General features: G+C 44.6%; 2 protein-coding genes and 1 long non-coding RNA gene across 8 annotated transcripts; all 3 read left to right on the forward strand.

Moving 5' to 3' along the window:
• The first annotated feature begins 6,186 nt into the window (after positions 1 to 6,186).
• Positions 6,187 to 12,940, forward strand: LOC132424854 (uncharacterized). Its single transcript, XR_009519285.1, has 3 exons — positions 6,187 to 6,262; positions 9,520 to 9,569; positions 12,866 to 12,940. It is a non-coding gene; the product is annotated as an uncharacterized lncRNA (long non-coding RNA).
• A 730-nt stretch (positions 12,941 to 13,670) lies between these two features.
• DGKG (diacylglycerol kinase gamma) lies at positions 13,671 to 141,789 on the forward strand. Of its 5 annotated transcripts, none has more exons than XM_060010983.1 (17): positions 13,671 to 13,771; positions 18,236 to 18,353; positions 19,903 to 19,991; positions 24,191 to 24,283; positions 25,846 to 25,905; positions 28,413 to 28,492; positions 29,652 to 29,726; positions 32,302 to 32,387; positions 36,927 to 37,016; positions 39,086 to 39,246; positions 46,922 to 46,986; positions 76,098 to 76,188; positions 94,714 to 94,891; positions 115,712 to 115,832; positions 118,093 to 118,153; positions 140,564 to 140,706; positions 140,809 to 141,789. In XM_060010983.1, exons 1-16 carry the CDS (start codon positions 13,673 to 13,675, stop codon positions 140,588 to 140,590), a joined length of 1,494 nt encoding a protein of 497 aa, XP_059866966.1. In that variant the 5' UTR covers positions 13,671 to 13,672; the 3' UTR covers positions 140,591 to 140,706; positions 140,809 to 141,789. The 5 variants fall into 5 exon arrangements, with proteins under 5 accessions (XP_059866966.1, XP_059866963.1, XP_059866964.1 ...); XM_060010980.1 differs by lacking the exon at positions 140,809 to 141,789 and adding an exon at positions 127,827 to 130,511; XM_060010981.1 differs by lacking the exon at positions 140,809 to 141,789 and adding an exon at positions 127,827 to 130,200.
• A 20,999-nt stretch (positions 141,790 to 162,788) lies between these two features.
• ETV5 (ETS variant transcription factor 5) lies at positions 162,789 to 219,045 on the forward strand. 2 transcript variants are annotated; one of them, XM_060010986.1, is made up of 13 exons: positions 162,789 to 162,925; positions 166,042 to 166,160; positions 166,296 to 166,383; positions 166,516 to 166,563; positions 166,657 to 166,707; positions 190,169 to 190,298; positions 191,193 to 191,480; positions 202,059 to 202,318; positions 204,370 to 204,429; positions 208,490 to 208,558; positions 208,707 to 208,876; positions 213,544 to 213,645; positions 216,558 to 219,045. In XM_060010986.1, the coding sequence occupies exons 2-13, from the start codon at positions 166,116 to 166,118 to the stop codon at positions 216,777 to 216,779; spliced, it is 1,533 nt and encodes a 510-aa protein (XP_059866969.1). In that variant the 5' UTR covers positions 162,789 to 162,925; positions 166,042 to 166,115; the 3' UTR covers positions 216,780 to 219,045. The 2 variants fall into 2 exon arrangements, with proteins under 2 accessions (XP_059866969.1, XP_059866968.1); XM_060010985.1 differs by lacking the exon at positions 162,789 to 162,925 and adding an exon at positions 163,014 to 163,200.
• Positions 219,046 to 288,358: the final 69,313 nt, after the last annotated feature.

Here is a 288,358-nt window from a genome sequence, read left to right on the forward strand (position 1 = left end):
CTGACTTACTCCACTCTGTATGACAGACTCTAGGTCCATCCACCTCACTACAAATAACTCAATTTCATTTCTTTTTATAGCTGAGTAATATTCCATTGTATATATGTGCTGCATCTTCTTTATCCATTCATCTGTCAATGGACACTTAGGTTGCTTCCATGTCCTGACTATTGTAAACAGTACTGCAATGAACATTGTGGTACATGACTCTTTTTGAATTATGGTTTTCTCAGGATATATGCCCAGTAGTGGGATCGTTGGGTCATATGGTAGTTCTATTTGTAGTTTTTTAAGGAACCTCCATACTGTTCTCCATAGTGGCTGTATCAATTTACATTCCCACCAACAGTGCAAGAGGGTTCCCTCTCCTCCACACCCTCCCCAGCATTTATTGTTTGTAGATTTTTTGATGATGGCTCTTCTGACCAGTGTGAGGTGCTACCCCATTGTAGTTTTGATTTGCATTTCTCTAATGATTAATGATGTTGAGCATCCTTTCATGTGTTTGTTGGCAATCTGTATATCTTCTTTGAAGAAATGTCTATTTAGATCTTCTGCCCATTTTTGGATTGGGTTGTTTGTTTTTTTGATATTGAGCTACATGAGCTGCTTGTATATTTTGGAGATTAATCCTTTGTCAGTTGCTTCATTTGCAAATATTTTCTCCCATTCTAAAGGTTGTCTTTTCATCTTGTTTATGTTTTCCTTTGCTGTGCAAAAACTTTAAGTTTCATTAGGTCCCATTTCTTTATTTTTGTTTTTATTTCCATTTCTCTAGAAGGTGGGTCAAAAAGGATCTTGCTGTGATTTAAGTCATAGAGTGTTCTTCCTGTGTTTTCCTCTAAGAGTTTTATAGTGTCTGGCCTTACATTTAGGTCTTTAATCCATTTTGAGTTTATTTTTGTGTATGGTGTTAGGGAGTGTTCTGACTTCATTCTTTTAAATGTAGTTGTCCAGTTTTCCTGTCACCACTTATTGAAGAGTCTGTCTTTTCTCCATTGTATATTCTTGCCTCCTTTATCAAAGATAAGATGACCATATGTGTGTGAGTTTATCTCTGGGCTTTCTGTCCTGTTCCATTGATCTATATTTCTGTTTTTGTGCCAGTGCCATACTGTCTTGATTACTGTAGCTTTGTAGTATAGTCTGAAGTCAGGGAGCCTGATTCCTCCAGCTCCGTTTTTCCTTCTCAAGATTGCTTTGGCTATTCGGGGTCTTTTGTGTTTCCGTACGAATTGTGAAACTTTTTGTTCTAGTTCTGTGAAAAATGCCATTAGTACTTTGATAGGGATTACATTGAATCTGTAGATTGCTTTGGGTAATATAGTCATTTTCACAATGTTGATTCTTCCAATCCAACAACATGTTATATGTCTCTCCATCTGTTTGTATCATCTTTAATTTCTTTCATCAGTGTCTTATAGTTTTCTGCATACAGGTCTTTTGTCTCCTCAGGTAGGTTTATTCCTAGGTATTTTATTCTTTTTGTTGCAGTGGTAACTGGGAGTGTTTCCTTAATTTCTTTTTCAGATTTTTCATCATTAGTGTCTAGGAATGCAAGAGATTTCTGTGCATTAATTTTGTATCCTGCTGCTTTACCAAATTCATTGATTAGCTCTAGTAGTTTTCTGGTAGCATCTTTAGGATTCTCTATGTGTAGTATCATGTCATCTGCAAACAGTGACAGCTTTACTTCTTCTTTTCTGATTTGGATTCCTTTTATTTCCTTTCTTCTCTGATTGCCATGGCTAGGACTTCCAAAACAATGTTGAATAATAGTGGTGGGAGTGGGCAGCCTTATCTTGTTCCTGATCTTAGTGGAAATGGTTTCAGTTTTTCACCATTGAGGATGATGTTGGCTGTGGGTTTGTCATATATGGCCTTTATTTTGTTGAGGGAAGATCCCTCTATGCCTGCTTTCTAGAGAGTTTTTATCATAAATTGGTGTTGAATTTTGTCGAAAGATTTTTCTGCATCTATTGAGATGATCATATGGTTTTTATTCTTTAATTTGTTAATATGGTGTATCACATTGATTGATTTGTGTATACGGAAGAATCCTTGCATTCCTGGGATCAACCCCACTTGATCATGGTGTATGATCCTTTTAATGTGCTGTTGGATTCTGTTTGCTAGTATTTTGTTGAGGATTTTTGCATCTATGTTCATCAGTGATATTGGCCTGTAGAGTTCTTTCTTTGTGACATCGTTGTCTGATTTTGGTATCAGGGTGATGGTGGCCTCGTAGAATGAGTTTGGGAGTGTTCCTCCCTCTGCTATATTTTGGAAGAGTTTGAGAAGGATAGGTGTTAGCTCTTCTTTCTAAATGTTTGATAGAATTCGCCTGTGAAGCCATCTGGTCCTGGGCTTTTGTTTGTTGGAATATTTTTAATCACAGTTTCAATTTCAGTGCTTGTCATTGGTCTGTTTATATTTTCTATTTCTTCCTGGTTCAGTTTCTGAAGGTTGTGCTTTTCTAAGAATTTGTCTATTTCTTCTAGGTTGTCCATTTTATTGGCATAGAGTTGCTTGTAGTAATCTCTCATGATCCTTTGTATTTCTGCAGTGTCAGTTGTCACTTCTCCTTTTTCATTTCTAATTCTGTTGATTTGAGTCTTCTCCCTTTTGTTCTTGATAAGTCTGGCTAATGGTTTATCAATTTGTTTATCTTCTCAAAGAACCTCCTTTTAGTTTTATTGATCTTTGCTATTGTTTCCTTCATTTCTTTTTCATTTATTTCTGATCTGATCTTTATGATTTATTTCCTTCTGCTAACTTTGGGGTTTTTCTGTTCTTCTTTCTCTAATTGCTTTAGGTGTAAGGTTAGGTTGTTTACTTGAGATTTTTCTTGTTTCTTGAGGTAGGGTTGTATTGCTATGAACTTCCCTGTTAGAACTGCTTTTGCTGCACCCCATACGTTTTGGGCCATCGTGTTTTCATTGTCATTTGTTTCGAGGTATTTTTTGATTTCCTCTTTGATTTCTTCAGTGATCTCTTGGTTACTTAGTAGCATATTGTTTAACCTCCATGTGTTTGTAATTTTTACAGTTTTTTTACTGTAATTGATATCTAGTCTCATAGCGTTGTGGTCGGAAAAGATACTTAATACAATTTCAATTTTCTTAAATTTACCAAGGCTTGATTTGTGACCCAAGATATGATCTATCCTGGAGAATGTTCCATGAGCACTTGAGAAGAAAGTGTATTCTGTTGTTTTGGGTTGGAATGTCCTATAAATATCAATTAAGTCCATCTTGTTTAATGTATCATTTAAAGCTGTGTTTTCTTATTTATTTTCATCTTGGTTGATCTGTCCATTGGTAAAAGTGGTTTGTTAAAGTCCCCTAATATGATTGTGTTACTGTCGATTTCCCCTTTTATGGCTGTTAGCATTTGCCTTATATATTGAGGTGCTTCTATGTTGGGTTCATAAATATTTACAATTATTATATCTTCTTCTTGGATTGATCCCTTGATCGTTATGTAGTGTCCTTTTTGTCTCTTGTAATAAGCTTTATTTTAAAGTCTATTCTTTCTGATATGAGAATTGCTACTCCAGCTTTCTTTTGATTTCCATTTGCATGGAAAATCTTTTTCCATCCCCTCACTTTCAGTCTATATGTGTCCCTAGGTCTGAAGTGGGTCTCTTGTAGACAGCATATATACGGGTCTTGCTTTTATATCCATTCAGCCAGTCTATGTCTTTTGGTGGGAGCATTTAATCCATTTCATTTAAGGTAATTATCGATATGTATGTTTCTATTACCATTTTCTTAATTGTTTTGGGTTTGTTATTGTAGGTCTTTTCCTTCTCTTCTGTTTCCTGCCTAGAGGAGTTCCTTTAGCATTTGTTGTAAAGCTGGTTTGGTGGTAAGTTGACATTTTTGGGTCAAGCTTTTGTTAGCACCAGGAAGGCATTTTTTCTAGAGATAATTTTGCCCAGTTAGCAAGGCAAAACTCTCTAAGTACTCTACTCAGTGATTCATGAATTATGGGAGTTTTCTACTCTGATTGCTGGAAATAGACACTATGCTTAGTTCTCTATGCCTTCCAGGGATTGTTCCCTCTCATCCTGATTCCTTCCCCAGCCTCAGGTAGTTTCCTCACACATCTGTGCTGATCACTACTCAGATGAATAATTGAGGCAACTCTCTGCTGATTACTCAAAGGGACCTTCTGCAGAGACAGCAGGAGTTCCCTCTGTGCAACTCCCTCCTCTCCAGTGCTCTGCTCTGTGAACTTCAGTCACTTTGGACTCCCAGGATTCCCAGCTCCATCTCTGCAACTCAGAGAGACTTCCAGGATCTGCCTGGGTTTCCCCTCCCTGTGCCACAGGCTAGAAACTCTTTCCAGTCAGTAAGATGTGGCATTTGTAGGGATCACCTCATTTGTTTCCCATCTCTTGGGATTGCCCTTTGGTGTTGGCCATATGCAATATCCTATGGACCATTGTTTCATATCTTTTGTCGAGTTTTTTTAGTTGCATCAGTAGGAGGGTAAATCTGGTCCCTCTCATTCCAGTTTAGTTGGCATAGAAGTCATTCTAATAGTGTTTTAATGGATGAATAATTTGAGGATATAACATAACTTGGGGCATAATGGGCTACCCTATACAAAGAATTTTTCACCTTTGTCTTATACATTATTAAGTTACGTTTTTCCATAACTTTTCCTCCAGTGATGATTTTAATACTTCTGTTGCGTACTAATTTCATGGCAGTTTTCCCCTACCTCACTATCCTTGTTATCTCATCCTATTGTGTTTTCATCTCAACTTGCTCACCCCTGAGGCTTTCTGCTCCTGTTTAATAGAAGTTACACCTTCTTGCAACCTACCGAGGGTCTTGTCCGGTAGGAAATTATTTCCAGAGATCTTGTCCTCTGAGACTTCACGATGAAGCTTCCTTTCCTTGTTTTGCAACTCTGTTTCGTGGGTCCCATGTTGGTCTCTTCACAGGACCCTTTGTAACATACAGAGTATGTCAGTGGCCTTTGGTCTCACCCACTGTCCATCTGGGTGATGGCTAACTCCCTTCTCAAACAACAACCTAACCCCTAGGACCTGGTAGGCTTTCATCTAGTGCAGCTGTGTTGGCCTGAGCCGAACTGTTTGCCATTGCTTGGGACTTTGGTTCTCTGAATAAAGAGTGTACTGGTGGCATTGCTTTCCCCAGCAGGCAGTAATATCAAGGCTATCTCTCCCTCTGCCTGTGCCTTCAACACTCTGTTATTTGGTGGTACAACACTTGGGTTAGATTTTCCACTGACAGTCTTCCTTTTACTGTTTCCTGTGTTTTCTCTGAGTTGCATCCTCTTATTTGATATTGAGATCATGGATATAAAGAGGCTGGGGAGAAAGAGATAGCCCTTAAAATGCCTCAAAAGAGTATGATTCACACGTAAAATATCGGTGCCTGGTTTTCTGGTTAGTAATAACATCATATTTCTTAACCAGAGGACAAGAGACAGTCTTCCTACCTGTGAGAAGGAAAATTTCAGAGGGAAAACTCACTCTATTCCTGTGGTGTGATAAGCCACTTTCTATACTTTCCTTATGCAACTGATTAGGCTTTCAGTAAGTCACAATTCTTCCTTGTTTCTGGAAATTAGTTGTCAATCCCAGTTTTCTCTTTTGAACTTTCATCTTTTTATTTATCTTTCAATGCATTTGAGAAGAAAATTGTAAAACAGTATGTTGGTAAATAACCAATAGTCTGGATTTTTGGAATCCCAGACAAAATTGCCTCTACAAATTGGGTGTGTTCCCCCCAAAATTAGGCTAAATGACATTTACCTGTTGGCTATTGATATTACTAAAAATCACTATCATCTTTTCTTAAAATTCACAGAGCATAGGTGAATTTCTTATAAGGCTATAGACTCTTAAAGAGGTCAGTATGGGGTTCATTCAGAAAGTATGAACTCTACAATCTGGATTTCTAGGGCCACTGATTTGATCATATCTATGTAATCCATGCTTTTGAAGACACTCATAAAATTCTTGTCTCTACCGTGAAAAGAATGGGGCAACAAAGGGTTTCATGTTTACTAAACATTGTGTCCTTGGATGATTTCCTCTTGCCTGTCACAGAATCTAAGATCACCGAGAAGCAAGTGCCAACTAAAGACCAAGTGTCTGCGACCCCCGTGGGAAACCATGATGCTCAGTCTTCAGGCTCAGAGTCCCCCATAGTGTACCTGAAGGATGTCATGTGTTACCTGTCCTTGCTGGAAACGGGGAGACCTCAGGATAAGCTAGAGTGTAAGTATGTACCCTGTCAGGGGGCTTCGACTTTTCCCTAGAGGAAGAGCTAGTGTCCTGTTTATGGTTCTAAACAGGCTGGAGGTTGATCTGGGATCCTGGGGATGGGTCCTACCTCCTTGGGGGAGCTTTTCTGCCCTGTCACCAGCAGTGACATGAATATTTCCTAGAATCTTCCCTGGAACACAGTACCAGTTGTATAGGGTGGAAGGTGCATTGGAGACCTTGGTATTGAGAACCAAGATCTGGAAAGGTAAGGGGTCTCTGCAAAGGGTGAAGACTCCCTTCCTTTGCTGGCAGGATTTCCTGAAAGCCTCCAATCAGAAAGCGGCTGCCTCCTCTTAGAAGATTTTTCAAGGGAAGATTTTCAACATCTGTCTTCCTTCCCCTATTCCATGCCCAAGCAACTCTTTAACTATGAAGAACTCTTTTTTTCCTTGAGATCTAATCAACCTCTATCTTGTTAAAGCCTATTTCCATGTCTTCACCCACCCCCACCCCAAGTGTTTTGGCCTCTTGAGAAAGAGGGCTAGTTAATTAAGGGAGTTGAGCTTGGTTTCAAAAACATGTCTTCAGAAGGCGAATAATAGCTGGGGACAGAAAGGAAAGCCCACAGTGGCTGAAGCAGCCTGCAGTCTCGCAGATGACTCACTCTGGGGACGGTCTAGCTGACTTTTGCGAGCCTACAGGCAAACTTTGAAACAGATGACAGGTAGGACCTTGTTAAAAATATATATTGTTTTGGCATCTCTTGGGATCTTAGTAGACACTGAGGGAAAAGCATACACATTATAGCAAAAGTCAAAATTCCAGCTAATAATCGGACTAGTCAGTGAAACTTAAGCATTAGGAAAAGTCTGGCAAAGGTAAACCCTTGCCCAAAACAAAATGAAACAGTTTGCTCTCTTAGCCAGCTTAAAACCTCCCCCCTAGGTTTGCAGTGTTAACAATTACAAGTCTTAAATGCTAATTTGGAAGCAAATGTACCAGATTTCTGTTTCTTCTGACTAATGTTAAAAGGGAAATGTCAAATTATTTCCCACATTCAGTTGGATTTTGAGTTTCAGGCATTATATTTGTTCATAACTACCAGAGAGGAGCAAATGTGGCAAATTCCTCGTATTAGTGCCTCTCAGACTGAGTCCTGTAATGGTAATGAAAAGAAACTGTATTTCTAAAAGCTTTTTATTACGGAAAATTTCAAACACAGATAAAAGTAGAGAATACAAAGAACTTCCGTGTGCCCATCAACCACCTTCAACAATTACCAGCTTGTGGTCACTCGTGTTTTATTTATACCTCCCACTCATTTCTTCTGCCCCAGATTATTTTGAAGCAAATTCCAGACATCATATAATTTCATCTGTAAATATCTCAGTATGTACCTCTAAAATAATATAACTTTTTCTTAAATATAACCACAACACCACAATCACATCTAAAGAAAACGATTCCTTACTATTATCAAATATTCAGTCAGTATTCATTATTTTCCCTTACTTGGGGAACAATTCAAGCACTGTTCGTTTGAATTGGGATCCAAGTAAGGTCCATACATTGCCATTTGTTACTACGTCTCTTTAGTCTCTCTTCATCTTTTGCTTATTTTTTTCCCTACAGTTTTTTGTTGCAGAAACTTGGTCATTTGTCCTAAAGTTTTCTTTTTTTAATTAAATTAAATTAATTCAAATCATCTCTGATTTTAGTGATTGAAACCAAGTTAAGTTTTTTTTCTGGATAACCAAGCATGTATTTTTTTTTTTTGGAAATGATAGCCTGAAATCCCACCCATCATCAATGTAATAACAATACTAACTCATCACTGAACACCTTATTTTTGCTAAGCACTTTAAATGCATTTTCTCATTTTAACCTGACAGTAACCCTAGATAGTTGACATGATTGTTCTCATTTTATATGTAAGAAAGCATGGAAAAGTTAAATGACTTGCCCAAGGCCATGCTGCTAAAAAGTAGGATGCTTGCTCACACTTCCTCATTCTACTCCTCATGCACAGTGGGACCAAAGAGGGCTCCATGTTAGAGCCACCTGGGCCCAGAGTGTCTCTGACCAGGACATTTGGAGGAGTCACAAAGGATCGGAAGCCCATGACTTTTAAATAACTTAAAGTCCAACCAGAGACACCACTGAATAAATACAAGGTCCAGAGACATAAAACATGTAGAAGGAAGTGACAACACAAGGGCAAATTAACAGGAGTGCTGTGACCCTGTGGGTACATCCCAAGTGGTCCAGAGCAGTTACACAGAGAACACAGGCATGATGAAGGGTTTTAAAGGATGAGAGGGAAATGAAGATGTATTCAGCTCTGCTCCCCACCCTGCTTACTTCTGAGACCACAGACAGGATCTCTACCTTTTAGATGAATGAAATGGCAAGTTTCCAAATCCCATAAATGAACATTTAGTCCTTTGCCCAAAATTCACTCCCAAATCTTTCTTATCTTCCATCACCTCTCTACAGCTAGAACATGGTAGAGGATGTTTCTGAATTGCATGTAGACATTTTTAGAAAAAGAAATATAATAGCTTCTATAATAATAACTACTTCATACCATTATTGAGGATTAAATAAGTAATAATGATAAGGTGCATAGGATGGTACGTTGTACATGTTAAATGCCATATATAAATATTTATTAATGAAAGAAAATAAAAATAAATAACATCTGTTGGGTACTCTCTACATTCCAAGTGCTATAGATTTAGCATATCACTGACATATTAATCTTCATTTGAGAAAAACTTAGGATAAAGAAACTATTATAATCTCCATCTTACAGATGAAGAAATTGAGCCTAAAGAAGATAAGTGACTTATGTGATGCCCTAGAGGTGGTAGGACAGAGCCAAGATCTGAACCTGCCTAACTCCACACCCTTTCTGTGTGCAGTAGAAACAGTGTCCCGTCTACAACTGTGGTGCCTCTGCCCCACCACCAGCGGGGCATCTGCTTTGAGTTGTGTTCCCGTGATGCTGAGAGGTGTGAGTGCTCTACAGGGAATCACGCTCATGACCCAGATCTCATCAGTGGCAGAGTTATTGCTTAGACAGTCCCAGAAGCCAGGTGGCTTGGTTCTCCTTCCTCTTCCCACTGTAAGGAAGGTCAGACTCTGTGTCTTGGAGGGTGGGTGAACTGGCTGCAACGGACTTCATCTAAAAACTGGCAGCAGCAAAGTCTCAGCCCATCCCTGGTACCCGGAGGACATCTCAAGCCTCACCTCTGTGTTTCTTGCAGTCATGTTTCGTCTCTATGATTCGGATGAGAATGGTCTCCTGGACCAAGCGGTAAGCTCTCCAAATATCCCTCCAAGATCCAATAAAGGCTGGGGGAGAGGGGAACAGGTGAAGGGAGAGTCCGAACACTCTCAGCTCCATCTTCATAGGAATAGCAGTGTCTCAGTATGAGCTGCAGAGATGACTAGAACCCCCCGCCTTCTACTTCCAAAGAGCCCGCCCAGAGGAGAGTGAACTCCAACTTGCTTTTTCATTCCAGAAGCTCAGATCGCAAAATCTCAGGTTGGGGAGATGCTTTAGTATCTCATCTAGTTTAACTTCCCAGCTGGTTCAGAAATTCCCCCTGTAATTTCCTGCTGAAGCCTAGGGGTGGAGGAGAGGAGGTGGGAGAGGCAGAGAGACCAGGGCAAGAAGACAGGAGAAGGCAGGTAACTGCTGGCGTGCTTTGCCGTTACCCTTGCCTTCCTCTCATACCCCAGGGCACCAGCTCTAGGAGTCTGGCTCTGTCTGCTCCGAGCACATGATCCCATCCCACCACACCTGGGGAAGCCTGAGTCTCATCCCCACCTCCCCTCAGGAAGAGGCTGGGACAGGTCAGGGGTCATGGAGTGAGAAGAAGGATGGAAAAGGAAGAAGGTAGAGAGGAGAAAAGGCAAAGAGAATCAGACAGGTCCTGTCCTCATGACTGGCAGTGTCAGAGATGGGACTCATTAACAGAAAGGCTCTGAGGTTGAAGTGCACGGGGCTGAGTCAGACCAAAGGGAGGAAGAAAGGGAACCAGTCCCTAGACCAACTGCATCGTCCCGGTTCCCACTCAACCCCAGAGTGTCTTCATGGGATCCCTGCAGCCACATTGCAGTTCCGTGAGCTGGGTCATGCGAGGGAACCACCAAGAGAATCTCAAGCATTTGATCAACACATATTGATTATCTCATATATGTCGGCTACTGTTCTAAGCACTGGGGGGGTGTATCAGTGAGCCAACAGACAAAGATCCAGGCCCTCTTGATGCTTTCATTCTAATGCAAACACACACACTGCAAAGCATAGTCAAGTATGTGTTAGATAGAGCTGTGTGCTAGAGGGAAAATAAAGGAGGGAAAGGAAGTAGTGGAGGGAGCTGCAGTTTTAGCTGGAGGAACCAAAGAAGGTCTCCCTGAGGAGGGGACATCTGAACAGACACTTGAAGGAGGTGAAGGGAGTGAGTCATGGGGAAGCACCTTCCAGGCAGAGGGAACAGCAAGTGCAAAGGTCCTGAGGGATGCCCGGAATGTTAGCAGATAAACTAGGAGGCCAGAGTGAGTGGAACAGGATGACTGAACAGATGAGGTTGGAGTGAGTAATAGGAGATGAGATCAGAGAAGTAATGAGAAGGGACGGGGCGTTTGCAAAGCATTATCAAGCCTTACAGGTGATTGAAAGGGTTTTCTCTTTTACTCTGGAGAGGTAGAGAACCATTGGAGATTCTGAGCAGAGGAGTGACATGATTGACTTAGGTCCTAACGGGATTGCTCTAGCTGCTGCGTTGTCTAGACTGTGGGGATGCAAGCAGGAATACCAGTTAGGAGGCTATTAAAATAAGCAAGACAAGAAATGATGGTAACTTGCACCAGGGTAGCAGCATTGCAAGTGGTAAAATTCTGGATCTATTTGGAAGGTAACACTGGTGGACTGAAGTGAGTCTCAAAATAGTTCTCTCTCTTTCAACTTCCCACCAAGACCCCCTGGCAGTTGGATGCCCAGCCTCTTCGTGAACACTCCCAGTAATGGAGAGTTCACCCAGTACCTTAAAACAGCCGCTCCACCACTGGGGATGACTGTTAGAGAAGGCATCCCTCCCGCACACAAGGCATCTCTAGTCTGCCAGGGAAATTTTCAATACAAAACCTGATTCTGCTCTTCTCTCCCCTCCCCCAACCCAGTGGTGAGGTCAAAATAGGCCAACCCTCAACTCTTCCCTCCCTCCATCCCTCAGCTTACTTCTGCCCTCTATCGCTGACCGGGGCAGCTGACCAGTGGAGTACCAGTTGTACACAGTAGGCCTTCAGGTATTTGAAGGTACTATCACATCTTCCCAAAAATCTTCCCCCAGCTCATACTTCCCAATTTCTACACTGTTGCTCATAAGGAAGTTTTAAATCTCCATTCTGGTCAAGCTCTAGTTTGTCAATGCCGTTCTTACAATATGGCATAGAACTGAACCCACCCCTCCAGGACTCTTTAAGTATTCACATCAGGGAACTAGTTCTTCCTGAAATCTGCCCACTCTGCTCCCTGAAAATGCCCACCTATTTACACAGCCCAAGATTGAGTCTAATTCTCCATTCCTGAATCACATCGTTTGCTCACCTTGGATCTTGGACCCAACTAGTTTCACGAGCTCTTTTCCATTGGAACTTCTGCTGAGCCCTGTTCCCACCATTCTGCCCACTTCCTTATCCCCATCTACCACTTCATCTGCAGTTTTGCAATGGGTTATTTTCTACTTTAAACGAAATACAATTTTTAAAATCCCTGTTGGGTTTTAGTTTGCTTATTTTGACCCAACATTCTACCTGGTGAAAGTAACACCTTTAAACCTTGCTTCAGTTCTCCAACCTGTGTCCCCAAATCAACCTTACTATGAACATCTTAGATGGTGCCCAAGACATGCAAATGCTTTCTCAGTCCAGTGTGTTTCAGTGGGACTCTCAGGGCACTGATTCATTAGCATCCAACAATTCTGTGAGGTTTTAGATGGAGCCTGGCCTTGGTACCAAACAAAAGGCTCACTCATTAGGCAAACATACCCTTCATGAATTTCCTGTTCCAAGAGTCCTGGACCCAGGACTTGATACAAAGGAAACAAAGGAGATGCCAAAAGGAATCTGAATCATAGTGCCTGAGAAAGGACCAACACAGTGGCTCTACATCCAACTGAAACTGACCCCCAAGGGGTATAGATGAATCCCAAGTTGCTAAAGCTGTGGGAATGAGGTGTGGGAAAAGAGGGAAGAAGTAAGTGCCTTGGTTTGTAAGTATTTGTAGGATCACAAAGAAGGAGGAAACAGGAGTGCTTTCTATGCTAAGTCAAAGCACAGAATAGGGGAAGGAAGGTGGGTCTAGGAGGAGGTCAGTGTTCAGTGAGCTTTCTGCATACCTCTGGCTTATCCACGGTCTGTGTTTCTTGTGAGCTTTGTGGTCGAGGCAGAAATAAAGAGCAAAAACAAATAGTGCTTGATGAAATGCCAGTATATTGTACCAGCTGCTTCTCACACTCTGCCCTGCCCATCTTCCCACGGGGTTGGATTTGAGTCTTGCTTGTAAAAGCACATCTTCAGTTGGCTTCTCTCCTTGATGTTTTCTAGGAGATGGATCGTATTGTCAACCAGATGCTACACATTGCCCAGTATCTCGAGTGGGATCCCACGGAGCTAAGGCCTGTGAGTTTCCAAAAGCAAGGGGTGACTTTCCAGTGAGCTTCCAAGATGAGAGTGGGACTTGGAAACACATGTTTACGGTGCAGGCTGTCCCAGATCATCTTCTTAGAGGTGACTTCTCTGGGTCCTACACCTTGATCTCCCACTTCCCTGATAGGAAAGATTAGAGGCGGCAGGGGAAAGTATAGACTAATTCAAATAATAATACCTAATAATACCCCCTAACGCTTTCACCAAAGCTAAATTTTTATAACAGGAGCTCAGAGATCAGAGAATTTAGAGCTAGAAAGACTTTTAAAGATTTTTCTCAATCATTAGAAATATTAATAATAATAATTACATTGGGCGCTCCTATGAGTCCGATATCATATTTAGCGTTTTATATACATTTTCTCTAATCTTCACTACCATGCTGCAAACATAGCAATACTAGTTCCAGTTTACAGACGAGAAAAGCAGAATCCAGAGAGTTGGGGTGGCTTGTCGAAGGCCACACAGGTCAGGGCAGAGCCAGGCCTGGACCCCTGTTCTCCTCACCCCCATTTGCTCCCTCGATGGCTCTGCTCACTCCGAATCAGAGGGGAAAGGGGTAAAACACAAGCCAGAAAACATAGAACAGAAGAGAAAGAAAAGGGCAGGGTGGGCGGGGCAGGGGTGGGGCAGAGAAGTCGAAGAGGAAAGTGGACAGTGGTTGCTCTATGGATTCCACAGATATTGAAGGAGATGTTACAAGGGATGGACTACGACCGGGATGGCTTTGTGTCTCTCCAGGAGTGGGTCCACGGAGGGATGACCACCATCCCATTGCTCGTCCTCCTGGGCATGGACGACTCTGTAAGTTACAAGCTTGAGGTCAAAGACCTCTCACCTTTCAGAAACATCAGGTTCCATGTGGAAGTTAATATCCTTGGCTTCTGCCCCAGACTTCCCAATGGACAGCCCGTATGCTCTAGGCCAGCCCAAAAGTCCTCTCTTTTTACCTATTAGTACCCGAAATATTATTCATTCATTTGACAGACGTTTACTAAATTATTACTAAATAAAGATACTGTTCTAAGGGCTATGAGGGAACACAGATACAATATTCACCCACCGGAAACGTACGCTCAACCAGGCAAAGGGCAAAAAATATTCAGGGAAGAATTCCATCTTTTTCACAAATTAGGTTTAAAAATGCTAAGAGAGTTGGGGAAGGAAGGAAGGAAAGGAAGAAAGAAAGGAAAAAATACTGATTTGTTGTGAGGCAGAGGGCGTTCAATAATAATATCTTTTTTTTTTTTTTTTTTTTTGGTACGCGGGCCTCTCACTGTTGTGGCCTCTCCCGTTGCGGAGCACAGGCTCTGGACGCGCAGGCTCAGCGGCCATGGCTCACGGGCCTAGTCGCTCCACAGCATGTGGGATCTTCCCGGACCAGGGCACGAACCCGTGTTCCCTGCATCGGCAGGCAGACTCGCAACCACTGTGCCACCAGGGAAGCCCATAATAATATCTTATTTAACAATCAGAACAACCAGATAAGGTAGATTTTTTTTTACCCATTTAAACAGATGGAAAACTGAGGTTCTGAGTCCGAAGAGGAAAAAGAATAGCCAGCATTTATTTGTACTTGACTCCAAAGAACCTGCACTTTCGAACATCTCACACTTAGGAGTGAGACCCGTGGAAGAAACTTTGGAGGGTGTTTGCCCTGGCTCTGACGGATGTGTGGGATTTTGATATCCCATTCTTGAGATAAAGATAAAGACCTAGGATATTTGATCTGGCTCTCGAGGATGGGTATGATTTGGCTGGTAGAAGAGAGAGTTCGTAGCTTGAGCAAAGACCCACATGAAAGAAAATTCAGGGTGTTTTAGAGAAACCTCCCAGTTTTGATCAGAGTAGGGAATACATGTAGAGGCTTAATGTGAAATCACTGGCATCTGACCTGGTCTGCTTGTTTACCATGAAAGTAGCTTCCATACATGAGGTAGGGAAGATTAGAACTAAAAGTACAAATGGTGACATTAGCGTTTACCGGTACAGTCACACGGGTTGTAAGACAATACCTCTTCAAGATTACTGAAATGTCAAAGATAGGGACAGAACAGCAGGTTCATTTGCGTTAGCCTCTAGCTGATGTTGTTGCCTGTGCTGTGTCCATCTGACAGTTCTGCAATTCAGGACTAAAGCTGAGCCCTCATCTCCAACCCTCAAGGACTAAGAATCCTGCAATTATCTCATAGCGTGTCCAGCTCTTTCCAAGTGCTAAATAGAAATCAATGAACCAGGATCTCCTTTTTCCTTATAACCCTAGAAGGTCAGAGCTGGAAGAGAACTTGGTGCTCCCTGGTCTGTCCCCTTCCTTTTTCATTCCAAGGACCAGAGAGGTAAAGGCACTTGCCCATGAACACACACCTAGTTAGTACCAGAAGCCGTCTTCCATATTCAGTGACAGCAGACTTCTCATGCAGTGATTTCTTACCAAGAACCTACTGTGTGCACGAACCCACGTGCGCTAGGACCTGGGGGTGCTCAGATAGGTTAGGTATACTTTCTGCTATCAAGGCTCAAGATTATAGCTGAATCAAAGTGAAAGTTCTGCTTGAGTGCTGTTCTAATGCACCTGTTTTTTCTCTGAAACATGGAAATAGAGATGGGACATTTTAATCACAAGGAACCAATTTCTAGTTCTGTTTCCTATTTTGGACTTGTTGAGTCCAAAGTGCCACCAACTCTTTGCTTGGAGGGGATCCACTGTTTTATGGCTGAAAGAGGGAGAGACATTATTTCTTCAGCATTCTCCCCAGTGTCTCCCCCTGATGCCAAATCAGCCTTGTATTAAAACCATACTTTACCTCAGGAATAATGCAAACAAAAAACAAATGTGCATTTGGTTTTTATTAATTGAAATTTTATGCATTTATTTGAAAATAGGCACTAAATTGTATGTTTTCACATTAATAGTTGGGGTTCTAGGGAAAGCGTTCCTCGATGTCTTAAAAGCCACCTTGCTTGTTTGGCTTTTTTCAAAACCCACATGTGGCCACTGAAAAGTCTGGGGATCTCTGAATGGCATGTATGAGAAACAGTCTGCCTCCCAAGGGAACTGCAGTCTCAACCCAAAACCTGGCGTGCGTAAGGAACGTTACTCCTACGCCCTGCAGCCGCCAACGTGCAGAAATAAAGGAGCCACATGATGGTGCTATAACCCAAGCAGAAATGTTACTTTATCCCAAGTCAGGGTCCCTTTGCTTCTTACCCTGTATCTATGAAAATAGCTGACTCTCCCTTGCTCAGATACTAATTGATTTTGCCAATAAAGGTATTTCAGGTCAAATGACCATCCCTTGGGCTGGATGAAGAAGGAGCTGGGTCTGCTAAGAGTACTGTAATTTCCCTTCTGTCCATGAAGGGAAAACCCTGGTCTGTGGAGGTACAGGAGAGGCATGGAAGAAGCATGGGCTCCGAGGCCAGCAAGAGCCCCCAGTGTGACTACGGGCTCAGCTTGGTCACTTATTATTTGTGTGGTCTTGGGCTATTTATATAACTTCTATGAGTCTTCGCTTCTTCATTTCTAGAACGGGTCTAAATGTACCTCCTTACACGTAGGAAAGCACTCTACTTATTTTTGTGTCCCCTACTGCCTAGCATGGAGTAGGAACTTAATAAATGTTTTCATTTTCATTGTGTCGGGCACTGGATTAGAATCCTCACTTACAGTATTTCACTTAATTTTTACAAAAATCCCTTGAGGTCAATGTTTGTCAAAGGAATGAATGAATAGATATTTAAGTGGATCATTTAATCAGTTAGTGAACCCATTTACTAAAGTAGAAGCCATTAGATAAAAAGGCTTTAATTCTGTAAGACTCAGGTTTTGGAAGAAGCAGGGTTTTGAGGTGGTAAGAAGAAAATAACGTATCCTGGCCCCAGGAGGAGACCAGCATTTGAAAAGCATGTGGGCTCCTCTAGAGACCGTTAGCAGAAGAGTTGAGCACAGGAATGGATCTGGCCACTATGACCAACCCAAACCAGAGGGACACAGAAGTAAGAAGTGGGTTTCAATCCAGCACTTTGGACTCCATGTACCTGACTCTCAGTCCTTACCACCTTACAGTACTTTTTACTACCCTTAACAACAGCCCAAGAGTGTTACTCTTTTTTTTTTTTTGAGTGTTACTCTTTTGATGGAGCCTATGACAAAAGGTCAAGGACACCATACCTGGAGGGATGCGCCTGAAGCCACAGTCTCCAGCAAGCCTATGCTCCCGGGGGCTAGAAGGTGGGAGCTTTGGTGTCCAAGGAAGGTGTGTGATTATGTGAGGCTTGGCTTATCTGGTAGATAGAATGAATTTGCTCCCAAGCCAAGTCAGGGGGAAATGGCTTAACCCTCTTTCTGTCTCTGTCCCTTTGCTGTTTTATCTGTGCACAGAAAGGTGATGAGAGGAGTACATTGTTTTTACTAAGCTAATTTTTTCTGATTGTAAAACTAGTACCTCCTCACTGTAGAAAATTTGGAAAATACGGAAGAAAGTAGAAATTAGAGAATAAAATAAATCCATAGTGCTGCTAGCTATAGCTAACCTCTGTTAACAGTTTGGTGACGTTTTTTCCCGTACAACATATCATTGTATAAAACTGAGATCATAATATATCATCAAATTTGCATTCTGTTTTTTTCCCTTAGAACTTAGTATCATGAGCACATTCCCAAACCATTCAATGTCCTTATAAATATGTTTTTGATGGCCACTTAACATTAAATCATACAGATGTACCACAAACCTTTTGGTCATTTTGAGGCCTGTAGGATATTTTCAGTTATTTTAAATACTGGGTTAAACATCTGACAGAGCACAAAAATGCTCATCTATCTTTCAAAAATGATTTCTTTAGGATAGAATCCAAGAAAGGAAGTTTATAAGTTGAAGGTTGTAAACATTTAAAGGATAGATAGATGGGTGATAGATAGATGATAGATCGTTATAGATAATAGATGATTGATAGGTAATAGATGATTAATAGATGATTGAAAGAAAGAAAGAAAGAAAGATTGTTCTGATTTCCACTCCCCCCACCACATACTCTACTCAGATGGCCCTAATTTTTAATATTTGCTTATTTTAGAAAATACACACAAAGAATTTTGTTTTGATTTGCACTTCTATTAAAATAATCTTTACAACAGTAAAATAAGTGAATAACAAAATAAATTTGTGAATACGTGAATAACAAAATAAATTTGTTTTCCAAATATGAGAAGAGACTTTTTAGAAAGAGTGAGGCTGCCTGCATCTCATTCCCTTGCTGTCCCCGCAGGGCTCCAAGGGGGACGGGAGGCACGCCTGGACCATGAAGCATTTCAAGAAACCAACCTACTGCAACTTCTGCCATGTCATGCTGATGGGCGCTCGGAAGCAAGGCCTGTGCTGCATTTGTGAGTAAACTTCCTTCAAACCCCTTTTCCCAGGAACTGTCTTGCTCTATACATGATTGAGCCATTCCCAGAAAAGTTTAGGCATCTCTGCTTCCTAGCTTGAGGGATTTGCCATATTATTCCAACAGCAGAAAATAAAGCAAAACTTCCATGTCCTATTTTTGTTCTACCCAAGTCAAAGGGACAAATATTATCCTATTAGAGTCTCGTCATAGGCCACTGACTGCCTAGAAAAAGTTATTAAGGTTCAAATGTACTTAAAAAGCATCTCATAATAATTTCAATTGAGTTTTGCTAGTGAATGTTTTGGTTGGTCAGAAGAACCTGTTTGTTTTTTTTTTTAATTAATAAGCAACTATATTCATATATACAATGGAATTAAAATTATCCATTTGTTTGACTTTATAATCTATTTAGTAAAGTCAGATTGGAGAGGAGAAAAAACACACATGGAAAAGGAAGGAGGGAGACTGGAAAGGAGGACAGAAGAAAGAGATGGAGGAGAAGGAAGAAAGAAGGGGTCATGTAGGAAAAGGGGTGGGTTTGCAGAGCAGGAAGAGAAGGGAGGGGCTGCAGCAAGAAGGCTTTGTAGGGCCCAGGCTGCGTGGGTACAGAATCCTGCCCCCCACCTCAGGATGCAGACAGCAAGCACTCAGCCTGAACCCTCCAGGGACTGGGGAGCTGCTGCGGCAGCGAGGGCCGTCGGGTACGGGGCGGGTCACCAAAATGTTTTATCTGCCATGCACACAGGAGCCAGGCAGCAGGCAACCTCAGCCACAAAAGTCATCGTAGCAGAGCTGGGCCCAGTGTCTACCAAGAGCAAGCATCAGCAGGCAAAAGTAGGGGCCCCCCTGTCTTTCCAGCACCTATTTCAAATCCAGCTCTCACCCACTTTTCATAGGGCCAGCCTCATTCCTAGTACGTTCTAGGCCTGTTGGCACAGTAGTAAACAGTAACAACAGCAGTCATTTGTGGAATAGCTGTTCTGACCCGCACACGTGGTGCTTTATACAAATTATGTAATGCTGCAAAGAGAAAGCAATCTTCTTCCCATTTTGTAGAAAACCCTGAATTTCAGAGCAGTGAAGGAACTTACCCTAGATTGTGTGGGTAGTTACAAAGGGCAGAGCCAGAGTTCAGGCTCAGGCCTTCCTGTCTCCAGAGTTAGGAAGACCCCGGCCTTGCTATCCACGCCCCAACATCCTGACATTCAGTACTGTGGCATTGGCATAGCCAGGATGACTCCTCACTCCCCTTAAGCGGAAAGCACCTTTCTGGGTATGTCTTCCTGCTGCGTTCACCACCCACGGTGGAAGGCAGTGTGGCAGGGGGTAGGGTGCAGGAGCATGTCTGGGAGATAGTCATGGACTCTTCTCAGTGAACAACTGGAGACTTGAATTGCCATTAGGCAAGGCCAGCTCCATATGTCCCCTGCCCCTGACTGGCCACGCAGAGGGAGGCATGCGCCTCAGCTGGGGTGGGGGGCAGGGGGATGGCTGACCTTCCCTATGTGGTCACTCACAGTCACTTTTCTTATTTTTATTTTCAGACTGTAAATACACCGTCCATGAACGCTGTGTATCCAAAAACATTCCTGGGTGTATCAAAACGAACTCAAAAACCAAAAGGGGAGGAGAGGTTGGTGATACCTATTGTCTTCTTCTCCTGCATGCTGTGTCCCAGGCAACATGTCCATCTCCACAGATTCCTGGGCAGGAAGGGGCTTTGGGAGCTTTATACAGTCCCTTCTCTGCCTTGAGGACCACCCTTAAACCATCTTGTCCATCCATCAATCCATTTAGCATCTCCCTGGTGCCCACGGTGTGCCAGATCCTGTGCCAGGGGGTATGCAGGTTAAAAGGTGGTCCTCAGCCTGGAGGACTGTGCAGTCTAGTGGGAGGAGACAGGCATGTAAGCGAAGCGCAAAGTAGCGAGCTGTGCAGTAGCAATAGGGCTGTGTGGGACATGCAGTTGAGGCACCAAGGGTGGCGGACAGGGAAGGTTTCACCAAAAAGATGGCATTTGAGTTGTGTCTTGAACCCAAATCAGCGGGATCTCATAAGGAATCAAGGAGGACAAGGCACCCCAGGCTGGAGAAGTCTCAAGTGTGAAGGCGTGGAGACGTGGCTTATTATCGGATCTGTACTTGGTTCCGTGTGACTGGGATAGAGGATGCTTAGAAGGAAGCGGCGGGAGATGTGCTGCAGAACTGGTGAGATCCAGGTCTTGTGAGGCCAGCTGAGGACTTGGGAAGGGGTTTCATTTGTAGCTAAGGGGCCGTTGAAGAGCTTTGAGTACATGAGGAGGTGTTTGGGTTTGCAGATTAGGTTAATTGCTCTGACCATGGTGCCAGAGAGAGATCAGATCAGAGGGGATGAAAAAAACTTTTCCAACAGTTCAGGCAAGAGTTAATGCTGCCCTAGGGCCTGACTGGGGTGGCGTCTGCACTCACCCACTATGCTCTGCTACGTCTGCAGTAGCACAGTGATGGCTGTGTCTGTGCTGAGTGAGTGTCCCCCAGCCACGCCGGTTGTTGAGTATTTTGGCTGTCCCACTGGCTAAGGTGGAAGACATAAAGGGAGAGTCTGAGAGATAATTTGGAAGGTCCTACCACAAGGACCTGGTGACAATCGTGTAGGGGATGAGAGAGGGAGAGAGGTTGGAAATGGCTACCAGGTTTCTAAGGTGGCCATTGGCTGGTACCATTCACTGAGTCTGGAAATAGACTCTTCTTCAAATTAGCAGGGGAAAGGCACTCCGAGTTCCTGCGGAGGGAAAACCCCATTGAGGAATCTGAGTCAGGAGATGGTTAGCAGGTGGGAGTGGTATCCAGCCCTCCCCCAGTAGGACTCCGAGAGAGAAGGGCACCTCCAGGGACACGCATGCATGCCTGTGAGACGCCGCGTGGCCTCTTGTCTACTCGTTCCGTACCACGCCCATACACACACTGTTCCATGTCCATGCCTTTCACCAGGACATATGGTGCACCTCCTGGGCTCAGGCCCTAAGCCTGCACTCCTGCCATTGCCACACTTGGAACAGAGGGAGGCCTCTGAGGGACCAGCAGGGCACATTCACGACCTTCTGAGTCTCCAGAGGCAACCTAAGTCTTTAACCATCTCTTCTGACCCTGGAAGAGGATGGAGAAGGTAACGTGGTGTTGGGAGACTGCCGTGGACTTGGAGTCAGGAGACCTGGCCATGAGTCCCTGCTTGGCCACTTACCAGCCGTGGAACCTAGGACCAGTTACTTAACCTCTCTGCAGCCTCATATATTTTCTCTGTAAAGTAAAAATAATAATAATCTCAGAACAAATTCATTGTGACCATGTAGATGACAAATTGATTAGCAAACTGAGTTCTTTATACCCTCAGGGGTGAATGGCAGAAGGAGAAACTACAAAGTACATGTGACACATCTTCTAGAGCAACAGTTTTACCAAAAATCTTTTGGAAGGAGGACACAGTAACTTAACTGATAAGTAATTTAAAACTTTTACCTAATACAGACATGGATGGTGTCATGCAGATATTCCATGTGTTTTTAATATTGTGCTTGCAGTTGGCACTTCAGGCTATGTCCCCACGTTCCCCCAGAGTCCATATCCACCCCTTCCGCTATTCAGGATACCCTGGTGAAAAATTTTTTGAGGAGTTCTATAGAATTCCCGGGGGACTTAACTGAGGGCTCAGACCCCCAGAATTTGGTGTCATGGGTCGCTTTGCATTTATAGTCACACACGTACACATGCATTCACACCTGCTTCCCAAGTTCCTGGGCTGCTTCAGGGGCATGTCCTGGCCAAGAGGCAGGTACAACACGCTCTCCAGGAAACAGATGTGAAAGCTGCTGGCTGATGACCCACACTAATCCCTTGGGGCTTTCTCTCTAACTTCCTTCCTGAGTGCTTCTCAACCTTGGCTGCATGTTATAATCACTCAGTGTGCTCTAAAACATACTAATGATGGGTCTCATCCCCAGAGACTCTAATTTATTTTGTCTGGAGTGAGGGCTGGGCATTAGGACTTCTAGATGCCGGCCAGGTGGTCCTGAGGGGCTGCTAAGGCTGAGAGGCACCGACCCATAGAAGACAGAGGGGGAAGGGATTCCCCATCAGGGGCACCCCCCCAAGGGCCAGGACTGTGCCAGGAAGGCCCTTCCAAATGTGCTGTCTCGTTGAATCCTCCCAGAAAACCCAGAGGTGGGGCATTTGATGCCAATTTCTGCAGATGAAGGACCTGAGACTCAGAGAGGTCCAGGAACTGGCCAAAGGTCACCCCGCTGCAAAGTGGAAGATCAATGACTCCAACCAGTTTTGTCTGTAGCCCAAGCCCTGCTGCGTTTCCCTGCACCCCACTGCCTTCCAGAAAAGGGCACACACAAATACATCCCTTTGCAAAGAGTTCCGGTGACACACAGATGAACTGCAAGACGAGATGCTCAGAGGCTTGACTGCCAGGGGGGGTGAACTGTTCAAAGAGCAGGCAAAGTGGCTTTCCATCCACCTCGATTAGCATGATAGAGGTTAGGTAGGGAGTGACCACACTGGTGCAGTTCAGCAAAGCAGCCTGGCATCCAGAAGTGCACCCACTAAACAGGAACCAACCCTCTCTGGCCTCCCCGCTCCCTGCGCTCCTCCCCGACCCTTCTCCTCAGGCCCAGGGCCCTGGGATGCGGTTCTGCAGCCTTCCCTGGTATCCTTCACTTCCCTCCTGCAGGGGACGCAGCATGCGTGGGTGGAAGGGAATTCCTCTGTCAAGTGTGACTGGTGCCACAAAAGTATCAACTGCTACCAGAGTGTCACCACGCGGCACTGCCTGTGGTGCCGGATGACGGTGGGTTGGCGCCCAGGGCAGTCCTGCTGCTTTTCAGTGTGGTTTTTTGCTCAAGCATCCTGCCAGAGGGCATGAGCAGAGCTACGTGGGCAAAGCTAGAGAGGGAGCCTAGAGCCCCTGTTCAGTGCCCTAAGTCTAACTGCCTCCAGTAAATCACCAAGATGCCCAGAGGGAGGGCACCCCCCAGGGCTGCTTAAGAAGAAGCTGACCAGTCTGCTCTCTTTGTGGCCAGGCAGCTGTGAACAGCAGGCTGGACCATTAACTTCCTTCGCCTGGGTGTTGTCTGGGCCGGGGGCACTGACAGAGTGGGAGAGGAATTAGATACTCAGTCACCTGCATCAGAGGAAGGCATACTCCTGACAGCAACCCCACTGCCTGGACAAGAGGCCTGTGCCCACTGCCATCATCCATGACAAATGTCCACTTCCTCCTTGGACACCTGGAGCTGCCTGACCTGCCTTCCAAAGCAGACTCAGTGCCGTGTCTTGTCCCCTTGACTGGGTATCAGCCTCAGCAAGGACATGTCAGACTGCAGAACTCTTAAAATGCAGAGGTCGAGTCATGGGGTTCACCTCCAGCCTCTCATGGGTTTGTTCAACAAGATCTCCTTCCTTCCAGTGTCTCAGAGCCTAGGGAGCAAATATCCCATGGGGGCTCTGGAATCCACGTGGGGGTGCTATACGGACAGGCCACAGGCCTGCTCGGGACCGTTTTGCTCCAGCTGCCATGGGCAGCACTTGGTCTCCTTTCTCTGCCCACAGCAGACTTGGCACCCATAACCAAGCACAGACACCGGTACACACTACACACCACAGACACCAGTACACACTACACACCACACACTCTCTCTCTCTCTCTCTCTGCTATACTGTGAAAGCCAGCAGTGCATCAGGATTTAGAGGAGCACTAGGCAACCTGCCTCCCTAGTAAATTTCTGAACCCTCATACTTGACATTTCCTTGATCACTTTCACTTAACTCTCATCTTCGTTTTTTCCTCCAGTTTCACCGCAAATGTGAATTGTCAACTTTGTGTGACGGTGGGGAGCTCAGAGACCATATTTTGCTGCCCACGTCAATATGCCCCATCACCCGGGTAAGTGCTGCCACCCCGATGGGGCTCTGGCTCCCCTGCAACCCCAGCTCATGTTTCAGATGCAGGCAGCATTCAGACAGTCACACCCCTCCGAGGGCTCCCTCAGCAACTCTTAGGATTTGTGTTTTCAGCCCAAGTTTAAAAGAGGTCAGTGCTGCACAGTCAGATTGTCCGGGAAAACTTCCCTGACTAAAATGATTCCAACCGCTGGCCACCCAGAATGCTCTGAAATGGCCCAGCAAGGAAAGTGCATTCATTCTAAGCACCTTGCAGGCAGATCACATATATGGAACCTCAGTGAACACCTGTGCACAGCTAGGCTTCCCAGGCCTCCCTTGTCCCTGTCACCCTGTCTCCTGTGTCCAAACATGGACCTCCCTCTGCCTTGAAGATTTCCACTTGGGTGTCACAGCCCTTCTTGGAAATGAAAGATGCAAACGTAAACTCTATTTATCCCCATCTGAAACTTTCTCTGTCTCCTGTGTTGAAGACCCCTCTTTCAAGCCAGGCACCAAACACCTTAACTGTCCTCCTTCCATGTTAAAGATGCTGCTGAGTTCCACTGATTCCTCACATCTCACCCTGGACTTGACCATCTTCTTTCTTATTAAAAACTAGAGAAAAAAACCCACCACTTTAAAAACTATTTGGCAGTATCTACTAAGTTGGAAATACACAAACTCTATGACTCAATAATTGCCCTCCCGTGAGAAATACGAGCCTTTATTCCACCAGAAGACATGTCCGGGAATGTTCCTATCAACTTTATTCATAACAATCAGGCACTGGAAGCAAGCTAAATGACCACTGACAAGAGAATAGGTAAATAAGTTGAGGCAGATTAGTATAATGGAATACTGCATTGCAATGGAAAACAACCATGCTTAGATGCAAAAATATGGATAATCCCAAAAATATAACGCTGAACAAAAGAACCTAGACTCAGAAAAGATATGGTCTATGATTCCATTGATATGAAATTCAAAAGCCAGGCAAAACCAGTAAGGTGTCAGGAGTCACAACAGAATTACGCCGGAAGAGGCAGTAGTTACGAGGGCGTATACGTATGCAGAAATTCACAGAACTCTAGATTTAAATTTGAGCATTTTACTATATGTGACATTAAACCTCAATGAAATGAATAATAAACATTGAAAAAACAAACAAACAAAATAGGACATATGACTTAGGATTACATCATTTAGGTAGTGCTTAACAGAGAAACCAGATCTGAGACCTTGCTTCTCAAAGCTCAGGCTTCTAAATCAACAAAGTAGATTTCTGCCCATTTCAGTGTTTCCTCTGAAACACTGTGTCCCTTCCAGTGTCTCGAAGTTAAAGTCAGGGCAAGTGATGACAACTGCCTGGAGAGTCCTTGAGAAACCCAAAGGGAACATTTCTTTTTTTACGTCCAAAGTCCCACTTTGAAAAACTCCTCCCTACACTATATTGGTTTTCTATTCTCTTCCTTTATATTAACCATTTGTTTTTCTTCTGATTTCCTTTTTTGTAGTAGGCATTTTTTTTTTTCAAAAGATGCTTGTCTTTCCTCTCTTTTATAGGACAGGCAAGATGGGAAGTCTGATGGTAGCATGTCAGCCAAGGATGAACTTGTAACGCAGGTACCTCGGCGAGCCCCAAATCTACTCACTCGTTCTAAGCTGGTCCAAGGCTGTGGAGGGGAGAACAGGATTTGGCTTCTAGAGAAACACATCTCAACATCTGCTTTCTTATCTGATTGATTATATCACACAGGACACTGTATTTCCAGCCTCTGGGGTTACCTTTGACAACCACACTGTAGGCAAGTGGTGCGAAGGGAGGTTGGTTGATCCCGTGGCTGGCCGAACTGGCTTTATCACCTTTTTAGGAACACAATGCATAAAACTTCATTATGCATACTCCCTGAATAATAACAAGAATGTGGCTTAAAGATAGACAGTTAGGTTTTCCAGGACTGCCAAGCTGTCTGCAGAACGTGATCTGCCAGAACAGAGTTAACTAGATCCAAAAGTTCTTCTTCATCCTTAAACGTATATTTCAGAACTCATGTTTTTAGCTGGATCCACCAATGAACTTCTCTTTGTGCCTTTCACAAAGTTCCAGGGAATGCAGGAAAGGCAGCCTGGTGAGGTAGAACAAGTACCAGAAAAGGAAATAGCACACTGGGGCCTTCTCCTCTGCCTCTGAACCTTAAGTTTCCTTGTTTGAAAGGGGGCATAGCAATCCCTGCACTGCCCACCTCCCATAGATGCTCCAAGATTCAATGAGAACATGTAGATGAGTGTAAAACATAAGCAATGGTGCTTAATGTGGGAAAGCTCTAGACACCTTGAAAGGGAGAAAGTCAGATGGAGCACACACGCGCGCACGCGCGCACACACACACACACACACACACACACACACACACACACGGCGCAGGTATGTCAGTTGTTTATAGCTGGCATCTATCTGGTTATCCTGCATCTGTTCTGATTGGGCAGTGCCCATGCTGTACAGGTTGTTAAACATTTTGGATATCACCCCCAGAGATAAAGAATTACTCCTTAAGCTCCAAGATGCTTCTGGGTTTCACACAAATAATCACCCTTGGCAGATGAGAAAATTCCTAAAATTTATAAAGGATGCTGCTGTCCGTTTCAAACAATATGGCCCTGTGTTTGGTGAATTTTTAGCGTGCAATCTGGAAAAGTAGGCATTAGATAGTGAATATGGAGCAAAGCTGCATCTCTACCGGTGTGTCCTTCTGCTGAAGATACAGGTATTTATCGAGTACCCACTCTTGTATCTGGGGCAGTGGGGCCCTTGGTAGAAAGGTTATACACACACACGTCCTGCTCCTGAGGCATTAAAATCCATTTGATGTTTGTGATATTTACCTGAGAAAATAAAAAATAAAGACATGTACAAATAAATGATAACAAAAGAAACCCAGAAGATATTATTGGGTTGGCCAAAAAGTTGGTTCTGGTTTTTCATAAGATCTTATGGAAAATCCCGAACGAACTTTTTGGCCAAACCAATATATGCTTCAAGTGCAATAGCTTTCGTTGCAATGATCAAGGAAAACTTCATAGAGGAAGTAGCTCTTGAATCGGGCCCTGAGAATGAGGAGTTCTTTTTTAAGAGGTTGCAAAGAAGGAAGTGGGCATTTCAGGAGGAGAAGAAACCAGTGTGAGCAGCCCCAAAGGGTGGGAATTAACTCCCTAGAAGGTACGAGCCAGGCTTGGCTGGAACTGCAGTGAAGGTTAGAGTAATTAAGAGAGAACAGTAGATTGGGGCTGCACTTAAATGCCTTGCATGCCAGCTTAGGAGATCTGGATTTTATCCTCTGGGTGACGAGACGTCTTTAAAGGTTTCTGAGCAGGAGTGGTATGACTAGTGATGTCCTGGGAAGGAACTGCATGGGGACAGCATACAGGACTTCCCCTGAGGTGGGCAAGGCCCGAGCAGTGTGGGCACTGTGGCAGCTGCTGGAGATAAAGAGACATTCCAGGGAAAGAATTGGCAGGACAGGGTCTTCCCTGTATGCCTGGATGAGTAATAACAGTAGCCAGGAGAGAGGGCCAGTTTTGTGGGGAAAGAAGATAGGTCAGGTTTGGAGCGTGTTCTGGTGAGACATCTGGCTGAATGTACCCCCTGGACAGTGAGAAATGTGGAACCAGAGCTCAGGAGGAAAATGGGGGCTGGAAATGTGGATATGGAAGGTACTGGGGTGGAAGTATAGTTAACTCCATGGCTGTTACTTTATTTAGGTGTAGGCCGGATGGCCCTGACTTTTAAGATCATACTCAGTTGTATCCCTCACAAAATCTAATCTCGTGCTGTGGGCACAGTGCCACACCATTGTGAGTAATTTGAAGTTGTAATGCCATTGCCCCATCTCTGATCCCAACTTCAAACGCTTGTCACCATTAACACTACTTAAAGGCCATTAGGCTGGAGACGCTTAGCTGTTTCATCCCTCAGAAAACTCAGCCAGTGGACCAGCACCTTACTGCCTCCTGACCTCCTCTCCTCCGTGCCTGGAACTGCTTCTCTCCCAGGAACTGCCTTAGCATCCACTCTCATCGCATTCTTCCTATTGGCTGAAACAGAGCTAATTTCTTTTTCTTTTGCCTTTTAAGTATAAGATCATCCCCACCCCGGGTACCCACCCTCTGCTGGTTTTGGTGAACCCCAAGAGTGGAGGGAGACAAGGAGAAAGGTATGTTCTCTTCTTTTTCGAGATGGAGAGGCTAGGCCAACTGTAACCAAGGGGGCTGTGGACATGGCAGACCTGTGGTCCAATCCCAACCCTACCACAGACCGCTTGATGACCTGGTCCAAGGGACTTAATGTCCTTGTGCCTTGGTTTCCTCCCGTAAAATGGAGGTAATAATCGTTTCTCCTCCCACAGGGGTGTCGTGAACATTAAAATAGACACAGTGCTAGCCTAGGGCCTGTCACGTGGGCCATTATTATGGTTCCCAGAATCAGACCAAGTTCTGAGACGTCCATTAACTTCCCAGCCTTGCAAGTCTTTTCTTGATTTAAGAGACGTGGCAGAGGCACCTGGTTGAGACCTCCTGGCCTATCCCACCCTTGAGAAAGCAGGGCACCCGTCTCATCAGTGAAGGAAACGCCCAGTCAGTGGGAAGCCCCAGGAGAAGGGGAGGGGAGGGGTGGCAAGGAGCAGAGGAGCTCTGCCTCCCAGTGTTCAGCTCTGGGGCAGGGTGATCTGGAATCCAGGTTTTAAAAAATAATAAGCAGGGTTTAAGCAAGAATTATGAGAGTCCCCACCCCAGTCCTAGGGGCGGAGCACCCCTCCTGAACTGACCTGATTAGCCTCAAGCTGGAGCCTTGAAACCAAGCCTAGATGTGGTCACTGCCCCCAGCCCTCCTCTGCCCCAACCCCACGTCCTGCGTGTCCTCCTGATCCCAGGATTTGGGGGACCTTTCCATAGAGGGTCCCTTGGTGCCTTTGTCTAGCCCACAAAGAGCAGAATCATCCTACCTAGAACATACGGAACATTTGGGAGAAGGTCTCCATGAAGGAGGAGGCTTTAGGAGAATGGAAATTCTGTTCTCCGGGTTGCTCTGTCCTGTCCTCTGTGCAAGGGGTGCTACTCCTGGGGTTGGAGACTGGAGTGCTGGATGGTGGGGAAGACCTTGAAATGGGGTGAGGGCATGGGTGAGGCCAGCCAGACCTGGGACTTCAGGGTCTGCAGGGCCTGCATGCACTCTTTTCCCCTCTTGGGTATAAATGCACCCACGTTCCCACCATCAATGGGCTGCAGAGGTACTTGCCCTCCTGTGACTTCTCACAATGACATTCCCCTTCTCTGTCTTGGTCTCTCTCTCTCTCTCTCTTTTTTTTTCCATAGAATTCTTCGGAAATTCCACTATCTGCTCAACCCCAAACAAGTTTTCAACCTGGACAATGGGGGGCCTACTCCAGGGTATGGAGATATGATCTTTACTTCTTATTTCTCCCCCACGCCCTTAGATCTCTAAAGAAGATAGCTTTTGGGGTCACGTTTTTTTTTTGTCTCTTTCATCGGTGGACTTGTCCTTCCTGCCATTTCACTCCTTTTCTCTTTTCCTCATATCTACTCTTACTTCCTCCTGGAGATACTCAGGATCACCCGTTATGGCTAACTCTGGGAAGTAGCCTCCTGTACTTTATCCCAGAAAAAGTTGTTGATTTTGTAAGAGGGAGAAATTGCATATGTCATTTGTTGGCTTGACAAGAAGGGCGGGCTGGTAGATTACTTTAACTTATTTGCAAGGCCGTATTAGCTGGTATCTTCATACTGAATTATCAGGGAGAAGGAAAGAGTTTTCTTACCACTGTCTGTGTGTGTTTCAGAAATCTGTACAGCTGACTTAGAGTTCCACTGCATGTTCTGTTGTGGGGGCCTTTAAGGATCAAGACAATTGGTTGTTCAATGAAATCACTTTTTTCCTGAATCATCCAAGTTAGACGTTGTTAAGCTCCCCCTGGCCCTTCTCCTCCTGTCATTTGCCTATTGGCCATTTCCCTGCTCATCAGCAAAGTGTCAGGGAGACGGGGAACAATGAGAGGAGACAAGGCAGCCCCTCTGCAGCGCAACGCAAGGTCTATGGGAGGAGCTGGTCCTTGTGCTGGTGGCGGACATGATGAGCCCTGTAATCAGAGGCCCCTCCAGCATTAGGGCTGGAAGGTACCCAAAGACTGGTACCTTCTTACCAGCCAGAGACAGTGCACTAGAGACATCTGCCAGCCAGCCCAAAGCTATCTCAGTGCCAGGTCCTCAGACTTGGCACCTGCTAGGCTGGGCTTTCCAACACACAGCTGCTTTGCCCAACATCTGAACCTGCATTTCTACTCTGGGCTCAGCAAGACCTTAATAGGGGCTGGAGTAAGGACTCTAAAAAGGAACTCTGTCCCTGTCTTTGGTTTGACACAAAGCTATTATTAAGGCAACGTTGGTGCAAGACCCACTAAAGGGGAAAGAAACACGAATGTAGATTCAGCACCTCTGCCGTGACTTACCTGTAAAACTAACTTCAAAATAGAGCCCACCCGTACGGCTGCGCGTACCATCACGGTCACCATGGTTGCCAATTACTGCTCCATTGTGACTGGTGACTGAGCGGCAGCCCACAAATACCTTTACCAGCCGGCTCTCTTTTAGGGCATTTTAATACTTGAATACAGACAGTACTCACTTAACTGCATCTATTCTCAATTGGTTTTGCCCAGGATGACAAGCCTGGTGGCTACTTCTAGAGCCACTGTGCCCTGAGTATCTCTCCGTGCTGTACATGTCAGCCTGTAATCAGACAGGCTGTCTAGCTGAAGTGAGCCTCCATTCAGAACCCACTTCATACAGGAGAGCAGAATTCTGCAAGAGAAAGAGAGGGAAGGGGATGTTAATTTGCCCATGCATACGCTGGTGACTCAGAAGGGATCTTCTCAGATCACCGTGCAGGGCAAAGAGGAAATGCTGAGCTTCAGCTTCTCAAGCCCACCTCAAGGCCTCCACAGGTCATGTCTGTGCTGAAGCGGAGGTTCTTAACCTTTTTTGCGCCAGGAACCTATTTGGCAGTCTGATGAAGTCTACGGACCACTTCTTAATATTAAGATAATATTTTTTAATGTATAAAATGAAATATGTAGGAGTAACAGGGAAACTCATTATATTGAAAAGAACAGTTATCAAAAGGTTTAAAAACAAATTTGTGATAGGAGAATATATGTGATTTACTAAGACATTATATACCAAGTTCCAGAGACAGGTCTAGTAGCTATTGTAAATTAAAAGCAGCGATGAGCAGAAGTGATATAAAATGTCTGCCACAGCTGTAGTAAAACATCGAAATACCGGTGATTTCGGCCGCTTCACAGAGTCACAGGTATTGTTAATACCTCTGTGATTTGTGGCCTACATACATAATTGAAGGAAATGCTAAATTTCACTTAGAGCTTTAGGGAAGTTAAGAGTGTAACATTTTCTTCCAGTTCGTGGCCCTCTGGCTGCTACTCCCAGACCCCTTAGATACGCATTTCAGGTTAAGGGCCCTGCTCTAAAGGGTTAAGACCCCCGAGGGGAGATGGTGCTCCCTCCACTTAGGTGTGGGTGGGATGAGGATGCAGCCAGCTCAGTGCATCTGACTTAAAGGGGAGGTCGTGAGGACAGAGCAGGTGAGAGAGCCGGAGAGGAGTCAGAATGCTGGGGGTTAGTTGTATCAGTGTCGAAATAAGCAAACTATGGACTCCTCTGCCTAAATCGTAGAGAATTTCTAGAAAACCATTTTCTGTGTTGAATGTCGAGTCAGCATCTCCTTATACAAAGACGGCTCCATGGGATTCATACTCAATGGCATTGCTTAGTTAAGTTCTGGTTTTATCAAATTAAGTGACCCTTTCAACCCCCAAAGGAATCAAGGTCATAACATACTCCCAGGGAAGGGAGCGGGCAGGGGACTCTGACTCAAGGAGTGTCAAAGGTCAGCCTGTAAACAAAACCGTTTTGGCCTTTCTACTTCCAGACTCAACTTTTTCCGTGATACTCCAGACTTCCGTGTCTTGGCCTGCGGAGGAGATGGGACAGTTGGCTGGATTTTGGATTGCATTGGTAAGAATGGGCTGGAAGGGCCTTTGCAGTTGACTTATCCTAAATATATTTAAAGTCAGAGGAAGGCAATCAACAAGAAAGAGAAACGGAGCCATGTTTTGTTCATCCTTGTTTCTACTCTTGGACCAGTGCTTGCCTAAATGTCTACTTTGGGTGGAAAAAAGAATAAAAGATAATGGAAGGATTCCCACTGGTACAGATGTCACAGCTTAGTTTCAGGCCTTGCTTCATAAATAGCTGTCATGGCCGATATTTAGGCAGTTGCAGGACGGGCCAGATGGGGGGTTGCGGGGAAAAGGAGCAGGGCTGGGACTCCAGGCAGGTCCAGGGTGCTGGATAAAGGCCAAAGAACTAAGCATTGATGCATAGCCCGGGGCAAGACACCTTGAGATGAACACCCGCAGCTGGAGCCCAGAAAGCACACCTCGAAAGCACAGATGAATGCAAGCAAAGTAGCGCCACGGTGGGCTGCGTCCAACAGGCCGAGATCCAAAAGGCTGTAGGGAGGGTAGGGAGGGCACAGGCTGGGTATCAGGAGGCCTGGGTCTAGTCCAGCTCTGCCTAGATCTGTGGGTCCTTGGACACAGCACCACCGGTAAATGATGGAGAATGATTCTGAAATTCTTGGACAAGGGGTATATTCAAGATCTAACCCTGGAGCACCCAGATGCACACTGGGACATGGGACATAAGCCTAGGAAAGCAGCCAGGGGTATTGCTGGGGAGGGCGGTCATCAAAGTCCGAGATGTCCCAGAGCAACAAGCCCTGCGCTGCTTTGGTCTTTTCGTCCTTCATTCCCCAAATCCTAGCTGTGCACCTCCAGATGCCCAGCGCCCCTCAAGGCACTGGTGGTGCAGCAGTGAACAGAGGACAAATATCCTACCCTCACGGAGTTTCCTTTCTAGAGGGAAGAGGCGGGCAATAAACAAAGAAATAAGTGAAACATACAGTGTGTTGGGGAAAAGGGGGAAAGGGAGCTCGGCGGAGGGAGTGGGGTTGCAATCTAAGACCAGGTGGTTCCGAAGGCCTTGAGGAGCAGTTGACATTTGCATGGAGACCTGGAGGAGGGTGAGCCTTGCAGATACCTGAGGGTGGAAGGAACAGCAAATACAAAGGCCCTGAGGTAGGAGCAGGCCAGGCTGCCAAAGGCAGTGGGAAGGCTGCGGAGCGTGCCTGGCGTGTAGTGCGTGAGGGTAGAGTGGCAGGGGATAAAGCAGAGATAATGCAGGGCCAAGTCACTAGGACATGTAGGACATTATACAGAATGTGGCTTTCATACTGGGAAGGTCCCAAGATGCTGGATGGTTTTAAGCAAAGCAGGGACACAATGGATTACAGAAACAGAAAAGGGTGGAAGCTGGCAGACCAGTTAGGAGGCTCCTGCAGTAATCCAAGGAGGGGGACTGTGCCGTGGACCACAGTAGTGACAGAGGAGGTGGTGAGAAGGAGTCAGATATCTTTTGAAGGTGGAGCCTGCAAGATTTGCTGACAGACTTCATGTGGGAGATGAGGGAAAGGAAGGAGTCAAGGATGGGCCAGGATAGACCCTGAACAGGGTGGAGAAGCCTGGGCCCCCAGGGGTCGTAAGCAGACCACCTGGAGGAGGGGGACCGGCACCCCGCACACCTGCCACATCTACTCCCCCACAGGCACTTTGGTTTCCATGGACACAGCCCTGCCAAGCAGCCACCCACGCTCTCCTGTCACCTCGGGCTCTGGAGTTGTTTGTGGGAGGAGGGAGGCGTCCTCTGGGAGCCGAGGAAGGAGAAGCTGATCAGCAGGGGGTGGATGGCTGCAGTACCTGGAGCTGCTCGCACGGGTCCCTCTCCATCGGGAAGGAGAAAGTAGGCTTTGCTGATAAGTTTTATCAAATTCAGCTGCAGAGGACACAGGTGATATACGCTGCCCAGAACAGAAAGGTCATGTGAGGTGATCTGCTTTTTCACAGGTTAGTGGCCCAAAGATTAAAAAACAAGGGTAAAAGGAGTAACTGCACAGTTTTCATTCATTCAAGAGAGAGGCTGAAGCCCTTGTTCTGTGCTCTCCGCCGCCCCATTTCGGTCCCCTCTCTGATGTGCTGTCCTGCTACAGCCAGAGTGGTCATTCCTGAATGTCAGTGGGGTTGTGATGTGTGCAGAGCACATCAGTGGCTTCCCAGGATTCTTAGATAAAGATAAAAGCTTCTCAGATGCTCCACAGGCCCTAAGTGGTCTAGCAGCTGCCCACCCAGCCTCATTTCCTACCGCCATCCTCTCCCTCTAGACCCAGAATCCAGTCCCTCTCTCAGACCCTTGAAGGCACCAGTGTCCCTTCTACCACAGGGCCTGTGTGTTCTGCTCCCCTGGCCTTTGCTTGGTCCGCTTCTACTTCAGATTTCAGCCAAAGTGTGGCTTCCTCAGGGAAGCCTTCCTTGATAACTCATTACAGGACCACACTCCTTTCCTTCCCAGTATGAATCTGAAATTATGCATCATTTCTATGAAGACCTTGTTAATAGCTGTCTCTCCCCCTCAACTGTAGGTACCATGAGAGCCGGAGCCATGGCTTTTTTGCCTGCTATTAGAGCCAGAACACCTAACACGGCACCTTGGCCTTCAGTAAATATGTGTGGAGATACTATGATGAATGAGATATAGTTCCCCCAGGGAGGTTACAGGACATTTGGGGAACATCCCCCAGGGAGGTTACAGGGCATTTGGGGAACAAACAAGTAGTCAGTTACAAGACAGTGTGATGAGATCGCCCCTGGTACTAAAGAAACACTCCGGAGAGGCACCAGGTCCAGACTAGGGCAACCAGGGAGGGCTCTGTGCTGAGCAACAGAGAGCTTGTGGTTTAAGGCCCTGAAAGCACTTTAGCAAGGTTGACATGTCGAGTGGGAGGCAGGACATGAGAAGGATGAGGCTAGAGAGAAAGGCAGAGCCAGGAAGGGCTTCGCTGCATGCTAAGGGGTGGTGGGAGCCATGGTAGAAGGGAAAGCAGTGGACTAGTGTGATCAGGCTCATGGTTCAAGGATTTCCTGCCTGGGTAGAAGTGTGGAGAACACACTGGAGGCTGAGAAGGCAGAGAGGAGGCTGCTGCAGCAATAGCAGTGGGAAGGAATCATACCGTACCAGAACTCAGCCATCACCACGGGATGGAGAGGAGAGATTGCTTGAAGAGCTATTAAGGGGATAGCATATAGAAATTGATGTGTAAATGGATGTGGGACAGCATATAGAAATTGGTGGGTGAAGGAAAAATCTAGAATGACATCCATGTTTCTAGCCTTGACACCGTGAGGATGGTTGATCTGATGGAATGGGAACCACAGAAGAAGGGGCAGACCTAAGCAAACAAGGGCCTTCCAGGCAAAGGGAAGAGCACATGCAAAGGCAGGGAGGCATAAATGTGGACTGTGTGTTCTGAGAAAATGAGAGAGTCCAGTGATTTACTCCATCTCAACCCTCTTGGTGGTAGTTTCAGCCCTGAGTCTTGCCTAAGCTCAGCCACTTCCGGCATGAGTCCGATTACCTGGGGCATCTATGAACACCTGTTCTGCTGGGGCAGCCCTAGCATGAGCTTCACGCAGGATGCTGTTTCTTGCATCACTCCCCACTCAACCCCCAGCCATGCTTCCCAGTCACATCCCTCACATCCTCCCCCGGCACCTGGTGCACTGAGGTTTATGTAAGTGGTGTCCTCCGGAGCCCAGTGGGTGTCTGGCTTCCTTCAGCTTTTCCAGCTCAGCCAACATGCTGCTGTAGACCTACAGCCAGATTAAAACATACATGTTCTGATGTGCTTCCTCTAACAGTTCAGTCTGGTGCTCCTTTACAACCATCATGGGAGACAGGATTAGGAATCGGTGTGTTTGCAGGTCTGGGAGGTGGTGGAAGTGGCAAACTGGTACCCGGGTGCCAAATAACACCTGGGGGTTTTGCTTCTTAGACACAGTGTTATTTTTAAGCTTCTGAGCCTGAATGACTTGAGGCGAGGCATCTTCAGTTTTCCAAGTGCCCCACCATTTTCTGATATCTCAGACCCACCTGTTTTACTATTTATGCACCTGCCTGGCCTCTGAAGAAAGGAGGAGCATGGACTTGGAGCCACAGAGATCTGGGTTTGGATCCTGGCTGTGGAATGACTTTCCCTCTGTGAACCTCCATTCCTTCATCCATGAGAATGATAATACCTTGCAGGGTCTGTCTGAGGGATAAATGGGGTAAATGCTACTTATCATTAAAGATTAAAACTGTGCAAACTAATGTTTTTGAGCTATATGCTTTCACCCCAAAGGAAAGAATTAGGATGAAATGAGGATAAACAGGTGAAAGTTACAGGGAGACAGATTTAACTCAATTTGAAAGATTCCTTTGCAGTGGTTAACACACTGCAGATGGAAAAGATGGCTTTAGGAAGTAGTGAGTTCCACATCAGGAGAAGAATTCAAACAATGCTATGGAGGGCTTCAAGCATTAGATCAGGGATAACTAGACAACTTGAGCCTTCTATAATCACATGGCATATGGTTCTCTCTTCCTCTTCACGGGTTGCAGATAAGGCCAACTTCGCAAAGCATCCACCTGTGGCTGTCCTGCCTCTTGGAACGGGAAATGACCTGGCCCGCTGTCTTCGCTGGGGAGGGGGTGAGTCTGCATGGGAGAGGCCTTACCCTGGAGACGAGTGCTCCAATCTACAGGGAGGCTCTGCAGAGCTAGGCTGAACTTCCCTCTTAGGGATCACATTCCACGGAGTAATACTCAACTCTGGGATCATCTCTACTCCACACTTTTTCTTTAACCTCCATTCCATGCCGATGCCTGTGTCTACCCCTCACTAGATTTACTGTCAGCCTGAAACTCAGCTTCGAGTCTGCCTCCCCCAGTAGAACAAGTCAACTTCAGGGTGGAATCTCCTTTGTCTCCCCTCCAGGGTTCATCCCAGTAGGGCTCACTTAGGGATTTTTCTGCATGAAATTCCCCCTCTCCAAATTATTGATCTTCTGAATTAGGATTCAGAATGCAGACCGAAAAGCCACTTCGCCAGCTACTAGGGGCGTCCAGATCATCTTAGGGCCCCATGGCCAGGGGCCCTCATTTTGAAATTCACCGAAGGGGGGAACTCAGAATGGTAGCCAGCTTACAGTGCAATGGGCAGGAGCTAAGGAGAACCTTGCAAACTGCAACAGCCCCTGTGGAGCTGGGCGTGCTCCAGAGAGTGGAGAGGTTCTGGTCAGCACATGGAACAGACAGATCAGCCTGGCAGGCAGAATTGGGGTGAGACTCCACGTGGCAGATCAATTCCGAGCGTGATCCAAGACCAGGCCGGCAGCGGTCAGTGTGCGTGCTTGGAGGGCAGGGGCAGAGCAAGCAGGAGCCAGCCCTAGAAGGAAGCTGGCAGGTGTGGGCAGAGCTCCCAGGTCCTCAACCACACACTGGGCTAAGGAAGGACCCTCTTTTCAAGAGGGGACAGGCAAACTTGTAGCCCCACGCTCTGGGCATCTAGGCAGCATAGCGAGGCACACATTTCACACAGCCTTGTGCTCCCTGATAGCATCAAGGCCCTCAGCTACCTTGTTGGTATTGCTGTCTTGTGAGGCATCCCCTAAGGAGCGGACTAGAGCCCTGACAACTTGAAAATACTCTTTAGGGTTGCCCCAGGAACATGGAAGTGTTATTTGAAAGAAAAGATTGTCTCTCCCAGTAACTTCTCACTTACAGTTCACTTGCTACATTAATTTTCTATTGCTACTATGTAATAGTAACAAATGATTATAAACATAGAGGCTTAAAACATCCATTTATCAGCTCACAGTCCTGTAGGTCAGAAGTCCTGGAACAGCGTGACTGGGTCTTCTGCTCAGGGCCTCACAGGGTAGAATCAGGGCACTGAACAGGCTGCGCTCCTCTCTGAAGACTCTGGGGGAAGAATTTGTTTCTAAATTCATTCAGGTTGTTGGCCAAATTCAGTTCTTTGTGGTTGTAGAACTGAGGTCCCTGTCTCCTTGCTGGTTGTCAGCTGGGACCACTCTTAGATCCTAGAGGCCTCCCGTGTTCCTTGCCCGATGGATCCCTCCATCTTCAAAGCTGGCAGAAGAGAATCCCCCTTAATTCCAATCCCTCTCAAGTTTCAAATCTGTTTCTTAAGGGAAAGCCCAGTCTTTCTGAGGACGCACCTGATTAGGTCAGATCCACTCAGGATAATTTCACTTTCTTGAAGTCAGCTGTGCCATGTAATATACCAAATGATGACCTTGGCTACCCCATCTTATCCACAGGTCCTGGGGGTTTGCTGGGTATATATACCCCGGGGGCAGGAAATGTGGGGACCGTCTTAAAATTCTGCCTACGGTGCTGTCCATCTCCATCATGACACAGTCCTGGAACAGATCCTTAGTTCTCCCATGTGCAGCTTCCCAGCCATCCAGCCCACCAATTCCCCAGGGCTCACTTCAGCTACACAGGCCTGCCCATCTTTGGCCAGCACCCAGCCCTACCCCTGTTACTCTGGCTTCCAGATCACCCCAGCTTCTTTCTAATACTCCATATTGTCCTCTCCTTCTCTGTGGCCCAGGGAACCCGAGTGCCTCTGGCCCACAGACACACTGGGGAGTCTCCTGGCCCCAGATGCCCAAGGGGTTCCCTGCCCTGACTGTTGCATCAGCAACAACTTAGCCTTTCTGCTCTGGGGGTAAATGCAGTGCTGTGCTCCACAGGTTATGAAGGGGGCAGCCTGACAAAAATCCTGAAGGACATTGAGCAGAGCCCCTTGGTGATGCTGGACCGCTGGCATCTGGAAGTCATCCCCAGAGAGGAGGTGGAGAATGGGGACCAGGTCCCGTACAACATCATGAACAACTACTTCTCCATCGGCGTGGTGAGTTGGCCAGGGATGGCTTTTCTGAACGGGAGACAAGTGCCCGGGTGGGCAGGAAGGGTTCTAGTCTTCCACTGTCCCTTCTGGGTCCCTATTCTTTACCTATCCCGGCTGCCCCCAGCCTCGACTCAGGTCCAGGCCTCCTTGCATCTGGCCTGGGCATGGACATCCTTATCGTACCAAGCCCCGCCCATGATTATGGAGGAAGCTCCTGCCCGTGTCATTCAAAAGACAGCACATTTTTCAAAAGACCTATTTACCCTTTGGATAATTTGAAGTAGTTAAAGAAAAGCGACACCAAGAAATAAGCAAGGGCTGAGGTCAGAAGGAGACTCTCAGGTGAGCTTCCGGAGTTGGAAATTCTGATCCTCCAGGGAAGACGTTGTCTCAAGCTGGCTCTACTGGCTTAGCTCTCAGAATTCCATCTCTCCTGTTCTCTCCCCTCATCCCAGCCCCACTCCCCACAGTCCAAGTGCTCATAAGCCTCTGGGGCATCTCCTCCTGGCTGACCCCTCAGGCTGAGCTCTGTGTTCCCCCTGGTGCTCCCACAGCCCTCTGTGCTCACCTCTGCCTTAGATTGAAGGGGTTGTTTTATTGTGCCTGTCTCAGTCCTCCTGAAACACACACACACGCACGTACACACGCACGCACCCATACACGTACACACACAGACACACAGACGGTAGAAGGACAGCACCACGTTCCTCTTTCTCCCCTAGCTCCCATCACGTGTAGCACAGCTCAGTTGGTTTGTTTTGTTGAACTCAGCTTCTGGTCCAAAGTGCATGGGGTGGACACTGCTGCCCAAACTGTTGGGGACAGCACTGGGGAGAAAAGTTATCGATCATTTCCATAAATAGAACTGGGGTTTGGGAGGAAGGTGAAACAAAGATACTAGCATTTATTGAGCACCTACTGTGTGCTCTCCATGGTGCTACACTTTAGTCCTCACAGCAGTCCTGCAGGTATTATTGTCCCCACCATCCGCATGTTACAGATGAAGCCTCAGGACACCGGGCGAGGAAGTGCACACACACTGTACCTTGCTCCGAAGCCAGGTTCCTTCCTCTCTGCTTCCCTGTCTTGGGAATTATGCTGCCCAGTTTCATACGCACATAAGCTCCTCCAGACCAAGACTGTGTGATCATCTCAATCATAACCTGTGACTCTTTTGCAAATGTTGGTGGTTTAAAAAAAGGAAAGAAAAAGAGAAATGATAGGTAGCTTGAGGGAAGAGCAGGGTTAAGGAAAGGGTTTTGTTTTTTAATAAGAAAACTAAAAGGAGAACCGTGAAAGAGAAAAGGAATAATAATAATACCTTATATTTATGGGATTTAAAATTTACCATATTCACAGATATTTTGATTCTTATGATTACACTGGAGGGCAGTACTACCTCCGCTCTGTAAGTGAGGAAATAGAGGATTAGACTAAGGGATTTGCCTTCATTTTCTGACTCCGAATGCCGCCCTCTTTTTCTATTACTAAAACAGAAGAGAGAGGCATTGCTGGACCCGTGATCAGGCTCTGAGAGGATGGGGGCGCTGCACGAGAAACATATTCAGGAGTCTCTGCTGTCCTGATATGGTTTATCTCCCCAGCTCCCCTGCCCTCATGGGGGAAGACGTCTTTCCCTAGCACCCTCCAGCTCCTCCCCCAGTGACCTAGGCAGACCTCTCCCTCCTTTTCTTGGCTCAAAAGCCCCTCTCCTTTGGGACCACCTGCTCAGGGTCCACTTCACGCAGTCTTCAGCTTCTGCAAATCAGACTTGACTGACAGGTCTGGTGTTCGGGGGGTCAGAGGACTTCTGGAGCACGGGCTTCCCATCTTTACAGTGTGACAGAAACTCGTGTCCTTTTTCCTAAACCAGAGGATAACTTGCTGACGTGTACTGAGTACCTAATGCACACCAGGCACAGTGTCCCTATTGGTGGGTACAGCCCTTGCCCTTTTACATTTTGTAAGAAGGATCTGTAGCTTAGAAAGATAGAGACCAGTCCAAGCTGGTGAGTGACAGAGGCGGGAATCACTAGAGTTCCAGTGCCCACCTAGCTATGGACCCTGAGCCATGCAGCCTCTGCACAGCCCTCCATCTCCATGCTGCCGAATGCAGCAGCATTGAGTGGGGAGGCGGGCCTTAAAATCTAGTGCGTGATGGCTCGCCTATACCCCACCTGTACCCTTGGTCAGAAATGCAGATTCCAGCCCCGTGACAGATCCTGATTCATATTGATTCAGTTGGTCCGGGCAAGGTCTGGGAATTTGCATTTTTAACAAGCCCCTGAATAATTCTGATGCAGACAGTCCCAATCAGGTCCTCCGTGAGTGAAGACAACCCGTTAGAACAGAGAAGGATGGTCAAAGGAAGTGGTTCTTCACAGGAGCAGAACCCAGATCTGAAGTAGGTGACAGAGAGAAAAGATAGAAAGGAGGGGAAAGCAGCACCTGTAAGCCACGGGCCAGAAGTGAAAGCTGAGCCGCAAGACTGGGTGATCTGCCTGGGAGCTTCCAGATGGCAGGTTACACCCACGGCTGCCTTCAGAGTCCTCAGCTGCAAGTCTTTCTTAACATGCCCAGCTCTGGCTGCCAGAAAAAACAGGATTCCTAAGGCCTTCCCGTCCATCTGTGCCGAGCGCCATATGCAAAAAATGACATTCACTTGGTATTGCTGACCAAATGGATGACCATGCCGAAAAGGAAGATACAGCTTCCCCTCAACTAGATAACCAAGCCCTAACCCCAAAAGCCAAAACTGAGTGTGGTTTTAATTCATTCTTACAAATAAGACGGAAGTGGGTGGGGGGATGGGAGGGAGGGAGGGAGGAAAAGAAGGAAAGAATACAGACTAATTGTCCCCCAAGGAAATGCATAGAGGGACTTCCCTGGCAGTCCAGTGATTAAGACTCCACGCTTCCACTTCAGGAGGCTCGGGTTCTATCCCTGGTCGGGGAACTAAGATATCCCGCATGCTGCGTGGTTCAGCAAAAAAAAAAAAAAAAAAGGAAATGCATAGGAACAGATTCTCCATTTCTTTCAGCGGTCAAGATATTTATTTGCCCTGGGCTGACCTATAATAATCCAATCGGTTCATCTTTCAAATTATGAAGAACTTCACAAAATCTTTGTTTTTTTTCATATACCTTTAGCTTGTGCGTGTTTAATATTTTATTGCAAAGCAGTGAAGAACCAGGATTGTTTTTATCTCACTGGTGTACCCTTAGCCTTGTCTCAATAAAATGCTTGCAGGGTTTGTGTGCTCACTCTTTAAAAGCTGGAAAGGGAAATTCTTGAGAAAACAAGTAGCCAACATGTAACCCTAAGAGAATCTGGGGCTGACATTTGCAGAAGCTCTTGCTCCCTATTTGACTTCCCAAACTTTGTAAGAGGAGAAGTAGTATGTAAACCAACCCCCAGTTTGACTTCCTTAAGATGATTAGAGTCGGACTCCTTTGGCAAAGAGAGCTGCAGTCTTCGCCTCTTTTGGAGGACCTGGAATATCTTACTGATATCCAATGTCTGCTGCCCTGCACTTGTAAAGGTGGTGACAGTGACCGCTGCCATGGTGTCCCTAGGTGGTAAAGAATTCACCCTGATGAGTTCACTCACTCCTCTTGGTGCCAATAGAACCCATTTAATAGATGGAGGGATAAGCAGGGCAGACTCCTACCCTAATGAGAGAGTGACAAGGGCCTCACTGTCACCACATTCCCATCACCCACAAGACACGCCAGCTCCCCGCCAACGAAGAGCAGAGATTGTTGGCCTTCTCAGCCCTGAGACCTGATAACACCCACTGGCAGGAGGTTTTAAACGCAGTCATTCAGGACGCTACTTCCTCTGACTTCTCTGGCCTCCTCATCCCTGCTCTTTATTTTTGGATTTGCAGAAATGTCAGGATGGCCAGGTATCAGTGACAGGAAGTTTGGGACTGCAAAATAATTCCTGTGGTATATGTAATTCTGAACACCTCAAAGGCTCTGCTTTCACTGAGCCTTAACGGGAGGAGTAAACAGCTAATCCCTTGAGTCAATGAAATCTATTTCTGATGCTAGGGGAACCCAGGGGCCAAGGAGAGGCCAGAGTCATTACACTAACCCACACATCATCTTCTACCTGACATTCTGTACTTATTAGACTTTAAGTTTCCACAATGGTAGACCCATTAGGGAATTTGTCAGAAAGTCATCATTTCCCTGTAGCTTTTAAATTCCTTCAGCCTCATGTTCTTGTCTGTCACCTATGAGAGCCAGGAAGGTACTTGAACAATGGGCCGGGCCCCACTGAGAGGTGTCTTGGACAAGGGGTCTACACTCTTTTTCATTCCCCAATCTGCTGTCATTTTTCAGAACAAGCCAAATTCCAAATAATGTGTCTTATTGTGTCCTTTCTGTTTTTTTTTTTTATCTCCATAGATTGCCAAAGTGACTTAGACCTACACTGTCCAATATGGTAGCCATTAGCCACATGTGGCTATTGTGTACCTGACATGAGGTTACTCTAAGTTGAGAGATGCTATAAGTATAAAGTACACATCAAATTTCAAAAATGTAGTCTGAATGAATTTTAAATATCTCAGTGATTTTTAGATTAACTACATGTTGTAGTGATAATATTTGTGAATTGAAATGTATTATTAAAATTAATTCCATCTGTTTCTTTTCACTTTTTTTTTTTTTTTGCGGTACGTGGGCCTCTCACTGCTGTGGCCTCTCCCGTTGCGGAGCACGGGCTCCAGACGCGCAGGCTCAGCGGCCACGGCTCACGGGCCCAGCCGCTCCGCGGCATGTGGGATCCTCCCGGACTGGGGCACAAACCCGTGTCCCCTGCATCGGCAGGTGGACTCCCAACCACTGCGCCACCAGGGAAGCCCTCTTTTCACTTTTTTAATGTGGCTACTAAAATTTTTTAAATTTATTTCTATTGGACGGGACTGGCCTAGACATCCAAATAGCTCAGAGTCCAAATGACTACTGCTTATATTTGGAAGGGGCACAGGAATCTTTTGTCCAACTCTGCACTTGGGAATTTTAGTTCAGGAAAGAGTAGCCATGTGTCCATACTGCTTTTATCTCCTTTTCACCCCACACCTCATAGAAAGGACCCTGGAGAATGAGGCCATCAGAAATGGGGGTGCAATTCCCACCTCCACCCCCACCATCCGAACAGAAGTCTCATTTTGCTGGAATTATTACAAGAAAGGGTTGGAACCATGGTAGCACTGGTTTCTAAAATTTAAATGAAGTCACTACTGAATGTACGTACAGCCAGCTCAGGGCCTGGCACAGAGAAGCCCAGAAGAGGAGGGAGGTGAATCTTGCCTCTCTTTTTCAGCCCCAGGTAGAGAACCATGGTCAGAGTCTTTACCAGCATCGTCTTTTCAAAACCGAACAGCAAAGGACCTGCTCGACTCCCTCTGACCACTTTGTGTATTTACCACAGGATTACATTGTCAAATTAGGAACCACATGCTTAACTAGTAATATTGTAAAGGCTGGTCTTTGTGAAAAGAAGCTTTGCAAAACCTAGTTATGAAAAAGAAAAAAAAAAACAAGGATAATCGGAACTACACAGAGGACAGGGGCCTGTGCACATATCCCAGGGAATTAAAAAACCAGGAGCCAGTCATAACAGCGTTGGGGGCAGGGGATAGTGAAATACAGATCGTGCCAGGCAACATGTGATTGCTTTCTTCTTTTCTTTCTTCTTTCTTTTTTCCTGACAGAAGAAAATTAGTGCTTCAAAAGAACACAAGTAGATGGAATGTTTTCTTGAATTCTAAAGAAGCATTTGACAGATGTCACATGAATCTTATTCAGAGTGTTCACGAAACTTGCTCAGAGGAGGGAACTGGGGGCATGAAGTGCTCCTGCCTGGAGAAGCTGTGCAGGCTGGATAGGCCCAGAGGACAGAGGCCCCCCCCAGGGTGTTGCATCTCTCCCACCGTTGTCCACAGGGGTGCCTAAACTTCAACTCTTGATGTGTCTTAAAAAACTAACAAAGAAATCAATAACTAGAGTTTAAATGTTAAATTACCGATACATTGTTTCAGCAAAGAATGTTTGCCAACCATAAAATAAGCCCACATCCTTGACTTGCCCTGTCCGCCTTTCAACAGGGCCTGCTAGCTGGGTTTACTTCTCTGCCAAGTGCAAATATTACAAAAGCTCCTCTTTGCCCCCAACTCGCTTCTGGATTTTCTGTCCCCACCCTTAGCCTGTATTTTACTCCCCACACACAGCACATGCTCAAAATAAGCTTCTGCACTGAGCTACACCTCCTGATGTTAAAAAAAATTATTTTTTCAGAAATTTTCTTTTGTCGGATTTCCATATCAAGAAAAGAAATTAATATGCACTAGCTGAAAATTCACTGTGTGGAATTTGAGTTTTCTTTTAGCTACACAGTCCAGTAAATGAGTTTCTGTATCTTTTTTTCCCTGCACGAATCTGAATCAGCTCCCTTGTTCTGTCTCCACTCCCCCCACCCCCTCCCCTCCCACCCTCCCCCACACCCTCCCATCCCCTCTCACCCCCTCTCCTCCCACCCTCCCCCACCACCCCCCACCATTCCTAGTTCAATTAGCCTGTTTATTTCTAAAACCCACCACCTGTGCCCCCCCCAGATGTGCTGGGGGGAGGCCTGAGCGGCGAAGGCGGGGCGTAGCACATTCTTTTGCTGGAAAAGGAGACCATTAACAAGGGCAGAGGACCAAATTTGAGGAAGAAAGATGAGTTCAGTTTTAGGACTGAAATTCAGGTTTGGTTCTAGAGTGATACACTGTGGAGACATCAGCAGCTACATGCTAGTAACAACTATGAGAACTCAAGATGGCCCGTGGCATGGAGTGTAGGCTGCAGAATGGGCTCAGGGCTGTGAAGTTCTGCTCCGAGCATGGAGAGCCCGGAAGCATGGTGACGTGAGAACTATCCTAACTGTGAGTTCTGAGGAGCAGGTGGCCAAAGTGCAGCAAAGGAATGTGCTAATAGGAGGACAGCAAAGTGTCCGTAGAATGTGATAATGAGACTCTTACTGACCTTGGGGAGAGTTGTTTCCATGGAGTGATCAAGAGGCAGAAGTCAGAAGTTTAAATATATTTTTAATTATCTGCTAAGCCTGTTATCCAATGCTACCAATTCTGTCTACTGATAGGGATGATTAAGAGTTAATATATAACAGCATCTACCAACATCAGTTTTCTGGTTTAGAGAGTTATGTAAGATGTTATCACTGGGGGGAGCTGGGTGAAAGGGACACAGGGACTCTCGGTACTATTTTTGCAGCTTCTTATGAATATTCCAGAATACAAAGTGTTTTTTTAAAGAGTGACTAGGGTGAGGCATTTCCAAACACTCACACTCAGCCCCACGTGGGCTTCTGCGTTCTTACTGCTCACAGACCCAGACACACGCTCCCTGCCCCCAAAGGGCAGCCGCGTCCCCTTTCGCTCTCCCTGAACTCGGGCGGGTAGAGGGTGAACATTGCAGACTATAACAGGATGGGGGGCACTGGCCCCTAACCTTGGACGTGGTGTCCAGCCTCTATGGGGGCCTCCCTGGTCTCCCCTGTGAGATCTGGGGGATTTCGGTGAGAGAGTGTGCTCGCTTCCCTTCCTTCCACGTTATGCAGGGTCAGGACCACTAACCAGGGATCTGCTTTCTGTCCCTTTGCCTTTCAGGATGCTTCCATCGCACACAGATTCCACGTGATGAGAGAGAAACACCCTGAAAAGTTCAACAGCAGGTAAGAAGGCCCAGCGGGTGTAGCCGGGGCTGCACTGCCCACCTGCCCTGCCTGCGCGGCCACCGGTCCCAGGCCTCCACCTGCTCTCACCGAAATGTTCTCGCCTGGCTGCCCAGTGCTTTTCCTGCCACGTTGCCGGAAGGAGGGCTTCCATTTCCAAGAAGAAAGCAATGTCAGAAACCTGTCGCAGTCTGGTGGCCTTTCCCCTCGCAGAGGGTGGTGTGCAGAGGGAGGGCCTGGGGCCAGGAGGGAGGGCGTGGTGCGCCCGCTTTGGGGAGTGGGGGTCTGCGCTTGACTAACTGGATCCCCCTCGTGGGGCGCGCCGCTTTCTCAAAACCAACTGCTCCCAGCCCCAGTCCCTTGACTCCTCGGGTGAGGGGCTGGCAGGGGTCAGAGGCCTCAGCTTCCCCTCGTTGCAAAGAGGAGGGGGTGGCGGCTCGCGTCCCGGGCCGAGCGGGCCGAGAGGGCGGCGCCTCCGCCTCCGCCTTCCCTGCCGGCAGAGGGCAGCAGAGGGAGGCCCTGCAGAGGCGGGGAGCCCACTCGAGCCCAGCCTCAGCCCGCGCACCTGGGAAGGCAGGCTGTGAGGTCCAAAAACCAAGCAGAAGAGAAAACCAGATCATTTGCAAAGTCAAACCATTCTGCCGGCGGGTAGCATATGGCCACCCTGGGATTGCTCAGTTACCTTTCTCCCTTCCTCCTTGTCCTCTTCTCGGTGGTTAATTTGCGTTCTTTCTCTTCCCTTTTTGTTGGACCTTATCTAAGTGACCACTTGATCCCACCCCACCCTCAGGCAGGTGGGGAGGAGAGGGGGTATTAATTTGGGCTCAGTTTGAGTCTAAGAGACTTGACTTTATTTAGCCCACCAAGCAGCAGTCCAGTGTTACCCGCACACGTTCATTTAAAGCCAGGCACTCCCACAGACCTCCATCATTTTCATCCCTCCTCGTCTCCCCGGACCCCATGGCTGGGAGGTTAACCAAGAATCAGAAAGTCTTTTTCGGGATCAGAAACTGAACATAATGAAGCTACTTTGACTTCAGGAAAAGTGATCTGTGGAGTCTAATAGCTGAGCTAACCTTATTCGAATGTACTTTCTCTCACACACACCAAGTCAGTTCACAGAACACTATTAACATGTATGTTTTCAGCCCCTACTCCTATTATAATCATAAACTTACAGATCAACTGATGCTCTTCTCACAGTCTTTTTCACTCTAATATATATACCAAAAAAATCACTTTAAAAAAATACTTCTCTTCCATCCATTCCAGACTTTTAAGGTCCTCTTTTTACACAGGTACCATTATGCATACTCATGCATACATGCTTGATAAGATGCCAAATGTTTGTGAAATCCATGGGGGGTTCTGTTCATTCATTCAATGAATGTATCTTTTGAAAACAGTACCAGGCACTGTTGTATGGGTGTTTTGGATAGACATGTGTAGGGGGCTCACAGTGCAGGTGTGGAGACAGACTGGAAAGCAGCATTGCAGAGTGATCTGTGTTAAACGATATGAATCAAGGTGACATAAAGCAATGGCATGGAATTTGATGTGGAGGGTCTTCCAACTAGAGAGATGCCTGAACCAAGACACAGAAAACAAGTAACTACTTTCCAGGTTGACAGAAAGAGAAGGTCAACCCAGCGAGAAGGAACCAAATGTACCAGAAGATCCAAAGGAGTGATGGAAAACAGCCTGCTTGGGCAAGAGCAAGCTATTCAGTGTGGTCTGTTGTGTGGTCTCCTTTAGTGGAAAGAAGCAAAACCTCCGCAGTTTGTAGAGAGCAAGGAAGCAGAAGGAGGGAAGAATTTCTCCATACTGCAAAAATCAATAGACAGGTCAACGTATGACATAAATAGAGCAATCATCAATTATCCACATGATTAAGTACAGTTAGAAAGATACCTCTGTCAGAAAAAAAGTTGTAACTTCATTTCAACCCAAGTATGAACAGTTTCACTGTGATCTGAATGACTGCTTTTCCTCCCCCACGTCCCAGTTTCCATCAACAAGACTACTCTTTGCAGTTAGGTGTGTATCTTACTCTTCACCTGGTTGAGGTCAAGGTCATGTGGTCACCTAAGGATGCCAGACACAGGGATTTGCATGTAAATCCACGTGCCTACTAACAAGTGAAGATGTAGTGGCGTAGACGTAGGCCCTGTTTCACAAGGTCCCAGAACACTTCCTGTTAAGAACTTTTGAGTCCATGCTGCTTCTACCCTGCCTGCTTGCTCATGTTGAAAATACCCAGGAATGCACAGTTTGTCCACTGAGAGGCAGGCGAGCAGCCATGTTTTTCCAGGATTCCTTATTTAGCTTTGGAGATGGTTTTAAATAGGCAGGTGGTTGTTGCCATGGTTACCCCATTACACCAGCAGCTAAATTTAGGAAGGGCCACAAGGGATAGGAAGAAAGCTTGATACGGGGATTTGGAAATGTAAATGATATTATCAAACAAGGTTTCAGTTTTACTCAGCTAAACTTAGTTTTTCCAAAGAGTAGTCACTGCTTGGCTGGATGCCCTTACTGTTAATGCCTGGGACTAGGCCCTCAGGGATAACCCTGAGGTTAAATCTAGGGAGTTGTAACTGTTTTGTTTTGCTTTGTTTTGAACAAGCAAATGTGACTAGTCAGGGCTAGAATTTATCAGGAAACTTGAATCTTTTGCGTTGCTCATTCGGTTTTCTGGGCTATTCTAACAAGAATTCTTAACCTAGGTACAAGGGCTGCAGGAGGCCTGAAGACACCTTGGAATTGTATGTAAGATATTGAGTACATTTTTCTGGAGAGAATGTCCGTAACTATCAGAAGGTTCTTGAAGGGACCCATGACCGCTCAAACTGTTAAAACTAACAGTTCTGAGCCCTCTTTGAGTCCTAAGAGGCATCAAATTATGACTCAACTGTTGGGGTTTCAGGAAATTCTTCCCCCAGTGGCCTCTCGACATAGGTTGTTTGTTGGCAAGGAAGGTGGTTGGTTGCACACAACTGGTGTTCCCTGTGGAATCGTTTTGTTCATGGAGTAAGAACCAGGCCCAAGGATGCTGGATGATGAGCCGGGTGTGATGTCAAGTATTAGAAGACCTTTAATGGCAGGGATAGGGCTATATTGAGTTCCTTCTGCTTCCTAATCGTTAACAGGCTAATTACTAATTGCTAACTTAGGAATGTTATGAAATTTATCATCTCATTGTTGGCATAAACAAAAGAGAGATTTAATTCACCTGAGATTATATAATGTGTTATTAAGGGTAATTAAGACATGGTTCCTGCCTTCAGGGAATTCATAGTCTAGCAAAGAAAAAATAAGCCTCAAATATTTTTTACAAAATGATTTTCACATACAAAGAGGCTACATGTTGTAGGTCATAGAGTATACAGGAAGCTGTATAGTATAAGACACTTATTAATGGTCGTATCCTAACATCACTTGTAAATGAATCGTTTAGAGTGCAGAAATTGTGTTGTAAGGGAACCAAACTAAGAACTGTTATTTTTTGAGCTCCTACTACATGCCAGGTGATAAACTAGTTATTTTAAATACATTAGAATATTTGAATCCCCAAACTGCCCTACAAGGTAAATACTAACATTCCCATTTTACAGATAACGGAACTGAGGCTGGGAGAAGCCAAGTCACCCGGCCGAGGTCATACATCTTTTTAAGCAGTGGGGCTGATCTGATTTAAGCTAGCTTCTAATTCTAGAGTTCAAACTCTGTTCTCTGCACTTGCTATCTTCCGTGGATTGCATCAAGCAAACACCAATTGTATATTAAACATTCTGGTGGGTACTTGATACATGATCCCACCCAGTGCTTCCAATGACATGCAAGGGTAAATGCTACTGTCCCCATTTTAGAGATGAAGAAATTGAGGCTGAGGAAGGTGGAGCTATTATCAGTTGGATCCACTTTTACGGATGGTCTCCATGTGGAAGTGCCTCCTGAGTTCCAGAGAGGGACCGCAGCTATCCCACCACTCTTACCTTGTGCGGTGGGACTCTTCTCCCTATCTCAGTGTCCACAGCAAGGAGCACGACTGACTACATGACTTGCGTGGCCCAGTGCAAAGTGAAGTGTGGGGCACCTTGCTCAAAAATCATTAAGAATTTCAAGTCAGTGACAGCAGAGCATTAAACCAACCACAGGGCCCTTCTCAGTGTGGGTTCCCATACGGCTATACAGATCTCACAGCTATGAACTGGTCTGATCAAGGAGAGAGGAGATCAAAAAATGAAGACACATTTGCCAGGGCTCACAGAGTGGGGAGTTGGCAATAAAGGTAAAAGAATGGAGGAAAGAGGGTTTCAGTTAGGGGAGGAGGGGGACGGATTATCAGTCCCTCAAACAGGCGGTAGTCAGAATTAGCAGAGGAGCCAGCAGTGTCTTCCAGGTATCCAAGAACCAGTCCCCTACAAAGTTTCTGGACTCACTCTCTGTGAAGCGTTTTGTATGTATGGGACAGATACATATAAGCTACCTAATTCCGATGTCACTGTCAGTGAGTATCCAGAAAGAGAAGTCTAACTATGGAATTTTTTCACTGTTGCTCAGAAACTCAGAGCACTTGAGGAATGTGGTATTCCAAACCTGCTGAGTGCCATCCACTTGAATATGTCCCTCAGCAGTTTAGGCTGAAGCAAGATATTTCCTGTTAGGTCCTTGAAAGGGACCGAAAACAGAGCTTCATTCCTACCAGAAGCTGACCACCTTTCCCAAAAGCCCTTGAGTAATGAGCGGGCTGTGGAGTGTTCACTTTCTTGGAGCCAGGCCCGTGGAGTAGCTGATGAGGGGTTCCCCAGAAGCCCTAATGAAGCCTGAGTCCTGAAGAGGCTGGCAATACATCTTGCAAATAACTAAGCCCTTAATAGGTATTTATAGAATGAGGCAGCAGGGTATAGTCTAAGTTGGCATCAGAACTTGGCCCTGCCACTCACTAGCTATGTGACCTTGCGCAAGTTACTTAATCTCTTTAATCCTTTGCTTCCTCCCCTGAATCTTACACGGTTGCTATAAGTATTTAATGAGATAATGTGTAAGTGCATGGCACATAGTAGGTTCTTAGTAAATATTTGTTGTTGCATATTATTGAATGACAGGCATGAGGAAAGCATTGCCTTAAATTTGCCAGTAAGGCATTGACAATAAAAGGCTTTTCTGGTGGAGTGGCAAGTGGGATTCAGTTATTAGAGTCTTGGCTTCATTGACATGGCCCTTGACCTGAAAAGTTGGAGGAGACTCCAGCTGTGATACACTGAATCTGTCCAGATCCTCTTAGGGGGCGGGAAGATAGCACCAATTAGCCAGGATTGGATTGGATTCTACAGACTGGAGCTGTAGAAAAAATTCCCTTCATTGGCTCCATGGGTGTCCAAGAGGCAGAGATTCGGGGTCTGAAGACCAGGGAATTTAAGTCCAAATGCCAGTTTCAGGCTAGAGGCAGGATCGAGGTAGGGGTCGCAGACCCCTGTTGACATTATAACTGGAGGAACAGGGTGGGAGTGAGTAAGAGGGAGTTGCAGGACAGGTGCCATGCGCTCCATGGAAAATCTGGGCTTACCAGCTGGGGCCATGGAGTGCACAGTTGGTGGGTAGGCGGGTGGCCCAGGGCAGTCAGACACTGGAGGTGTGATTCCCCTTCCTTTGCTGATGCTCGCTCTCCCCTCACCCTCCGAGCATCTCTTCTCCCACTTTAGATGGACACAGAGATGTTCTGTGGGAGGCAAAGTAGAAGCCAGCAGAGCTCAAGCCATACAATTCTGGAAGCAAAAAGGCCTCCTCTCTTGAATACCTGTAGCACGCTCTGCAATCACAAGCACAAACCGTATCACCATTTACTTAAGATGTTCTTTTTGTATCTAAAAACGAGACCATTCTACGCTATTTTTTCCAGGAGCCCTGTGAGGGAGCCCAGTGTTACGGCCCAGATTTTTGACTTTCCCAGAGCATACATGTACAGCAGCAGCAGATACATCAGGGTTAAAATCTTCATTCTGTGCCTGAATTGGGTTTGCTTCTTCTTATCTAATACTCAGCAGCCCAAGAAAGACCTGCCCTAGGTAGGACTCAGAAGTCCAGACTGTCTGCACCTGCTTGCTTCAATATATCAAACTATGTTTTTTCAAACATGTAGGATTCAGAAAAGCCCCAAGTGAAGTTGATTATGGCATTTTCTGTTTTTATTCTTACTCCCGTATGTATTTATAAAGGAAATGCAAACCTTATGCTTTGTGTTCAAGTACCTTCAAGTCTTCAAGTCAGGTCCGACAGAACCACTTACTTAATTAGTCGAATGTTTCTATACGAGCCCACAAAAATGTTTTATCCCCCATCCCTCCTAGAGAGAGAGGCAGCTAGTGAAATGAATGAAGTATGGGTTCGTGTTTTTTTCACCAGGCGTTCATCATTACGCAACTGCTGAAGACCAGGGTTTTTTTGGCTGTCTTATTTGTTTACAGTCAGCCCTTGATTATTTGCAGGAACGAGGGAACAGCAACATAGATCATTTAAAGCTGTGGATGGTCAGAGATTTGGGGAGGCTGTTGTTAATCTTTGTGTGCAGGTCTCTGCTCTGAAGATTCACAGTATTTTAAATGATATGAAGTCACGTGAACTCTGAACATTTCCTTCATTTTCCCCCTGGCTCCCCAGTCCATGTTGGAACAGACAGCACAACTTCTCAGACTGGTACACACGAGCAGCCTATGATATCTCAAGGCTCCTTACAAAGTTGCTTGTTTGCCAGAACAGTTCCTTACTGTAGCTTAACAGGCCTTTTCTTCTAGCCCCCGCCAGGCTGGAACATATCCTGCCAGGTATGATTCATGTCAACGAAGAGTGGAATCAGTTTGTGATGATATCAGAAGGAACTTGAAAGCCAGCTTTGTTTTCAAGTCTTTAGGCCAGATATTCCAAAAGTTATCAGTATTTATTGATTGATTGCTCTCTAGAAATATTTCCATCAAAGAGCTCAAGATATAGCATAGGATGAAGTTCAGAAGTGGTAAGGTCAGCATGATAACCTCATGGAAGAAAATCAAAGTATACAAATTGACGGTAAGGTGGGAACTGGCTAGGTCCTCAAATGGGTGTTGACAGTCTGAATGCTTTCCAGAAGGGAGAGGTCAAGAAAGTGCTGGAATCTGAAACCATGTCTTATAAGGAAGGGCTAAATTGGGGATTGTTTCACCCAAAGAAGAGAGGACTTGGGAAGAAGTGATTATTGGCCTCAAATATTTTAAACGTGCTTCTCATAAAGGAGGAATTAGGTTATTTTGAGTGAAAAATCAATGGGAAAAGTGACTGGGTAGACCAATTTGAGCCCCATATAAGGGACATCAATTCTACCAGTTAAGGCCATCCTCAAGTGCAGGGGGCTAATGGTTAGGGGAACAGGTGTGGTGAGTTTTCACATGTTATGCCCAAGCAGGCGCTGGACAATCATTTTGGCGCTCCAGTGGAGCCAAGTGCCCAGGAGGATAGGTTCTGTCATCAGACAACCTGGATTCAGATTCTGGAGGTGCACTAACCACTTGTATGTGATCTTGACCAAGCTACTCTTCTAAACTTCAGTCTGCTCACCTGTAAAATTGGAATATAATACTATATTAGTTTCCTATGACTGCTGTAACATTACCGCAAACTAGCGGTTTAAAACAACACACATTTATTACATCACAGTTTTGGAGGGCAGAAGTCTGAAATAGGTCTCACTGGGCTAAAATCAAGGTCACATCAGGGTAGCATTCCTTTCTGGAGGCTCTAAGGGAGAATAAATTGCCTTGCCTTTTCCTGCATCTAGAGACTGACCACGTTCCTTGGCTCGTAGCCACCTTCTATCTTTAAAGCCAGCCATGGCCAGTTAAGTCTTTCTCACATTGCATCCCTCTTCCCCTTAAAGGATTCTTGTGATTACATTGGATTCACTCGGATAACCCAGGATAATCTCACCCCTCAAGGTCAGCTGACTGCCAGTTTAAATTCCAACTGCAACCTCAATTGCCCTTTGCCACGTAACGTAACATATTCATAGTCACAGGTTCCAGGGGTTAGAACATGGACATCTTCAGGATATCATTCCACCTACCACAAGTGCCTTACCTCGTAGAATTATTTTGAAGATCCAATGAAACAGTGCATTTAAAATGCTTGTTACAGAGGTTCGGCACGTCAATGCCAGCTATTATTATTACTAACATTCTTATTATTACAAAGACAGAACCCACATAGATAATAGTCATGTTAAATGACTCAGAAAAGCCCTTAAAACTATGAGATTTGGAAATTCTCTAAGAGGGACAGGTAAATATCTATTGGTCATAGGGTAGGAGTCATGAAAAAAACATGGCACTTTTTTCATTTATCTTGACAGAGTATCTTCAATAAAATAACAGTACAGGTATCATTATATAATTTAATAATATATCATATAGTATGATATAGTATATTTCAAAATCATTATAAATAATTTGTAAAGTTCAGAAAAGTTAAAGGAAAAACCAATCACTCATATTCCCATCACTCAAAAACATAATATTGCCATTTTTGTGCATTCCAGCAGTTTACTTGATATACGTATTTTAAAATAATTATGATAATATGTCCTTATAAAGTTTTATGTACTATTTTTTAAACAAATTTTCCTTATTCAAATAAAGGCTTGTTGTAGAAAAATAAATCCTATTGTACCCCCCCCAAAAAATAAACGTTATTAGCATTCTAATGTATTTTCCTTCAGCACTTTGCTGCACAATTTTATTTACTTAAGATCACACGGTATACACTGGGTTAAAACATTATTAACCCAGGGCTTCCCTGGTGGCGCAGTGGTTGAGAGTCCGCCTGCCGATGCAGTGGACACGGGTTCGTGCCCCGGTCCGGGAAGATCCCACATGCCGCGGAGCGGCTGGGCCCGAGAGCCATGGCCGCTGAGCCTGTGCGTCGCAACGGGAGAGGCCACAGCAGTGAGAGGCCCGTGTACCGCAAAACAAAACAAAACAAAACAAAACATTATTAACCCAGTAGCACTTACAGGTTATAAAAGACAAATGATATAAAGGAGCTGATTGGAGTGAGTTTATCTGCAGTGGGAGTTTTATTGTCTTTTCCAATTAAAAAAATTCCAGTGATTTTGTTCAGTTAATATGAGAGTTTTAAAGATGGTATTACTCAAGTCCCTTTGCAAATGAAATAACTACTTGATATGTTATGCAGTTCTACTTCTGTGGAGAGCAAATAAAAGGATATCATTCTCTCAAAAAAAAATAAATAAAAAGATATAATTCTCTTAGCACAGTTCCTGGTCCTGTACATAGTTTTGCTATATCTGAAAAAGACCAGTTTGTGTTTTATGTGACCATCAGAGATAGCAAGAATTACCATCTGGGCTGTGCAGTGGTGTAGTTTTTTAAGCATGCATGACTATCAGGCTGTATTGAAGTGCTCACGAAGGCGATAAGCCCAGTATAATCAGCATTGCTCCAACTCATACTAACAATAGGAGCCATCATTTATTGAATGCTTTCAAGAGTTTTATGTGTATTATTTTTAACTGGTACAACTCTCCAAGGAGCACATAAATATTATTGCTCCATTTTACAGATGAGAATATTGAGGCTCAGAGAGATTATACAACTTGCTCAAGAATGTACAACTAATTAGGGGAGTGGCTATTCAAACCTAGTCTGTCTGACTCCACAGCTTCCACTCGTCCCACTACACTTCCTGCCTCCGTGAATGCCCAGTTTGGTGCCCCATGACCAAAGACGCACTCAGGAAAGAGACAAGAGAAGAGCCACAGAGACAATTAACAAGGCCCATGAGAAAAAATTTTTTAAAAATCATTTTTCCTGGAGAGGAGAAGCAGAGAATGTGTTGGGAGCGGGCCTCAAGGGTGTGAAGGATTGACAACAGGAAATAGTGACCACACCTCCTTACTCTTCCTCTCAGCTCAGGAAAGAATGCGAGGGGAAGAATGTACTTCTAAAGTGAGGAATTGCCGTTTGGAATGGGAGGAAGAATCTCCTGGCTTGGAGACATATTAAAGGCTAAAATGAGTTATTGAGAGAAGTATTGTGGAATGTCTTGCAAGATTTCTAAAAACAGAAGACAGCCTCATTCATCTGGGCTGACAAACACATCATCTCCTCTGAGCCCAGGAGTGAGTCATTGTGCTACCAAATGGGAGCCCCTGCTTCCCACCCCACGAATGACCAGGGGTCCCCAAGAGACCTCTCACCCGCTTTATTCCTCAGTTCCCACTTGGGCCCCAAGATGACTGCTCCTCAGCAAGTCCTCAGCAGCCCCCTGGCCCATCCTGATGCGCTTCCCTCTCAGGCCCACCCTACCTGGAGCTGCTCGTGGCTTTTGTCCCGTTTCTGCCCCACGAGAATCTGCTGCCACAACCCACGTCCCATTTTATAGAATTTAAATGCCCCTGCTTTGCCTTCAGGGCCCTTTATAAAGTTCTCCTTCCCAAACATGGGGCCAGTCTTACTGTTTGCTTGCTCCATTATTCCCACCTTACCCCCAAGTGCCCTTAATTTCTCAGTCTAGGATGACATCTCTGGGACCTCATCATCACCTAGCACTTGTTTCAAAATGCACTCTAAAATATTCTGAAGAGTCCCTCCCTGCCCACCCCCAGCCCTGGCCTCTGCTTTTTCTTAGAATCCATCTACAAGGTTTTTTGTTTTTGTTTTTGTTTTTTTGCAGTACGCGGGCCTCTCACTGTTGTGGCCTCTCCCGTTGCGGAGCACAGGCTCCAGACGCGCAGGCCCAGCGGCCATGGCTCACAGGCCCATCCGCTCTGCGGCATGTGGGATCTTCCCGGACCGGGGCACGAACCCGTGTCTCCTGCATCGGCAGGTGGACTCTCAATCACTGCGCCACCAGGGAAGCCCATCTACAAGGTTTTTGACACATTTTTTCCTACTTTGATTTTTCCTCTTCTATAAGTCATCATTTTGGCACCAAACTCTCTCTACCTCGTTCACAAGCTTGCTCACTCAGAGCAGGGTCTGAACCCTTTGGGGATCCACTGACTTAAAACCAGAAGGGTGGTGCTGGCACATGCCCTCATTCAGCCAGAACGTATTGAGCATCTATTCTGTTAGCATGATGCTGGGGCCAAGAGGAAAGATGGATGACCACAGGCCCTACTTGCCGAAGTCCTTGGGCCTACTTGGGAAGATGAGCATATATAGAGGCTCTTAGCAACTGTATTCGTTTCCTAAGGTTGCCGTGACAAATTACCACTAACTGGGTAGCTTAAAACAACAGAAATTTCTCTCTCACAGTTCTGGAGGCTAGAAGTCTGAAATCAAGATGTCGGCAGGGTTGGTTCCTTCCCAGGCTCTGAGGGAGAATCTGTTCCATGCCTCTTCGCTTGCTTCTGGTGGTTGCCAGGAATTCTTGGCATTCCTGGACTTGTAGCTGCATCACTCCAATCTCTGCCTCTGTCTTCACATGGCTTTCTCCCTCTGTGTTTCTGTGTCTCTCTGTCCAAATTTCCCTCCTCTTATAAGGGCATCAGTCATTGGATTTGGCCCACTCTAATCCAGTAGGGCCTCCTCTTAACTTGATGACATCCGCAAAGACCCTATTTCCAAAAAGGTCACATGCTGAGGCACTGGGGGTTAGGACTTCAACAGATCTTCTTGGGGAACACAACTTAACTCCCAATACCAACCCTCCCTCAAACCCTCACAAAGGATGGAAAAACCATATAATATGGTGAGCTTTGTGTTAACAAGGGGACATGAATAATGAATGGGAGCACCTAACTGAGAAAGTGGGATGAGACTACAGAAAGAAGGTTACATTTGAGCGTGAGCTTGAGAGAGAATGGGGACTCATGAGGACAGGAACTGGGTGTGTGCTAGGAGGGAAGCAGGCTGGGCCAAGGGCAGAAGTGTGAGAAGACGGGAACACAAGAGGAAAGGAGGGTGGCTCTGAGGTGAGGTGGAAGGCAGCTACAGCAGGGTCTCGGTGCTCTGCACAGGAGTTTGCACTTTATCCTGTAGGTGAGCGGGTAGATGGTGAGGTAGGGAGTCAGCAAATGCTTTTTGAAAATATCAGCGTTGAAAGTATCAATGAAGGAATAAATTATTCTTCCAAGTATTTCCAGAGCCAAAATGTCAGGGTTCCTGAAACACGGGGACCTTTATATACTGAGCCTTGCCGAAGGGTTAGGATAGTGCGGGCTGTTAAATCAGACAGAGACCCAGGGAGAGAGGAGGAGAGGTAACCCCAGGGGGAAACGGAAAGAAGAGGATAGAAATAAGGGGAACCAGCTCTGCTAACCTGGGGGAGTTAGTACATATCAGGGCCAGAAAATCTATGGAAACCAACCAACTTTCGTACAAACTCTGAACCTTGATGCACGCTGTTTGCTTGTGGAAGTAGAAATCCATTTTGAAAAAAAAGTCCGTAAGTCATTCTCTCTTTTCTGCCCCCACAATTTCAGATTCTCTCATGCAGAAGTTGACTTAGGTGGCTTTTAAACTTAGCAGAATGTGTTTTTTTGTTTGTTTGTTTTTAGCTCCAGAGAAAAGAATATCAGATCTTATTCACCCTCTATTGTACTTTACTAATTAAAACGTTGGAGAATTACTGTCCTTTTGTATAGGGGCATTTCTGTGATACAGAGTCCATCTTTGTATTTAGAGCTGATGTGATCAGCATATTCATTCCAATATATTTTCCTTAAACTCTTCATACTTGCGCATGTTTTATTAAAAGGAGTTTGGAAGAGTAATAGATACTCTCAAGAAAGATTCAAGTGATTAATTCCTCATTTAAATCAACATCTGCTAAAGAAAATTTTACTGCATTCATTATTTGGCCAAAGGAAATTCTGAATTCATCTTCTTGCTATACTTATTAGGAAACTCAGTAACTCTCTTTAGTGAAATAAGTGAATTATCTCTCAAGAAACCCTGAGCAAATGGCTTTCCAACTCCATATCTCAGGCTATGTCACCCTTATGTGAAATGTAGATGCTAATCCCTCACGAGTTAGTCACTGCTCTGATTCTTAATTTTCTGGCGCGTAAATGGAAATTACAATGATCTCACAAGATGCTTATGAGAATTAGAGGAGATAAATAAATGGATTTGAAATGTTTCAGGTGCTGGTATGATGCTATTCGTTATACAGGAATTTGTCAGGAGAACATGCAGCAGTATATATATGAGTACACGGCAGAATCTCTCACTTAAATGCATAGTGCTGTGATTCTTACCTATAATAACAACATATAGAATCTTAGCTTTGGACTGGATTTTAGGTTTTAACCCCCTTCCCAGTATAAGCATCCCTTCTACAAACATCACTCTGAGAAAGGTCTTCAGAGCTCTGCTTTGAAGATTACAGATCTCTACTTTGAAGATTGTAGGAGTGGTGGGGAGTTTTTTTTATTTGTTTTTTGTTTTTTTTGCCTTACCGCTTCACATTTTACTAAGAAAGCCTTTTCCCGATCTTCTAATGCTCTTCAATGAACGAGGGGCTCTCCTCGTTCCAAGAGTGTTCTTATAGCCTCAAGTTGCCAAAGTATCAGGGACTTAACATAATTGCTGAATATTCATGTTTATTGAACCTACACTTAGGTTGAAATTCCTCACTGTCTAGTAACAAGATGTTTTCTATTCTGTTGAACGAAGAGTCCCTTTAATCTTGAAAGTGGACCGTTTTGGAGAGCATTCCAAAGTGCCAATCAAGACAAGTACCTTACCTTGCCTTTGAACTCAATGAGCTGAAAGTGTGTCTGTAATCTCCAGCTTTGGGTTACCGTAGGGCAAGAGGTGGTAGGAATGTCATGGATAAATTAAAACCCCAAACTGTTAGTTTCAGTGAAACTTTTATTGGAACCGTCAACACAGAGCATTCTAGTTAATCAGGTTCTCCCTTTTGTCTTCTGTCCCACCTCGTCCCTGAACGTGGGTAGGGAGAGGGATGGAGGCTGCTTATAATCAGGGTTTCTGCAAACACGTGCAGGGTTGGGGGTGAGGATAATACAACAGGATGCCCTCCAGCTTGAGCTGATGGCCTGGTTCATGATTTGTACTTATAATCGTGTTCCCCACCCAGCTGGAGATGAGTGTACTACAGAAAAATTAAATGACCAACAGTAAGTCGATGGGTTAGAAAAGAAGAAGAGATCTGGGGACTGGATAACTTGTCCCTTAATTATCAAGACTTAATAGTATAATGTTAACATTCATAATAACCATCCATGTGTGCAAAGTGGGAAATTCAGGGGCAAGGTAAACATGAACTTAAGCTACTTCTGCAGTAGTTAAAGGACAAGTTCGTTACTTGGTGTTCCATGATTGCTGAATAGTTGATAACTTACCAGGTTATACCTGATTTATAAACATAGAACAACTGAAAAAAAATTTCCCCCGAAAATGTGGGCTTGGGTTGATATTTCATTTCTGTGCACATGATCTTTACAAATACCAACAGCTTCAACTCTTACTGTCCTGCAGCTGGTCAGACCTTCAAACCAGACACATATTAGGACTCATAACCAAAGGTACCAGAGCACAGATGGAAAGGATCAGATTGGGAAGGAAGTGGGAGAGACACTTTTGAGGCAGCTTTTAGGAAGATTCCCAGGAGGAAACTACAGAGGTCTATATGAGGGGTCACAAATCCAAATGTCAGCAGAGACAGGCAGTTAATGTAAATGAGGGAAGTGGGAGGAAATAAAGCTTTAAGGAGTGGTGGTAACTCTGGCAAAGTGGAGAGCACATACCCTGTGTAGTGGGAGCAGCCAGTACTCAGCTCTGGTCAATTGTTGCCAGGTTGGAAAGCAACCCAGTGTTAACAGATCTGATTTCTCAAGAGAAGCTGGGCTCCAGGTGTTTATGTAAAATATCTTCCAATTTTAAAAACCACTGTGCAAGTCAAACACCTTTCCAAGCCTCAGAAGATCTGTAGGCCCCTCCAAGTTGTCACACTGATGCCCAGGAAATATAAACTCAGGGATATGATGAGGGCCAATTACTTTTTTTCTCTTTTTTGCTCCACCATGGTCACAAATTATTGGTGTTTCAAATGTAAACTGGTCTCCTACCGAAGGAGAGAATGAATAGGCTTGAGGAAACCTAAGAGGTCAGTGTCTTTGCATTGATGAAGGGTTCTTAGACATCCTAAAAGAAATGATCCAGAAAGAAAAGGCACTCAGAAGGTCAAAGAGAACATACAGCAGAATCAGAGTCTGATTAATAAGTAGATATAACATAGAAATAAAGAGGGAAGGCCCAGTCCCTTTTGGGGAGAAAAAAAATTAAAGCATGAGATTGTACCCAAAGGAGATAGATTTGGACCTTCTGGAGAAGGGAAAGTAGAACAGCTAACAGGATCATCATGAGGTTTGATGAGCGCCTATGGGAGTCACTATCAGGTTGTCTTCTTCAAGCAGTTAGCATTGGTTAGAGTGCATCCCACGGGATGTTAAAAGGAGAGGCACAGGAAGACAGGGGAGCTCAGTCACGGGAAAATTCAAAGTTAAATCTATTTCTTTTCTGTATGATAATGTAGAGCCTTTAGTATATGTAGATTCTAACCTATTGAGACCATGCAAGAGCAGGATAAATTATTTAGTCTCCCAAATTTAGTTGACCACAGAATCCCCATACCCCAGAGCATCTTGTGAGACCAATATTTTGCTGAATTCACGTTAGTGAAAACCCCTGCATTAAAGACAAAAAGGAGTGAACATGCTCAAATAACCCATAGACTATTTCTCCCTTCTGGCCATGGGTGTGGGAACAAGTCACTCATCCGGAGGAATCCTGGTTAGTATCTCAGGTGACTCTGGTATCTTGGGTAGGAAACTAAGGGACATGGTGCCGAGGTGATGCTCTAGTCTCTTCCTCAGCCGTTAGTCAAGATTTTTGAGGAAACAGGCATGCGTGTGTGGGGAACACGGGCTGCTCTGGAACTGAGCTGAGAACGCCTGTTCCTCGGGACCGTGGATTTGGACGCTGGGCCCCTTGGCAAGGAATTGGGAGCTTGTCACATAAACCAAGAAAAATATTTTTGGCCGGAGACTTGAAGACTAAACAGGAGAGCTTTAAAATGAGATTTAAAGGGGATAAAGTAGAATGCTCAGATGAAACTCTAAAATCACAACCCACAGAAGGGCAGCAGGTGTGAGCTAGAAATAAGAGGCCTGGCAAAGGGGGTGCTAAGCAGTTCTCCGAGGGACTGGCAGTGGGGTCATATCCACAGTGGGGACACGTTTGCCAACTGCACAGCGAGGGGGCAAAGTGAACAGGGGAGACAAGCATGACCTCCGAGACAGCAGAGATGTGGTGGGTAGAACACACAGAAAGGCCTGGGTTCAGAACGCCATGCTAGGTCAGGGTGACAAGTTCACATGATCACAGTCACTGAAACAGGTGTTAGGAGTGTGTACATAAGTAGAAGAAGTCACAGACGTCAGAGTGGAAGCAAAGCCGAGAGCATACGGATGAGATTTTCAAAAGGGCGAAAAAGAAAGGATTTTGCTGGCGGTGTATACTGCAGTCTTCTCAGGCAGAGGGAGGCTCTGGCTGATGCTTTCCTATTTAAGATTTTTTCTAAGCAGCACAGGAAGAAGATGGAATAAAGATGGGAAGAGGGTATTTGTTCAGGTATCTGCCCCATCAAATGAATTGTTGACTTGCCTTGCTAACAATTTCATGATTTAAAAGGTAGAGGGAGCAAGGAGGGAACTGCCTTACTCTGTATTTAATTCTGACCAGGAAGCATCCAACTGGCTCATGGTGTGGAAGGCACAGGAAACTTCGGAGAAAGTAACCAGATCATCATGCAGTTTTATGAAAGCCAAAGGAAGAAATACGATGCATACTTAAGTCGTGCCCTTTCCTCCCCTTCCTACCTCTTCTGCTTCTTACTTCCCTCTGGCACCTCCAGTCCCAGTCTATTCAGAACTCCAGCCCAGATTTCAGGGTGGCCACCAGGGATTTTAGGGTGGAAGAGTCCCCATGTTTCTTTTCCAGGAAGTTGAGGAAAGCAAATATTCTCCAATCCAAATTCAGCAGGAAAGACGTGCCGTTTGTGTTTCAAGTTGGGACTCAGAATCCATGAGGCCACAAAGCCAGTTTTATACGTGGCAGTGGAGTTCTGTTGCTTCATTATTTGAGTGTATGTCGGAGGACCCACGTATACATTCTCAACTGATATTCCCAACAACCCCTGCAAGGTAGGGAATATCATACCAATTCAAAGATGAAGAAACTAAGGAAAAGAGACTAAATGAGTTGCCCCAGGCCACATAGCAAGTAAGTGACTGACCTGGGGCTGGAACCCAGGCCTTTCTGGCTTCTAACCAGGGCTTTTTCAGCTCTACCAAGCTGTCTCCAAAACTAGACATCGGATACCTAACAGGCTTATTGCCTTTGGTCGTTACTCTGAGAACCCAATCTCAACATAACATTGTTTCTATGGGAAAATGTGCTCCGAGTGACAAACAACTGGCTTAAGCATGGAACTTTTGTAACCTGACCTGTCACAAGTGGGGCAGCGCCTCGAGCTCAGAAAGGCCGGTCGTGGGAGGGAGAGACATTCAGCCAGCACCCCTCAGACACCACGATACCACTCGAGGCCAGTTGCGCATTCGCCAAGAAGCAGCAGCCTCAGACGCATCTGCAAACTAACCACATAGCACCCACCACAGAAGACAGGTGTGAGGACCACGTGAGGGGACCCTTTGGTTCCTAAAGGAGCCAGTGCAGGTCCAGCACAAAATAGACACTGGATAAGTGGGGACTGAGGGATTCCCAACAGCTGGGGGTGAGCTGGATTGGAGGGCATGGAGAGGGAGGGGAAGCTCTGCCGTCTGTCTCGGAGCCTCCCTGGGAATGCTGGTAGGTGAATTACGGTAGGGTGAGGGTGTGGACCTGCTTTGGGGGCTTGCCTCCTACTCCCCCAGACAGTTCTTCCGTTTCTAACCTTGGTTGGTCAGGACCCAGGAAGTGGCCTTCCTCAGCAAGAGCTTCTGAGGGCTTCCTCAGCCTAGACCTTCTCCAGGTGTTCAGGGCTATGTTCTAACCAGCCGTCCTCCCCACTCGGCCCTAACCGTCCCCTCCTGCCTTCGGATAGCAGCTTCCTGGGCCGATGGATGTGTGAGTGCTGGCAAAGCGTAGCTGGGAATCAAAAACTGTACAACAGCTAAGCAGTCGTTACAGAACCTTAGAGACCCCACACGCATCTGCCTCTGCCCCTTTCCCTCCGGGAGCAGGATTGCTTTTGGTCCCCGTATTCGATTTTGCTGTCTGCAAACTGCGAGCGAGCTTATTCAGAGCCCCGTAGCCTCAGCCAAATGGGCCTGAAGGGGATTTTCATTCCACAAATAAATCTTCAAAGGGAGAAAGGATTGCTAAAAACAGCCAAACTCGGTGAGATTTTTATTTTATTTTTATTTTTACGTTTTTGGATGGGGGAAGGTAACTGTTTTCTCTTGGCAAGGACGGATACTGACTGCAAGACACTCTAGACACTCAGGCCCTCAGGAGAGGAAAACCCTAGCTGCCTCACCAGCTGTCTCTCCTGAGGGTCGCCCCCAAAGTGGCAGGACCATGTGGTGGCATTCCCATCACTGTGGCGGTTCTCATGTCGGGCTTCGGAGAGACCCCGGTGCCTCAGAGCATCAGAGGCCGTGAGTGTGCTCGGTACCCGTGGATGGAGAGCCTGAGAGAAGCCTCCCTGTTTGGGCCTGGGTGTGTGCCTGCACACACGTGTGTCCCCGGGTGCTGCCCTGGGGGAGGATCCGGTTTCAGACTTTGGCTGGCTTCGTGCTGGAGTCCTGCCCTTAGCAGGAGATACTGTCGGGTGCCGGGCAGAATTCGGGAGCACCGACCAAAGGAGACTCTGTCCCTAGTCCACGGAAACAAACTGTCTTGTGTGCAGGTGAAGGGTCACTGCTCAGAGGGAGCAGATTCTCTGCAGCTTAGAATTACCCTTGAAGGGGGTAGAGAGACTGCTGTGGATGAGGCCAGTGGGTTTGGCCCTTTGTTACTCTGGGGCAACAGTGGAGACTGGAGACCAATAGGGAGACCCAGACTGCACGCTCTGTGGGGAAAAGCACCGTGGGGTCCTGAGCAACAAGCCGGCCAACCTCGAGCTGGAGCTCGTGGCCTTCCCGTGGCCTGAGCAGTAGATGTGATCAAAGCCAGCCCACAGGCAGGCATGAGAATGGCCGCAGCTTTGCAGTCACCAGCTCTTGTGGCTTTGGCTGACCTTTCCACTTCTCTCAGATGCCTTTGGGGCATAGCCGGAGGAGGGGCGGGGGGAGTGGAAACGTAAGGGATAAGGATGGGAAGCTGGGAGCTGGGGTTCGAATTCCAGCCACTGCATCCTCGAGGACTGGCCTCAGTTTCCTCATCTGTACCCTGAGAAGGCTGCTACGGTTCAGAAAGGAAGTACCATCCGGAGCTGGTATGGAGTGACGGTTCCGCATGCGCCCAGATACTGTCCGATAGTGCACTATTTTTATTTATTCTTCACCGCCAGCCCCCACCATGGGTGCCATACTGAATAAGATTTCTGTCAGCCGTAAGGCTGTTCTAAGTAATCATTCATTTTCCATCTTTATGAATCAACAATATCCATTTGCCATTCAATCAGTTCCTCTGGTTGCCAAGAGTAACCGATGTAATTGATTTTATTCCATTTCACATCACAAAACACTTTAACCCACTAGTTAGTCTGTGCAGTCTTTGTTATGAGTAAATGCCCAAGTACTATTACATATTATGAAATGCTGACAGCAACTCATGGACTCCTTCCATACTTTGGAATATTCCTTGCAACCTGTGATCTCCTGGCTGGGAACCCCTGGACCCCAAAGTTCCCTTAAGTGCAAACACTCTGTCATCTGTGATTTTGCAGGTAGCTTTTCACACATGAAAATGACTTCAGAAGTGTCTTCATAGGTTATTAAGAGGATTCGATCTATATACTATAAAATACATGCTAGGCGGGTTTCTCCCTCCTTTCTTGATCTTTTCATTTTCTTTAGACCCTTCTTGAACTCTCCCCTCTTTCTTGTTCCCCATACCTCTGCCCACCCCCTCCTGGACTCTGGTCTCCAGTCCTCCCGTCCATTCACCACCCTAGATTTTTCTGAGCGCCATGAACACCAGTCTTGTCCCTAGTATGGAAAAAAGCCAGGGAATACCTCGCCCCTTGAGCTGAGCCAAGACAAATCTGTTGGCAAGAACAGCGGGCACAGGAGTCACCCTCAGAGAACAGAAACAGCTATTTATAAAGCCTGCTTCCTGACGGCTGGGGGCTCACGCTCCCTTGTACCAGAGGGGTCACCACGTCCTCTTGGAAGAGCCCCTGCCATCCACAGCTCTGTGCCTGCCGGCCACCGAGTGCCATTCCAGTGAACAGTGAGAGCAGGGGACAGCATGCAGGGTGGATTCGATGTGGTGACAAGCTCTCTGATGGGCCAGGGCAGCTGGGTGTGCAGGTAACACAGATGGCCTCTGCAGCACCTGTGAGGTGACAGTCACTGGTCCCTTACAGGACTGGACATCCTGGCCTTAGAACTAAGCCTACCTACCTTGGCTTTTATTTTTCTTTTTGAAACCTTTGTTTTGTTTTTTTTTTTGCTGTTGTTGTTTTGCGGTACGCGGGCCTCTCACTGTTGTGGCCTCTCCTGTTGCGGAGCACAGACTCCGGACGCGCCGGCTCAGCAGCCACGGCTCACGGGCCCAGCTGCTTCGCGGCATGTGGGATCTTCCCAGACCGGGGCACGAACCCGTGTCCCCTGCATCGGCAGGCAGACTCTCAACCACTGCGCCACCAGGGAAGCCCGAAACCTTTGATCTAAACTTTAGTTAACACAATTACTAAACATCCAAAAGCACTTGGGATTCAAATAATGTAAAATGTTAACAGATAAAGTAGTCTCGGTATTATTACTAACAGTCGTCATTCAGCTCAAGTTGCATTTGCCCTTCCTGTGTTGCTATCATACCTGTCTGGTTGTGCTAGATTACTATTTCCCTTAATAACCTGGCACCAGTCTACTATCTTTAGTAGTCATAGCAATACCACCACCAGTAACCCAGCAAACCCATGGTATTAAGTGAGATCATTTGTTTTTGTTTTTTAGTTGAGATGAACCTTATGAAAATGTACACCTAGTGTACTGAAGTAGCCTGTTGGCCAGGCACAGTTCTCCCTGGATGTGTGGGTTTTGGCCTGTACAGTGTTCTTTTAAAGAGTTGAACTGGTTGCCAACTCTAATAATCAGGCGATTTTACGTAAAAACACATTTCTGGCATCTCTGTAAAAAATGGCAGCCCTGGCAATACTTGGGCCCACACTTCTACACGGCACTGGTTGTGGTGCACGTGGGCCCTCCGACCCTGCCCTGTATCCCGTTATCTCAAGTTGTTCACGGAGCTTGGAGAAACCGCAGAAATCCATCGTTCCGAGCCCTTCATTGTAGGATGAGGAAACTGAGTCTGGGAGTCCCCAAGTAACTCTTGTGGTATCACATTCTAGTGTGTATGAGAACTGGGGCTGGAGGGGAGTCTCCTGCCCACTGGCCCAGCATGGCCCCCATATCATTCGACTCCCTCAACACAACACAGAGCACGATCATGTGGGCAGCGTCTGCTTCACTGGGCTGAGAGAGGCCTAACTGACTGTTCAAGTCATGACCCACTCAGGGAACCTGATTATCAAAGTCCAAACCACAAAGAGGAATACCTTCACTTCAAGGGCTCCTATTTCTAGAAATAGCTCTAGTGTCTTCTTTGTAGCCTTCTACGTCCAAAGAAATGTTTTCATGTTTCGATGACTTCAAAAGTCTCCTGCCCTTAAAACTTCCTAGATTATCAGAAAAGGGCCGCCAGAAGCTCATTGCCTTTGCTGGTGAAAATGCCCAGCAGCTAGCTTCGTTTTTCTTGTGGACATCCTTGAAGACAGGCTATTCATAGGCTGTCAGGATGGTGACTGAATCCAGCCCTAAATTGCTGACAAATATAAAAGAACATTTTTAATTTGTCTCATTTTCCCCTCATCTGTCAAATGAAAAGATTCAACTACTAATCAATATTATTTTCTTAGAAAGCAGAGGGAAATTAAGAAAGCCCAGAAATAGAATCAACCCATGGTGTCACTACTGCTGTTTGCCGCTCCTCCATGTGACTGAGAGTCCCTTGGAGCCCAGATAAGGGGCTTCTGCCTCAAGAACAGGTTCACCGGGGTAGTTTAGAGCCTGACAGTGAACGTAGGAGTTTCGTGGACCTGGAAACCAGCCTCAGGACAACTGGTTAAGGATTAGTCATCTCCAGCTGAAAGGTGATTATGAGAAGGAAAGAAATGGTGGGCCAAAAAAAACTCAGGAAGAGGGATGCAGAAAAAGCAGTCCAGAAGTCATTAAAACATTGTTAGTTTTATTTTCTTCAAAAAATATTGGCTGCCTGGGATAGACCCGCACACTGCTCCTGTCCCTACCCCTGCAGCCTTTGGGGAACGAGTCTCCCAGTGAGTGTGTCTCCTAGCAACAAGATAGAACAGTGAGGGAGCGCTTCCCACGTGTTAAACACCTGCTTGGTGCTTCGCATTTGCCACGTGAGCTTCACAACTCTGCTGGGTAGAAAATAATATGCCCGTTTTGTAGAAGAAGAAATGAAGGGTCAAAGAACTGAAATAACTTGTCTAACCAGGAAGTGGCAGAGCCAGGCAGGAACACTAGCCTCACGGATTCCAAATGCCATGTTCCTGTACAACTGAAAATGAAACAGACAGAAACCAGTGCCCCATGCAGCAGCAGCAAACCTCCGGCAAGGGCTAAGGGGAAAGTGGCGGGGGAGACATCTTCAAAAGACAAGAGGAACGCTGGCAGTCAGGCCATCTACTTAGCAGGAAGAGTGGGGGCTTTGTCAAATTATAGGGTATCACATGCCTGTTGGCTTTTACCAAAGGCTTTGGAAAGGTGCTGGTGCTGGTAGAGGGAAAAGGGGAAAGGGAAAAGAGAAGATGAGGCAGAGGTGAATTTGCTTCAACCTGTGAATTTCTTATTTGTATCAAGCGTACCTACTCATAGGATTCTTCCAAGAATGGAAAGAGATAATATATGTAAAATATTTATCAGAGTGCAAAACCAAAAGCCCAAAGCCTCCCTGATGAGAGGCTTTCTCTACTTCCAGATCAACAAATAACCTGTTGATTATATGCTATACCAATCTGCTCTGCCAGTGTAGACAGAACCAAAGAATCCAGATTACTGCTCTCTGGTGTCTCGGTACGCAATGACAGTAGGCTGGGAGCTTGCCTTCCTTCCTGTTTTCAGAGCAGCTGAGAAACCTTGAGGGAACCCGGCCTCAGATAGGCCTGCCAGTGAAGTCCTTGGCGACAACCTCCCAACATATACAAAGAGAGGGTCTGTCTTGTCTTCTCGGTGTCACTTGGCCTGAAGGCAGCCTCCACCTGAGGGCCCACCATTAGTGGGCCTCAATCATGCAGGGTTCTGGGGGCCATCTCCACCTGATCAACCTTTATCCCAAGAGGAGTCTCTTCCTTCTTCTGCCCCTACCCCCATGGCCCCAGTCTTTGTACTTTCAACCATTTTAGTGGCCAGGACAGAGGCAACCAAAGTAATCCCCCTCTATATTATCTAATATAAGGCTAGCGGCAATTTTTCTGAGAAACAAGATATGTGACCTTCATTAGGAAGCTAGTACTTTGATTATTGACAGGCCATCGGTGACATTCAATCAACAAACTTTTAATGTGTATAGGGGATGAGGGCCTATAGACCAAGAGCTGTTCTAGATGATTTTACATGTCTCATTCAGTATTTATAACATTCTGTGAATTAGGTATTTACCCATTTTATGAGTAAGGAGGCTCAGAAAAGTAAAAAAAAAAAATGCTCAAAGTTATACAACCCATAAAGGGCAGAGTCAGAATTTGAAGGCAGGGCTCCTCGATTCCATCGTGGGATCTTTGCATTAGGCCACACTACCCTCTCTTGTTATGAGTGGCCAAAATTGGCCAGCGTTGAAGCTGAAGTTGGAGGTACCCAAGGAACAATTTACGTTTGTCTCCCAGCTTTCCCTGTTTCACTCTGTGTAGGAGATGGTGCAAGGGCACTGCCTCTGCCTCATTTCTGGGTGAGCAGAGAGAATGAAAGGTGCAGGGTGTCCTGGGAGCATCTGGCTTTTCTAGGGATCAATTCTGGTCTCCCTGACTTTCTGAGACTGTGTAGATTCAAGACCAGGAGGTTCCTGTGACAAATCCAATCGAAACTCCTCTAGAACCTCCCTGGCCACTGGGACCTGGGGGAGGGGGGTGGGGGGCGACACACACTCTTCATCAGACAGCATTTCCTAGTGCACGGTGCAGCCACTAACGCCCCAGGCCCACACCTGCATCCATTTCACAGCCTCGTGAAGGACAACCAGGGCAGCCTAGGCAGTGCAGTAGGAGCACACACCACCACACCACACAACATGCAAAAGCATGACAAGATACCGTGGCAGGGGAGCAAAGCACAGGCTCTGGGGTCCGACAGTCAGGGTTGGGTGCCCCCTCCGCACTTATCTGCTCTGCAACCTTAGGCAACTTACTTCTCCCCCAAGTCTTCCCTGACTTGTAGTGATAGTACCTACTTCATAGGGCTCTTCAGGGAATCGAAAGTGATAGTATTCGTGAAATGTTTAGCAGAGTGCAAAACCAAAGAACCATAGCAATAGAATGTATTTACTTCTAACGAAAATGTGCCCGAATTAAAAGAGGAGAAATAAAAGCTGTCAGATTTTGTCTTTGTTTTTTTTTTTTTTTTTGGCCGTGCCGTGCGGCATGCGGGGATCTTAGTTCCCCGACCAGGGATCGAACCCATGCCCCCTGCACTGGGAGCGTGGAGTCTTAACCACTGGACCGCCAGGGAAGTCCCAAAAGCTGTCAGATTTTGAACATAGTTCCCTGTGGGGCAGAGGTTAGCATCTTGGGGAAGCTATTAAAAGTATGTAAACTCTGTGAGGCAGAGATCTTGCCTGTCTTACTCATCACTTATCTCCAGGCCTTTATGCAGTGCCTGTTCCATAGTATGGCTCAATAGATGATGTATGGACGGGTGAATGGATGGATGAATGAATGTGTGGGTGGGTGGATGGATGGATAGATGGACAGATGAGCCACAACACAAAAGTGCTGTCCTTCAGTTACAAAGAGGACTGCCACTGGAGAATTGATCTCCTGTGCCACTCTCTCAGGGAACAGCACCTGCCAGCAATCATGCCACCTAAGACAAAAACTTGGGTGTCACTTTGACTTCTTTCTTACTCACTCCTTACAACAAACCAGCCCTGTCAGTTCCACCTCCTGTATTTTAGCTTGTGAATCCCTTCTCTTCTCCTGAGCCCTACTGTCACTACCTTTGTTCAGGTCCTTCCCAATTCTCTCCTGGGTTTCTCCTGAGTTTCTACACCACCTAAAAACCATTCTCCAGGCCCGCAGTCTGTACCCACCCCTTGCAGTCCACTCTCCAGACTTGGGACAGAGTGATCTTTAAAAAGCACAAGTCTGTTCAGGTCACTACTGCCACCCCCTATCACCACCCCCACTTAAGGATGGTCCATGACACACTACAGACTTTAAGATAAAGCTCAAACACCTACACATGGCATCCCAGCTTTTATAATCTTGCTCCTATCTGCCCTTCCAGCCTTATCTGGCCAATCCACCCCTCCTTGAGTTCCAGATCCCCTCTAGCAGGTCTATGCTCTCTCTTACCCTGTGCCATTGCTTGGGCTTTTCCCTCTGCCTAGAATGTTCTTCCTCCACCTTCCCTATTCCTTTCCACATCCTTCGGAACTCATCATCTACCTAGGATGAGTGGTGGTCCCACTAAGAATTGGATGTCCCTCCTCCTAGGTGGTCCCAGTGCTTAGCACACGACCCTATGATCTGTTTCCTTGGCTGCCCTTCCCAGGTGTCTGGCCCGTGGAGTGCTGTGTTTTGTTCTCCATTGCACCTAGTACACCCCATCTAGTCCTGGCACAACGAATATTTCTTGAATCGATAACTACTTTGTCTCACACCAAACGTGCACTTTCTCAAAAGCGTATTTGCAATCAGCATCACGTCTTGGACAATTATGTGACCAGTCAAGATAATTAACCAGGGATTAGGGTGTGGTCTGTGACTCTGGAAAAAATCTATTAGATTAGACATGTTGGGAACATGTATTTTTAACCAAAAGTCAAGACACATGATCTGACAAATATGATCACATATTTTTCTGTCCCAGAAAAATTTGAATGTATAATGTCTACGGCTACCCAACCTGATCTGTCATTTAACCTTATTATGTTATCCAAACATGCCAACTCAAAAGACATTGAAATTATAACTGATAAGTAAGTAGCTGACAGTTTTGGTGAGTTTATCATGCAGCAAGCATTATGGGAAGTGCTCTGCAGTCATCCCATTTAATCTTCTCAACTACCCCTTGAGGCGGATCTTTTTATTATCTCCACTTTACAGATCAGGAAACTGAGGCTTAGGTTACACAGCCAGCAATGGACACTTAACCAGCAATGGAATAGCAGTCTGTTTGATCCTCTCAGTCATTCTGTGATACTGACCTAACCATGACCTCTTAACCTTATTAGATCATCAGAAGAGCCACTTCTGGGCAAAAATAGCTTGTGGCTTCTGGAAATTTTATTAAAACTCTAACTCTCCTGGCAATAACTTTCAAAAGTCATGATTCAGACCAGCAGTGATATTTCAAGTGGAATCATGATGCGGGTCTCCTGGCTGCAGAGATGCCTTCACTGCTGCAGAGGCATCCTCAACCTTGACAATCTGTGTTTTTCCTGTTACTGGGTCTTTTGCCATCACTGTCTATTGAAAGGCACTGACCCTCATTCTGTCCTCCCCGAGGAATCCTCTCTTTCAGGGTTAATTGGTCTGTCCTCTTCCTTGGGTGTCATTTCACTGGGATCTAGAGCAATGTTTCTCAAAGTCCTGACAGCTGACCACCTGCATAATGATCACCTGGGCACTCATAAAAATGCGTATTCCTGGGCCCCGCCCCACAGCTCTCACACAGAATCTCTACAAATTGGACCCCAGGAACTAGCATTTTAATCACATTCGCCAAGTGATTCTTACGAATACTAATGTCTCAGAACCACAAATGTAGTCTCCAGATCCTCACAGCTCCAAGTGTGATCCCTGGACCAGCGTTAGCAGCTTATTAGAAAACAAGGAATTCTTATGCCCAAATCCTGAATGACTGAATCAGAATTTGCATTTCAATGAAATCCCCAGGTAGTTTGTATTCACATTACTGTGCATACAGAGAACTAGTGATCGGAGCAGTGTTCCCTATGCATATCGTGGCAGGCACAGAAAACAAAAGCATTTGTTTGGCATTTCTGTCACACAGAAGAGAATGCCAGCTGTGGCATGGGGAGGGTGGTGCTCAGCCTGCCCCAGACCCCAACCTGGCCACCCTGAAGGCTGAGGAGATTGGTATCTCAGGCGTACCTGTGCCGCAGCACGCTGGTTGAGAAGCAGTGGTCTACTTAAAGCACACCCAGTCCTTCTAACTTTCTTCATGAGCATAACTCCATAAATCTTGCTTATTCTTTTTTTTTTTTTTTTTTTGCGGTATGCGGGCCTCTCACTGTTGTGGCGTCTCCCGTTGTGGAGCACAGGCTCCGGTTGCGCAAGCTCAGCGGCCATGGCTCACGGGCCCAGCCACCCCGCGGCATGTGGGATCTTCCCGGACCGGGGCACAAACCCGTGTCCCCTGCATCAGCAGGCGGACTCTCAACCACTGTGCCACCAGGGAAGCCCTGCTTATTCTTATTTCCTTCATCATTTATCATTTCTCCTGCATACCAAGAGTCAGAAATCTTCCCAACTAGGTCTTAGAAATCTTCACGCAATGGGAGGGCACAGTCTCATCTTCAAGTTCTAGGTGGACTCTTTGAGAAATGTAGAGAGAAAAGTTTTGTCTGTTATTCTAAACAGTATGACCTAAGGAATACTAGGAAGAAATAAGAGCCTTCTTCCCTTTGAAGAATGCTCCTTTCCTCTTAGTCCACAGATCTGAGGATGGAGGATCCGCAACACGCAGAGCGGCATCCTCTCTCCTGAAGAGTGTGCCAAGAAGAATGTGATTCTTTTAAATCCTTCCTCAGCAGAATCTGCCAGCTTATGAACTGGACAGTGTCCCTTCTCTTAGCCAGCCCCTGATAAGGGGATGACAGTTGGCATGGAAGGAATGGAATACCTTCAGAAACACTTCCTGGTGAGACCATCTGATCAGAACGACCAAGTGTCAGGACACACCATCTGACTTCGCAAAGCTCCCGGCTGCGTGGGAACCCCGTTGTGTTTCTTTTTTTCCCCCAATAAGGAAAATGTTGAAAATTTTTAAAGTTCAAAATAGTGAGCTCTTACTTTGAAGCAAATAGAACAAGGATTGTCATAGCCTAAGCAAACACAGTTGAGAAAGAAGTGGGGGGAACTATTGCTAGCAAACAACTCGCGTTTTTTCTTCTCTTTCCACCTTGCCTGCAAATCTGTGTCCAATTCTCTCCACTCTGCTTCTCCCATTCAAAGCACAGGCAAAGCAGCACACATTTTAGCTGGTTTAATGTTGGGCTGTTCCCCCTCTGTCCTGAGAGTGTACATCCCTCAAGTCTCAAAGGGCTGTCTGATCGTCCCTTTGTACCCCAGCTATTGAAGTTCCTCTGCGTTAGTAGTAGAAAGGACAGTGACCAGAGCATGCTGTCCCTTGCCGCCTCTGGTTGACTTTCATGGAACTCCTCCCTTGATCCAGATACAGAGGCAAAGCAGGCCTTTCTCCTTCTCTGACCAGGAAGTTCACAGATCTGTTGGCAGTTCACCCAGAGTAGCCGTGATGTCTAAGAAATAAATGGGTTTTTCTCTAAGTTCATAGCAAGAACGGTTGGTTAAAAATGTTCCATCCCTGATCCAATTAACAAGTACTGAAAACATAAGACTGGGGACACCGACAGCAGAGCTGTGGTACACGACCATTTCAAACACAGAACACTGAGTCATCTTTCTGCTTCTTGGTCCAGGATGAAGAACAAGCTGTGGTACTTTGAATTCGGCACCTCAGAGACCTTCGCAGCCACCTGCAAGAAACTCCACGACCACATAGAGTTGGAGGTGAGTTCCCAAGGCTTGCTGGACCTTGGTTCTGCTCCTGGACTGTTACGCACCCTCAGGACATGTCCTGGAGCGTCCTCAAGAGGTGATCCCAAGTGTAGTCCATTGTACATCCATCCTGTTCCCAACACATCCACGGCCTCACTCCCAGGAGGCTCCAGTCATGGGGCCTGCCTTTCTCGGCCCGTCCAGACCTAGAGGCCCAGTGGACTCAGGGCCGCAGTCCTTCCGGCCCTCAGCCCTCTCCTCACTGTGGCCTTGAAATTTCCCCTTTTCCGAGAGGTGAAGGCAGGTGCTGCCCACGCAGGGAGAGGAGCTGCTGTGAGGGTAGAGGCAATGTCCCAAGCCTGGTAAAAGTCTGGGAGCTGATGGCCACAGGGCTGAGGGGTCTGGGGGTTGAGGCCGGAGGTGGCCAGACATCCCCCAGCTCGCCCGCCGCTGCTTTCAAGGAGCTGACTCACGGGCACCCAGGGCTGGCTTCATGGGCGTGCAGCCTGCACAGTCGCTCAGAAGGACCCTTGGTTTAATGCTCTTCTGACACTGTCTTGAAATTCTTGATGATTTTTTAGCAAAGGGCCCTGTATTTGCATTTTGAACCAGGCCCCTCAAATTACACAGCTGACCCCACTGGTGCACTCGTGTTTTCCTCACTGGGCTGGCACTTGGAGCAGCCTGACTCAGACACTTAGCTTGTCAGCTTCCCTTCCCGGCGGAAGCTGCCCACTTCCCACCTCTCACACCGCATCTGCTGGACTGCTCTCGTGAGGTCTTGTCACTTCTATGAAAAGGTCTGCTTGGTCTCTGGCCACCTGAAAGCCCAAACTTCTCTGCAAACCTGCTGCGGGACCTCAGGCCCATCGGGTCCCTTGCCCATAGTTCTCAGTTTACCAACCCGCACCCCCGCCACCAACCCCTTCCCATGGGATCCAGGCCTGTAGTCTTGTTTTCACTTGAGAAGAACAAGTGAAAGGCCGTCAGAGAATTCAGCCAGGATGGGCTCCTCCCAGCCCATGGGCTTTGTCCCTAAGCCTGCAGTAGCAGTCAAGGGGGTCCCGGGCATCCCTTGGGGGAGGAGCCCTTCGCCTGAAGCAGTATGGGAAAGCCCTGCCACTCCCTGCAGAAGGGAGCCTGCATTCACAGGGAGTTTTCACAAACAAAACACAAAGCCAGAGATTCTGTGCTTCTCTTTGACTCATCTGCCTGTCTCTCCCCAGCGGTTGCCGGGTTACCAACCCCAGGGTGGGAGGCGCCGCCCCAGCTAATCCCCTGAACTTTTAGCCAGCTCAGTCAGAGGGCAGAGAGGCCCAGGAGCCCGGGGCACATGTCCCCAGGTGGTACCACCTCCACCGGGGAAAGGCTGAGGAGCCCGCTGTGCCCGCTGTCGTCTATGGATACGTAAATCCACAGCCAGGGAGCTGCAGGGAAGGAGGAGAGGGCTGGGCTGGAGACTGAACGTGGCTGGAGCTACGTGTGCATTTTTGCTGTTGGCATGATCATCTGCTGGGGTGTCTTTAAATACACCCCAAGTGAGGGACAGCCCTGGCCTAACCACTGCCAGCTGCAGACACACAGCGACTGCTTGTTCTCCCTGCAGCTGGCCTTGAAACTGTGCCCAGAATAGAGCAGCTCAGCTCCCCTGCCTCTGTGGGCCCCGCCCTCCCAGCTCCCAGCCGGCAGCACCCTGGCCCCCTCTGAGTCCAATACTGAGTGGCTCTTCTTCAACCGCAGAGGGGGCTGGTGGCCTCTGCAGGGGGTGAGGGTGTTCACACTGTGGGTCGCTGGGGGCTTTGGGAGCACGTCTTATTTTCCTTAGCTCCCCATAACGAGTCTTTAGTATTTATTCAGGACGCTAAGGATGGGGGGCTCATATGGCAGGCAGCTTCTCACAGCCCGGAGGATTTGGGGCAGGCATCATTCTGTATCCAGGGAACAGTGGGTGGACAGTCCTGGGTCTTGTGATCCAGAGGAGGCGAAAGAGACAGAAGGGGGAGGCGTGTGAGTGACAGGTGTTAGGAGGCTACAGGGCACCACAGGTAGATGTGAGAGCATCAGGGGCCTCAGGAAGAGCAGTAAGAGAAGGTATGTTAAGTGACCTTCTACATGTGGTCACTGCACACAACAGCCCAGGCCTGGGAGGACCAGCACACTCATCAGTTCAAGGTCAGAGATCCCGGGAATGACCGCACACAGGTATTTATACTACATATCATCGCTTCCAAAGCCCTACCACAGCCTTTATTCCAGAGTCACACAACAAGCAGTGAGCTAAGTAGGCCAGGTATTCTTATCCCCTCGTCACAGAAAGCAAGCTGAGGCACGGAGGTTTAGAAAGATAAACAGAAGAGAGAGAAAAGCAACAAGGGAAGAGGGGAAAAAAATCACAGGCTCTGACTGCCTACTGTAATGTGTCCTCATTTGATACAATAACCCAGTGAGGCAAGTATTATCATATTTTGTTAAATGAGGAAACTGAGGCTCAGATACGTTAAGTAACTTGACCAAGATTTCATTGCTGGAAACTTGTAAGACAGGAGATTTTAGGCATCCTGGAAGGAGTTAACTTAGAACACAATAAATAGAGATGGACCTAACAAGCGCTAGAAATTCGGCAAGTTTTTCAGCATGGACGCACTGTTTCTTCCTCCTTTACTGAATGTGAGACCACTTGGTCCCCTCTCAGCTGAGGCAGCTGGGCAGGTTTGCTGAGAAATGCTTTAAGAGAACAGAGGGCACAGTCCTACTGCTCGTTTGAGGAAAGAGGGGGCTCAGGCTGGACAGGAGGAGAGTCAGAGAGGGAAACTGCCTTAAAGTTTACTAAAGGTTTTCCCACACAGCATCTCATTTTATTTTAATCCACAGAACATGCAGGGAAGATATTAATGTCCTCACTTTATGGGTGAGGAACCTGAGGCTGAGAGGTTCAGTGACTTGAGAAAGGGCACAAAGGTAAGGGGTTCAGGGGAACAGATAGGAAAGTCTATTTCTAGTTTCATGTCTGTGTGTCACCTTGGTAAAACTTAGATGGTGAAACTTAAAGCTAAAATGAGCTTATGCAGGGAAGGTCTCCATTGACGGTCTCTCACAAGGAATACAGCCTGTTTTTCAGAGGCTTGTGGCCTATTGAGGCCTAGGACACTTGGTCCCTTCTCTGAAATAAAGCTTACAGCCCAGTTGACAGAACATACAAGAGCTGGTTAATATAATACTTACTTAACCAGTGCTAAGGAAACTGGATCCGGGGGCCTTGAGGAGCCACGTGAGCAATCACCCTGGACACTATTTTGGGGTCAAAGACTAAGGCTGGGGAGAAGGTGACTCCAGATCTACTGTTCACCTGCAGACACTTGGTCTGGGTGGGGGTGGGGGGCGGTACTCGGTGAAAAGGGCTTGGCCTGGACAAGCGTTAGCCCTCCTCAGTGGAAGTGTGTTGTCTGGGCCTCAGTATTCTCATCTATAAAATGGGAAGAAAGGGGTTAGCCTACTCCCAGGGCTATGATTCAGATTAACATTTTCAGGTTTGTTATTTTTTTAAGTTAATTGGCAGTGGTGCTAAGTGCCTCACGGAATCTACAAAGCAGCCCCAAGTGGCAGGTATCATATCACCTTTCCAGAGATGGGGATAGAAGCTAAGAGAAAGCGAGAAGCTCGCCTGAGGTCCACAGCCTCTGAGTGGTCAGGTCAGGCTTCAAATCCAGATTTGCCCAAAACTCGGGAGTTTCAGGGCAGTACTGGCACCTTATTCTAGAGCAGAGATTCTCACGGGTACGAGGTATGCTTGATCTGCTCGTAGTCACATACTTTTATTTATTTTAACATTTCAGATAACATCAAAAGCAGGCATGAGACTTTTACATTTATGAAAAAGAGAGCAAAAAATTGTATATTGCGAATGCATGCTCTAAATGTTTCTTCCACGGGCACACAAAGCAAGCTGTGAAAGTTAGTGCCGTTCCTGGGAAATGGGTGCTCCTAAATTGCGGTTGCCTCTAATTACGAAGCCAGCATGTCACCCACATGGTTGTCCTCAGCCCTGGTCTCAATGTCTCTGACTTCCCTTCCCTTCCAAAGCCGCCTTTGATGTTTATTCTAATCTGACTTTACCTGAATAATCGGGTGGGGGAAGGGTGAGGGAGGGACACAGTGAGTCACCTCCTGCACCCCAGGCCCAGAATAGCCTTGCACAGGTTTTGAGCTGTAGTTACATGGAGCAAAAGAGGCAGGCTTCTGCTTGAGCACTTATTTTATTACAAGCTGTGGAAAATTTTCATTTTACTGGTTAAAAATAAGAACTTCCAAAATTCCTTGATATTGTATCTACTTTTAAACAATGTTCACAAGGGAAGCCTAGCCAGCTCCACTAATATGAACCTCTGCATGGGGAAAAGTGAGTCCAAATGTGGAAGCTGCTTCAAAAGAATCTGTTCCCCAGTATATTTTGGGAATCTCTGCACATCAGTTCCCCCCTTTTAATTGAGGATTTTTTTTTTAATACAACAAGGTTTTGAGAACTTTTTAGATCAAACCCTCCCATTTCCCCCTCACTTAGAATTGGTGTTTGTCAATATTTTGTTGTATTCCCTTCAAGTATCTTTGTAACCAAAGAAATAAAATTTTCTGGATGGAGTCGAGTTCCCACAAGCCTTTGGTGCTCTGCAGCTTGCCTTTTTCACTCACCATTAAGTTCTTGAGACCTCTCCGTGGTGACGTTGCCGGAGCTGGTTCATTTCTTTTACCTGCTCTGTGCTGTGGGGCTCCCACACCATCATGGGGAATATCGCGCCCCGCGATGGGAGGAGAAGCAGAAATGGGAACTCTCAGACACTGCCGGGGCACAGACAGCAGTGGTAAACCACTCTGGAGAGCAGTTTGACAGCAAACGCTGAACTGAAAACGCACCTGTAGGCCCAATGACCCAGCAGGTTCTTCACGTCCTAGACCTGGAGAGCTTCCTGTATGTGAGTTCGCAAGGGGATGAGCATGGAGGTGCAGTGCAGCACTGTTTTATTAAAACAAAACGGAACCAACCCCAAAGGCTGTGTTAGTCTAACACTTCAAAAAGATGGCGTGAGTGAAAGTACTAAAGGCCACTGAATCATATATTTTAAAATGGTTAATTTGGTGTCAGGTGAATTTCATCTCAGTTTTTTAAATGTGATTTTTACAAAAGGGAATGTGCTGGGCACAGTACTAGGGATCTTGAAGCCATAGCATGAGATGGGCCCTGTCTATGAGAATCCTCAATTCCAAAACTAATATTTAGCACAGCCATGTGCATGTAAAGAAGCTGAGTAAATAATGAATCAGATTACTTTAAGATTGAGCTGATATCTTTAGCTACTCCAATCCAGTCAAGTGTCATTACTTTCCAGAAGAGCGAAATCAAGGACTTTACAGGTTCAGTAGCTTGGCCAAGTTCACCCCGCCAGTAAGTGGCAGGAAAGAACCCATGGCTGCCTTGGTATCCACTGGCAATTTTGCACACTCCTCAATTAGAGGGAAGAGAACTTCAAGCACCTTGGCCTCTTCTGGCGTCATCTACACCTTCTCAGCTTGGGCGGGTAGAGCCTTTCAGAGCTTGGAGTGATGAAGGTGGGAACTAGCTAAATGCTCAGCCCATCAACACAGCCACAGTGATTCCAGAGGAGATGAAACGAAAACGTATTCATGGGGAAGGGAAAGTTGAGAAGAGCATTGCAGGGGCTTTTGAGTTCTTAGAAAACAAAAGGTGGCAACCTGATCATTCATCAAACCCTGGAGTCAAAGACTGGAATGGGCCTTAGAGGACATCCTCTCCCGTCTCTGGAGTCCATTCACTTCCTCCATCGAGTCCAGGGTCTCCATCTTTCCAGCAGCATCCTCACTGTGAGGCCACCCAAGGCAGCTGGTGCTCTTCAGATTTCTCCTTCTTGCCCATCCTACAGTTCTCACTGCTCCAAATACCCCAGCCTCAGTTTCTTCCCGCTCCCTCCTACTACGTGTGCTAAATTCTCTTCTTATTATAAAAGTAATCCAAATCCATGGTAGAACATGTTAAACCATAGAGAGGCGAAAAGGAAAAGTAACGCACAGTCTCAGCAATCAGGGATCAGTACTGTTCTAATGTTGACCTTATTTCAATCCTGTAATAATATTAGCCTTTGTGTCTTTAAAAGCAGCCCTCTGGAGGACCTCTGTGATTCTTTGATTTCCTAAATCTTTATCCATTTTTAAACACAGCTCCATCCTTTCCGTCTCTCTCCCTCTTTCAGCCACGCACTGACTACAAGTTTCCTTCACTGATCCTTAAAATCTTTCAGCCTACTATGAAGAAATTGTTTCTGTCAGTTCCTCTTTAAAAATCCCATTGTTTGCTTACAGTTTCTGACACGTAACTTTTTTCTCTCTTAAATGACCCTCTTTTTATTCCCTACACATGCATACCCTGTATTTCACTTCAAGCCTCCATTCATCCTTATGCTTTTATTTTCTTGTTCTTTTCCATTTCCTTTGTTCTTTGTGAATTGCTTTGATTTTCTTTGTCTTCAGACTCCTGGCTACATATGCTTTGTGTCTCCCAAGGACTTTGGAATAATTTTTAGGGATGAATTCTCATGCCTACATTTTCACAAAGCAGGCGGGGGTATATGCAACAGAGTGGATAGATGAGGCCCGAGGAGGTCTCAGGAGACTGAGGCTGGGGTCACATGACTCAGCATGTTGGGCTAGAAGGCACCTCCACACAGATTCCTGGGCGATCTCTCGGCCTAACCTCTGCCCCAACGAGCTTATTAACTTTTCTACCCACCAAGGTCCCTTAGTGAAAGAAAAACTTTCCCCAAGCTATGTCTACCAAACAAATGCATCTTTTAAATAATAATGACCTGTGACGCCCTGTCAGTGGGAAATGTATTATTGCTCTTAGACTTTTTAGAATATTGAAAAGAATTCATGATCTTCATCTCTACACTCAGGAGATTCAGGGACCTTGGATGAGAGCTATTCCCATCCTTTTCTGCTTCTACAACTGGGTTATGAAACAGGCAGAGAATATTACCTACAAATATGTTCATTGGCTATGGTGGATAGGTCTTTGGTTATCTATCTTAGTGAGGTCGTAAACTTGCTGATCCTAGTATTCTATAGAAGAGGAATTAAGAAAGGAGAAGAATTGACTCTTTCAGGAAGGGCATATAATCTAACAAAGGAGCGGTTAAATAATGGGTGCACATACACGCGATATCTCAAGTCCATTGGGATCCACAAGTTAGTAACAACAGCAGCCACTTCCTGAGTACTCACCTTGCAACAAGCTCTGTCCCAGCACTTTGGTACACGGTCTTGTTTAATCCTCATAACAGCTCTGCATGGTGTGTATTATTTACTCAAGGAAATTGAGTCTCCTAAAGATAAGTGTTGCAAGATCAGATCAGATGAAAGGCCACATGCTCCCACAATGCCACAGCCCTCCCGGTAGGAGCTGGCCTCTGCATTACACCTCTGCTTTCCCCCTAATGTATGTGTCAGCTGAGTTGGTGGTGGGGCTCCCATTCAGGACTTGGCATATCTCTTAGGCAGTCGGCTGTCTGAAGCAAGGCCTCTATCTTATTCATCCTGTCTCCCCGGTACCTGAAATGAAGTAATTGCTCTCTAGTTATTGATTGTACAGTTTGAACCCAAGTGTAAAAAAAATCCCATAATTAGTGTGAACACTAACAGAAATTACTACTTGACCAGACTCAAGTGATACCTTTTTGTTGGAAGCCGCCAAAGTAAAAGGGACCCACCTTGCTCCAACTGCAACACAGGGTGGGAGACGGCTGAGCTTGCAGTCCGGTACTCAGGCCTTCTCCTAACTGTGAGGTGAGTGGGAAGACCTCCCACGCCCATCTCTGAGCTGTTGCTGAGAACTTTGGAAGTAGCCGAGGGTCTGGGACAACTGTGAACCCAGGACAGGAAATGCCAGAGTTCTCCCACCTCTTTCCCACCCAGGAGAATGAAGACAGTGAGTGGGCAGAGCCCATATGGCAGCAAGGGTGCAGGGCTGCTAGGGGGTCAGAAGAAGTGACTCTGAAAGGCAGAAGGAAGGGTCTCCATCCTGAGCCCTTTCTGGTGGCCAAGAAGCCTACCTGCCCCTATGGCCATCAGCCCCGCTCTATCTGCAGGCAAGTCTGACCCTTCAGAAAGCCCCATCCACCCCAAGTTGGTCTGAGCTCCCCAGACAGACAGCAAAGCCCATGAATCGGCATCCAGAGCAAGAATGCCTCAACACACCAGGACTTTTTTTAACTTGGGGAGGATGGAGCAGTGGATAGGAAACGGCGTTGCCCTCTGTCCAACTCTGAGGCAACCCACCACCGTGAGCTCTGAGAAACAGCAGTTTTGTTTTGGAAACTGGCATCCAGGGCAGGCTTGCTCCTGGAAATGAATTTGGTTCCCCCTCAGCTGCAATGTTCTACTTCCAGCCTCCCTGCCAACACCCCCTTCCAGCTGCCCCTCTCAAAGGCACCATTGTGCCCGCCTGGCACAGCAACAGAGGAGGGATGAAGAGGAAGAAAACATTTTCTGCCCATGGGATGTTCTTAAGCAGGTTGTGTGTACATGGCTTCAGTGCTGCATTCCTGGAGCCCACACAAACCCGCCAAAATGCCATCATCCCTGTCACAGATGGCAGCCACTTTCCAGCCTAACTGGCCCGCCACCACTCACTGTCAGAGAACGCGGAGCATGCAGCTAGATGGACACGGGCAGTAGGAGGGGGACCATGATGACACTTTTTCAGCACAGCACTTTAGCCTGCCAAAGCAAGGCTGAATGAAGACTCCGAATCTCTGAACTGGAAGGGGATCTGGTCCCATGTACCGCTCAACTAAAAGATTCATTCCGGCATATTCTGATAAGTACACATCCAGCCTTTTCCTGAATACTCCAAGGGTAGGAAGCTCACTACTTTTCCAGAAGCCTGTTCCATTGTTAGAAGGCTCTGACTTTCAGAAAGTTCTTCACGATGTTGAACAAGGATGTATGTCCCTTTCATCGCCATATCCTTCCCTTGTCAGCCCTTAGCACAATGCTTGGAAGAAAATAGAGGCCCAATAAGTGTTTGTGGGATGCATGACTGAATTCCCCATCTTTGGGCCTATTTCCACCATCTGGGGGCACACAGAACATGCCTTTCTGCTCCTCCACACGACTGCCCTTCATAGGGCTTAAATCTATCTTCCATGTCATCTCCTATTGATCTTTGCCGACGTCCCCAGTTCCTATACAACTTGATGTACAGACTCCTGGCTATCCTGACCACTCTTCTCTTGATAGACTCCATTTTTTCCAGTGTCCTCCTTGAAATGAAGAATCAAATCCCTTACGTCTAGAATACTCCAGAAGTAGTCTCATAGATAACAAAGCACAAAATTCCCAGGCCTCAGGTACAGGCTCTATAAGCTGGACTGTCCTCTTGATCTCGTCATTTGCATCTTCTGCAGGAAACCTGTAAGTTCATGAAGCCCACCACAAACCTGGATAAACTGGGAAAACAAGGACCTTCCTCAGTTTCGCTGACTCAGTGTTTCCTCATCTGTAAAAAAGAGGATACAGGGCTTCCCTGGTGGCGCAGTGGTTGAGAGTCCGCCTGCCGATGCAGGCGACACGGGTTCGTGCCCCGGTCCGGGAAGATCCCACATGCTGCGGAGTGGCTGGGCCCGTGAGCCATGGCCGCTGAGCCTGCGCGTCTGGAGCCTGTGCTCCGCAACGGGAGAGGCCACAACAGTGAGAGGCCCGTGTACCGCAAAAAAAAAAAAAAAAAAAAGATACAAATACCAACCTTGCAGGGCTGTAAGGATTAGACATAAAATATATGAAGTGCCTGGTTCATAATAGTTACTCAATAAATTATATCTATTAATATTATCATATAACACATGTGTATTAGTATCTAACTGCCCAAAGCAAGACATTAGCTCCTAAAATGCTATAAAGCAGCTCCTCTGAATGCAGGGGAAGCCACTGCTCTGGAAGATTTAGCTACATGCCAGGCCAAAACAAAATTTTTTAATGTAGATAATACCAGACTGTCTTTCTAGAAATGTTATCAACACCACTCAATTTCTTCCCTTTTCTTCCCTCAGGATACACATCAGATTATTGACACTAAAAACATTCTCTCTAGTTCTTCTCTAGGGAAAATAGACAGCACTATTTGCCCTGACTGCTTTTCTTTCACTCCCAATAAATTTCTCTGTTCTGGCCATAGGCCCTGCAGATATGCAGATATCTATGGCCTTCTCAGTGGTATGCTGGGGCCAGCTTGCCTGCTGGCACGTCTCTTCCTAACTCTGCTTTCGGTGATGTCACATTTGTAGCTTGAAGTTGGCCATAGTGGGAATATTTACACTGTGGAACACCACAATCAGAGCTTCTTTTTTTCCTGGAGATCCCGCTGTTAAGCATTTAGCAGGATATCACTGCCTCTAGCGTTGACCTGCAGGAGGTCCCTTAAGGAAAGGGACTGTGTCGCATTTCCACTCCATCCCCAGGGTCTAGCACAAAATAGGTTCCCAACATTCTTGATGGATGAATGAGTGCTTTTTGTCTTCTGTCCCTTAATGTTTGTCTCATATACATCATGTCCCATGTGTCCTATTCTTATTACCAGCTGTTCAGGTATAGAGTTCCCTTAGCTGTGATCAGAGGACCATTTCTTGCAGACTTGGATTAACCTTCCGTATTTCTCCCTAACCTGGGCATTCAGTCCACTTTATTCGGTCAATATACTCATCCTGGGAAGTTGTGGGAACTCGTCTGGAAGGAAAAAAACCTTGTCAGGTTTCTTTAAGGGACACCTTGGTTTTTGTTTGGGGATCTCTGTACACATTCTTCCAATTAAAAAATAGTTATATGGGACTTCTGAAATGGGTAAGACATACCAGAACTACGGAAAACACAGAGCCATGGAACATATGGTCCCTCCCTTCTGGGAGCTTAAAATCTCCTAGGGACCGGCAAATATGCATGATCTATGGCAGAATATACATTCCATATACGACAGAAAAACAATGCAATGAAAATTCAGAGAAGGGGAAGATCAATTTCTAGCTAGAGCAATTTCCTCTACAGAAAAAGCCCCAGAGAGGAGTTAGCTTTTGAGCTGGAATAGGATTTTAATACGCATAAAAGAGCTGCATGGCAGTTTAGGCAGTGAGTACAGCAGAAACAGAAGCAAGTAGGCCCAACTCTGTGGCCTATATATGTGGCCCTAATTAAGCCCTAACTCTTCCAAGAGACAGCCATGTGCTCTAGAAAGGTAACTTACCACCTCTAGGCCTCATTGTTCTCATTTTGGTAATCAGACATTACCAAACCTAATGTTCCATCTGGCTTTACCATTCTAAGATTCTGCGCTTTGGCCCTCATCCAGCTGCCAAAATTCCTCTTTACAAAATCACTCATGTCCTCTTGGTTGCCAATCTAAATGACCAAAGGTCTAATTCCAGATCTGATGACTCTGATTAGCTATGTGACAATGGACCATTCCTTTCACCTCCTTAACCTCCATTTTTCTCATCTATAAAATGAGGTAATTAGACTGAGTGATCTTTCAAGACTCTTCAGGTCTTTGATTCCATGAGAACACAGATGCAGAGATGAGAGATAGAGATCCTTTTTGGAGAATGGAAAGGAAGAATGCACAGAGAAAGTGGCATTTGTAGAAATTTGGAAGAAGAGCACAGAAAGGGTGCTAGGGTGTCCTCAAGTGTATCCTACCACTAAAGGACTGTAATAATGGGTCCAGACAAGGATCATCGTCCACTGATTAAGAACTCTATAATGGAAGAGTCAGGCTGACGACACCTGAACCCACTAACCAACCTGAACATCACCAAAAAATGAGACAACTAAACTATGTGCCTCCTGATGAGATGCAATAGGAAATACACTGATAGAGTATTCTTGCCAAAATGTCAACCCTGAATTGGATCAAGTCTCCAGATAGGCTGGGAATATGTTTTAAAAACACCTCAGAGATGCAAAGTGTGGTCCGTCATATATGCAACCTCAGTATCACCAGGGAGGATGTAGAAATGCGGTCTCAGCCCACCTCAGACCTCCCAAATCAGAATCTGCATTTTAATCATCCTGAAGTGATTTGTGTGCACGTTAAAGTTTGCTCTGCTGTACAGGACAAATGACCCATTACCCATTTCCTTCAATAAAATATTATACGGCAAGAAAAAAAAAAGAACAGGGAATTTATAGATCAGAAGAAACCTAAAAGACATATCAACCAAATTCACTCTGTAGACCTTTCAGACAAAACAATTTTTTTTTCAAATGAGACTGTTGAGGAAATTTGAACAATTACTGGCTATCAATGTTAAAGAATTATTGTTACTTTTTAAGAGTGATAAGTGAATTGAGATAATTCTTTTTTTAAGAGTCTTATCATTTAGAGATACATACAGAAGTATTTATAGATGAAATGATAGAACATCAGAGATTTGCTATAAAATAGTTCAAATGAACTGGGGTAGAGTTGAAATAAGATTAGCTGTGAATTGCTAATTGCTGAAGCTGAGATTTGGGGTACATGGGATTTATTATTTTTAAAGTCCAGGAAGGAGTCACCAAAGATGGGAGAGACAATCAAGATAATGCAGAGGCAGGGAACCCAAGAAAGAAAATTTCAAGCTGAAAGGGGACAAATGCCCCCAGAGGCATCGAGGCCTGGGTTACACTTTATAATCTGGCCTGGAAGAGGTCATTCCAGAGAGCAGACACTGCCCGATGGCAGGAGTATGAAACAAAACAATCTGTGTTCTAAACTGGAGAAAATCAGCGTAGTCCGTGGCACCGTGAATCGAGGTCAGAAGACGGGAGAATTTCCTAGTTGCTAAAAACTGAAACAGGTCATCAAATAAATTATGGGATCTCCTTCTCTGAGGACCTTCCTAAATAGGATCGTCCGGGCTGAAATGCAGGCGGCCTCACTCAGATCCGCCGCCTTTTTCAGGTCACCGAGGCCGGCAGGTACGCACCCGGGGCTCGGAAAAGCCCGAGGCCCGGGCAGGGAAGCACCACTGCCCTCTCTCACTTCCTCGGCTCTCCGCCCCTCAGAGAGCACGGAGAACTTGGCGGGTCCTAGTTCTGCCCCAAATTATGGGGATTTTAAGGATCTGAGAGGTGGGGGAGGGGGTTGGGGGAATGGGATGAATACGACAACCCACCGGCCCTCCACCAAACCAACCATCCCTTGGCTTAGAAACTAGAACTATGGGTACTGTCGTCGCAAGTGGGGACGACTGTTGAACTTGCCGACAGCTGCGGCCGGCGCAGCAAGGCCTGGAGCAGGCGGGCGCGGGCGGCTCCCGGCCTGGGCTCCGGCAGATTCCTGAACGGCTTCCAGGCGGGCAGGAACCGGGCTGGCCTGGATGCACCCCACCCCACCCCGCGCCTGCAGCGCTGCTGCCTCGGACCCGGGCGGCCCGCGTCCGGCACCTCGCAGCCCGCGCCCACTCTGAGCACAACTTGGGGCTTGTGCGAGCTTGCTGCCGGGCAGCCGGGACAACAGCTCTCTGTTTCGACCCATACCCGGCTGTAAATACCTGGGTTTCGCTGCAGCGCAGCCTCGGCTCAGGGGCGAGCCTGCCAGCCCGGTCCTAGGTTAGCGATGGCCAACGGTGAGCACAGGGACCGCCGTCCTCCTTGCGCTCTCCCCAGGAGGCGCCCCCCACCCGGGTCCCAGCAGGGGGAGGGGGGCCCTATGATGTCATGGAACTATTGGAGGATTTAGCTCAGGAACCCGCCGGGAGCGGCCCTGGGGCTGGTGTTCCATTTAAGCCTACAGTGTACTTCTCTGGGCTCCACGTTCCCAGATCTAGCACGGCAACTTTCTACCTTTCCCGAGCCTTAAGCAGCCCTGGGGTTCTGAAAGAAATCAGTGTGTGGTGTCCAGGCCAAGAAGCGTGGAGAACAGGCATGCAGGTATGGTCAGGCAAGGCTCCCACTAGCATGAGCTGGGCCAAGGGGCCATTAAAATGCTTCCAGCAAGATCTCAGGTAGTGGGAGGATGATTTCAGGCTGAAAAATGCCTCATGGCACAGGTAATATTATTATTAACTGTAATAACAATGCAGACAGTTTTGGAATGCTGCTGTCTTCCAGAGACCAGTCAAACCCTCGAAGTAAATGTTATTTCCCCATCCCCACCCCATCTTACGGATGACAGATTAAAGCTCAAAGAGGTTAAGGAACCAACACAGGATCGCACAGCTGGCAAGTGACAGAGCCAGGATTTAAACCCATATCTCTTTGTCTCCAAGCCTAGGCATGCTCCTTCCAAGACAAGGCACTGCCTCTCAATTTCCAAATAGGTGCATTCCAAAGGTGGGGAGCAGCTACATCCAACAGTCCCCAGCCTCCCCCCACCTCTTCTACTCGCCCCAGTCCACCTATGACTCAGTGAGATAGTGGGGGAAGGGGACCTTCTATCATAAAGCAGAGTGAGGACTGTTTGCTCTTCCAGAGAGAGGTTAACGGCTTACCAAGTTAATAACTAACACTCCTAGCTTGTTATGACTAGAGATGGAGGGGACAGAGTACACTTAAAACAGCAGTAGGGAAGAAAGGTGACTTTATGGAATACCGTGTGCCAAGGACTGTGCTGTGCTAATGGTTTACTTTTTTTTTTTAACACAAATCTGGCACAGAAGCAAGATATAATACTGATACCAACATTGACGTGCCAGACACTGCTCTAAGTACTCTACAATACAGAGTAGTAGTGGGAGATTTCAATTATTCAAACAACAGCTGGAAGTTTAATTTTGCGACAAGTCTAGCATCAGCAAAAGTCCCAGTTTGCTGCACTGACTCTTTCGTCTCCAGAGTAGAATCTGGCATCTGACTTGCCTGGGTTTGCAACCAAGCTCTGCCAGCCTGTAGAGGGGAAGTTGTGTAGGCTTAAGCCAGCACCCTAACCCCTCTGAGACCCTGTCCCTTGGGAGTAGCAATGGTGCCTCCCTCACGGTGTTCATGTGAGCATCCCAAGAGAGAATGTAAGGGAAGGACCAGCACAAGGAAGCTCTTGTCAAATAGCTGCTAGTATTATTATTATTACTTCTAGAAGGGAGGGGGCGTTTTGGCCAACAATGAATAAATTGAGGTCATGCGGAAGTCACTACAACCAACAGAGAAAGTGACTGAGTGGTCTAGGAGGTGAAAAGCGTTCAAGAACTCAATGCTGGGCACAGCGTTGAGCAAAGCTAATTTCAGAGTTTGGAGAAAAGTCTGACCCAGTGAATAAGTCAGAGAATAAGTCTGACATTTATAAATCCCTAAATAAGAATATGTGTGGGGCTTCCCTGGTGGCGCAGTGGTTGAGAGTCCGCCTGCCGAATCAGGGGACACGGGTTCATGCCCCGGTCCGGGAAGATCCCACATGCCGCGGAGCGGCTGGGTCCGTGAGCCATGGCCACTGAGCCTGCGCGTCCGGAGCCTGTGCTCCGCAGCGGGAGAGACCACAACAGTGAGAGGCCCGCGTACCGCAAAAGAAAAAAAAAAAAAAAAAAAAAAAGAATATGGAAAGCATACCTCTTTAGGACTTTGACATTCCGAAAGAGTTTTTTTTTTATTTTTTCCAGAGAGAGAGTAGCCTTAACCAAAAATGGAAGAACAAATGATAAAGGTAGATATCAGAGCCCAAAGCTGATCGGTAGAGAACTAACTGGCCTTGGAAAACATACACACTTGAATCCAAGTTGCTGGACAAACCTATAGATGGCATTCGGGGACCACTCTGACAAATCCAGAAAACACAGTGGGTTCCATCCAATGAGAGGCAAACACACAAATGCCCCAGTTTTTAAAAATTAGTAAAGGATACATTCTGGAAACCACAGACTGATATACTTCATCCCAACCCCTGGCAAAATTCTGGAATAAAGTATTAACCAAGTACTTGCCCTTTACAGATATTAATGGCTTAATATGAGTTCTCTTATTCCTTTTCTGATAGAGGTTGTAGGGTGGTTATTTAGGAAATGCTATTTGATCTCAGCACAATGTCTTATGTTTTAGTGGAAAGAGCACAGAATTGAGGTCTGAACACCTGGATACTAGTCTAACTCCACCATTAGTAAGTTGGATGACCACAGGCAAGATCTTTAACCTCACTGGGCCTCACTGATGAAAGATAGGACATGTTCTCTTGGGTCCCTCTCATCTCTGAGTTCCATGATTCCATACTGTAATGAAAAGTAGGCTGGGTGACAGTCCTGTTCAGAGGGTGCAGCCCTGATAAGGCAGCCACACCCCAAGGGCCATTTAATGCACAATATCTGGTGTGTTAAACTGACCAAGGAGAGGGCTTATTCCCTGTTTTGCCCTTTATATATGTGTATTAATGGACCTAATCTGCAAATAATAGGAGAGCTATTGCATAGGGTCACAGAATGAAGATTTAATATAAACTAGATGAACTGGTGGGGGCTTGGGCTGAAAGTCAGATGAAATTAAATAAGTGCAAAACCCTCTGTCTAAGTTATTTAAAAATACACAAGTTCAGGATGGGGAAGACTGGGCTGAGAAGTAGATGATGGGATGAGGGCCTGAGTGCCTGAGATGACCACCCGCTCAAGCTGAAGTGATTCAGTCGTCATATAGCTGCTCATAAAAGAGCTAGTGCAAACTTGATCATATTTAACACTAAGGATAATGATCATGGGGGACATGTTGAGCCTCTACCTGGGCTCCCCACATTATTTCATCTCTGGGGCGTGATAATATTAGGGGATCTCAGCCCCAGGAAGTGCTGGTGACATTGCCGCCTGTGCCATCAGATCCTGCCATTGGTGTTCTTTTCAGTGCCAGGACCTTATGGAGTAGGACAGCAACAAACCGTAGTGTGTACAGAACGGGGCAAGTCCCACAGGAGGAGCCAGAGACTTGACAGTGCTCAACCCTGAGGCACAACTAAATGGTGGTGTGAGAGGGAAGAGAGAGAAAGGAGTGGGTAAGACTGAGACTCCGACAGCCTGCCGTCAACCTGTGTACTTCCGTTTGTAAGTTGTGTGACTTTGGGCAAGTTACTTAACTGCCTCTGTGCCTCAGTTTCCCCAAAAGTACAGTGAGGGTAATCGTAGTAACTAACTTATAAGATTATTATGAAGGTAATAAATGAGATGTGTATAAAGCCTACCTGGCCAATGGCAACGTTTAATGCATATGCGTGATGCTGCTGCTGCTGATGGTTGCACATCATCGTGTACCCAGTGGGCACTTCCGTGGAGAAGGAGGTTCATCCTGTCTGACTTCAGAAGGGAGAATAAGACCAGCGGGTGGAAGCAGGAAGGAAGAGAATCAGGTTCAACATGAAAAGACCTCTGAAATAATCAGAACTTCCTAATAAAGGAATTCCCAGTCACCAAAGAAGCTCACTCTCTACCATTTTGTAGCTGGGGAGACAAGTCATGGGGATGATAAGATACGATAAATTGAGAGCTGCAAAGAAATCAGGAAGTATGCCAAAATGAATGGCAACAAGCCCTACCTTTCTATGACTCATCTGTTAAGAAATCTCTGGAAGTTTGGATTTGTTGGTAACCTCAAAGATAGTGGATTTTTGTTGCATGCTTTTGATTTTTTTTCCTGCCTCACATTAAGCAAGACGACGAGCTTGGGCTTTGTAGTCAGATTCCCCAGCTTTGAACCCCTGCTCTGTTATTTATCAACTGTGCAATCTTGGATAGCTTAGCTTACCTCTCTGGGTAATGTTTTCTTCTGTTAATGAAGTAGACTACCTCCAATCCTGAGGAACGAGGATCAGAGCTAATCTATTTTTTGCTGCGTTGGTAAGCATTATGCCAAAGTAGGCTGACTTTATAGATATGTGAGACAGGCAGATTGGAGCCTACTGGCCTTTTGTACCTGGCGGTGATGTGGGTGGTAGAGACTGGATAAAGAAACTCTGCTACATCAGCAAGCACATATGCCAAAATTGCACTTACGATAGAGATACAGGAGACAGGAAAATTCTGAAAGCCATCCAAATCTTAAAGTCTTATACTTCTCACAGGAGGGGTAAAATAAGAAGAGGTAAAATGAAACTTTTCTGTCATTTGTTGAGAATATGCAGTGTTAGGTTCTGGACTCAATGCTCCACCAGATCACAGTGGTTACGGAGGGGCAGGATTGATGAGAATGAGGTTGGACTGGTGAACAGTTTGCAGTTGTCTTCTGAACCATCCCTAAAGCCCTTCTAGATCTATAGACGGTTCCTGGAGCTTTGTGCTGTCTCCCCAGAGCTGACCAGGACTGGACCTCCCTCACCCCACTGCAGTGGCCAAAGCATTAGGCCTGAGCAGTGTTGCCCAAGATTCAGCTTCTGACAGAGGCTGGCTGGTGGCTGACAGCCTTTCACATTCTCCATGAGAGCCCACACCCCACGTGCACACACACGCACACACACACACACACATACACATACATACATGCCACCTTGGGTTGGGATATACTGAGGACACTAACGGATGAAATTCTCTCTCTGCCCCTCAGTGTGACGGAGTTGGGGTGGACCTGAGCGGCATCTTCCTTGAAGGCATTGCTATTCTCAACATTCCCAGCATGTACGGTGGCACCAATCTCTGGGGAGAAACCAAGAAGAACCGGGCTGTGATCCGGGAAAGCAGGAAGGTCATCACTGACCCCAAGGAACTGAAATTCTGCATTCAAGGTAAGCCCAGCATGAGGAAAATTGCTCCAGGTCAGTGGGAGGGATGTTTAGGCGGGTCTGGCAGCAAACTGTGTTAGGGTCTACAGCAGGCTCTAGAAGCTTCTACAGCTTTACAGGGACTCGGAGATACACTGACTCATCATCCCTGATGCTGCAATGTTTAATAACCTAATTGAGAAAAGTTACAATAAGGGAGCCCAAAATGACAGTCAGTAGTCAAACTGTGGGACTCCATGAGGTTAGGGTCAAAGGCTGTTTGTGTCAAGGTTACCAGTGTCCTTCAGTAACTAAATCCAATAGTCAGTTTTCAATCTTGATCTTGCTTCATCTGTCAGCAGCATCTGACCCAACTGGTCACTCCTTCTTCCTGGAAACACTGTCCACTCAGCTTCCAGGACTCCACACCTTCCTGGTTTCCCACTGGTCACTCCTTCTTAGTCTCTTTTGCTGAGTCCTCATCTTCTCTCTAACCTCTTTGTACGGGAGGGTCCCCGGCCCTCTTCTCTTTTCTGTCTGTACTCACTTCTTTGATGATCTCATCGAGTAGTGAGACTTTATTTAAATACCACGTGAGTGCCGGTGACTCAGCAAGTCCAAAACTGATCTCTGACGTCCCTCCCCCAAACCTTCTCCACCCACAGCCTTCTCCATCTCAGTTGACGATAACTCAAACCTGCCCGCTGCTTAAGCCAAAACACTTGGCACCATCCTCGATTCCCTTTTATCTCATATCTCATACCCAACCCATCCAAAAATCTGTTAGCTCTACTCTTTAAAAACATCTAAGATTCCTACCACCCTGGTCTGAGCCACCATCCCTTATCCCCTGGATTACTGCAAACCCTCCCAACTGGATTCCCTGCTTCTTCCCCCACCCTCTACAGTCACTTCTCACCACTGCATCAGAATGCCCCTGGGAAAATATGTCTGTCCATGCCACTCTCCTGCTCAGAATCCTGCAGTGGCTCAGACTGAAAGCTAAAGCTCTTCATGTGGCCTAGAGGGTCCTAGAGGGTTTGGCCTCTCGTCACCTCCGGACTGCATCTTCTGTTACTGCCCCCTCACTCCCTCTGCCTCTGCCACCCTGCCATGAGCCGACTCTTCTTCCTGCCTGGAACAACTGGATAGTGTGCCTTAGAGGCCATCAACTACCCGCCAGGATACAGGACACAGCTTTCTGAGAGTGCCCTTAAAACTACCTTCAGCCCTACCCCTTACCAGCCACTGCCACCAGCAAACCAGACGGGCCTCAATCAAAGTTCCTGGCAGCTCTGCCTCTTCTGTGGATCAGATGAGCCGGCCCCGCTGATCCGCAGGGATTCTCAGTGGCCTGGTGAGCCAGAGTAGGGGTGTGGGGAGAAGCCGTATGTGAGGGCTTTGGCAAAGACCCCACCTGAGGAGGCAGGAGAATGGATTCAAATCCAAGTGCTGGCACTAACCTACTTTTTGGGACGTTGGTTTTCTTTGCCATAAAACCAGCATCTGGTATAAAAGTTTTAATGACTGAATGGATGGGATTGACCAGACCATTGATTTTTAAACTAGACCTGCCTATCGAAAATGAAGTCCTGGGCCCCAGCCCAGATCTCCAGAATCAATCTCTGGGTTGGTTCCTGGGAACCTAAATTTGTAATGAGCTCCCCAGACGATCGGATGGGCTGCCGGGTTTGAGAACCACCAACATAGACAAGTGTCCAGGAATCTGGGTCTGGGTTCTTTGATGTCCCAGGTGGTTAGTCCTAAGGCTGGATGTGATCCCACCAGTAGAAGGAGACAAAACTTGGCCAACCATTGAGGGAATGGTTACTGCCTTATTTCAGACCTACCTATTAAACAATCAGATTGTCATATTCTGAAGCAAGGTCATCAAGAGGGGTCATCTGCACACCTGTGTCCTTTAAGAGAAGACTTGGGAATTTTTTTTTCCCTGCTTCCCTCTTAAGTCCCCTTTATTTCAGAGTAAACTTTTCAATTTGTATAAATTATTAAACTCAATAATGTGTTCCTCCTTCCTCCCTTGGCAGGGGAAGTTGTGGGTGCTAGCAGAGGGTGGGGGAAGCATTGGAAGTTGTAGAAAGTTTCTGCAAACTTTCCCACCCCAGTGTTCCCACCCCAGCCGCCACTCTGGCATCCAGGCAGAGCAGAATCAGGGCAGAATCCCCCTCCCCTCAGGCAGGGGCTGGGGGCCGCTCTTGCTGAGGATGTTTTCTGGTTGGGGCTCAAGGACAATCGTCATCTTCCCTTGTATGTCTTACCGTATATCTTCCCCTTCTTCAAGCAAGAGTAATGTGTCTGCTGATCGCTCATGACCTTCATGTACAGGAACTCTCTTCCCAAAATCCCCCTTTCCCACCCCAAGAATATGCTTTCAGAGCTAAAAATGCAGCTACTTCCTGTTCTTTAGATGAGGACAGGAGCTGATCAGAGCAGAGACTGAGGAGGGAGTCTTGGCTTCTGGGCTTTGCAGAGAACGAACCTACAGTGAAAGCTTTTTCTTAAAGGGCCATGATCTCCTTTAAGATGAGATGTTAATGAGGAAACGCTAAAGAGGCAACCCATTTTAAAAAGTGGCAAAGCATTGGCCTGGGAGTCAAGAGTCCTGGGTTCCAGTCCAGACTTTGCCTCTCACTAGTGTATGATGTTGGGCAAGTCCTTTCAACTTCTTGGGTTTCAGTTTTCATTATCTGTAAAATAGGCAAATCTGACAATCCTACAGGTTCCTGTAGAGCGTAGGTTGCTTACAGCTCCACAGAATTAAGGCACGGCCAGGTTTTGGTCTAGTGGACTCCTTGAACAGAATTATATGGCAGGTTTCTTCCTTCTTTCGGTGTGTTTTGTCTCGGTTTATAGGTCAGTGGCTGAGAAGGTAGGGATCTTCCTCTGCAGGCTCTTTATTTGTTGGGATTTGTTATTCCTTGGCAGATTCACTAGGGTTGGAGGTGAGGGAGAGGTCAGAGGAGAATAGTGGGAGGGAGGGGGTTTATCATAGGAAGTGTTAAAGGAAATGACAACAGAAAATGTTACTGTCAAATCTCATCACAGGTCAGTCTTTCTCCTTGGAAAAGCAAGCCAAGAAAGAAGGTCAATCAAGATTAGCATGGAATGAGTTCCATAAAACCATTGGCTGATTAGAAAGCAAGAAGTGGTCTTGGGGAAAGTACCAAGCTTGCAGTTGAATGACCTGGGTTTAAATTTAGGCTTTACACTTTCTAGTCTTATAAACCTTGGAAAGTTACCCAACCTCTCTGAGTCTCAGCTTCCTCACCTGTAAAATTGGCATCATAATACCTAGCTTGTCATGATGATGGATGTCAGAGTGCCTGGAACATAGTATAAGCTTAAAATTTTCTCCTCACCTTTAAGACTATGTTATGTTGGGGCATACCAGCTGAATGACTGATTTTGAAGTTCTCAGGTTTAGCATTGCTACCTATCTGTACTATCACTAAGAAAGAGCAGAGATCCTGCCAAACTCCAGCCCAGCCTTTGCCCCAGCACATTAAACCTATACCATCAATTGTACCTTCTGCCTCCTTTCCTAGACCTTTCAAATTCCAAGGATGGAGGCTGGATAGTATTCATCTTTTCCCCAGTGCCTGACCCCGTGTAGTTAGTCCAAAAAAGGTTATTGGATAAATGAGAGGTACCTGGGCAATGGTTCTTTTTAGTTTTTATAATACCAGTAAGAATAGTGACAGGTATTTATATTTCATTTTGGCTTGCAGATAGTTTTACATATATTAACTTAACCTAACCCTAACCAGAAACCCATGAGCAAGGTTATACCCACTCCCCTCCATGTCCCTATTTCATAGTTGGGAAAAACAGAGGCCCAGAGAAGCAATAGGACTTATACAATTTATGTCCAGTGGTCGCATCAGAACCAAGTCCCTGATTCCTAGCCTAGCCCCAAGTGGCTAGTGTCCAACTAGAAAATTTATTTGAGGTCCTACTATGTGTTCTGCACAAGCCAGACAGTCAGAAAACAGGAAGCATTTATGTTCCAGTCCAAGGAAAGGCTCCATATACACTTGGTTGAAATTCTGCTCCTCCTACAAGACCTACCTCAAGGGCCATCTCCTTCCTAGAGCCTGTGGTGGCACCTCTGGAAGTGAGTCTGGCCTCCGAATTCCTAGAGCATTTAATTTGGGCTTCTGTCTTGACAGTACACTGATTATGGGTTGCATTGTCTCGTAGGCACATGTATCCTCATCATATTTTTCTCCTGCCAGTACCTGGAAAATGGGGAGCATGTGTTCTTCATCTCTGTGTCCCCTTCAAAGCCTAACATCCTACCTGGCTCAGGTTGTTCTACAGAAATGTTTGTCGGAGGGCGGTGGGGGGGCGGGGAAGGAATCTTGCCTTTGGCCTGTGAGCACAGTGGGCAGTAGATTCTGGAGCTGGACAGGAGCAGACCCTCAGGGAAAAATCTTAAAAAAAAAATAGTCTTACAAAGAGTTCGATGCAAATATTTGTGAGACTGAGAATTTAGTTTCATGGAACCATTAGAAACTCATTTGATAAGTAAGATGTGCTGGCTGTCTTCAAATAAGTAATTCAAATATAGCCTGGAGGACTTATAGCTGAGAGTCGCTGTAGAGTAAGGGACTGACCATTGAACTAGAAGCTAGAAGACCCAGACCTCCCCACCACCAGCCATGTGATGTTAGTTGAATCATTGAATTTTTCCAAGCCTCCATTTCAACCCTTGCAACATGGAAACAATTATAATCTCTCTCCATCAGCATAGTCCCCTTGTTTTGAGAGTTAAATGAGATCATCCATGTAGAACACTTAGCAGAATGCCTGGAACGTGGTGAGCGCTTGATCAATAGTAATCAGAAAAATTGTTAAGTGATCAGTGGAAGGTGATGAGTATTTAGTACGTGAGAAAAGGGCCAAATTTAGAATTTCACTCTCTCTACTTCTGCTTCAGTAATTTGGTCTGGATTATCTTTAAATTACCTATGGTTCTAACAGCCCACAACTCTAGGGTTACTTGTTGGCACTGTGCTTAAGTGTGTTTGGCTGTTGCTGCCTATGTGGAGGTTCCACCTGAGTGGCTATCCAGCGAAGCCAGGTGAGGGTAGGGTACCAAGCCTTGAATCACCAAGGGCATGCATGGCACAAGCTAGATCAGTCCCCCCCGAGGCTAGGGAGCGAAGCCCTGGAAGCTCTGCCGTTGTTTCTCTCCAGCCCCACCCTGGATGTGAATGCGGGAGACTTCCTACACATGTTCTCAGAATCTTCTCTGAGACTCGTGTATGCCCCCGTCCAGCCTTCAGCCTTGAGCCAGCAGCAACCTTGAGGCTGTGTCACCCAGAGCTGGCCACCTCACCCTCAGTGAGGTTTCTTAGTCAACCCCGTGTGAACTGCATCCAGGGTGTCCTAGACAAGATTCTAAACAGAGAGGGCAAGATCTCCCCAGACTTTCACTAGGGAATAATTTTTGCAATTCCTGGTAAACAAAAACAGGGAGACCTTTGGTAGGATATACATTTTGAGTCAGTTTCCCAGCAGCAGTGATAGGCTTTCTGTCATTTATTCAACACACACCTTCGAAACACAGACCAAATGCCAGGCACCAGGGCACATTGATGAGCAAAACCAGATCTAGTGCCTGCAGCCATTAGGGAGTGCGGGAACCAGGCCTCAGTAAAACAATCCCACAGAGAGGCATGTAGTTAGGATCTGTGATAAGTGCTAAGAGGGAGAGTCGCATGGCTACTCAGCACCCCAGCAAGGCCAGCCAGCCACTGCGTGGCTCACAGATAGGCTCGCTAGCCTGGAACTCAAACCAACTAGCAGGCACTCACACAGGCACCCTCCTGGCAAAAGCATACGGTCATCAAATCTGCCACCCAGATGCCAGGGTCTTACCTGGGAAGAGGAAAACCCTCCCACTTCAGAGTCAGTTGACACCACTCCTTCGTGGGCACAGGTGGTTCAACCTGCCTGTGCACTGTGCCCATGTGGATCTTCACTAATGGCATGGGTCTTACCCTGAATCCCAAAGCCAGATAAAGGGATGCCATCCAGCTGTCAGAGATCCACCCTCCCGGGTGGTGAGCCAGAGCTCAGATGAGACAATAGGATAATCATGGGTACATGAGTTCATTGCTTCTCAGGGCTCTCTCCTCACTTGTAGGAAACCATAACAGAAAGTGGCCGGTTGGGTTCAGGAGCTGTCCAGGGTTGTATGTTCCCAATTTTCCCATTTGGTGGAGATCTGACCAGAAAGACAGTCGTAGTGAGCAATTGCCAGCCACTCACGGCTCATTCGGGTTGAAAAATAGAAATGTTCCTAAAAAGTGTGCATTTCACAGAGGTCTCTCTGGGCAAGGTCTCACCTAGGGGCTGAGATGGAGCAAGGCTAGCAACCCCTAAAGAGCCTGGCGGGCACTTGGGGGGGGTGTGCGCTGGGACGCCCCTCAGCGCTGGGAAGTAACCATGGCAACACACCAGTCATTCCTCTGCATCAGTGGCAGGCCTACAGAGAGACTCTGCTCTGCTTTTCACAGGAAATCACAGCTTTGTCACTCAGTCCCTCAAGCACCCACGTTGGAATCAACATGCCCCAAACCCAGATGAGGCATTCTCTTCTCCCTCTTTACACACCCTCCCCCTTCTCCTGAAGCCCATTGCCCATCCCCACATTCCCTGCCTTGTTGATAGCATCACCTGTTGCCCAAGCTAGAGACCCAGAGTGATGCATTTCCCATCACAGCGGCTCATGGAACTCTCCTGTAATTATTTGCTCACATGGTGTCTCTCCCACCCAATGTGAGCTCCTCGGCTCCAGATATCATCGTTCCTTCTACATCCCTGTGCCTGGCACGGCCTCTGAGACCTTGAAGGAGCTTATTAATATTGGTTGACCAAAAGCACCCAGCGTCAGGGGCACCTGGAGCAGTAAGATAGGGAACCGTGTTTGATGGGATGAAATTTGTGTGTGTGATGCTCGTGAGCAATGTTGCAGAGCTGCTGTGCCAGCATCGGGCTGGACAGGAGGCCAGGAGGTCTGCCTTCCATCCTCACTGGTCCCTTCTCCGAGCCCCTGTGTGTTCCCAGCTGCCTCTACATCACGCAGTCTCTCCGTACCTGTCAGGGTTGCCTGCTGGACTCTGCGGGTTAGGCTAGGTGTGTTTTTGCAGCTTCCAGATCAAGGCCACACAACCTGATTCTCAGGTCTATGTAGTATTGAAATCCCAGACTCACTGGTCTCTTAGAAATTTAGAGATCCTTTCGTCCTCAAGATAAGGAGAGGGGGAACCAGCAAGGTGAAGTGGCTGGCCCTTGGCCAAACCCCGACTGAAATGCAGGTCTTTTAGTTCACACAGGCCAGCCCTCTGTCCACTAGAGCAGAGGTTGGCAAGCTTTTCCTGTAAAGGACCACATAGTAACTCTTAAAATAGTTAGGCTTTGTGGGCTATGCAGTCTCGGCTACAACTGCTTACCTCCAACCCCTCAGCGTGAAAGCGGCCATAGACCACACGCAACGAATGGTATGGCTGCGTCCTAGTCCCCCTTTATTTACACAAACAAGCAGCAGGCTGGGTTTGGCCCTCGAGCCGTGGTTTGCCCATCCCTGCAGTAGAACCTCACGTGGTCCACAGCCAGCAGCAAGGGCATCACCTGAGAGTGTCAGAATGTAGGCCAAACCTCCTGAAGCCCAATCTGCCTGTCAGCAAGATCCCCTGGTGATGAATGCTTACTCAAGTTTGAGAAGCACTGCACTGGTGGGCCTGGCTGCTCCCCCGAGGATGCCAAGAAGATACTTTATAGATTAGAAAATTGAGGCCTAGGGAGATTAATTGACCCGTCCAAGGTCACACAAACTGGAGGACCTGGGACTAGAGCCCAAGTCCTAGTATTTCACACATGGAATTCTTTCTACACACACCAGACCGCCCACCCCAGCCTCCCCATTTCTGCCTGTCCCTGACCCAACCCGCATTTACTAGAAGTTCAAGTGAAGCGATCCTTCATTCTTCCCCAGCTGACTTGTGAATCAGGAGGACTCTGCCTCCAGCTGAGTGCCCCCCCCACACCCCGCCAAGATGGGGAGGGGTGGGCGAGGCAGAATAGGGCCTCCGGAGGCTGTTCCACGTCCGCAGAGGGAAACTTGCTCATACAGGTTCAAGCTGGAGTTAAACTCCAACTGAATTCCTGCCTTAGGAGGTTTGTTGCTCAAAATAGAACCAAAGAACCAAGGAAACTTTCGTTTTTCACATGCAGAAGAAACTTCTAGACTGGCTGTCTGGCAGGCCTAGACATCTTAGATTTTTCCCTCTTCTGCTTGCCCCATCTTGACCCACCACCAGCTCCTGTTCCCCTGTAGCAACTTTAATATCTGGCACCTCCTAAGACCCAGCCCACAGCAAAACTCCATCCTGGCCACACGCTCTGCACAGCCTGTGCTTCTTGATCTGTTTTTAAGTCGTGCAAGAAGTGCTTCATCTTCTTAATTAATCAATAAATATGTATTGGGCTGTTGTTTACTGAACCCTTATTTATGGGCCAAGCTGTTGCCTATTTAATTATTTAATCTATTTTATGGCTGACGCTAATGGGGTTAAGTGACTGGCCGAAGAATACAGATGATACCCAGTAGAGCTGATTCAAACCTGCCTTCAAGTACCGAGTGCTCCAGGTGCTATAGAGGGTGCAAGCACCAGTGTGACATGGTTCCAACCTCCAGCAGATCTCAGTCGAATGTAAGAAATACATGTAGAACGATCATGTTACCACTGGCATGATAGGCAAGCACCACGGAGTGGCAGAAACAGAGTACGGTTAGAGTGTGGGGAGTAAGAAAAGGAGGGGCTTTCCTTAGGGACTCAATCCCCTGCTGCCCAGCACTGTGCCAGGCACCTAGGAGGTGATCAATAAATATTTGATGTATGACTGAATGAATGAATGAATGAACGAACGAACAAGATAGAATGTGTGTGTGCCAGTACTTGAAGCCGGAAAGGATTGGAAAGGACAGAATGAGAGAAGAGGCACATGGACTAGAGCATCAGCACACAGAAATAGCAAAGGGGAAGACTGGAAACGTAGAGACCCTTGAGTAATGTGCCATGGAGTTTGTATATGATCCTTTGAATAATGGGAAGGTTAATAATGAAGGGTTTTAAGCCAAGAGCAATAGGATGAGAGAGCAGCACGCAGTTTGGATTCAAGGAAAAGGAAAGGAACTGGCAGCAAGGAGGCCAGTTAGGAGGCTGGTGCAGAACACAGGCTTACAACTCTGAGGCCTTGAATAGCAGTCAGTGGCACAAGAGGAAAAATGGACAAAAGCCAACAGGAAGTGGGGGACAGACAAAGGGGACACTGCCGTGTGGATGATGCCTCCTTCCCCGCAAACCACCCAACAGGGTCCCGACTTCTTCTGCCCACAAGCTCAGCCGTGTCCTGTCTACCTCCACCCCAAAGCCCTCCCCATTACCAGTGGCTGCTGTTGGCAGAATGGATGCCTGAAGCAGGGCCCTGTGTCTTTTCCACCTCCAGCCTGCAGCCAGCACCCATCTCTTCCCATTTTCCGGACAATTCATCCAACACTTGTTAAGCACCTACTTGAATTTAGCACCATATGCTAGAAATATTTTGCATTCATCATCTCGTTTCAGTCCCCTACAGCACCCCTGAGAGACACTTTATAATTAGAAAAATAAGCCCAGGGAGGTTAATTGACCTGTCCAAGGCCACACTAATTGGTGGATCTGGGACTAGAGCCAAGTCCAAGTATACCAAACCTGGCATTCTTTCCATTCACACAATACCCTCCCCCACCTCCCCATTTCTGGTTGATCTTGACTCAACAACCAGAAAGTCACAGCTATCCTTTCGCTTTGCCTTTCTGGATATGTGCATCCCTCTAGCTGTGATTCATTTGGTGGGCGTAGCTCTCTGTAATGTACCTTATGTGTGTCATGCCTGAGACTCAGGCTTGAGTTGAACTGGAAGATCTCACCACTAATTGATTGATTCTATTATATACACTGCATGTGGAATTGAAGCTTCTTGAGCTCAGTGGGCAAAGTAATGCCAGATAATAAACCAACTAGTATTTCACCTTCAGGCCAAGAGAGTCAGCATTCCATTTAACAAGAAGTCTCCCCTGCGAGGAGCTGAGGATAGGCTCACCCCACTCCACGCCCCCTTCCCTGCACTGAGAGGTCCCACCATGCCAAGATGTTTGGTCTCTGCTTTGAGTCCTTTATTCAGAGCTTATTTGGGGGGTCAGACCGGCCTTGGTTTGAATTCCAGCTTTACCATATGCCAGCTTTGTGACATTAGGCAAGTTCCTCAACCTCTCTGAGCCTCAAGATTTTTTTTTTTTTATGTTGGGATAATAGTGTCTATCCAACAGAGTTGCCACAAAGATTAAAAACAATAAAGCTGACAGAGCTCTAGGCCTGGCCTGGAGTCTGTGTCCAGTAATAGTCATGCTCTTCATGTCCTCATTGGGACCACCAGGTCAAGATTCCTGTAGCTCCGCTGCCTCCCAAGCCTTATGCGATATTCTCACTCTTGATCTTTCTTAGAGGCAAGATGATGATGTCAGATCCTCCCTTCAGAGCCATTTCAGGAGACCATTTCTTCCGGGGAAATTCCCCACCACACACCTCCACCAGCACGCTGGCCCTCCCCTTCTGAAGCCCCTGGCCCTTAGGCATGTACCGAGCCTTCATCAGAGCCCTGCCAAACCCGGGAAGAGAAAGCCACACAGAATAGAGGCCCCACCACACAAGCAGGCTTTCAGGAACCAGCCACAATGGCCATTGTGAGCACAAACTCACCCTTCCTCTTGCCTCAGTGTAGGGCTGCACAGAACGTTCTGTCTTCTGCACAGTGTGAGAAGCGGCAAGGCCTGCTGCCAACCTACTCTTGACCCAGCCGGCCAGGAAACCCAGCCTCCACCTTTGTTGGAAGAGCTCAAACCAAACTCAAGGATAGAATGCCCTCACCCCCGATCAAGGAAACATAGGCCCAGCGGAGGAAAGTGACTGGCCCAAGGTCATACAACTAGACAGCTAGAGCAGAGGCAGAAACCCCGGACCCTGCCCGCTGGGCCAACACATTTCCTCTCCCTTCCACCCTGCAGCCCCTCTCCTCAGAAAGCAGTGGCTCTGGGCTGCTTTTCCTTTCCGTTTCCATCTGGATCACCCAGAGTCCAAGACCATTCAGTACCCTCTGACCACTTTTATGCCCTGATGGGGCTTTACAGACCCCTGGGAGTGGAAGATACCTGCAAACCAGTGTGACGAGGACACAAAGGAAACGCCCGTCAGAAGGGGTGCCCAGCCGGACCAGGGCTGTCAAAGCCATGCCTGTCTCCAGATCCTTCTCTGCATCCTCATTGCTCAGCCCAGGAACAAGGGAAAGCCACCAGGCCCGTTGTGGGATTGTATCTCTCTCTCTCTCTCTCTCTCTCTCTCTCTCTCTCTCTTTCCCTCTCTCTCTCTCTCTCTCTCTCTCTCTCTCACACACACACACACACACACACACACACACACACACACACACACACAGGAACACAAAGGCAGGGAAAGGAAAGGAACTAAAGAACTCATTTCCAAGTAAAAGCTCCCTGTTTTAAAGGAAAAAAGTTGAAATAGGGATTCTTCTCTTGCCAGGAGGGACCGTCACCCTAAAATCTCAAGGTCGTGGAATCTCTGCTCCTCTTTTCCTCAGTGTCCTTCTCCTCTTTCTTTTCCTACCCTCCCCCCCCCCCCATCTTCTCCTCTCCCTCCTCTCCTTCCTCCTGGACTACCTTCTCTGGATTACACTGATTACCATCTGCAGAAGGCCACGCACTTACTATGTAGCAAAGACAATTTCCTGAGGACCACCCTTTCTAAAGAAAAATCACAATGACAGCCACTGTTTCTTGAGGGCCTTCTGTGTGCTCTCTGCAGGCTCTGGATGGCATCACTTCTAAACCTCATCAGCAACCCTGCCAGTGAGGTTACTAGACCTACATTTTCCTGATAAAAGACTCGGAGAGGCTAAGCGACTTCTCCCACAGTAATAGAAGTAGTGAGCGCCAAACAGTAGGCACTCCGACCTAAGTCTGTCCAAAGCCCGTGCTCTGTGCTTCACAGCTTGGCTCGCAGTAGCACGCTCTTTACGCTGGGTTTACAGAACGCCAGGAAGTGAGCCCCCTGCCTGCTCCGTTTACCGGCAAGGAGCCCTCTGACTGTGCTGTGTCTGAGTTAGGATGTCTAGGGAAAGCACTGGTCATAAATTACCCTTCCCATAAGCTGTGATTGGGATACCTGAGGGCCTGGTGCTTTGAAAGGCCAGGTGGGAACATGGCAGGTAAGTTACAGCCTGCCTTCCTTATTCACCTTTTTGTGCCCAAGGAAGCCCCAAAGCCCCCTCCATCTCCATCTCCCCACCCCCCAGCCTGTTTTCAGGCCGCCATGCTTCTAAGCGGGCTTTGAAGCTCTCTAGCTGGGAGCAGCCTTTCATCTGCCCAGACCAGACCCAGTGGGAAGCTTAGGTGGGCTGATCAGTGCCCGGCTTTGTTGGGCTCTGGGTTCCTGAGCCGCCAAGGGCACGTGGGCTATCTCCATGGAAATCTGGAGGCAGGAGAGTAGCCCAAGGTGACGCCTACCACTGGCTTGGCAGGCCGAGTCTGCCAGCTACCACTCACCCGTCCAGAACCTGGGGGCCGAACCTGGCCCTCAGCAGGGCAGAGCGGGGTTGCATCCTTGCTTTCTGAGGTGAGTAAGAAGGTCCCACAGCCCCTCCCCGTGCATGCCAGCTTCTCAGTAGCCCAGTGATAAGGGACGTTCCTACCTGCTGTTTACTGAGCACCTTCACATTCTTTGTTTCTTTTGTCCTCAAAATAACCCATGATGTAGGTTTTCTTATTGTCCCTCTTATGGGCAGGGATGTTTGGTGTGGCGGGGGTGGATTTTGTTCATATTTTGAAGCCCTCATCCCCAGTACCCCAGAATGTGGTCATAATTGGAGACAGACTGTAAAGAGGTGATTAAGTTTAAATGAGGCAGTTAGGGTGGGCCCTACTCCCATCTGATTGGTGTCCTTACAGGAAGAGGACATTTGGGCACAGAGAGAGGCACCAGAGATGCGCGTGCACAGAGGAAGGGCTGTGTGAAGGGGCAGCCAGGGGTGGCCACCTGCAAACCCAGGAGAAGGGCTTCAGAAGAAGCCAACCCTGAAAGGTTCAAGATGTACCTTGACCTTGGCCTTCCAGCCTCCAGAACTGTGAAGGAATAGATTGGTGTTGGTTAAGCCACCCAGCCTGTGGGCTTTGTTATGGCAGCCCTAGCGAACTAACAGACTCAGAGAAAACAAATGCCCTGCCCTGTATGGACACAGCCATTGAGCTGTTAGCCCCAAACTCAAGAACTTGCGCAGAGTTTCTGAGCTTTTTCCTTTATCCCTGTGATGCCGTATTTGTCTGTCAGAGGCCACGTATGACGTAGTGACAAATTTTTGCATTTCGAATTAATCAGACACATACCCCTGTCAGTCAAAGCTTCAGAGCAGCATTAGCTGACTGGTGTTACCTGCTGAACTGATAGGATTCTAGCCCAAAGTAAGCACAGACACCTAACACCTCAGTCCACCTGTGCTGCTGTAACCCAGGTAAAGGGGCAGAGCCCACAGGGTTTATTACGTCACACAGCTGCTCTAGGGTATGCGGCGGCCTTCCTCACCGCTGGGATGGGATGGCTCAGAAGCCTTCTGGTGCCGTCACATAAGGTTTCAGCACCTCCGCTGAGGGTTGCTTGATTCCAGGGGTAGCCCATTGCAGCCCTCATACCTGAACCCTGGAGTGCAGATAGAAGGGGAAGCAGGGTGGGAGTGAGATTGAGGGTAGCAAAGCACGCAGCTAGGCTAAGGATCTCCCACGCTTCTCCAGGGCACCGCAAGTGAGGAGCCCAAATCATGACACCCACATCATATCCCTTATATCTTAAAGGACTAAATGTTCATTAATGTGAACCAGCAGCCAAGATGAGTATGAACATAAAAATTATGCATTAAAGAAGAGAGGTGAAAACCAGACTGGGTCATCATTATCTGTTATATGCAGATTAAATGAGTTAATTCATGGAAAACCTGTTACCCAGTTTAATCTAGGCAAGTTGTTATCATTATTATTAATCATCATATTTTTCCTCTTTCAGGCTAAACCTGTCAAGGTCTTTGACACTAAAGCATGTATCTTATTCAATTTACTCAACAAACATTTATTAGGAGCCTTCTATATGCCAAGGGCTGGGCTAGTTGCTAAGGATTCAGAGATAAACAAAACAAGAACACATCCCTGCCTTCAACTCTCAGTGGGGTTGGGAGAGTGATGCGTCCAGAAACAGTTGTCATTGGGTGAGATCCACTGAGCAGAGGAGAAGGAAAAAGCACACTGCCTGGAGTGTCCCGGGAGGGTAAACAGGAGTTCTCCAGGCAGAGGGATACGTGTGCTGGGAACAGGGCCAGATAGCGAATGACCTTGGATGCCTCACTAAGAACTGAGATGTTGTCCTTGGGCTTCCAGAGGGTTTAAGCAGGGAAGATGTGCCCCTTAAATAGGAGCGCTCTGCCAGCCTTTACCTATTGGCGCTGAGCTCCACCCCCTCCTCCAGACTGTGGGAAGGTCTAAAGAAATAAAAGCAAAATGGGGCTGAGATCAAAGAAGTGGGAAAAGGAACAGAGTCAGGGAAGAGTTTAAAGGAAGAAAAACAGCTGGGGCAGGATGCCCACTTCATCTAAAGCTCACCTGGATTTACGGCCTTTGTGTGAAACCACGAGGAACACTGAAGATTGTTAAAGATGTTTTAACCTGAATATTATGGGCTGGACTCTTGTACACAGCTCTAAGAAGGTAGACAGACAGACAGACTGTTGGGAGTTGCCAGGGTGAATGTGGCAGAAAAGGAAAGCAAACCTAATATGTTTTTGGAGCCCACTCTGTGCCAGACACTTTCACATACATCTCTGCCATTTAATCGCATAACCACACTTTGAGGTCAGTATTATTATTCCTAACGTCTCCTTTTCAAGTGAAGAAGCTCTGGATCAAAGCAGTCAGGAAGTAACTTGTTTATATTCTTCTTCACTCCAACTCCTGCATATGTTTTGGGCAGTTTTATTGCCTAAGGCTCAAGTTCTCCAACTTGATTCTGAGTGTGCCCCAGAATCTTCCAGAGGGCTTGTTAGAACACAGACTGCCAGGCCCAACCACCTGTGTTTCTGATTCAGTCGATCTGGGTGAGGCCTGAGGATTTCCGTTTCTAACAAGTTTCCAGGTGATGCTGATACCACGCTCTGAGAACCACTGGCCTATGGGGATGATCTACCCAATAACCTAGCCCAGCGGTTCCCAAACTGTCTGCATTTTGGAATCACCTGGGGAATCTTTAAATCAGCTAGGCGAATACTGATTGATGCCTAGCTCCCAGGCCTATGCATTCTTTTTTCTTTTTTCTTTAATTGAAGTGTTGTTGGTTTACAGTGTTTCAAGTGTACAGCAAAATGATTCTGTTATACATAATATATACATATATATATTCTTTATCAGATTCTTTTCCATTATAGATTATTACAAGATATTGAATACAGTTCCCTGTGCTATACCGTAGGAGGCCCACACATTCTGATTTAAGTGGTATGGGGGCAACCTGGGTATTATTATTTTTACCCCACCCCCACCCCAGGTAATTCTAACATGCAGCAAAGTTGAGGAACCGCTGACCTAGCCGCACTTCTCCTTGACTCTGATCCCTATCACCACCCTCTCCTTCAGCTGCCCACCACTGGGGCCGCAGGTAGAACTTGTCATCCTAGCGCCACTCACAGCACATCCTCCCAAACCTTTCTCCCACCGTCTCAGAACACCTGCTCCTGGAACTCATCAAGTCTCTCACTTGGCTTCTCCCTTTTCACCTAGTCCGTCAACTCCTTCCCTGTTCAACCTAGATCCTGTGGTACAGTAATTACTGTAACCATCTCTTGCCTACAGCAACACATCAACCAGCCTGTTCTTTCTTTGACCATATATGTCTACCTGGGAAAGTTTGAGGAGGAATATCTAAATCAAACTGCAGGCATGGAAGTCCAGGGAGGCTTCTTGAAGTTGACAGTGCTTGAGCTGGGTTTTGATGAGCAAGTAAAAGTGGAAGAGAGCATTTCAAGCAGGGGTACGGCATGGGTAGAGGCATGGAAGAGAGAAACAGTAGGGTTTATTGGGGAGCTAAGTTGTTGTATATGTCTGGAACAGGAACTTAGCCCTACGATGTCAGGAGATAACGGTACAGAGGCAGCCTCTTGTCAGATGGGGGCGGGTCTTGGGCATCATCAAGCCAGGGAACTTACATCTTTCCAAGTATGAACAGCAGTTGATAGGTTTTTAAAATGACTTTTAAATTATAACAGTGATATACACTTATAGAACATGCAAAACACTTAGAAAAACATAAAGTAGAAAATAATAATCACTTTTAATCTAATTACCCAGAACTCACAACTCTTTAAGATTTTAGGGGAATTTGTTCTTTTCTTCCATGCATGTTCTTATATAGTTGAGAACATGCTATGCAAGTAAGTTTGTATCCTGCCTTCGCACTTGAAGTTATAACATATACATATTTAATGTTTTTGAAATCTGTAAACATTTTAATAGCAGTGTAAAATTCTATAGTTTGATACCATATAATTTAACTATTCTCATATAGGTAGAAATGGGGGAGGGGGAAGTTTCACTGTAATAAATGACACCACAATATTCATATTTGTATGAACTTAGATTTTTTCAGTGGTTTCTTGTGATCAATATCAAGAAATAAATGAATCAACCGTGTGAAAGTTTTAGACATTTATTACCAAACTTCTAAAAACTTTTCTGCCAGTTTACAGTCTGATCATAGGTATGAAAGCGTGCACATTTCATCTTCCCTTCCCAGTGCCTGGTGTCATGCTTGGTGCCACTGAAGGGTTTTTGCTGTGGAGGTGACCTGAGCAGATGTGCATTTATAAAATCCCATACTGGAGGCTGAATCAAGTGTACCAGATTGGAACTGCTATCGCTGTCCTTGCTGTTCCGCCTCTGCTTCCACATTCTCCTGTTCCCATGTTCCCATTCTTCCTCTTTTTTCTTTCTTGGAGGAAGTGTTTGCTGCACACAGAGCACTGCCCAAGACTTTGTTGCCAGGAGCAGTGCTGAAAGACCTAGCTCTGTGGTTGCAACAAGTTGGTGCCCAGCCCAGAGACCCTCTTTTTATAGTTCTATGAAAAAAAAAAATCTCTAGATAGTAATTCTCATTAGGGAGAGATACTTTTTATATTTTCCAATGACATTGCCAAGTGAGTTTATTGATAAATTAATTTCCTTGTGTATCCAGTGACTATCCAGTCCTACACACAATCACCCCTGTCCCTGGAATGTCCTTCCTCTTTCTCCTTCTTAACCCAGCAAATTACCTTGGCATTCATCCTTCAAGACCTTCCTTAAATGTCTGTGACACTTCCTTCCATACCTTGCCCAGTCATAATCAGTTACTCAGGCCTCCTTGTTCCTATAGTTCACTGACAACATCTTCTACAGCTAACGCTTTTCCTCCCTCTTGGCCAAGAGTCCTTCAAGAGTTGAATATTTTGCATTCCCACTTCTTAACACACTGCCTGGCACTTGGTTGCCATCAGTAACTGTTGAATGATTGAGTGAGTGGATTAATGAGTTCCTGTTTTGCTAAGATACATGGACATTCCATCTTAAACAGAAACAAATTGAAGAATGTAGAGACAATATGGAGATGATATGAATTGCCAAACCACACTCTGAGTCATTGGTACCTAAGGTAAAGCAGACACGTGGTATATCAGGTGTCCTGATGCTGGATTCTAAGTTCTGAACGTTAAATGTTCTGTGTGCCTGCGCATCAACCCGTGCTCTGTTCTGTTTCATTTTAACTCCAGATTCAGTTTCTGCATAAGGATCTGTGTGCTAGAGGAAGCACAGGGAATTGAGTGACGCCAGAACTTCCCAAAATGTGTTCCAAAGAAAACTGCCAGGGTTACCTATAAAACTGTTTTCTAGGTATCACACAAAAGAAGAGTCTCATGGTCCAATAAGTTTGGGAAACAAAGTTGAATATATTTCTTTACTGCAGAACTTCCTGGTAGGCATTTTAGGAAGTTGAAAGATCAGTTAGGCAATGGTAGAGAAACAGAACAGCCAGCAAGTCTTCCTTCAGTGGTAAGCAGGAGCCATCCTAGCCTCTTCACACCGGGGAAGATTCAGAGTACAAATTCAAAGGCCGAACGGTGAGACATAGAAGATCCTGGCCCCTCCCCTTGCACTTCTGCACTTATCGCCCAAGTCCCACATTTGTGTAAACCCCTGCCTCTACCCACCCCCCATACTGATGAGATCAGCCTGCATTATGTCTCTTCTAGAGCCAGGAAGCAAGGTAATGTGTGGGAAGTAATAGCTGCAAGGTAATGTGTGGGAAGTGATAACAACTTTTCGCTGTTAAAGCCATTCAACAGGAAAATTTGTTAAAAGACCAAGACATTGTAAAAGCTGAAACACTTGAGTCTATTAAGGCCCCTGCTTCTTAGAACATTTTGTTACCAGGGAATGTTTCAAGGAGGGAAAACACTGAACTATCACAGCACTGTCAGATACCAAAGACTGGTACAGAGAGCAACATTTTACAAGACATCTGTCTCTCTGCCAACAGAGAAACTTCTAAAAAGTTCGACCTCTCTTTTCTCCTACTTTCTCCTACCCCAGTATGACTCCCCCACTCTCCTCACCCCTAAACACACCCTACACGTCTTTCCTCCCTCCCTTTTGCTCCCTCCCTCCTCCCTTCCCTCCTCCCTCCCTTTCCCTCCCCTCCCTCCTCCCTCCCTTTCCCTCCCCTCCCTCCTCCCTCCCTTTCCCTCCCCTCCCTCCTCCCTCCTCCCTCCTCCTCATTTTTCTCCTCCTTCTCCTCCTCCTTCTTCTTCTCTCTCTCATTCACAACCCATACTGATTTCACAGACACTGTAAAATGACACATTAAGCTAAAACTATCCAATGGTTATTCAACACACTTTAGTAAGAAGGGAACTAATTAAGTGACTAGAGGTTTAGACATTTGTTGTTTACTGGATCTAAGCTCCTTAAGAGAGCCTGGAGCGTTCTCCTAAACAAACTTTGCCTATTCATGGCTTCTTGTTCCAAATCCAAATGAGATGGAGGGTTTAAGGAGACAGTATCTTTTCACAGTTATGAAAACAGGAGTACCAGAGATAGGAGAATGGGAGTGTCGATGGGTGTGGAGGGGAAAACCATGGGTGTAGAGAGACTAATGCAGTGTTTGTATCTGCTGGCAGCTGATGTCCATTAGTGATTGTTAGGTTAGACTTCGGCGACGTTTACACATTTGTGGTCAGCCCAGTAGTTTAACTGTCTTCATTAGAAGTATATCCGTCAAGAGGGAGGAGATGTGGGAATCTATGTTTATGTACAGCTGATTCACTTTGTTATACAGCAGAAACTAACACACCATTGTAAAGCAATTCTACTCCAATAAAGGTGTTAAAAAAAAAAGAAGTATATGTGTCAAGAGACTGTTTTTTAAACAACAGTCTAACAAAAAAGTAAAGACACAATGCTTGGTGTCAGTTTATTTATCTCTTGTAAAAATAAAATACAGTGTGTGTATGTGAAAAAAAAGTAAAGACAAACCCAAATATCTCCTTGCCAATCTTAATAAACACTATCGTACTTTATCAGGAGGCACCTTAGAAGACCGAAGCCATCTGTCAAATAAGCAGAGACATTAACAATTTTCTAGAACAATTTTCTAGTTCATGAATATTAATAGGATGTTAGTGATTAGCCACAACCTGTGAGAGAATTTCCCCTGCCTTAGTAGGCAAAGAAGGAATGGAAGCTTTTAAAGAAGCTGCCTTTTTATTTGCTTCTGTTTTAAATAAATTTGCTTCTGTGTTGTCAAAATGAGTCTTTGGGCCCACCATCAAACCTTAACGCTGCCGTTGCTTTCCCCAGAAATTGAACAGGCACAATCCAAGCCCCAGGAACTTTGAAAAAAAGGACCTCTTCTAGGTGCTGAATCAGAAGCGACTGCCACTGTGGGGAGCCATCGATCCTGTGCGACTCTGAGCCTGAGACTCGTATTTTCTATCCCTCTTTTTGTACTGTGGACCCAGTATAATCTGGTGTAGGTGAAATATTCTTTTCCTTGGCTCAGATGAGGCACCTGGTGTCCTGAAAGAGGTCACTGACTTCCCCAAGGATGTCCAAGGAGGTTGGCTCACCACTGGCTTACCGCAGGCCAAATTTGAAGTTAATTAAGCATCAGTCATCGTCAGTAGGGCCAAAATGTTATTCAGACATTCAGGGAAGAGAAACCTGATCCAGCTCTGGATAATGACCTTCATCAGCATTCCTTCCTATCCTAATCCCAAGCCAATGTGTCTTTAGCTGCACTGGGGGATTGTATTTCAGAAATAGCTGGTTCATCCTTTATGTTACGCTCCATTTGAAGAGGCTTCTGGATATGTCAGCCTATTCATTGGATGCACCTTAACCTTCTGAATCAAAACCTTTTTTTTTTACTAGAACTGGGTTTCTGTTTATGAAAAGTACATTTGTTGACTTCTGGGGAAATTCCCTATTTAGAATGAGGATGAAAATGCTGTTTGGTAGGAGATGAAGGGATATTGAGAGCTCTGGGTTGGCCATCTAGGGACCAGACCTTCTGGCCCAAACCAGACTGGGAAACAGAGAGATGTGTGTGCACTGCTTTTGCTTGTCTCACTCTACAGACCTCAGTGACCAGCTTCTTGAAGTGGTGGGGCTAGAGGGAGCCATGGAAATGGGGCAGATCTACACTGGCCTGAAGAGTGCAGGCAGGAGGCTGGCCCAGTGCTCCTCTGTCTCCATCAGGTATGCTCCTCATCACCCAGCAGCCCCCCAGTCTCCCCACCTCCCTGAATATTCTTACAGATAACAACTAGGAAGCCATCTTTAGACTTCAGTGCAGAGAGAGTGGGGTGGGGCAGAAGCTTGATAACATTTATGAAGAATGTCTTTGGAGACCACTTCCCCAACCAGGTATAACGCAAACATCCAGGACATCAACTAAAGGGTCCCACCACAACCAGTTTGCTGTTCTCTTAGAATGAATTGGTGAGATTCTCTAAATAGGATTGTCATACTATGAGGTCCAGAGAACCAGAGATCCAACTCCTTGCCTTCTTTATCTTTACAAATTGAACTGTTCAATGCATGCCAGAGGGCACACTTTGACAAAAACCAGGCTCTGTGCTCCACTCTGCTCTTTCTTGGATAATGGTCTTAGAAATACTTTTATTAGAGTTAGCAATCCCATATACCTTTGTAGAGTTAAACCATCAACCTCAGCAAACCCGTCATAACTGACTAAGAGGATGACAGTTCTCTAGAGTGTGGATCACACAGGTCAGCCACTGCAGGTTCCTGAATAGATGGGGTCTGATGGAGGGGATCTTCTGATTTGGGCTGCTTCTGTTTAATAAATGCAACTCGTCACAGATTTTCGTCCACCTGATTATGTCAGGAGTCCTCATTCCCTTCCATTTCCCATTTAATTTCTATAGATCAAATCTATTCGTGTGTCTTGGGGATCTCCTGGAGGGGACCACCACATGCAGGTTTCCCAAAGTTATTTAAACACAGAACCCTTTTATCCCTTAACCTCTTGGGTGAAGGTCCTCAGAGCACATTCAGAGAAACGCTGTTCTTGGTGCCCCCCTGCATCCTTCAGAAAGGTCCTCAGAGCTGGTTCCCTGATCTAGCCCACTAACCCCCTTTCTTCATTCCCTCTCTGTGTCTCCTCTGTCTTTTCAATTATTCCCCAAATCTTTGCTTCTCTTCTTCGTTGGGCTGTTGTGCTGGGGCCCCTGTTTTCCAGGTTAACCTCTGTAGTTCCTTCTCTGTCCTTCCCCCATGACTCTAACACTGAGTAGGTCCAGTCCATTAGCACATCTAAGCCATAACATATGTAGACCAGAGAATTTGGTCTCTGAAGAATTTTTAAAAAACATGTATAAGAGATAGGATATTTCTGTTTCCAGATAGAAATAGAGGGGGTGAGTCAGAAGCCCTAGCCTCCTGGGCATTCCCCAGATACTCTCCTCACTCCCCAAAACCAAAATGCCACTCTCTCTCTCCTCTTATTTGTTTTATTATTAGGTTTATTGGTTCTTATTATTAAATATCCTCAGAGTCAGTCGGAGAATCATCTACATCAAAACACAGCCTGAAAAAAAAAAAAAAAGAAACGCAGCCTGCCTCCCTCATTTTATAATTTCAGAAGCAGGGCAGATGCCAAACCCAGGTGAGGGCTTTCTGGCCAGTGGGTGGCAACTGTTCCCTGCTCGCCCAGACCAGAGGCCTCCGAAAGGACCTGCCTTTTCTCCTTCATCTCTCTCCTTTAATAATCCATATGCCAAAGAAGCCTTGACCCAAGCAAGAAAGCAACACTTTCTCCTCTCTCCTCCGCCTACCCATGGGGATCACATTCCCAATGACCCCCTTTCCCAGCTAAGCCAGGTCCACGGTCCATGCAACCGCAGCGTCTGTGTTGTTCAGGAGATAAAAGAGGGGATGCTTTAGGACTGGGGGCAAGGCAAGACACACTCAGACCTGAGCTGTACCTCGTTTAAGTGGGAGACGTTACCTCACTGACACGATGCAACTGCTCACTCAACACTGAAACCAGGCCTTTCCCCATTTCATAACCTTTCCCATTTCATAGTGGCGTTTTGGCACCATGGACAGGCCCTCTGGCTGATCGCTTGACTAAGGGTCCACTCAGCTGTGGTGCTGCCATACTTGTTGGCTGCTGTTTCCCAGACTCCTCTGGACTTCACTGCTCACCCAGGGCCATGTTTCTCAAAGTAGAGTCTGGGGGTCAAAGCAACAGAATCATCCATAGTGCTTATTAAAACACAGACCTCTGGGCCTGGCCCACACCTGTCAAGTCGGGACCCCTGACGTGGGCTCAGAAATCTGTTTTCAGCAAGTCCCACCCCCCCCAGGAGAGTCTTCAGAACCACTCCTAGGTGGGCAGGGCAGGTCTTCCCACTTCTATTTCCCTGGTGGGGGCAACCCTCATCCTCAGACTCCAAGAAGCTCACTGTGCTCTCTGTTCTCGGGGCTCCAGGACGAACAAGCTGCTGCCAATGCAAGTGGACGGAGAGCCCTGGATGCAGCCACCTTGCACGGTAAGTTTTGCCAATCTTTGAGATGAGGGTGAGAAGCTTTATTTTGGGCCCCTTTGGGGCACTGACTTAATATGAAACTCTGAATCTCTGAGTTACAGGAGCTTTGGGAGATCATCTAGTGCAGCTTCTCTTCCACTTTATTCATCCATCCATTCATTTACCTGCCAAGCTTTTATTGAATATGTGCTATGTGTCAGACACTGGGAGACACCAGTTCCAAAACCAAAGGAGACATAGACCTGTCTTCAAAGAGCTTATGGTTCCAGATGGTGAATTCTGAGGCTTCATCTACAGTGTCCTTGAGAGCCTCAGCTTGAATCACTCAGTGGCAAGGAACTTACCACCCCAAAAGGAAGACTGTTCCACTGATGAACAAGCCTAATCACTAGAAGGTGCTTCTTTATATGGCAGCCAACTGTGCACACTTACGCCAAACTTCCAGCTAGTTGCTGTGACCACCGGGGCTCCTGGGGGAGAATTCCCACAGTGCATAGACACGCTGCACCCCAGGTGCACCCGCAGCCCCGAGGACCCACCTGAAAACTCCCCTGAAAGGGTAACCACACGGGTTATCTATTTTGTTTATGGCATTTCTGTGACCCATATTTCCCAGCACCTAGCACTGTGCCTGGTTTGTTTGTAATAGTTGCACAATAATATTAATATTTGTTTAGCAATGGATAAAGGATTGAACAAACAAAAATCAAGGGAACAACCCCAGTCCCTGATTTACCATACCTTTGTTAGCAGTTTGTTCTCAGAAACCCAGCTAGAAACTCCATGGCAAAGAGAAACCACTGTCCTGGTGTTCAGGGCCCAGGGTGTTCACTGGGATACTACATTAGTAACATCCTCAATGCTATCGTGAGGGTGCAAATCTCAAGACAGAAGTTGTGTTTCTGAGCTTCCTCACTCTAGTGGAGTATTCAGATACCTCGATAACCTGCTATTTGGAGCCCTTCAGAACATCAAGTTGTCTTCTAGAAAAAAGGTTTTCATAAGACAGTTACTAGGTCTGAATTGTAGGTTTATTTCTATAATTCTTTGTTCCATATAACTTCTACAAATTGTAAAACTAGTCCCTAGAGACAGAGACTTTAGAAATGTCATCTTTTATAAAGGTTATAAAAAGTAGGAGTTTTTCTGTAAAATCTTACCTCAATCTTTTGGTTTCTATGAAGTCTAAGAAAAGGATGAGAACATACTACAGCAAAACCTAATATCTTACCACCTTGTTAGAGTTGGGAAGGATGGAGGGAATTTGTACTACTTATAATTTTGATGGAGCTGAATTAAGAAACATCTATCCAATGGGCTTCCCTGGTGGCGCAGTGGTTGAGAGTCCGCCTGCCAATGCAGGGGACACGGGTTCGTGCCCCGGTCCGGGAAGATCCCACATGCCACGGAGCGGCTAGGCCCGTGAGCCATGGCTGCTGAGCCTGCGTGTCCGGAGCCTGTGCTCCGCAACAGGAGAGGCCACAACAGTGAGAGGCCCGCGTACCGCAAAAAAAAAGAAACATCTATCCAAGCTCCTGCTGTCTCCTAAAAGAAAGAAACAAAAAGCTGGAAGAAAGCAAACCTCGGCCACCTAGCTCAGTAGTATCTGGAAACTGGACTGCTTTCCTCCAGATCCAAGCACTGATTTTAAAATAGCCAGATACTCCTCCTATCCCCACTCTCTCTCCATGCCACCTTTTAGAGATTACAACTCACGATGAAAAAAAAAACTGTGACCCAATGATTTTTATGGTGTTCAGTCTGTGGAAGGTATGTTAGTCAGCTCAGGCTGCCCTAACAAAATACCACAGACTGAGTGGCTTAAACAACATAGTCTTTCATAGTTCTGGAGGCTGGAAGTCCAAGATGAAGGTGTCGGCAGGGTTGCTTTCTGGTGAGGCCTTTCTTCCTGACTTGCAGACAATGGCCTTCTCACCTTGTCTTCACATGGCCTTTTCACTGTGTGCATTCACTCCTGATGTCTCTTCCTATTATACGGACACTGGTCCTATTGGATTCAGGCCCCCACCCTTATGACTCCATTTAACCTTAATTACCTCCTTAAAGGCCATATTTCCAAATGCCCTCACATTGGAGGTTAGGGCTTCAACCTATGAATTTTGGGGTGTGGAGGTGGGAACACAATTTGGTCTGCAGCAGAAGGTAACAGAAAATCATTCTTAAACTTGAAAGAGTTAAAACAAAAGCACCCTTTTTGAATCATTTTCCTGAAGGCACATACTATGAAGTGATTCTGAATTGAAGGCTTAATGATGGGACAGCACAGCAACAAAAGAACTTTTGGTAAAAATTAAAATCAGTTAAATTAGAATAAAGTAAAAAAAAAAAAACTGTTAAATATGGTTATGCAACTGAATGCAAATGGCAAAAATCATTCTTTGAAAGAGAAGATATGTAATGTAAACATTCATAACTTGGATCCCAAACCTAAAGTTATGTTCACCAAGGCTGAAAGCACGTGGGAGACATTGTTGAAAGAATAGTAAAAATGTTAAATTTTTCATTGTCTCTCTTCACTTTAATAATTACAGGATGTAAATCTGAAGAAAATTTTAATAACTAGATAATTACTAGTGACACTAAAAACAGGGTGCACACCTTTCAAATCTGGGAGGATTTAAAGTTAATGAACCCTGTCAGTGTAGCACAAGACAGAAAGTGAATAACAAGCAAACATTTAAAATTTTTTTGATTAAGATAAAAGAGGTTAAGACTAAATATATCAATAATGACAAAAAAATATAAATGTGCTAAAGTCCCCTATTAAAAGTATAAGACTCTCATATTGGGTTAAAAAATAAAATCCAATGATATACTTCTTATAAAGAGATACATCTAAAACAGAAAGACATATATATGTCTTTTTATCTTATCCTTAACAATCATAGAGAAATTAAAAGTAAGAAGTGATAGTTTGGGGCAAACTAACCTTCCAACATGCCAAAAGCATAAAGTGGAATAAAGAATGTTACTTTTTATTTAATATAAAGTACTCTCAATTTTGAGATATAATGGTCATAAAATTTTAGTTGTTTAATAACAGAATCAAAATATATACTGTGAAACTCAGTATAGATGTATATTCTGAGAAAAATACATATATAAAAAATTGACAGGGCTTCCCTGGTGGCACAGTGGTTGAGAGTCTGCCTGCCGATGCAGGGGACACGGGTTCATGCCCTAGTCCGGGAGGATCCCACATGCCGTGGAGCAGCTGGGCCCGTGAGCCATGGCCGCTGGGCCTGCGCGTCCGGAGCCTGTGCTCCGCAGCAGGAGAGGCCACAGCAGTGAGAGGCCCACATACCACAAAAAAAAAAAAAAAAAAAAAAAAAAATTGATAGAAAGACAGGTATTGAGAAGCTTTAAAATATTTGTTTCTGGGCTTCCCTGGTGGCGCAGTGGTTGAGAGTCTGCCTGACAGTGCAGGGGACATGGGTTCGTGCCCCGGTCCGGGAAGATCCCACATGCCGTGGAGCCGCGGAGCAGCTAGGCCCGTGAGCGATGGGCACTGAGCCTGCGCATCCGGAGCCTGTGCTTCGCAACGGGAGAGGCCACAACGGGAGAGGCCACAACAGTACCGCAAAAAAAAAAAAAAAAAAGTTTGTCTTTGAGGTCAAGCTGTAAAAAAAGTAAATGACATAAAACTTGGATTTTAAAAAAACAAGCTCATAGGTATGGAGAACAGATTGGTGGTTGTCAGAGGTGGGGGTAGGGGGAGCAGGGTGGGTGAGACGGGTGAAGGGGGTAAAAAGGTACAAACTTCCGGTTATAAAATAAGTTAAGTCCTGGGATGTGATATACAGCAGAGTGACTATAGTTAATAACACTGTATTGTATATTTGAAAGCTGCTAAGTGAGTAACTCTTAAAAGTTCCCATCACAAGAAAACATTTTGTAACTATGGTGACAGATGTTAACTAGACTTACTGTGGTGATCATTTCACAATATATACAAATATCAAATCATTAAGTCGTACACCTGAAACTAAAATAATGTCATATGTCAATTATACCTCAATTTAAAAATTAAACTTGGATGAAATAACTGTGCCTTAAATAATTAAATATCTCATTTCTTCAAGGATTCATAGGATATTTACTAAAATAGATCATAAACTAGTTCACAAAGAAAACATATATATAAAATCCAGAAGCAGAAATTATAACGGTTGTTTTATGTGACCACAAAGCAATAAAACTAGAAATTAATAATAGAAGATTAAATGAATAAATAAAATCCAATCACTCAGAGATTTTTAAATTCTCCTAAAGAATAATAGATTTAAGAGGCGATCAAAGCTAACATTATTGACTATTTAAAAAATAATAAAAATGAGAAGGCTCGCATTCAAATCTTACAGAATATAGCCTAAACTGTATTTGGAAGTAAATTCAGAGTCTCATATACTTCCATTATTTGAAAAGGAAAAAAAATGTAATGAATAATCCCCAAATTAAAAGAATAATAAAACAAACTTAGGAGAAGCAGAAGGAAGAAAATAAAGATAAAATTAGAAATTAAACAATTAAAAAACAGGAAAATTTAGAACTAGTTCTTTAAACATGTCAGATGTTTGAAAACCTAATTTTAAAAAGAGAAAAAGAAAAACAGAGATTAGAGATATTAAAATATTTAATACATATGTAATATAAATATGGTAATGGTTTTATTTAATAAGACATTATATGACATATATATAGTTTTATCTTGATTCTAATAAACTTGAACATCTTATAAAAATCCTAGGTAACCTTAATGAAATGAAAAATATTTTCAAAGAATTACATCCACAATGATCTTAAAACAGATGATCTTACTGGTGAGTTCTTCCATATTATTAGGGAATAAATATTTATGTAAACTGTTCCATAGAACAAAGATTGAAAGCTACCCAATCCATTTGATAAAATTAAGACAGATACAAAAACCTAACAAAAACTATGCTTAAAATTGGAAAACTACAGACCAATCTCAAATATGAACATGATACAAAAATTATAGGTAGGGCTTCCCTGGTGGCGCAGTGGTTGAGGGTCCGCCTGCCGATGCAGGGGACACGGGTTCGTGCCCTGGTCTGGGAAGATCCCACATGCCGCGGAGCGGCCGCGGAGCCTGCGCGTCCGGAGCCTGTGCTCCGCAACGGGAGAGGCCACAGCAGTGAGAGGCCCACGTACAGCAAAAAAAAAAAAAAATATTAAAGTATTGGCAGATACAATTGAACAATATATTAAAAGAATCATTCACTCAAGAAGAATATATCAAAGGAATGCAAGGATGTCTTCTTATATAAGTTTGGATAGAAAAATCACATGATAATATGAATAGATGACCCCAAAATACTCAATTACATTCAACATTTCTGATTTTTAAAGATGAAAACTCAGACCAGAAAGGCACTTCCTTAAAAGAAAAAAAAAGAAAAAAAAACTCCTTTTTCTTTTGGCCGTGCTACACAGCATGCAGGATCTTAGTTCCCTGAGGATTGAACCCGTGCCCCTTGCAGTGGAAGCATGGAGTCCTAACCACCAGACCACGAGGGAGGTCCCGAAAAATATCTATCTTAAACCAATGAGTAATATTTTACGTAACACGCTAGCAGAATTCTCATTAAAATCATGGATAAGACGTGTGCTAATGTTATTTGGAAGTTCTAACCAATGCAAAACACATCAAGCAGAAAAGAAATATAACTATTTGGAAAAGAATCAAAACTGTCATTATTTGCAGATAATATAATTATGTATATAGAAAGCTAATAAAATCAACTGAAAACCTCATAGGTTAAATTATTTCAATGAAGCTGTACAGAAAGATAGACAAAAGTTAATAGCTTTTGTACATACCAGCAATAACCAATCAGAGGAATATAACAGAAAAAAGTTTAAGTATTATAATGGCAACAGACAAAAACAAAATACCAAACTGAATTGTGAAAAATAGATGAAGAAAACTTCAAGACTTAAGTAATATTTTTTAAAAGATTTGAATTTAGAAACATCCTATGTTTCTAAATAGGGACCCCCCCCAGACAAAATTCTAATGCAGTTTTTTAAACTTGACAAGACAATGCAATAGCTAAGGCATTTTATAAAAGAGCTGTGAAGAAGGACTTCCCACAAGATATTAAAATAGTTATAAAGCCACAGCAATTGACGCAATATTGGATAGATAAATCAATAGTACAGAAGAGAGCCCTAAGAAACCCTAGTATACATAAAAACTAATGAAGGAGAGAAGAAAGATCATAAACGAATTTGAAAGTAATGGACTGTTTAACATATGGTATCCAAGACATTGCGTGTTTGGGAAAGTGCCATCATATAGCCGGCCATCCACATCCATGGGCTTCGCATCCTTGGGTTCAACCAACCTTGAATAGAAAATATTCAGGAAAAAAACTTCCAGAAAGTTCCAAAAAGCAAAACTAGAATTTGCTGTGTGCTGGCAACTATTTACATAGCATTTACATTATATTTACAACTATTTACATAGCGTTTACGCTGCATTAGGTATTACAAGCAATCTAGAAATGATTAAAGTATACAGGATGTGCATAGGTTATATGCAAATACTATACCATCTTACACAAGAGACTTGTATAAAACCAGCATCTGTGGATTTTGGTATTGCCAGGGGTCCTGGAACCAATTCCCTATGGATACCAAAGGATAACTGTATAGTAACCTCTCACCTCAAAGTATACTCCAAAAACAAAACCAAAAAATCTCCAATTCCATTAAAGAATTAAATGTTACTTACCTAGGGAAGGGGAAAATGGGTGACTGTTATTACACTATGAACAAGGACTTCCTAAGGAAAATGTGACATGTTTAACTGTTAACAAATTTTCTCTGTAATAAAACAGAAAACTAAGGGCATGGGACTGCTGTCCCTAGTGCTTGCCAGATGTTATAAATGTGATGAAGGGTTTTTAAGACAGTCATACAGACTTTAGTTAATTGCCTGACCAGAGAGGTTTGGGTTCTAACTACAGAAATGTGGGATGCTCTCTTTCCGTCAGGGGTTGAAAAGGCAGATTTAACCACATCCAACTACCTCCTAAAATGGGATCTTACCTATTTAGCCCACTAGCTCCTCCTAATCTGGGAATGAGGGGGTAAGATACTGACATTTCTTTGACTCGAGTTGAGGACATGATCTCATACTTCTTGCCCCCAGTGTATGTACATACAGTGAACTCCCAGTTATCTGTAGAACTAGAATCCACAAACCACATCAAAACCTCACGTTACCCAGCATCTCCAAACTCCTGCCCCATCAAGACCTTTGTCAAAACTGCTGAAAACCCAAATGAAAGGGATTTGAGTTTCACCTCCTCCCCTTTGCCCTGGAGGTGCTAACAAGCAAATAAACTGGTCAGCTAGCGGGAGAAAAAGGAGAGGCAAGGATCTTCCACGGTCTAAAATAATGGGCTCCATCAATGGGAAATGTAAGCGGTGCCACAGCTGCCACTCTCTGTCCCAAGCACGGCCAGCTCCACTGCCAGAACATTCCCCCGTTCTTCTTGGCTGTGCTAACCAGTCAGTACTTCCATAGCAGGTACAGGCTCTGCGCTGGCTCAGGGGATACCAAGGTGAATAAGATGAATGTCTTCTTCCCCTCGGGGCTCCTGTGCTCCGGAGCGGGACAAGGCTTACCACAGGAAATGTGCCACAAATCACTACCATCAGATGGGGCTAAATTGCACACCACAGATAAGTGCCTCACTTCCCTGAATTCTGAGATAAAGACAATGCCCATAATAAGGCACATAACACAAAACGGTACTTGACGTGTCGTCGGTGTGCTCCCCTGGTGACTACCACAAAACAGAGGGACTCTCTCCCTTCCTAGATTTTCAGGCTGATGGAAACCAACCTAACAGTCGTTTTCAGCTTCCTTCCCCCAGGTTATGTTCATTCCCTACAATGACTTTTGGCCCCATCTTTTTCCTTCTATATCCTGGGGCCTTATAAATTTAAACCTGGCTTGCAGTAGAACCCTCTTAGCCAGACTCTTCCCAGCTCCAGCTCATCTTGACAACAGCTATTGAATAATTCCCTTCAAACTCTTCTCTTCATGTTATCCTCCAGCTTAAAAAGTTATCATGGTTCCCCACTACCTCATATTAAACCCAATCTCTGCTGCCTACTTCCCTTTAAACCCTATACCAAATGTCCCACCTGTATTCCTGACCTCATTTCTCATCCTTTGGTCCACACTCAACCAGCTGGTATGTAGCCCCTCAACCTAGTGCCTTCCCTTTCTCTTTCACCAACGCATTTTCTTCCCTTCCTTTCAGATCTTAAAATTCTTCCTCAATTGCTCCATTCAGGTTCTTCTCATTCCTTACCTAACTTCTTTTTGACAACACTTGGCTTATCCTACATTTAAACTTGTTGATGGGTCTCTCTCTTCAAGAGTTCTTCTGTTGTTCTCTAGGGTCACACTGTCATTTCAATAGGTGGTAAAACTCAAGAGAACGGGCTCATAGATTGTGTTTCTTTTGACAAGCATCTTTCTCCTCCTCCAGTGTAAGATAAGTTATTTAACTGGTGCATTCCATTTTACAGTTTACATTGGGCTTTCACTGACAGATTGTCATTTGATCTTCACAACAACTTTGTGAGAAAAATAGAATAAATGCTACTATCCTCATTTTACGGTTCCGCAAGCACTGCTTCTGAAGGCTAAATGATTTGTCCAAAGGTTCACAGCAAAGAAGGGGGAGTCCTAGGACCCAAACCCAGGTCTTTGAATCCTAAGTGCCTCTTGTTCCCACATCATCTTCCTACTTGTTAAATGTTGCTGGACTGACAATGCAGATTATCAACGCATCAGTGTCACCAGGCCACATTCAAATAGGGAGTAAGCATTTTGAAGCCATACCCTGAGGGCAAGGTTGGGAAGAAAGACAAAAAAATGAGAATTCACCAGTGTCTTTCACTTCCAATTGACTTAAAGTTTGCAGAAGGCACTCATTAAACCTAAAATTCAAACAAAAATAAAAGCTTTTAAAAGAAACTTGGGTCTCCCCTAGAAGACTAAGAAAAGAGGAAATGCCTAAGAGACTCCCTTGGAAACTTTCCACATGAGTAGCGCTTGGGTCGGAGGTCAGACTGAAGCCTCTGGGTCAGTTTGGAGTTACTGGTTGACATCTCTGCACTGCCCAGGCAGGAATGGCCAGGAGCAGTGGAGGCGGGGAATCCAAAGAACTAGGCTCTAGCTGTTCCGGCCTTCTCTGTGCGACCTTAGGCTAATCCAAGGCTCAAGAGAGCATTGAGATCTCCATTCCTTTATCTATCCTGCAGAGGGATTGAATGAGATGGTCCCTGAGGTCTCCTCTGGCTGTGACATTCTGAGAGACTATGAATAGCAAGGACATGAGACAGGTGATCAGCTCAGCTGATCGCCACGTGGGAAGCTCACACCTGTCTCTCCCCAGCGTTTCCGCCCCTTGCTTCCAGCAGTGCCAAACGCCAGGCCCAGTCAGGGTCCAGTTGCCAATTCTGAAGCTGTTCAAGGACAGTCGTCCTTCTGTGTGGGGCTCCTTCCAGCCCGAAGCTGGCCTCCCTTCCTCTCTCTGCAGATCACTCTCCCATAGGCTTCTGGGATTTGCAGGCCACTAATTCGTTTCTGCCTCTTTGCTTTTAGATTAAAATTACTCACAAGAACCAAGCGCCTATGATGATGGGGCCCCCCCAGAAGAGCAGCTTCTTTTCTCTGAGGAGGAAGAGCCGTTCAAAAGACTAGACACTATGCCCAATGCTAGTTCAACCAAGAGAGAAGACAAGAAACTGAAGCACACACATACACACGTACACACCACACACATGCGCGCGCGCACACACACACACACACACACACACACACACACACACTCTCTTCTCCAACCAGTGGAAGCCAAGCCACCCTTCAGCAAGAAGGCTTCACCCTGACATCCATTCTATTTCAACTATGGACACACTCCAACAGAGCCAGTGCCGGCAGGACATTGTGAATGGACTTAGAGCCCTCCAGGGCGCAGCTGGCTCATGCAGCAACTCCCACTTTCCCAGAAGACCTTGAGCGGGACTTTCTGAGACTGAAGGAGAAACCCCCCCTTTCTTTCCACCACCCCTGCAAGTTTCCTCGCCGCTCTCAAGGAGCAGGCTGCAGGTTTCCTGTCTAAGGGGAGATCGGATGTGGCCAAGGGAAAGAGCCTGCGTTCCAGGGGACGCTCACAAAGGTCCCTCTGTGAGGAGACAAAAACACCTCCAACTCTCAGATCGCAGCCCTTGGCAGGACTCAGCATACGCACGCTGGTTTCTTGGTTGTCCTTCGAGTGACAGCTTCTCCCGGAACTTGCTGAGGAGGCAGAAAGGCTGTGGAAAGCTGCGTTTCCCTTCTTGGTTCTGCGCACCCTCAGTGGGCAGTGGTGATTTTCCTGAAGCCTTCTGCTGGCTGTGTGTTTGTTTAGAGCCGGCTCCAAGAGCCCCCAGAGCTGCCTACATAGCACACCTTAGATGTGGTATTTATTTTCTTAGTTCTGTGAACACCTGGGAGGGAAAGCAGAGAAACTGAGATTTATTTTTCAAATTGGTGTCATAATATTGTGTAAAAAGGGAAGAAAAAAAAAAAAAAACCACCCCCAGCTTCTTTCTTTTTCAAGCCACAGCGTGTTTCCTGTTTGAGTTCCAAGCCCTGGTGGCAGACTATTCCTGAAGGCAAAGAAGATGGGAGGGAAGGGCCTTTTGCTGAGGAGACCAGGAGACAAGGCGTCAGGCAGTTCCCTCCTGCCTCTGCGACGACCACTCCCCGAGCACGACCTGAAGGCCCTACTGAAGGTCTTGAGTGTGTGTACTTATATGTAGCATATATATATTTATATATACAAATATTTATTTACTGGTGGATTTTTCTGGATTGAAAAAAATATGCAGTACAAGAACAGAAAGTGGGAAAGAAAAAGAAGGCTCTGACTCCCCGTTTCTGCCATTTCATTGTCAAGGCACATTGCCCTGTGGTGATCATGAGATTTAAGGGAAATTAAAGTATCTCCTTATCATAAAGAGACGGAGAATTTCCATTCTGGATCCTCAAAACAACATGAAAGCTATGCTGGGCAGGATTTACTCTCCCATTTGTCAGATAAGGAAACTGAGTCTCGGAAAAGTTAAGAGACTTGTCCATGGTATCTTGGCTAATGTGGTTTGGGACTAGGTACCACTAAGAAGATATGTAACAGGGAAAAGAACCTACACATCTTGGAAAAGGGTCATTTCTGGTCACTGAGAAGCGATTCCATTTGGATCCAGGTTGCCAGAGAGGAATGAACGTGTGGCACATGTGTGGACGGGACAAGCCCACATGAGAGAATGAGACCTCCCAGTACTTCCCAGAGACTCTCTCTGGCCTGACCTGGTGAGAAGCTGGTCCAGGGTTGAAGGCAGTGGACAGATCTTCAAATTAAACTCTCCACATGTCATCTCATCACGGTCACCATAGTCTCTTAATCTAGAAACCCCTCTGGCTGCCCGGATGACCTCAGTGGAGAGGCACAAGGAGGACAGAGGCACCTCAGCAGGGAGCTGCCAGCCAGTGCCCAGAGGGGCCTCAGCAGAGTTCAGTGGGCTTCATTCAGCTGGCAACAGCATCACCGCCCTCCCCGAGGGCAAGTCTGTGGAGAACTTTGTTGGTAAAAAGAAACATTCACCTCGGCACCTTTGCTCCTTCAGCCTTCATCCCCTCTGAGATTTCCGAAAAGGAAACCTGGACCCACTCGACGTCACTCCACTGAGCTCCCTCTGATCTCCTAACACTGGGTCAGGAGCTTTGCGCAAGGAAGGGAAAATTAGGATTGTGTGTACAAACTGATCCTAACTCTGAAAGAAGCAGTCATCTAGGACCGTCTAAGACAGAGATCTAGAACCATCCTGTTCAACCTAACAGTGCAGACCGCTGGGCAAGGGGAAAGCAGGCCACCTGAAGAATGTCCTGAATGATGGGCTCCTTGGGGATGGGACTAACAAGCTCAGAATGACAACAGGTACTATCTTTGAAGCCACTTGATTCTGAAATGAAGGCAGGTTCAATTTGGGGTCACTGATTCTAAGACATTTGCAGAAATTCTTGAATGTGTTTCAGCCTCAGCCCCCCAAGATTGAGGCTGTTGAGACATGGCACTATCAACAGGTGAAAGTGATTCTTAGAGACTCACAAGTCGGAGACTGGCCCCTGACTGCCCACTGTGGTGCACAGGACTGGCAACGTTGCTTGAGAGACATGGCCCATGTCCTCCTTAAAGCCACAAAGTATAGCAAACATCGGTGGAATTGTACTTTCAATTTTGTAACCTCAGTAAGTCTGGTGGTGGTGTTTAATCTGACTTTGCAACTCATCCCTTAACTACTGGGACTGTGGTTTCTCACTGTGGAGTACCTCATCATAGTGCTCCTCACAGCAACCCCTGAGGTTGACAGAGAGGATATTATTAGCCCCATCTAAATAATGAGGAAAGCAAGGCTTACTATAATTTAGTGACTTCTCAAAGTTAGGCAGTCAGGGGAGAATCCTCCCTCATTCCTCATCGCATTCTGATTCTGGCCGTGCCCCAGACATGTTCTCACCTGCCCCCACAGTTCTACCCCTCTAGCAGTAAAAAGAATGAAACAGGAAGTCTTCAATACATTATGTTGTCCCTGGACTAATGGGCTAGGCGTTGCATCTCATTATGACTTGGTCTTTGTAGGTTTCCTCCAGTGAGTTGAGAATGGAGACAGACTTAGTAGAATGATTATATTTCAGGTCAGAGACCAGCTCCTCTCAAGAGAGTTCTTTCCACAGATGGAAAAGATATGTTAAAATTGCCAAATAAATTAGGAAATACTTGGCAGAATCTGGAAGAACCTCCAGACTGGCGTTACATAACATGCATATACATTATACATATGGACATTATATAAGGTGACATAGTACTTAATGTGCTGTATATATTATGTAAATTACATATTTGTGAGTAATCATGATAAATATAGAGACCCACTAATCACTTTTTTACACATACCCAGTGACAGATTAGGAAGTTACTTTGCCAGAGAGTCTTAAAACTTACTCTCTCCTGCTGCTTTGGTTCCAACTCCTGCCAAAAATAATTGCATCAACTTTTCCCATCTCTAGCCCCCTCTCCTCTTAGCCAAAACCCTCAGTCCTAGCTAGGCTGTACCTTCCGTGGAACACTACCATGATTGAGATCCATAAAAACAGATTCTGGGGATGGGGAGGATCTAGACTCCCAGATTCCCTGTGTCACCGACCTACACCCCAAGGCTCCCAGGCAGATGGATGTCTAATGCTGATATTAAAGGGAGAGAGAAGGGGAGAGAGGAAGTCTACCAACCCTCCAAGGAAGGAAACTTCAGTGTTCCTTGGCCACCAGTCCCAGGATCTGACCATAATCAATCAGGAAGTTATTTCAGTCTAGTTTAAGTTTCTGCAGCATATCTGAAACCATAATTTCCTAAAATGTGTTTCACACAATACCAGTATCCATAAAATGCTCCATGAACAAAAGAGTTCTGTGGTCAAGTACTAGATCCCCTTCTAGAAGAAATGGTGGACTTTGATTTGTCTGTTGACGTCCATAGATTAGAAACATTGCCTTAAGCCCACCGTTTCTTCTTTTTGTTCTCCGTGGAGATGGGAACATGGAAGTAACCATCCTCTGCAATAATATTCCATAAAGTACTTTTCTAGGACAAGGAACTTCTCTTCTTAAGACACTCTTTCTAGTTTCTTCTGTGATTGTTTAACTACTTTTATGGTTCCCCCCTACGTGTCTTCAAGCAAGAATCAAGGATCTGGCCTCTTTGCTTCCTGAGTGGAGAAGGGTTTGGGGGAAAATTAAGGGGAAAACAGGATAGCTGCCAGGGGCCAGATTTCATCTGTGCAGCTCTAGAGGACAGAACCAGGTCTAAAGAACACAGTTGTGGAAAGGATCGGTGTTTATTCAGTTTAATAACCACTCTTGGAGCTAGCTGGCCGAATATGGACAGAGCTCACTTGTGAGGGAGTGAACAGCCACCTGCTCTTATAGGAAGAGCCTTGACCTAGTTGAGGAGGAACAAGCGGTGATTGATCTACCTTGTTTAAACGCTGTTGAAACTATTTTAGTAGGCATCAGTGTTAAACCAATAGGTCTAGTACTTCCTTTTGAGCAGCAAACCTCAGTGTCCATTGTTTTCTGGAAGAGTGAAAGATGACTCCCAGAGAGATTTCTGGATCAGAAAATAATATTCTTAAAGTAGTTTTCTAAAGTACTTTGCTCCTTGTTCTAGAAAAGTACTTTCTGGTCTAACTGGTACTGACCAGTTAGACCACACTTGTACATGGCGGGATTGACCAGAATCATTGGCGCCCTCAAGGGCAGCTAGTGGTGGTGGTGACCTTTCCTTGGCAGCTCTGAAAGTTAAAGGAATGAGTTACAGTGTTAAGCCCAAAAGAGATTTTGCATTTCTGTTGGTGTTCATATTAGCAGTTTGGAACTGTTCTCCTAGTCACGAGTACCAGACCTGCATCCGACTTGCAATAAATAGCAAGGAAAAAGAAACTATCCTACATCTCAAATACCCGTCAAGTTTTGCATAAAACAGGTGAACAGAATTGTGTAGGATTTCACATGGGGCCGTCATTTTTAGCTCACCTTAACGTTCCACCATACTCAAGTACATATTTTTAATTTCTACTATAGAAAGAAAATAGGAAAGGGAATTCTCATTTATGGCTTGCTGAGTACAGGGCACTGTGTCAAGGCCTTTTCATGTGCTATCCCATTTAATCCTCATGATCTGGGCATTTTGCTTATTTCACAGAAAAAGGAGTTAGTGTATAGAAAGGTGAAGTACCTTGTCCAAGGTCAAACAGATAGCAGCTAGTAGAGCAAAGACTTGACATGGGTCTGTCTTACATCAACATTTATGCTTTTTCTACTATATTCTAATGCCTTTAACCTTCTTATCTCACTATTTCCAACCCTACCATCATCCTGGGTGAGATTACACAGCAGTGAAAAATTGATGTCCTACCTGGTCAACCTCTGTATTGGGATGGGACTAACAAGCTCAGAATGACAACAGGTACTACTCATGTTCCTACTGAAGAACTTCCAGTGCTTGCTCATATGGAAACTCAACAGCCTCCATGGGCAGCTAGAACCCAAAACTTCACCCTTGCAATCAAACTGGCAGCCATCCCTTAATCCTCAATGTTTCAAATTCTAGCTGAATGAGAATCGTTTCCCAAGGCCCGCCTAATAGATTTTTCTATTCAACTCTGTGAGTGGGAGAGCAGCAAGCAGGCTTCTCAGACCTAAATGCCATGGTCAGCAGTGACTGGCCTGCACGGGGAAGGAGAGCTAGGGTTGTGGAAGGGAGCCTCCAGCAAGAAGGCTCTGCATGTGATCCTCATTAGTGATAGACGTGGGCTGGGCCATCTGTGTTCCACGGGAGAACAGAATGGCAGGCTGCCTTTCAGATGCCAAGAGATGCTATCAAATGGCAAGATCCAGAGAGCTCAAAAAGCAGAGAGGCATCCTTCCTCCTGAGCATCTCTGTGGGAAACCAGGGACACAGAAAACCATGGGGTTTTTGGAAACTAGCTGCTTCACTTGCAGGGCATTTCACCCGTGCTACAACTTCATTCTTCACGTTCATGGTGGAAGCCAACCAGCAGAGCCCTGCAGCCTTACCGGCTAACTAAACTCCCTGAGATGGATCCCAAGCTGAACCTATGTCATCTTGGAATCTGTAGACGCAATGGCAGGTGCATTATAGCAAGGCACCAGGGTTTGCGATTAAGCCTCCGAGTCTCCCAGGGGTCAGGAAACACTACAGGTAGAGGAGACCATTTAATTGGATGCTCAATGAAGATTCTAGAGGAATAATCAAAAAACTTGGGTCTAAATGGGTCAAATTAGAAAATGCAATTTGGAAGCAAAGAGGATAACATCTAACCCAGGATCAAGCATGTAGCAGGTAATGAGTAAATACTTGTTGAATGAATGAATAGCTAAAATGGGTATCTGTCCTTCTACCCTGGAATGGGTAGGGGAAAGCGGGTAGAAGGGATTAAAGCTTTTTAACTAACAACTCAGAAACTTGAAACCACAGGATGTAGAGGGAGCTCATGAGGGCCTTTAACTACTCAGACATCTGTTGAGTGATGGATACAGCTAAATATGGATCATCAAAGGGCTTTCTAGGTCACATGGAGGGCAGCTTCATGATTCAGAAAATATGAAATTCAGCTTGGACAAAAAGACAGAAATATTTGCAGTCTACTTCTGAGAGGTCAGGTCAGAACTGACAAAACAAAAAAAGACAGCACAGAAGTGGAATTACAACACAGTAAGAGATCAGCATAATAAGATACAGACTCAAAAGATGAAAAGAGATCGAGAACTGGGTTTTCTAGCAGATTTATTTGGGCAAGGGAGATGAGCCTGAACACTCAGTCCAAAAACGGAAGAAAGGACTGAGAAATCCTTTTTTCTTAAAAACGCTTAACGTTGAGTTCATGGTAAAATGGAAATGTCCAGGCATTGATGAAATGGTTATTAAATAACAGCTATCATTTATTGTCCAGTCCAAAGCCTATTGCTTTTATGACCACTTTTAAACTTCACCAGAACCTTATGAAGTCGGAGTTATACGGTTTTCCATGGGACAAGTGAGGAAACGGAGCAAATCTCATGGGGCAGATCTGGGATTCAGATCTGTCAGGATCTGCCTTTCAGAGCCCACGTTCGTGCCAGCAGTACCCTGGCTGAGGCCACTGAGCTTCAAGCACAGTGACAGGGATTTACTACACCCACCCACCCCCACCCCACCCCTGTGCATGATTACTTCCTTCTCAAAACGAAATCCAAGTCCCTCCCCTCCCCCTTCCACAGAGCTGGAGTGGGAAACGGCATTAGCTTGGGCGCAGTGGCACAGTGGCCAGAGCAGGTCTGGGTGGCAGCAAGTCCATATACGCCTTGCCCACCTCCCTTCTTAGGCCCTCTCTCCCAGGCACAGTGGGGCCGCCTCCTAAGACACCGATCAGAGAAGAGAGGACCAACGTGAACACCTTGGTGTTCAGCCAGATCAGAGTATTCACAGAATATTAAAGATCGTATTAAAGGACACACAGAGACCACATCAAAGGTCCAGTGAAGTGAGGTCGGGCAGGCAAACATCAGAATTTAGTACCTCATATCTAAAGGTGGGATGGAGACTTGAAGTGTCCTTTTAAAAATGTGTTGAGTGAATCATAATTTGGAGTAAAAAGACTGCTTCTAGAATAATGCAAAAAAACTTTTTCCCTTCCAAAAAAAAATTATTTTTAAAATGGAATCTTCGCAAGAATTACAAGTGAGGGGCAATAAAAATGGTAATTTCTTTTTATGTTAGATAATACCAAAAAAAAGAATTTATAAATGTCACAATATAAGTGGCAATCCAGAGAAAGATTCCAGAAAGTCTACTGTGGAGGGACTAAACAACAGTACTTTCAAAGTAATTAATGAACTTTATTTTTCTTGTCCTTTTCTTTAAAAACAAAAACAAAAACAAAAACTGGTACCAAGTGGTTACCAGAAAATGGCATGATCTTCAAGAAAAGATACATTTTCCTGGTGGATATTTCCTCTCTCCCCAACATCCTTGAGGTGAAAAGATTGAGAACTTTTGGTTGGTTGGTTGGCTTTTAACTTAGAGAACCATCCGTGCATGGAAGGTGTTAATGATAGAGGATGTCATTGAATTGCTGTGTGGGGTTTGCTGTCATCACACTGTGCTACCACCAGGCATTAAGGTAACGATCATAAACTTACGAGGACTCAGCAATTCCCACTCCCATCCACCCCATCAGCCTCCTGGAGCTCCCACCCACAGTTACATATACTTCCTGGAATTAGACCATCTGGGAATAATTTCTATTATGACAGTTTTCAAACATACAGAAAAGTAGAGCCATAAGTATAATGAGAACCCATAGACCCATCACTTAAATTCAACAGTTGTTATCGTTTTGCCATATTTGCTTCATCTTTTTTTTTACTGGAATACTTTAAATTATAGATGTCATGACACCTCACACCAAAATATTACATATACATCATTACGGGGGATCCCATCTTAAGTGTTAAACGTTGTGTGTGTCATCCATGTTGCTGAAGGAAGATTTCAGGGTGTTGTGCATCTGAGCTCAGTCATTTCTCAGCTGACTGAATGCAGTTGTCACAAGTAGATGTTAACCATGACATTGCTGTGTCACTGATAGGAGAAAGTTTTAGGTGGAACCCAAGAAGATCTTAGCTGTATTCAAAACATTCCTGATTGATCTGGAAAGAGGAAGGTAAACAGCACGTTAACTACATTCTCAAAAGACACTAAATCGGGGAGTGTTTTAAGCACTGATGATGCCAGAGAGAAAACGCAAAGCACCTGGAGGAGTTAGAAATGTACCTGAAGGATGCGTGTTCTTATTTTTGAAATAAATATTGTTTAAAACAGTAGGAGTGGGCTTCCCTGGTGGCGCAGTGGTTCAGAGTCTGCCTGCCGATGCAGGGGACGCGGGTTCGTGCCCCGGTCCGGGAAGATCCCACATGCCGTGGAGCGGCTAGGCCCGTGAGCCATGGCCGCTGAGCCTGCGCGTCCGGAGCCTGTGCTCCGCAACGGGAGAGGCCACAACAGTGAGAGGCCCGCGTACCGCAAAAAAAAACAAAAACAAAAAAAAACAGTAGGAGTTACAGGAAGACTAGGCACAGTACTAGTTGGGACAAATAAAACAGTAACATCATATCTGCAGGTTTGTTTAAAAACCATATAAAAACCGGTTCTGGTTATTGCCCTCACCACGTGAGGACGAGGAAGCTAGACTGGGGGAGGGGACAGCTGCTGAGGTGTACAGACAGGCCCTCCCCCTCCGCTGGGGCAACTGAACTGGAGCTGTGTCAAGCCCCGAGAGACCATCTGTGAGGCCCCCTTCGCAGGGCGAGCTATCATTTTCAATGGGCAAAGTGTAAGGGGAGCAGGTAATGTTCCACGTGCTTTGTGCTCGGCTTCTGGGGTCAGGGCAGGCTGACTGCAGACGTTCTGGACAACATAGTGGGCAAGGTGGTTGGATGGCTTGCTTTCAAAAGTGACTCTGCCCAACCAAAGGGAAGACGGTAAAATGAATGACAGCAGGTTTCAGAATATTCAGCCCATCTCAGTCAATGAATGAAATGAGTTATTATTTAAGAACAGCCTAGGTGGCAGCAACAACTGGGAAGCAAGGCCTGGTGTTCACCCAAGGCCTGATTCCCAGCCTGTGGCCGGTGGACCTAACTGAGCACCCATCCGACTTCCTAAACGTCAGGAAGAAATGCTCTCTCATCTCTACCCCCAGTGCACTGCTGCAGACCTCTGACTCATTAAACACCCCAGCCCACCACGCCATCTCCCAACACCATGGGGCTCGTAAGACCAAGTACCACCTTCTCCTTTCCTGACAATACTGCCATGAGGAGTGAGAGTCGGTGTTGACTAAGACGGGAATGAAGATTGTTTTCATCCTCCTGCCAGTGGGAACATGTTTTCTTCCCAGAGCACCCACTCTTTGGAAGAACATAGTCTCTTCTGAGCTCCTTCCTCCAGCCTAACCCCCGGCACCCTGAAGCCCAGGACCCACTGATGGGTGTGAAAACACATGAGCTCCCTGGGGCTTGGAGAAGAGCTCTTGACAGGCCTTTCCGGAGACGACAGCGGGCCGGGTCTGCACACCCCTGCTGCCTCCTCTGGGTAACATGACTTGCCTTTTCTCTGTCTGCTCGGAGCCAGAGGCCTGTCTGTACTGCTGTTCGTGAGTCATTTGGTAGCAGGGAAGAGGAAGCACAGGGTCCTCTCCTGTATCCCAGTGCTCAAAATGGACACGGTCTCCTGAGGGGGAGTAACAGAGACAAAGTTCACTTGCATATGTTGAGTCCTCTTCCCGGTGGTGCTGCCCTTTCCTCAGCTCTTTTCCGTGATAAGCCCATCCTGCTTGGGATCTCAACAGAGGAGCAAAGAGAGAAATAAAATGGGATCGGAGGACAGAAGCCTTTTTTTTTTTTTTTTTAACATTATTGGAGTATAACTGCTTTAAACTGTATAACAGTTTCTGCTGTATAACAAAGTGAATCAGTTATACATATATCCCCATATCTCTTCCCTCTTGCATCTCCCTCCCTCCCACCCTCCCTGTCCCACCCCTCTAGGTGGGCACAAAGCACTGAGCTGATCTCCCTGGACAGAAGCCTTCTTGAGGACTCGAAGGACACCAGCTCAAGTGTTCCTTCTGAGATGTTTGTGAGCAGGGTCTGGGGCAGAGGGAGAGAAAATAGATGGGAATTCCTGTCTTCCCCCAAAGGGATGAAAAGAAGGGGATTTATGGAAATCTGTCAGATGTCCCCAGAGGCAGGCCGTCTGCGGGAAATTGCTCGTGCCTCCACGTGACTTGGGAAGAACTCCCATCCTTGTCCAGCCTCCATCTTCTTGAGGGAGGAGAGAAACTTTTGGGAACTGCACTCTGGAGACTCAGAGACACGAGAGGAGACAGAGAAAGCAAGGGAGGGCCAGGAGCCCAACCTCCAAATCCAGTGGATGTTTCACATGGCTCCCACGAGGAGGAGTGAAGATTTTAGGTCAGGGTTTGGTTCTTCTGTGGCCATCAAGGAAAAGAAAGGGACGGGGAGGGCCTCCGGCAGTAACGCGCTCCACGCCGCTGCCTCAGTTACTCCAGGCCCTCCAGGCCCGGTTAGCCAGAGGCAAAGCCAGAGAAGGCTGGGGCCTCAGCCTGTCTCCTTCAGAGCTTCACAGGCCACGACCCGAGGGCAACTCCTCCCCACGCAGCCTCAGGCAGGGAAGAGCGCTCTCCTACCTCTGCTCAGCTCTGCACTGCTCCTCTCGTGGGCTGGCTCCCTTTCCTACCCCGACACCAGTTAGCAGCAGGGACTTGGGCAAGTCAAATTATATCTCAGGTTTTCCACCTGTAAAATGGGGCTAGAGGGCTTCCCTGGTGGCGCAGTGGTTGGGAGTCCGCCTGCCGATGCAGGGGACACGGGTTCGTGCCCCGGTCCGGGAAGATCCCACATGCCGCAGAACGGCTGGGCCCGTGAGCCATGGCCGCTGAGCCTGCGCGTCCGGAGTCTGTGCTCCGCAACGGGAGAGGCCACAACAGTGAGAGGCCCGCATATCACAAAAAAAATTAAAAATGGGGCTAGAGAGGATGGTTAATGCATCTATTCATGTATTCATCAATAAGAAGTTTGTGATTAAACAATGTCTATTTGCTAAGCAGGTACCTTAACCTCTTAACATGCTTCAGTGCAGTTCTCTTATTTTTCTCCACTTTTTCCCATCACATTCTGTTTTTCTCAACCTCCACCCACCCCCAGGGTCCGCTGCTTCTACTTTTTCTTCTTCCTTTTATCCTCATGATGTTTCTCTTCATTTTTCCCCCCGTGATTCTATTTTTAGAGTGTTTCTACAAGAAATCGGAGGGTCAGAGTGATCATAAGCGATATCTACCCACTTTGTTATCTCCAGGCAAGTCTGTGCTTAAAAGATCAGAGGACATAGTTCAGAGCCCAGTCTCAGGATGCATTTCAGCTTCTCTCGTCCTCAAGGTCTCACTTACCCCCTGTTCAATACTACACTCCTTTTCCTCTTTACCTTTTGAGTCACATCTCAGCTGTAAAGCACCTTTGTGGGGACAGAACTGTTGGGACGTTTAACCCAAAATGACATAGTTCAACATCCTAGACCATAAGTATATTAGTTTCAGTGTAAAAACAACAATCAGGAACAAGAAAGGACAAGAGGCCATGGCAGTTAAGAGGGTTTGAATTCTATAAAAATCAACAAAAAGAGAACAAATAAGCAAAATCCCACAAGCATAACCCTTCTGGAGTCACAATTTGATAGACTATCTCAATTGATCTGAAAAGTCCATTGAACAGGGAGTTGTGGAATCATAGGCCCCTCTTGCTGGAAAAGCCCTTCCTTAGATGTCATTGAGTCCAACCTTTCACACCAAGTTGGTAGTCCACGTGGCATAATGTCTGTGCTCTGCTGATGGTCGTTGAATAATAGGTGGTGGTCATTCAGCCTTGGTTCCTATGTCACCATATACAGAATTCCTCTCCAAAGCCATTTTCCCAGGCCCTTAGGTAGGGAGCAGGCCAGGTCAATGCTTGGACAGGGCCTGGTGCCCCAGAATGTGCCCCTTTTGATCTATTTGAACCTGCCAAGGTAGCTTATGGTCTTGATAGAGGCCATGTGCTCTAATGGGCAGGTCACCCGACAAGGAAGCAGATTTCAAAACCTGCAGCATCTTTTTTTTTCCTTCTCCAGATGGCAAGAGGCAGGAGATCCAACTAAAGAGAAGAGGATCCGACAGCAGGTTGCTGACCCAGCGTACAGCACAGCTGCCCTCTCCTGTAGAATGGGAAGAAGTCACCTTGTGTGCCTCTCTGTACCGTCATCCTCAATGCTCGGTAGAGACCTCAGAGGAAGGATTATTGTTAGCAAGTAGCCATAATTCCAAGAAGCCACCACCTATTAAGGAGGTTCTGATGGATGCTTTTCTCTCCCTGCAGAAAACAAGACCCTTCTATCTTGGAAAAATCTGGCAAATGTTCCATCGAGGCTGCTGAGGAAGGAAGCTATGGTGGTTTGAAGGAAGAAACCCTGCCTGGAAAACAAGAGCAACACGGGGAGGGGACTGCAGTCCTGTCTCAGCCATGTGGGCTTGGACATGTCCTGTAGCATTCTGGGACTTCTCTTTCTCCATCTATCACACAAGGGGGGCTCTGAAGACCTTCCCACTTCACCAATCTTGCCTTCACCTGGAGTAAACGCTGCCATCCTTGTTCTCGTGGGTCTTCCACCAGCCCCAAGGCTCCCTTCAGCCCTGCTGATCCCAGAGGGCTACTCCTAGCCCCTCAGACAAGAATCTACTTTCCTTCCCTTTTGAGGATTGATAGTGCTCAGAAATCAGCTGATTTGGGGGACCAACATGGAAAAAAAACACTACAAGGAAACCCTTTGATAAGTCCTCCACCTATACACACATCTACACACACACACACACAAATACAGACACACATACCCAATCGGTGAAGTGTAAACATTTTCCCTTCTGTGTATCAGACCTCTTTTACCCTTTCTAATTGCCAGTGTATTCGGAGAAAATTCAGTTCCACCAACAGAAAAGCACTGCTTCCTCTTAGGGAACTTAGCCAAACCTCCGTGTTCGGGGGTGACTCTGGGCTCAGGTTGAATGAAGCTAAAGGTTCTAACACCCCTCAACTGCAGCCCCTAAATGCAGACTCTACCAGCTGAGACTGAGGCAGCAACTAGCTAGACAGTGCCAGGGCCCAGATCCCTCCCTCCAGGCTCGTCCACCTCCACTGCCCACACGCCCACCCCTAGATATGTTGTTCTGTAATGGTGGGTGCCTGCTCCAGCCTGCCTGTCTGCCTGCCTAGAGTGCTGTGGACTTGTTCTGTAACGTACGGTGTGTGTGTATGTCTGACTCTGTGGTTTACTGCAAATAAAAATGGTAGCAGATGGCTGGCCTCTGACCTCCTGGTGGGTTGTTTTTCATGCCATGGCTTGAGAAATCAGGATTGTCTGGTCAGCCAAGAGCACTGGAGCTGTGCATGTTTCTCTAGACTATTCTGTAGCCTCTCCACAGTTGCCCGCTGCTGGGGGAGCCGGGTACCACTGATATGCCAAGACAGGGAAGAAGGGAAACTCTACTGCCACTTTCCTGAGATTGAAGGAGGGGGAGAGGAAGCCAGAAATTCTGTTAAAGAAGCACCTGCTAAACATTTTAGGTACACAATGTCACTGACATCTGAAGAGTCCCTTACGAAGTGGTTAGCATTTTATAGATTAGGAAACGATGCAGAAAAAGGGATGCGCTTGCTCAGCAAGTAGCACGATAAGTATCCTAGTGCTGTCTCTCTCATACCCCCAGATTCAGGTTCTTGCCTCTAAACTAGTGTTTCTCCAAGTGTGGCCCATGGACTGCTCACCATCAGAAACATTTGGGAGTCCAGATTCCTGCACCCGACTCAGATCTCCTGAATCACGATCTCTGAGAGTAGGACCCTGAGACCTGACATTTATAATGTTATAAATATAACATTTATAACTGTTGATAGATCCCTGTGCCTCCGAAAGCTGGAGAACCATTGTACCACACCTGCTAGAGGGCAGGACCACTCTGGGAGGAGCCTGCAGAAGAGCACACTTAGACAGAAGAGACCGGGAGAGGAAGCTGGTCTGCAATGAAAGGGCGAAGGGGAAGCGAGGCCGTGGACTCCACATCAGAGTTGGCTGCCCCTCGCCCCAGAGCTCAGACCCCAAGAACAAGTCCCTCAGCTGGTCTCCAGGTGGAGGCTGTCCTGAGCCAAGGGTCCAAGGTCACACCTGGATGTGGCTGGGCAAGGAGGTGCGGGTCCAACACAGCAGCCTCGGGGACTGGGCGCTGCCGTGGGGCAGCAGCCCCCGAGGATGGAGCCGAGGACGCTTGTCAGCTGCTCACCGCAGGCTCCTGCTGCCTTCTCAGCCCCCATCTCCCCGCCCAGCCTGGCCTGACTGGCCACTCCCCAGGGTTTGAAGAGCCATTGCTGTCTGCTCTCCAGGCTCTTCCTGCCACGAAAGCCCTGGAACTCACACCTGGAACCCTCAGTCTCCATGTCCCTGCTGTCATCCCCGGGGCTGGGCATGGACTCCAACCTCAGGGAATCTACGCAAAATGTTACTCACTCCTACCCATTCCCTCCCCCTTCCACCTGGATCTACCGAGTTCTATTTTGTGCCTCTGAGTCTAGATGGAGGTTTCTGAAATGTTGGTTAGGATGTTTGAGGCAGGGCCACTGTGAGACAGATGCATAATTGCTACTTGGGGGCAGAAGGAAATGCTGGAAATAGCTTAGCTGCCCACTCAGCTGGGGAGGTTCAGCTATCACCCTCCCAGCTGAAACACTAACTATGCATGAAAAATATTTTCCTCAAGAAAACGGCTTTTCTAGAGGCAAGAATTCAAGAAAACCCCTCTTGGACAGAATTTCATGTTACCAAATCAGCAAAACACTGAAATTATGAATCTGGAAAATTGTTTATGATACTGAATTCTTATAGTGAGAGTTTTCTTGAATCTCTGTAGCTAACAAAAGAATTGGGTAAACGAGGAGAATGCTGGTGCATTCAAGAACAAAGGCCTTAAGCAGTTGTGTTTGTGTTTTAAACAATAGTGAAGAATGAGCCATTTGCTGTTAACATTTACAAGATTTTCTAACACAGGGGACCATGTTCCTGCTCCTTCCCCCACGTAACAGGTTACTGTGTGCCCTTAAAAGTAATAAAACTGACTTTGTTTTTAGATGTTCTTCCCTCCCACTTTCCATTAAACCAGACTATCCCATATTATTCAGAAATATTTCTGGATCTAAAACTCTAAAGCCATTCACGGGGGGGTGGGGACAAAAAGTCAAAAGGCGGCAAAAAGTGGTGATGGAAGCAGCAAAGAAAGATCCGCGAGATCAGAAGGACATGGTCATGGTTTCAGAATGGGAGGGCTCCCAGAGAGCACTTAGCCCTTCCTCCAGACAGAGCCAGATTCCCCAGCACCGCATCTGTCTGTGCACACCCACATCTGCTTGAAGATTTCCGCTGATGGGCAGCCCACCACCTTCCCAGGAAGCCCATTCGGGAGTGGTTTTCTGAGCCTTAGATAGGCTCCTCTTGCACCCAAATCCGCCGGCCATTCACTCCCATCGTTGGGCCCTGACTTGGCCACTAGCGACACAAAACAAATCTCTCCTCTCTTCTCCAGGACAGCTTTCAGATATTTGGAAACAGCTCCCTTGTCCTAACTCTTTATTTTTTTTCCCTCCAGACTAAACATCCTCTAAATCCTTGAATCATCCCTTATATGTCATGACTCCCAGACCCTAAGCTATTCTCGCAACTTTCTGTGGAGCGACTGACAACAGTTTGCCAAGGTCCCTCTTAAACTGTGATTCCCAGAACTGAACACAGCACAGAAACAGGTGGACAAGTGCAGAGCCGCATCCTCGCTCTGGATGCCACGTTAGCTTTCTTTGGCACCTGTATCACCCTGCTAATTCATCCTGCTCTCACAGCAGACATCTCCTATCCTCTAATGAGTGCTAATAACGACCATGGGTGTGGTGCTTCACAGATCACAAAGTCCTTTCAGAAACATGGTCTCTTTTACTCCTCACTACAGCCCAGTGAAGTTGATTAAAAATGAGGAAACTAAGGTTTTTTCAAAGCCATATGGCCAGGCTCAAGCCAAATCCAGGCTCCTCTAAACACACCCATGTTGTCTTCTCACTTGAACCTCTGTTAAGGCCAAGAAAGTCTCCCTGGCTTCATTTGTTAATGTCTATTCAAAATCTTTTTTTTTTTTTTTTCCTGTTCCACTTTGTCCTGTTAATTTCTTCCCATCCTTTATCCTATCTCCATCTTTTGACTTCCATTTCTGCCACCCCTGACATTAAAGGGAAGACACCAAGTCAGAGAGAGAAGGCAACAGAAGAGGACGAAGTGCCCAACAGGGAGAGCCTTTGGGAGGGAGGAGCTGGAAGGGAGCATCTCAGAGAAGAATGGGTAATGTGGGGTGGCAGATGCATGTTGAACAGGGATATTGGGAGAGTGGGTTCCTGGTCCCATCCAGCTTGGCTGGCTCTGTTACCCAAGGCTAGCCACCTAGCCTCTCAAAGTCTCACTTTCTGAGAAGGAAGCATCTCCGTGAGACTAGTCAATTCCCAAGACCTTCCCCAGTTTTATGAATCTAATAGGTAAAAAAGACCTTATCATGAATCCAACAGTTCCTCTTTTCTTTCAACTCAATGAAGATATTGAACATCAGACTCAAAATATTGCACATGACTTTCCTCTGCTAAAATAAAGAAAAGCAAAGATGGCTTGGGGTCATGGCAATAAGCAACATTTATTTCATCTGATTGCCAGCCCTGGTTTTTATTGGGGGGAGGGGAGAGAAGGATTGCAACAGCTACCTCTCAAGAAGTAGGACCCAAAGACTAAGCAGGGGCTGAACTAGAGGCTCTGGAGCTGTCGCCTGACACCCTCTTCACATCAGAGGACTGAGGGTCCCACAATGAACAGCCCTTTCCACAGTGGCCACTTAGATGATGTGGAAAAGGAAAGAAACTCCTACTTGTTAAGCAACTCTTGTGTGCCTTCCTGGGGCAGTCACATGATAAGTGTTCTTAGATCGTTGCACTAAGGAAATATCATCCCATGTCTTTATTCTTCCAGAGTGGAGCCGTTCAATCGAAATATAATGTGAGCCACATCTGTAAGTTTAAATTTCCTAATAGGCATGTAAAAGGAGTAAAGCGGAACAGGTGAAATTCACTTTAATCAAATATTTTATTTAGCTCAGCATATCCCAAATATTGGGTTGGCCAAAAAGTTTGTTCGGGTTTTTCATGTTATAGAAAAACCCGAACGGACTTTTGGGCCAGCCCAATATTATCATTTCAACCTGTATTCAATATAAAAATTATTCATGAGTTACTTAACATTATTTTTTTCATACTAAGTCTTCAAAATCCAGTATTTAATTTACATTGGCAGCACTAGCCTGGGGTCAGTGGCTACCAGGTTGGACAGAGAAGCTCCCATAGCATCTGGTGCCTCCCTATCACAGCACTTCTCAAACTACATCTCAATTGCCTGTTTCATGGTCTGCACTATCCATCAGACTGGAGCTCTGAGAGGCCAGGGATTGTGAAGTTAACTGATATGTTCCCAGCTCAGTGCTTAACATGAATATAACAGGCCCTTGAATATTTGCCAAGGAAGGAAGGAATACAAGCTCACATACCCAATCAGTACAGGGAAGAGCTTGGGTCTGAAACCATGTCCATCTGGTGACAAAATGCACCATCATCTCACTATATCATGCTGCCACCTAAACTTCAGGAAGCGTTATAAAAAGAGCGTGGTCTTTTATGGCAAACAGACAGGTTCAAGCTTCAGCTAGGAGACCAGTGATGGGGAACTCACTACAGAAGTTATCAGAGTGATTTTGCGCTAGTTACCTTAGTTCTCTTAGCCCTAATTTTCTCATCTCTAAAATGAGGATGATGGTATTTACCTCTCAGAGAACTATGAAGAGGACATGTATCTTGCAAATATTAGACTTTCTATAAATGTTAGTTTCTTTTCCTTGTCTAATTAAATGGAAATAAAACATTCTTCTCTGGCCAAGGTTTAATCATGCAGCAGCTTTGACCCTATCTAGAAAGGGGAAAGTAATGAAAAGCAAACCAAACTTTGAGAAAGGGAGCCAGCTCCTACCATCTGCCTCCTTGTTTGTTCTTTAAAAAGCTCCACAAAATGCAGATCCTAGCCCAGGCAGCCCGTGAATTGTGAGGGTGCTAGAGATCCCCTTGCTCTGCTGGCAGGTAGCTACACACTGCCTGATTTCTAACCTTTGCCTCCGGGATCCTAGCATTTAACCCTCCTCTGCCCCGAAGCCAGTAGAATCCACCTTCGCTGTCCTGAGGTCTCGCGAGACTGGAAACCGTAAGAAGCACCCGCGGTGCAGCAGTGCAGGTTGAGAAGGGGCCCGGTGAACACTCGGAGATTCAGTCAGGAGGCCTGACTTCTAGCTGGGGTCTGACCTTCAGGGAAGGAAAAGACTCCTCTAACCCAAGATCCTAGCAGGAGCTTAGGCCGAGGGACAGTTGGTGTGTGCCAACTGGTCATTGTCTTGATCAGAAAGCATTTATCAAAACTAAACCCTCCCTCCTAGCGTAGTTCCTACCACCCACCCTCCCCTGGCACATGCCCCCCAGAGCTGTCCCATCTCCGTGGCTCCGTCCTCTGCCTGCCGGGCCCTCCTCCTTCTCCCCGTCTGCACTTGCCAGTAGACCTTCCCTCTCTCAGCCCTACCACGACCGAGGACAACGCACGCACATGCGCGCGCGCGCACACACACACACACACACACCTCACCATACACATATACCCCACCCATCTTTTTTCTACCCACCCCACTTTGCCTAAAAGTCTTTCCTACCTCATTTCTACCACCAGCATGATCAACACACACACGCACACATGCACACACGCATACATAGCACCTCCACTACCACACACTCACACCCACATTCACTACCACCACTTACTACGGACACATAGGCTTACTCCCGTTAGCATGCGCGCGCGCGCGCACACACACACACACACACACACACACACACACACAGGCACATACACATCACAACCTTCCACTTGTCCTCCCACCCTTACACATATACACACAGAATAATCACCTACCTCAGAGCATTTGATCTCCTGAGTTCTGAAGACTTTTATCTTTCTCACCTAGATTAGAGTCATTCATATACAAACACCTCTTATCTCCTCTACTTGACCATGAGCCCTCGAGGACAGAATCTGTTTCTCTTTTTATTTCTGTAACCAGCACAGTGCTTGGTTCATGGGTGGGACTCACTGATTATTTCTGAATGAATCGAGGAATCAATATGGGTCTCTATGGCCTAAGTGAGCCAATAGGGGAGAACCAACTGTGTAGGCCCTGGGGGCTGGGGGGACTGTCTTTGGTGGCCGGTCCTGCCTGATCCTGTTCCGCTGCTTCAATTTCATTCCAAGGGAAATATTTGCTCTGGGAACAAATAAAATGTGAATATGTTCTAATCTGTTGCAAAGATACACAGAGCCTTCAGCCTGACGCTTAGCTCTCTGAGGACACTTCAGAGAACTGTGAAAATAAAATGTCCAGGGTGGGAGCAGGAAAAGCGTAACTCTTTCCTCCTGAGAGAGAAGAGCAGATGAAGCCAGGATGGTAAGTTCCCCCTGGAATATCTCTAAATAAAACCTCCTGGGGCCTGTCAGCATCCCATACATGACAGGTGATCAAGATTTTCTTTCCTATCATTCTACAGATTCAGAAGTGCCTGGGATCTGAAAACACACCAACACACTCCCATCAGAAATCTTTACTTGATGTCCATGGTGAGCTAATGGAGAAATCTACCTCCCAGGAATGCGTGGGAGTTGAACCAAACTTTCTCCAGCTCCCTGGCCCACTGAAGCTAGCCTTCCGCCCACCCAAGCATCACATGCCCTGTATCTGTGTGCCTACGTTTTAGCAAACATGCAGCACGGTTGGAGAAGTCAGAAATATAAAAATTCCTAGTGGCAGAAAATTCGGAAGAGATCTTTGTATTTTGTTTGTTTCCTACTAAGGAATTCTTAGAAGTTCAGAACCTTCCATAATAAGCTGTCATCGGATACAGTTGTTTCCGAATAAGGCCTCAGCTTTGATTGCAGGGTTTTAAAGTGTCTGAGGGAGGAATGCAATGTTTCAGCGTTCTCTTAGCCCAGCCCTGTCCCCCACCAGGCTGGGGGATGCGGGCGTGGGAAGCACAGCGTTGAACTATCAGTTATGGAAACCCAGTGTGTGCAAATTAAACCATTTATTAAACGCCTGAAGAGAGATCGCTTAAGATCCCTGCAGTGGATTCTGAAAATATAACCCAGGACTCCCCCTTCATTTCCATATCCTGTTAAGCGTGAGTCTTCTGGGTTGGGCTGTCCTGAGGACAGGCACAACTATTTAGAATTCTGGGTCAGGAACATGCCTTAGCAACTCCTCAGGGCTCAGCCTCAGCTACCACTTCCTTCCCCTTACTTGGTGTTCAGTTCCTCTCAACAAACTGCAGGTGAGCCATGACGGTGTCCTCATCCACCTCAGTTTGTAAGTGAGGAATCTGAGGCTCAGAGAGGCCAAGCAACTTGCCCTGAGATAGCTCAGCTCGAGTCAGAATTCTGATTTGCTGACCCCAAAGCTCCTTCCCCGGGGACCGCTTCACCAAGGGAACCGCCCTGCACAGAAGACAATGTCTGCCCATTCCTACCAGTTTTTATTCAAAGCAACTGCTACTCTCTACTCATTAGATCCTCTATCTTTTAACACATGTAATTTAAAAGCCAAGCAATACTAACCCAATCAATTCAAATGACTTTTTGAAAACCTCTATGTTTCCTTTGAAAACTGTCTTTTAGATTCCCCCATTACCAAGTGGAACTGCAAGACCTCCCTGATGTTGATAACACCCTTGTGCTCTGAGTTTTATTGCCTCTCCCAGGAGCCAGATGGATGCCTCTGGCCCAGCCCTTCCTTTGCCTGACAGCTGTCATTCACAATGGGAGGGAGCCTTTGACCCTCATCTGAGATAGGCAACAAAGTATGGCCAGATTTCCAACAGTCACACCTATACTCACACACACACACACACACACACACACACACACACACACACAATGTTCATGGTAGTGTTGTTTCTAACCTCAAAAAATTGGAAACAGCCTAATATCCAACAGCAGGGAAACAAGTAAATGATGTTATAGCCATAAGAAGATACATTAGGCAAAACTTAAAAATGGAATTTATGAAGAATGTTTAATGCCCTGGGGGACATGTCTATGATATCATGCTAGGTAAAATGCAAAGTTATGTTAAAAAAAAATCTCCATTATGAAAAACAGTGCCCCCCCCCCACCAGAAAAAGACAGGGAAAAAATATGTTTAAATGTCAACAGTATTCATTTCTAGAATTATGGGTATCTGTTCATTTATTTTTAATTGTTTTTTGTATTTTCCTAATTGTACACAATGGGTATATAATGATTTTATAATCTGTAATGTTTTAAAAACTTTTCAAAGATGGAATTCCCAGTTTGGGTGAATTAAGAAAACTCATTTAAAAAATTAAAAACAATTTGAGGGAAACTAAGAAAGCGAGTATTAAATATCCAAAATTTCTCTGATTGGAATTAGGCCATAAATTTAAAAAAATTTTAAGTATCATGATAGATACGCATGACTGCCTGTTGAAAAGAACAAATTCTACTTCTGATCCCCACTCCCTTAACAAGTAATAATGTACCAAGTCTTTAAAAATAACAAATGTAACAGTGTGCAGGATTCTGTTACTTGTCGGTGGAAAACAGCTTGAATTGACCTCTACCATTCATGGTCAGGCTTGATGAAGGGCCCCTGGAAGAAATCCCTGGTGTTGGGGGGGCAGGGAGGCAGGGGGAGGAGCAAACACAAGCCTCCTCCCCAACCTGGCGTGTGCTTAATCACTTACTCACTGAAGGGATTTAGACCTCCTTTCTTCCTCCTCTCTGCCAGCCAGCAGAGGCAGAAAGCAGTAGCAGAAGGGTGTGCTGGGTTGATGCCAGTCATTCTGAGGCACTCAGAGCACCAGCAGCCCATAGACAGCCTTCCCCATCCTTCCTGTGGACTCCGTCCTGTTTATTTGCACTTTGGAGTGATCTGGCCCTGGACAAGAAGGCATCTAACAGATGCTTTTCCGATCCCCCTATCTCTTCATCTGAAAGCTGCATGATTTTCCTCTCACCTCTCTGCTCTGATGCGCTTCAAGCCACCCTTCACCCATTTGATTTGTCTTCTGCAGATTTCCCCTCTCCACTTGCCCCTCCCCTACTCCAGAACTACTTACCTTGGCTCCCTCTTGCTCAAGGAATCAGATCCAGATTCCTCAGATCACCAACACACAGTCCCTACCCAACTCCCTCCAAACTCACCCTCCTCTGCCCTTCACCTCCCCCACCCTCCCTACCACCCACCCCTGCATCCAGCCCAGCCCTCTGGTATGGCAGGCTGCATTTCAGTGGCCCTCAGAAGTCCCATCCAATGGAAAGAAATGTTCCTTTACTAAAATGGAATAATGGAGTCTTGTCCAAATTGTGCTCAAAGATACAATTTTCCCCAACGTTAAGTTTTCTCCCATCAACTTTTGTTAAACCTTTGGCACCAGCAGCTCTGCCTAGCGCTAGTGAGAGCCTACAGATGGCAAAGCAAAAAAACAAGTCCCTGGTGAAAATTCATGGAAAAGCCTCAGGAAGAGCCCATCACGTGTCTTCAACAGCTTGTTTATTTCACAGACATGTGCTCATGCTTGTGGTATTATATGTACATGTAAAATAAATTATCATTTTCTACTAATAAAATTGTTATTGGTTCATGTGATAGAATTATATACCACATGCTTTTGTGGTAGTCTTTTTAATGATTTTTTATTTTTTTTATTTTTTGAATTTTATTTATTTTTTTATACAGCAGGTTCTTATTAGTTATCCATTTCATACACATCAGTGTATACATGTCAATCCCAATCACCCAATTCATCACACCACCACCACCCCTGCCCCCACCGTTTTCCCCCTTTGGTGTCCGTACGTTTGTTCTCTACATCTGTGTCTCAGTTTCTGCCCTGCAAACCGGTTCATCTGTACCATTTTTCTAGGTGTGGTAGTCTTTAAAAAAAAAAAAAAAACTTCGTGGTCTGCTAAGAAAATTATCATTGCTATGAGCCAGGACACCTGGGTGACTTTACAAACCATTGCTTCAGACACATGACACCCGTTTTCCGCCAACATATCACACACTCAGGCACATTTGTGCCTTTATCACCCTGTTCTGCCTATGATCTCTAAACCCCTCTGCATTCCGCAAGGTCCCATTCAAACAGCACAGCCTTCATGAAGGCTTTCTGCCCTCTGTCCCGCGATACAACCCGGCTCCTTTAGTTCCTCCAGAAATCAAAGAAGAAGAAACACTAGACATCAGAGAAAAGTAGTTAAGAAGAAAGCACTAAGTGAAATCTACAAGGGAGGAAATAACACATTGAGAAGTAAAATGTTGGGAACTCTTTAATTTACCAGGGTTGGTGGGGGCGGATACTGAAAGAATCAGTAGGGGTCATGAAAGGTTAGCACCTAGTGGCTACAGTCATACAGAGAAGAGGGGAGGGAGAAGATGTATTACGTTTTTACTCTATGCCAGACATTCCGTTATGTGCTTTTTGAATATTGTATTTATTCCTCCTCGGAAACCTTAAGGTTTGCATTATCATCTCTATTCTACAAATGATAAGACTGAGTCTCAGAGAGACTGAATATGCCCAAATTCACCCACTGAGCAAGTGGCAGCGCCATAAGGGAAATCCAGGTTCACTGCCCACACCTACTAGGCACTGGATATCGTCACTCAGGCTGTCACTGAACAATCCAACAGCTCTGTGAGGCAGGAGTTGTGATTCCCGTTTTTCGAGTAGGAGACTGATGTGCAGAGCAGTGAAATGGCCTGCCAACAGTCACGTAGTTATGATACCGGCCAGGGTTCTTGGCCTTCCACAAGCAAGAGAAATTGACTAAAGTCCGGACAAGAAATTCCGGCAAGGCTCTATTGGGGTCCCTGCTGCAGCAGAGGGAAGCAAAAACAAGTAATCTGTTCCCTTGCTCACTCCCCAAGGGGGTTGGCGAGCTGGTCCCTTATATGGGGCGAGGGTAGGGGTGGGCCCAGGGGTCGGGCCAGAGGGGGGGCTTAGGTGATCTGCCCACCCCTTTGGTGGTGTTGAGTGCAGGGGGCATGCACAGTATGCTGCTTTTGCTCCTGACACCCTGTTTTTGCTTCCAGATCTACAGAAGCGGCAGTTGGGGTCTTTTTGGTCTTTTTGTATCTTGTGTCAAGAATTTGCCCCAACTGCGCGTGCACGCTGTTATCTTTAGTCCCTTATGGTTTCTTTGTATTTTGTTCCTCGAGGAGACGTTTGTCCAGGTGCAAGCACTGCAGCAGAGGGTCCCAGATCCCAGCCTGTGTCAGTTAGTAGTGATGGAGGTGAGCTAAGAAGTGGGCGTTTGGCTTCATGTTCAACCTTGATTCACCACACAAGGAGTGCAGATGTAACTTAGTAACTGCAAGAGAAGGCTGTGAATCCGGGAAGCAGAGGGAGGTAGTTTAACCCACTGAAGATCTTTGAATAAATCAAGAACTGGTTCCAGACGGGAGGCTATAGAGCTATTACCATATTACCATATGGATTACCTCGTTACCATTTACATTTGCAAGGTGTACACATAGTTGTAAATGAATGCTGCCTGCATTCCAGTCAGGATGCGTGGGTTGGAAAGGATAAAACATGGATCCCGTAATGAGAAAGTACATCTTGTCATTGAAGGCAGTTTAACATATAGGGAGGAAGAGGAAGACCATATTTAGCTTTTATATTCTATTGTGGCTGAGACAACCTTGTCAGGACAAACCCTGAGGTCAGTTACTTGGTTCAAGATGAACATTCCTAGGTGGGAAGGCCCAGCTGAAACCCAGATAAATATCCGAAGCAATTAGGTTATGGAGAAAGGAGCAAGAAGAGTGAGGAAAGGGGCTTCCCTGGTGGCGCAGTGGTTGAGAGTCCGCCTGCCGATGCAGAGGACACAGGTTCATGCCCTGGTCCGGGAAGATACCACATACCGCGGAGCGGCTGGGCCCGTGAGCCATGGCCGCTGAGCCTGCGCGTCCGGAGCCTGTGCTCTGCAACGGGAGAGGCCACAACAGTGAGAGGCCCGCATAGCGCAAAAAAAAAAAAAAGAGTGAGGAAAGATTTCAAAGGTAGTTCAAGTCAAAGGGCACATGAAATCCTCCCAACCAGGATGCTACCTGATGAAGAAAACTCCTCAGTGGTCAGACTGAAATGTTGATCTTTCTTGTCTGCCTGAAGGATATGGTCTAGGTGCCCTGGAGTCTATCCCAGAAAGCTGGCCACACTTAGGAGCAGGCAGGCCCAAGGAGAAACAGAAAGCTGTTCAAGATTGCCAGCCCAATGGGCAAGGGGGCACCTGTCGGGGAGGATGTCGGTTGAACAAGTCAATGAGGAGGCTGATCCCCTCCTTCTGAACAAGGCCTGGATTTCCAAAATGCAAATGGGAGATTGGGGTGTTCTGGTGCAGTATGAATTGCTCTGGGTTGCGAAGGGCTGTGACGAGGCTGTAGGGTCTCACCAAATTCCATGCCACCCCAGATCTGGCTGAAATGAAAGGCAGTGTCCCAGGGCCCAGGTGTTGCTGCTAAGAAAATGCAACACCTCTCTCAGCCCACAACCTGAGCTAGGCAGAGCCCAGGTCACATGCTTCTCAGTCCTCGCCTACCAGGTGGGCAGGCCGAAGCAGGCCATGCATAAAAACAAATCCACCAAGAGAGGGTAACCCAGCCACCCCCTTTCTCGAGCAGAGGGTTTGCTGTTCAGTAGAAATCACTTGCATACTCACATGTTCATTCATCCTTTGGTGACCTCTTGCTAAGTGCCAGGTGCTATGTTTGGGGATGGGTAATTCAGACAGGCGTCCAAAGGGTCCCTATTAGAGGAATTTGTCCCATGGGTGACTCGACACACGAACAATGTGATATACGCTGTAATGGAGGGCAATACAGAGGTATGATGTTGGAAGCAGTCTTCGTGTGCCTCTTGGTTGATATCTGTAAGCATCTATGAGGTGTATCCCATGATTCTAAAGTGTGAATGATCGCCCCTCGAATGACTATATAAGATGCCTGACACCCTGTCCCCAAGTATTCATTCTAGCCCCCTCTCAGTCACATCTCCTTCCGGCCGGACCCTCCAGGGACCGCAAGGCCTCGGTGTGTGTGAACACTGTTCTCTCTGCCTGGAAGGCCCTTCCCTCCTCACTCTGCCCAGCAAAGTCCTAGTAATTAATCACTCAAGGGTTGGCCCAAATGTCAAGCCTCTTTGGTGCCTTCCTTGACCCGAACAGGATGTACTCACTGCTCCTTCGTTTGTACTCCCAGAACCCATTTACAGGCCTCGGTTACGACACCTGTAAACATTGTATAATAGCTATTTGTTCCTGTGCCTTTCACCCACCTCCCACCAGACTGGGAGCTCTTCTCGGACAAGCCCCACGCCGAGGACACCGGCCACTCAACAAATGTTTTTGGACGTGGAAATGAAATTTACGGCTGTGTAAACTCCCGTGCGTCTTACCTTAATGAGGTAAGGGCCTATTAAAAGTTATAGCCCAGCCTAGTCTAACAGGTGGGAAGGGCCGTTTGCCTTTCATGGCCAAACACTCTCATCCTCTTATTACCTGGCCTCTACAGTGCTATGGGTGGCGGGAGCAAGGGCAGGGGGCAGAAAAACAGTGTGGTAAAGTCCAATTTGTGTTTTTTTAAAGGCTATAATGCATATACTTAGATATGATTGTCTAGGCAGTAGAACATATTGAGAAACTGTTAATAGTGCATGATTCTGAAGAATGGGTAGGGATAGGAGGTGATGTGGGGTGTTTATTTTCCATTCTGTACCTTTCTGTGATCTTGAGATTTTTGTCATGAGTCTCTGCCACTTTTCAAAGAAATAAGACAAGAAAATGAATTCTGTGACTATATCTTAAATGAACAATGAAAATCAGGTTGCAATTTACCAAAGAACATATACTAGAGTCTCACTAGAGTGTTCAAAGCAACGTCATTAATAATAGCAAAAAACTGGAAACTGCCCAAATGTCCATTAACAATTAAATGGAAAAATCAGTTGTAATATATTCATACAGTGGGACACTGTACAGCGAAGAGAATAAACAAAACACAAGTACACACTACAAAATGGATGAGTCTTCCAAACATAATGTTGAAGAAGCCAGTTACAAAAGAGTATGTACTGTAGGCTTCCATCTGTGTAATATACGAAACCAGGCAAAATTGATCTGTGATGCTGGAAGCCCAGATGGTGACTGCCCTTGTAGAGCAGGGGGAGGGGCCGTCACTAGACTGGGGGGGGGGGTGAGGGGTCCTTTGAGGGCGTGAGCTGAAAATGTTCTGTAATCTGGATGCTAGATGCACAGAGGGGCTTGCTTTGTGAGAATTCATCAAGCTCCACACTTAGGATTTGTTTACCTTCCTGTATGTATGTTATACTTCAGTAAAAAGTAAACAAACACGCGAAATAAGCCACAAATGAGATGCCTGAGCATTCGCTTACATCAAGCGGATAATCCCTCTTAAGAGTCAGATGCCGAACTTCTAGCCTCCTAGATACCCAGCGATGGCCCAGCAGCGGGAAATGGCCTCTAAACCACGGTCCCTGATGGTTTTACGAGCACCTGCGTCCCGCCAGAGGCAGAGCCTGACTGCAGAGCACCCGGCACCTCTGTGCTGCCGAGCAGCCAGAGCTTTCCTGGGACGAGATGCTGTGCTCAAAGTCTACCTTTCCGGCCAAGTAGTTTGGCTTTTTCATGGGCGAGAAGGCAAAAAAGGGAGAGGAACAGGGGTGCGGAGAGGTTTTCAGGTGGGCTCTGGTTTAAATGGAAGCTGCCCTACATCCCAGAGGTTGGGGGCCAGAGACAGACGATTCGCAAGAATCTAGGTGGGGAAAGGTCGGCAGAAGCCACCTCCTTGTTTTAAACACGCTGATTGTTCGGCTTCAGGTGGCAATAGGCGGGAAGACTGCCGCAGGGTGAACGGGCGGGCTGGACGCCCCATCTGAAGCCTTGTGATAGAATCCACACGGGTGGAGCATTTCACCTGAGGGCTCTATTACCAGTTGGTCAGAGTTGATCTTCCCTTTGTCCAACTCCAAATAAATACAGCCCCTTCACAGGCCTGACAGAGCCCGAGCCGGGGTGGGCACTCACAAACCAAGCCAATAGCCGAAAGAGCCACCACCCGCTCTCCAGCTGCCACCGTGAAGCGGGCCCGTGAGAGAACGCACCTCCCAGCCCCACCATCCCCTCAGCCTGCTTGCCCAGTAGGATGGTGGGGCAACGCCACAAGCCTTTCACAGCTGGAGGAGGGCGAGTTCTAGGTTACCCTGCTACTCAGATTTCAGGGGCTCAAATCTGAGCACATCCAAGCAAGGGTTAACCCCTGGCCGTAGGAAACTGTCCACTAACGGCACAGAAGGAAGCAAAAAAGAGGACTCTGAAAGGTCAAAATAGATTTTGTCAAGTCTACACATTCAAGTTCATCCACTTCCTCATTGGAGGGGGCCCTTTAGCTCCCACTCAGAACCCGTGGACGCCCGTTTCAAACTCCCTTGGTTCGTTGATTTCCAAGCACGTGGTACATCGGAGGCAGAAAATCCCAGCGAACATGAGGGGCTGCTGGAAAAGCGTGTTCTTAATGTATTGAGAAGCTCCGCTTGACAACCTACTATAGAAAAGGAGCAGGAAAACTCTAAAGATCAGACATGAGATCCCCCAGAAGCCCAGCAACCTGAGGCTCTTTCATGCAGGGACCCTTCACGGGCCTCAGAGGTAGAGCAGGATGCTGATGGGTGATGTGCTCAAGGAACAGGCAGCTCTGTTCTGCATGGCCGGACCCAAGGTCTAGAAGGCTCAGGAGAGGCTGCAGAGTCACCAGGGAGCAGTAAAGGTCCTGTTCTGGAGCTGGACTCCTTTCTGAAGGCAATAAGAAGCCATGGGAAGTTTCCAAAGATTTTCACCGTACGGTTCTGGTAAGGGTTGGGACTTAAGGAAGAAATTGCTCAGCAGTCAGGAATCTAAATATAACATGTGCCCCCAAGTTTTCTTGATAGTGGATGTTTTATAAAATCTAAGAATTGAGAATTAGGAGAAAGAGGTAGGAGAGAGGGTGTCCTCAAGCTCAGGAAATGAGCCGGGAAAGAATGAGGCCCCACTAGGCCAGTGGGTCACAGGGTCAACCTATTGGATCAGAGGCTTGGCTTGTTCCTTCCTGACTGTGAAGCCTCAGACATGGTTTTTAAAATCTCACTTTGACCCTCTGTTTTCACATCTACAAACTGGGTATTATCACCACCTCCAAGAAGGAACGGGAGCACTAAATGACAATGTGTGTGCAGTGTCTTAGCACAGAGCCTGGCATCTAGGGGATGCTCAGTACAGGTAATTTCTAGTCTCTTTCTGACATGGCTCTAATGAAGATAAATTCGAGCTGGCCCAAGATAATAATTCAGAAATCTGCCTGGATTTGCTGGAGCACGTTCCCAAGGAAGCACAGTGACTCTCAGGGGAATGGCAAGGAAGCAGCCAGAGCCCCAAAGGCAAGATGAGGGAAACCGACAGAGTTGGAAGATGGCTGGAGCTGAGACCTCATAGTAAAGTGTTTCGGAGCAAGGACTCTGTACAAGATCTGCGATGGGCTCCTGACTCCAACTCTTACTGGCTATGCGATCTTCAGCAAGTTACTTAACTTCTCTGTGCCTCAGTTTCATCATGCATGAAATAGGGATAATAATGGTATCTACATCACAGGGTTGTTAGGAGAATCAAGGGGGTTAGTACAGGCAAAGCCCCTAAATGGCCTGGTGCAGTAACATGATTTTTTGGTGTCAGCTACTGTCACTAAGCACACACACCTTCTCTGGAGCTGAGACAGCCCAGCAGAGTGGTTACTGGCAGGACTCTGGAGGGGGTCCAGGGGGTACAGTCTCCCTCTGACTGTGTGCTAGCCATGTAGCGATTTATGTAACCTCCCTGCACCTAACCTTCCTCATCTGTGAAAAGTGTAGGTGATAATAATAGTACCTCCCTCAGAGGGCTGTTGTTGGGACTAAACGTGCTAATACATGTGAAGTGTTTGGAAAAGCGTCTGGCTCATATTAAGCACTCAGTAAATGTCAGCTATTATTATTCCCTGACTACAAAGAACCCTGAAGACAATATGGAACTATTCGTTTAAAGAGACGTTGAATCGAAAAGATTTTCTTTTCTTGCCTCAGTTTTTAGGGTATTTATATCTGAATTTTACAAAGGAAGGTGTGCCAACCAGATAGAATCCTTTATCCCTTGAAGACAAGAAAAACGCTGCTGCACCTTTTTGACGCAGTCCTCGGGTCCCTTCCCCTGTATTATACAAGAATGGGAAAGGACCACCCCCGCCAGGGTCATGTAGCCCACACCCTCACCTCCAGACAGGGCCACACTCCCTGCAGCATTTCGATCAGAGGAAGGGGAGGCACTGTCCCACTGTGAGAGAGACCAAGATCACCATGCTGCCACATTTCCCACTGCCATCTTGGTGATAGCTCAAGGCAGGGCTACCTGTGTTATACTTTAACTCGCTTTTGGGGTTTTAGGGGACAACTTTAAAAGCAGTCCTCTAAAGGGAAACAGAAGCTTTCAGGTTGGGGGCAAGGGACTTGTTTTTCTATCCTTCTGTGTTATTCCGCTGAAAACACATTGCAAATCGGAGAACAAGGGGCTAGTTATCCTACTGTGATTGAGTTTTGCTGTTGCCAGAGAACAAAGGCTAGATTGACACGAGATGAATGTTCCAGAGGGCTGGTCTCTCTTTTTGTTATCTTTTCCAGTCCCGTTTCTCTCCTGAAGGAGAGGGAATGGTACATCAGAACAGAGGCTGGACAAATCCTCCAATGTAAGTAATGTTCTTAGGAGGAAAGACTCCGTGTACTAAACAAAGAACTTCTAAATACTGACCCTTAACTCTTTTTAAAGGCAAAGATAATTCCAGAAGACGGGGAGTGGGATGGGGACGGGAGCGGGGGAGGTAAGTCACTAAGAAGGAGAAGCAGAAGAAAAGAAGGAAGAGATGTAGAAAAAAAAAAACATCATAAACACTTAACAGTAAGGAACAAACTCTGGGCCCAGGCATCAGTCTGGCAAGGTAGTTCATCATGAGTTACACCCTCACATTTCACAGCAGAGGCAAGGTGCCTGGGCCCAGGGCCTGAACCCCTGTCCAACACGAGTCATATTCTCAGAGCTGGAGCAATCCTCTGAGTTCATCTACGCCACCCAGTGCAGTAGTATCTCTGCACTAAATCTTTCTGCACAAATGCCTCTTGTGACAGGAGGCTCATTACCAGCAGCAGTATTCCTTTTGGGGCCACTCCAAACATTCCAAAGTTCTTCCGAACACGATACTGAGCTAAAAATCTGCCTCCCTGTGACTTCAACCAGTTCTGCCCTCTACCATTTGGGGTTCAAATGATATTTCCTGGTGGTTTCCTGAGCAACAAAGGCACTTGCTAAGTCGGCCACTTATGGGCTCTGGAGCCTGCCTGCCTTAGTGCTTATCCAGGTTCAGAAACCTACAAGCTGTGCAACTATTGGCAAGTTACTTAATCTCTCTGTGCCTCTGTTTCTTGTCTATAAAGTGCAGATATTAACAGTAGAGACCACTTCAGTTCTATTCTTATGAGGACTAGATGAGATAATCTGTAGAGAATTGTACCTGGCATGAACAGGTTATACATTAAGTAAACTTCAGCCGTTGAAATGGTACAATAGATGGTGGGCTCCTCCAGGACAAAGACTGGATCTTACTCATCTCTGTAACTTTTTTGCTGAGCACAGGGTTTGGCCGAGTATTGAGCACAAAATAAATGTTTACCGAATGGCTAAATAATTAATTGGCAAGAGCTTTACTCTGATGTAAATCCCTCTATGATCTGGTGTCTGTGACAATCTTCTCATAAAAACCCCTCCCTCAACTCCTCCCCTCCCCCCAACTAAGCTGCTATTTATTACTACTTAATCCAGAAATATCAGCTTTTCTTCCCAAGGTGGGATGGAGAGCCTTGGCTCAAGGCAAAGGTCATCCAAGTCACACTCCAGGCCTCAAGTTCAACCCCATGGAGGAAGTCGCTGTGAAGCATCCTGCACTGTTTCCCTATAGCCAGTGTGGTGATGCACCAGGGTTTCTGTGGCCCCATGGGCTGCAGGCCTGCCAGGCTGAGGCCTGAAGACAGATTGAAGCGAAGAGGAATTCAAAACCTCTTCTGGAGAAACTAGATCAGAGAGCAGGATGAGATGGGATGAGGTGGGGCAGGATGGGGGCAGACAAGCTGGGGAGGAGGAGGAGGACTGGGGAGCTAATCTGGGCCCTGAGTCTAGCCAGGGAGACAGCCCTCAGCAACACACTGGGAGCACAACTGGGCTAGGGCTGTACTCTAGCCGCCAAACAGAAATGGCACTACCTGGAGAGGCACTAAGGGAAAACTCCACTGGAGCTGGGGTAGGTAGCAAATTGCTCTCCTAGGAAATTAAATATCATGGAACTGCTTGTTAAAAGTTCAGAGCACTTTCCCACCCACCCGCTCATGCCCACCCCACTCTCTTGCAAAGTCTCATGCGTGGTCAGCACTGGGCCTCCAAACTCCCGGTTTCCTTTGGTGAATTCCAACATTTCTTGGCTATAAACGACAGACCAAGAACCCATAAGTGGAAGCAGAAAAGAAAGTGGGCAAATTTTTACTTAAATTTTTTTTCCCAGAAAGCCACACTGCATTCCCCATGGTGGCGGTGTGAGGCAGCCCCAGAGTTGCCTGGGGCTCCCTTTTCTAGGCGCACTCCCCTGATACTTGGCGTCTTTCTTCCCCACCGCCGGCACACGGGGGTGAACAGCAGGGCACACGAACAGAACGAGAACAGAAGAGCTCCCTCACAAGCCCCAGCATCCCGGGGGAGAGCACAGAGCTGCCCCACGGCCTTGCAGGAGGGGGCAGAGGGGGCGGAGAGGGGAGAGGACTGCTTATTTGTTTCCTGGAACACCCTGTTAAGAATCTCAGCAATTGCAGTTAGTGCCCGGTCGTTTGGCAAGCGGAGTAGCTTCTCGTCGTTCCCAGCTGCACGGGATCTAATTCGCAAACACACCATCTTGCATTCAACACTTAAATGGAAAACAGCAGCCCCGGGAGGGAGGCAGGCGATCTAACTCTGCAAGCCCGTTTCGGAGGGCTTTATGTTTCTATTTCTAGGTCTGCGGACTGGTTGGTGCAGTCCTCGGAGAGGATTTCTTTGAGCGCCGACCCTCCCTCATCTCGGATCCAAAACCCACTCTGGCGGTTATAAACCGCAATTAGACGTGGGGAGAAAACGGGATTTGGTTGGGCCTTGGCCGGCCAGTATAAAATAGTAACTAAAATCTGTTTGAGAGCTCAGATTTTAAAGGGAGATGCTGCTAATTCTTCCCCCACTGGAAACCTAGTTAAAGGAAATTAAGGCCTCTCTTAAAGGTAACTAAGATTAGAGCTCTTGGTTTCCGTTTTCTGTGTTTCTATGGGCCGAACGCCCAGGTCGGTCAGCGAGTTTCTCTCCGGGTGGAATGACGGATTCCTGTCGCCCGAATTCTAAAATGATAAATTCGCTTGGTGCTGCAGCTGCAAACGACTGGCGCCCAGCGGCCCAGTCCTGGCAGTGGTGTTGCTGGGGCGGGGGGGCGGGGAGAGAAGTAGGGGTGAATGGGGAAGGGAAAAGAGCCAAGCCTCGGTAAAAAGTTGGGAGAGCTGCAGGGAAGGAAGGAACTGCGGCTCCTCGACGCCCTCGGCCCCTTTAAGTTCTTCACTGACTCAGCTAAGCTTCCCCCTCAGGTCGCGTTTTTTATGAATGAAAAACGTCCTTACATTCATTATATAAACAAGCCTGTGCTGATTGGCCAATGGCCCCCGGTGCATAAATTATGTAAAACAGACCCCTGAGAGGTGGGGAAGGACGCGCTGTTGACCAATGGGAACCGGAGTTGATGGGGCGGCTTGGCTGGATTTGCCCGCAGACAGGGTAAACAAGAGGTGATGGACAGCCGCTGGAGCGGCCTCGGGCCAATGGGAATGCTACTGGGCTATAGCCGCGGGCCAATAGCAGAGGGCGGAGCGGCAGGCCGCTGGGGGCCGGGCCAGCGCTCCAGCCTGGTTGGCAGCTGCGGCGCAGAGTCCAGCGGCTGGTGCGCGGAGCGGTTCAACGTCCCCGTAGCGGTTCGGCCCAGCCATTAGCCTAGGCGCCCAGGCCCGGTGCGCGCGTGCGTGAGCGCGCCTGCGCCCCGGGGCCGCTGCAAGGGGAGGAGAGCCGCTGCCTCAGGTGAGGGGGCGTCGAGGAGACAAGGGGGCTTAGGAGGAGGTGTCCAGGAAGGGCCCAGCCGGCGAGAGTTCACTGGCTGATTCAGAATCCTCAGAGTCTGGGTGCACTTTCCATTGGGGTTGGGTCCCCTTCCCTCCCGAGGCTGACCACCCCCTCCTCCCGCGGCCAGGTCCGGTTCGGTTCCTGCGAGGCGTCGGGCGGGGGCGGCTAACGGTTCCGGAGCTAGCGGAGAGCGGGTTTCCGCACGTCGCGGGGGAGGCGAGCGGGAGCGCGAGGTGCGGAGGCTCCCGGGTGGAGATGGAGGGGCGGGGAGTTGCGGGCTTTAGTCTCTGGAGACCTGAGAGCCCCGAGGGGACTTGGAGGCTCGCGAGAAGAGGCACTCGGCAGATCTTTGCAGGGGGGAGGAGGGGGCTGAAGCAGCGTAGGGGGAATGTTTGAGAGTGATGCACCCCCACCCCAGCACCTGGAGGGGTTAAGTGACATAGGCATGTGCAGCCTCCGGGGTTGGGGGTCGGCCAGGAACTTATGAAGGCCTTGCAAGTTTCAGGATGTGGAAAGCGGACACCCAATCCCCCCACTCCCACCCCCAGCAGACTGAGGGCGTCAGGCTGCATGGCGATTCTCGAGAAATAGGAGAGCATCAGAACCGCGGCCTGGGGATGGTGGAAAAGAAAAAAAATGGGTGCGGAGGGCGGGGGATGGAGAGATGCTGGAGCCTCGCGCTGGATTTGGGATCTGACCGCATTTTCAGAGGGGAGGGGACCTCTGGGGGAGCCGAAATCCTGATTGTGGAGGGGTGCCAAAGAGAGATGTTTGGAAGGGTGTTTTTTTTGGGGGGGGACCGATTGGAGGCGGTTGGTAGCGCCTGGCGCCGCAGCTCGTTTTTATGAATGTGGGTGACTTTATGAATGAAGTGGGTTTCTTTCGTTGGCTCGACGCTCCCTGCGGCTTTTTTTTCTTTCCCTTTTTGTGAATGAAGCATTGAGCTTTCTTCCTAGGACGCTGGGGTGAGGGGCCTGCGTCGGAGGCTGGGCGAGCTTTGGGAGTGGGGGCGGGGGCGCATCTGAAGGAGTTTTCTTGAATGGAGAAGGCTGGGAATTGGGTGGAAGTGTGTCTTGTTTTGTGAATGGGGCCCAGTGAGAGGGATCCAGTTACAGCCTTTACCTGATGTGGCGGCCGCGGCTCTCTCTCATTCATAAAACCGGGCCCGCTGCGCGCCGCGGGGGAGGGGCCTCGATCGCGCCGCTGCGCTGTGTTAAAGTTTTTCCTGGGGGCCCCGGGAAGGGGGGGGGGCACAAAGGAAGTGGTTTAAACTCCTGGATGAACTCGAGCCTTCCCTTCAGGCTTTAAAAAAAATTACACTTTGAACACGATTTTTCTAGCCCTTGAACTGTGAGAGCTGCGTTAAAGATCCTTGATCCCTCTTTTGGGTTCGCTCCTTTCTTTCATTTAATTTTTTTAAAGGTATTTTTGCTCTTCATGGTGAAGTATTTTTGCAACGTATTTCATCGTGAGACTCTGAAAATATCTCCCTCTCCGATCTCCTACCCGTTGTCCCCGTCTCCCAATAGACATTTACAGAATTTCTCAGGCCACGATTTATTTTATCTGACAGATTTTTGAAGGCTGCAGAGAACTCATTTTCTTGCCCCTCGGCTCACTGCTGATGCGCCTCAGATTTTGTTTACCGTTTGGTGACATTTGGGAAAGAAGCTTTATTCTGAACGTTTTAGCGCTGTTTGGAAGGCACGCAGGCAGGCTAGCCGAAGTGTTTTTCTAGGAAGTTATGAAGTGTGCAGTTTTGTCCCTCTCCCTCTTTCTCTTTGACTTGGAAAATATCTTATTACTTGGACCAAAGTGATGAGAGGAGGCTGGCCGTGAAGGGTTTCCTCGTATCCTGCTAACTTACAAAAATTGGATATGTTTCACACAGTGTGCAAAACAAATTGGATGGAATTGCCCACTGAGAAAAAGTTCCCTATCTAAAATTTGTATACAAGTTAAAGAAAAGATTTATCCTGAAGTGTTTCGCATTGCTTAGAGCTGGGATGAGTGAAATGAATGTTTCCCCCATTTTGTTGACTTAACTGCGTTTTTGCTTGAAGAATAAAACAGTGTTCGGGAAAATGGCACTTTCCTAAAATTGTTAGTTTATGCCTCTCAAATCAGAAAAAGTTCCTCCTCTCCATTCTGACCCCCAGCCTCCCTTCCCAGCCCCAACACTTGACAGTGCTGAAACAAGTTTAATTTTATTTTTTGGTCATATTTGAGAAAAAATGATTTCATTATAATAAACTCATTTTTCTTTCCATGGATCTTTTGCTTTTAATGCTTTTTAAAGATCTGTGGTAGAGATGCATTTAAAATATGTGCAGTGGAATTTAGTTAACTTTATGCGTTCCTTTTCATAGCTACTTTATTCTTTAAGAAGTTGGAGATATCACAGACATCTCTGTAAGTTGCCACGGAGTCGGTGACATTTACAGACACTCCAGCTGTTTGGACAGAAGGTTTAAGTTTTAATAAAAAGCTGTGTGTGAAGTTAGGTATACCACTGATCGTTGTATTCCTGGAACTATTTTTAGTGTTTTACCACTGACCTACAAAATACTTTTAGAAACAGTATATATGTCAGATTCTTAATTGCAAATAATTTGGAATGCTTAAACCCAGTTTTTCTCCTTCCTGTCACTGTACTGTCAAAAATTAAATTATGTCTAAAAAAAAAAAAACCCTAACACTACAAACGCCCTGGGGAATATTCTTATGGAAAGAATCTTGAAATCGCCCTTTTTAATGAAAATACGGTCTTTTTTTTTTTTGGTAGGGGACAGGTAGTAGTAAACCTATAATTTTAATGATTAAATAAAAAGAGAGAGAAAAAGATTAAAAGACTGACTAGGTGAATGGATTTGGCACTAAGTGCACCATGAATCTTTGATGCCCTTAATCAAGCCCAGCATTAGTCTGTAAAGCTTACACCTTGAAGTGGGCTTTAATTACCTCAGAGAAAGGTAGTGATTTTGCACAGGCCCTAAAAGGACAAGCAATATAAAATTACTTCATTTCTCTTTCTTCCCCCCTCTCCGTTAAAATCTCCCAAATTCGTATTACAGGAGGACCCCTTTCCCCCCAGAAATTACTCAATGCTGAGACCTTCCAAAGTGACATTAGAGACATTGGAAGCACCATGGATGGTTTTTATGATCAACAAGTCCCTTTTATGGTCCCAGGGGTAAGTTTATGTGGCTTTTGGTTTGTTTTGTCTTCCCTCTTCGAACATGAGTCTTCTCCTTATTGGTTTATGGCACAACCCCCTTTGGACCCCTTTATTACACTTGAGTCTTCACTGTCTGTTGGCCTCTTTCAGAAATCTCGGTCAGAGGAGAGTAGAGGGCGGCCTGTGATTGACAGAAAGAGGAAGTTTTTGGACACAGATCTGGCTCATGATTCTGAAGGTAGTGAAGCTTTCCCCTCTGTTGTGGCTTGTTCACATGGCTCCCTGCAAAAGCTGCATGCAGCCAGCTCTTCCCTCTTCTCCCTAGCAGAAGAATTCTCCTCATTCTGGTGTCTTCTGTTTTCAATTCCAGAGTTGTTTCAGGATCTCAGTCAACTTCAAGAGGCTTGGTTAGCTGAAGGCAAGTTTCTTGGCTGTCCTATTTTCCACATAAAACATTTTATTGTGCTTTTTAATAAAACTTAAAGGTCTAAAATAAAAATCTCTTTTCCAGCACAAGTTCCTGATGACGAACAGTTTGTCCCAGATTTTCAGTCTGATAACTGTAAGTACCTTTCTGGTGGTGGCACATGTGTTCTGAAATTGTTTGGTCTTGGATCATCCAAGTCTAGAATACTCTTTACAGTTGTAGCCAGCATATTTGGACAGTGGAATGTGTTTGGTTTCTTTTAATAATTCAAAGTTAATCCCCCTCCGAATTTGTTTCATTCCTTATGGAAATTATTTCTAAAGTGCTTTTACTGTATTGCAGGTGAGATTTACTGAACATGATTTTATCTTAAAATGTCTTTTTGCCTAAGAATTTTGCAAGGCTTCAAGATCCAAATGATAAATTAATTGAAATATATAAGTTGTTGGACCGAACATCCATAAATCAGTCATCCTTTTACAGTGGTTTTTTGGGGTTTGTTTTATAAATTAAATCCTTGATGCAAATCATGAGCCTGACTTTTTTTTTCTTTTAAAGGTGCAGAAAATAGTTAATGGAAGATTCCAGTTAATTGTTGCTTCACCAAACATGTTGTCAATTTTGTTTCTAGTTCAAAGTTGACAAAAGGTGGTCACAGAGTGACCTGATTTGCACTTATTTTTCATGTAGTTGTCAGGACTTTATCATTCAGAGAAGAGTAAAAACTTTCTTAAAATGGTCTTTAAGTGCTCATATCACTGAGATAACAAATGCAGTGGGAGCTCAAAAGGCGGCTCTCGGTGCTGGCACAGGCACAGTTCGCATTACACTGATCTTTTGGGGCTGTCCTCAACAGGTCTGGGAGATTTTATGGTCCAGGAAGAGCTATCAAGGACAAAGCTGGCTGATGAAATTTGAGCAGCACAGGGCAGCTCTAGAGAGCATTAGTTACTGGCGAATGAGCAGGTTTAAGAGAGGCCTGGAGAAAAATGCTGCCTCTCTTGAGAGTTGCATCATAGAGAAATTCATGTCTTAGTCATAGTTTATAATAGCAAGCACCTGAGCCAGGCAAGGAATCGATTTCTCATTTTGCACCAACACATTCTTCCCAGCTTTGTTTTATCTCGTGTGTGTGTGTGTGTGTGTGTGTGTGTGTGTGTGTGTGTGTGTGTGGTGTGTAAAATGCCACTGGGAGAGAGCATATCTTTTGGTGTAAGTAAAAGTTGGGTGTTCTAAATCAATAAATGAAAGACCAGAGGTACCAGCTAATCTTTAATGATAGGCCTCGTATTCAAGGTACAGTGCTGGGAAACTTTGAAAGGGAACAAACTGTAACCCACAGATGCATGGTTACCTTTGCTTTGTCACAGCTTGCTGTGAATGTTTTCTATAGGAGAGTAAATGCGTGTTAATTATTGCCCTCTGATTGCTTTCAAGTGATTGGGAAGCTTGCCACTAAAAAGCTAAATAAAGATAACCTAAATTTTGTGTGTGTGTGTGTGTGTGTGTGTGTGTGTGTTTGCAAGATAAAAGACAGGATTTGTAATCCTGCTTTGCTCCGTGCTGACAATTTGGCCCAGCCTTTCCGGTTCTTGCTCAGAGCAGCATAAACTGCAGTCTGGGAGGTGGCTTTCTTGGCAGAGGTAATGCTTTTATGACACTTGTTTCTCTGTAACCCAAAAGAGTTAAAAAAGGAAGGTGAGATGACTGCATTCAGGTTGATTTCATGTGCTGAATCAAAGGTATATTCTTTAGAGAAAGATGTCAGCAAACAGGATTTATATTTGGAGAGATATTTATCTGCAGGAAGAAGCTAAAGTGAAGGAATCAATCAATGTGTTTTGGCTCCTTAGAAGTAATTCCTGCTCAGCAAATAGAATGTGCTACCTTCTTTAATTAAAGTGCCATACCTAAAATGGAGCTGCTTTGGGAGATGTTTCTGCTTTACCAAGTGTGATGTGTTTCTTACTTTGTTTGCTTTTTGCTTTAACTTCTTAAGGTTGAGCTTTTCTGTCTTTTAAGGATAAAGCAGATGGTTGAGTAGCCTCAAAAAGTCTCTTAATAATTCTTTCCCCCTCTCTGACTCTTATTTCTGGAGGTGGAGCTTCAAGAAGGATAGATTCAAATAGAGGTTAGGCAGGAACACAAATGTGGGGAGGTGTATCCTTGAGCCATTTATCCTTGCTGTTACATGTGTAACTGCTTTGACTGCAGTTGAGACAGGCAGTGTGGACTCCTGGGAGCTGGCAGAGCCCAGGGCTGGGCAGACTCTGAGTGCATCTCACAACCTCCTGCTGAGGATCAGCTTCCACTCCAGTCACCTTCTGGAAGAGCCCATGATTGTTCCAGGGGAGGGGGGGAAGCTCATTTAAATTTAATGAAATCTTATGAACTGGTTTGAATCACCCGATCAATGAACTATAAACCAAACTCACACTTGCTAGGTAAAGCAAACCTCTTCCCTAGGGTAGCAGAAACGTTTGTGTCTTCAAATATTCTTCTGTGGCCTGCCACAAGTAGTAGTCTACCTTTCCTGTTGCTGATGATTTAATTTTCCATCTTGTATGTGTGAGAGTTTTTGTGTGTGAGAGAGAGAGAAAAAGAAATACCAAGTAATGTGGGCAACGTTTTATTTTAGAACGTCAGGTTTGAAGATTATGGCTTACCTTTTTTTGATAAACACCACTGTAAGCTCAACTTCTAAAGAGATTATATTTTGTAAATTTTCTAGATTTGGGTTCCTATCCATAGGCATCCATCTATAAGTGTGATTTAAATAAATGAAACCACTGTTCTTATAAGTCTTATAGAAATGCCCAGCCTACTTCTGGTTGTATAGATTTCCCCTTATGTCACAAATTCAGACATTAGTAAAGTATCCCCCACCTGGAAACTCCTAAAGGTCACATTCAAGGGAATAGAAGGTTTAACCTATAGACATAGGGGTTCTGCCAATGCCATCCATTGTCCCTTGATCCTGATGAATAATCCTGAAGATCCCAGATTGTTTGAGCTAGAGGTCCCTTGTAGAGACGGTCTTGCCTAACCCTTTCATTTTACTTATGACAAGGTCCAGAGAGCTGGGGAGACTGACTAGTGATGGGGGGCAAGTGGGAGGGGTTAAGTGAAATGAGGGGGGAAAATGTATAAAATCATATCCTTGAAGAAGCTCTCACAAAGCTGCAGAGCCAGGGAGCACTGTCAACGCCCAGGGCTGCTCAGGGCTCTCCCTCATTATTTCAGATACCTGGAGCTGGCCCTCAAGAAGGCCTGGGAGAGTGCTGGCTGCCCAGTCTAATAACCCACAGTTCTCTTCATTCTACAATCCCAAGAAACCAATTCAATATCTTGGTGCTTTGAGTTTTTTCATGTAGGATTTGGAAGAAAGAGAAATTATAAAACAGAAAAATTATGAAACAGACATGTTTCCTAGAAGACATTAGTGTGTATACAGATAAAACTATGAATATATGTCCTGTATATTATGAATGTGTGTGTAGCTACCTGTGCCTTAACACACAGAACTACCAAACCACACAATCTGGGTCAGTAGATAGATGTGTACTACACATTTTTACTACACGTTTTCACAGAATTAGCTGCAAATCAAAACCATGGATAAGAATGGAACTCAGAGTGCTTAGATTTGGGGTAGGGGTGGGTAGTCGACATTCATTTTTCTGAGCTGACTGTTTGGGCACCTTAGGGTAATTACTAGATTTTAGCATATATAAATGCGTTTTTTTTTTTAATGCAGATTTCAGTTCTGATTTTTAAAAATCTCATTTGTTTGAATTGTGACTGTTTTATCTGTCGGCATTTTGAATAACTAAACTATTTTATGCTGGGGAGAAGGTGTGGTAAAATCTTATTTTAAAAGATGGTCTCTGCACCAAATATAATTTGAAGAATTGTTTTAAAATCTGAATGACCTTATTTTCCCCTGGAAGTGTTCTTTTTAGATCTGTGCTTCAAAAAGAATGGACCGACTGGAGGAAGTAAGGGTAATTTCCTAAGGACTGGCTAATTAACTGATAAAAATCGACATTTCATAAATACATTGCAATAGATGACTGGGGAAATAGGATTAACTGTTATGGCAGCCCTTGAGCCTAAAATACATTGATCTTAATCCTGTTTCTATGCGATATTATTCATCTGTTTTTGTTTGTTTGTTTGTTTGTTTACTGCATAGGAGGTTGATATGGTAGAGGGAGTGCCTTCCTTTGGGAGAGGGCACATGATTTTGGCCCCAGACATGATGTAGCAAAACTGTACATTTACTTGCTCTGTGTCCTTGGGCCATTTCTACATGAAAGGAGCATCCTAAAGTCTTTTTGTTATAAAAGGTAGGAGAGAAAACAGTAGGCACTTTAAAAATAAGAGGCTTGAGGGAATCAAGACTATCATTTTATCCTTATCCAGAGCCGGTAGCTCTGAAGGTAGGGAGAAGAAACAAGCGTGCTAAAGCAAGAGGATGAAAACTGGAGGTTATTTGACTCCAAGTTTTACAAACTTTTCAAAGTCTTTGTTATCTATCCCACTCACCACCTTACCACTGAGAAGGGACTAAATGATTTGAAATCCTTCCTGTTTTGATAGCCTCCAAGATCCCTAAGATGCTGGACTCGTAAGGACCCAAGACCTAGTGTTCCCACTTATCAAACAGAGCCATATGTTTACACGAAATCTCTTTTCATCTGACTTTAATTCAGTTAGGCTTATTAAAAACAATAGATTTTTTTTCTCTTCCTCTTCTATGTCTCTCAGCTCTCAGTCCTCTAATAAAACCCAGTATCCTTTCCAATCATTTGTGTTTGGCGCAAAAGACTTGGAATGGGGAATTATTCTGCGTCTGCCGGGCAGATCACTTTTGTAGATTCCAGAGGTAACAAAATCCCGGCATCAGTCAAGAAATTAGTCTATCCCCTGTTTTTCAGCGTTCTTCGGCTTTATAAGATGAAGACATGGGTAGACTGGTGAAGCTGAGGATTTGTACTGTCTGCCATTTCAACCATCTAGTAGTATCATTGTTTTAATTTCAATCCTAGAAAAAAATATTACCTGGTGGGGTGTGTAATTCTCTACCCAGAGACTCTTCCCTCCACGTGTTTCTGCAGTTTTCATGGTGGTAAAGCACATCCGGGCCCAGAGGCTGACAGCCCCCTCTCGGGCACATGGCTGCCCTTGAGGCAGCTTGGGCCCCATCTGTGCCCTGGCACACAGTGCTTCTCCGCTTGGAATCCAGGGAGCTCAGAGTCTTGTCATGTTGCAGCTCCCAGCTCTTGGACAAGTGCCAGGCATGTTGATGCCAGTACCGGATTAGGTTTCTTTTTTAAAAATTCATTTTGTGAACTCATCAAGCTCATTTAACAGAGGCTTTGGTCGTCAGTTTCTATCATTGTCCCATCCCTCTAAGAGGCTCAGCTTAAAATAAAGGAGAGACAAGACACTAAGCCCCGAGTGTGTCAGTGGGTGGATGCCCGCACAGGGTGTGTGTGTGTGTGTGTGTGTGTGTCATCACAAGGTAAGTACACCTTTGGGCTTGGCAGGTAAATGACAGATGTTAGCAACTCAGATGTTAGAGCCGCCTCATGAAGGAGGCTCCCCTGCCTAACAGAAAGAAACATCTAGAGGCAAGTTGCAGCCAAGGGTGAAGATTCCAGGGAGCAGGATAAGGTCTAGCTGTTAAAAGGCCAGGAGTTTGAGTCCGATCTGCAGAGCACTCCAGGCATTGAATGGAGAGTCTGTAGTTAGAAAGATGCAGAGAAGTGCTTCTGGTGTCACTATCTGAGTTCACTGGCTGTGGGAATGGGGGCAGGCAGTGAGAAGAAGTCCACATAAGACATTTGAAAATAGTCCAATATGTTTTGAAAAAGAAGGAAAACCCATGTGCTAAAATTTATCTTTCCTAAAGTAGTATATTCTTCCTTGAAATAAAGTCTAGTTGTCACACTGACTTCATAAGATCTCCCTTAGGGTGATATTGAAGGCCTGAGAAGAATAGAAACCCAACCAGTTTTTAGCCTTGTACTTTGCGTTGTCCTTGGAGTAGATTTCACTCCCACCCCCGCCCCCAGATCTCCTGCCCTTCTCTTTTGATGTCTCCTGAGCATGCCCGGTGGGTATTATAAACTTTTCAGGCCGGATGCAAAGCCAGGAAAAGGAACTGTGAAACTGTTCATAATAGGTAGCTCGACCCCTCCCCCTCTGCAGCCAGAATCTAGTAGTGAGTGTCTCCAGAGACCCACTCCCTTGGGGAGGAAGCCAGGTGGCTCCCGATACAGCTATTGGCAATGAATGGAAAAGCAAGGAGTCTGGAAAGGCTGGCTTCCATAGGGAGCTGTCCTCTAATGCAAACCAGTTCGTCCCTGAGGGCAGGAGAAATACCGCTGAAGTCTGTTTCTCTCAGCTGGTAGCTACAGAGTCTGAAGTGGGCCGCACAAGACAGATTTCTTTTGCCAGAGGGCACTTGCCGACCTCACTTGGAGCTGACTTGCACACCCCTGCGGATTTCAGCCAGCGTCTTGGCCATCTGAATCTTAGGGAGTGCAGAGCACGCCTGCAGGGTCTGAATTTCTTACATAAACACAGCGCGCTGGGCGAGCAAGCGTCCCTGCGGCGACAGCTGGTCTCTGCTCCGTCGGCCCCAGCGAGCTGAGCGGCTGAGTCCCCCCCACCCCCACCCCGGCCTGAATGGAGCATTCCAAATTGGTTGTGAATGGAGGGCCGGGCTCCCTTGCAGACTTTTTCAATGAATAACCAGACCCCATTGTGCAGGCTGTGGAAAAACAACCAACTCAAACAACACTGGGACTGTTAGAAATATGCTGGTGATTGGCAGTTTGGAGAACCTCCAAAATTAGTTTCCTTTGGCTTCCCTGTTGCTCCCTGTTCTCCAAGCCTGGGCTTAATGGGGTTTGAGTTTTCTTTTAAGTGCTGACTTTAACCCTCCAACTGCCAGACTGGGGGCCTGGGCTTAGGCAAAGGGCTGCTACTGACCCATGGGCCCGCCACCCCCCTTTCTTTGTCTCCCATTTTAGACTGTAGCTGTCTAAAGGGAGTGATAATAGGAGAGGGTGGTTTAGCTTCCCTGGAGAGAGAGGTGTTGAGGCTTGATCTGAGGATATTACCCTTTTATCTCTTGGTTCCCGTGGGGCTGTGGCTTTATCTCCCCACTGAAGAGTCCTGCCTCCTCTTCTACTCCAGTCTTTACTCCAGGCCTGAAGAACGGGTGTTTTTCTGCTATAGCACTTCTACTTAAGATTTTAACATGGGAGGGACCTAGCTGTAATTTCTCGACTCCTTGGCTTTCTCTCTCCCGTTTAATTTCCCACTGTGGTCAGATATCTGTCATTTTAAAATGACCCTTCCTCAGCTATGGGGGAGCCTCACTATGGCAGCAACCCTCCCATGGGGTACTCATCAAATGCCTTTTCTCCTCAACATCCCAGGAAGTACCAGAAAGAACCCAGCCTATGAGGAACCCCAACACCAGAGTGGCCTCCTCACCCCCAAACTTGGCCAGGTTCTAGGGGTACACTTGCCTCAGTATCGCCCACCCGAAACATCTTCCAGCCTCTTGGCTAACAGCTCACAGACATACCCCCGCTCCTCCCCCACCTCAAAGGGCTGTGTGGGCTAGACCAGGGCTGTATGATAAGCATAAAAAGGACAATCCGTTAAAAAAACAAAACTTAATAGTAATGATCCGGTGCCATTTCCTCAGGGTTTTAAATTAAGAGTTCTTCTCCTCACTACCTAACAAGGCTGTTTGCATTTGTGCTTTTGCTGTAAGGATTTTTTTTTTCCTGTAATGTTTCCCTTGCTGTAAATTGGTCTTGCAAGGGTGTCTTCTCTTCCCTATTAAAAAAAGAACAGGCCTGGGCAGATTGTCCTTTTGTGAGAGAGTTTGAAACCTCTCAGGAGGTAACCCTAGATATGGGCTGTGTAAGAGGATGCTGGTACTTGTGCTTCTCCAGAGGGGCTGAGGAGGACTTAGCTTACATAAACACTTCTCAGCTGAGTGCCTGGAAATGCTTTGTAATTGCCTGAAAGGGCACTTAAGGAGGGTCTTTTATACTTTTCCCATAGAAAAGGTAGAATAGAAGAGGGGGGATGTCTCTTTTACTTGGCTGCCCACAGTAAAGATCAGATCCTGGAAGTCCTACCCCAAGTTTCCTAATCTGAATTTTAATAGAGAATAATTCAGTAGGGATAATGTCACTGTGCTGAGGGTACCTCAGCAGAGTCAGAACATTTCTGCTTCTCCTCAGCTTCGTTCTCTTTCCTTTCCTTCCCCACCAGCCTGGGATCTTATTTCTTGGGGAATAAAGAGAAAACAGCAGCGTAGGGCTTTAATGTATTCTGTATTTTGACATATTAAACAAGGTCCCTGCTTTCCAATTTCCATTCCTGTCGAAACAAGAAGCAAACAGTTTCTCTTAGGCTCTAAGTGTGTCCAAAAGCAGAGAACCCCTGTCATGTGTTTCTTCACGTCTGCCTGAGCAGTAGCATGGGGCTCTGTGCGCAGCCGACACTTGGGGAGTGTGTTTTGCACACCACGGCTCTCTGTTCTGTTCCCTCCCCGCCCTGTTGCTCAGCAGGCCCCAACGCCAGCCTCCAGCCTGCAGGGAAGTAAGTTTGTAACATGAGTTCTGAAAGCCCCTGGGATGACCTTAGTGATAGATAGAAAAATACTAGCTAGGGCTATTTCTCATTTTCTGATTCCTCTCTTAAACACACACACTAGCCAGGTCTTCCCAGGCTGCATCTAGACTTTGTGTGGCTAATGCTGTTCCCCAGTAAAACTGTATGTGTGAGGGGACAAGTCACAGTTTAGGTACCCTTGACACACTTGGTGCGTTTCTGCTCTTAGGAGTGTTGGGGTTATAAATAGAAGGGAATGGTTCTCTCCTACGAGAAGCCTATTTCTCTAGGGTTTGAGTTTTCTCCCGTCAGACTTTTAAGATGAACTTTAAACTTGAAGGTAAAATTTTCCATCGTGATTAAATCCCACTTCAAATATTGTTGATGCCTTAATGCCAGTTTAGATGAAAATCAAATAAACTGGGAATAAATTATAGAAGGGGTGTAAGGTTCGGTCTTGCATTTTTTTCCATTCAGGAGGAATGCGCTGTTTCCCCCTTTCCTGATGGTGTGTTCCGCTGTGAGCAGCCCTTCGTGGTAGAATTTGCTGTGGCTGACGGAAAGCCCACAGTGGGGGGAGCCAGCCTTTCACCTCTAACCGAACCCGAGTTGGGAGAACAGGGCTCTATTTAGGCCTCTCTCTCAATGGTAAAAGTTAAGCAAATAAGTTGTCTATCATATTAGTTTCTCTGTGGCCTAGAGTTTTGGGATGTGACACTGATGCAATTAGAAATATTCGTTCTGTATAAAATATTTTCATGGCAGAGCCCCGTATTATAATACACAAGCCCTACCTCAGTCAGAGTTGGGCCAGATCTTTTCTAAGCTCCTTTTTCTCCCTTTCATTTCTAACTCTTATATTCAAGGCCTCTGGGTTTCCATTTTTGGAATTCTAAAATAACAATCCTAAATTGTTAGGATGAATGAGTCCCTGAAAGAAAATGAACTGCACAAATCCAAGCTGTTTCAAGAATAATACTAAGGTGTGGAGAGAGTGTGAACTTGAAGTAAATCTGAAACTAGTTCATCTGGGTCAAAAAAAAAACAACCCCAAAACCTCTCTACTACCATTGGCCTTAAATTATCTTCCTTATTTGAGAAACCAGTTTTCTATTTAGAAATGACTGTTTGAAAGATGCAGTTTCAATGAGAGGCAGCTGTTCCGTGATAGGCCCTCTTTCTGACCTGCAGTTCCCCTCTGAGTCAGGACATTCCCGATTTAGTACATTCAGCCAAGGTGGGTTCCTCTTACATGACCACTTCTTTTGGGAGGAGAAAGAAAGCATTAATACAAAGAATCTTTTTCCTTCTATTTTAGCCAGACTTAGAATAGAGGCCCTTAAAAAAATCGCCTGTCATTATTGTTAGTACTGGTAGAGGTGAAGAAAGGATAAGGCCAATGTCCTATAAATTCCATTTAGCAACTGCTCTTCCTAGTTGATGACCAAGGACATGACCAGCCAACCTCTTTACCCTGGCAAACTTGCCACTGGGCCATAGGTCCCCCTTGAGGACTCTTTGGCCCCTAAGCCCTCCCTGTGTGTAGGCCCATTACCCTGACCTCTTCCCAGCACCTGCCCAGCCTTTCCAGCCCCTTGTTGCAGAAGAGGCAAATAGATGGCCTTGAGGACCACTTCTCTTCCTAGCCAAAGCTATCCTCGCTCTGTCTGCGCTTTAGGACCTGGGCATCACACTTGTCTCGGGTCACGTTTTCTCCTCTCCGGAGGCAGAGTAAAGAGGTAGGGGAAGCCTGGAGCACCCCCTGGAGGCTAGAGTGCTGCCCACATTTTGAGTGGTCAGCCTGGGTGGTACTGTTCTACCTTTTGGGTTGCAAGTGTACATTATACAGTGACCTGCCAAACTGACTTCCATGGCAAAATTTAGTTTTTCATCTTCTGCCCAATAGTATTTCAGCTGGTGATTTGATTTTGAGATACCGTGTCCTGGTTGTGCCACCAGTGGCTGCCATTGCTGGAAGAGGCAGTGGAAGAGGGGGCAGGGGAGGGAGGAAACTTTTTGTGGGATGAGACCATGGAGCTGGGCCTAGCAGAAGCAAACCTCCAAATCACCCACCTCCCCTCCCCATTCTATGAAGTTACTAGATAATATGAACATTCTAGTTCATATAAGACCCCAGCAGTGTAAGAATGCCCCCAATAAAGCCCTTTCCTATAAAGTATAACCCCTTTGTCCAGTCAGTCCCTCTTTTCCACAGAGAAATTTAAATCCCTTTTTAAGGGTAAAACCACCATTTTCCTCTCTTCCTGCTTCTACCCGAGCCGGAAGGGCTTTGTTTGGGGGTCTAAAGGAAGCTACAACCTCGGGGCCCCTTAAGCTGGAGCTTTGGCTTCTTCGGAGCTGGATTTCTCCATTGTTGAATCTATCTTGTGTCATATATTCCACATTCCAGGGAGCAGTAAGAGCATAAAATACCATAACACCAGGCCCATCCAAACAAAATTTAGCAACATTTCACTTTCCAGAGCCAGTGTGAACACTGCAGCTTCTTGTCATCGAAGCACCAATCTCACATACAGCCAGCCTTTCCCCCCTGAGAAAGCAGCATTCTACAAGCCCAATACTTGATCTGGGGCACAACCTAGACCCATGTTGCTCTTGTCAGCTCGAGTCCATAACAGAGATTTAGGGTCATCCTAGGTAAACAAAATGGAAGAGAGGCCTACAGAGCATGGCCTCATGGTTTTAACTTCTTCATGGTATCAATTCTGTTGTCTAATTTACAACCCAGGTGGGAGACATTCTATCAATAACTCTAATTCCTGTCTCCTGGGAGAAATTCCACTGCCTTTGCAGGTGACCTCAGAAGTTTCAGATACCACTCTCTACTAATGCTATTTATACCTTTTCAAAGTTGGGCCAGTTTTTTTTTAAGCTCCTTTTCCTCCCTTTAATTTCTAAACTCTTGTATTCAGGACCTCTTGGTTTCCATTTTCAGAATCCTGAAGTGATCTTCTCATGTCCCTGCTAACCCTGTTTGTCTGCCACTCGATTTGTGCATTGAGAGGGGTCTCTCTGGAGACAGTCTCCATACCACCTTTTTAAAAATTTTTTATTTTATATTGGAGCATAGTTGATTAACAGTGTTGTATTAGTTTCAGGTATACAGCAGAGTGATTCAGTTGTACATATACATGCATCTATTCTTTTTCAAATTCTTTTCCCATTTAGGGTGTTACAGAGTATTGAGCAGAGTTCCCTGTGCTATATAGTAGGTCCTTATTGGTTATCCATTTTAAATATAGCAGTGTGTACATGTCACTCCCAGTCTCCCAATCCACACCATCTTTCAAGTAAGTGCCTATCATTTTTTATAGGAACTCGCCAAAAAATATTTCTGGGCTTGCATCCCCCAAAGTTTCTAGCTGTAGAATTCCAAATACTTGATATAACCTCATTTACTGTTATGAGTAAGAAAGGTGTTTTCTTCCCTCGCCTCTTTTCCCACTGTAGCAAGACCTGGCTCTAGTTTTGTAGGTTATTATTTCACTCTGGTATTACCCAGCCATCTTCATGCAGGGTCGTCAAGATTTGAATCTCGCTCTTGGGCTGGTCCTGTTCCAATACCAATGTAATTATAACCCTATTTGTTGGATCTGACGGTCTTTTCCCATAGTCCATGTCATGATGAGTTCAAAGGCTTTTTTCTTGAGCTGATTATGTTACCCCAAGTTTCTAGCTCTAAATCATGAAAAACAGAGTGGGTTTTTTTGTCCACACACCAATTCCTGAAGCCTCTCTTCTGCTGACTGTAGGTTTTTCCCACTGCTTGGGAGAAATCTGATTCCTGGAGCCAGATGTTCCAGGAACTAGTTTTATCAGTTCCTAATTTGGCTCCTACGTTATTTATTGTACGGAAGATGATATTGGCCATCCATATAGGGAAGACTTCTTTAATTGTTAATTGATGAATTCTGCTACTTCCTGGTTGATCTTACGTCCTGGGGCCCTGAAATATATCACCAGGGTGATAGTCAGTCCTTTGGTCCTTACTGAGAAACAGGACAAGTAAGGAAAGAATAAGCTGGAAAAATCAACATATCCCCCCACCACCATGATTAATCTCCAATCTAAAACCCTGAATACTATCCCTGTTACTCATCATCATAAACCTTGTAGTTCTATTTGATTTCTTAAACTATGTGAATTTATTAGTGTGATGAAAACAGAAGTTACTTTAAATAAATAAAATCTTCAATACTGCCACTGTGACAATTGTGAAGAGATCTTTCCCTATACCTACTGATACCAGATTCTATCCCAGAACAGAAGCCTTGCTTTCTCCACGTAGGACTTTGCCCAGGACAAATGGCAGCTATTCTTGCCATTTGAGATTCAGAATGAACCTGCCCTGAAATCTCAGCCCCTGCATGTGGTATGCTCACCCAGATGTTGGCTGTACCAGATGTTCATCATATTTCCCATGAGTTATGTGGAAAGCCTGTTTCCGTACCAGAGTCCTGCTGCCATTCTTGATTCCCAAAACGTAAATGCACAGGGGATTCTCCAAGCCAACAGACTTGAACACAATTTAGGTCTCCAGCTCCACACTCCTTTCTGATCTCTTAGCCTAATAAGCTAGGTTGGACCAGTTGTAGCTCCCAGAAACTCTTGTGCCTTTTTCCCCAAGGCTCAGGGCACCAGAAGTCCAGGCAACCCATTTCAAGCTTCCTCTCCTGGCCCTGGCCCTGCTCAGGCTTTATGGGCAGAAGGAGCCAAACCAGCTACTTGGAGGGAAGAATGAAGGAGAACCTCGAGGAAGAGAACTTTAATTCCTTTTAATTCTGCCAGCCTTCACAGCTTGCTGATGGCTGCATTGTGCCCTTCTGAGGACTCGGGATGAAATCTAATGAGTTGTTCGTCTGTTCCGGTAGCGTTCTGAATGTGTTGTGCCTATACATTCACAAGGAGTGGACATTCTCCATTTTTTTTTTCCAAAAATGCTTTGTGATCTTGAGTTGAGCTTACGTTTTAGTTCCTGTTATATGTGTATTAATATGTATATGGAACTACTGATCAATTTTACTTTTGTTAATATTTTGTACTTGTGTAATTGCTGTCTTTTTACCCAGGCCATAGTAGAGGTGGCACTGGGCAGTAGTCATGGTGATAGCAGGGGCAGTTTTCATTTTGCCCTCTCTTGGGTGTTCCCTTCTGCTTTCTAAGTGGGCCAGGGCCAAAAACATATTTGAGAATCACTGGCTTAGATGTTACGAGTATGACAACATTTGTCCTTGTGTAATTTTAGATTCCCAGGGCTGTATTATCCAAACATGGTAAAGGTACGGTATAAACAGGGCAGTCTCCTTCCAGTTTGGTAATGGGCCAGGGGTGACTTCCGTCGTGTGTAAATGCATGGTTTTGAAGTTCTTAGCACGTCTACTGACCTGTTAGTCAACCATAAGATAATTTTTTTCTCCAAGTATCTTGGAGGAGATGAGATATAATAGCTGTTTTATCGATTTATTTTTAAAACATATTGCTACATTTACTTCATTTCTCTGTGTATAGATTTTTTTTTTCCAAGTTATTGGAAAGTAAGTTGCAGGCACTACGACATTTCACCCCCAGATACTTTAGCGTGCATCTCCGAAGGACATTCTTCTACATAGTCAAGAAAACTAACTTATTCAGTAATATTCCCCAGCTGTCTTTTATAACTGATATTGACATTGTTATTGATATAGGATTTGATTAAGAATCATACATTATGTTTATTGTTATGCCTCTTTTATCTTCAATCTATAACAATCTGCCTACCTTGCCGCCTCCCCCCAATAACACTGACCTTTTTTAAGAAATGAAATTGAGTTATTTGTAATGAGGTGGATGGACCTAGAGTCTGTTATACAGAGTGAAGTAAGTCAGAAAGAGAAAAACAAATACCGTATGCTAACGCATATATATGGAATCTAAGAAAAAAAAAAAAAACGGTACTGGGCTTCCCTGGTGGCGCAGTGGTTGAGAGTCCGCCTGCCGATGCAGGGGACACGGGTTCGTGCCCCGGTCCGGGAAGAGCCCACATGCCACGGAGTGGCTAGGCCCGTGAGCCATGGCCACTGAGCCTGCGCGTCCGAAGCCTGTGCTCCGCTATGGGAGAGGCCACAACAGTGAGAGGCCCGCGTACTGAAAAAAAAAACAAAAACGGTACTGATGAACCTAGTTGCAGGGCAGGAATAAAGAGGTAGACATAGAAAATGGACTTGAGGACATGGGGTGGGAGAGCAAAGCTGGGGCGAAGTGAGAGTAGCATCGACATATATACACTACTAAATGTAAAATAGTTGGCTGGTGGGAAGCAGCAGCATAGCACAGGGAGATCTGCTCCGTGCTTTGCGATGACCTAGAGGCAGGTAGGATAGGGAGGATGGGAGGGGAGGCTCAAGAGGAAGGGGATATGGGGATGTGTATGCCTATGCCTGATTCGCTTTGTTGTTCAACAGAAACTAACACAGTACTGTGAAGCAATTATACTCCAATACAGATTAAAAAAATAAAAACTGACTTCTTTTGAAGGGTCCTGGCCAGTTGTTTTGTAGTTGTTGACTTTTTTAGGGTACATTTTTAAAGGATATGTAGAAATGCAAACAACATACAGAAATGCTGACCTTAGGCCTGGAAATTCCCTATGTTTTGGGTTTATTCACCTCTCATATCCATGTTATAATGTTGACCTCTAAACACTGGTAAAAGAACAGAGTGAGTCAGATGGAGAGAGACTGTGCATGTTTACTTAGTTACATGCATGTTTAGTTCCCGGAGAGAACTAAACATGCATATAACTAAGTAAATGAATCCCTCAAAAGGAGAGGGCTTTTGAGGGATTCATTACAATTTTTTAGCAAAGCTTACTAAATAGTTGATTTTACTATTTATGGATGATTTTTTGCTGTATTCAATTTTTGAATTTATGTTTACAAAGGTTAGCTGTATCAGATATTAAAGAAAATGGCACAGTCCCCCATATCTCCACCAATTCTGCTTTTAGTACTTGTGCCCCTTAACTAAATTTGATAACATTTCAAATTTTTATTTTTGGAAACTGTCTCCAGGCAGAATCAATGTTAACCATCCATTCAAACGGGTTTGAGCATGTCTCTTATTTGGTTTAGAAATCTAAAAGGCATCTCCTTTTCCAGATACTTTTTTTATGTGCCAGAACCCGTCCACTTATCTCATCTCCCTTAAACCTCTTTGGTTCCCAGAACAGGGTATTATCTCCTGTCCTTGTCATTTGCTATAGCAATTGCAAAGAATATTGAGATTAGGAATATATTTTATGCTTGAAATGAATTTCTCATCTACTCAGGCCTAAAATAAAGACATATTTCTGACCCCTTTTAGTAGTATGGTAGAACTTAAAGTAAGCCTCAGCCTGCCTACCCCTTTTTTCTTACTCACTAGCTATCTATGCTTTGTCTCAGAATTTGTCCAAAACAGGCCAGCACTAAGGAAAGGTAGCAGTATGTTGGAAAGTAAGCCTTTTGGTTTTGTTGTGCACAGAACTCAAGGGACACTGCACCTGGTGACTTAAAGCCCTCTGGTGTTTGCCAACTGGGTACCCTGACAAGTTAAGAGTCATCAGGGGAGAAGAGGCCACACCTGCTCCTTCCAGACGGCTTTTGCATTTCTGTTTTGCCAGTGTCAGTTTTAAGTTCATATGTCCCTCTGCCCTCTTTCCTTGAGTTCTACTGACAGCCACAGTCAAAGAGCAGTACAGGCAGGTGTCTCGGGCTTCCCCCCACCATCATTCTTTTTTTTTTTTTTTGCGGTACGCGGGCCTCTCACTGCCGTGGCCTCTCCCGTTGCGGAGCACAGGCTCCAGATGCGCAGGCTCAGTGGCCATGGCTCACGGGCCCAGCCACTCCGCGGCACGTGGGATCTTCCCGGACCGGGGCATGAACCTGCGTCCCCTGCATCGGCAGGCAGACTCTCAACCACTGCGCCACCAGGGAAACCCCACCACCATCATTCTTGAACTAAACAGTATGTATTCCATACTATGGAGGGAAATGAAGCAGGATGGTAGTGGCCTAAGACAGGAACAGTGACCCAAAGCTGGTGGCACAGGGAGTAGTAAGCTTAGGAATGGACCTTCCCTTTAGGATTATGGCTCTGGAATCCTGAGAAGTCTCTCAGCCATGACTGTGTACATCCACACCACATTTGTTCACGAGTGCTGTGAGAGGCTCTGGAGACACGGGCTGGCACGTGGGACATAGCCTCATGGACATGCCATTTGGAGGCAGGTGTTGGTGTTCTGGTCAACCTTCCATGTATGGTAAGAAGATCGTGCCTGTCAATCGTGACCAAATAAGGTCCTATCCTGAGGTCATGCCTGCACAGCTGATTTGGGAAAGATGAGTCTGTTCCAGATGCAAGTAATGAAACTGAAGAAGGTGGAGAGGAAAACCCCAAAACAAAATCAGAACGGCGGCACCCAACAGAAAGCAGGCAGAGCCTGTGTGTGATGCAGGAGAAGTAGGATGGTCTTAGTCTCTCTCCCGCGCAGACCGCAGTATAACTGATTGGCAATTTCTTTAACACTCAGCGACTACATAAATGCTGTATGTATTCACAACAAAGGCTGTGGCGAATTGAAATTTTGATGATCACGAAACACCAAAGGAAAGGCTTATTATTAGACAAGGTGGTTTTTGTCTTTCTGAAAAAAATTCCTTTTGACTCAAACTGTCGTGCATCATAACATTCAACAAAAGTGTTTTCCTTTGTTTTGATCCTCTGTGCTGTAATAGTGAAGTTCACTGCCAGCACTGGCATGGGGTAGCTGCCTTGGACAGAATCCACAGGCCTGTACTTGTGGGCAGGAAACAGATTTTGTCAGCAGAGGGAATTATTATTTCTCTTGAATGGACTAGTTTGTCTATATTTTTTTTCTATTTTGAAACAGTTGGGTTATGTCTTTGAAAGACTGCTTCTACACCATCACAGAAGGAAGATTTTCTAAAGTTTGAGAAATCTTAGTATTAACTCAGTGATGCTATTTGACCAGGACAGGGCTGTGTTTTTTTTTTAAAATAGGAACAATTGAAATAACACATAGCAATCATAAGAGTACAGCTTGATAAATTTTCATACTGTATAAGCCTTTAGATCAAGACCTAGAACTTATCAAAATACAAGGAGACTCCATGTGCTCCCTGAACAGGCACCACCCCCAGACCCAGGAGTAACCTCCATCCGGACTTTAAACACTGTAGAGTAATTTTGTTTCCTTTTGAATGTTATTGTAAACGGGCTCATGTAGTGTCTGGCTTTTTTTGTAGTGTCTGGCTTTTATTTATGAGCCCGTGTTGTTAAGTGTGATTGTAATTTCTTCATTCTTATTTCTGTGTAGTATTGAAATTTTGTTTGAGATTACATTGAGCTATACATAAATTTGGGAAGAACTGATATCTTTACAGTATCAACCTTCCAACCTATGAACATAATATATTCTTCATTTATTGAGAGTTCTTTGATTTTCCTCAGGGTTTTATAGTTTTCAGTTTAGATATCTTGCATGTCTTTTATTAGGTGTGTTCCTAGGTATTTGATGTTATCTGTTGCTGTTGTAAATGTATTTTTTGAATGTCACATTGTTTTAGTTACTGTGTATATAAATCGTTCTTTTTATGTATTGGCCTTATAACCAATGATCTTGGTAAATTAGCTTATTGATTATTATACTTTGTGGATTCTTTAACATTTTCTGTGTACCCAACCAGGCCAGCTGTGAATAATGAGAGTTATATTTTTCTTTCTAATCTTTTTGCCTTTTATTCATTTTTCTTAACTTACTGCACTGGCTAGGATCAGGCTTGATTTTTGATCACTGTGTCAGATAGAAAAATATTCCAAGGAGTTCCCTAGTAAGAAAAGCAACTGTGAAGTTAAGTTGGTTGATCTGTGAACATCGTATCTAAATTTTAGGTGGTATTATGATGGTCTACAAAGCAGCATATTGTACTTTGTAATGCATGCCCACAGATATGGACTTAGATCTTGTCAGCCAGCCACCTTGTCTTTCCTACCCCTGACAAGCAGAGACTCTCATATATTTGTGCATGGATCCTTAACAAAGTTCTTATAGTCAAATAGGGGTCCAGACAGCTCACTCAAAGTGTTCTTGCCTCAGAGGTGGCATTAAGAGGGAATGTCAAGAAGCAGTTTCAGGAGGGGTGGGGCATTTGGGGTGCGAGATGGTATCCATGGCAACAGTGTGGCATCTGGCTGATCAGTGACTGGCTGTAGAAGATGCCAGACTTTCCAAAGTGCCTGCAGCTATCTGAATGAGAAGATTTTGATCAGCAGGATATAGAAGGGAGAATGAGATCTTCTAGATGGAATACTAGGTTGGGAGGCAAGGACTGTAAGAAGTAGAGGCCACTGGAGTCAAGAGATGTCAGTTGCCAGTAGGAGTGAGGCAGGGATCCTGGGTATTTTGGTGGCCTAGAGATGGGGAAGGTGTAAGCCCTTGAGTGGATTCAGGTGTATCAGGTGTGCCTCCAGCTGGCGAGTGCAGAGTAAACATGAGGACACAGACCCTGATAATTGGCGAATAGTATTCCTTCATCTTCTTCTCTGGTGTTGTCTTCTTTCTCGACCTCTTTCTGTATTTCTTTTAATCCCTTTTTGATGTAATCTTTTTCTCTCAGTTTCCCTCTGGGAAGCAATGTGATGGAATGACTAACAACTGTTTGGGACAGTATCCTAATCACTTACAGCTATGAGACTGTGGCGGATTACTTACCTTTTGATTCTTGATCTTCTCATCTCTAAAATGGAGACAGTGAAAGTAGCTTTCTCAGTGGGTTGGGAAGATTGAATAAAATAATGTATATAAACAAACTGGCCAAAACCAATGATAAGGGATCTGTCTGGCTGCCTCTCTCTTGGTCTACCTGGTTCTTTTCCAGAGGTGTTAGTTCTTATCCATTGTTCCTTTGTTCCAGAGCACTTTCTCTCAACCAGATGTAATGTGGTATTTTTGTTGTTTTCATTGAAAACAAAGTCTATGTCCTCTATTTTTGATGTACAAAGTGGGTGAGTGCAGTATCTCCCATTGCTGTCAATGTGGTAGATCACTGAAATGACAGTGGGGGGCTCTTGCCTCCTTTCCCCTCCAATATCAGAAGCTCCAAGACCTTGAGCAATTCCTTCAACTCCTCTGGGCCTCAGGGTCCTTATCTATAAATGTAAGGGCCTGAATTAAGTGGATTGTGAGGCCCCAGTCCAACTCTAATTACACCTGTGGGAAGATGCTGAAAGTCAGACCTCTCACTAAATTATGCATGCCCTGAAGGAAGGACTGACTGCCCTGTCTGTTTTGTTTACTGTCATATCCCCAACACCTTCAGGATGCCTGACCCATGGAAGATGTTCAATGAATGAATGATTGGATGAATGAACGAAAGAAATTTTTACAACAAGGAAGGCGGCCCGCGTTTGCCAGGAATTGTTCTCAGGGCAGTGTTGGCTTTATGGGCCCATCTTCTATAACTGAGCTTAAGCTCAAATTTTCTAACTGTAGAAAATGTTTATCAACTCAAATAGTCAAGTAGCATCTCTTTTCAAACTTCCTAAGGAGTTCATGCTCCTCTTTGTTTTTGTTTTTTTGTGTGTGTGTGTTTTTTTGTGTTTTTTTGCGGTATGCGGGCCTCTCACTGTTGTGGCCTCTCCCGTTGCGGAGCACAGGCTCCGGATGCGCAGGCTCAGCGGCCATGGCCCACGGGCCCAGCCGCTCCACGGCATGTGGGATCTTCCCGGACCGGGGCACGAACCCGTGTCCCCTGCATCGGCAGGCGGACTCTCAACCACTGCGCCACCAGGGAAGGTCTATGCTCCTCTTTTAATTGCAATTCATTGCCGTGCTTTATAGTCCTCAGTCTCTGTCATCCTTTAGTAAGTTGCCCATGCGAAGGTAAATACTCTGTTTTTGAAAGCCCAGTGTATAATTACGCAACATCATAGCACCACCTGCAAGGTGCTATGCCATTTTCTTTATTTCTGAAGGCAGCATCACATATCTCATTTTACAAAGAGGGAACAGGCTGAAAGCAAGGAGCATTCCTTGGACTTCTAAGTTCCTGCTTAAAATACATGACTAGCTCTGACTAGTGCATACCACCGTCAGGCACCTTCATACATCCTCTGGCCCAGCAGTCCCTTTGGAGACCAAGCCTTCGTCGTAACCCCTCACAGGGCCCCTACTGGCTTTCCTGTCAGTGATCTGTGAAACTTCCAATTCTCGCTCCTGCTCTGTACCACTCTCCTCTCCCTCCTTCGAATGGTTGATTCCTGAGGGAAAGAATATTTATGACTAACATCGTGTCTAGCCTTGAAGGGTAAGTGTGGTCTCTGCCTTCAAGGTTAAGAATTAATTGGAAATATAACCCATTCAATCACTTATTATTGTAGTTGATTCAGGCTGCTATAGTACCACAGACTGGGGAGCTAACAAACAACAGAAATTTATTTCTCACTGTTCTGGAGGCTGGAAGTTTGAGATCATGATGCCAGCCAGCATGGTTGGGTGAGGGCTCCCCTCCAGGTCACAGACTTGTGTCCTCAGATAGCTGTGTCCTTGTGACCTAATCACCTCCCCAAAGCCCCTCCCCCTAATTATCACATAGGGCATTAGGATTTCAACATATGAATCTTGGGGGGTCACAAACATTCAGACCGTAGCACTCATCAGCTATTTCTTGAGCTCCTCCTTTGGTTAGAGAACATAAGATTCCAGGTATAGGACAGTTTGGTGTGGTGGAAGATACCATACAATCAAAAGCCAAAACTAAGATACTGTGTAGGTTTGAGGGAATCAGGACATCCCGTTAGCCAAAAGCTTAGATTCTCTTTCCAAATGGGTATATACTATTCCTGAAGACATTATGAAAGTTTGCTTTCTGGGAAGCTTTGGTTTACCTCTGGTGTTAGTCCTGTCAGCAGAGCTGGTAACTTTTATAACAATATTGTGAAAATGTCAAAACATTTCTAAAACCTGAAGTGAGAAAATTGAATCATGCCATAACTTGTTTACTCTCCAAACTTCGGTAAAACAGTGATTATAAATGATTTTCTTTAGATAAAGTCAGAAAAGTACTTTCCAGGACATGTAACTTCTGTTTACGCTGGGGCATCATCACCTTCCCTCATTACCTTGCCAAAACTTTTATGGCAGAAGACTGGTAAGAGGAGAAGCGATGACACAGGGGCAGTGCCGTGAACCACCAGAGCATCCACTGCGTTGGAGAAATGGTTTTCTGTGTCAAGTCGTCGATTCTTCCTTCTCGTTTACTAACAACATTCTGACAACAACAAGCTTAGCCATTTTCTGTGTCTGAATGTCTGAAAACATTTGATAGCAATTGAGGGTTGGCTGCCATGATGTCACCATCAAAAAATCACAAGAGAGACTCTAATGACTTCTAAATATAATCTGCCAGTTCTGAGCTTACTTTGCATGTTCGGGAAAAGCAGTTGGCATTATGTAGGAAAGGAATAATGAAAACCTGCCCTTGCCAGTCAGTCCCTGGCAGGACTTTGCTTTATAAACTTGTCATCTGTGATCTAGTCCTCAGTCTCATTTGTTCACTTCTGAGTCCAGAATTCAGGGGTTGGAGGAGGCACCTGAGAAACCAGTTGGTGGGAAGATTGTTCAGTCTTACCAGACAGGAAAGGGATGATCCTTTAGCTAATTCCCCCTAATAGAATCACTAAGAAAACCAATCTCCTGGAAGATGGCTTTAGAAGTAAAGATTGAACGGAACGGAAAACTTTAGTGGGTCACCAGAGCACTAAGCTCTGTTAGCTATTTAATGAGAATTTGGATCCAGTGGAGAACAGCTGGCAGGAAAGCTTAACTCGTTCCCCTCCCTCTCCTTCCCAGATGCTGGACAGAGAGTAGCAATGCTAGCCCGTAGCTAGAAGACAACCCTTACGATGCAGCATCTTTAGAGTTTGCCCTTCTACTTTGGGTAGAACGCCCTGTCTAAAATGAGTTAGCTCGTAGATACGGCAGAAAAGACAAAACTGGTTGGGTTTTGCTACTGCATGTAAGTCACCTTGGTTTGAAAAACTCTTACTCCTCTGCCCTCTCAGAATCACGTATGGAATGTGCAGTCGGCTTCTAAACATAAAGCAACAGCTCTGTATGCTATCAATTTAGGAAAAGTAATTGGCACCATCTGTGAAAGGATTGGTTATGAGAGCCTGCCCTTCGTGGCTGGGTACTAGGAGACGCATGGAGCCGACACGAGCACAGAGGTCTCCAGGCCTCCTCCTGGAGAAGAATGCAGTTAACCTCTCCTCGGTTGTGGTTTGGTCCATCGTTGTATTCCTTCGCTTTTAAAAATTTTGAAATGCCCCTAAAGTTGCGTATTTCTTACTCAGAGCTAATATTTAGTTGCTTGAGGAAGGACTTGGAAAAATCATGTGTTTTTTTTACAGTCATATATTTAATTTGTATATATGCCTCTGTATTTTGCCACAGGAATTTTAAGCCTTTGATAAGCTAACGTGTAATGTCTACCAGTATCTTTTTGGTGGTGTTTTGTCCTTTTCAGAAACAAAATTGTTCTTATCTGCAATCCTTGGTGTTCTATCACACCTGCATTTTTCTTGAAGAACCATCACCTACAGGTTCTTTAAGGGCCTCAGAGCTGCTAGGAAGCAGACCCAACACCAAAGAAGTTTGGTGAAAACAGACTTGGCTAATGTAAAGTGTCAGATGGTGATTTCTGACTTTAAAGAACGTTTCATTGGTTTTAGATGGTAGGCTCTGTGTTAAGGGTTGGGCTTTCTCTGGCATGTGATTTGACACGAGTTCCAAGAACAATCAGCTAGTATAGGGTTTGCAGAAGGAAGCATTGTGCTCCCTGTTAATCAGCTGTCCTCTGTTCCTCCCTCATCCCTCTTCTGATTTTAGTGGTGCTTCATGCCCCACCTCCAACCAAGATCAAACGGGAGCTGCACAGCCCCTCCTCTGAGCTGTCGTCCTGTAGCCATGAACAGGCTCTCGGTGCTAATTATGGAGAAAAGTGCCTCTACAACTATTGGTAAGTGGAGCCAGAGGAAGGCTGGCCAGGGAGTGGCCGGCACGCTGATTGCTTACAGTATTACTTAGCAGATGCTCAGTGTAGCGCACCCCATCTTTCGTGGCAGTGTAATGATCCTCTAGGTGTAGCCAGTCCAAATGCGGCTTTGTCTGCATGTAAAATGCAAAACTGTTAAATCGGCTCTCCGGGGGGGACTGAGTTCATGGGGTACCGAGCCCTCCTAAGGGAAAGAACCTTGAATGCTGGGATATTTGATCTGTGGCTTCGAGGGAGGGAATATATGCTTCTTCATGTCTATCATATGTTAATGTGAACTTTAAGCACCAAAGAAGTAATCTTCAAATCAGAATATATGAAAAAGTCCCCATGCTTGTGCCCTTTACTTAAGAATATCCAGGCCCCAGGAATGAAGCTTTAATTTTAAATCATTCTTTGCTCTGGAAGATAAACACAGGCCTGCCTGAAAGGGGGAGGAGAAGAGTTGTTAAGTGATGTTACAGCAGAAATTTATCTTCAATAAAGATTCTAATTCCTGGGAACCCTGGAATTCTTGGAGAGGGGGCCAGAAAACTCCTCCCAAGGCATACTTTCTCCCCTCATCTATCCACCCCTGCCCACGCATACATGGAGAGTTCTTTTAGAAAAGGGGAAAAAGGAAACCGGAAGCAGAGGCTAAAATTATCTTTGAGAAGAATCACTAGAAGTGTTAAACAAGTCCCTGTGACGCAGTGTGTTTGTCACTTTGCAGAGGTACAAATATTCCCTCGGGCTGCCAGCAATTTAACTATGTTAATGCTGTCATTTCCTGGCAACCGTGGGCTGCAAGCTGGACCTGGTGACCATGCTAATGGCTTCATTGCAGCTAAATGGTTCCTTCTCTTTTTCTGTTTACAGTGCCTATGATAGGAAGCCTCCCTCTGGGTTCAAGCCATTAACCCCTCCTACCACCCCCCTGTCACCTACCCATCAGAATTCCCTATTTCCCCCACCTCAGGCAACTCTGCCCACCTCGGCACATGCCCCTGCGGCTGGCCCAGTACCAGGTGTGGGCCCCACCCCCAGCCCTCATTCACTTCCAGAACCTGGACCACAGCAGCAAACCTTTGCGGTCCCCCGGCCGCCACATCAGCCCCTGCAGATGCCAAAGATGATGCCTGAAAACCAGTATCCATCAGAACAGAGGTGGGTGCATATCTGGGCTTCCTTTACTGCCTCCTTCCCCCTCCCCTTTACCTCCCAGGGAGCGGGGAAGCAGTTAGTCATATTTACCAGGTACCTATGAAGATCTCATTCCATTGAGGCATCTTGTGATGTTAGACTACTAATAATATGAATAGGACCTGTTTATATATCACCCTGTACCTGAGGTACTGCACATGGGTTATAGACATTACAGCATCCTTGTGAAGTAGGTAGGGGAGAGGTAGCTGGTACTCTCCCCATCGCAGAGGCAGGGGAAGAGGGGCCTGCTCAGGATGCACAGTCCGTTGACCATGGCTCCTCATTGGATGCTGCCTGCTAGAATTGCACTTTGGTTTATGCTACCCATAAATATTTTATTACCATTTTACTTACATATTAGGGAATATTGCTGAGTTATAGGAGGTATTATTACTCATTTGATTTTTAACACATTTTTACAGTAGGGGATTACCCAAGGACCTTATTTATAGTTTTTCACTTTTGAGATAGAGATCGTGACTTCACTCCAGGTAGTTCTACATTCTGAATAAGGAAATAGAGGCATCAGGAATAACTTGTCCGAAGTCATTCATTCTCAGAAAAACTAAGATGTAAAAGGAATCTACTCTGCAAACACCAGACTTAACCTCTTAGGTCCCAGCCTTCAAAGTCCATTACCTGCAGTACTCTAGAACTTTGGATGCTTGTCACCTTCCTTTATACAGGATATTCTGCGGACCTGTCTTTTTTTTATTTCAAGTCCCTCTGGGATGAGGAGATAACGTAGCGGGTAGTTGTCTGTGGTTACCAAGGGCTGCCAGGTGGTGACCATTGTTTGTCCTTTCTGTCTTTCTTGCTCTGCATAGGTGGGTGTGGGGGAGGAGGACAGGAGAGGAAGGACGTATGAGTGTTCCTTCCCCCGGCCTGGTCCAACCCAGATGCCTGCCGGTATTTAATTGGAGGTCACTTTCTTTATTTCTAGATGAAATGCAGAAAAGTAAGCACTCTTGTCTGGTTCCAATTCCCTTCCCCCTTTGCTGTGAAAGTCACCATAAAGAACTATATAACTTGTCTGGTTAGTGTTTATTCACCTGCTGAAGCCAGGGGGCCACAAACGCCAGTGATATACGGGGCCTGAGGGGAGAGTGTTGACTGGGGGCTGGCTCAGTGGTGGGCCTTGGTTTCCACAGGGAGCTCATCTGAAGGAGGCAGCTACCACGAAGCTTTTGCTAGTTCTTGCCTTGTATTAATAGTCTTATAGTTTTTCAAAATTTGGAAATTTGGATTTTTATGTAGAAATTCTAGGTTTGTTTGAGGTTTTTTTGTTTTGTTTTGTTTTGTTTTAAGCTGGCAACTAACTCAAATTTAAAACAGCAGTAACACTTTGCAGACTAAACAAAACCTCTCTGTGGGCAGAATCACCCTTAGGCCTGCAAGCTTGTGAACTCGAGCCTGGATGCCAGTTTTATTTCAATAATATTTCTGGTCTTATGTTTTTAAACAGTATCTTTCTGATTTTCTGCAGGGATTATTAATTGAAGAGGAGGGTTGGGGTGGGGTATATGTTTGGTATTTGAAATAATTAGCAAACTTTATCTTTATTACACCATATAGAAAGGAAAATTACTTCGTGTTGAGTCTGTTTTATTCCTGTTTCCTCCCAATCTCTGTTTCTTATCCAGGGGCCTGTGTAAATAGATGGTGTCAATAGCTAACTAAACTGGGGGAGAAATCCCCTAGTTCTGCTGTGGTTATTCACCCCTTGCAGCCCTGGCAGGCAGGGAGCCTTAGTCTCAGTGATGAAGTAGGTTTGCCTCCTCCCAAAAGGAGGACATTTGATCCCTGAGATTTGAGTGTCTGTCCTCAGGTGTCCGAAGGCAGGAGCCAGAAAGTAGGTATTTCTTTTGGGGGGTGATTCCTCCCTGAAATCTGCTTGTCCACCTTGCACTCACTTCACCTTACCCTCTGCCTTTAGGGATGGTGGGTCTGAAATAAAAAGACCTCACATACGGGAGTGATAGAGATCCTTGAGAGAATTGGGGTGAAGGGCAGGCGCCTGGAGAGGTGAAATACAAGCAAGACTGGGTGCTTAGGCTTCTACCCCCAGACCACTATAGTCTCCAAGCTGAGGGTACAGGAGTCCCCATGGGGGGCTATTAATAATGCAGATTTCTTGCTCTACCCTAGAGATGGAGTTGTGGTTCTGGGGCAGGACCTGGAAATATTATTGTCACACTTTGGGACATCATGGTGCCACCCTCTCTTCTACCCTGACGCCTACTCCAACCCATCTTTTTTTCTTTTTAAGCAGCAAGTACCCAATACTCTGAATTTTGTTCTTATTGCCCTTGTCTGTTATTAATGAGATTTGATATCTGTGTGATGCAGAATACATCAAAAACATGACAATTGATTTTGCTTGTAGATACTGGATACCGTGCAGAAAATGAGACAAACTAAAATCCCTAGTCTGATTTTGTAAAAGTAATAGGAGTTGTAGTCATGTATGATTACAAGCTTAATAATTACATATTCAATAACTTACGCCTGCCTGAAAGTGGGGCAGATTAGTTTGTAACTGTAGCTTGTTCTTTGCTGACTTTTAATTTAAATTAGAGGGAATATTGCTTCAAAACTAACCCCATAACAAAAATGTGATATTTTGCAGGATAGAAGGAAATATAGTCTTATTTGAGCTGTTTTTTTTTTAACAGCTCTGTAACCAAAGCAGAGTTAAAAAAAAAAAACAAAAATCCCATTTTACAGATAAGGAAAAAAAATCAGACCTCAGAGCATCTAAAGGACTTCCTAAAGGTCACATAGCCAAATACAGGGTCCTACATTTGGAAGCCAAAACATTAACATATAAGTACACCATTTTGGTTATGCTTGCAGGAGGGAGGTTGCTAACAATCTACTGAAAGCTGAGTAAGGGACCTTGAGAAATCCATTTCGACCTTGAATTTTATCCATCACTTTATCTCCTAAACTACCAGAACTTTATCCATCTCTTAAACTACAAAATCCTACTTAATTCCCACATCACTTATCTAAGCCCACATTGTAACACCTATATTTTTCTGTTTTGCTCACAGGGTGCCTTATTTCTTCAGTTGAATAGAGCAAACTCTTTCAGGTTTAAAAATCATGACTTAGACCCCTTTCTTTAGACCACATTTAGCTCAGTATCTTGTCTTCAATGTTTATTGATAGCGATTGTTTGCTAAGATTATACTTTAAACAAGTAAAATATAATCCAATCAAGAGTACATTCTTAATGTTTTGTATAATCTTAGTATATAATTCTTTACAACTCAAAATTCGTTTTTAGAAGATAAATACTGTGTTGGAAAGCCGTGATTTATGTTCGTTATTTCCTCCCCTCAAGGAGGAGAAAAAAAAACAAACATGTAATTTGGCATGTTCAGACATGTTCCATTTATCCTTAAAGAGCAGCTGCTCCTTGAAGAGAAGTGCTTCTTATGCAGCTTTTCCACTCTCACAGGAGTTTTCACTGTGCTGTTTACGAGGTTCACATGTGCTGGGTGGAGGAACTTAGAAAATATTCCTATGTTATGCCCATAGTCCTGGCCAGATATGTTTTCATCTTTACTGTTCCATTTGTCATTCCATCTCAAGTTGAGTCCCCACAATTCAACTGAAGAGGCTCCACTAAGAAAAGCATCATCTAAGAATTTTGGAATACACTGCTGTCGCACTTACGTGGCATCAAGAAAAGACCAAATTTAAGGAGATACCCCTGATGGTGGAAAAATCCTTTGCTTCTTGATGCTTCCTAAGGGCATCAGTATCGCAATAGGCTATCACACTGAAATCGATAGTCAGAACCGAGTCCCCAGAGTCATCAAGAAAGGGTCTGTTGTGTGCCACACAATCTAAAGGAGTGAGTGGCCTGGTTGAGAAGGTTCCCTCAGTGGTTATGATCGAAACTTTAGAGCTTAAAGGATGAGCCTACATTTTCTAGAATTGTGATTAAATAGAAAACTATTCCCTAAAGATGCTAGATTAAGAGATGTAATATATGCAAGTTTTTCTCTTGCTTCCACTTCCTCTCTTAAAGTCCATCCCTAATAAATTGCTGTTCATTTTTGTCCTTCATATTTCGTAGTTTTTAGAGAGGGAAGAACTTGACAGTGAGTCACACTTGTAGCCTGGCTGACGCATGCCTCTCCACGCACTCCTGTTAACAGCGTGTTATGTGTGGCAGCGCAAATTCACTTTAGGATCCAAAACTGAGTTTCATAGATGCTTAATGGAACCTTCTTTGACGGACTGAATAATGTACTTCTAATGGTTCCAGTATGGGGTGATTTTTTTGGTTCTGAATCTTAAAAGGGCTTATTTTCTACATTTCCCCATGTTTACTATAGGATTTTTTTGGGGGTGGGGGGTTGCTCTTGGTTTTGTTTTTTCTTTTTTACCTTTTATCAAGCTAAAGGAAATTTCCTTCTTTCCCTAGTGTACTGACTTGGCCTCTCACCGTTGTGGCCTCTCCTGTTGCGGAGCACAGGCTCCGGACGCGCAGGCTCAGCGGCCGTGGCTCACGGGCCCAGCCACTCCGCGGCATGTGGGATCTTCCCAGACCGGGGCACGAACCCGTGTCCCCTGCATCAGCAGGCGGACTCTCAACCACTGCGCCACCAGGGAAGCCCCTGTACTGACATTTTTTAATATGACTACATACTGAGTCTTATCAAACACTTTTTCTGCCTCTATTGAGAGGATCAAACAAATTTTCTCCTTTAATTTTTCAATGTTATGAATTACATTGAGTTATGTGAAGCCAACCTCATATACTTGTGATAAGGCAAAATTATTTGTTATGTATTATCATTTATACATTGCTGGGCTAGGTTTTCCAGTATATATTTAGGACTTCTGCATTTGTATTTATGATTGAGAATAATGTATACTTTCTCTTTCTTACATTGTCCTTGTTGGGTTTTAGCATTGAGGTTATACTCACCAAATGAGTAGAGGGTATTCTCCTTTCTACATATTCCAGAATAGCTCGTGTGAATTTGGGGGTTTTCATTCCTTGAATTTTTGGAAGAATTTACCAGTAAAATCATTTGGGCCTGATGTTTTCTTTGTGGGAAGATTTTTTAATTACTGGTTGCTTCAGTGTCTTCACCTTTTATGGTCTTGCTCTGGGGATTCCTATTTAATTGAGTGAATTTAATAAATTATTTCTCTAGGAATTTTTCCGTTTTACGAGTTTTAAAATTAATTGGCATAAAGCTGTTCGTAATGTTCTTTTAACAACCTCTATAGCATCTGTTTATCCATTTTTCATTTTTGATGCTATTTATCTAGACCTTCTTAGTCTTAGCAGATTATATCACTCATCTTTTCAACAAATCAACTCTGGCTTTGCTCATTCTTTCTATTGGATGTTTTCTATTTCATTGATTTGTGCTCCTACTAAAATGTTTTACTCTATTTTCTTTGCTTATTCTGTTTTTTCCAACTTCTTTGGTTGGATGATTTGCTCATTAATTTTTTTAGCTTTCTTTATACTATAACCATATAACCAAATAAAGGTTCTCCTAAGGCTGGGGTGACAATACATTCAGTTTTTCCTGGGTCACTTATGGTTTATGAAAGTAATTGCTAATAGCTTCCCTTTTCACTCCTCAAAATATCATGGTTGGGACAATCAATTATTTGATCTCCCTTCCCAAGTCCTGCTTTAGCTGTATCCCACAGGGTCTGATTTGTGGCATTTAAAAAATTCAGTTCCAAGTGTTTTCTATTATTTCTTCAATCCTGGAGTTCTTAAAATATATATTTCTTGATTTCCAAACATATGGGAGTTTTCTAGCTGCCTGGACTACATGACTGTTATTTAAATGTCAGAAAGAGGGTATTTTAAAACAATTATAGAAACAATTGTACAAATAGTATAGGCCAATGGCTCTGGAGTTGAACAGACTAACAGCCTAAGATTGAATCCCAACTCTGCTACTTCCTATCTAAGAATTTTGGAATACACTGCTCTCTCACTTAACGTCTCTCCTATCTGTGTGACCTCAGGCAGGCATTTAACTTTTCTAAGCTTTGGTTTCTTCATCTGAAAATGGGAGAATACTAGATCATTGGGTGAATTAGATGAAGTCACATTGGCACAGGGAAAGTACTCAATAAATGTTTCCATGACAATTTTATTTCAAAAATCACTTTTATGGGGCTTCCCTGGTGGCGCAGTGGTTGAGAGTCCGCCTGCCGATGCAGGGGACACGGGTTCGTGCCCCGGTCCAGGAAGATCCCACATGCCGCGGAGCAGCTGGGCCCGTGAGCCACGGCCGCTGAGCCTGCGCGTCCAGAGCCTGTGCTCCGCAACAGGAGAGGCCACAACGGTGAGAGGCCCACGTATCGCAAAAGAAAAAAAAAAAAAAATCACTTTTATTGTTCCATAAAGAAAACTATCCTAAAGGAATCTTCCTTAAATGATGTAGATACTACAACGTAAATTTTAGTTGGTTCACTGTTTAATATTAAGTTTTAAAAATGTAAACCTCCCTGTATCCCTAAATCTTCTCATCATTAGACTTACTAATGTTGTACACGTAAAACTAATACTTTCACCATCTAATCTCCTGGTAACATCTTGTATTTACATCACCTTTTTTCTTCCATGTTAGATCTTGAGAAATCAGACAAATATCTAGGCCTTTAAAGGACATATTTTGTTCATCATCTCTTTATGTTTTACCATAGTTTAGATAGGCCAATTTGAGTTTAGGCCAATTAGAGTTTAAGCAGTGCCAACAGGCCTCACAGAGTCCTGAGAGCTGTGTCAGAGTTCTTTGGTGGGCTTTTTAGGGACAATGTGTGGGTTTTGTTTTGCAGCAGTACCTGGCTCTTGGTATATGTCAGGAAAATCAATATTATGTGAAGTTAGGTGGTACGTTACCACCCGGAATAAAAGTCAGCATTCTCTTTCTGAGACAGGAGAGTGAGTAGGCAGCTAGGAGACTCTTATTTTGTGTGGAGGAAAGTCTTCTCCCAGTTCCTTAAGATCTTCCCTTACATTTGCATACCTTCTGAATTTAGCTTACTGTGGGGGTCAAGGTGGCATGGGGAGTTGATGGTGACGTTTGAAGGTAACATAAGATCAAGAACTCGGCAGCGTGCTGGGCCCTGTCTCACACAGTATCTTATGTAATCTTTACGACAGATCTTTGGGACAAGTAACCCGACTGTCCTTATTTTCCTGATGAGCAAACTGAGGCTCAGAGCATTTACATAACTAACCCAAGGTCACACAGCTAGTAAGGGGTAGAGATTGGATTTCAACCCAATGTGTTCTGACTTCGCAGTCAGAGCCTCTTACCCAGCTATGCTGCTTCTCTATTTTCTATCTTCTCTTAGCTTTAACGGAAATATTAAGTACGTGCTGGTGGTTTCTTAGCCAATTTTCTGTATCATCTCTCGGCTAGCCTCTGAACTGTCACTCTACTTCACCTGGCACCCATAGCCAGCCACTGTGTAGCCTTCGTTGAATCCACACTCTTCTCCTTTTTTCTCTAAGGATTGTGTTTACTCTATGTGTTGGCAGCAGAAACCGAAAAGGAAATGCAGAAAAAGCATCTAACGGTTTTCATAATGTAAACCAAATGTTGGTAGCGTGGGTGAGCTCTTGGGAGGAAAGGCGCTATATAAATCTGACAAATAAATAAATAACTGATTCTTTAAATAAACTGGCACTGAAAAAAGCCTTAATCTGTAACCTATTGAATTTAGGCTTGCTCAGTAGTCAGAAGTCTCCTTTTGCTCACCAACTGTGAGCTCACTATGGTCTGAAATCTGTTGGGATCACGGGGTGAGGGGGTGGTGGAAGGGGGGAGTGGTTATCAGGAGGAAGAAAGAGGTCTGTTAGGAGCCAAGCCACCCCTCCATTGAAAATGATTGCCTGCCTCAGTAAACAAGAGGCATCTCTGTCATAGCTGTGCTATGTATACAACACATTCTTAGATACTTCAGAAGGATTGCAGAAAGGGGAAGGGGGTTCAAATGAAGGTCAGTGAGTAAAGTTCACAGAATGTATTTGAGGACAAGAACTGAATTACTTTACTAATCTCTGCAAATAAAAGCCATTATCGGCAGCAAGCTCTGAGAGAATCTTTCTTCCAAATATGTTGGTTTTGTGACCTACCCTTAAGCTCCCCTTTGCCACTCCCGCTCCCTCAAAACAAACTAGGACAAAACAATCCCAGTTATAGAATCTGTTCTGCAGATCCCAGGCCTGTAAGCTTCATGCATCCTTAAAGTTATGCTGGGGGGAGGGGATGAGGGTTGCTGGCTGGTGCCCACCTGGAAGTACCTTTTCCTGAGGGGACCATAGCAGGCCAACTCTAGAGTTTCATTCTGGAAAGTGAGAAGATGAGCGCTGAGCGGAAGTGCAGTGATTGGGCCTGCCAGCTGCACAGGCTCCGGTTACAGAACTGAGCAGTTTGGTGCCGTCTCAGAGCCATCAAGGAAGTGATTTGTGGACGTTACTTTGGAAGGTGCTAGGAAGGTTGCAAAGCGGGGAAGGGAGAGAACATGGAAAGTGGGTGCCCTCGTTACTGTTCCTGCTAGCATAAACTTTGGGTACTTTATTTTAAAAAGCCCTAAAGAGTATCTTCACTTTCTTTTCTGCCCACTTCTTCAGAATTTGCGTTAAAAAAAAAATCAGGTGCAGCATGCTTCTGGTGCCTGTATTCTAAATGTCAAGCCTAAACCCAAGTTTCAAATTTACACTTCAAAGACCACAGAAGGGTTTCCTTAAATAACAGCAACCTTGAAAATTGCGCTCCTGGTGACAATCCGCTGTAATGCATTCAGTGCCCACTGAAACTTACAGAGTTCATAAAACTCGTTTAAATAATTGGCCAGGCAGATTCTGATGCTTTTGGTGTCTGGGAGAAAAGGATAGATATATATAAAATAGTTTGGTGATCTTCATGTTATAAAATGGTCTTGTGGTGCTGCTTTTAGTAAGATAGTAAAGACTCACAGAGTGAGCCATGCTATACCCTGATCTAAACAGTGTTTTATCTGCACACAAATCTCTTCAGTTTAAGATTTTAAGTCTTGATGTTCTAGAAATCTATTGGCCACCTGTTGTCACAGATTGATTCTGATCAAATTCAAATTATTTGATTAAAACTATTAATAGGATCAAACTAAAAGTAGAGAGTAAGACCTTAATATTAAGGGTTACATTGTTGACTTTTAAAACTTACTTTTTTGATTACTAATGAAGTGAAACTTTTGGTCTATGACCATTTACATCCCTTTAGTGATTTCCCCGTTTATGTTCTTTACCCATTTTTTCTGTTGGCGTGTCCATCTTTTATTGATTTTTTAAAAGCCCTTTATATCAACAGTATTAACATTACTGTATCTGTTAGAGATTTTTCCTCAGTTTGTTTAATTTGGGGCTCAGAGCATTTACATAACTAACCCAAGGTCACACAGTATTTTCTGACTATTATAGATTTTTCCCCCCAGTTTATCATTTTTCTTTAGGTTTCTTGTGTTTATTGACTTACAGAAATTTATACAAGGAGGTATATCCATATTTATCTTCATGATATCTGCTGTTGGTATGATGTATTGACAGATTTTTCCTCACTCCAAGATATGTTTTCACATATATTTACTATCGTGGTTTCACATTGAAATCTTTATATAAAAATTTTGGCATGTAGTATAAAACAGGGATCATTTTCCCCTCTTATTTGAAATGCTAACCTTAACAAGTAGCATATTCTGGAATATGCTTGACAGTTTGTGACTTCTCGTTGGATTCCTTTGACATGCCTATCTTTCATTCTTTGTATTCCTGTTATTGTGGCTTTATAATATTTGTCAGTCTAATAGATCATTCTTTCTTAATCTTTTAAAGTTTAGAATCATTTTGTCAAGTTGGTTAGGAAGGAATTGCTTTTACAGAATAATTTTCAGTGAGTGAACACCTTCCAGGTTCTAAATATTTTCTTTCATTAGATCGTTGCTTAGAAAATAGTTTTAAGATTTTATTCTTGTATAGCCTACACATTTCCTGATTTTTCCTAGGGATTTTATGGCTTTGATTGCTATTACATATAGGCTTTTTTTTTTTAACTATGTTTTCTAACTGTTTAACTTCTGGTTAAATACTCCTCTGTCTTTAAAAATTAATTCTGTCTACAGGTTAGAAAATGAATGAACCAGTGAACAAACATAACATGTTAGTGATATTTGCAAATAATTGGTTTTATATATTCAGATACGTAATCTGGCCCAACTATACACATAGACTGTGCATGAAATAAAAATTCATGGAAAATAAGATGCTCCCATGTCATTCATTGTTTTATTTATTTATTTTTTTGGCCAGTCCCTGACTCAGGAGGTTTGAAATGTGTGATATAATTTTGGGAAGAGGGTAAGATGTCCAGAAATAAGCATTAATAAGTACTTTGCAAATAATTCCATTAATCTGGACTTCTAATCCTCAGTGCTATATCACGGTAGGTATTCATCTTGTTCTTACTTAACAATGTAAGTACTACTTTCTTTTTGCAGATTTCAGAGACAACTGTCTGAACCCTGCCACCCCTTCCCTCCTCAGTCAGGAGTTCCTGGAGATAATCGCCCCAATTACCACCGGCAAATGTCAGAACCTATCGTCCCTGCACCCCCCCCACCCCCTCAGGGATTCAAACAAGAATACCATGACCCACTCTATGAACATGGGGTCCCAGGCATGCCGGGCCCCCCAGCACATGGATTCCAGTCACCAATGGGAATCAAGCAGGAGCCCCGGGATTACTGCGTTGATTCAGGTAAGCATAAAATCATGCCGTTCCTTTCTTCAGTGTCTCATTCATCTGTCAGGTTGTTACTGTCTTCTACGTGCAGGGCTTTGGGGAGTAGTTTTATAAAATTTGCCCTCAAAGAACTTAGGAGCTAGTAAAGCAAACATGTCTATGCATAACTGAATACAAAACAAAACAGAAAAGCCATGCAAATGGTAGGAAGAGCAGTAGGCATTCAGAAGTGGTGCACAGCACATCTGAGTCCAAGCCTGAAGATTGCCGCCATCCAGTCTTGGTGATGTCCTTTCTTAAGACCGGTCATCTTTCGAGTCACTGGACACGGGGGATATTATTTCTGCATTTTAGGCCTGCCTCTAGTTTTGTGGCTTTCTTTTTGAATACAGTGACCCATTAAACTCCCAATACAAATATAAGAGAGTCCACATGTAGGATGGGATTCTTTCTATCGTTGAAATGAGTGGTGTTCTGAGAAATCGCCTGGTCTGTCATGGCTGTGTAGGGTGCTGGGTACGCCATGGAAAAGTTTGTCCTGTTAGTTGCTTCATAGGGGTCGCTGCTCTGTTGCAGTACTTTCATCTGGGAAAATTCCTGTGTCCTCCAGCTGTTGCCAGTGTACACAGGGAGAGGTATAACATGTTAGCACACGTATGGTTTGCTTTTGGGTTACCTCTTATCTAGAAACTTAAACGTAAAGAAGTTTAAGCTGGCCTTGGGAGTCCTCTCCACCCTCACCCGAACACTCCTTCACTGACTGCATATCTTGTAGGCCAGGCTTATTAAATGAGATCATTATGGGAAAGGAGAGTGGGAATTTTGCAGCTGGCACATTTAGAAACTCTTTCCTCTTCTTCATTTACCCTTATTTTAAAAATGACACTTTTTTGCTCCTTTTCTTTTTGCAGTTGGTGCTAAAGGAATTTGAGGGTGGTGGGTCAGTTATCAACCTTTCCTGTGCGTGCTTTCCTTGAAGATCCTGGGGAGGGGGTGGGGCAGTATGTACTCAGTGGCTTTTGCAAATGGAATAGGATATAGGATTTTCTCTCGGCCTTCTGAGATAATACATAGATTGCTCAATTCAGGCAGAAATTGGTTATGGGAAAGGCTGGGGAGGTAGGCAGAAGGGAGACATCTGTTGCTTTATGATGGAAAAATTACCAAGTATAGGTATCGATAGCTTATAAAATGTCCACTCGCATTCCTCCTGAAGGCTCTGATGTATTTTTCTCAGGAGCAGGCATGACCAGCAGCATTTTCCCTTTGGGACTGACATTTTAATCGGTCCTATGAGTCTTTCACCCCATCCCACTCCCTTAAAGCAAGACACCCAGCAGATGTTACCGTATCTACAATGCTTTGATCTGAGAGGTGTTCCCAGGGTGAAGCCTCATCCCACATGGGCACAGCTCAGCTCATTGTCTTTTGTCTCGATGGACACCTTGATAACATGGTGTCTGAAGAAGAGATCGCTTCAGCATGGGTTCCATTCTAACAGTAATAACGTGGGAGAAATGTGCTTGCCAAGCTGCAGTTCCTCACTCCTGCCCATTCTTGTCCTAGCTTCATCACTTCCCATCCCCTCATCTCTTTGACCTAAAAATACCCTCACTTCTTGGAGCAGAAATGGATATGACCATCAGCAGTAAAGGAGAGCAAACTGGGAAAGCTCTAAAGTGACCTTCCTGCCCCTCCAAACCCCAAAGCCCCTGAGTCAGGACAGGCAGAAGGCCACGTTGGCCTTTTGAAAGCCATTTTCTTCTTCTGTCATTAACTCTCTCACGAGGTTTGACGTTAACTAGTTTCTAAAATGAGCAAGTTATGAGAGTATTTTTTCCTCCCAGTTCTCTTGATTGTGAGTCGAGTCCTCCATTCAGATGGTGGGACATAGTGTTTCCCATGCTGCTTACTAGAGTGGTACCCCTTTTCCAAGACAAGGCCAAAAAGACATGACCTTGGAGCAGGAGAAAGTTTAGGGGCTTTCCTGCAGTGCTGCAGTTGGACCGATGTGCTGATTCAGCTGCAGAGACTGACAGGAGTGTGTGTGTCTGTTTCTCTTTCAGAAGTGCCTAACTGCCAGTCGTCCTACATGAGAGGGGGCTACTTCTCCAGTAGCCATGAAGGTAAGTAGCTCTTTAAAAAATAATAATATTCAAGGAAGCTTAAAGTTGCACAGTTGCGGGCTAAGATGTGAGATCGTAGTTTAAACCTTCCTTAGCTTGTGAACACGAGAGTTCACTTGTCGTGATCCCCAGCTATCTCGCACACAGGGTTTGAGGCATGCTCTTGACCTTTGAGGGCTGCCATCCTTTTCCATAGTAATGACCGTAACTTTTAAGAGGAAAACACGAACCGTCTGGTTTCCACCCTTCCATACAAGGAGGTTATGTATACATAGCTGTAGATAACACTATCACCTAAACTGGCACTTGGGAACTATGTCACGACTTGAGATGGTACCTTCAAGAGTTCTCTTCTGAATGCTGAAACAGGGAAGGATTTCTTTCTTAGAACACGTTCCCCAGAAGTATGTCCTGTTTTCTGTCCTATACAGCTCTCCATAAATACCTAGAGCAGTGTGATTCCCCAAACCTACAGCATCAGTCAGCTTCACCTGGGACTTGTTAGAAAAGCAGATTCTCAGGGCCCACCTGCTGAATCAGAGTCTCCAGGGGAGGGGCCCAGCACTGTGTTCCAACAAGCCCTCCCGGCAATTGTGACGCACACTGACCTGAGAACTAGGACTGCAGTCATGAGGCTCAGCTTTGGCTGCACATTAGAATCCCCTGGGGAACTGTTAAAACTTCTGGTGTCCAGGCTTCACCCAGAGCAATTAAATCAGAAATTCTCAGGTAGGACTCAGGCGTTAGTAGTTTGTAAAGCTTCCTGGGTGATTCTCATGTGTCCCAGGGTGACAACCACTGTTCTAGAGTTTTAGAGAAAGGTTGAAAGAGCCGGTAAGATAGCACTGTGAAGCATTGGCTGGTTATTGTGAGTGATTGGTTCACAAGAGTGGTCTCTATGGGTGGCTGCCTCCCACTGACTTGGTTAGAGGGGAGACCCAGTGTGGCTGCCACGGGCACCCGGGGATATTCCGAGTGTCCAGCCCTGGGAAGGAAGGGCAGTCTACTGGACCTCTGGCCGTGATCGGCACAGCTGTATGGGGCTCTCTTCCAGGTTCCCGAATGTTTCTATAGCAGCAGTTGATGTCTGCAGCAGGCGAACTAGAAGGGAGTGAGGGAAGAGAGGGAGGAAAACACTTTGCATGATTACAACATTTAGAAAGGAGCATGCTCTTAAAGGAAATATTTTTAGTAAGGCATCGGGCTGCTTACTACACACAGAATATCTGCGAGCTTGTGTTTTTCCCCCACTTCTTCCCTGACCCCATACACATTGAAGAAATTAGTTTCAAAGAGATCTGCATTCTTAATTGCTCTCAATTACCCTGACATGGTTTTTCTCTCCTCCTTATACGGGCTTGACCACAGATGCCCGTGAAATAGTGAGACAAGTGTTTCTGATTGGCATCTGTGATTACTAAGACAGCCATCCTGCCTTAGCGTTCACCTGGAATCTTTGCATACTGTTTTGAATCTTTCATTTCCACTTTGTCCCTCAAACAGGTTCTTCCTTCCTGCCACCTTTATTTGAGTGATTAGATGGTTGTGGCCACAACTGATGTAACTGCTGTGCAAATTCAACTGACTTAAATTTCACTTAAACCAACAGCATCTTCCAGATGTTTTAGAGAACCACATGTGGCAATGACTAGAAACCACAAAGTACACCAAAACGATACTCATGGGCAGGGCTTCATCTGATTAGTTTGAAAAACCAAACCTAGAATTTAATCTGGATTTACATTTTTTCCCTATATACTGTGAACTGTGAATGTATTTTCTTTACCTTAGAGGAAGAAAAGCTCTAAAAATAAAATGGCAATTTTGACAGGTGTGTAAACTTTGTAGTTTATTTATAATGACTTTATAATAAGGCTGTTAAAACATCACTGGAATAGCAAAATCCATGTGGAAAGTCAGGAAATACATAGCTTCCTGGTAGCCAAGGCAAAAAGCATGAAGCATGATGGATTATGTAATTCTTGTTAATATAAAGTATAATAGTTTGTCATAAGTCAGTTTCCTAGTACCAACTTGGAAAATAAATTATAGGAGTCCCTGAATCCCTAACTTAAAAGTTAGTATTGCATTCTTAAAGCTTTTAATGGAAACTATAGATTCCCTCATATTTATTCAAATATTTATTGAGCACTTACGTACCAGGTGCTATAAGGAGGCTAAGATATTCAGGATATGTCCTTTTACTAAAGGAATTTAGAATCCATGACAGAATATAAGAAAAAGCTCTCACATTATCCAGTTAATCTTTTAATAGCACTTATCACAATGTACAAGTACTGACTGTCTTAATTTCTTATAATTATCATGTATTGCACATTTATGTACCAGGAGCTATCCTTAGCTCTCTATTGTAAAGATAAATCGGTCAATGGAACAGAATATGTATCAACTCATTAAATTCTCACAAGCCTATAAGGTGGGAATTATTATCTTCCCCAGTCTTCAGATGAGGAAATTAACTTGAGAGCAATTAATTAACTTGTTCAAGGTCACACAGTTAACCTAGGTCTATCAGTCTGGCTCCAGGGCCCACACTTTCCACAGTACACCATGTCTCTTTTTTCCCTACTTTGTTGTCTGTCCCCACCAGTTGGGACGCAAGCTCCACGAGAGCAAGCACGGAGTCTGTATTCTTCTATCTACCCCCTTCTAGCACGGTGCCTGGCATAAATATTTATTGGATTAAATACTAAATAAAATATACTTCCTTTGTAGTTAAGCAGAGAAATAATGCTTGGGGCTGAGGAAACAAAAATGAATAATACAGAACCTTAAAACAGTCTGTTTCCTCCAGGTTGGGCAGTGTTTTCCCAACCCCAGGCCTCTTTAAAATTGTGCTGATCCTGCCAAGGAGAACTTCACCCGGGCTGATTGTGAAGAAAAAGAACAGATTCTTTCTTGGCACCTTTACCCAGGGATTTTAAGTCAGAGCAAATCCCTCTCAAAATCTAATGCTAGCCCTTCACTGCAGAGCAACCTCCTCTGCCCTCCCCCTACCACGTACCTGATACTCATACGCCTGGACCGCACACCAGACGAACTGATCAGAGAACCAAGCACAGGGAGTACCACTGAGCAGACAGGAGCTCCTGCTGCTTCCTCTTGAGAAGTGTGCGGGTAGAGGAGAGTACGCTGGAGCACTCGCCCCCTGGAACAGGCTGGACCGCAGCCAAGGGTGTGGTCCCATCACGCCTGTCTACTAACTGGCTTTGGCTTGAGCCGCTGGCCTTGTCAGGGTGCCTGGCGACCTGGTGGTCAGCGTTGAATGCATATGAAGGGTTGGTGGGTTTAGGATGCCAGGCCATCCTTCTTCTTGACACCTTCCACTTTTTGCCCTGCCTTCCTTTCATTTCCACTTACATGTGTTGTTGGACCAGTCAGTTCCCCTTTGTTTTCTTGTCTATACAGTGAATAAGTTTTATTGACAGAAAGTCTCTTCAGATTCCTTCCACAGTGTCTGGAGGTGATAATACCTCCAACTTTTTGAAATTATTGCTTGTCACAGTCCTCCACAGGCCCAAGCCTTTACTCATTTGGCATTGTTCTCTACCCTCCAAGCTTTTTCATGACTGAGTGAGGTGTGTGGGCAGCCTAGACAAGCAGTAAGAAAGGTTGAAATTAATATTTGCTAAAAGGAAAACGGCTAGACCACGTATAGATCAACCAAATCCACCCGGTAAGGCCAACTGAAATAGATGAGATGTCTTTTCAGATACAAAGGCTTAGTCACGGACACACTGATCCATGCAGACCTTGTAAGCAAGATGCAAAGGAACGTACAGGTGACTCAGTGCCTCCCTGCAGTCTCAGCTCTGATAGCAGGAACTGATGCTCCTCTGACTGAAGCGCAGGTGATTGCATCAGAACAGAACGCCTAAGTCCTGGTGAAGTTGAAGTTCCCTCCAAAATTCAGTCTGGCATAGAGCAGTTCATCAGGCTGAGGACCTGAAATGGTAGAATCCTATTTTAGTCCTTAAATCCAGAGTTTTCAGAGAACACTATTTGTTAAGCAACATGTTCTTTCTAAATTCTTCTTCAGGTTTTTCATATGAGAAGGATCCCCGGTTGTACTTTGACGACACCTGTGTTGTTCCTGAGAGACTGGAAGGTAAGTAGCCACATCCAGTTTGTTGGGAAGCTGGAAGGTTCAAGATGTCAGAGTATGTTCATCAGTCTTGATGCTAAATTAGTGTTTGCCCAAATCAGCTGAGAAACTTGAGACTAAAGTACCACATATGTGTCTTTGTCTCAAACAGGCAAAGTCAAACAAGAGCCCACCATGTATCGGGAGGGGCCTCCTTACCAGAGGCGAGGTTCCCTTCAGCTGTGGCAGTTCCTGGTTACCCTTCTTGACGACCCAGCCAATGCCCACTTCATTGCCTGGACAGGCCGAGGCATGGAGTTCAAGCTGATAGAACCGGAGGAGGTAAGCGCTGGAAGCTGGGGTCAGGTGATTTGATTTGTTGATGTTTGTTCCTGTTCTCCATTGAGCCTTTTTACGGTGTTAAATACGCTCTTCCTTCTCGTTCAGATTCTAGCCTGGCCAATGGGCTTGGCAGTGCCTTTTCTATGAATAGGACAACTTACAATTCACAGACAGGCAGAGTTCTCCACTGCAGAATATATAAAATGTATTAGTAACACTTCTGCAAACTCTGGGGAGGGAGGCCATGAAGACTTACATTCTAATAGGGTCTGCTCTCTCTGTTGGAAAGTCTTTTTCAAGTGTTCTTTCAGTGATACCAACTTGTTTTGGTGTCAACCCTCATATGTCATAGCCTATACCAGAGGTTACATGAACAGATTTTAAGACATATTGGTAATATATTATAGGTTGCAACTACCCCACTGTGTACTTCAAATGGCTCTAACCTAGAGAAATAAAATTATCAGAGATGGGTCAATCTTAGGAAGTTAGATTTTTTTTTTAAAATGTAATATCACAGTGGTTGAGAGAGGACACAAACTTTCATTATTTTGTTAATAGAAAGAAGAAACATTGTTACTGTCTGTTTGCCCAGACTCTTGACAGAAAGGCCAATGGACAGAACCAATGCCATTTCTTCAAAAGGGGAGAACATCATGGAACTCCTCCTTTCCTGAATATTGCAAAGTAAATTAAATCAGGCTCTGAGTTTGGCATATTTCAAAAGGGGTTGTTTTATGTTTGTTTGTTTTGGTTTTATGGCCACGCCACACGGCTTACGGGATCGTAGTTCCCTCAGCAGTGAGAGCTCGGAATCCTAACCCCTGGACCGCCAGGGAATTCCCAAAGGGGTTGATTTGATTTCTATTTGATTTAGAATCTAGAGAGATTATAAATAGAAAAGAAATAACTTCCCTGAAAATACGACATATGCTTCTTTTGGTAGCATATACTTAGGTGTTACATATTAAACCAGCAGAGCAAAATGTATCTTTGGGTTGGGTGTGATTGGAATGGGACCAATGCTCTCGGAAGGAGTTTGAACAGGGACTGCAGTTGTAGATGTTTTTCCATCAATTCCAGGGCTCACTTTAGCACACCAGGGGGACAGGTGGGTATGGGGGTTAACAGCAGGAGATTTGGAAGAAGAAAGGAGCCTGAAAGTTAAGATGAGCAAAGGAGAATGTGTGGATTGGAGACTTAAGGAGAATCCTGACTGAGAGGAGAGGAAGGCAGGCTTCATTAAAGGCAGTTAGAGAAGATACATGTATGGTGTTCCCGATCTTGCATCATTCACAAAAAAATAGAAATATGTCAACACCTCATATTGTAAACGGTTTCTGTTAAGAGTCAGTCTACCTTCAAAGCCAGAGTTTGGTACTGCCGTGTTTTCCTAAGGGTGTCTTTTTGGCTAAGTCGTGTTTAGAAGTGGAGCTGTGTTTGTGGCTTCCAGCCACACTGGAAAGCATCCGCCCTGCATTCTTTTCCTCATAACGTGGCCTGGTTTATGTGAGGCTTGAGGAAAGCATGTCGCCCAGACTCACTAAGGCTTTTCGAAAGTCAGTCTGTCATGTGGGCAGCCCTTATTGATTTATCTCATTGCAGACAGGAGCTTTTATTACTTTATTGCCACTGCCTCTGGCCTAAGCACAGGCTGTATAGCTGCAGGTAAACCTGGTTATGACCCTTTGTAAAGCTGTTATTGAATCTGCTGCTCTCCTACCAGTGGTAAAGAAAATGATGAACAGATGGCCAAGGGCCCCGGCTTTCTTAATAACGAAGCTAATACTAAGCCAGGATGCTCACAGAAATGCCAAGCAGCCAAGTCGCAGGGGAGGCCTGTGGTGGCCTGGAGCCTCCCTCAGCCGGTTGGACAGCTTTGTTTCTTCAGGAAGTACTTCTTTCCGCCGCACCTTGAAATCCCCGAGCATTCCATGAACTCCGAATATTCCATTCTCTTAACCCAGGATCAGCTCTGTTCCACGTGTGCACTCTGGCCTCGGGACATGCAGCATTTGAATTTTTTCGCTCTCTAATCCTTGTATAACTCGGAGGGCCCTACTCTTGTTACTGTCAGGAAGATACCAACTCCTCGAAAAAGCTGTAAGAAGTTGTCATGGGGGAAGCTTGAAGGGTGAAGCGGAGGAGGAAGCTGTTTGGGCCGTAATTGTAGGCAGCTGTGTGGCTGAGTAGTGCACTCTGGGTAATTATCCATAATATCCATTACACTGTGCATGGAAATTGTGGTTTTGGAACTGCTTTTGGCAGGCCTCCTAATCAAATGTCTTTTGATTGTCATCCAGCTTAGCACCCTCTCAATTATGACTGACTCGGCTTTAATCTGGAGCCATTTTAACTGTGAATCTGCATTAATGAATATTTTGGGGGGTAGGGTTGTTTGTTGAACATGTGGCGGATAACTGATGCCGTGGGGAGGTTTAAAAGGACGGGCTGCTAGAAAGAGCCGCTCCCTGCGCTGCGGCTGCTCTCTCTCAAAAAGGGAGGAAGAGACGTGAGGTTTTCTTGTTTGTTTGTTTTTAAAACTCCTTCGGCCTCCGTCCTCAAGATGCATGCTATCAAAGTAACGAATGTGAAAGACGAAAGAAAGGAGGAGCTGGTAGCAAGCTATTGCCTGCTCCCCTCCCCCCAGAAATGGGACAGCCCTAATTCCCAGCTGCTCTGCAGTTGTGCTGCATCATGATTACTGCAGAAGGAGCAGCCCTGGTGAGGGCTACTGAATCAGAGGGCCCTGGCCCAAGAGGATGAGTCAGTAACTATGGCTACCAGAGCTGCTTTGAAGTCTGTGCATATATAAAACCTCTCTCCAGCAAGCTCCTGCATATGCACGCGACAGCAAAGAGAGGTCACGGCTGAAGTTGAAAAATATTCACGAATTGTTTTCCACCACTGACTATAGTAAAATGATGAGGCTGGGCTTCTTTTAAGGGTCCCTGCATCACTTGTGTCTGACAGCAGTTCAAGTACAGTTTCATGGTGTCATTTCTTCTGAACAGGTAAAAGGACACGTATTGACTTAACAGGTTCTTTCTTACCCCTATTTCTGTTGGTTTAAAAATAGAAATTGGTTAAAAAAAGAAGTTGGTTAAAAATTGAAATTGGTTAAAAACTGGTTAAAAATAGAAATTGATTAAAAATTGGTTTTATCTTCTCGGGACTTCCCTGGCGGTCCAGTAGTTAAGACTCCACGCTTCCACTGCAGGGGACACCATTTGATCCCTGGTCGGGGAACTAAGATCCTGCATGCTGCTTGGTGCAGCCAAAAATAATAATAGTAAAATAAAATGTTTGTCTTCTTTAACGAGGGGATGTATTTTTGGTTCATTTTGTCTTTTGGGCCATTTCAAAGAGTTGAACGGGTGCAATGTGGAGAAAGGGGGAGAGCCAGGGATAATCGTGTGTGCCGTGGGGCGCAAAGCAAACGAATGGAAATTTAACTTTCACACAGTGTCTTGCAAGGCAGAGTGGAATCGTGGCTATTGAATTACTGTAATATAATTAGGACAGATGCATTCTTCCCTACTTACCAGATTATTTTTGGTATTTATTAAAGGTCATCTTAGAATCCTGAATTCAGAAGATGTTGTTTTCATTCTGCCCCAAATACTTTTAAAGAATACTTCAAGTGAAATGTGGTTTTATGATCCACCTTTTCCACTTGCAGGCTCCCTACTTCTCATTCCATGTTTGTCATCTTTTTTTTTTTTTAATAAAAAGGAATGTAGTTATTTTGGTTTTTTAAGTTTCTAAAACTGACCCAAAATGTTCAAAACATGATCCCTGGTTTGCATACATTTAAAGACCTCATGTTTCCAAGGTTATTCTTCTCTTACCTCGACAGTCATCCTGATAAGTAGGATTTGGGATGTTGAGATACTTGAGAACAGAAATTGCTTGGCTGTCCTGCTGAACTCCACTAGGAAGTTTTCTTGCTATAAGGTCTCTTTGCCCAAACCTCCATTTACACCCTCCCCATCACTGCACCTCAGAGGTGGACCAAGTTGGATATAATGCACTTCAGAACTGTTTGGGAAGCCCTGTTAATTTTTCATTAAGTGGATAATGGTGCTACATGTTTTAGTGTCCATTCTGCAAGTCTGCTGGGAGCAGGGGATTGGATGGCAGCAGGCTGAAATGATCCGATTCCCCTTTACTCCATGAGCTGCTATAAGTAAACATCTACCAGCCCCTCTCCAATCTTATTAGAATTGAACTTTTGCTCTGCTGGCCCATTAGCAACTCACCAGTGTGTTTCTAATGTTTCAGGAATGACCATTCTAATTATTCCTTATTGACTGCTACAGAAACCATAGCACTTAATGGCAACATGCTAATGGTCTATGGGTATTGGTCGATAATTCATATGTGGAGAAACAGTAGAGAGCCTGCTTCCTCTGGGACGCTAGCCGAGCCCTCTGCAATCTTAAAGTGCTAGGATTTTTCCACCTCTAGGTCTCACCTCTTAGCATTTGACTGAATCATCACCTTTGCTAAATGTTTGGTCTTGAGGGAATTCAGTGCTTTTCCTTCCAGGTCAGAGAAATGGGTCACTGACCAAAGCAGTCAGATTCTAGAACTGGCTCTCCTGGGATTGGGAGAAAACCACTAAGCCCAGGGAATGAGTTTCCATTGCTTTCCTGTCTCTTCAGGTCGCTCGGCGTTGGGGCATTCAGAAGAACCGGCCAGCCATGAACTACGACAAGCTCAGCCGATCTCTACGCTATTACTATGAAAAGGGCATCATGCAGAAGGTGAGCGATTACTAGAGACGCTTAGACCACTCTAGGACCACTCTCAAAGAAAATGTCAAGGGCTTCTGAAATAAAACTGTATGTGATGACTGGGAGGACATGTTAGCCTCGTAAGTAATTCTGTGATAGGAAAAACATCTTGGAAAAACTTAAGTTAAATGAGATAATAAGGAGCACCTTTAATGCTGTTGGGTACGTGAAAGCCAAAGGTTGTGTATGGAAGACACTGTAGGAAAATTAGGCTCCTCTGCTTTAAACTGTCTCTACTTACAAAAACATCCAGACATTTAGGCCAACTATTATATCCATAAAGGAGCAAGTGAGGGAATCTACTTGAAGGTCTCCCCTCCCATGAGAGCTTAGGCGAAGTCTTTAGTTGAAACACCGAGACCTCCAACTATGTTGGTTTAATACTCCCAAAAGTGTTAGGGCAGTAAAAAAAAATCTTATTTCTCTTTTAGAACCTTAGAAACTGGAACTCAAGTTAAAAACCCAAGGTTTGCAAAATGGCAGAATCACCTGGTAGCAGGTAGCAGAAAAAAGGATGAAGTGTCATTTTGAGGAAGCCAATGCAAAATCCTTATTGCGATAGGTGGTGAAGAGCCACAATCTTAAAATCCTGTGGATAGGCAGAAGATGAGAATGGAAAATCTTTGATTGGCTTTTCTTAGCCATCAGATTTTATACTGTACTGTTGCCCAGATTCTAGCATTTACACATTTAAGCAGTCTACATGATAGATGCCAAGATGCACTCAGAAGTATGCGGTCATTGCTGCTGAGAACTTGTCTACGCTGAAGCCAGGCTTATCTTTCTCAGAGGCAGGTGGTAATATGACCCCATATTCCTCTCATCTCCTTAAAAATTATTAAAACAGCTTTTCATGGATGGTCTTCTGGATAAGATCCAGACTTTTTAATGCTTCATACAGGCTCAAGGCACCATTAAACCCTCATTTCCTCACTTGTACTTGGCTGCTTTCACTAGCATAGCCATCTTTCTCTTAATATATTTGTTTACCGAACAATACATATCACATTCATGTAAGTTATCAAGCATACTATAAAATGAAAAACTACCTATTAAACTACCGTCCTACTTAAGAACACTCCTAACGCCTTCATTGCCTGGCCAGCCCCTACTTGTTTTCTCAGTAAATCACCTCTTTACTCCAAGAATCTGAAGTTCTCAGGCTGAGTTACATGGTCCCTCTTCTGCTTCTGAGAGCACCTGGGCTCATCTCCATCACTTCCCCTACTGTCTGTATTGTAAGTTACTCCCCGGCTTGTCAGTATCTGCTACAGGAGTATCAGCTCCTTTGGGGCAGGAATGAGGGTTTGACTTCAGTGCTTGTCACAGAGTGAATAGATACTCTAGGATGTATCTAGAGTACACCCAACTTCCCCCCTCTTTTAAAAGGGTTAAATTCAGTGGGGTTTTAATATGTGCACAGAGTAGTGCAGCCGTCACCACAATCAGTTTTAGAACATTTTATCACCTTAAAAAGAAACTCTGAACCCATTATCAGTCACTGCCTTTTCCCCCTCAAACTTCACACACACTCTCTCCCCTTTTAGTTTTAACATTATCGGGTAGAATCCTAAACTCAGGAAGGAGGGCCATTACTCCTTTGCTGTTCCCAACTCCAGATCCAGTCTGAGGGAATGTAATCAAGACACAGTTAACTTGAACTAATGGCAACGAGTTTTCCCTATGAACTTGTTCCTACGTTTTCTAAGGAAGTAGGAGAGAATTTTCTGAGAATAAAACAGGCAAAAAGTACAGGAAGGCACAGGAATGAGACTTGGGGGGCTCAGATCCAGCACTGCATTTATGCTTTAAGGAAAGTCAACCTTCCAAAGCCTGTTTCCAGTAAAAATGTAGATAATAGACCCTAATCTAATCTCAAAGGGTAATATATGTGAAAACATTCTAGAAATAGTAATGTGCTATCCAGTGTAAGAGATCATTGTTATATTTATTACATGACCCATGAGTAAATGAGAACTAAATGAAAGAGGAGTGGTAGCATGCCCGTCTGGGGAGGGACTTAGAAAAGCAGTCGTCCCATACCCTCGGTTTTTGAAAGGTAAGATTGAGGTTGAGAGGTTGAGACTTGTTAGCGACTGAGCCAAGGCTGGGAGCCATCCACTCCTGGCTTATGAGCCGGTATCATTGCCACTATGTCCTCCTACTTCCCTCTTCCACATACATGAGCTGACTCTCGGGCTGGGGAAGGAGAGATTTAACAACCCAAAGAGGGATGATTGATTGTATACATCTGCCACCCTTAATCAAGACCATTTGGTTCTTGTAATATTATAATGCATAAAATTCATATAAAGGTAGTCATCAGTTCCTTCAGTGTAGCAGAACCATGGAATGAGTAATGTAAAACTGCAGGTAAGCCAAAACACAGTTCTGTTTGGTTTTGGAACAAACTTAAAATTCCCACACAGCTCTCTGAATTCCTAGCCCTTCAGAGCAAAGCTGTCCTGGGAAGACTGTAAACTTTGGAGGGAACTGAACACATGGTCTGACTCCTGCATCTTTCAATCCTTATATCTTCTTGTAATATCAGGCACCAACCTCAGCATAACCATTGTTTCTAGGCTGTGAGTATAACACAGTGAGGATTTTCTTTTAAAAGAACCTAACATGAGTTTGAAATTCAGATATTCTTTTCAACTGCTAAGCTGTGGTGTCAGCAAAACACTTGGCAGGTAACAGGTTCCCACAGTTTATCAAAATAAATCTGAATGATTTGGATAATCAGCTACCAGTGAGCCTCTTGGTCCCTGGCTCCCTGAGAGCTTGGTGACTTACAAATATCTCATTCTTCCCTTGGTGCCCTGGCCCCGGCCCATGCCCTGTTCCAGCTGGGCCTCATAAGGTGTGTTTTCTCTCTTCAGGTGGCTGGGGAACGATACGTCTACAAGTTTGTCTGCGACCCCGATGCCCTTTTCTCCATGGCCTTCCCCGACAACCAACGTCCGTTCCTGAAAGCGGAGTCTGAGTGCCACCTCAGCGAGGAGGACACCCTGCCACTGACCCACTTTGAAGACAACCCTGCTTACCTCCTGGATGTGGACCGCTGCAGCAGCCTCCCCTATGCCGAAGGCTTTGCTTACTAAGTTTCCGAGCGGCTGAGCGGCCAAACCCTAGAGCTAGCAGTTCCCATTCAGGCAAACGAGGGCAGTGGTTTTGTTTGTGTTTCTGGCTGTTCCCAAAGCTTGCCCTTTGAGTATTATCTGGAGAACCCAAGCTGTCTCTGGATCGGCACCCTTAAAGACAGATACCTTGGCGGGGGAGTGGGAACAGGGAGGGGCAGAAAACCACCAAAAGGCTGGTGCCTCAGCTCTGAACCTGACAAGGTTTCTGGGAAAGCAATTGAAATGGAGCCTCCTTCCCATGGACAATATATGCAAAGCAATACCTTGTTCAGGTTAGTACCCACAAACCAGGACAGAGTGTGTGACAATCTGCATTGATCATGGACTACTAAATGCCTTTACGTAGAAGGGCTCTGATTTGCACAATTTATTGGAAAAGATGTCACAAACCCATAGAAGAGGAGGTAGGCAAAGTTGGGGAGGCTCAAACCATGAAGGGTTACAAATATATCTTAAAACTCAGAGAGCTCTTCCAGCTTAATCTGAAATGTTTCCTCTTGGTCTGGAAAGAAGGGGAAAAAGGATGAACAGCTGTTACCCACTCCATGGTTCTCAAATAATAAACCATTGCTACCCTTGGGAACCTTCTGGCCATGTGGTCACCAAGTAGAGCAGGCCCCCTTTCTCTTCCCAGTCACATGGCTGTGTGTGTGGATGGCTTTAATTTTAGGAGAAGGGTGATTAACACTTTTGACAGTATTTTGTTTTGCTTTGATTCGGGGGATTGTTTTGTTTTGGTGGTTGTTTTGGAAAAACAGTTTATAAACTGATTTTTGTAGTTTTGGTATTTAAAGCAAAAAAAAACAAACCTTTTGGTAACTGCACTGCGCCCTTTAAACAGGGCAGTGCCAACTTATGAAGACGCTGCAGCTTGAAAGGGGCTTTGCTGGGGGGCGTCCCCTTAGCCGAGTACAAGCCCTCTTTTATTGCCTGCTTTGTGCTTTCTGCACCAGACAGCCTGATGGAACATTTGCACCTGAGTTGTACATTTTTGAGGTGTGCAGGGCAGCCTGGACACACCGTTTAGATTCTATGTGTATAGTCCCCCATGTTCCCTCACATGCCCTCTCTGGAAAGCATATGTACATAATACATGTCATGTCCATTTGAAACCTGGTCACCTGGTGAAAACCCTAGGTAGGGATTCTTCCCTGGGCATGACTGATGACAATTTCCATTTCAGCTTGTTTTGTTTTCCTTTTTCTTTAATTTTTGGACTTTAAACCCTGCATATGATTCAATAGGGTTTGAGACTTCTGTGCGACACTGACAGGTAAAGCAGTACTAGCATCTTAGTTTCCTGCCACTTTCAAAAAGGTTTTCTCTGATTGCTGTATTATATTGGGAAAGTTTTAAATAACCCAGCTAAAGCTATATGAAAGTTAAGCTCAAAGGAGTGGAAAAAGAATTAGAAAGTGGTAGCACCTTGCTGCCTGCTGATAGGATTCTGTGCTTCCCCTGACACCTAGCACACAAAGAATGACTATGCTACTCTTCATATGCGAAGGACAGTGCTTTGAGTTGTTTTTCTATTGATGGACCCGCTCTGTAGTCTCAAACAGTCCCCCTGGTGACCAGGAGCACATTTGTGAAGAGGGTCACAGAGATAAGGGGTGCATTTTATAGCTATGGAAAGACAAGATTTTCCTCTCTTGGAAGCTAATTAGCCCACAAAGGTATTGAACCTGGAGCTTGGGCCTTAATTAGCATTGTATTCTAATCAAAGGACTTTCCAAACCGGTATTTATAGCTTTCTAACCTACACATAGTCTATACATAGATGCATATTTTATCCCCAGCTGGCTAGAGGTTAATTTGTTGTAAATGCTGTATAGGATTTGTTTCTTCCTTTCTTTACTTATCCGGGTTTGGGTTTTGTTGGGTTTTTTTTTTTTTGATGGATTTATGCTGTCTTAGCAAGTACTGAAAAGAATCCTCTGTAGCCTGAGCTCCTCTCCCCTGCTGTAGCCACGTGGCCTGTGCTGTCTCGGGACACAGGATGGCAGCATCACCGTCGCTTTCCCATCGGATTCATGCACCTCCCTGATGGTTTTGTTTCTTTGTTCTTGTTTTTGCTTCTTTCCAGAGTGTGGAAAGTCTACAGTGCAGAAAGGCTTTAACCTGCCAGTTGATTTGAAATACTTTCCCCTGCGCAGGGCCGTTTGCATCCTGCCAAGCTGCGTTATATTCTGTACTGTGTACAATAAAGAAGTTTGCTTTCAGTTTACCAAGTGCCTGAAACCCGTCTCTTTCTTGCCCTCAGTGGTCTAATTTTGAAGCAAGCAGAAGCCACCTGGCGTCTTTCTTTCCCCCTCTCAGCTGTTTAGCCTTAGGACTGTGGAAGTTGATAGTTTGTGTACAACTACCCCATCGCCTCATCTCTTAAGCTCTGACCAAACATTTGACCCAAGAGAGTAGGAGAGTAGAAAGCAGAGCGGGTTTCGCAGCCAATGGTGAGCAGACACCACCCCCTCTCCTTGAACCCACCTACTTGCCAACTTTCAGTCAACTTTTTTTTTTTTTTGGGTACGCGGGCCTCTCACTGTTGTGGCCTCTCCCGTTGTGGAGCACAGGCTCCGGACGCGCAGGCTCAGCGGCCACGGCTCACGGGCCCAGTCGCTCCGAGGCAAGTGGTATCTTCCCGGACCAGGGCACGAACCTGTGTCCCCTGCATCGGCAGGCAGACTCTCAACCACTGCACCACCAGGGAAGCCCTTAGTCTACTTTTTTTTAAAGCATAGCTCATGCTTGGGCCCTGGGTTGCATGAAAAGATCACTAACTAGGCTAGGACTTTGAGTTCCAAGATACATCCAGCTCAGCCCCTTAGATGGATTCCTAGAAAACCAGACAGAAGTTAAGACCACCCATTCCCTAGTTTCCCCCCCCAAAAGGTTTAACCTTAAGGAGTAGAAATTTTACTAATAGTTCCCTCAAAAACAACAACTTAGGAAGGCTTATGGCTGTTTGTTTATTCCAGCCATAGAGCAGTAAAAACCTTTCTTCCGAGTTTGAACCATGTTACCGAACCAGGTTCATTCTATCGCTCAGCAAGCCAAAATGCTGAGACACCGAGGTTTGCAGCAGAAAGAGGGCTTAATAGGAAAGCAGCGAGGACAGGAAACAAGAAATCAAGTCTGAAAACTACCTCCTACAAGGCAAGGGGCGGCAGTATTTACAGGTTTAGGAATCAAGCGTCAGGGCCGACTGAGGCGTGGGGAGCACGGGGAAAGGTGATTGGAAAAAGGTGCGGGAATCGAGGTTCTGCAATAGTATATTATAGGCCTCTGCACATCCTGAGGGTGGAGTTTTCAGCCCTCTGTGTCGAAAGGTCACCCAGCGGACACCGCGCATGCCCAGTTGGAGGGTCCGTGCTCCTGTCCAGTCTTAACCAGCCCAGCTCCAACTAGATACACACAGCTGACTCCAAGTTCCCGAGAATATCTCAGGCAAACATTGTTTAGGCCACGTGCTCCTTGGAGGACATGGCAGGTCTTAAAAACAACGTTGATTAGCGAATGCAGGTGAAATGAATTTAACTCATGATTTCGGGAATATATATATCACTTGGGAAAAGTTTGCCGGGCTCTCTGCAGTATTAGGCCTTTTAGTGTTCTCATTTCACCCTTTTTCTGCACCTTAATTTGGGCTTTTCAAGACTCCTGTTACAGTAGAGAAATGAGTAGATCTTTTTTTCAAGCCTATAACAGAAGGCTTTCTGTGAATTTATCTGCTATATTTCTTTCAGTGTTTTACAAGCCCTAAGTGTAGAAACATCTGAGCCTGAATTGGTGCACAGCCGCTTGAATCGAAGCTTGTGAGGAATGAATGTCTGCCACATAAACCCATTGGCTTCGACAGATTAAGAGATGCTTGGGGAGAAGGCAAGGGAGCCAGGACAAAGCAAGCTCTGCCACTCAGCTTCACCATGATAAGACTTGGACAATCAGCTCCCTATTATTCATGGGCTCATTATCCCCCTGGGCCCATATCCAGATCGTTAACCTAATGCAGGAGGTCACCAAACACTGGGCCTCCCTTCTCCTGTTGGGCACTAGGATAAGAAAGCCCAGAAAATGTGAAGTTTACTCTTCATCGAGGTCCCCTTTCTCGAGCCAAGTCAAGGAAACAATGCTTTTTCAGTTGTTAGATGACAAAGAAGTAGTGTGAGGGCAAAAGAATGCGGTTTTGAGAGCCAGAGTATGTGCAGAATCTAAATTGTAGTGCAGCTGGGACAAATGTAAACTAATGTGGGAGAAAAACACTCACGTACCCAGACAGTTGGAAACCTTGGAGAGACAGTCCGTTGCCCGGTGGTACAGGTGGCTGGGGCTTAGTGTGTGGCTTCTAAAACACAAGCAAAAGGAAAAGAAGCTGGAAAATCATCAGTTTTATCGCATATACAATGTAAGCATTGATCTTATTCAGCACAAGTGTATTGTACTTAGCGGGATGGGGGTGAAAGAGGCACACAGACAAGCCACTGTGTCCTTCTGATCCCAGCAAAGACACCAGTGTCCCATTCGGAAGGGGCCCCTTGAATGACCAGCCTTTACTTAGCTCCTCCAATTTAAGAGCTGGCTCTACACCCAGGCCTTGTTGACCTTGGCAGTGGACCTCAGATAGCTAACGTTTGGATAGCACTTCACAGTTTACACAGTACATTTTCATCTGCATTATCTTTTTGGCAGACTTTCTTAAATGGTAACACTTTGCTGAAATTGAATCTGAAAATATTCACGGCTGTTAGCCTCCCAAATTACTTTTTTGGAATGTTCTCAGTGGCTACTGTGGAAAGAGGACTGGACACTGGGAGGTGGAACATTGGGGCTCTGGCCCCAGTTCAGGGATTGATTGGATTTGACTAGATGATCTCAGAGGGCCATCCTGGCCTAACCTCCTACATCAGTGAGGGCACTGATGAATTGTTACTTCCCAAATCTCTTAGGCAGTAAAGGAGAAAGGAGTTCCTTGGAAATTCAAAGGGTGTGTGTGTGTGTGTGTGTGTGTGTGCATGCGCGTGTGTGTGTGTGTGTATGAGTGTGTAGGCAGATTTAACAGTTAACGTCATTCTCACCTTTGAGCAAGCTCTGAAGATTGCTCAGTCCCACCATTAAAGGCATGTTTGTTGATTCCCTAAGCATCCACAGAGCACCTACTAGATGCCAGACACTGCTGGATACTGAAAATAGAGGTTTAGGATGGCATTTTCAAATAAATGCCTGTTCTTGACCTTGTAAATGTTTAAATGCTCTACTCTCCAGCTCCTACTTCAACACTACTGGCATTGTCTTAATCTGACCACATTGACCAGAGGCCAAGGAGGCTGGGGCATTTATCTACCAATTCGTTCCCCTACTGGTTGAGGATCAACCCCAGGGAGGCTAACACTCCAATGTACTTCCTACCAGGAAGAAAAGAAGAGCAGGTATCAGTGTGCTGGGCACTGCTGGCAGGAGACCTGGAGTAGACATCATGGTGTTCGCTACGCCCACCTTTAACACTAGCAGGGCTCTCCTGCGTGACCTGGCTTCTTTGTCTCCATACTTAAGGTGGGTGATTCTTTGCTTCCATCATTCCATTAACAAACATATATCAAACATCTGTTGTTTGTGAGACACCATGATAGACGTTTCCGCAGGGGGTGGGGAGAGGGACCTCGCAGTGAAACCCACCCTCCCCTTAGCTCACAGGCTAGTGGGAGAAACATTTGTCTGCATGAAACTAGAATACAAGTTATAGCATACTGAGTATTACTCACCCAATGAATAGTGCCTGTTCTATGCCAGGTACTGCTCTAGGATCAGTGGAGGGGAAAAAATAGATATAAATCTTTGCTGAGGATCTTACATCTGGGGAAGGGAGCAAAAAAACAAATGAAACAAATAAATGATAGTATTCATTAGATGATGTTAAGTACCATGGAGAAAAATTAAGCAGGGAAGTGATATGCTGAGTGATGGGGATGGGAGTTGCAATTTTAAATAGGAAGGTCAGGGAAGACCTCACAGTTGAGCAAAGACTTGACAATAAATACAGAAGTAGCCAGATGGTTATCTGAAGGAAAAACATGTAGCCAGAGGGAAGAGCAAGGCCGTGAGACTTTGAACATGCTTGGACTATTTATGGAATAGCAAGGCCTGTGACAATGGGTCAGAGGGAGTGAGACAGGGCACAGTAAGAGAGAAAGTCAGAAAAGTAACTGGGGACGTATCATCTAGGGCCCTGTAGGTTTTTTAAGGACTCTGGCATTTACTCTGTCAGTGTTTAGCTGTTAGAGGTCTTGAGCAGAGAAGTGACATAATCTGATTTATATTTTAAAGGATCACTGGCTGCTGAGTTGAAATCAATTGCAGGGGAGTAAGGAAGGAAGCAAGACCAAGGAGTAGGCTATTGCAGTAATCCAGGTGGGGCGAGATGGTGGTCTGGACCAGGGCATGAGGAGGTCATATTCTGGATACATTTTTAGGTAGAGCCAATAGGTTTTGGATTGTAGAGTGAGAGGAAGAAAGGAGTCAGTTCCGACACCAAGGTTTTTGGCCTGAGTACAGGGAAGCGTGAGGTTGCCATTTACTGAGATAGAAAAGCCTGAGGAAGACAAATGGAGGGTGGGAGTAGGGGAAGAAGAGGCACTGTGTTTTAGACAAAATAACTTTGAGATGCCTGTTAGAAATCCAAATGGTAATGTCGACTTGGATATACAAGTCTGGAGTTTAGGGGAGAGATCCAGGCTGGAGAGAGAAATTAGGAGTCATCAGTATGTAAGAGAGTATTTAAAGCTGAGACTGGATGAGATCACTAAGGGAATAGGTCTAGGGAGAAAAAAGAAAGCCCTGAGATGCTCCAAGATTAAGAGGTTGGGGAGATGAAGAACAGAGGAGACTGCAAAAGAGTGTCTGGTGAAGTAGGGGTAACCAGGAGGATATTTCCAGGAGACGGATCAACAGGTGCTTCTGATGTGTCAAGTAGGGTGAGGATGGGCACTGAGTTGGCAACAGTGGAGGTCACGAGTAACTCGCACAAGCCATTTCCATGGAGTGAGAGAGATAATAGATAGAACTGATTGATACTACTGGAATCCAAAGGAGGTTTGCGTTTACTCTCAGCTGGGGACAGGGATCAGAGAAAGCTCCATGGATTCCAAAATCCTGGGTTTGAGTTCAGCCCAGTCTCCCTCACTAAGCCCTTCCATTCTCAGATTCTCAAAATCTGAGAGAGGCTTAGGAATCCCGGCCAGGTATCCCGCCCAGAAGGTATAGGGTGAGCCATTTGAGGATAAAGAAGAGGTGAGGATGCTGTTACCAACACCTTTCCCATCCCTATGAGATTCTCTTCTTGTTTTGTGCTCTTAAATTTCTTTTTTTGAAATGTTAAGTGTTTTTTAAATAACTTTTTTTCATATTACACAATTAGCATATGTTCTTTGTAGAAAAACAGAAAAAGACATAGCCCAAATTTAAAACTACTCTGAAAACTCAACATGGAGATCACAGTTAACACTTTACTTCATTTCAGATGTCTTTTCTCTGTACTGTTATTCAAATGGAAAATGTGGTTATACTATATATTGTACGTAGTTTTGAAATTTATTTTTTAACAATATATTTTGAACATCTTTCCATATCATGAAATATTCTCCTACAATACCTGCCTGCATGCTATCCCAAAGTACGTATGTAATATGACATATTTAAGCAGTCCCCTTTACTGGAGATTAAGGCACCACAAATATATATCCAAAACCAAACCAAGTGATCTTCGTCCCCCAAAATCAAATAAACAAAAGATAACAATTTGGGCTTTTCCTAGTGCTTCTAATTAGCAGCCAACTCCTATTAATTTTACCATCTAAATATTTCTCAGACCCATCTCCGTCATCACTGCCATAACCAATTCGCCATCGCCTCTCACCTGGGCTGTTGCAATCACCACCTAACAGGTCTCACCACGTCCACTCTTATCCCACTCCCACCCCTTCTCCACATTGTAGTCAGAGTGATTCTTTTTTAAGCCGAAGTCATTCCCCTTCTTGAGACTTTAATGATACCCACCGGAACACCTAAAATTTAAAAAGACTAACAACACCAAATGTTGGCAAGGATGCAATGCTTGTGGGACTATAAAACAGTACAACCACTCTGGAAAACTGTTTGACAATTTCTCTTTTTTCTAGAAATAAGAAATATTTTGAGTTTTTAAAATGCTTTTCTGAACACACATTTCCGGTATCTGGTACAGTGAACCAAATGTTCATTTTTGTGTAACTCATGAAGTAGTGGTTTCATCTATGCCGTCTCCCTCGCCAAAGTACTAAAACCATTTGACATTGTTCTTCTAAGTCTTCACAACAGCCCTGTGAGGTAGGTGGTATTGACCCCATTCTACAGATGGGGAGGTCTAGGTACAGAAAGTTTTAGTGGCTCCTCGAAAGCCACGTGGCGTGACACAGTGTGGCAGTGCTCCAGTGTCTGGCAATTTCTTATCAAAGTACATACATATACTCTATGATCCAGCAATTTCAATTTTAAGTATTTATGCATGAGAGAGATAAACATGTGTTCACAAAAAGACCTCTGCAAGAACATTTATATAAGCTTTATTCACACTAGCCACCAAAACAACCCAGATGTCCATCAACAGGAGATCAGATAAACAAGGTGTGGTAACCATAGAACAGAACACTACTCATCAATAAAAAGAAGAATGAACTATGGTGATAAAGATCAGAAAGTGGTAGCAAGGGTTGGGTAGGCATTTTATTTTACATTAGTTATTCCTCCAAAAAATACATATAGTCATTTCTTGGGATAAAACCAAAATGCTTAACTTGGCCTTACAAGGCAAGTCCTTGCCTATCTCTTCAGTTTCACCCTGCACAATTCTCTCCCTTATTTGTTCCAGTGCCCCTAGCCTTCTTCTGGTGTCTCAACTGTACGTTGCTCCCACCCTGAGACAAACTGTTCCCTGGACCTGAAATGTTACACTGCCTCCAAGTCCATCCCTAACCTCCAACCAGCTCAACCTCCACACATACTTTAATCCCAATTCCGAGGTCTCCGCAGGAGAAGACAATCTACTAATCCAGCAAATAAGTGAATAATTTTTTTAAATTAATTTACTATTTTTTATTTTTGGTTGCATTGGGTCTTCCTTGCTGCACGCAGGCTTTCTCTAGTTGTGGCGAGCCCCCGCACTCTTCCTTGCGGTGCACGGGCTTCAGTAGTTGTGGCAGGTGGGCTCAGTAGTTGTGGTTTGTGGACTCTAAAGTGCAGGCTCAGTAGTCATGGTGCACGGGCTTAGTTGCTCTGCGACAGGTGGGATCTTCCTGGACCAGGGCTCGAACCTGTGTCCCCTTCATTGGCAGGCAGATTCTTAACCACTGTGCCACCAGGGAAGTCCTAAGTGAATAATTTTAATTGCCTGACCTTCCTAGATATGTTCTTTTCTGCCATTGTATACTCTTTCAGCACTCACTATCTTTTTTTCATAGCACGTCTCATAATTCTGAATTATTCAGTTATTTGAAAGATTAGTTGATTGTTTTCCCCAATAGACTATAAATTCCATGAAGGCAGGACCATATCTATTTTGCTACTGCTTTCTCTCCAACACAGAGTAGATGATTGTAAAATATCTATTGAACAAGTAAATACAGTAATATGCATCTTTATTCATATATGACTTTCAGGATAAATTCCTAGAAGATAGATTGTTTGGGCAAAGTGTAGGCACATTTTAAGATTATTTATGTAAACTGCAAAAGACCCACCAAAAAGATTGTATTAATTTGTACCTGTATCAGTAGGGGACTACCTGGTTCTTAGAACCTCTGTCTACACTGGGCATTATTTACATTTACACATCTATCTACCATTCCTGTCTTATCTTTCTTTATTCAAATGTTATTTATTGAGCACCTGTTACATACCATGTACCAAGGTGGATGAATTAGATCAGTAGTTTTCACATTTTTTGCTTACATACCCTCTAAAAGAATTTTGAAAAACAAGGCACCCTTTAGCACTATTTTAAGTTAACATTTAATATTTTTCATCACATTGTTAAAAGTTGAAAAGTATATAATTTCCAATATATTGCAAATTATGACATTTTAAACTATAATTATTCCAATTTAACAACGGATTCTATATACACCAGCAATGAAATTACCACCATCACTAAATTATCACCATTAACTATCACCAAAATACAGAATCTCTTCCTTAACAGAATTTTGTCATTCCTTTTTATTCTTGAATCCATATTTCCATGTGTTCCCACCCCCCAAATTTTATCCCAATATATTTTTATGCTTGGAAGTCTTTATCCTGCTTTTATATCTTACTTATCATACTTGTACACAACAAATTATTTTAAATAATTTCCTTTGATGATAAGGCTTTACAAGTTAAATATTATTCTGTATTGAGTGATTATTATAACTATTAGTTCATAATTGATCAAGACAACATAAATATATAGCCAAATCTGATGTATAATTATGAAACAGAAAAAGTAAAAATTTATCAGAAATAAATCTCTCAATGATCTCATCAGAATGGGAGTGTTGTTTTTTCCATTTGTTCATTGCAAGAATGAGATAGGGTTTAGCATCAATTCTATTCCTGATTTTTAATTTCAAGTAAGTGCTAAGAAATATCATGTGACAGAGTGCTAGCTGCCCACCAAAGTCATTTTTCTTCTTCTCTCTTGGTAATAAGATTGCAGCCAGATATCTGGCTGGACTACCTTCCCCAGCATCCCTTGTAGTTGGCGGTGCCGGTTGTCAATTTATTGCCTTTCAGCTCAAATTCGTCCTTTTTGTTTGCTCTGTGACATGGATCTGGGCCCTTTAAACATCTTTCCTTTGCTAGATGGCACTGAAGCTTTGTCAGTAGAGGGCACTGGTATCACATTAAAGAAGAGGGTTTACTTCCTAGATCCTGTGTGCAGACTGCTGATGTGACCACAGCTTCTCCAGTGTCCAGCTACTGCAGCGCACAGCAGTCAGCTTCCAGCAGTTTTCTCTGGCACCACTTATCTTGGGTGATTTGGTAGCAGAGTGCCTCTGCCCCCTGCCATGCTCATAGCTTCTCCAGTGCCTGTGAGGGCTCCTTCAGTGCACAGTAGCCAGCAGCACCCAGCAATGAACAGCTCCCCTGGCATCATACCCTCCCAGGCAGTTTTGTAGCAAAGTGCCTTGAGCACCTTTCTCTGGCATCCAAAAGGGTGGATTTCCATCAAGTTCCACCAGCCAGACATTCCTCTGCCTTTCAATGAGCCACAGCCATGACGTCTACTGCAGTTTTACATTGTCCAAACCCTGCACATTCCAAAAAAAAGCTTGGCCTTTGCCTGGCTCCTGGGAATTAACCTCTAAGTCCTTGGAATATTCTGCTTGAGAAGGGTAACGTCATTTAACTAGGACCTTGGGCCATGCTGGCAGTCTATGCTAACGATGTGATTTATGTGGAGAGTGAGGGGAGGCCTTGGACCTCACAGTATCAACTGACCTCTGGAAGGGCTGGAGACTAAGTAAGGCCACACATGTGGGCAGTAAGCCTTGGACAACAAGGCTCAGGTGAGGTTCCCTCATTGGCAGTACTTTATAAATGTTTTCACACATCGTTGCTGGGAGAATTAAATGCTGTCCATATGACTCCACTGGGAGAGGACAAGTGGAAGCTTGTATCGGGTCTCCCCTGGACTCTGCCCTAGTGCCTTTTTCCTTGCTGATTTTAATCTATATACTTTCACTCTCATAAACCATAACCCTGAGTACAACAGGTTTTCTGAGTTCTTTGAGTCCTTCTCACAAATCATTGAACCTGAGTGTGATTTTGAGGGCCCTCAAATACACCTCTCCAACAAGGGTGACTCAGCCCTGAGGGTGGAGAAGGAGGGACGCTTCCATGGGCACCCTATCTCAGCTCTGTGAGTAGTATCTGTTCTTTATCTGCTATTTCTTTACTTCTGAACTGCCAATCTCTTGTTATTCCAATCTTCCTATTCAGATTACTTCATGGTTTCTCTTCTGACTGGACCCAGATAGTTACAGTGGTCATGTCACTTTGTTCTCACTGAGGGACAATAACGTGTGCTATTTCTGGGCTAGGGCTATTAAGAAAGCATGTGTACTTCCTCCATGCTCTCCTCCAGTTGGAGAAGCCAGGGTCTCTGATTCACCACATGCAGAACGCCTGCCAATTAAGAAATAACATGGGTGATGTTTGAACCATGTTTGAGTCCATTTGTAACAGCAGTTTAACCTACCCCAACCAATATACCTTGTTCACTTAAACAAGTACTTAGGAATGGAAGGAGTTGGAAGGAGTTGTGTGTATGTGTTTTTTAATAGAAATGCCATTCCATTCTTGGAAGTCTTTCCAAGTTATATGCCAAAATTCACATACTGATCACATACTGATCTTTCATCAGAAATTATTTTAAATGATCTATCAACTAACAGCTCCTTAGGTCTATTGACAACAATTTAACTTACAAAAGTAAAAGTTACCAGTTACTAGAATCTAATCATTTTCTCAATTTCTGATGAGTATACCAAAAAAGTCTTACCAAGACTAAGCTACCAAATGCGTCTACATCAGTGGTTTTCAAAGTGTGGATTTCAGACAAGCCGCATTAGCATCATCTGGCAACTTGTTAGAAATGCAAAGTTTCAGGCCCCCCCCCGCCCCAGGCCTGCTGAAACAGAAACTCTGGGCGTGGGACCAGTGGTCTGTGTTTTACCAGCAAGACCTCCAGGTGTTTCTGATGCATGCTCAAGTTTGAGAATCACTGCTGCCCATTATGTCTGTAATTCTTTCACCTGGACTTGTACTTATAGTACTTATAGGAAACTGATAGTTTCCAAAAGTTTAAATATTGAAATGTGGATTTCAACATATCTTTGCCATTTGTTTTAGGTATCTGTTAGGGCACAACACTGTTACCACAAACACAGTGGCTTAAAACAGCACACATTTATTTTCTCCCAATTTCTGCGGGTCAGGAGTCCAGGCATGACTTAACTGGCTCTTCTACTTCAGGGTCTCCCACGGCTGCAGTCAAGGTGTCAGCTGGGACAGCAGTCTCATCTGAGGCACAACGGGGACAGGATCCACTTCTAAATTCACGTGGTTGTTGGCAGCATTTAGTTCTTTGCTGTCTGCCAGCTAGGGGCCGCCCTCAGCTCCTTGCCACACGGGTCTTCCCAGCATGGCCACTTGCTTCTTCAACACAAGGAAAAGAGTCTCTCCTAACAAAACTGGTGCTACAACCTCATCTAACATAATCACATTAACACAATCACTCAGTCCCATCATCTTTGCTGTATTCTCTTGGTCAGAAGCAATCCCAAGGTCCCACACCCACTCAAGGGAGGGCGGGGGGAGGATGACACACAGGCAGGAATCCTAGGAAACAGGGATCATGGGTGCCACTTCATACTCTGCCATATTACTCAATATTTTTAGTTTAAATGCTTTTGTTTTATCGCATGCTTTACCTCTTTTATCAAAACTTCAGAGGTTCCATTTAGATCATTCAGTACTAAACATTCTGAAAAATGTTTACTAGGGCACCTCTGGCAAAGCTGGGCCTCATGTTCAAACCTATCAGCCAAACCTGACTATGTACTACTTTTTGTCAGAGTCTGATGTCATTTTTCAAATCAAATAAATGTGTTAGGAAAAATTTTAAGAAACAATATGAAAGCTTGGAATAATATATTTTGTAGCACATAATGTAAGAAAGATTACTAAAAGCAGTCAGGTCAAAATCAAACTGATGCAGAGCGAATATAATTAATCATATTGGAGTTATCAAAACAAGATGATAATGGTAGTATTCATTATCTTCTAATTACCCAGTGTGATATGTGGCTAAAGTTATCAGTTATTATTAACGGGATGACTATTACTGAAGGCAAGTAATGTGTACTTCACACTTCAGTAAATGTGTGTTCGTGTGAATATTGTGGAATATTCTAGTGGAAAGCTTTTGGGGATAATGCAATAAAATAATGCATTAAAAAGCCAAAAAATATTCCACTCCAGTGGAAAGCTTTTGGGGATAATGCAATAAAATAATGCATTAAAAAGCCAAAATAGCTCCATTTATTTCATTAGACATTATGATTAAACTTCCCATGTATTTAATTAAAAAGAAAGGTATATATGTTGCAAAACTAACTAGTCTGGCAGCTAGCATATAATTTGACTTTTTGTTAATAGGAGCTGGAAAATCTTATTATAAGCTGAAATAAAATGAGTATTGACTATAATCGTAATGCACATTTCGCAATATGATTTGACAAAATGGGTTTTAACTATTTAATCGAATGATGCACACCAAATCTGCAAGCACGTGAGATTTTTATATAGAATACATTTTTGTGTGCTTATATGAAAGGTACTTTATTTCCTTTGCAAATTTGTTTTTTTATTTCAAGTGTATGAAAAGCTATAAGAATCATATAATGAACACATGTGAATATTTAAGTTCATCTATCCTCCTACCTATGTATGTACTTTTCAATGAAAAGTGAAAAGTGCAAGCTCTTGAGTGAAAGGACATTCTCTGAGCCTACTGTCTAGCAGAAAGTCTCACAAGCTGAATTTGATGATTTCTCATGATTGTGTTCAGGTTAAACATTTTTGACAGGACTGCTACTTAATGTGTTATTGTGTGCTTCCTAGCACATCACCTCAAGAGGCACGTGATGTCAATTTGCCCTGATGTAACTGATGCTGAGTTCAGTCACTTGGTTAACTCAGAGATGCCAAAAAGTACTTTTTCCCTACTCATAATTAATAAGCAGCCCGTTCCTCAACTAAATTTCACCTAATTGTTTTATCATCCTCTGAAAATCTTGCCTGAATAAATAAATATACCCATTGGCCATTGTCCAATGTTGATTTTCTGGTATGCCTTGAAAGATGAGTAGATCCAGAAAACTTTGCAGATACATTTTTAAAAATTAGCATCCTTAATCTGCATTGCTTCAGTTGTTACAGAGGCTACTCCTTCCAGTTAGTGAGTGTTGAGAATAGGAACGAGTGTTGACGATAGCTGAAAAGAATTCCCTCTTTCTTAGGTCAGGTCCCCCAGAAGTAGAGCCTGAGATTGGGATTCTGCACAAGTGACTTATTGGGAAGTATTCTCAGGAGAGGAGGAGTAAAGGCAGTAGGAAAGGGCAAGGGAGAAAGCTAAGCAAGAATGCTCTAGAACACAGTCTCACTTTGAGAAAAGAGAATTGGCCTTTTTTTATGCCACGCCCACCAGTCAGTCATTAGCAGCATCTGGGGTGGACAGGGGGCATAGCCTCCATGGTGGGAGGCCTCCTATTTGGTCAAGAATGATTCTCTGAAGAAGGGGGTAGCCAAAAACAGTTACCAGCCAACACTCACAGCAACATTCAAATTCAAAATGTTTTTAAACATTGAGCTAACTAAACAACAGTTATCTGAAAACAAATTTCCTCTAATTTATGAACCTTAGAACAGATAAATAGGTCAATGGAACAGATTAGAGGGATATGCTCATATCAGAATTTTATATATGATAAAAAACATTATTTCAAGTTAGCGGATTTTTTTTTCATTTAGAGGGTCTTCTGTTAGCAAGTGAAAACTCCAGCTGTATATGTGTAAATTGGCTCAGATCACTGACAAGTCCAGGGGTAAGACACAGTAGGATCCAGAGGCTCAGACAATTTCATCAGTACCTAGTCTCCATCACACACACTCTGCTTTTCATTGGGTTAGTTTCATTCTTGGGCTACACATGGTGGTAGTCCCTGAAAGCCCAGGCTTACACTTTTACAGCTTCAAGTCCAACGGTAAAAGACTATCTCTTCTGAAATAATACCAATAAGAGTCTTAGTGCTGAGTCATCTTGACCCTGATCGTCTTAGCTTGGGTCATGCCCCAGCCCTGAACCAATAACCATGGCCAGGGAAATGATACCAAGGTTGATTTATATACCCAACCCTGGAGCAGGAGCTAGCGTCAGTTCCAAACAAATCGTATGGACTGAAAGGTGGTTCCCCGAGGAAAATCGAGGGCCTGTTATTAAAAGAAGAGTCAAAGGACTCTGGGCAGGAGGCAGGTAAAACAGATGTTTCCTATAAACTGATTATTCCGTAAAGATGCTTAGACATCTGATAAGCCATCGGAAAAGACTAAGGTTGGGGAGTGAAGGGCGGCACCTACTTACTCTTTACATCAAAATAAATTCCAGATGATTTTTAAAAATTTTTATGTAAAAAACAAAACCACAAAACTACTGGAAGAAAGCATGACTGAATAATTTTAAAAGCTGAGAGTAAAGATAGCCTATTTAAGCATGACCCAAAACACAGAAACCATAGTGGATAATATTGATAAAATTTGACCACGTAAAACCTTAAAAGCTTTTGTACATCAAAAATATCATACTGAATGAGATAAGAAAGATCCACAATGAAGATATAATAGTTATGAAAATCTATACACCAAGTAATATAACAACCATTACATACCATAAATTATAAAAGATACAAGAAGAAATAGACACAAACACATTAGTAGGAAAATTTACCTCTCTCAGTGATGACAGGTCAAGTGGATAAACAATGATAGATAAGATCATATATATACATAATTATTAGTAAGGAAGTCTGATAGATAAAATTTCAACTCTGTACCCTGAAAGAAAAGAATACTTTCTCCAGCCCCCGCAAGGGCCCATGAAACATTCACAAAACTCAACTAAGTGTTAGGCTGTAAGAAAGCACTCTCAGATCAATGTATAATAAAACCAGTAACAATAAGAAAGTCAGAAAATAAAAAGACACTTCCACCTTCAGAAAATAAAAAGAATGTTAAAATTCTGTCTTAAACATTTCTTAGGCTTAAGGGAGAATAACAACAAAGTGTGTAATCTATCTAGAAACAATAATAATGAAAACAACATATCAGAACCTTAGAGTTAAAACAATGTGCAGAGGAGATTCCATACCTTTATTTGTACTGATAGAGAAGATAGAAGAGAAATTAATTTAAGCATATGACTCCAAAATTATAAAAAGAACAACAAAATAAAGAATAGAAAAGTAGAAAGAAAAAGAATAAACCAATGTGTTAGGAAACTGAAAATAGTAGAAATAAGAATAAATCAAGATGAAATGAATAAAAGAAAAAAATAATAAAGTAGCTTAAAATTTAACCGATCTTATCAAGAAAAAAAAGTGTATGGCACATAGAATGACCTCCCGAAGATGTCCACACTCTAATCCCTAGAACCTGTGAATATGTTACCTTCCATGGCAAAAGGAACTTTGCAGATGTGATTGGGGTGAAGGACATGAGGATGGGGGGAGTTTCCTGCGTTATCCAGGTGGATTCAACCTAACCCATGAGTCCTTAAACTCAGAGAACCTTTCCTGGTTGAGGCCAGAGAGAGAGATAACAATGGGTGATGGGTCAGAGAGACATGTGAGACTTTGTCCTGCCATTACTGGCTTGAAGATGGAAAGAGGAGACCGTAAGCCAAGGAATGCAGGCAGCCGCTAGAAACTGGAAAAGGCAAAGAATCTGCTTCTCTCCTAGAGCCTCCAGAAAGGAACACAGCCCTGTGGACATCCTGATTTTTAGCCTGATGACGCCCAAGTTGGACTTCTGACCTACTGAAATATAAGATAATAAGCCACTATGTTTGTGGTAATTTGTTACAGCAGAAAAACAACAATAACAACAACAAAACTGATACAATGAGAAAGTGAAACTTCACAAAATAAGAAATGGCAAGGGAGAAATCAACCAAGCATTAGAGAAAATTTAAAAATCATGAAACAAATTTGTTAATTCTATGCAGATAACTTTAGAAATCTGAATGAAATGAATACATTTCTAGGAGAATACAATTCTCTAAAATCAACCCCAGAACAGATATAAGATAAAAATAGACCAATTTCCAGAAAAGGAGGTGAGAAATTTATCAGAGAGCTACTCCCTCAAAAAGCAGCACACTCACAGAATTTCACAGGGAATTTTTACCAGCCGTTCGAGTTGATAATGCCAATGTTATTTAAACTGTTCCACAGCTTAGGAAAAAAAAAAAAGAAACCTTGTAAATGTTTTTCATAATAAGAATATAATATCGATACACATAAATAACAAACTGAATACACAAAAGATATAAATAAATCTAATTTATAAATATGGGTGCAAAAATCATAAATAAAATATTAACAAATAGACCCAGCAGCAGTTTTTTTTTTTTAATTTTTAATTAATTTATTTATTATTTTTGGCTGTGTTGGGTCTTTGTTTCTGTGCGAGGGCTTTCTCTAGTTGCGGCCACTCTTCATCACGGTGCGCAGGCCTCTCACTGTCGTGGATTCTTTTGTTGCGGAGCACAGGCTCCAGACGTGCAGGCTCAATAGTTGTGGCTCACGGGTTCATTTGCTCCGCGGCATGTGGGATCTTCCCAGACAGGGCTTGAACCAGTGTCCCCTGCATTGGCAGGCAGATTCTCAACCACTGTGCCACCAGGGAAGCCCCCAGCAGCAGTTTTAAAAAATAATAGAGCATGGGACTTCCCTGGTGGCACAGTGGTTAAGAATCCGCCTGCCAATGCAGGGGACACGGGTTCGAGCCCTGGTCCGGGAAGATCCCACATGCCGCCACAGAGCAGCTAAGCCTGTGCACCACAACTACTGAGCCTGTGCTCTAGAGCCTGTGTGCCACAACTGCTGAGCTCACATACCGCAACTACTGAAGCCCATGTGTCTAGAGCCTGTGCTCCACAACAAGAGAAGCCACCACAATGAGAAGCCTGCGCACCGCAATGAAGAGTAGCCCCCGCTTGCCACAGCTAGAGAGAGCCCACGTGCAGCAACGAAGACCCAATGCAGCCAAAAATTAATTAATTGATTTAAAAAATAATAATAAAGCCTATGTGAGTTTTACTCTGTGAACGCATGGATGGTTCAATACTAGCAAATCTATCAGTATAATTTATATTAATAGACCTAAGAGGAAAAATAATATGATAGACACTGAAAAGGTATTTGACAAAAGTAAAAGAGCATTCATTTAAATCACTGATAAATGTAGAAAGAATGAAGGAATTAGAAAATCATCATTTGGCAACCATTATGGTAATATAATTAATTCAAGCTAAGAATCATCAGTGGGTGCTAAAATTAGTATGTGAAAAGTTTGAGGGCTAACAGGATATTTGCAAAGTCTCAGGGTATCTCCCCAAAGATACTTACTAATTACAATGGAAAAAGTAGAAACTTTATAGTGGAAAAGCCTGTTAACACCACCAAGTGATGAACATTGATATCACCGATAATAGGACAAATCAACATCCTGTGCCTCTTGGTCTGATGCACTGAGAAAACACAGCATCACTTTTGTGGTATTCCTCCCAGAGAAGTATAACCTTATTCAAATCATAAGGAAATGTCAGACAAACTTAAACTGAGGGATTTTCTACAAAAACAAACAAACCAAAAACAAACAAACAAACAAAAACCCCTGGCCACTACAGTTTTTAAAATGTCAGTGTCATGAAACACAAAGAAAAAACTGAGGAACTGTTCGATTTAAACAAAAAAACAAAAAAACAAAAAAACTTCTAAAGAAGCATGACAGATGAATGCAAAGCATGATCCAGAATTTTCCTTTGCTATAAAGGACATTATTGGGACAGTGGGTAAATCTGAATAAGGTCTGCAGATTAAATAATATGTTAATATTAATTTTCTTATTTTGATAATTGTACTTATATTTATAGAAAATTAAGTATTTAAGGGTAAAGGAGCATCCTATGTGCAACAGTTCAAGAACATATATATAAGAATAAATCCATGTGTTAGAAAACACATTGGCAAAATAGTGGAAATAAGAAGAAATCAAAGACATAATGAAAGAAAGGGAAAAATAAAATATTTATAAATATAAACATGTGTATGCATTTATATTAAATTAGAGCGAGGAAGCAAATATAAAATGCAAACATTTGGGAAATCTGGGTGAAGAGTATGTGGGAATTCTTTGTACTATTTTTGTAATTCTTAAACAGCTTTGATTGTGATGAGGAAAGAGAGAGAAGTTGGTCAAAGGTTGGGGTTTTTTGGGGGGTGGTTTTTTTTTTTTTTTTTGGTTTTTTGAATGACAGAAACTTGAGCATACTTAAATACCAATGGGAAGATGTCGGTGGAGGGGACAGCATGAAGAATGGGGGAAAGAGAGCAAGAGGGTGAGAAAGAAAAAATGAAAGAGAATAGAGAGAATGAGGAAATGACTGTGACTGTGAAAATAATACACATTCCATACGTGTAGAATACATGTAGAATGCAGAACGGTTTATATAAATACAAACACAAATCACTCATGCTGTTAAGACCTAACCACCAAGGCTCACTGATGGAGGCATTTCAGGTGCAGGCAGGCTAAGGGGAGGCCGGGAGCACAGAGGCATGCAGGAGACTCCAGAGGGCCTCTAGGCCTACTCCCTCATTTCTTAGATGAGGAAACTAAGGCTTGGAGACATGAAGTTCTTTAGATTACAGAGTTAGTTAATGTCAAACATCATTTTCTAACCCCCAATTCAATGTTTTATAGGACCTATCACTGAAGTTGTCAACCAGGGGAGGTACTGTCCCCTTGAAGCCATAGCAGATGTGTAGGAGCCTTTTTGATTGTCATAAGACAAGGGGATGCTACTGCCATTTAATGGATGGGGAACAGATGTTAACCTTGCTACAGTGGCCAGGAAGACCTGAACAATGAAAAGATCGCTGTCCAAAACACCAAATGCCCTTCTGTCAGGAACACTTCCAGGAGCTGTGCCTAGAAATCTGGCTTCTGGGATCAAGGTCCAGCCCACCATTACTGAGCTATGTGACTGGGCAAGTCACCAATCCTTCTCATTCATCTTGAAAATGAGCATTTTATACCTGATGGCAATTCACATCCTTCAGTCTTTGACTTGCCCAAATTCTGTCATCACATGTGCTTGGCCCCTCAGAGAAGGCCAACAGTGGCCATGAGCTGATTCTGCCAATGACACACAGGTATAGGCAGAGTAAATCCCAAAACTCTCCACTTTGTAACCTCCTTGGGCTGGGCTGGTTCACAGATTCACTAAGCTAGGCATCTAGCATCTTAGATGGTAACTGTGCTCTTGTTTGTAAAACTCTTTTTAGGTACAAAGCATTTTCACCTGCATGATTTCATTCAATCCTCCCATTAACCTCTTGACATCATTATTTCTACAACACCACTTTTATAAATGAGAGAAACTAGATTCAGAATACAAATGATTTGCCTGAGATAACTAGGTCAGTAATTGAAAGATGGAGCTGGGACAAAGCCTTGTCTCCTGAGGCCAAATTCAGAGCTCTTTTCAGGTCCACTCCCCACTGCTCCCCATTGCCTTGTGGACAAGTGCCAGTCTTGGACCCGCTCCCTTTGGTCAGGCTGGGCAACAACCTCTCTTCTCCATCCTCCTTCTCTCAGACCAGATCAGAAATCAACTAAAGAACAAACAAGAGGACCACAGGCTTGCTCTCAGCTTCCTTACAAAACAGTTTTCTGACACCAGCGAAGGGATGCACAGCTGATTTGAAAGGTAGTCAGCTCTGTCACTAGGGGTGTTTAAGGAGACATTGGAGGACTCTCCAGCAAAGATGTGGTAGAGGAAATTCCTGATTTGCAAACTAAAAAGGTCTCTGAGGTCCCTCCAAATTTGAAGCAGAGGCCTCTGTGCTTAGGAAGACAGCATGGTTCGGAAGCTGGCTGGGCAAAGACTCAGGCTGTGGAATAGAGACAAGTCTGGAGAAAGAGAGAAAGAAAAAAATCTGAGAGAGACTGTGAAGACGAAAGCAGATTCTTATCTTCCAAGAAAGAGCCTGGAGCCCCAACAGGGATGCGGAGACAAACTGGGTCGATGCCTAAGGAGAAAGCTAGGGGAAATGTCAGTATTTCTCAAATAGTCTTGCCCAGAAAATGTGTCCACAAACACCCAGCCAGACATCACTGCCTACAACTCAGGCAACACAGACCAGAAACAGAGGAGCAATCTCCTGAGAGAAAAGTGCTTGAATTGAGTTAAAAATATATTAAATTCACAATCAATCAAAATGCTAACAGCTCAGGGAATATCTTTGGATTAGACTTCTTGCATTTCCCTGAGAATAAGTGGTAAGGGATTTTTTTTTAAAGCATTACCTGAATCAACATGCAGGGGTGGAGGGTGGGGAGGACAGGCCTTCAGTGGGAAATCTGCATTTCATCTTTCAGCTGGAGCCATGTTTTGAATGCAATTCTAGGAGGAGTTCTGGGGACTACTGCTTTTCTTACAATGGAAACCAGGTCCAGAATGTATCTTGGCCGACTAAAGTAATAAAGAGTTCCAGGTGAAAAAAGAATTCACATTTACAGTATACTACAGAATGCCCTTTTCCCAAAAAGATTTCCTTTAGAAATCTCGTTCAAGTCCTCTTTTCAACCAAGGGTACAAAGACTTTAATAAGTTTAGAAGAAATGGTTTTAAAATAACTCCTTTTCTTACACTTGTAAAACACTGAGAAAATACAGATGTACCAAGAGAAGAAAATAAACATTACATGTTTCTCCACCACCCAAAAATATGCATTTTGGTATGTTTACTAGATTTTTAAAATTTTAGGTTTTTGAATAGTTCAAAATCAAAGTGGTATTAAAAAGATATTCCTTAAGAAGTGTTGTCTCCACCCCTCCTCCCTCTATCATGTTTCTCTCCCACTCCCACCCTCTTAGGTGAACACCTTTGGTCGTTTGTGTATCCTTCTGTTGTTCCTTAATGAAGATACAAATACAAGCATAAATTCTTATTTTACACCTTTCTTACTGTAAAAGGCAGCACATTACATGCACTGCATCTAGCATTTTGCACTTGACAATATATCCTAGTTCAAGTTTTTTCATGTGTTTATGCAAACATTTTAGTTTTTTACTAAAATGGAATCATACTTTTGTAATTTGCTTTTTTCACTTAAGAATTTTTATGGAAATGTTTGCATATCATCAAATATTCTACAGCATGATTTTTAAGGGCTATGACGTCAGGAAAAAGCCCTGGTTTACTAATATGGCTATTTTTTGCCTCTCCCAGGATAATCTCTAGAATAATAAAGAAAAATGCTCTGGCCCCTGGAGTCAAGAGGCTTATGGATGTGTTCCAGCTCAACCAGTTACCAGCTGTGTGCACAGAGGTAAGACTGAGGCTGTGAACATCGGTTACCAACACTTACTCCTTCTCACCCACAATAATGCCATCCTGGCCTCTAACCCAGGCATGTAGTGAAAATTAAATGAGACGATGCGTAGGAAAAGACTATTCAATGTGAGGCAACAAGGTTTTAAAATATTAATATAGCTATACTGTATACACATGCATACACCCGTGCCTGCACAAGTATCAGCATTTTTTTTTTTTTTTTTTTTTTGCTGTACGTGGGCCTCTCACTGTTGTGGCCTCTCCCGTTGCGGAGCACAGGCTCCAGACGCGCAGGCTCAGCGGCCATGGCTCACGGGCCCAGCCGCTCCGCGGCATGTGGGATCTTCCCGGACCGGGGCACAAACCCGTATCCCCTGCATCGGCAGGCGGACTCTCAACCAGTGTGCCACCAGAGAAGCCCAGTATCAGCATTTTAATAAGGAACTCTTTCAGTTACTATTTTATGTTTTTTCAATAAACATGTTTTGCCAAAATGTGAGTCTTCGAAAAACATTTTTCTTTTTACATGTTTAATGTATATGCATTATAGAGAAATTAGGGGGGAAAAGGAGACAATTGAAATAATCTGTAATTTATTTATAAAAATCCTTCCAAATTTTTCATATATAGACATTCATGAATGCATGTGTACACACACACAGACACACACACACACATAATTTACAAAACTGGGCTCATGTTGTTTATTTTGTTTTGTAATCTCCTCTTCCCCCTCAATAATATACTATAACTACTGTTTCATATTACCAAATATAACTTTATTGTTATTATTAGCTACTTTGAATTCTATTGTATTAATGAATATACCACACTTTGTCTAACCAATCCACTTTGCCTGGAAATTTAGATTCTTTTGAGATTTTTATTATTATATATGATGCTATACTGGACAACTTTATAGCCAAATATTCACATTCATTGAAGAAGTCAATTTAGAACAAGTGTTGCATGTTTTCTTTTATTCATTGAACAACTGTTCTTGAGCACCTACTATTCACTGTAAACTGTCAAGGTGCTAGAGTTACAAAGATGAATCTGGCACAGGAACTGTTACTCTAGGAAAGGATACTGAAGGAATCACAATTACATTTTTGGCCTCATTGAATCCCCTAGATGTCCTGATGTCCCTGGCAGGCCCTTTCACAATCCTGTCTTACTAATACAGCCACCCTACTCCCTTACCAGAAATGACCCTTTCTCTGCCTGGCATACTTCTACTCATATTTCAAGACCCAATCCAAATATCCCTTTCTCTATGAAGCCTTCCCTGACCCCTCCAGAAAGAATAAGTCTCTCCTGAAGAATTTTATGGCCCCAGAGCTCCTGTTGCATTCCATTGGTAATCATCCGTGTACCTCCCTATCTCATCACTTTCTCTGCAGTGTAGGTTCCTTGGAGTTGAAGACTTTGTCTTACTTATCATTTCCAGCTATGCCTAGCAAGATGCCTAACACATAGGCAGTGTTGTCACTGAATGTTTATTGAATGAATCACTAGTACCATGTGCTTAGTAAAATAACAAATACAACAACTGAAGTTACATTATTGGCAAAGCAGGGATCTTATCTTAACAAAGGCCTGTGGTCAGCAACCTGTTTAAGGGAAGGCTCAGCTGTCCTGGCCCATGGGATGGCCAGCTTTTCCCATGTACATATTTCGGCATTCTTTTTCTTGACCCTGACTGTTGAAGACCTAGACTTCATTCCTAAGTGTCTTGGCTTGCTTATGCAGCCAAGGGGCACCATGGGCTCACCAGGGTCTAAAATTTTTATAATTAGGGGAATGTTTAAAAAGAAAAATATGCAAAATTATGAATATCAAATTAGGTATAAAAATTATATTTATATCAACCAAGGAAAGAAATCACAAGTTACAAATTTTAAAATCTGACCAACATCACAAAATCTGTAACTGCCTCACACACCTCTGTAATACTTTTTTTAAACTTTGAATTTTGTTATTTATTTTTTATACAGCAGGTTCTTATTATTTATCTATTTTATACATATTAGTGTATATATGTCAATCCCAATCTCCCAATTCCTCCCACCACCAGCCCTGCTGCTTTCGCCCCTTGCTGTTCATACGTTTGTTCTCTACGTCTGTGTCTCTATTTCTGCCTTGCAAAGCAGTTCATTTGTACCATTTTTCTAGGTTCCACATATATGAGTTAATATACGATATTTGTTTTTCTCTTTCTGACTTACTTCACTCTATATGACAGTCTCTAGATCCATCCACGTCTCTACAAATGACCCAATTTCGTTCCTTCTTATGGCTGAGAAATATTCCATTGTGTGTATGTACCACATATTCTTTATCCATTCTGTTGATGGGCATTTAGGTTGCTTCCATGACCTGGCTATTGTAAATAGTGCTGCAATGAACATTGGGGTGCATGTGTCTTTTTGAATTATGGTTTTCTCTGGGTATATGCCCTGTAGTGGGATTGCTGGATCACATGGTAATTCTATTTTTAGTTTTTTAAGGAGCCTCCATACTGTTCTCCATAGTGGCTGTATCAATTTATATTCCCACCAACAGTGCAAGAGGGTTCCCTTTTCTCCACATCCTCTCCAGCATTTGTTGTTTGTAGATTTTCTGATGATGCCCATTCTAACTGGTGTGAGGTGATACCTCGTAGTTTTGATTTGCATTTCTCTAATAATTAGTGATGGTGAGCAGCTTTTCATGTGCTTTTTGGCCATCTGTATGTCTTCTTTGGAGAAATGTCTATTTAGGTTTTCTGCCCATTTTTGGATTGGGTTGTTTGTTTCTTTGATATTGAGCTGCATGAGCTGTTTATATATTTTGGAGATTAATCCTTTGTCCACTGATTCGTTTGCAAATATTTTCTCCCATTCCGAGGGTTGTCTTTTCGGCTTGTTTGTAGTTTCCTGCTGTGCAAAAGCTTTTAAGTTTCATTAGGTCCCATTTGTTTATTTTTGTTTTTATTTCCATTACTGTAGGAGGTGGACCAAAAAAGATCTTGCTGTGATTTAGGTCAAAGAGCGTTCTTCCTTTGTTTTCCTCTAAGAGTTTTATAGTGTCCAGTCTTACATGTAGGTCTTCAATCCATTTTGAGTTTATTTCTGTGTATGGTGTTAGGGAGTGTTCTAATTTCATTCTTTTCCATGTAGCTGTCCAGTTTTCCCAGCACCACTTATTGAAGAGGCTGTCTTTTCTCCATTGTATATCCTTGCCTCCTTTGTCATAGATTAGTTGACCATAGGTGTGTGGGTTTATCTCTGGGCTTTCTATCCTGTTCCATTGATCTATCTCTCTGTTTTTGTGCCAGTACCATATTGTCTTGATTACTGTAGCTTTGTAGTATAGTCTGAAGTCAGGGAGGCTGATTCCTCCAGCTCTGTTTTTTTCCCTCAAGACTGTTTTGGCTATTCGGGGTCTTTTGTGTCTCCATACAAATTTTATGATTTTTTGTTCTAGTTCTGTAAAAAAAAAAAGCCACTGGTAATTTGATAAGGATTGCATTGAATCTGTAGATTGCTTTGGGTAGTATGGTCATTTTCACAATATTGAGTCTTCCAATCCAAGAACGTGGTATATCTCTCCATCTGTTTGTGTCATCTTTGATTTCTTTCATCAGTGTCTTATAGTTTTCTGAGTACAGGTCTTTTACCTCCTTAGGTAGGTTTATTCTTAGGTATTTTATTCTTTCTGTTGCAGTGGTAAATGGGACTGTTTCCTTAATTTCTCTTGCTGATCTTTTGTTGTTAGTGTATAGGAATGCAAGAGATTTCGGTGCATTAATTTTGTATCCTGCACTTTACCAGATTCATTGATTAGCTCTAGTAGTTTTCTGGTGGCATCTTTAGGATTGTCTATGTATAGTATGTCATCTGCAAAGAGTGACAGCTTTACTTCTTCTTTTTTTATTTGTATTCCTTTTATTTCTTTTTCTTCTCTGATTGCTGTGGCTAGGACTTCCAAAACTGTGTTGAATAATAGTGGTGAGAGTGGACATCCTTATCTTGTTCCTGATCTTAGAGGAAATGCTTTCAGTTTTTCACCATTGAGAAGGATGTTTGCTGTGGGTTTGTCATATATGGCCTTTATTATGTTGAGGTAGGTTCCCTCTATGCCCACTTTCTGGAGAGTTTTTACCATAAATGGGCATTGAATTTTGTCAAAAGCTTTTTCTGCACCTATTAAGATGATCATATGGTTTTTATTTTTCAATTTGTTACTATGGTGTATCACATGGATTGATTTGTGTATATTGAAGAATCATTGCATCACTGGGATAAATCCCATTTGATCATGGTGTATGATCCTTTTAATGTGTTGTTGGATTCTGTTTGCTAGTATTTTGTTGAGGATTTTTGCATCTATATTCATCAATGATATTGGTCTGTAATTTTCTTTTTCTGTAGTACCTTTGTCTGGTTTTGGTATCAGGGTGATGGTGGCCTCATAGAATGAGTTTGGGAGTGTTCCTTCCTCTGAGATTTTTTTGGAAGAGTTTGAGAAGGATGGGTGTTAGCTCTTCTCTAAATGTTTGATAGAATTCACCTGTGAAGCCATCTGGTCCTGGGCTTTTGTTTGTTGGAAGATTTTTAATCACAGTTTCAATTTCATTACTTGTGATTGGTCTGTTCATATTTTCTATTTCTTCCTGGTTCAGTCTTGGAAGGCTATACCTTTCTAGGAATTTGTCCATTTCTTCCAGGTTGTCCATTTTATTGGCATAGAGTTGCTTCTAGTAGTCTCTTAGGATGCTTTGTATTTCTGCAGTGTCTGTTGTAACTTCTCCTTTTTCATTTCTAACTTTATTGATTTGAGTCCTCTCCCTCTTTTTCTTGATGAGTCTGGCTAAAGGTTGATCAATTTTGTTTACCTTCTCAGAGAACCAGCTTTTAGCTTTATTCATCTTTGCTATTGTTTTCTTTGTTTCTATTTCATTTATTTCTGCTCTGATTTTATAATTTCTTTCCTTCTACTAACTTTGGGTTTTGTTTGTTCTTCTTTCTCTAGTTCCTTTAGGTGTAAGATTAGATTGTTTATTTGAGATTTTTCTTGTTTCTTGCGGTAGGATTGTATTGCTATAAACTTCCCTCTTAGAACAGGTTTTGCTGCCTCCCATAGATTTTGGGTCGTCGTGTTTTCATTGTCATTTGTCCCAAGGTTTTTTTTTGATTTCTTCAGTGATATCTTGGTTATTTAGTAGCATATTATTTAGCCTCCATGTGTTTGTGTTTTTTACTTTTTTTCCCCTGTAATTCATTTCTAATCTCATAACATTGTGGTCAGAAAAGATGCTTGATATGATTTCAATTTTCTTAAATTTACTGAGGCTTCATTTGTGACCCAAGATGTGATCTATTCTGGAGAATGTTCCATGTGCACTTGAGAAGAAAGTGTTTTTGGATGGAATGTCCTATAAATATCAATAAAATCTATCTGGTCTACTGTGTCATTTAAAGCTTGTGTTTCCTTATTAATTTTCTGTCTGGATGATCTGTCCATTGGTGTAAGTGAGGTGTTAAAGTACCCCATTATTATTGTGTTACCATCAATTTCCTCTTTTATAGATGTTAGCAGTTGCCTTATGTATTGAGGTGCTCCTAAGTTGGGTGCATATATATTTATAATTGTTATATCTTCTTCTTGGATTGATCCTTTGATCATTATATAGTATCCTTCCTTGTCTCTTGTAACATTCTTTATTTTAAAGTCTATTTTATCTCATATGAGTATTGCTACTCCAGCTTTCTTTTGCTTTCCATTTGCATGTAATATCTTTTTCCATCCCTTCACTTTCAGTCTGTATGTGTCCCTAGGTCTGAAGTGGGTCTCTTGTAGACAGCATATATATGGGTCTTGTTTTTGTATCCATTCAGTGAGCCTGTGTCTTTTGGGTGGAGCATTTAATCCATTCACGTTTAAGGTAATTATCGATATATATGTTCCTATTACCATTTTCTTAATTGTTATGGATTTGTTTTTTGTAGGTCCTTTTCTTCTCTTGTGTCTCCCACTTAAAGAAGTTCCTTTAGCATTTGTTGTAGGGCTGGTTTGGTAGTGCTGAATTCTCTTAGCTTTTGCTTGTCTGTAAAGCTTTTGATTTCTCCATCGAATCTGAATGAGATCCTTGCTGGGTAGAGTCATCTTGGTTGTAGATTCTTCCCTTTCATCACTTTAAATATATCATGCCACTCCCTTCTGACTGTAGAGTTTCTGCTGAGAAATCAGCTCTTAACCTTATGGGGGTTGCCTTGTATGTTTTTTGTCATTTTTCCCTTGCTGCTTTCAATAATTTTTCTTTGTCTTTAATTTTTGTCAATTTGATTACTATGTGTCTTGGCATGTTTCTCCTTGGGTTTATCCTGCCTGGGACTCTCTGTGCTTCCTGGACTTGGGTGGCTATTTCCTTTCCCATGTTAGGGAAGTTTTTGACTATAATCTCTTCAAATATTTTCTTGGGTCCTTTCTCTCTCTCTTTTCCTTCTGGGACCCCTATAATGCGAATATTGTTGCATTTAATGTTGTCCCAGAGGTCTCTTAGGCTGTCTTCATTTCTTTTCATTCTTTTTTCTTTATTCTGTTCTGTGGCAGTGATTTCCACCATTCTGTCTTCCAGATCACTTATCCGTCTTCTCCCTCAGTTATTCTGCTATTGATTCCTTCTAGTGTATTTTTCATTTCATTTATTGTATTGTTCATCTCTGTTTGTTTGTTCTTTAATTCTTCCAGGTGTTTGTTCCTTAATTCTTCTAGGCCTCTGTTAAACATTTCTTGCATCTTCTCCATCTTTGCCTCCATTCTTTTTCTGAGGTCCTGAATCATCTTCACTGTTATTATTCTGAATTATTTTTCTGGAAGGTTGCCTATCTCCACTTCCTTTAGTTGTTTTTCTGGGGTTTAATCTTGTTCCTTCATCTGGTACAAAGTCCTCTGCCTTTTCATTTTGTCTATCGTTCTGTGAATGTGGTTTTCCTTCCACAGGCTGCAGAACTGTAGTTCTTCTTGCTTCTGCTGTCTGCCCTCTGGTGGATGAGGCTATCTAAGAGGCTTGTGCAAGCTTCCTGATGGGAGAGACTGGTGGTGGGTAGAGCTGGGTGTTGCTGTGGTGGGTAGAGCTGGGTGTTGCTCTGGTGGGCAGAGCTCAGTAAAAACTTTAATCTGCTTGTCTCCTAATGGGTGGGGCTGGGTTCCCTCCCTGTTGGTTGTTTGGCCTGAGGCAACCCAACACTGGAGCCTACCCAGCTCTTTGGTGAGGCTAATGGCAGACTCTGGGAGGGCTCACGCCAAGCAGTACTTCCCAGAATCTCTGCTGCCAGTGTCCTTGTCCCCATGGTGAGCCAAAGCCACCCCCCCACCTCTGCAGGAGATCCTTCAACACTAGCAGTTAGGTCTGGTTCAGTCTCCTATGGGGTCACTGCTCCTTCCCCTGGGTCCCGATATGCACACTATTTTGCGTGTGCCCTCCAATAGTGGAGTCTCTGTTTCCCCCAGTCCTGTTGAAGTCCTGCAATCAAATCTCACTAGCCTTCAAAGTCTGATTCTCTAGGAATTCTTCCTCCCATTGCCAGACCCCCCAGGTTGGGAAGTCTGACGTGGGGCTCAGAACCTTCACTCCAGTGGGTGGGCTTCTGTGGTATAATTTTCTCTAGTTTGTGAGTCACCCACCCAGCAGTTATGAGATTTGATTTTATTGTGATTGTGCCCCTCCTACTGTCTCTTTGCAGCTTCTCCTTTGTCTTTGGACAAAGACAAAAAAACTTTTGGTGAGTTCCAGTGTCTTCCTGTCAATGATTGTTCAGCACTTAGTTGTGATTTCGGTGCTCTCACAAGAGGGAATGAACACACATCCTTCTACTCCGCAATCTTGAACCAATCTCCCTGTAATACTTTTTTTTTCCCTGTAATACTTTTTAAAGTTTTTAATTATTCTGAGAAAAATATACATTAACCTGAAATTAAGGAGTACACAAGAACAATTCAAATACACTTTAAATGGCTACAATCTGGCAGGAAATATGCATGATGAGCCTGTAGCATGTTGTTATGCCAGAGAGTAAAGAAGTACTAAAAAAAAAGATGGTCATCTATCAGAGCCGACAGGAAAAGCTCCCAATGGCCAAAGCTGGAACAATTTGAGTAAAAAAAATAAATAAAGAAGTGTTGGATTATAACCTAAGGTATAAAATATATATCCAGAGTCCATATTGATATAAATAAATGATTGAATAAGTAGAAAGGAAGGAAGGGAGGGAGGGAGGAAGGAAAGAAAGAACAAAGAAAAGAGAGAGAAATCTTCCAAGTAGAAGAATTCCAAATAATTTATGTAGATAACACTCCCTCAAGCAAAGTTACCTAACTACCCATCCCTTAAGGGTGGGCTGCACATAGCAATTCCTTTCCAAAGAATACAGTAGGAAAAGGGCAGGGATGGAAAGAGTAACCATACAGTGGAGGAATGTAACAAACACTACTTCAGCCAGTTGATCTCGGTCAACATTAACAGTGATAAGTCATGTTGATAGTACATACCCTTGATATGATGTGATGAGAATGACACTTTACCTCTGTGGCTTTCCTCCCCCAGACTCATAACCCCAACCTAACCATGGGAAAAACAGACAAATACCAATAGAGGGGAATCCTATAAAAATCTGACCCGTACTCCTCAAAAGTGGTCAAAGCCTTCAAAAGAAGGAAAATTTGAGAAAATATCACAACATTGAAGAGTGTTAAGGCTACATGACAACTAATGTAGTGTGTCATGGATGGGATCCTGAAACAGAAAAAGGACATTAGGTAAAAAATAAGGAAATCTGAATAAAATATGAACTTTAGTTAATGATAATGTATCAATACTGGTTCATTAATTATAATAAATATACCTTACTCATGTAAAAAATTAATAGTAGGGGAAAACTGGGTACAAGATATGTGGGAACTCTGTACTCTCTTAACAACTTTCATGTAAATCTAAAACTGTTCTAAAAAATAAAGTCTAGTAGGAAAAATAGCTATAGTGTTGTATTAAACTCCATAAATGTGTAATCAAATTATTCTTAAACTTAAATTATACTTATTAATCAACATGTGTTGGAGTTCTATCATGAGAACGCTTGTTCTTAGGCCATCTTGCTGCATCAGGAGAAATTTTCCAGTTTTTTTTGTCTACAACAACCAGACTTAATAGTAAATGACAAGTTTCCATATCCTACCTGGAAGTATATATTTAAAAATTAACAGATAAAAATGAGGGCCTGGAGCCCAGTAAATTGGCCCTCATCTCCCCAACCGGCCACAGCATCCAAGGGACTGCCCACGGCTCCAAGGAGTAAGTTTGATCATTCGTTCAACAAATATTTGTGTTGCTAGGGGATACAGTGGTAAACAAGAGGGACAAGACCTCTGCCTTCAGCAAGAGGTGGCCTGAAACCCTGGGCTGGTCCTCAATCCTGGCTGGACTTTAGAATCACCTGGGGAGTTTTTTTTTTAATGCCAATGCCTTGGCTTCTCCCCAGCATCTCCGACGGTGGGACCCAGGAGTGTGTATGCTTTAAAAGCTCCACCAAGAGACTCCAAAGTATAACCAGGATTGAGAAACGTTGACTAAACGATCTAAGAACAACCTGCTCTAAAATGAGTGTTCTGTGATCTTAGTCGTCATGGAAAAAGGAGGAGAAAAGGGCTGAAGTCCAGACCCTGGGAGTGTCCCCTCCCCCTGAGGGAGTCCGGGGGGGAAAAGGAGCGGGGGTGGCAGAGGTTCCTCAGCTGAAAGCAAGACTGGCGCTGGCAGAAGTGGGGGCGGGGCGGAGCCGAGGAGCAGTGGTGCGTACCAGCCCACGCATTTGCTCGTTTTAGAACAAATCAGCTCTTCTCAGACATATATACTGAAGAAGCCTCCTCCTGGAATTTTCCAGACAGAGCTGAGGACTACTCCCAGCATAAAAGCATCAAGCCTGGATTTGGCTTATCTTGGTAGGTACGAAGAATATCAAGACTGGAAGGTCCTTAAGGGGGCGCCATTCTCCCTCTCCCACCCCCGCCCCCGCCCCGACATGCACACATGTCAATACTGTTAGTGCCACAAGCTGTATGTCTCACAGCAAGTTTTCCTGGTGCATCCTAACATACCATGTAGATATTTGATCTGCCTTTTGGCATTTTTGCCACCGCAACCAAGTACTCTGTTTAAGGAAAAGCCTAGAAAACATGTCTGAGGGATAAAGAACGGGAAGACCCGGTGGCCTAGAGTTAAACAACTTCGCACGCCCTTAAAAACTTATAGGGAAGGTGTGACTCTCCCCACTTTACAGAGGAGGAAACAGTGCCTTAAAGAGTCAGATGTCTTCTCCAGGGTCGTTTAGCACCGGATAAGCTAGGATTTACTTCATCTGCACAACGACTCTATGAGGGAGGTATTATCATCCCTGTTTTCAGATGAGGAAACAGAGGTAGGAAGATGGTGGGCAGCTGCGTTAGACATTCACGTTGGTCTCCTACTCCAAGGTCAGTGCTCGGGGGTGTCAAGCTGCCTGTTGACCTGGGAGGCACTGTGCTCTCCCACCCACCCGGTCCACACCAGGAGGGGCTCTGGAGAGCTCGCTGTACTATCTTTGCAATTTTTCTGAAAATGTAAACATATTCCAAAACAAGTTAATTTTAAAACAGCAAATATTCAGTCTTATTGCTCTCAAACGTTTTGCATGCAGGAAACAAGATAAAATTGTTTTCAAATATTAGTTTTTTTCATTTTTACCCATTTTCAATATCTATTTCTATATATGTTTTATAATGTGCATAATATACCAATACAGTAGCACATATCCAAGTTGTATTCGTTTATTGGAGCTGCTGTAACAAAGTACCACAAATTGCATAGCTTAAAACAACAGAAATTTATTGACTCACAGTTCTGAATGCTGGAAGTGTGAAGTCAAGGCATGGGCAGGGCCATGCTGTCTTTAAAGGCTGGAGGGGAGAACCCATTCCATGCCTTTTCTCTTTGCCTCTGGTGTCTCCTCTTTGGTGGTTTTCGGCTTCTAGACGCATACCTCCAATCTCTGCCTCCTTTGTCACATGACCTTTTCCTTGTGTGTGTCTCTCTCTGTATCTTCTCTTATAAGGACACCAGTCATATTGGATTATGGGCCCACTCTACTCCTACATGAGCTTAGCTTAACTTACATCTTTTTTTTTTTTTAAATAAATGTATTTATTTATTTATTTGGCTGCGTTGGGTCTTTCGTTGCTGCACGCAGGCTTTCTCTAGTTGCAGCGAGCGGGGGCTACTCTTTGTTGTGGAGCGCGGGCTTCTCATTGCAGTGGCTTCTATTTGTTGTGGAGTGTGAACTCTAGGCTTCAGTAGTTGTGGCACTCGGGCTCTAGAGCGCAGCCTCAGTAGTTGTGGCTCACAGGCTTAGTTGCTCTGTGGCATGTGGGATCTTTCCGGACCAGGGCTCAAACCCGTGTCGCCTGCATTGGCAGGCGGATTCTTTTTTTTTTTTTTTTTAACATCTTTATTGGAGTATAATTGCTTTACAATGGTGTGTTATTTTCTGCTTTATAACAAAATGAATCAGCTATATGCATACATATATCCCCATATCCCCTCTCTCTTGCATCTCCCTCCCACCCTCCCTATCCCAGCCCTCTAGGTGGGATCACCTAGCTGATCTCCCTGTGCTATGCGGCTGCTTCCCACTAGCTATCTATTTTATGTTTGGTAGTGTATATATGTCCATGCCACTCTCTCACTTTGTCACAGCTTACCCTTCCCCCTCCCCATATCCTCAAGTCCATTCTCTAGTAGGTCTGTGTCTTTATTCCTGTCTTACCCCTATGTTCTTCATGACATTTTTTTCCCTTAGATTCCATATATATGTGTTAGCATACGGTATTTGTTTTTCTCCTTCTGACTTACTTCACTCTGTATGACAGACTCTAGGTCCATCCACCTCACTACAAATAACTCGATTTCATTTCTTTTTATGGCTGAGTAATATTCCATTGCATATATGTGCCACATCTTCTTTATCCATTCATCTGTTGATGGACACTTAGGTTGCTTCCATGTCCTGGCTATTGTAAATAGAGCTGCAATGAACATTCTGGTACATGACTCTTTTTGAATTATGGTTTTCTCAGGGTATATGCCCAGTAGTGGGATTGCTGGGTCGTATGGTAGTTCTATTTGTAGTTTTTTAAGGAACCTCCATACTGTTCTCCATAGTGGCTGTATCAATTTACATTCTCACCAACAGTGCAAGAGTGTTCCCTTGGCAGGAGGATTCTTAACCACTGCGCCACCAGGGAAGTCCCTTAACTTATATCTTAACTACATCTGCAACAACCCTATTTCCAAATAAGGTCAAATTCTGAGGTTCTAGGAAAGACATGAATTTCGGCAGACGTTAGCCAATCCAATATAGTCTGCCCTCTGGCCTCTCCAAATTCACATCTGTCTCATGTACAAAATATATTCACCTGATCCCAACATCCCCAAAAGTTATAAGTCATTCCAGCATCTAAGTCCAATATCTCATCTAAATATCATCAATTCAAAAAGTCAAAAATTTCATCATCTAAATCACTTATGGGTGAGATTTGGAATATGGTACCTCCTGGAACAAAATTCCTCTCTATCTGTGGACTTGTGAAACCAGAAAACAAGTTATGTCCTTCCAAAATACAACGGTGGGTCAGGCATGGGATGGATATTCCCAGTCTAAAAGGAGAAAGAGGAAGGGAAAAAGGGGCTCACGGGTCCCAAGCAAGCCTGAAACCCAGTGCACAAGTCTAGGTGATGGCCTAGGTATACTAATCTAGTCTTGCTATTTTTATATTTGTTTAAAATTTTCCAAAATTAAAAAAATAATAAAGGGAAAAGAAGCTCCTTTTTTCCTGCTATTAAAAAGTGCAGGCTTATTGCAGCAAAAAAAAATACAACCAAGCAAACAATAAATAAATCACTCCTAATTCCATGACCCAGAAGTAACCCACTGTTAACATTTGGTATGTTTCCACATATACATCAAATTTATTTTTCATATTTTATCACTTTTCTACATTGTATCTGTGCTACACTTGTGAGAAAAGGAAAACGATATTTGTTACATATAGGATCTAACTACTTTGGCCAAGCAGTCTGTGACCCATGCCACGTATTTCCTAGCCGTTGTTACAAGTAGCCTTGTTGGAAGAGGTGGTTGCAATTTCAGGTGATATCCAGCCACCAGCCACCAGCCACCGATCACCGCTAATGAGATCTGTTGGGATGGGGAAGACTTCTTGGAATGAAAAGTTAGCTTTTTCAGATCAAAGTCCTGGGTTTTTTAAGCTTTCAGTACAGTGACTTGCATTCTTTCTTTTCTTCTCTGGCTGACTATGATGGAGGCTCTAAAGAAATTAAACTCTGAAATATATCATCACAAAATATTGTGGAGGGAGAGGATCACAGAAATAATTCTTTGAGCTAAGGTATCTACAGCTGTCAGAATCTGTAGAGCTGTTTATTTTTGTTTTCAAGTATCGACTAAACTTCTAGGACTGTGCCTGAATTCTGGGAGGGATATTACTCCGACAAATAAATGTAAATTAAAAAGAAATATCCCTACCCTGACTAGACACAAACTAGGATTGGATTAAACTGGTTGATAATACAATGTGGAAAATTATTCAAGACACCTCATAAAATTCCATCTGCATATTTGTATCTCCAAACACTCAATAAATTCCCTGTTTTGAGTTAGGGTTTGGTAATAACACTGAAGTTCAACTATTTAATAAAATGTTTTATTTTTCTTTAAAAATAAATAAAATCACAGTTAAATCCCAGCAACCTAGCATCAATCACCTCCCCTTCCGTCAGACCATGCACCCTTCACCCACAACTGTTTTTATTAACTGGGATACCATCCACCTCTGGGTAACTTTATGAAACATGTTTTGGCTTGGAGCACAGAAAATCCATTTAGACATTAATAGTGGAGCTGCAAGTTATGTGATTCATTCACAAGAGTAACAACAGTGCGCTGTGATTTTTTTTTCCCAGCATTTTTCCTTTAATTTTATTGGCTAATAAAATCCAAACACTGGAACTTTTTGCCCAGAAAGTGGCGCCAAAGGAAATCATCTCCCCAACCAGACCCCCAGGGACTCTCCACATAGGACCTGAGTCTTGGGTGAGGCCCCAGGGGAGAGAGGGAGACCCACGCTCCCACAGATAGGCCTCCCCAAGGGTCAGCCAGAGGTTTGCCTTCTGCCTTCCTGACTGAAGGAGGAAAAGTCGGGACTCCCTCTGGTTCCAGAAATTCAAAAGGGCTATGGAGCATTCCCTCAATTCTTTCACTCAAACATTCTTTTTCTTCCAAACCTCAACAAGCAATTTTGAGCAAATATTATGTAACAGATTCTATCTAAGGTGTTGGGCATATAGAAAGGAGCTCGCAGTTTAATAGGAGAGAGAGACATGTAAACCAGTAATTGCAGCGCAACCTGGTAGGTACCAGAATGAGATAGAAAGAAAGTACACAGAAGCTCAGGGTGAATTTTGCACACACTCAGTTAAACTAAGATTTAAAAAGGAAAACACCTGGCCAGTATAGCTGTTTGTAAAAGTGATTATCAAAGGGCTATTTTTTATACTATATAAAAGTGGGTAAAATATATATAAGAACATCCCCTCAACCACATTAGACAAATGGGAACGGACAAAAATAGGCAATTAACACAACAATAACAACAAAAGTAATGAACAAGCAGTTTGAAAAGATCCTCTATTTTATTAGTCTTCAGAGACACAAAAACTAAAACAAAAATGTATAAAGTCCAATTCTTAGAAGTCTACAGAAAGATTGAGACTTCATTTAATCCAGTAGCAATGCAAATGTATACAAACCTCTTGGAAGACAGTTGGGCAATATGACACAAGTCAAAATAATAACTATATTTTTAAAACCAAGGCTCTCAATTCCACAGAATTTATCCTAAGAAAATAATTGTAATGAAGGAAAAAACTATATGTATAAAGATGTTTGTCACTGTTACTTGTAGCGTTATTACATATTATTGTCACTGTTATTTACCTTAGGGATAAACTGGTTATAACATACATACCTAATGTAAGGGGACTGTTTTAGTAGAGTACACAAAATAATGATAAAGGCTCTGTAGTAACATGAGAAATGGTTTACTTCTTGATATAAAATTTAATAAAAGGAAAACACAACACTGTATATAATAATAAATATAACTCCAGCCTCCAGATCCAGCTAGACTCCAGCATCAAAAACCCTCAGCTAAAACAGGTTTCAAAATGGTTGAGGAAACTTTCAGATAGATTACCCCATAGTCAGAGTTAATGAGCCCTTCTCTTTTATGCTTCTTTCTTCCTTAGCCACCTCCCACTCTTGTCATCCCCTGCTTGCTTTATTCCATTTTAAGATTCTTTTTTACCTCTCTGTCTCCCTCCCTTTGAGGGTAAAAACTATATCCTAGTCGTTTTTGTAACCACCTACCCCTTCACCAGCCACCAACAAATTCAATAAAGTCATGATTGTCTAATCTACTTAACAATGTACACACGTGTATGAGAGAGAAGGCAGAGAAACGACAATCATTTTGTTAGGCTGGTGGAACTGAGCATTTAAATTTTTTTTCTTTTATATTTTGTTTTACAACTTTTTTTTAAATGACAGAACCCCAATTTCCTGGGCGGGGTTTCACGGTGCTATCTGAAATCAGGCTCTAGACATTTACGTCCCATATGAGCAAGCAAGCTTGTCTGGAAAGATAAGTTGATAAACAAGCCAAGACACTTCTGATAAAAAGTAAGGAAGGGGCCTATTTCTGTAGAGATGATAACTTCTTTAAAGCTACAGTGATCATGCGACTGAGAAAGACGTCAGCGATCTGGGCACCTATCTGAGTGTGACTGTAGTTGTATCATCACTGGAATAGGCCTGACTTTAAGACGCACACAGAGCACGTACATCTAAGTGTGCAGTAGTGCTGGACGCCAACACACTTCACTGTGAGCCTTGATGAGGCTGAAGGGCCAAGCTTGGCAGAGTACTGTAGGACAGACCTTGGACATGACTCAAGTTCATAGAGAGGCATCATTTATTTCCTTTTTCCTCTTGTCAGTAATTCTCCAAAATGCTCCAGTTTTATGATATGGCTTTTAAAGGAATTAAACTTGAATAGCACAAAATTGTATAATTATGTTAGAATTCAATTGCAATTACTAACAGATCCAAGTCTGCCACATCATTATTAAGTAATACTGATGATGTTGATAATAATGATAGCTAACATCTGTAGTCTGGTTACCATGTGCCAAATACGGTGCCAAGCAATTGGGAAGATGATTAGGCCTACCAGACTGATAGTTCATGTGTGCCACTCTTTAGCATAAAAAAAAGTCTAGGAAATTCAGGTGAGCCACAGTTTGGAGGCAGATGAGTCACATTCGGGTCCCAGAATACATATTGGGTGCATAGGCCCTAGAGAAGTGCCCACATCCCCACAGGCAACAATGGGAAGGAGCTGAATTTCTGAGGTTCCCTTCAGACAAGGCACTTTCTAGTGCACCATAGTCCCCACAGCTCCCTATTGGGCTGACACCCAGCCTCCTTCTTTCATTTACATAGCTTACCCGTCTCCTGTGCATTTAATTTTTCAATCCCTCCATTTAGATATTATGACTGCAAGTCAGGCATCGGCCACAAAATGGTACAATGCTTTTAGGTAGACATAAAGCTGAAAGGGACACTAACAATCGTATAGCCGGATTGTTTTTCCAAACTTTTTATAGTAGTGAAGTATTTTTTCTAACAAAGTCTTACACAAAGACCTGATCTCTAAAACAGGGGCTGTTCTGGCTGAGGGTGGGGAAAACCCCAAGAAAGAGCCAACCTGCTTGGTTACTTTTATTCCCTACCCTTCTCCCCTGTACCCTTGGGGGGCCGCTTAACACTTTAGGGGTGCTGGCAACAGTACAGTCTCCTCGTTACAAAGCAGAGGGCACAAATAAGTGACGCCACCTGTCCTCAGTCACACAGCTAGTTAGTGGTAGAGAACCCAGGTCTCTGTTAAATGATTCATGGTTTGGCAGTTTCTTCCATTAAAAAGTTGTTGAGGGCTTCCCTGGTGGCGCAGTGGTTGAGAGTCTGCCTGCCGATGCAGGGGACACGGGTTCGTGCCCCGGTCCGGGAAGATCCCACATGCCGCGGAGCGGCTGGGCCCGTGAGCCATGGCCGCTGAGCCTGCGCGTCCGGAGCCTGTGCTCCGCAGCGGGAGAGGCCACAACAGTGAGAGGCCCGCGTACCGCAAAAATAAAAAAATAAAATTTTAAAAAAAGTTGTTGAATTTGAACAAAGTACAATGATGATTGAATAATAATTACCCATCTGCTTCTTTTTTCAAGCCTTCTTGTCACATACCAGCAGTTACCTTTATTAGCAAAGTTTTAAACTCAATAGTCAAGCATAGAATTGTGAAAGCACATGGTCTTAGAGCTGAAAGAAATATGAGAAGTTTTTTTCATCCCACCCCCTCATCTTACAGACCAGGAAAATGAGGAATTGCTTGAAACCAATTCCCCCTCTTAAGTGTTCCAAGTTACCATCCTGTTCAGTATATCCAGGACTGTTATATCTTGACTTGATGGTAGAAGCCAGAACTTTCTATTTTAACCAGTTTCTCTACGAAAATAATGAAGTTAAGATATAAAGTTGTGATTTCTTTCTCTTTGTAACTTTCTTCAATTTTTGAAACACACTCTTCCCAGCTGGGCATTCAAGTATCTCTTTACTCCAGAAAACGCATTTACAAACTCATGGGAAGATTGTTTCAGACTGAACTTTTCCAAGAGAATTCGAGTCACACTACCTGTGGTCAAAGGGCTTTTATTTTTAAATTTCCAATTCAGCACATTGTAGACCAGTAATTTTAAAATACAATAAAATTCAATTAATAGACAAGAGAAATTTTTGACTCACAAAATACAAACTTTTTTATTATTAGATGCTAAACATAAAATCAGTCTATCAAATTTCTATAACAGTTTCTAAATGCCTACTTTCTATTCCTGTACTCACCCCATCATGAGCCAGTAACAAATATTTCATGGACACGTCTTGGAGCTACTTTGAGGAGCTCCAGAGTAAATCACCATCCAAGTGTTGCCGGATACAGGGCATGTCAGTAAGGCTGCTCATGTGAACCAGGTACTGCTCCCCATCTTTTAATCCCAGCCCCAGTCAGCCACTTTGAGAATGTGGTTATGGTCCTCAAAGGTCTGAGTCATGGTCTCTGTACACCTCAGGGGGAAAGACAAGTACACAACCTTCTGATTGCACCACCTGGGACAGAGTAGGGCAGGGTTCAGGTCATGGCAGGCTTCCAAAATGGACTAAGGAATCTGGGGATTTCATCACAAAAGTAATGGGAAGCTAACACACTCGAGTCATATTTGGGTATAAGAAAGATAGTCTTGCCTGCAATGTGGAGCATGGTTTAGAGGGAAACAAAACCGATTAGAAGGCTTCTGCGGTCGTTTCGGGAAGAGTTGATATGACCTGAACTCAGGTAATAGCAGTAGGGTTTCAAGAGCAATTTAGGGACTTGGTTATTGATTGAATGTGGGTGATGAAGGGCAGGTGTAACTGAGCAGGACGTCATGGGGCCTTCCCAGGGCAGACCCCTCCCCAGATTGTCTTCTTTAGCTCTTCTCTGAAGTACCTAAATAATAGTATCTGATACACATTTCCTGAGTTGTTTTACAGCTGCGAAAACTCCCACCAAAAGGAAGACGTAAACTACTTGATGACCATGAACACTTAGCTCCCAGGCCTATGGGAACCTGAGGATTGATAATGTTAACCCCTGTGACACCGCCCTGTTACCAATCAGAGAATTGTGCACAAGCTGATCACATACCCTGGGACTTCCCTCCCTCATCTTGCCTTTAAACATGCTTTGCTAAAACCCATCAGAGAGTTTGAGCGTTTTGAGCACTAGCTGCCCTGGACTCCTTGCTTGGTGCCCTGCAATAAACGCTGCACTTTCCTTTACCACAACCCGGGGTCAGTAGACGGGCTTTACTGCGCACAGGCGAGCAGACCCAAGTTTGGTTCCGTAACACAGAGAGAAGTCAAAAATGACACTCAGGCTTTGGCTTGAATGACCTGATGGCTGGTGGTGCTATTCACTAAGATGGGAAGCCCAGAAGGAGGAGGGTGTTGAAAACAATGAGTTCAGCTCCTGACAGCCTGTGTGGGAGATTTCCTGACCCTCTGCTATGGCTCCTGGTGGTCACTAAACTGAAATGCCCTACACTTATATTCAGTAATCAAATCTCAACCATAAAAAGGCTTTGCGACCATAAAAGAGCTTATTAAGAACGTTGAAGAAACATGGGAAACATTTATTAAGTAATGTTAGGTAAAGTTTAAAAAAATGCAAATTAAAACAACGTAAAGTTCTTCCCCTATTAAACTGGCAAAAAAAATTTTTTTTAATTAAAATGCCCAAAGCTGCCAAGGATGTGGGGAAACTGGCACTCTTCCACATTACTGGTGGCCGTATAAATTGGTACAAACCTTTTAAAAGAAATTTGGCAAAATGCATCAAGGACCATAAAAGAGTTTGTATCCTGTGATCCTGTAAGTCCACTTCTGGAAATCTATTCCAAGGAAATAACTCAAAATGTGGGAGAAAGCGCTTCATACGCAGAGATGTTTACCACAGCAGAAACTGGAAAGAACCAAAATGTCTAATAACAGGAGATTAGTTAAATAAGTTATGATAAATTTCTTTGTTGACCTCTTGTACATAATGAAACTGTTCAGTAATGAAGATGAATGCTTGTGCTATAATGTAAAGTATATATGTATAAAATATATCTGCTCTTATCCCAATTATGTAAATAATTTCCACAGGAAAAAATACTAGAAGAAAATGATCATAATGATTGGGTTAGGGTGGCGAATCCATGGATGACTTCTAAAGTTTTTTTAAATGCATTTCCTCAAAGCTATTGTAAATGGTCAAAATGTTTATATAATAGAAACCATAGTGTACTAGGAATAAAACTGCTAAGTGAGAAAAGCAAAATAGAAAATTTTTGTGTTAGTACAAAAAAAAGAATATGTATGCTTTCTCATGAACCAAGAATGAAAAAGACCATAGGTAAAAGCAAACAGTTGATTTGTTTGGGTGAAGGATTTTTTAAATTCTTTATTGTAATTGCAGTATGATTTGTGAACTTATATTCATTTCAACCAATCTAACCAATCTTCAAGATTCATCTCAAAGACCTCCTCTTTTCTAAAGGCTTTCCTCATCTTCTGATCAAACATTATTGTTTCTTCTTTGAACCACCATGGTGTTTGGTTTTAGTCGTTGTATGATTGTGGCCCAGTAGTTCTCAAACTTGTATGTGCATCAAAACACCTGCTGGTCATTGCTGGGCCTCACCCCCAGAGTTTCTGATTCAGGAGATCTGTGTGAAGTCTAAGACTTTGCATTCCTGACAATTTCCCTGGGATGCGCATACTGCTAGTCTGGGGACCACACTTTGAGAAACCTTGTAGGAGTAGATGCAGATGTAATAGCATCCCCACCTCCAGGAGCATTGCCTATTCTATTCCTAACTCAACCCCTGCCCCAGACTGATTAATCCAAGACTAGAGACAATTCACACAAGCTGTGCCCTTCAGACTATATCATGCCCCTGGGAACAGAATTGGTCCAAAGGGCAAACCAGCTGCTCATGCCAGACCAATCAGAACCCTCCACCATGATTTTTCAAACATAGAACCATTTAGATGTATGTGTGGAGCCTTCCTACAGTGGAGTATAGCCAGCATTGGAAAGAAACCCAGATGAAATACAGAGTCCCAAAGGTGTTTGTCTGAGCCTATACTAATTTGGACACTTTTAGCTGAAAGTGGTAGACATTGAACTCAAACCATGAACAAAATAAATATCAAAATTAAGAAAATTAATTGTCTCATATAACCTAATATAAGGTGGGCTCTAGGACTGGCTGATCCAGGCACAGAACAATTTCACCAAAACCTGGGTTTTTTCCATCACTCTGCTCTTACTACTTGGATATTATCATTGGCATAGATTAATCATGGGGGTAGAAGATTAAAGAATGTAATGTAAAGTTAGACAGGCAAAAGCAGTGAGTACAGCCAGCACAGCCTCAAGCTATGTCATGGAGTCATTCACAAAGATCTCCACAGAACCCAGGAGCTCTCCTTCTAGAAAATTTATTGTTCAACTCTTCCTTTGATCCTGTGACCCCTACCCCAGTAGACTTCCACTTATTATTAGGTTTGTTTTTGTTTTTTGCTTTATTTGCCTTGGGTTGCTGTTCATTCCAATCAGATCACTATTATCTAAGTCTACCTTGGAGTATCTCATTTTTTGTCACCAGTTTCCATTCACCCTCTAGGTAACCATAGCCCTATTCCCCTCTCCAACTTGCAAGCCTATGGCTTTAGCTGGGGTCCTACCTTTGGCTCAAAGATGGAGCATGTAACCTAGACAGAAGCTCATCAGCACGCCATCTCTTCTCCCTGACCTTCAATGGGTAGAGAAATGGGCGTGTTTCCTGTTTATAGCCAGTGATGCATTATGAGGCTTTTGCTAGGAATCCTGGTAAGGAAAATTTCCCCTATTTTCCATTAGACATGAGCCAGATAGCTAGCCCCAGTAGCTGCTAGGAACCATCTTGCGACCATAAGGGTAAAGGCTGTCTGAGAAGGGAGTCAACCCAGAAAGAGAAAAACTGGACCCTGAGCCCCTCACCCCTGTTGTGCCTACTCTTTCTCTTTGCTTAAGTCAGATGGAAGCAGCATTTTCATCACTTACAAACAAAAGTGTCCTAACTGATAAATCCTCTTCCCCACTCCTCCAGCTGCAATTAGATCGTGTGAGAGCAGAGACTGGATCTTATCTGCAGTTGTGTTCCTGGCAGCCGTATTAGTGCGAGACACACAGCAGGTACTGAAGGAGAGTTTCTTGGATGGGCTTGAGGCTGCCTTCACAAGACATTTCTAATAGAATCCCAGGCTCAGAGTAACTAGAAGAGCCTTTTTCCCTTCCCTGGGCAGGTACTAATGCAAGGCTAGGACCCTTCCTGAGTCGACAGAGATGCACAGGTTTTAGTCACAAGGGAAGCTACAGTGTGGGTTATGACTGCGTGGTCAACTTGGAGGCTCCAGTTGGAACAGTAGAGGCCAGTTTCACCCATCTCATTGCTCCACTCCCACCCAAAGTAGACCCTGAAATGCAGAGCTTTACACAAGAGCTGTTTATTTTGCAGCTAAGCAAGAGGCGCTGCTTATATATTTTGCATGAGGGCCGAATGTTGAACCTGAGCTCAAGGACCCCAGGACTGCCATGTACCTAAAAAAAAGGTAGTTTCTTCCATTTAAGCCAGACTCCTGTTGTTTCCCAGAACCTGTCAGGATTCCCACTTTCCAACAGACCTGCATTCTGGCAGAGCCTGGAGCTAAGAGCAGAGAGAATTATTGGAACAAGCTTGATCTCTCTTGGATATCAACGAACAATCTCACAGCCCTCTCCTTTGGGCTCTGACCTAAGACTCTCCCAGTCTGTTTGCAAGAGGCTAAGGGCCTCTCAATTTCCAACATCTCCATGACCCATCTGAAATGCACAACACCCGAAGAACTTAACTTTCTAAAAACACACTAGCCTGGAAGGAAGAGCTCAGCCTCTTCTTTTGGGGAGGGACGTTTAGGTGACTATTCTTGAGAGAGCAGAACAGCAAGCTTTGTCCTCAGCATCTTAGCACTGTGGGGCCCTGGGTTGCTTTAATTCCTGCCTTTGCTGCTAGGAGATGGGTCACCTTGATCATACCAATATGGTAATTGAGAAGATGAGAACAGAAGTGATGAACCTGCGGCACTTTTGCTGGTTGGTATTACAGCTGATTGAACCCCAGGGCCCCTGTGTCCCACTTCTGCAGATCCCACTGTTAGCAGGAGATGATCAGAATATACAAGTCTCACCATTTAGACCCTCTGTGACCTGGACCCTTTTCTCTCTTCAGCCCCATCTCTCCCTATGACCCCATGGTCCATACTCTAGTGACACTTTTCTTTTTTTCATTAAAGTATAATTGATTTACAGTATTGTGTTAGTTTCAGGTACACAGCAAAGTGATTTGTTTATACACGTATATTCTTTTTTTTCAATTCTTTTCTTATAATTAGTTCATTGTAAGATATTGAATATAGTTCCCTGTGCTGTAACAGTAAATCCTTGTTGTTTATTTTATATATGGTAGCATGCATCTGTTAATCTCATACTCCTAATTTATCCCCTCCCCCCCGCTTTGGTAAGCATAAATTTGTTCTCTATGTCTGTGAGACTGTTTCTGTTTTGTAAATCAGTTCATTTGTACTATTTTTTAGATTCCACATATAAGTGATATCATGTAATATTTGTCTTTGTCTGACTTACTTCAGTTAGTATGATAATCTCTAGGTCCATCCATGTTGGCATTATTTCATTCTTTTTATGGCTGAGTAATATTCCATTGTGTATATATATATATATATATATATATATATATATATATATATACCACATCTTCTTTATCCACTCATCTGTCAATGGACACTTAGGTTGCTTCCATGTTTTGGCTATTACAATAGTGTTCATAGTGCTGCTATGAACATTGGGGTGCATGTATCTTTTCGAATTAGAGCTTTCATCTTTTCCAGTGATAACCTTCTTGGAGTTGACCACTTAAAGCAAGTTGCATCACTGTTCCATGCCTTTCCTCATGCTGTTCCTCTGCCCAGATTGTCCTCCAACCTCTATCCTATTCAGATCTCTATGCATCCAAAACTCTCATCTTTCAAAGTCCACCTCAAATGCCTTCATCTTCTCTGTCAATCTCTCTCTCTCTCTTCATCTGACCCCTTTCCCCACCCTACCAGTAATCTGTAGTCCTGAATGCTCATGGTAGCTTGAGGCTGTGTTATTTAGACTCACAGTCTTTGCCTAACTCCAATACATTCTTTAATGTTCAGTCCAGGTATCACCTCCTTTAAGAAGCCTATCCTGATGCTCTAAGGCTTGACTGAGCGCCCCATCAAGCTTCTGCCTGGTCTTGAAATTATGTGTGTGTCTCTCCCCCACTATCCCTGAGGACCCCCATGGCAGGGACAGAGTCACAGTCATGTGCGTGTGCCCTGAGTCCAACACAGGGTTTGCAACATAATGGGGATCAGTTCCAGGAGATTAACTGGGCTGGAGTACCTGCCAGCTGGGACACTGTCTTAGAGACAGACACATTCTCAGTGAGCACTAACCCAGGGTAAACGAGAAGGCATTTACCCAGTAAACGGCACTGCTCTGGCGATGTGAGCCTGACACAGCCAAAAACTCAGTCTACTGCTCTGGCTCCTCCCTGGCATCATGGGAGTTTGTCCCATCAGCTTTCAAAAATTCAAATAAAGTAGCATACGCTGAACAAGGCACTAGGTGGGGGTGTGGGAGACATAAACAAGGCTTAGTCCAGTCCCAAGGTCACCTAGTGGCACACACGAACAAGAGCAGTACACAGATCTGCAGTACACAGCAGAGATGAGGTGACGTCAGCACTGCCTGGAGGAGCTGAGAAAGGCTTTGCAGAAGGAGGCGTCTTTGAACTGGGTCCTGGAGGCTGAGGGGGGAATCCAGGCAAAGGTGGGAACTAGGGTAGAGCCATCCAGGCAGAGGCGCCAGCCCAGGCAAAAGGCTGGAAGGCTGGAAGGCTGGAAGGTACGGTACTGGCAAGTCGGTGGGATAGCACATATGTACCTGGCTGGTGTAGGTAGAGGCTCCGTGGAGGATGAGGGATGAGATGAGGACAGGGGGTGGTTTGGGGCCTGCTTGGGGGAAGGAGGGGGGCCTTGAGCACTCACCTAAAGGTGAGGCTTTTGTTTGATAAGCACTGGGGGATCTTGACTGTTTTTTAGCAGAGGACTAGAAACTGGCAGCTGTGTTTAGAGTGAACAAGAGGGACAAGGAGGCGTATTAGAAAGTATCGCTGTTGTTGGTAAGGATGACGAGGACGAGGACAGGGGCTGTGCTAGAGAAGGAGAGGAAGGGATGGTTTAAGAGATGTCATGGGGGTGGAATCACAAGGAGCCAGGCCCGTTCAGCATCCTGAATCCTTCCAAATCCTTTCTACACACCTACCCCCTCAGACCCCCACTCCCAGCTTCCCAGCATCCTTCTTCCCTCCTTGGCTGTTAGATTCTAAGGCAAGGAGATTCCAAATGCTGACTACATCTTCCTTGGCCCATCTCAGCTTTTGGCAAATAAACTTGTGTCGTTCCCCAGAAAGCTTTTCTCGAACTTCGTAAAGTTAGCAAAGAGGAGAAGTGTTAACAGTATATCTGTTGAGTCTCAAATTCTAAACCCAGCCCTAACACTAACCCAGCTTTTTCGCTCCCTGAAGTTCTGCCAAAATCAAAAGAGAAGGTCTGTGCCAGGCACAAGTAATTTCAGCTGAACAAGCACTCGGAGGGTCACAGAGCGCTGCTGTGCTCGCAAAACGCTCTGCTGCTTCAGAACGGGCTTTGGGCAGCTGGTGGCGGTGCATGTGGGCGACATGGTCAAAAGGAGGATGAAAAGTATTTTTCTTTGGTAAATAAATATTCCACTGTTGATGCTGATTAAATCCGAAGCTCCAAGAAGACAGCTGCCTTTCATTTATTAAAAAGTAGGGGGAGAGAGAAGGCACGATTTTGGACGGCCTTCTTCTAGTGAGAGACAAAAACCATTTAGCCCCAGCAGCTGGAGAAAAGTCAAGGTTTGGGAGACAGGCAATGCACATTCTTGTGTGTCTAATCCTTTTAAAGCACTATTGCATTTAATCCCCACAGTCGTCCAATAAGGCTGATGGTATTGTGCCCATTCACAGATGAGAGAGCTGAGGTTTAGAAAGATGAAGTCATGTGCCCAAGGGAATATAAAAGCAAATGTTGTTATAATGAAGTGCAGGCTGTATAGAAATATTCTTACTTTGGGAAACACGAGGAAAAATGATGTCAGTTCCTTTACATTTGCATAGGATTCTAGAGTTTGCAAAGCACACTCACATACAGTGTTCTCACGTCATATTCAGAAAGGCCCTGGGAGAAGGACAGTAATATTCCCATTGTAGAGAAGAGGGAACCAAGTGTCAGGGAGAAGAAGGGGGTTCACAGCTGGGAGCTGGGACTTGAACACAGAACTGAGTAGAGGCTCAGCTCTTTTTCCATAGAGGGAGGCTCTGTAAAAGATAAGGGGTTTGATAAGAAAGAGAAGGGCATTCCCAGGAGAGAGAGGACCAGGGGGAAAGCCCCAAGGGAGAATTTAGGGCGTGAGGTAGAAAGTCCAAGATCCACAGAGTTACACTGACACGCAGTGGTGTTGTGGTCATGTGTCAGGCCTGGAGCCACACCACTGGGATTTGAACCCAAATTCTGCCATTTAGGCCACCCATGCCTCAGTTTCCTTATCTGTAAGTGGTGATAGTAATAGCGCCTCCCTCATGGAAAACGCTGTGAAAGTGGACACGGGAGAAGCACTCAGAAGAGGGCCTGAGGCATACAGAATCATAATGAAGTTTTGCTATTGTGCTACTGTTATGACTGCTGCCGTTACTACTTCTGCCGTCAGAGAGTTCTGGGGATAAGGCTGGGCTGAAGAGGGAGGGCTTAGGATCTCAAGGTGCAGAGTTTGAACCTTGTTTTTTCAGGCTGCTACAACAAAGTACTGTAGCCTGGATGGCTTATAAACAACAGAAATTTATTTCTCACAGTTCCGGAGGCTAGAAGTCTGAGATCAGGGTGCCAGCAGGGTCAGGCTTTGGTGAGAGCCCTCTTCTGGGTTGCAGACTGCTGTCTTCTCGTTGCGTCCTCACATAACAGAAATAGGGCAAGAGAGCTTTCTGGGGTCTCTTTTACAAAGGCAATAATCCCATTCCCGAGGGCTCCACCCTCATGACCTAATCACCTCCCAAAGGCCCCACCTCCTAATAATATCACATTGAGGGTTAGGGTTTCCACGTATGAATTTGGGGGGGACATATTCAGCCCAATGCAAAATGCTCCTGAAGGAGCAAAAGTAATAGGAGGCCAGTTGTAGTTAAAATAGGGTAAAAAGTGTTGTTTTAGGAGGATGAGTCTGGCAGGAGTGCGCAGGCCTCCCTGACACCTTTCCCCATCTGGACTAGGAACCCCTCTGAGGACTTCTCTAGCAACCTGTCCATCACCACACTCACCCCAAGGCACTGTAATTGCCTGACAATTACTTGCCTCCTCAAAGGGACCACACCTGTCTTACTCACTGGTAGATCTTGTGTCCAATACATTGTCTGGCACTTAGTGGGTGCTCAATAAATACTTTTCTGATGAGTGAATAATAAATGAATGTGGGATGATAGTTTGAAGAGGAAAGAGTCTAGGGGAGACCAGCCAATGGCAGATTCAAGAGTCAGATGCAAGATGCTGTCTTAGGATAGAGGCAGAGGGAGTAAGAAATGCAAGAGGCAAGTGGGAAAAAGGACAGATAGGACTTTGTGAATGACAGACTATGGGAGTTTATGGGAAAGGAAGGGTCAATATTGACCCCAATCCTGGACTCCCGGACACTGGCAACGGCCCTTTAGAAATGGGAAGAAAGAAAGGAGAAACTGGCTTGTAAGAGAAGATTTGGCAGTGACTTTGCCCTTGCTGAACTTCATAAAAGTTGCTGGTGAGGATTTCCCTGGTGGTGCAGTGGTTAAGAATCCACCTGCCAATGCAGGAGACGCCGGTTCGAGCCCTGGTCCGGGAAGATCCCACATGCCACGGAGCAGCTAAGCCCCTGCGCCACAACTACTGAAGCCCGCGTGCCTAGAGCCCATGCTCTGCAACAAGAGAAGCCACCGCAGTGAGAAGCCCGCACACCACAATGAAGAGTAGCCCCCGCTCGCCGCAACTAGAGAAAGCCCGCACGCAGCAACAAAAACCCAAGGCAGCCAAAAAAAAAAAAAAAAAGAAAAAGTTGTTGGTGAGGAAAATGGAGTAATACAGTACTATTGTGAGAGGGACTGGCTGGAGATGGGAATTTGGGAAGAACCCGTTTGGTAACCCTCAATGAGTGCCTCTTCCCTGGGAAAGGAGAGAGCACCAGGAGGCAGGCGGGATGGACAGTCAGAGGAGGCTTAGAGCAGAGAGGAAACAGGTAGATGGCAATAAGGCGCTTGGATGTAATGTCGTTCCCAGCCTGTCAGTTTCGCCTCAGGCACCCCATCCACCTGATGGAGCTGGCTTTCCAGCCAACCCGTGGCCCTGCTCCGACACTGACCTCCACCCTACCTCCTCACACTGCCCATCCTTGCTCTTCCCTTCCCTTGGGTGGTCATTCCACCTTTTCCCTGCTTCACAAAGGAAAACATAAACAAAATACAAGCAAGAAGACGGCACATTCGCCAAGTGTCCTAAGAACAGAAAGGCAGCTCTTAGCTCTTGGGGAGCACTTACTCCCCTCTTCCTTTCTTCCTCAATCCGTACTTTGCCCAAGACCTGCCAATGGAAGAATGACATCAGAAAGGAAGGCCATTTCATATCAGAAAGCCAACTTAGCTTAAAGTGAAGCGCGAAAAGAACAACCATTTCATTTTTGTTTTGTTTTCTTGAAACATTTTATTACAGTCATGGCTACTGCGAACCCACAACTTCTCATTTCTTCACTTCTGCAGGAAAACTGCAGCTGCTGGGGCTCAAGAGAGTGAAAGCACAGAGCCATTTCTGCATGTTTCTGCCTCCCCCTGGTAGGTAGATAATCAGGGAAAAGAAAACTAATGCTCGTCTCACTATGGGACAATGGGGAAAATCTACTTTGGAGTCAAATAATCTTTTTTATATTGAAGTGTAGTTGTTTTACAATATTGTGTTAGTTTCAGGTGTACGGCAAAGAGATTCAGTTATAATAATTTTTTTCAGATTACTTTCCATTATAGGTTATTATAATATATTGATTATAGTTCCCTGTGCTATACAATAAATTCTTGTCGCTTACCTATTTTATGCATAGTAGTTTGTACATGTTAATCCCATACTCCTAATTTATCCCTCCACTCCCTCCATTTCCCCTTTGGTAACCATAAGTTTTTTTCCTATGGCTGTGAGTCTGTTTCTGTTTTGTGTATAGATTCATTTGTATTATTTTTTAGATTCCACATGAGTGATATCAAATAATATTTGTCTTTCTCTGTCTGACTTACTTCACTTAGTGTGATATCCTCTAAGTCTATCCATGTTGCTGCAAATGGAAATATTTCATTCTTTTTTTAATGGCTGAGTGATATTCCATTGTATACATATGCCATATCTTCTTAAGCCCATCAGCTGTTGATGTGCACTTGGGTTGTTTTCATGTCTTGGCTATGGTAAATAGTGCTGTTATGAACATGGGGATGCATGTATCTTTTTGAATTAGTGTTTTCATTTTTCCTGGCTATATACCCAGGAGTGGGATTACTGGATCATATGCTAATTCTTTTTTTATTTTTTTAAGGAAGCTCCACACTGTTCTCCACAGTGGCTGCACCAATTTACATTCCCACCAGTAGTGTAGGAGGGTTCCCTTTCCTCCACACCCTCTCCAGCATTTATTATTTGTACACTTTTTGATGATAGCCATTCTGATTGGTGTGAGGTGATAGCTCATTGTAGTTTTGATTTGCATTTCTCTAATAATTAGTGATGTTGAGCAGCTTTTCATGTGCCTCTTGGCCATCTGTATGTCTTCTTTGGAGAAATGTCTATTTAGGTCTTCTGCCCATTTTTTGATTGAGTTGTTTGGTTTGTTTTTTTTTTTTTTGATATTAAGGTGTATGAGCTATTTGTATATTTTGGATATTAACCCCTTGTTGGTTGCATCATTTGCAAATATTTTCTCCCATTCTGTACATTGTCTTTTCGTTTTATTAATGATTTCCTTTGCCATGCAAAAGCTTTTAAGTTTGAGGAGGTCCCATTTGTTTATTTTTACTTTTATTTCTTTTGCCTTGGGAGACCCATCTAAGAAAATATTGCTAAGATTTATATCAGAGAATGTTTTACCTATATTCTCTCCTAGGAGTTTTATGGTGTCATGTCTTGTATTTCGGTCTTTAAACCATCTTGAGTGTATTTCTGTAGATCGTATGAGGGTGTGTTCTAATTTCATTGATTTACACATAGCTGTCCAGCTTTCCCAACACCACTTGCTGAAGAGACTGTCTTTTCAGTCATTGTATGTTCTTGCCTCCTTCCTTGTAGATTAATTGACCAAAGGTGAGTGAGTCTGGAGTCAAATAATCTTGGGTGTGCTCTGTAACTACTGGCCGACTCATTACCTCACAGAGCTGGTCCCCTCATTGATCAAATACAGCTAATAGGGCTTCCCTGGTGTCACAGTGGTTGAGAGTCCGCCTGCCAATGCAGGGGACACAGGTTCGTGGCCCGGTCTGGGAAGATCCCACATGCCACGGAGCGGCTGGGCCCGCGAGCCATGGCCGCTGAGCCTGCGCGTCCGGAGCCTGTGCTCCACAACGGGAGAGGCCACAACAGCGAAAGGCCCGCGTACCGCAAAAAAAAAAACAAAAAAAACCCCACAGCTGATAATGACTCTAACCTCCCAAGATGATATGATGAGGAGGTAACATAGTCAAGTACTTTGCTCCATGTAGGTGCTCCCTGAAGACCTACTCCTGGTGGTCCTCGATGTTTCTCACAGGAACCTCCCAGCCTCTGCTATCTGCAGGCCTCTAGGGGATCCACAGAGGAGGGATGAACTAGGGGCCCACTCCCAAAAGAGCTTTTCTTTTTTTTTTTTGAGCAAAGACCTGGAGAAGCTCTGGCAATAAAATCCCCCCTTTCCTTGCTACTGCTCCTCATTCTTGAGGGGCACTGAAGGGCAAAGGTCTGACTTTTTTTTCAATATATTTATTTATTTATAGCTGCATTGGGTCTCTGTTGCTGCACGTGGGCTTTCTCTAGTTGCGGCGAGTGGGGGCTACTCTTCATTGTGGTGCGTGGGCTTCTCATTGCGGTGGCTTCTCTTGTTGCGGAGCACAGGCTCTAGGAGTGCAGGCTTCAGTAGTTGTGGCTCGCGGGCTCAGTAGTTGTGGCTCACGGGCTTCAGTAGTTGTGGCTCGTGAGCTCTAGAGCACAGGCTCAGTAGTTGTGGTGCACGGACTTAGTTGCTCCGCGGCACGTGGGACCAGGACCAGGGCTCGAACCCGTGTCCCCTGCATTGGCAGGCGGATTCTTAACCACTGCGCCACCAGGGAAGTCCCCAAGGGAGCTTTACACCTAGGGATTTCCAAGAATTTTCACTTTATTACACATTTTTTCAGGCTTCAGCCTGACTTGACTAAAATGTAAAGAAACCTCACATATTTGGGTGGCCAGAGCGGCATGCCTTCCTTCCTAGGCTTATCACATTCTGTCAGCCCAAGTTGAACACCATCTCCAAACAAATGTCTATTTCTGGCCAAACGAAGGCCCCAGAAAAGACTGAACTGTCTACCTCATCAATGGTGCACTTGCTTGGAAAATATCCAAGCATGTTGGAGTCCCGGCCAGCCAAAAGCACCCAAGCCACTTTGGGAGAGAGCTGGCGGAAGTGAGGGCTCTGATTTTCATGTTAAATCCCCATTTGGCCTCGGAAATGTTAAAAATAAACTTTCACCTGCATCTGATTTTCCTCTTTGTCACTGCAACCATTGTCTGTTTGAACAAAGAGGTAGCAAGAGCCTCTTTGAGCAGTTCACAGAGTTCAAGCCAGGGCCCAAATTGGAGGGACACAGATGTTAATGAACAAGGGGACCAAGCAAGAGTGCTACTGGGAATGGAAAAACTTCCCCAGAATTGTCAGGCCCCACGCTGCTCTGCCAGCAGCCCCACCTGGCTCTCGGGAGAAAGACCTGGGAGCTGCCTGTGCCTTTCCCCTGCCTGCAACTTGATGTTAGAACAAGATTCTGGTGAGTCATTCATTACTCTCTTTCATCCCACTTGCTTTCATTTTGGAGGCACCCATCAGATTTGGGGGTGGGCGGCCTGGTTAAAATAAGATATGAAATCACAAATTAGGACTACGCTGTTTATTGGTTCCCTTGGAAGCAATATGTTGTTATAAAAAGAGCCTGGGCTTGGGAACTGGATAAACCTGGGTTCAATTTCTTTCATTTTCAGTTGTGTGACCTTGGGCAAATTACTTCTCTGAGCTTAGGTTTGCTTCTCTATAAAACGGGCATTAAAAATGCCATATTGGTTAAAGCAATGCTAGCAGCTGTGATAAACACACACACAGAGTTAATTGGCTCTAACGTTATGGAAGTTTATTTCTGATGCGCCTAGAACAGATGTTCCTTGATCTGTGGGCTGCTCTCCTCCAAGAGGGGAGATAGGTGACTGGGTCCTTTCTTTGTCCGACTTCACCATTTTCTAAACATGGCTTTCAAGGTCACCAGGCTTGTAGATGTCAATCCAAAGGTAGGAGGGAGATGATGTAGGACAGTGGCAAGTGGAAGAGTTTTCTGCTGGGCCTAGAAATGTCCCACATCACTTCCACTCACGGGCTAGTGTCTATATCACAGTCTATATCACATGGCTGCAATGAATTACAAAGAACACTTGTGCCCAGGAAGATGAGGAGACAGGTTTGATAAACATCTAGCAAGTCTTTGCCATGTACACCAACTTTTCAGGGAGATAATAAGGCTTAAATGAGATGATGATTATGAAACAGTGTGGCTCTCAACAAACGTTGATTCCTTTCTTCTTTCTCTTCCCCCACGGCCAAACTTTTGCTGGAAGCAATAAGGGAATGATTCATTTGTAATGACACACAAATAGGACCAGCTGCTGCCAAGAAGCTCCCTGACCCCCGCAGCCCTCGCCTGACATTTTCCCCATTGCCAAAGCAGGGGACCCCGGAGTCTTGTTCTTGCCCCTTCCTCTCATGATCAAGCCCTCTACCTGCTGTCCTTACAGCCTCACCTGGTACCTCTCCTTCCACAAAATGGGAAGATTCAACTGTTAAACCCTAAAGTCAGAAAACCATCATGTTAGGAACAGCTGAGGCAACTGATGTTCGGTGGCACTGTGTTTCTGCTGAATTCTATTCTTAATGCCTGTAGTTGAGTCATGCAGGCTCTCACTGCCATGGTTTCCACCATCCTGTATTGTGGTACATCCGGCTGCTTCATAAATTTACCTGCCTGGCTCTTGGAAACATTTGGATTTGATGCCCACAAGACCTCCTGGGGGCTCCCTAGGTTTCCATGCTGGGCTTCCATACTCAAGCCCACCAAACCTATCCTGGATGCCTTCACACAGTCAGCCATTCAGACCTCATGGCTTTTGCCTGTACCCCAGGTCATACCTTGACTCTGCTTTCTCTTTCTGCACACATACACTTTTTTTTTTTTTGGACATGCCGTGTTTTTTTTTTGGACACGCCGTGTGCCATGCAGGATCATATAGTTCCCTGACCGGGGATCAAATCTGTGCCCCTGCAGTGGAAGCACAGAGTCCTAACCACTGGACTGCCAGGGAATCCCCTGCACACATACACTTTTTTTTTTTCTTTTTTTTTTGCGGTACGCGGGCCTCTCACTGTTGTGGCCTCTCCCGTTGCGGAGCACAGGCTCCAGACGCGCAGGCTCAGCGGCCATGGCTCACAGGCCCAGCCGCTCCGCGGCACGTGGGATCTTCCCGGACCGGGGCACGAACCCGTGTCCCCTGCATCGGCAGGCGGACTCTCAAACACTGCGTCACCAGGGAAGCCCACTTTTGAGATACCCTTTTCATGACTTCCCCAAGTACTGCCTTGTCCTCACTCTGATATTAGTTTCGATATTCTCTCGGGTGTACACCTGGGAGAAAGGGTTAGCAAGAAACACCTTATTGGAAGTTGTGGCTTCACAGCATATGAGTAGATGTAGTTTCACCAGTGTTGGAGGATTGATCTTTACACAGTGTTGCAGGTTAGCATTTCTACAGAGTTTCTAAGAGAAAAATATGTCCCAAATTCCAAACAACTGAACTCTGAATGAATTTGATGACCCAGTCCTTTCATAAGTTGAGAATTGCATTGATCAAAGTTCTGATATGGTGGAAAGCTCACAGACTTTGCAGACACAAAGACTTGAATTTAAATCCTGGCTCTGCCACCTAGTAATAGTGTGACTTTGGGCAAATTACCTAAACCCTCTGAAGTATGTTCCTTTATCTGTCAAATAAGAAGATAATCTTGTTTAGAGTGTTGGTACAAAGATTTAGTGAAAGTATGTACATAGAGCTCCTATCATAGTGGCTGGCACGTAGTAAATAACAATTATTATAGTTGCCAAAACATGAGGAAGAGTTAAGATCATCTATGGTATTCGTTAAACTTTAAAAGTAATTTCTTTACATAAAATTTCAATATCTAATTAACATTTTTATTATGGAAACCTGGAGGAAAGGGGAAACATAAAAGGAGAAAGTAGAAGCCAACCAAAATCTCACCATTCAATGAAAACCACTTTTAACATCTTGGTGGTTTTCCTCTCAATATTTTCCTATGTACTTGTGTACTTTACACAATTTTAATTAACCTAGATACAATGTTATTTTACATCCAACATTTTTCACTTGAAACATAATAAGCTTTTTTCAGTAAAATTACTTACAAATTCTAGTTTTAAAGAATTTAAAATTTAAGGGAACTTTAAAACGATTCAGTAATTTCGTTATCCATTCCTTTAATGCTGAACATTTAGTTTATTTCCATTTTTTTACTCTCATGAGTAGCAACACTTCCATATAAAATCCTGGCAATTTTATTTTTATCAATATTTGTGTTTATTTACTTAAAATAGCTTCCTAGAAGTACTGCCAAGTTAAAGGGTGTGCACGTTTTTAGTCCTCTTGCAACAGTTAGCTGAGTAGCCCTTCAGAAATACTCTAACTCATATTCTGGGGTGTTTTAAAGTTTATGCTCTTGCCTTCCTGTTCACTTCTGCGAGGAGTCCAGGAGTTGGCTCGGTTGCCGCGGAACAGCTGCTTTGGAGAGTGCACAGTGTTTGGCCCAGCAGGCCCTGAATTCCTTTTGGGGAATTGTCTCTGCTCTTTGTGCAGTTTGGTGGGACATCAGAGTCTGAAGTGTCCCCTGGGCGGGAGAAAGGAGGCAGGTGGAGAAGCCGGGGGCGGGAGCGCTGTCCCCAGGCTCCGCCCCCTCGCTACCAGTCCGAAGCAGAGCTCTGTGCTCCTGGGCTGGGGACCTGGGGCCCCCTTTCCATAGAAGACTCACCCTCGGCCTGAGGGGACCCTTTGTGGTCCCAGTGCTGGAGCCTCTGGATAATACGTTGGCTCTTCCTTTCCTTTTGTTAATCCCACATCAGGCACAGAGAAGGCCCTTAATCCCACAATGCCAGGCTCAGGAAAGGTGCCCAGCACTTGTTTGTTGAAATGACGGTGGAGGGTGACTGAGAGATCCTGAGAAAGGCTGAAGGGCTGTAATATGCACCATATAACTGTCTCCTGGAGACTTGTTCCCAAAGAAGGCCCCTGGAAAGATGGTTTTTTGGAGACTTTAGTCTGCCATCTTCTCGGTCTGCCGGCTTTCTGAATAAAGTTGTTATTCCTTGCCTCAAAAAAAAAAAAAAAAGGCCTCTGGAGAAATCCCGGTGGATGAGGTTGCAGCGACCCTTTCTCATGCTAGATGCTAGGCTCGTCCTGCCATCTAGTGGTGGGCAAAGGGAGATGGCAGGGACCAGACCCCTGGCAGAGGGCGAGATGAACCTGCCGTCCAGGAAGCCACGGGCGGGTGGCAGGTCAGGGGGAGACCCAGAGCATCTTGTGAGCACCTCAGAACTCAGGGTGATATACGAAGGAGGCAAAGGCAGGAGTTATTCTCAATAATAATTATAGCTACTGTTTATTGAGTACTTTTTATCTGCTAAAGACTGTCCAAAGTGCTTTTTACACTTTTACTCTTGTAGCCCTCCCAGCACACCTTGCGAGGATGGGGAAACTGAAATCCAGAGAAGTCAAGACACTTGCCCAAATTCACACAACTAGTCAGTGGCACAGACAGGAATCAAATTCAGCATCCTCTGACTTCATAGCTAACGTTTCTAGGAACATTTCTAGAATCAGAGAGAGATACCTCCTTCTGCATCCCTTCTGTTCTGTCACCTCCACCCTCACCCCCACCCAACCCATTCCCTGGACCACAGAGGGTGATTGCATTCCCTGTGGCGCACAGCCCATCTCCACCTGCTGTGCTTCTTGTGGGTCCCCAGGTCTCTACCCTGAGCAACTCGGAAGGGAAGCTTTTCTCTCCCTAGGCCTGGAGATTGTAGGGGGAGAAAAGAAAGGGCAGTGGTGGAGTCCCCCGTCTTTTCTTTAAAAATGTTAAAATGTTTTAGACCAACTTTAACAGCTCTTTTCCCCTTATTGGTTGTGTGAGATGGAGATGCAAACTAGGCCCCTAAAATGCACTCATTTCAGATCGGCTGGTTCTAAAGTTTGCTTCTAAACCCAGGAAGGGTTTCTTGTGCTTTCCAGGAACAATAGTGGGGCTGTCCCAGGGCTACCCCAGCCTTGTCCCAAAGGCTGAAAGAACCAACCTGCCACCCAGTGAACATACAAGGGGGCCAGGGGATGCGCAGGCCTACAGGCAGGCCCATTTAGGGGATGCTGAGGTTTATTTAGGAAACAGCAGCCATTCTTCCTGCCTGGCCCACCCAGAAGGGTAATAAACCACCTATTTTTAGTTTAGGGCTTTGTTTTTCTTTTCCCGTTTTAGAAATTTATCCAGACCCGTTTCCCAGGGTTGAGAGCTTGAGCCAGATAGAGTCGGGGGATGAGGAGAGTGCCTTTTGGAAAGGAGTGTGGTCCTCAAACTGACAGTAATTTCCCCTCAAGGACCAAATTTGTCTGCAATTACCTCAACATCATTCATTCAACAAATACCACTTGATACCTTAAGAGACAAAAAGGCTGATGTTTGGCATTGCTGAGCCTCCCCTCTGAGCCAGGTCCCAGGCCACTGTGTCCTCTCACACAGGCTCTGCCACCCTGTCGTTGCTCAGCCACGGCCAGCCCCATCCGCTGCCTGCCCCAGAGTAGTAGGGACTCACCCCCTCTCCTGAAAGTGGACAGCCTCTTGCCCTTTCAGTATCAATTGGTGGTTCTCACCACTCTCCAAGCCATGCACCTGTTTATTTCCCTCTTCTTGAAACGGTATGATCAATAACTTTATTCACTCATTTAGTCAATCAACATTTATTGATCACCTATCATGTGCCAGGCACTGGGATAAAGAGGGGGGCAAGTCTCTCACAGCCAAGAGGAAAATAAGTAAACAAGGCAATTACAGTACGGGGTAGAAAATGCTAAGCCAGAGATATACAAAGATACTATGGGAGCCCTTCCATCACCTTCTCTTTCCACTTCCCTACTGTTCCCCAGACACTGCCTCAAGCTCCTGGCCTTTACCCACTGCAGAGCCTCTGGGCTTCACTCGTAGCTAAGTAGCGCAATAGCCCCTCTTGCCCTGGCGTGACACAAAGCCGAACAAAAACTGAGAAGGAGCCATGGCAGCCTTTGGAGGGTGGACCACGCCAATAAGAAAACACACAGAAGCAGAGGTGCTAAAAAGAAAGTTTGTGAAATGGATAAATGAGGGGTAGGTGAATGAAAAGATGAGTGATTGAATGATGATTTAATGAATGAATCAGAAATGAGCTTCTAACTTTGAAGCAAAACTGAATGTCAGTTTCCAACACTCGTGCAGTTCATTGAACACCATGTTCCCCAGAAAACTCTGCAAAGATTTTTATGTTAAGAAATTAAAATCACTTAAAACTTCACTGAGAATGTGACAATGCATTTGAACAAGTCCTAGGAGTTGCCTAGGGCAGTTCCAGAGACAGGCCTCGGGATCACTTATGCAGGAGAAAGCTGAGTGCCCCCATCCCCACTGATTCATGTTAGGGAAGAAGCTCCAAGTTCCTCAGGCCAGAGCCTTCTGAGGCAATGGGCTGTTGGGGAGAGAGCTACAAAAGGTGACAGGCTGCGGGCTTCTCATTTAACCTAACAGGTGTACCATGCTTATAAGTAGCTGGAAAGTTATATGTGGGTCAAATTACTATGTCAGATCAGCTCTGCAGTGTTCCCCGCCAGGGAAGCCTTTGGGGGTGTAAACCATTGTATTCTAACCTATCTGTTCTGTAAACATAGATGTTGTGCTATAAAGAGGACCAGGATCTGGGAGGAAGGACATTGTTTGCTCAGGGGCCTGTGTGAACAGCTTAAGTGCCCTTCAAGGCTGACTGGTTCTTTGAGATGAACTGGCTGAAGCTTTTGACTTTGGGGTTCAGTCGGTGGGTGAGCTTGCTATCACAGTCTGGCTTCATTTGATAGAAATGACACATCTTGGTCATTTCCTTCGCTGCAGGAAATTCTAGCTTCTCGTAAGCTTCCAGGGTGATCTTTTAAGAACAAGTAAAAAAAAAAAAGAAGAAAAGAAAAAACGGGAAATGTCATTGCCCTCATTTAAAACAGTTTGAGAAGAAATTATTCACTTTCATGATGATACAGGTCCACAGTTCTTTAGCCTAACGCCAAGTCCCAAGAAACACGGAAGTTTTTTCATAAGCAGTTTGGCAACATACTGACTTTTCTGAACTGATTGGGTGGCAAAACCTGATCTGAACTTATGGGAAGTTATTTTTGGTCTTTAATTATCCCATTTAGTGGAAATAGTCATGTCTTTGTCTGCAGAGATATTGATGTGTTTGATTATAGGGTCCTGCCCCAGCCCCTGATGTTGATGTTGCATAATATACATAGATATAACCTATCTAAAAGCTGAAAGATTCTGAAAGTGGAATTGTTTCTGACCCCAAGCACTTGGGATAAGGTATTATGGATCTGTAGCCCCTTCATCCGACCAGCTTTCATATACATTTTCTCCTGGGATTCCCTCAGCAGCCCTCTGAGATCTTCTACCCATCCGGCCCTGCATGCAGCATCAAAGCACCGGGCTCTCCATCCTTCCCTCCTGACCCATGTCCCTTCCATCACCACTCCCTGCCTTGATTGGAAATGAGCATCTCGACTTCAGCCATCCCAGCCTCGGCCAGGGCCGGACACAACAAATGCTGCCCATCACACACCCACCTTCTATCACCCTCCACAAAACCCACCCCTTGAGTCCCTTCTGACACTAAATAGAGCAATAGTTCTGCTGCCTGAATCAATCAGCTAAGACCATTTCTTTTTTTTTTTTTTTTTTGGCTGTACCACGTGGCATGCAGGATCTTAGTTCCCCAAAGGGATCGAACCCATGCCCCCCACAGTGGAAGCACAGAGCCCTAACCACTGGACAGTCAGGGAATTCCTGCTAAGACCATTTCTAACTATTGGATCCAGTATAATCTCTCTTTAGCCCCCAGAGATAAACTCTAATCTCGCTATTCCACCTGGTCTTAGAGAAATGTGGCAGACGCAAAGTCATATAAAACAATGATCGTCATATGCTATTTATAATAATGAAAAACCAAGACCAACCTGCAGCTCCAGAAACAGAGGAATGATAAAATAAGTTATGGTACATCTACTCTAAAAATATTATGCAGTTACTAAAATTAATATTTTTGAAGAAGTTTAACAAAATAGAAAAATGCTCATAATATAATGTCAAGTGAAAAAGCTGGTTACAAAATTGTACCTATCATGTTGTTTTAATTTTATTACATATATACTGGAAAAAGACTAGAAGAAAATGTGTAAATCTTAACAGTTACTATCTCTGATAGATTAAACAATATGATTTTTATATTCTTTTTTATAATTTTGTGTATTTTCTTCAATAAGCATTTGTAATTTTTGAAATCAGAAAAAAAATTTAAGTTTTAGTGAGTCTGGAAATAGAAGGCTATAAGAAAAGCATGGAAGATGACTTCTAAAATGTCTGTCTCCTTGAGTTACTCTCTCATCCTGTAACTTTGGTAACTAATATCCCTCAGTAAAATAGGGGATCCTTTTCTGCAGATCTTTGAAGGAAACAGATGTGTTCTGTTGTGTCTCACTTTCTGAGAGAACCGTGTTCCTTTTGAGGCTAGACAGGCAGTTTCAGCCAGATCAGAGTTCCTGGTGGGAGCTTGTTCTAGGGGAGAGGGGAGTAGTCACTGAAATAATTAGGCAAACAGCCGCCTTCTGATCAGACTGTGGAAAAGTCAGACTGCCAAGGCTGGGGCGCCACCTTGTGGCCACATGCATCCTCCGCCAGAGTAGCATAGCCTGTAAGCATTTTCCCACTCCAGACCAGTGGGCAGCGGCTTCAAGTCAAACTAGTTACTAAGAACAGCATTAACCATTCTGTAGAACTTCCAGCATCCAATCCCCTAAAACTTTGGGTGCCAGAGAAGTTTCTGCTGCATTGTGAAATAGATTGATGTACCAAAATCAGTCAGAAACCAGGTATGTGACTGAGAGATGCTTGGACAGACCTGAGCCTTCCCAAACAATGTCTACCCGGTCCTCTGAGAATGAACACATACACACCATATGCCCACACTCTTCACCTTCCTCCCCTTCTACTTTACAGAGTTCAGACTCCACAGACAAAAATGAATAGAAGACCCGAATTCAAAGGCACTGGGAGAAGGGTCAATCACTGAAAAGTAAATTTGCACCCGGGTATAAGAGACTTTGCAGACCTCCTCATCAAGTCCATTTTTGAATGGGTGGTGCCTTCTTAGGAGCTCCCCAGATGTGGTTTTATGGCTGGATTAACAACTACAATAGTTTTCCCCCCAAAAGATCTCTCAGCCTCCTCACAGCTCCCGTCCCTGAGGTGAACTGAGAATATAGATACCCCCTCAAGACTCAGGGCCCAAGAGTTGCAGAAGAAAACAAAAACCAATCCTCTAACCCTAACCCTAGGAAACATTCTAGAGCAAGGGTCAACAACCTTTTTCTTGAAGAGCTAGATATAAATATTTTAGGGCTTCCGGCCATATGGTCTCTGTCACAACTACTCATCTCTACCACTGTATCCTGAAACCAGCCAGAGACATACATAAACAAAGGTATGGCTGTGTTTTACCATACAAAGGTATGGTAAGTCTTAATTTACCAAAGCAGGCTGGACCCCTGCAAGGAAAAAGGGACTGTCTCTACTCTGGAGAGATGTTAGTGTTGGGTAGAGCCTTAGTAGTCATCCAAACCACCCTCCCCCTCCACAGATGGGACAACAGCAGCAGAGAGAGGCAAAGAGCCGTGTTAGTTAATGCCTGCTAGCTTGAGGGAAGGTATGGGTCTTCCTTTCAGCTGCGAAGGTGTCTCTGCCTGGCAGACACAAACACATACTTCCTTCTCAGAAACGCTGCTCTCTCTCCTTCCTCTTATCAACACCTGCTTGGAGAAATGGCTGGCAGTGCTCAGGATCACCCATTCCCCTCGCTTCTCTATAAAAGGTCTCTTGTGGCCATTCCAGCCTGATCGGTTATTGCAGGCTTACTAAGTGCCAGACCCAGGGCCAGGTCCCTCCCATGTGGGTCTCGTTGCATCCTCACAACAAGCCTATGGCAGGTGTAATAGCCTTTTTTTTTTTTAATTTTTGGCCACACCACGTGGTTTGTGGGCCCTTAGTTCCCCGACCAGGGATCGAACCTGTGACCCCTGCAGTGGAAGCGAGGACCCCTAACCACTGGACTGCCAGGGAAGTCCCATAATAACCTTTTTAACATCTGAATAAAGGGAGGCTGGAGAGGTTAAGTAAATGCCAAGATTCCCCACATAGATAAGGGCAGAGCCAGGATTTGCTTACTTCCCCAGACTGCCTCTGGTTCATTCCTGTTGTTTCTAGAATTTAGCCAGGCCAGCTCTATGGCTCCCTCCACCCATACACAGTCTTGCCCACCCTCAAGGACCACCTCAAGGCTACTTCTTCCATGAAGCCTTCTCCTACCCTCTCTGACCACCTATAGCGCAGAGAGTGTGGGTAACACAATTAAGCACCCACAGTGTTCTGCTTTGGACTGATCGCTGTGACTTCATGTGAAAATTACCATTTTCACCCCAACTCTGTTGTAAACACTTTAAAAGATAGCACCAGGTACATAATAGGTCCTTGAGGTATACGTACTACGTGCCAAACACTAAGCTAACCCCCTTAAATATATCCTCTCTAATTTTCGGAAAACGTCCCAAGGTAGATGCTTTCATCCCACTTTATGAATGAGGAAGCGGCAGCTCAGAGAAGCTAAGTGCCATGCCTCACGCAGACCAGCTCTGGCAGACCGGCCTGATCAGTGATGAGCTCCTGGGAGGAGAGGGTTGGTACAGCATATACGGAAACATTGTACCTCGGTCTTCAGAGTCTAAGTTCTTTCCACCCAAAAGGAATTTTACTTTAATAAACTGATTAACCTGAAGCCAAAGCGATAAAGTCATAAGGGTGGAATTCAGATACACCAACAGATGAAGACAGATTCGTGGAACAGGAATCCTCTTCAATTGTTTCCCACAGCCTAAGCTCAACCCTGCCCAAATCTGTCGAAAGTCTCCCAGAATTTGTAAGTTAGTGGGCTGTGACCATTTGCGATCACGTTTATATCGCTTAAGAACTCACCTCTGCATCTCGGACTTCTTTCCCCAAACCCTTGGACAAAGCATCAACATATTGCTATACTGTCAGTGCTTCTGCACTGAGACCCACGGTCTTGCCTACAAACTTCTCTGGCAAATTAAAAATGCTGCAGATGACCTCTCCAACATCAGCAACAGAGATACCATCCATTGGTACATCCCTCATGGGCAGTGCTAGTTTTAAAAAAGAAAAAAAAAAGATAAAAATAGCTAATTATTTCACATTCTTTGTAGGTCCCACCACTTAAACAAGAGGGATGGGAACACTGAGTAGCCGCCGTCTATGCACAGTTATAAGGTTTGCTGGAGAAAAATACTGTAATGCCTGGGTGTTGATTTAAAGAAAAAAAGAGAGTGACCATTTACTAAGCATATCCTGTGTGAAAAGTATGACTGCTATCTCTAACCCAGACATCTCTGCTCAACTCCTGACTCATGTGTCCAACTTCCTACTCAACATCCTTACTTGACTGTTTAATAGACATTTGAAACTCAAGGTGCTCCAAAATGAGTTCCTGCACAACCCACTCCCCCTACGGACTTCCCCCTCTCAGTTAATGGCAACTCTATCATTCCAGTTTCTCAAGTCCAAAATCTTGAAGTCAACCTTGAGCTGTCTCTCCCACCCCATATTCTTTCCTTTTTTTGAAGTCCTATTTATAGTATGTCCAGAATCTGACCACTTCTCACCATCCTCACTGCTATCACCCTGGTCTAAGCCACCATCATCTCTGACTTGGATTATTGCAAATTTAGGCTCCTTGTTTCCACTCTTGCCCTTCCACAGTCTCTTTTCAACACAAAAGTCAGAGTGATTCTGTAAAAACTAAAGTTGGCTCATGTCATGTCTGCCCAGAGCCCTCCAATGGCTCTCTGTGTCTCTCAGAAGAAAAACCAATGGCTTACAGGACCAGACCTTCTATTACCTCTGGCCTCACCTCCTACTACCCTCTCCCCAACCCCCCAACTTGCTCTGTTCCAGCCACACTGGCCGTTCTCTCTGCCTGAAAAGCTCTTCCCCTGAATATTCACAAAGCCCATTACTTACCTCCATCAGACGTTGCTCAGATGTCACCTTCTCAAAGAAGCCCACCAATCACCTTATTTAAATTTCACACACAACTCCCTTACTGCTAGCACTCTGCCTTATTTTTTTACTGCACTTATCACCTTCTAACATATAATATACTTTACTTATCTATTATGTTTATTTATCTCCTTCTAACATATATTTTACTATCTATTATGTTTATTTATCTCATTCTAACATATAATATATTTTACTTATCATCTATTATGTTTATTATCTAACTCCTCCACCAGAATATGAGCTCAATGAGGGCTCAGCTTTGTCCGTTTTGAGCTGTTTATTACTGATTCCCCAGTAAGTGACTGGCACATAGTAGGCCCTCAAATATATATTGAATGAATGAATGAGCAAACATATTGGCTTGTTTAATCCTCAAAACAACCTTGAAATATAGGAATATCAGGTACTTGCCTGAGGCTGCTCAGCCAGTAAGCAGCAGAAGGGGGTTCAAACCCTCATCCGTCACTCCAAAGCCTGTGCCCTTCCTGCAGTGTGATATAGCCTCTCATAGATTCCCAGACTCCTGAGGCTGGAACCCAATGTGGACATGATCTAGCTCCAGCACTCTCATTTTTTGAACTGAAGAATCTAAGTCTATTGACTCACCCAGTGCCTCCCAGTTAGAAAACAACAACCTAGGACAAGAATCGAGGTCTCTGAATTTCAGTCCAGTATAAAAGTGACTTCAGGCTTAGCAACCAGGGACTAAATATCGTAGCTTGTCTTTTGCAGCAAAATTAACTTCCTGCCTGAATTTCTTGGTAGGCAAAATGTCTGCTCGTTCCTCTGCTTAAATTATAATTGTAATTTATATTTATAAAAAAGCAGTCTGAGTTTTTTGAGGCACTCAGAGTCAAGTCTCTTCTGACTTTGAGGTTTGTTTTTATTTGAAGGTTGAGATTCTTGGGCTGAGTTTAAAAGCAGCTAAGGGACAGCAGTAAAGAATGTGGTTCTGGAATTCCTTGGCAGTTCAGTAGTTAGGACTCTGTGCTTCCATTGCAGGGGGGCACAGATTCCATCCCTGGTCGGGGAACTAAGATCCTGCATGCCTTGCAGCGCAGCCAAGAAAATTAAAATAAAAAATAAAAAGAATATGGTTCTGGAGCCATACTGCCTGAGTTCAAGTTCTGTTTCTGCCTTATTAGTGACCTTGGCAAAGTTAATCTATCTGTGCCTCAGTTTCCCCATCTGTAAAACAGACACCAAACACCCAGTAAGTGTTTAGTAAATGTTAGTTATTCCTCTGGGGGTAGGGGTGGAGGGGATGAGGCTCCAGGATACCTGAGGCTGGGTTTTACAGATGTGAAGACCCCAAATGGGTCTGGGTACCACCAGAAGTTTAAGGCATCACCTCTTCACCTAGGGCCAATCTAATCCATAGATTACAAAGTCCTAGTTCACGACCTGGGAAACGTCAGGTGAGCTGGCTTCTGAAACCTGGTAAGGGCATAGGAAGAAGGGCGGGTGAAGAGATATGTCACCTTTATACATTTATCTTGTCACTTGTTGAACTGTTACCCAAGTCGTCTGTGATATGTGGCATGTGCTCCTTGTTCTAGCTCAGGTCTACTTTGCCACTAGTTATGCCCCTGATGAGTCTTAATTATGAGCCAAGGAAGAAAGACTGACTTGCTGACACTGATTCTCCCATATTCCTTCCACTCCACAGAGCCACCCTATGGGCAAAGAAAATGTCCCCAAAGGGCAGGGGAGTGCCAGCATTGGAATTACCAGGAGTCCTTGTCAAAACTACAGTCTTCCAGGCCCCAGCCCAGACTTATGGAATCAGACTCTGCAGGCAGGGCTGGAAACCCATCCCCGGGAGTCAGGGTCCCTCTAGGGATTTCTGACCCTGGGACCCAAGTCAAGAGGGGAATGTTTTCCCTGTTGCCGCAGAAGGGCAGAGAGATGAGCTAGTAGGAGAAATCATCTCGTCCAGCTTCCCCATTAGACATGAGGAAACGGAGACTTGAGGCCACATGGCTCACTGCTTATATGAGGGGTGTCAGCACGATAAGACTGCAAGTGTAATCCTTAGTGTTTCCAGCCCAAGATCCAGCTCTCTGGGAAGTCTAGGGCAATGTGGGGTCCGTCTCAGCACTTCACACGGGGCTGAGCACATGGTAGGCACTCAGATGGCATGTATCCACTGGAGAGAGGAATGAGGGGAGGACAGCAGGTGTCTGGTTAGCTTTCACGGCAACCTTCCACTTACCAGGGTGTAGTACTCCATCAGAGGCTTTCACTGGCTTTCATGGGCCAAGAAAGTTTTCAAAGTAAGCTGCCGCAGGGACACTGGTCATGGGACGCCAAAGGAACCAAAAATGGTTCCATCCTGCTCTTAACTTTTTGAATGGTACCATTTCTGAGAGAGTCTGAACCCATCCATTACATTTTTAAAATCTAATCTTCATATTTTTCTAGTTTATACGTATGTATAATTTTCAAATAGTACTGTCTTGGGGGAGAAAGTAGATCTCATAATGACAAAGAAGTTCCCTGCACCTTCATGCTGATAGCTGCTCTCCAGAAATACCATTTTCATCTCTTTCAGCTGCTTCTTTATGTCTAAATAATATGTTTATACTGCTAATTCTTGATTTTTCTCAGTTTAAGATATCGTCTACCGAATTTCTACTATGACAGATGAGTCCTCATCTTCAGCTCTCTCTCTCTCAGTTTCTCTCTCTCTCTCTCTCTCTCACACACACACACACACACACACACACACACACACAGCCCACCATGACCATCACACACATACACAAACATGATTCCCCTTTTTTCATCCTCAGCATATCACAATTTGGGACTACATCATTCATCAGTGCTTACACAGCTGAAGCTGAGCCATGTGATATTCTATGGTTACATTTACTTTTTCTACAAATGTTCATTTTCCCTGGAGTTAATCACCGTGGGCTTATTTGCTTGTTTGCTTACTTCTTTTCCTATGTACCCATTACTAATTCACCCCCAATTCTCTGCCAGAAGTGAACATATTCATTCCACTTTTGTTCTTCCCATCTCACTCTCAGAGTAACCTTAATCTGTGGAGTGTTCTTGCTGCCACCCCTCATGTGCCATCTACAAACAACTGGTGAGAATCAGAGGCTCTAATGGCTGGCTCCACCACACGGTCACTGTCAGATCCCCAAGGTCACATTTGGACAGGTGTCACATAACACTGACTTTACAATCACCTAACAATCCACCTCTAACAAGTACCTGAAGTACATATATTTCATAAATGCCAGAGAGATGTTCTGGGATGAGGCTTACATTTTTGCCCAGGCTGAAGGCCTACCGCCTTCCAGGGAGGGCAGAGTAGCCAGGGAGGAGAAAAAGAAAGGGCTCAAAGGTAGTTCCCACTTCTTTCTCTTTGCTGAAATGGTCCCAGAAGTTGGTCACCATGAAGGCTCCTTTCAAGGTCTCCACTGATGCTTTGTCATTCAGGTCGCCTTTTACCACCTCGGCCCCAAGGTCCCGGAACACCTGCCCATTTGGTTGAGTCACATCCCTGGCCAGTGCTCTCACCTCATACTTTTTGCTCTCCAAAATGGCCCTGGCCACAGAGCCACCCTGCAGGATTGGGGAAGAAGAAGTACAGGAAGGGTCAGGAAGAATGTTCACTAAAAGAAGTTGGTCAGGGAGTCCCGTTACTCAGAGTAACGCTGCTGTTGTAACTACTTTGGGAGGCATCCGCATGGCCTTGCAAGAGTGGTTTTCAAGCTAGGTTTCTCTCAGCCTCCTCAGTGGTAGCTTAGCAGAAGCCATGGTGGGGGCGCAGAGAATGGGGGAAGCTGGAGGCAACAGGGAGGCCAAGTGAGCAGGGCACCAGACTCCCCAACCCAGACTAAGCAATTCCACTTTTATCTGGTTGTAGACTTCATTTTTAGGTTCTTCATACAATTTTACTTTCAAGACAGGTTCCTATTCTATATATTTTTTTAAAGGTTGAAAACTTGCAGAAGTTTCTTTTTATAGAGTTCAAGGCCATTCATGATATGATCATTACTTGCCCAATTTATCCACTCTACAAGTATTTACTGAATGCCCTGTGATGTATGCCAGGTACTGTGCAGGGTTACTGACATTTGGGATCCTCCATCAAACTGGTTGGATACCCGTCCTGAATTTTTTGTGTGTGTGCGCCTCAAAATCCACCTTCACCATCTCTATCCTACCTAGTGCCCTGGGAGGCCGACCTGTATGGACTCTATCAGTGGGCCCCCTTGCCCTCAGTTGGGGTCTGGCCAGAGGAAGGCATCAGAAGGGGACCCAAGGGTTGAAGGAGCGGTGACCCCTCCACGTGTCTCTCTCTCTGTCAGAATTCCTTCTTCTTATGAGGACACCATTCAAATTAGATTATGGCCCACTCTCATGGCCTTGCTTTAACTTAATCAACTCTTTTGTTTTAAATAAATTTATTTATTTATTTTTGGCTGCATTGGGTCTTCATTGCTGCGCGCAGGCTTTCTCTAGCTGCAGTGAG

This window comes from Delphinus delphis, chromosome 4, assembly GCF_949987515.2.
Source record: "Delphinus delphis chromosome 4, mDelDel1.2, whole genome shotgun sequence".
Classification (NCBI taxonomy): domain Eukaryota; kingdom Metazoa; phylum Chordata; class Mammalia; order Artiodactyla; family Delphinidae; genus Delphinus; species Delphinus delphis.

Excerpts from the sequence above, each read along its gene's own strand:
- DGKG (XM_069540643.1), top strand. The coding sequence starts at position 13,673 with ATGGACTACGACCGGGATGGCTTTGTGTCTCTCCAGGAGTGGGTCCAC. Across the intron at positions 19,992-24,190 it reads AAACCAAAAGGGGAGGAGAG|TTTCACCGCAAATGTGAATT; the intron begins GTTGGTGATACC and ends TTTTTCCTCCAG. Across the intron at positions 28,493-29,651 it reads GGAGGGAGACAAGGAGAAAG|AATTCTTCGGAAATTCCACT; the intron begins GTATGTTCTCTT and ends TTTTTTCCATAG.
- ETV5 (XM_060010986.1), top strand. The coding sequence starts at position 166,116 with ATGGATGGTTTTTATGATCAACAAGTCCCTTTTATGGTCCCAGGG. Across the intron at positions 166,708-190,168 it reads AGATTTTCAGTCTGATAACT|TGGTGCTTCATGCCCCACCT; the intron begins GTAAGTACCTTT and ends TTCTGATTTTAG. Across the intron at positions 213,646-216,557 it reads AAAAGGGCATCATGCAGAAG|GTGGCTGGGGAACGATACGT; the intron begins GTGAGCGATTAC and ends TTCTCTCTTCAG.